Here is a 282,990-nt window from a genome sequence, read left to right on the forward strand (position 1 = left end):
GACCTGTTGCTTCTTCTGCTGTTGCCTAGAACTTGTTGAGTCGAGACACTTTTCTTGTGCAAAGGGCAGCTAATTTCTCTTTCCAAACCCAGGACCACAGGATCTACTCGGGTGGTTGGAAGAGAAGAATGGCATTGATGCAAGAAGGTTTTCCTCCAAGTAGCCTTTTTATTTCAAGAAATGCAGGCCCTGCATATTGGAGAAAGGAAGCACCTTTCTATGAAATCAGACTGTCTAACTCAGCATTGTCTTAACTATTCCAAGGGTGGCAAACCTTTTCCTGACTGGGGGCTGCATTTCCTTCTAGGGAACCTTCTAGGAGCCACATTCCCATTGGCTGGGCGGTGTTAAAAGTGAGCAGAGTAACTGGAAGACCCAAGAATTACCAACAGTGGATGATTGGCAAATGAAAATGATGGAATTGGCTGAGATGACCGGGAGAATACGCGACCGGGAAGAAGAAGCGACAGAAGAAGAGTGGAAAGACTTTAAAGTTTATTTGGAAAAATATGGTAAAATTGTATATTGAGATTAGATTTAGAAGTTTATAGAAACTGTGGGTTGGAGAATTATTTTAAGTAAATTGATGCATGAGAGATTTGAAATTGCAAGGAGTTTTAAACAATGAATTGGAAATTGCTAAAGATAAATGAGAAATGAGCCGCAGATAGAGGGAACTCGAGGAAGTCCCCTCTTACAATGTTAAAGGAAAAGGATTATGGTAATTTGATTTTTGTGTTTTTATTGTTATTTTTGTAATGTTATTTTTTCTTGTTATTTTTGTTTGTATTTGTTGTGTTTAAAGTGTTGTGTTTTTCTGTAAAACCAATAAAAATTATTATTATTTTTTTAAAAAGTGAGCAGAGCAACAAACATAAATTTTACTTTTGCACTGTAGGCTAGTTTCTGCAAATGCTCACATGCCGTTTTCTCTTCTATGTCCAGACAAGCAGGAGGCATGATCAGGGTTCAACGGCACATTCCACCCAGGCAAAAAACACTTGGGGTGCAAAGCAGGTCCTTTAGGAGGAGTTCCAAGGGCCAATTAAAGAGATATGGGGGCCACATTATGCCCCCAGGCCTGAGGTTCCCTGACCCTTATCTGTTCTCACTGGCAGTGGTTTTCCAGGGTCTCCAGGTCTTTCCTATCACTTTCATAGAATTGTAGAGTGGGGAGGGATCCCAAGGGTCATCTCCTGTCCAACTTTGTACCTGATTGTTTTTAAACTGGGGATGCAGCTGGGTTAAATGTTGGACCTTCCCTCATGCAAAGCACAGGCTCTGCCTCAGTTATGCTTCCTTCTGAGGTCATCATCCACCACACCATACATTTAAAGCGCTATGATACCACTTTAAATAGCCATTGCTTCCCCCAAAGAATGATGGGAGATGTAGTTCATTAAGGGTTCCCAAGGGCTGTTAGGAGACCCCTCATTCCCCTTCACAGAACTATAATTCCCAGCACAGTTTAACCATCAATCCCTCTTTGCAGGGATCTATGGGAATTGTAGCTTGTTGAGGGGAATAGGGGGCCTCCTAACAACTCTCAGCGCCCTCCACAAACTACAGCTCCCAGAATTCTTTTGGTGGAAGACAACTTAAAAGTGTTTTCATAGCGGTTTCAATTTATGTTGTTTATGTATATTATTTTCAATGTGCATTGGCATTAACTGAGATGCAGGAAAACCAAGTCTCCAAGCAACTTATCTGCAGGAAAAGACGGTGCCCTCCTGCCTCCTCAAGAGGCCAAACTAGGATGTTAAAATAAATCACTATTATTTGTGCAGGGTGCGGCTGTTTGCAGGGGAAAACACATTTAAAATTCAATTATATTGATATCTGAGTGTAAGCAATGGTTTTCCAGCAGATGTGGCGCGGATATTATAGATTTACTGATAACATGTTATCTATTTGCTGTGTTGGACAACACTCATTAATAGGTACTAATTTAATACCCACGCCACGGGATATTAAGTAAGCTCACTTCATGAATATTAACAATCCCGTGGTGATTAAACATTATCTGTTTATAATTAACGTCTTTAATTTAGAATGCTTTTAATGAGGCGCTGCCGCTATTGCGAAAAAAAGAGTAATATTAATCATACAGAACAAACACGTATGATATACTAAAACCGCCCATGAACGTAAGAGGCTGATTTGGGCGCGATTTCCCCGAGGTGAGGGAGGGTGGGGCTGGGCGCCCTCGCGCATGCGCACCGAGATAAAAACCCAACTCGCCGCTCCCCAGAGCGACAGAACCTCGAGGGACGAGCAGAGGCGGAGCGTAGAAGAGCCAATCGGGCGGCTGGATGGATGTGACCATCCCCGCGCGTGCGCAAAGCCCTCCCGTTCGCATTCCCGAGCGGCCGCTCTTTTAAATAAGAAAGGACTGGGCGGGTCCCGCTTTTGTTTTTGTTGTTATTGTGGGCGTGTCCTTGCTGGGTTTGCCGCCGCCCCACCCTCTCCCTTCCCTCGCTTAATCTCTCGAGGGATGCGCATGCGCTCCGTGGTACCGCCGCTCCGCGAGCCGGCGGAGAGGGGGGCGTGTCCGGGAGTGCGGTCGTGCGCAGGCGCAGCGGCTCCTCTGGGCAGCGGCGGTGCCCGCGCGTCGTCAGTTGGGTCAGTGCCGCCGCCTCGCACGGAGCTGGGCGCTCCTTCTCCCTCACACGGAAGCCGCTCGCTCCGCAGCTCCCGCGCCAAAGCGAATACTGTAGTATGGTGGATTACCACGCTGCCGGGCAACCCTCTTATCAGTACGGCGGCAACGGACCGGGCATCGGCGACTACATGGCTCAAGAGGACGACTGGGACCGGGACCTCCTGCTCGACCCAGCCTGGGAGAAGCAGCAGCGAAAGGTGAGCCAGGAGGCGCCTCCCCGCTTCCCTCCTCCTCCTCCCGCTTTCCTCAGCTGCGGCGCGCGCGGGGAAGGGGTTGGGGGTGGGGAGAGAAACAACCTTAAAAACAAAAAAAGAGGCGACGGTTCCTCTGATCATGTGCAGAGTGCTGCTCCCTTGGCCCCCTTCTCTCTTATCTCAGGGCTGGGATTATTATTTTTAGGTGGTCTCATGCACTCCCTCGGCGTCCCCGGGGGCTTGTGTGTGAGCGCGCGTGCGTGTCTATGTGAATCCGTGCAAGTTTAAATTTGGGAAGAAAACTAAAGCGCTAAATTTGGGAAGAAAACTAAAGGGAAGAAAACTAAAGCGCTAGAAAATGACCGAAGGGGGGGGGAGCTTGCAAGTCTTGAGTTAGGAGAACGTGGCGCGATCCTGAGTGGGTTTTTTCCCGTATGGGTTCTTCCGCATGTTGGGAAGCTGCCTCGGGCGAGCAAAAAAATGTTTTCGAGGGTGGGGTAGGAATTGGGGATCAGTAAAGAGGCTTCCACGGCCTGGCCTGGAGCATCGATCTTCAGCCTTTGCAGACCCGGGCGATCCGCCTTTAACCCAAGACTGCATTTTGGGGAGCCATTTCTCAACCTTCCTTCACATACCTTTGCATGGTGGCAGTGCTTCTGTTGTGACCACCTTGACGACCAGTGGCATAGAGAAGGTAGAAGTGTGAAAGGTTTGTGGGGGGAGTCCGAGGTAAGAGATTGGGGGGACCAGTGGGTTTTGATGGGGTGTGTTGGGATCAGCAGTGGAGGCAGCAGCAGCAAGATTACACACTGGAGGGCATCTATATATAATAACAATGCCAATAATTATTATTATTTGCGGCTTACCACTTTGCTCTGGCCTTGAGGAACTTACCTTTCTCCACCTTTCCCTTCTATTCCTCCCCTGCCTGTCTTCCTTTTGGTTTGTGTAGCCCTGGTGGTAGGGCCTGTCTCGTGTGTGTTTTTTAATTGCCCTGAGCTGCTTTGGGAGACAATGGCTGTCTGCGTGTTATTTATTGTAATCTCGCTTTCCAAAGTGCACCAGGTGTTGTACAGATAATAAAAAATGCACTTAGCTCTGAGTCCTGTGTGAGCTTTTGGCTGCTTGTGCCCTTAAGGGAGAGGCGGGGCATGTGGGGTTTTTCCCCAATGAGGGGTACATTTGGGGTGCATGGGTACCTTGCTAGTGGGTTGATGCGGTGATGGTGGACAAAGGGCAGCCTTGGGTGGGGATAGGAGCCCCAGTGTAGACTGTGATCGGGGTACAGAGAGCCCATGCTTGCTCTGGTCTGCCAAATAGTGGTTCTGAATCTGGATTCACTGTGTGGGGGTGTTCAGTGGATCCTGGGGGGTGGAAGTGAAATTGCATGATCTAGGAGTGTGACAGAGCACACCAAAGGCAAGGTGTAAGGGGAAGCTAGATTATCAGAAGGCTTGTTTTGACCTGGGCAGTCTTAGATGTGTAGTTCTGTGGCAGGTCTACTCTGAAGCAGTCCCATTGAGACTTCCCCCCCTAGATAGATGCAGTTGCCTTGTATCGAGCAACATGTGGAGGATTGTGGGTGGCAGATAGGTGTTATGGGACTGAGACTTCTGGGTGTGGGGTTTGTTGGCTTAGGGGGCTGGCAGTGTGCTTTGTGATGTGGGTTCTGGACAGGAGAAACCCAGGGGCTGCATCTTGGGGGCATAAATGCAGAAGGGGCAAAGAGTTGGCTAGGGACTGGAAATGAATAGGGCAAGGAGGAAAATAGCACGTGCTGATCCTGGTTCTGATGACGTGGAGGGTGTTATTTCGTTGTGATACCTTTCTATTTCATGTTGGGGTGGCAGTGGCAGAGTTCTTGGGAGGAGAGAAGGGAGCAAAATGTTGGCTGGGGTGGTGGTGAGGTCTGTGGGGTGCTGTTTTCTAGGTGCTGCTGTCTGCAATGGAGAGTTGGGAGGGCAGGTGTGGGCCTAGAGAAAAGGGCACATGATGCAGCTTAGTCACTGTTCAAGGTGGCTGGAGTTTGCTTATGGAAATGTTGCTGGAGGTGGGGGGGGGGTGAGAAGGGAGTGGAAGGAAGAGGAGGAGAGGCAGTGCTGGGTGGGGCAGCTTAACTTGCCTGGTGAAGAGCACGTGTTGCCAGCCATCCCTCTCCCAGCATTTTCCCTTGATTGATTCATCCTGCAGAGGGGGATGGGGAAGAGCAGCTGGAAGGAATGACTGCTGCTCCCCATCCCTCTTCCATTCTCAGCTGCTGGGGAAGCGTTTTTTAATTACAAACTGGCTCACCACAGAACACCCCCCCCCCTGGGAGACCATTTTTATGGGTGATGTGTATGTAGCAGTTCTCTCCCCACACCCCAGACTGGGGTGGCTTGGCCATGAAATGCTGCAAAAGAAGGGGAAGTTCTACCTTGTATATGGGTTTTCCACCCACTGCCCCCTTTCTCTCACCCCCACCACTCCCCCCTCCATCCTAATGTGTCTGGACTCTATTAGATTGAAAGCCTGCGGCCAAGGACTGTTATTTTCCAAAAAATGTGCAGCATTTAGACATTTTTAGGGCCTTCATAAATTAATGACAATAGTGCAAACATTTGCTGCCTTGGGCATTGCTTATAGATGATTGGTAAATTTAATTCCCCTGCTCCCCTGTAGTTAAAAGCCACATCATTGTGTGGTTTGATTGGACAAGTCCAGCCCTTGAAAGCCAGGCCTTCAGTTTCCCCTGCTGTTGTTAGCCACCTCCCTGAGGTCAGCTGTCATGTCCAGTAGCACTGACTTGCATTGATTGTGCCTCCCCCCCCCCAATCCTGGGCTGCCAGGGTTTCTGCTCTCATATCCGCCGCTTGTGATGTGGAAATAGTTGTAGGGGCAGACTGAATTCCCGAGCTGCCTGCGCTGTTTAACTGTAGCAAATCCCTATGCAGTTTGCTCAGTGTTAAAGCCATGTGCTTTGTGTGTGGCAAAGGCTTACTTTAACAGACAGCCCCGTTTATTGCTTTAGGTATCCTCCCCACCACCACCTTGTGCCTCTCAGATCTGAGAAGTGTGTGTGTCTGTACAATGTCTACAACCTCTGTCAATTGCATAGTACTGTATGTGTGTTTCCATAGCAGGAGTAGCCAACATGTGTCCAGACCACTGGCCATGCTGGCTGGGGTTGAAATAAGTTTGTTGTCTTTCAGCGTAGTTGCTCCTGTTTTAGAGAAAAAAGTCTGCTGCTTTTGGGAGACAAGAGTTGGGAACTTGGGTGTTTTTGGTTCTGCTGTTTCCACGATCATCTTGCTCCGGCACCCCCTCCTTTTACAATAATACTAACCTACCTTACAGGGTTGTTGTAAGCATTGCTGGAACGAATGTGTGCTAATACTCCAGAAGCACTTTATATAATATCATTTAGTGTTATAATTATTGAGAGGGAATACACAAGGGTGCTTTCTAAAAAGCTGTATCTTTATACTGATCGATAGCAGCTGTGTGGCGATTTCATTTTCCAATAACCTCTTTTTTTACTGGACTTAACCCTCAAGCTTCTGGTCCAGCGTTCCTCCTTCCAAGCTGCAGTGGGCAACGTTTTTCACTTTTGTCTTCAACCTCAAGTCATGTAGAATTTCTATTATAAAATCCTAGTTACATTGTTGAGTGCTAGAAGGGGGAAATCTCCCCCCCTCTTTCCCCGCCAGACCCCAGCGCCTGCGAAATTACTCCAAGACTTTGGAAGAATATACTGACTGTTGCGGACGTTGCGTTTGTATTGTCCAGCAGAGCATTTGCGCTCTGGATTTGTATGGCAAGCGGTGGTGGGCCATCTGCTATTTAGTTTAATTATCTTAATTGCACGCTGTCTTAAGGCTCAGCTAAGAACAGCGGAGCCAAATTCAAGGAAGCATGGGACTCTATACCGGCTCTGAGTTGGCAGGAGGAAAGTCCTTGCGGGAATATTTTTTTTCTGAATAGAATGAGCATGTGTTGCTCAAATAGATGTAACAAGCCTCAAGCTTTCAAGACCCTCCCTGTGTGCTCCGCTCCTCAGCCTCCCCTCCTCCAAAAAATATCTGGGCTGAAATCAAGATACCAGAGAGTAGTAGCCACTAGACTTAATGGCACGGCTTGCTGTGTGAGAGCCAAGCTCAGTGCTGCTAATGACTTTCCCATGTTCTCTGGCATAGTTGTGGCCTGGAGGGAAAGCCTGTTCGTTCACATAACAGTTGTTGGGGAAGGAAAAGGTGCAGCCTCTTAAACGCTGAACGGTAGCATCGTGCTCCACCCACTACACCTGGCGACACAGGCTTTGAATCAACCTTGTCACTGTGACGTTGCACCTGAGCTATTTTTATGGGGCAAGCGCAGCCAAGAGCAAAGCATGCCAGGCAGCATATGGCTTCCACACCAGAGGAAGGGCTTTCAAGGTGTCGTTGCACAGATGATCTATTCCTTTCTCTACCTTCTTTCCTCCCAGAATGGAAAACTTAGGTTGAAACTTGCACACATTCAGCTGTACACACTTGGCAAATGAAAAAGAAAGTTTTAAAATAAAATGGAGGCAGAAAGGGGGTGGGAGACGGGGAAAAAAAGATTTTGGCAATCCCACCTGCCATTGAACCCAATGTGTTGTGATCATAAAGGATCTGGCCTTTAGGTGCGACCCCCGGAACGTAACCCCCACGTCAGTTGCAGGTTTATTGTAATTTTTTCCTCTGTAGTACCATTTCAGGCTGAAAATCGGATGGGTTGAGTTTCATGTTGGAATGCTTGTTCGTAGAAAATCCCCCCTTGCACATTTTTTTAAATAAAAAATGCATGTAGGGGGTGTTGTGCGGTGGCTTGGCTATGAAAACTTCCCTTGATGTGTTAGTTTGCTTCATGCAAGGCCTTTCAGACATGTGTCCCTACGCTTTACTCACTTGCTGCCTAAAGTGCTGCACTGCAGCGTTCTGTTAGTTGTATAAATGAGCTCTCTCTCCCCCCCCCAATAAGCTGGTGCCCTGAACTACAACTCCCACCAGCTGTGTTGCCTGGTGGGTAGCAGTTGTTGTCCAAAACATCAGGACACCAGGTATGAACCAGGGGAAAACTGATATGAGCTGCTTCTCTCTTCCGAGGAAATTCTTAACAAGCAACTGAGCAATAATAGCCTTCTCCCTCCCATCCTCTGTCTCAGACACATTAAAGAAAAAGGGGTGTGTGGAGTCTGTTGCCACATTCAGGCCATGCCCAGAGCTTGGAATGTCAGAGAGGAGCCCATACCATAACTTGGCATTTGCCTAGGAGTTCAGAGCGTCCAAAGGACCTCTCGGGTGCTCCGTCATCCATGCCACAGTCCTCAAAGGAGGGCTGTATCTATTATCTTCATATTGCAGGGTGGGGGTGGTTTGTGTAAGGCCCTGCAGTGAGGTACAAGCTGGGATGGGCTTTGAACTGGAGAGATCCTGACTCGTAGTCCCTCTGCGGCTTTCCGTTCGCCTCTCCTGAGCCTTTCCGCCCTGCACTTGGAGAGCCGAGGCTCCTCAGCGACTTCCTGAATTGCCCTGACGTGAACAAACTGAGCCTCCCCTTTGTGAACCGGATGCACAGTTAGGTAACCATCTGGAATCGATTGTCCATAGCCATTTCAGTCCTGCTGGGCTGTAGCTCTGCACCATGTTGCTCCGGGGCCCCGAACTCTTGTTCAAACATTGTTATGGCAAAAGTGTTTGGCCAGAGAGACTCCTACTGCTTCTGTGCTGATCACACTTTGATAAACATCCTTTAAGTCACATTCTCAACCAAAGTTCAGATTTCTTCTATTAAAACAACAACAACAACCAAAACTGTTCTGGTGGTGTGCTTGGAAGTGGAAAATCTGACTTTCTTTCCTCAAGTGGCTGAAGGATGGGGAACGTCAAACTTGTAATGGTCACTTTTACCCCAAATGATGAGGAAACTGGTTATTTTCCCCACCCCCACAAGATGACAATTTTACTTTTTTTTTTGCAGGTTCCAAACTTAGAGGTTTAGCCATATTTACTCTGATATTTTGAGCTTACTTTGGAAGCAAAAGGTGTATGATGCGTTCTGCTGCAAATTCTGGGTTATGTTGCTTTTTTAAAGTGACAAATGGGCACCTTTCTTAGGGCACACGAGTCCACGAAGGTCAAGGAATGGTGTGAACTGCCACCCTATCAATTTCTGTACGTCAAACACTAGTGCCAATATTTGAACAGCGGGTGACATTCCTGTGTCGTGTGGCTTCCTGTTGCTTGTGGTTAGGCACGCAATATCTTCAAGTGTATAGGAGTCATTAGTTTAAGTTAAGGTGTGCTGGATTTGGACAATTCAGCCCTGTTTCTATGTGTTGATTGCTTCATATTGACAAATGTAGCTACTGTCTGAAAGGGTTGGACAAGGCCTGCAACCCTTTTACGTGATCCGGAAACTATCTTAATGTGGTTTGCGGATTTATTCCATACTAAAGAACTGTGCAAAGTTTTTTGTCCTCAAAAGGTACGGAGAGAGAATGGCTGTTGATGAGGAAGGTTCAGAAACATTTGTTTAAAAACTGTTGCTGATTTCAAAACTTGCAAGTCGATTTGAAGGGTGATTGGTGGTCTTTCCTTGCAAATATGCCCCCCCCCCTTACTAGCGTGCTAGTGGCTGATAGAGGAGGGATGGAGGAGGTCTGCATTGCTATGCTGGGTGTGTCTCTTTCTGTCTCTAGCAGCCTGCTTGGTTTCTGTGTTGAGCTGCAACTTAACCATGCCAGCCCACTTGCCCAGCTGCATGCCTGTGGCTGCCAAGCAGGTGCTTAAGATATTTCTGATTATTGTGTTTAATTTTTGAAGAGGTTGTTAGTTCTTGAGAATGGAGGATTCCTTCTCCCCTCTGCCTTGGACATTGCAAATCACAGCAGGCAGACATTGTAACACTTCCCAACACTGAATTATTGCCAAGTTGTTAGGAAACGTTTTTGGTGCAGTATAGGGGCAGCATCACGCCACATTGTAGAGAGGAGAAATGCAAGTTTGTATCTCCTTTGGCAAACAACGGGGAAATTCGCTGTAGTTTACTTGGCAAAAGTAAAGGGCGTTAATTCAGTTTGGAAATCTGGCAAACGTGCGATCAGGTTGTGCCTTGTGAGCAATCCAGGGGTGGTGGTGTTTGCCTACCCTTCTGATCCATTTGCTTGAGCTTTTCAAGGCCACAGGAAGGCAGACCTTGTGCTGCCGATGCCAGTGTTCAAAATTGGCGTTTTGCTGCTGGCGTGGGTCCAGTTGCGACTACATGGAGATTTACGTGTGCTAGGTTGGCAACCGCGATTTAAAAACCCTCTGCCTTAGTCCATCATTCATACCATTTCCATTTCCACTGTGTGTGCCGCCCTTTCTTGCACTGTGACAAGTGAATTGTTTTATGAGCAATCTACAGTCGAGAAATGTGGTTGAGATATTAGAATCACAGAATTGTAGCATTGGAAGGGAGGCCGAGGGTCCTTTAGTCCAGTGTTTCTCAACTAGTGTGCCTCCAGATGTTTTGGGACTACAACTCCCATCATTCCTGACCGCTGGTCTTGCTAGCTAGGGATGATGGGAGTTGTAGTCCCAAAACATCTGGAGGCACACTGGTTGAGAAACACTGCTTTAGTCCAACCCCTTGGCGAATAAATATTCCATTGTGGCGACCGACCGCAACCTAGATTCAAAGTGCCATTTGGCACCTAGCTTATATACCCAAGTTTAACCCTGCCTGATGCTATTCCTGGCTTCCATGTTGCCACCCCAGGTTTCAATTCAGGGGGTGAAGTCCTCCGGATGTTGGATTCCATCTCCCATCATCCAGCATGGAATTATTGGAGACCACGAACACTTGGAGGGCTGCACAACAGGTTTCCCATCATTCCCGATTTGAATTAAGTGGGCCAGGCACTCTGGGTTTGTCCTGGTGCAAACACACTGGTTGGGGGCGGTTGCCATTCACCCACGAGGCAGAGGTGGGCAGCAAATAGCACATCTGTGTATACCAAGGATGTCCCTTGCCTTTAAACCCCCCCAATGGAACCCCCCCAAAGCTTATCAACCCCTAAAAACTGGGCTCTTCTCCCTAAAAAAAGCCCAACAACTTTGAGCTGACCCCCACCCCCAAAACAGGGCTTCCCTTCCACATACAAAAAGCTCAACAACTTTGAGCTGAACCCCAAATAGCAGTTCCTGGTCCCAGGACTTCTTAACCAGCTTCTGGCAAGCTCTGCAAAGCCAGTGACCCTTTTAAATTGTTCACTCTTCTCCAAAACATAAAAGGGTGTGATGTCTTGCAGGATCTCCCCCAGGGGATGGTTTAAACTTGCTCATGGTATTTTTTTGGACTGAGGGGGGCCAGTGAGGCGCTGCCGTTCTGAAAACGGCCGTGAAAAGTCACTTTGGGAAGTTGTGTGTCCACTTGTGAAGTTTGCAAGTTGTGTGTGGCTGGTACGTGTCCATTTCTCAGGGAAAGTGCGGGGGGGGGGGTCTGCGTTGGAATGTGAGCTATGCACGATTTCAATAGCATTGTGTGACTGTTTGCATCTCCTGTGTTGTCCTACCGAGACTGTTGCAAATAAACAAAAGCCAGTTTGCATTCCAGCTTTGTGTTTTCACGAACTTTCCAATCTTGGAAGCTTTTCTGTAAGGAAAGCGGACAAAATAAGTGACTGCTGGCTGGTTGTACCTTGCTAGGAAAAACCCTGGCTTCTCAAGCATACTAACCTTTCTCCTTCCCTCCCACCCTTCCTCTTGCAAGGCAACGGCCGTAAATTGTCCTTGTACGTCGGAAGATCTGCTTCCAAGTTTCTGGTGGTTTGGAAGCCATAGCCAAGCACTCCATGAAAAGCTTTTCTTTTTCCCTGAGCTGGTTGGACGGGCAGGCAGATGAATCATCTCTTATTAGCTTGCCTATGTAACAAATCATGTTTTAAATTTCACTCGATTGGAGCACATCCAGAAAGCCAAGTTGTCCCGACTAAGGCGAGTTGCATATGAGCGTCTCTTGGGCTGCCAAGTTATAACAGGGCCCACTTGGCCCTAGAGCGCCCGGTCGAGGAGGTCTGTGGTTAAATAGCTGCCTTGTCTAACAGTTTGAGAGTAAGCTCTCTGTCGCTTGCCCCTTTGCTGCATGCTGACAAGCCACATTAATGGGATGTAAACAATTTGTTCCAAGGAAGCTGAAACTTGCGCAAAAAGAAGACTTACTGGAGCTACGAGTTTATGGCCTGGTTGACAGTAAAAAAATCACTAGACTTTTTGATCACTTGTTACTTAGGTGCAGTGTTAGAAATTAGCCAGGTGCGTTTTGCGACTGGATTGGGTTCCATTGTGACCTCTGAAGATCTTTGGATGCCAGGTTGGCAATAGACATCTCCATCTGGCTGGCCCTTCCAGCTTTCTTCAGCAGGTCAGCAGAAAAGGTTATTTATTGCATTTATATCCCACCTTTTTCTCCAAGAAGTTCACCCCCCTTCTCAGTTAATCCCTACAACGGCCCTGCAAGGTAGGTGAGGAGGCTATGACTGACTCCGAGAACACCCAGTGAGCTTTGTAACTGAGTGGGCATTCGAACCCTGATCTCCCAGGTCCTAGTCCGGCACTCTAACCATTACACCACACTGGCTTCCTTGAGCCCTTCTGCTGTGGGGCAGCTCTATAAATTAAGCAGTTAAATAAATATGGGGAACACAAAATGTTACCTAGAGAAGGAACTGAAATATTTTCCCTTTTATTTATTCTGGATTGTTTTTATTTGATGTTTTAATATGCTGTGAACTGCTTTGCACATCATAGGCTTGCTTTTTGGAGAGCCTGCTTCTCCTTGGCGACGTCTTATTGTGCACATGCAATGTTGAAAGGTCTGGAAACCTGTGGGTGGGGCCTGCGCTGTGGGTCTCTTCTCCCCCCCCCCCAAGAATTGGCACCATTATGATTGGTTTCACCCATGTTCCTTTGAGGGCCTTTTTACATTACAGCCATACCGTGGAATGAACCCACGGAAAACAACAAGGGCTGTCACATGGGAAAAGGGTGGCTAAATTGTGGTGGGACCCAATTGCAACACATCAAGTTTCGCCTGATCTTCTGTGGGTTATTCTAACTCCACGCTGGCCAGAGGCTGTTCACAAGCCAGGACAAACAAATTCAGCAGGTGCGGGAGAGAAAGCAATTAATCCAAATGGTCTAATAGAAATGCCTATGCATTTGGAGTAATTAGGCCTTCATTGGCAAAATCTGTTGCAATTTCTTAAATGACTGGTTCCAGTAACCTACTGACTTTAATAATGGTCCTGCACCCCAGTCAATGCGGAGGGGGAGGCAACACTTGCGTACCAGTGGGTGTTACACATATTCTCCATCTCCAAAGTTATACGACATGGGTAGGCAAACTAAGGCGCAGGGGCCGGATCCGGCCCAATTGCCTTCTCAGTCTGGCCCACGGACAGTCCGGGAATCAGTGTGTTTTTACATGAGTAGAATGTGTCCTTTTATATAAAATGCATCTCTGGGTTATTTGTGGGACATAGGAATTTGTTCTCCCTCTCCCAAAAAATATAGTCCGCCCCCCCCCCACAAGGTTTGAGAGACATTGGACCATTCCCCTGCTGAAAAAGTTAGCTGACCCCTGTTGTATGAGATCAGTGCAGTGTAATGGTTAGGCGGTCAGACAAGGATCTGGAAGACAGGGTTCAAATCCCCACACAACCATGAAGCTCACTGGGTGACCTTGGGCCATGCATTGGGGTCTACCTCACAGGGTTGCTGTGGGAGATTAAATGTGGAGGGGGGGAAATCCTGTGTTGCATTTTGAGGTCCTTGGAAGAGAAGGTGAGCTATAAGTACAACAAATAAATAAAAGCGGAGGTTGGATGGCCATCTGTCATGGATGCTTCAGCTGAGATTCCCGCATTGCAGGGGTTTGGACTAGATGACCCCTGAGTCCCTGGTCCAACTCTACGGTGTATGATTTTATGAAAATCAGGATTGGTTTAGGATTGTTGCAGAGAAGTCTAGCTACTCTTCCTCTCATTCCTTGTGACATGCCAAACTCTTGGAAGTTGCAAACTGGCATATCCATGGCGCGGCTAGACCAATATTTCAAATAAGTCTGCAGAATTGACTAGCCTATATTCTTGATGTTCCCCTTTTTACAGGAATTTCTGGCCTGAAACCAGAGCCAGCTCCCCCCCCCCTTTGACAAAAAGGCTTCCTTCCCTGAGATGATTAACCCACCGCAGGCGAGTGGGTTACTCCCAAGGCTACTTGTGACCAGGGCTCACCCTCGGAGAAAGTAGTAGAAATTGTTTAAGGATTACACAAGTTTTCCATCCTGCCTCCCCCTGAGGAGGAGGCTGCTGTGAGTGGACTGTCCCAGCCGCCCTCTTTAGTCATCTCCTTAATTTCAATGGCATTCCGCACTTTCCAGCGTGACTTCAAAAGAGCCCTTCTCTCTGAGTTTCTCCCTAGCTCCTTGCTGTATACTGGTGAGCTGCTTCACTGTAGTAATTCGAGAGGTGCCAAAAGATATACAGTACAGCTGCCACATACATTGGGAGTGGAAAGTGCCCCCCCTCCTGCTCAACTTCTTTCTTTTCTTTGGCTCTTTCAGTTGGATGTCTGCTTCCTCTCCATATAAGGAGAGGGCTGCAAACATGAAAAGCCACATTCGTTCACAAGACAGGTAGAGCAACTTCTTACACAAAGATCAAATATTCCGCTTTTTGAATACTCCCTCTGTTCCGAGAGCCTGTTGTTTTGTTTTTTGAAAGTTCTCATTCCCTACTCCTTTGCCTCATATTCAGATATCTTGTTGCAGCGGGGAAGAAAGCCAAAACCCAAAAGTTGAAAAGTGTGTGTGTGTGTGTGTGTGTGTGTGTGTGTGTGTGTGTGTGTGAAGTGGACAAATGCCAACAAACCAGAGTGACCCAATCAGTCTGCTTCTCTTCCCGCAGCCCCACAATTAGGAACTTGATTCTCTAGGCTTGACGGTTCAGTTTCGCAGCCCTAAAACCTTAGGAAGATCCTTCTGGATGAGGCCAATGGCCCATCTAGTCCAGCGCCCTCTTCTTCCAGTGGCCAACCAGATGCCTGTGCGAAACCAGCAAGCAGGATCCGAGCACAAGTGCAACTCTCTCCTCCTGTGGTTTCCAGCAACTGGTACTCTGAGAAACATTGCTGCAGATCATAGCCATCCTGGCTAATGGCCATTGATAGTCCTCTCCTCCTCCATGAATTTGCCCAATCCTCTTTTAAAGCCATCCAAGTTGGTAGCCAGCCATGTCTCCCATTTGAAGGAAGCAGTGCTTGGAAATAAAATAATTTGTGAAGCAGACTTTGACCCCGTTGTTTGCGCCAAGGGTGCAACCTGGAAGCATGCGAAGAATCAGGAAGTACAAGACTTTAGGCCTTATTTGGTTAGATGGAAGGATACTGCTTTCTGAAAGAGTTGTGGAAGACTGCAGCTACCCATTACTCCAAACAGGCAACTGTCCATGAAAATGGCATTTGTGTGCCTCGTTCTTCCCTCTCTCTCCCCTTTACAACATTTATTGCAACCTGCCCCGTGTCTTAATGATGTGCACCCCCCCTCCCCACACTATCCAGTGATGTGGGGCAGTGTTGTGATGTCATGACACAAGGCGAGTTCCGTTAAGTGCCTGCGCTTGCCATTTTGGTGTTAGCTGCCTCATTCCAACCTCAGACTTGCCTCCTTTCATCCCAGGCTCAGATGAACCTGTATTTGGCCCCATGTCCAGATGTGTGTTCCTGCAGCATCTCGGCAACCGTCCCTTTGTCCCCCGGGTGGCTTCAGAGATGAGGGCTGTGGGGCAACAACACAGACGGCAGGTGATCAGGCTGGGGCAATATCCAGACAGCAGAGGCTCGCTGTGTTATTACATTTTTTATCTTGATCTTCCCCTGGGGAGTATATCGTTCTCTCCTCCCATGTTATCCTCACTTAACACCTTGTGAGGGAGATTAACCCCTTTCCCCAAGATGATTAAACAGGTTATCCTTGCATTTTCCATAGCTAGATGTAAATGCACTCGTGTTCAGTTTTAAATGGTTTGTGTGCTCCCCGCGCCTCTAGTTTGACATGGTGCATTGCAGGCTAAGCCAGGATCCAGAGTCCTGCCTACTATTCCATGCATGCAGCCCTTTGCACCCCCTGAAAGCTGATCCTGAACCCCAGGAAGACCCTCCAGAGAGGGTTACCTCCAGCAGAACACCTGAAGGCAGCCTTCACCAGCCCTGGTGTGTGCCCTCCACATGCTTCAGGCTACAACTCCCAGCCAGGACAGCTAAATCAGTAGTTGCGGTTGGCGACTTCTGTATTTTACCCTGTAAACTGTCCTGAGATCTTACAACAACAACAACAATTTATTATTTATACCCCACCCATCTGGCCGGGTCTCCCCCGCCACTCTGGACGGCTTCCAACACACATCAAATACGATGAAGGGCAGTATATAAATCTTGACAAATTAAATAAATAGATAAAATAATATAAAATCTAAAAGCTTCATTCTGTATGTCATTAAATCAGCGGTGGGCTCATGCTGGTGCCTGATATATGGTTTTTGGCCTCATATAAGCCAGCAGCAGAGCAGTCCCACAGCAACTTTGCAGGCTCTTTGCTGTGTGTGGCCCACTCATAGCGAAAGAGGGATTCTGACTGTGGGGATGGGGAAAGAGTGGGTTCTTTGAGCAGAAGCTCTCTTGGGCTTGCAACACTGGCTTTTCTTCAGCATGGGGCTTAGAAGGCTGATGTGGTCATGGAAGAAGATGGGGAAAGAGTGTCTAGGGCACCACCCTTCTGAGTGGTGCCCCCCCACCCTCTCACTATATGTGGGAATCTATTGACTTCAGTTTCAGTGTATCTGAAGAAGTGTGCATGCACACGAAAGCTCATACCAATGACAAACTTAGTTGGTCTCTAAGGTGCTACTGGAAGGATTTTTTATTTTGTTTCGACTACACCAGACCAACACAGCTACCTACCTGTAGGGCATAGGCAGGCAACCTGCAATCCCTGTCTGCCAATAATAATGATGATGATGATTATAATAATAATTAATAATACACATGGTCCCCAATGCCTCCTGAAGCTGCCCCAGTCTTCTATCACTTTGGAGTTCGTTCCTGTTTGTTTGTTCATTATTTTTCTTGGCTTTTAGAGGTGCATTCCATTTATTTGATAAAATTATATACACACGAACACATGGTCCCCCCCCCCTGCCTGGCCGGGGGAGGGGGGGAAAGCTTTTTTTACTACCTGTCTGAGAACCAATTGGGCTTCTTCCATATGTGCATCAAAAGTCAGAAAGGAATCCCTTCCACTTGCTTTCCAAAACAAGTAGCTGTCTTGGTCTATTGCACTAAAACACTCCTCCCTTGTGAGTAGACCTGCATCGGAGTGGGTGCTCTAATCCAGGGGTCAGCAAACTTTTTCACCAGGGGGCCGGTCCACTGTCCCTCAGACCTTGTGTGGGGGGCAGACTATATTTTGAGGGGGGGGGAAGAGAACGAATTCCTATGCCTCACAAATAACCCAGAGATGCATTTTAAATAAAAGGACACATTCTACTCATGTAGAAACAGGCTGATTCCCGGACCGTCCATGGGCCGGATTTAGAAGGCGATTGGGTCGGATCCGACCCCTGGGCCTTACTTTGCCTAGCCATGTTCTAATGTTACAGGGAACCAGGCAGAGGGCCTTCTCGGTAGTGGCACCAACCCTGTGGAATGCCCTCCCACTAGAGGTCAAAGAGAACAACAATTACCAGACCTTTAGAAGGCATCTCAAGGCAGCCCTGTTTAGGGAAGCTTTTAATGTTTGATGTATTTCTGTATTTTAGTGTTTTGTTGGAAGCCGCCCAGAGTGGCTGGGGGAACCCAGCCAGATGGGCGGGGTATAAGTAATAAATTATTATTATTATTATTATTATTATTATTCTGAAGCAGCGTCATTTGTGTTCTAGGTTAGTTAGTTAGGGAAATGGGGGGGGCTCTGCCCACTCCTGGCTTGCAGCCCCCGAGGGAATAGTGTCCTCAACAGAAAAAAGAAAAGAAAAAGCTTGCCCAATCCTGATCTAAGAGTTGATCTCCTCTTACATACAATGCTGAAACGGGAGAGGTCTGCCCAAGCGCCTGCATGAATGTGGCCCGATGCATCCCAGGGCCAGCGCACAGTTTGTGCGATGCCATATGATAATTGCAGGAAGCGTAAGGAATTGCTTCCTGTTGTGCGTTGGGGCTGCAGCGGAATAGAAAAGAGAGTGGAATAGCATTCTGTGAGTGTCATATGTCTGTTCTGCTCATGCATGGATCGCACTGAATGCAACCCCTAACTTATAATGGTAGCAGAATTCAGTTTATAGAATTTGGGTTACTGTGGCACAGTGTTTCGATGCTATTTTTAAGCACAGAGCATTAGCGACTCTGTCTGCACTGACTCCCCTGGTTAGGCGGCTTGTCCTCACTCTGGACATGGAAAAGGCTGCCTTATATCCTGAGTCAGTATTCTAGCTCAGTATTCCCAGTGCTGACAGGCAGCAGCTCTCCAGGGCTTCAGCACAGCTTCCCCTCGAGATGCCAGGCCCGGAGGATGGGAATTTCTTTATGCAAAGTGGTTCTTCTCATATTTTGGATTGTGGTGGAACGGGTGTAATCCCTGCAAGGATTGCACACACGGTTATCCCAACTTGTGTTTCCTAGTGGGAATTTCACCCCTTCTCTTTGACCTGGCTGCTGATACTCCCTCAAATGTCCTTCATAAAAGAGGGTCAGGTACAGATGAAGTGGTGAAACACTAAGCGGAGGAATTTCCTTCTTGTCTACTCTCTCTCTCTCTCTCCCCCCCCCCCATTCTGAGTTGCAAATTCCACTGGGATTTAATTTTCCTCCAGCAAGACAATGCGTCTGTGGCTTCCCTTGGCAGCCTGTGGAAATAAGGTCACTTAACTCTAGTTTGTTGGCCTTTCCTGTTCAGGCTTCAGATGGTTTCATGTGCTTGTCAAATACTGCAAGGCGACGCCAGAGTACATGCACACAGAGAGAATGGCAGCTGCCCCACTTTCCCTGCCCAGCCGCAAGCCAACAGAGATCCCTCTCCTTTCTTCTTCCTGCTACAGGGCTTCATCTCTTCTTAACAGACGCCAGGCACCGCTTGACGAGTAAATGGCTCATGGCAAGGCAGTTTCTGCCGAATACGACATTTTGTGTGTGTTGTGTTTCGATTTTCCCCAAGTTCTCCTGGCTGTTGCTGCTACTTTTTGTTTCAGAAGAACATGCCAGGAGAGGATGAACTGTTATCTACTAAAACTTTCATAGCTGGATGTATAATTCAAAGCGTTGCTTCTGTACGGGGCTCTGTAACCTAAATCCGGTTGTGTGTTCATTCCCTTCCTCGTCACTCTCTGCTCCTTTTAAAACTCTGTTTCGCTTCCTCTCCCCCCCCCCCCCCCGCCACAATCCCCTGGCAAGTGGAGAGAATTACCGCTTGATTTCCCATGATGTTACTCTGCAAATATTGTTAAATTATATTTGGATCTGGAAATCTGGCAGCTTGGGAAGAAAGGAAAGATCCCTGTTCTGCTGGGGTGGTGGAGGAGGAATCCTGAGAATGTTGAAAGTGCAAACTGAAGAAAGGAAAAGAAAAATCCCAACAGTCTCAAACCAGCTGTGACTGTTGCCTTTCTTGAAATGCAACCGGCAGTTAAGGCATCAAAGTGGCAGAGGAAAATATAACCCCAGCTGAAAAGAGGGCAATTAGCTCTGTTGGTGGTTCTTCCTTAATTGAACATATTGCGTATCACAGACCTCCCCCCACCGACATGTCAGCAGGAATGCCACCTACATGGCTCCCCCGGCTTTGTATACAAGGCAAGCTGAACATGAGAGATTTGGTGTTGCACAGGATGCCACAATGGGGCGGAGCGGGTGCTGTGCTGAGACAACCCCAGTTTTGGATTGCTTGATGAGTAAGGTGCTTCATTGCAGGAAGGGTTTCCATAGAGGCGGGGGTGGGGGAAAGGGTTTTTAATCCTCCCCATCTCGACTACCCCTTGGCTAAACAGCACACTTGCAAAATGCCTGCCCATTGAAATTCCTACATCTGCTATCTTCAGCAGGGAGGCTCATCTGTATAGTTGGATCCGGTAGCTGTGCATGAGGGTTATTTGTGAGTTTGTTGGGGTGTGTGTGTGATTAAGGGTTGCATTGACACCGGTCGTCAGCAGTTGCAGGTGAAAACATTTGCACAAAAATCTCTTTACAAAATCTCGTTTACAGAAACGGTGGGCCAAAATTACTCTCTACTGATGAGTAGCCAAGTGACTTAGAATAGTAGTGGCAAAGATTTGGCCTCCTATGCAGCGGACGGCAGAAATGGAAGCCATGGGGAGTGGCAGGGCCTTTGAAAGACACCGAAATTGCCTCCTGGGCTGGCCCCCATGAGGGCTGGAAACATAAATTGAATCCAGCAGGAAGCTCAGCATTGTGCTCCGCATCCTGGGTAAACTGAAACAGCTTGTTTTGCACAGTGGCACTCAATAGGCACTTAGGTAATAGAGGCAGAGCTTTTTAGTCTCCTGCAACAATTTCTGTGGTCCCTTCCTTCATGTGGGACTGATAGGTGTATGCAGGTGAACACACCCACATCTGACAGGACCACCCACAATGCCCGAATGGCTCTGCAACCCTGGCTGTGAGGGTGGGGTGCCATTTGGGCTCCGTAGCAAACAGCAAAATTTCCTGGGCCAGCGCTGAGCTGGATGGATTTGCCAGAGCAGCAATGACATGTCTGGAGGAAGGAGTTGGCTTCCTTGCAACGGGCACCAAGGACTGCCAGAAAGGCAGAGGTTGATGGAAACAATATCAGAAGTGGAGCAGAGGTGCAGGATGAGGCTGGGCTAGAGAGCACGGTCTTGCTACTAGCACAAAGGAAGCTTCGACCGCAGGCATGCCACTCTGGAAAAAACCATTGCCCTGTGTGGAGATGCTTCTAGTGTGCGTTGTGGGGTTTCCCCCTTTACTTCCAAAGCAAGCCGGCTTCATGAGCTACTCAGGTGTAACCCGGCTGCCTTGTTGACATGGCTGCCCTGCTGCTGGTCTTGGACCAAGGGGGCACCGCTGAGCCAAGCGTGATTTCTTGAAGCCGGCCCTGGCATGAGGTGCGGTGGTTTGCCTCAGGCGGCAGATGTTGTCCAGCAACAGATTAAAAGGCTCACAGGTCTGGCTGCTGCAGGAGGCCCAGCCCACTGGGAGGTTCTCCTGCACAGGCCCCATTGAGATGGATGGGAACTCCTGCCCAGCTCAGCGAGGCTTGTGCAGGAGAGAACCTCCCAGTGGGTTGGGCCTCCTGGTGATCGGCAAGTACAGATGCAATGTGAATTTTCTGCTTCCTCCCGCCCCCCGCCCCGAAAAAAATCTTAAATTGGATCTCTTTAAGCCTTTTTTTTAAAAAATGAAGAAAAGTGCTAAGTAAAAACCCTGCTCGGAAAGTGAATGCTGAACATTCTCCTGTTTCCTGCCAGATCCTTGGCATCCTAAATGCCTCTCCTGGCAGAAGTGCCAGTCTGTTCAACTGGGCTCCTTCCATGCTTTCAGATCTCCCCTTTCCCCCTCTTCCATGATGAAAAGGCAGAGGAGGCAGCCTCCCGACAAGTGGCACTTCACATGAGCCTGACGCTAGAGCAAACTGGCTGAAGTGCCTTGGCCGGCACTGCTAAGTGCTACTGTGTGGGAGGCTTCAAGCTTGCAGTTTTGGATTTCTCCGAGGCCAAAGGCTGGGCGACTGGCCATCTTGTGGCAGGGAGGTGGTGGCATAGGGAGCAAATACGCTTTGCCAGTGAAATGGTGGCTAGGGGTAACCTTTGGCATCTGCAGCGTGTTTTGAGGGTTCAGAGCCCTTCGCAGGCGTTCTTGCCACAATTTTGAAATCTCCCGGAGCCGAATCCCGGCACGCTCTATAAGGTAGCTGGTTTCCCTGCACGTTCTCTGTGCTCATTTTGCACTTGAGCGGTGAGGTAGGTTCGTTTTCATTGGGAAGGGTGTGCCCGACTTCAGAAAGCCGGAGCCTCCCTTCGGAGACTCATGTGCTCTTAAAAGGGAATGGCGAGCACACCTGTTGCAAACTCTCTGGCGCTGCAGCACAGTGGCGGAGATGGGGCTGGGAAATGATTCACCCCAGCGCAGCTTCTGTTTCAGCGCTCTCTGCCTCTCCCTTCGCAGCTACCCTTTGTCTCCCACAAAAGCAGTTTCCTGCCGCCGTTCCTTGGCTAAATATTGCAAAATTAGACCCAGGCTACAGCCTAATAAGGCAAAAGAATGATGGGAATCCTCTGTGTCTCGCTTTCCCCTTGAACTCTTCTCTGTGGCTTCAAATGTGGGGAGATGGGGGCATTTTTTAAAAAGGGAACAGAAGTATGCCAATGAAATTTCTGCAGTGAAACTCCCCAGGATAATACCTCAGGCAGCTGTTGCATTTATTTTCTGCTGGGGTCCACAATTTATTTTATATACGGTATATATATAGAGAGAGAAGGTTGAGCCATTTATAGGACGTTTCAGAAGCTACCTGCAATCCACGTACTAAAGAGGTACCATTGCTGCCGGTCCAAAGCGGGCTGGTGAGGGACAGGTCAGAGCTACCACCATGCCACAGGAAGTGCCCTTTTCATGAGGTGCTTCCCGTTTTCTGTCCTGCTTCCCACAGAGCAATGCTTGTAACATGCCTTGATCCTTGGATAAGGGTCTGGTTCTGTATGTGGAGCAGAATGAGGGGGTAGAATGGGCTGTATCACTCCAGAGCTTGGGCAGGGGGTGCCACTTTTCAACGCTAACCCCCCCCCCATTTGGAAGTATGTAGAAATTCTGTGCACCTGACCGCCTTTCCCGCCAGTGTGTTGCTGTGGTTGGAGTGTTGGATGAGATCCTGGGAGACCAGAGGTCAGATCTTCAGCTGGCCACGAAGCTCACTGGGTCACCTTGGGCCAGTCACTGCCTCTCAGCCTAACCTACTCCACAGCTATGTAGCGGGGGAGGGGGGGGAGAACCACCATGTAAGCCACATTGAGCTCCTTGGAAGAAAAGGGAGACATTATTTATTACTTTTTTTAATTGAATTTATATACCACCCTATACCCCAGGGTCTTAGGGCAGTTCACAGAATAAAATCACAATATACATAATAAAAATAAAAACAACAATCCAATAGCGCCCCCCCCATTTTTTAAAAGGGCATAGGATGTAAATCAGATCAACCAAAGGCCTGGTTAAAAAGGAACATTTTTGCCTGGCGCCTAAAGGTGTACTGTATAATGAAGGCGCCTGGCAAACTTCCCTGGGGAGAGCATTTCACAGATGGGGAGCCACTGCAGAGAAGGCCCCGTTCTCGTGTTGCCACCCTACAGACCCCTCAAGGAGGAGGCACACGAAGGACGGCCTGATGAACCCAGGGACCAGGTAGGGGCATATGGAAAGAGGCGGTCCTTGAGGTATTGTGGTTCTGAGAAAAAAATGCAATGTATAATAAGTAAGTACCGGTAGTCTGTTCTGCCACCACATTCTGTTGCATGTCTCGGTCGAACAGACTCCCCTGAGAGGCGGCAGACACTCCTTCCTTGGAGGTTTGTAAACAGAGGTTGAATGGCTGTCAGTCATCTGTGAACTAGTTGCGGTTCCTGCATTGCAGGGGATTGGATTTGATGACCCCCTGGGGCCCCACCCAACTCAACAATTCTCTGTCTCTATGTCAGCTTCTCTTTCCAGTAGCATAGGGCAAGCGGCTGTTTTGGACTGTGTTTCATAGAGGACTGCTGTGAAAAGCTTGCCTACTCCTATTCCACCCCCCACGTTCAATATAAAACATAAGTTGACCTTCTATGTATTATTCCAAAACGGCAGCGTGTTTTCTCACGGGGCATTAACTTCCGCTTCTGCAGTGCCATGGCTCTGCTGGCTTGGATGCATGCAGTGGGGTGGCTGACTGCAAAGGTCCTGCGTGAAATGAGCTGCGGAAACGAACATCTCACTGCTGCCGCCCACCCAGCTCTATCAGTCGTCTGCAAATGCTGCTCATCAAAGCACATCCAGAGGTCTGGATGCCTCTTTAGCTAGGGAGCTCATTAAGGCTCCTCTCAGATGGAGATGGAGCCTGGGCAACCTGTCACAGACTAGGCTCTCTGGCCTCTGTTTGCATCCAGTGAAGCTGGCACTTCCATCTCTTTCCAAATGAGCTGCAAACATCTTATAACAGCTTTGCTGGGCAATGGAGCAGTTGCTTAGAATTGTAGCATTGCAGGGGTCTCAACTTAAACCATCTAAAGCTTAACTGTGGCTTGGCAATTTGGAAGTCTACTGTGTGCTCAGCTAAATAGAGCCTGCAGCTACAAATGCACTATATCTCTGAGTACCAGATTCCAAGAGCAAATGAAAGAAAGCAATTTATTTCACTTCCTGCTTGTGAACTTCCCAGTGTCAAACTGTTAGCTTTTGGGACCAATGAGGACATCACAGTCACCCATGATTTGTTGTGATGGGAATGGAGAGCCTTAGCAAGTTAGCATGCTTTCCCCCTGCTCTGCCATAATCTGAGGGCCAGAAGTTTTCACTGCCACTCCTGATTGACTGCAGTTCAGCATGTTGTCCGAATCCTAAGCTGTGGCTGCCCTTAACTGTGGTTTGCTTATAACAAGTCTGCTTCATAACCCATGGTTTGGAGTTGGCTTATTTCAAACAAACAGGTAGTAAATATACTGTGACTTGTTTGAAGCGGGCCAGCTTCATAACCCAGTTTTGGAGTTGGCTTGCTTCAAACAAGTTTTAGTTAAGGTTAACCACAATCTGTTAGGTTCGGACAAATTAGCAGCCTGCTGTTAATCAAAAATGGAAGCAAAAGCTTCTGATCTCTTTGTGGCTGCGCTGGAGGAAGCTGAGCTTGGTAGTGCAGAAGCCCAAAACTCTCTGTGACTTCTTCCTGTCACAGTGAGCCACGCAGGCTGTAATCAGGGATAAAATTCCACTTAGGAGTATTGTGGCATGGTTGTGTTAGGCTTTAAAATGTTTTAGTATTCTTTTAATATTTCGTCAATTCTGATTGTAGCTTTGGACGGGCATTTGCCTAGAAAAATAAATAGGTGAGGGGGTATATTGACACCTTTTAGCACGGCCACAGACTGGTGAAGCAGCATCCGAAATTTGCCAGGTGCCAAGCGCATTTTGCGCCTGACGTCTTCACCACCTGGAGGTGCGTGTCTGGGGATCCTTGGATCTTGCCTGTTTTCTCACACTTAACATCGTGTAGAATTCTGTCCGTTATATTTTATCTGCACAAATCTGAATGAATTTCAGGAACCCCAAAGGTCCTCTTGAAAAATGCAACTTCCGAGCCATCTGGCCCCCAAAATGGCAACTGGGCATTCCGTTTGGGCGACTGTAACCCTGGTTTAAGGAGCCGTTTGGCACCTAGATACAGTGGTACCTCGGTTTAAGTACACAATTGGTTCTGGAAGTCTGTACTTAACCTGAAGCGTACTTAACCTGAAGCGAACTTTCCCATTGAAAGTAATGGAAAGTGGATTAATCCGTTCCAGACGGGTCCGCGGAGTACTTAAACTGAAAGTACTCAAACCAAAGCGTACTTAAACCGAGGTATGACTGTACATGAGTTTCTAACACTGTGCTGAAGATAGCCTGCGAGTTGAGAGGCCATGAAATACGACAGCAGTCTTTTACGTCGCTCTTAGAGCAGGAGAAAGGAGTCACTGCCTCGTTCCACACCAGTCTTTAGCAAGCCCTCTTTGCTGCCCCACAACTGGCCTGTAAACACAGGGGTGGGAAACCTTTTTGCAGCTGGGGCGGCATTTCCTTCTGGGCCACCTGCCAGCAGTAAGCAGGTCCAGAGGCAAAAGCGGGTGGAGCGAGAAATGTACCTTTTACCTTCGTACATTAGGCTAGTTCCTCCACTCACTTGCACAACCCTTTCTGCCCTTTCTGCAAAGGCGTTGTCTGAGTTCAAGAACGCTTTCCAGCCAGACAAAAACACCCAAGGCCAATGCGAAGCAGGACCACTGGGGGCTCAACTGAGAAGAGGGGGCTTAGCTGTGCAGGGGATGTGGCGTGGCAGATTTCCGAGGGCCAGATAGCGAGGCTTGGAAGGGCCACACCTTACCCCTCGGTCTGAGGTTCCGCATCCATGTGTAAAATGGCTCACACCTGTTAAGTTTGAGGGTCATTTGGGACAATGCCTCACCTCTTTTCCATGGAAGCTTTTGTTCTTAGGCTTGCTGAGGCACCGGACAGCCAGAGCAGCCTCCTGCCTTTGGAGGCCTTCAGAGGAAGTTCCCTAAAAGACAACTTAATGGTCCTGTAAAACGGAAGTAAGGGGAGCAGAGCAGAGGTGGGCTTTTTGGTACCTGGGGCAGAAAAACCAAATCTGTTGATTGAATGACCACCTCTGAGCACGCGCCAGAAGAGGTTCACCGTGTTTTAACGGCAACAACGAAACCTTTCCCCGTTTTTCAGTTCATGCCCATCTTTTTTGCCGCTAATCACCGATTTAAAGCCTCCTTATTCTAAACCTTTGCACTCACTTTCTTTTCACAAATCTGTAACGGTATCCATACCTCCAAACCTTAACCCCACACCCTTTTTTGTCTTCGCCGTCTCCAATTAAGCACCACCATGCGACTTAACGTTTGCAGAAACCATGCTGCCCGGCCCTCTGTTCAGTAATCTGATTACTGTTAGGCAAATCTTCTGCACGCCTCCCCCCCCCCCTTTCCCCTTGTTGACTTCACCATTGGGCTGCCTTTTAGAAATGCAGAAGTCAAGAGCCTCCACCTGTGCTGAGATTGAGTGGCAGGTTCCGATGTCTTTGTTGAATCGGGGAAATATCCAGCGTTTGTGGTCAAATGAGCCTTAGTCATGAATTTTCGGGGGGGAGGGGGGCGGTGCAGAATCCTTCTCATCAAGCAACTATGTTTAAAAATAACAGTAAATAACTCGTGCCATGAGGTCAGCTGCTTCTCGGCTGCATAACTGCATGGATAACTGCATAATGAGTCAAACCTTTCCTTAAGCTCCCCGTTCCGCAGGGTGCGGTGCAAGATGGATCAGTCTGACGAACCGCCACCTATGGAGCAGGCCTGAAAAAAGCAGCCTCTCCTAATATTCAGGGGCACCATGTGTCTGGCAGTAGAGCCTTCATGCCTAGTAGCCTGGGATAGATCAGTTGGCAAAGCATGAGACTCTTAATCTCAGGGTTGTGGGTTCAAGCCCTATGTTGGACAAAAGATTCCTGCATTGCAGGGGGTTGGACTAGATGACTCTTGTGGGCCCTTCCAACTCTACAATTCTGATTCTAAAGCCGTTGTAGGGCTGGGGGGACCAGTTCACATTCCTGAACTTTCATGCTGATTATGCCTTTCATGCTGGAGCCACCCAGAGTGGTTGGGGCAACCCAGTCCAATGGGTGGCATATAAATAATAAGATTATAACAATAAAAATAATAATTAACCTCCTGGTAGAATGGCTATGGCTGGATAAGGTTCCTGGAGGGTGGGAGCCAAATGACAGTCGATTTTTAACACTTATTTCATTCAACTTTTTCATTATCATTTCAAAAGCATTTTGCAAAATAAACCCCCACAAAAGAGCTCTCAAAGGCAAAAGCAAACAGCACAGCAAGAAAATAAATTAACAGGTGGGAAGCTGTAAGGTCTCTGGTTTATGGAGTTTCACAAGGCTGAGACCATCACAGAGAAGATCTTACTTGTAGCGCAGACTTGCCACTTCCTAGGAAGGCATGGAGCAGGGCTTAAGCAGATGATCTTACATGCTGATGGGGGCTTCTGTGGGAGAAGGTGTTCCTTGTGATGCATCAGGTTCCACTATTCTGGCCTGACCAAGAAATGTGACCCAAGATGGAACACTTTGGATAGGAGCGAGGGGTGTTCTATAGCGGCTGCTATCACTAGGGTCACCAAAATGTCCCCAACCACATCCACATTTACTTTTTCCCAAATAAAAGTAGCCTTGAAGTCACTTTGCCAAGTAAGTTGTATATACATTAACTAATAAGTGAAGAGTGCTGCTGGAAGGAATTTTTTTATTTAATAAGTGAAGAGCCATTCATCCATTCTTTGCTATAGGGGGGGGGATAGGTGACAATTTGCCCATAATATATGTGTGTGTGTGTGTGTGTGTGTGTGTGTGTGTGTGTGTAATATATCCACGTGCATAACAAGCAATATATGGTTCCTCTCCTGTTATAATACCGACGACATGCATTTTTGCTCATCAAGTACATATGAAACTCTGTCCCCTGGATTATGTCGCTGTCTAAGAACGAACCAAGAAATGATGCTCTAGATTGAGAGAGCTCCCAGCTTCTGTCTGAAGTTTTTTTTTTTTTATCCTGCTCACCTGTGGGATTTGCCCAAAGAAGCACAACATGCTTGCGGTTTTCCAACAGTCAGAAAGAGCAGAAAATACACACTTTGTCATCTCAGGAGTTTTGCAGGTTGTGGTTGTAGGTGGGTGGTTGTTGTTTTGTGTGTGTGTGTGTTTTGCTTCCAGTTTCAAAAAAAGTTTATCTAGAATCCTGTGCTGCCCCGGCAGAGCTGGTCCAACCAGCCTTGAAGTTCAGTTTGTCCTGCATTTCCCTTGATAACTGTTCTCTGAGGACCTAAAGCCCAGGGGTTGCAAAAGGACATGTTTCACAGGCAAGGATGGTGGAGCAAAAGAAAAAAAAACTCACAACCCCCCAAATAGCCTGCTCTGGAAAGATTCCCTTGTGTATTGGCATTTCCTTGAGCCTCTTGATCTTCCACTGTCTATCTTTTGCTCTGATCATAGCATTGCAAATATGTACATAGCTGCGTCAAAATTAAGAATGCTATGGGGGGGGGTGGAGCTAGTCTTCCCTATGTAGCAGAACTGTAGCAAGATGCACTATGAGTGGCAATGTTTAACATGGGAGCCAGCCACTGGAGGCTGAAAGCATCCCTTTGGTGAGTGCCAGCTAACCCACCCAGCTGCCGACTCAGAAGCAAGAGGAGTTGAGGTTAGCTGAGATTCCTGCATTGCAGGCGATTGGGCTAGATGACCCTTGGGGTCCCTCCCAGCTCTAAGATTCTAAGTGTCAGGCAGGTGGACTGCTCTGGGGAAGGTGAGGTGTCAGGCAGGTGGACTGCTCTGGGTGAGGTGGGGCTGGGGCCGGCAAATGCCAGTTGCCAACCAGTAATCTAGCATTTGGGGTGAAGTGAAAAATAGTGTAGGAATGTGACACTCCTATTCTGGCTACAGCAGTATGTGATTTCCTAAGGTGTTCTGCAAAAGCCCCTCATTTCCAAATCGGTGCATGCTTCCTGGTTGCAACCATAGCAGAAGATGCATGATTTCGGCTTTGTGTGGAGGGGAGGAGGAAGCAAGTGGTGTGGATTTGGCAGCGGAAGATCTCAGTTCATCTTGACCTCCCAAGCAGGTGGCAACGCCCAGCCTGATCTAGACAAACGTTAGCTCCCTGCTAAGAATTCACCGCTAGAGCAAAGGGGTTAAACTGAGCCTAGTCTGATAGACCATTAACTGAGCCTTTCAAAAAAAAATCAGAAAAGTTGCTCACCAGCAGGGTGGATTTGATTTAAATCAAACTGATTTAAATCATAATTTAAATCACGATTTAAATCACTAGTCAGTAAGGCTTGATTTAAATCATAGTTGATTTAAACCATAAAGACTAATTCTTGCTGGTATAACTTTAATATGCAAGTAGATGAAGATTTTTAGAATAACAACTTTTCATATTAGTTTTTTTATCCCCAGTTTAATAGGTTAATCATTCATATTTGGACAACTTTACTGTTGTACTTAGGAAGGAGAAAAATAATCATTACCTTAATAATAACAATTTAAATAGATTTATTCAACTGAAACAATAACATTACAGCATATGTTATTTGCTTAAACAAACATCCATGTTTGTTAACTAATTTGGCTAAACAAAAACAAAATATATATATTTTAAGAAACTTAGACTGTCAGCCCAGCCTACACATGGAAAACTTAAATACTGTCCACTCCAAACAATCAGAAAAATATTGTTTCTATTCTATTCACTGAACTTCTTGAAACTTAGCACTGAAGGGGTTGCTTCTGTATTCATAGGTTTGTAGAACAATAGGATTAAGGTCTTTTTCTCAACTCTGTTCATGTTATAACATTTTTGCTGTGAAGAAGAGGCATGTGATCTCTGTTGAGTCAAATTCAGTTTTGAGAACTGCAAAAGTAAACCAAGCACCTGTGATAATATCTTGTAGGCAGAGAAACTGCCCAATAATCTTACAAAAACCTCTGGAAGATCATGACATTTTGAATGGATTAATGGAATTTATTTACCCAAAAAAATAAACATATACAACCTTATTCTACATAATTAAAAAAACTAATCTTTATTTCATGATGGAATAACCTTTGGATGGTAATATGTTTTCCTCAAAAAGCATTTTATTAAAAAAAAATCCAATTTAAATCAAAATCGATTTAAATCAAAAAAATCCGATTTAAATCAAAAAAATCCGATTTTTTTGATTTTTTTAAAAAAATCATTGATTTTTATCCACCCTGCTCACCAGCCTGTCCACGTGTAAATTTCCATAGTTTTTATAGAGGCTGCTGGTGGGTTTTCCCCTCTGTAAATTCCTGTAGATCTTCACTTCCTGGTTGTCTGGAATTACCTGAACAAGTGGCTGTTCCCAACAATTGCTTGAGAGTCTTGTTCATCCACACACAATCCTGTGAGATAGGTCACCATCCCCGAGGTCGGTCCGGATCCCTGTAATACAGATCAGAGAACTGAAGCTGAGTCCATATTTGAGAATGGGCTTTGAACCAAGATCCATGGATAAGATTGCTCTGGTAGTGGCAACGAAGGCCTTGGCAGGTTGGCTAAGTGGCCCCAATATCACAGAGAGCATGGGCCAGACAGGAGGGCCACTATCCGCCCTTTGCTGAGACACTCTAGGAAAGGAAACTGGACCTAAGGAAAGGAAGGGTAGAGACAGGATAGTCAGCATGGTGCGCTCTCCGTATGTTTGGGGGATTATGGGAGTTGGAGTCTGAATGACATCCCATTGGCTGCCTCAGTAATAGACAGTGTTAGAAACTCAGACCTATATAAGCTAGGTGCCAAATGGCTCCTTAAACCAGGGTTACAGTCACAAAACGGAATGCCTAGTTGCCAGTTTGTGATCTCATTATTTCCAGCACACGCCTGTACATTAGTCCAAATTAAGCTCTAATTGACAGGAGAACCTCTGCTTCTTAATGGTGGCATAGGAGGGTAAAAATAGCCTTTTTCAATATGACTTTTTGGTTCCTGAAATTCATTCTGATTGTACAGATGAAAAATCTTGAATAGAATTCTAAAGGATGTGCTGTTAGTATGAAAGCAGGTAAGATCCAATAATCCTTAGGCATGCACTTCCAGGATTCGTCAGGCGCCATCCTAGCCCTCTGAGCATCTTCACTCGGTTGCAAGTGGTCAGTAGCTAGGTGCAAAATGTGCCTGGCAAATTTTGAATGCTGATAGTAGAGGAAGCAGAAACCTAGGCAAGGAGGAAGAAGGAATAGTGGGTCTGTGACAGAAGGGATCAAGGTTGGAAGGAGGAGAAACTAGGAAACAAATGGTCAGATGAGAGGCAACCATGGCTAGGACTCAGGACTCCAGTCAAGTCTGGAGAGGTGCACGGTGATCTTAAATTAACCAGCCAAGATGATGGCAAATGCTCCCATTTTAACCCTGTCACTCTATCTGCATGTGTATTTTTATTGAGTAAGCTAAATTTCCACGGAGCTGAATTAAAATGAAGCATCATCTTTATATTTAGAATATTCCAATAAGGTTTGGGGATGGGGAAGAACAATTCTCTCTCCTCTCCATTCCCCACCCCATGTCTGCCCCGTACCATCTGTCTCTGTTTATGGAATCCTCCAGACTGGAGTTTAAAAATTGGCAACTGTGCCTGCACTGTGGTGTCTGACCATCTTGATAATTGATGCTTGTAGCAAAACAGTCAGAGAGCTGGCAAAAAAGGAGAGGTCCCCATTCCTTGCTATGGGAATATGGTGAGGGGTGGATACCTTTTTTGGGGGGTGTAGTCTTTATCTGCCAGTTCAGCAGAGTTTGCAGTAGACCTAAGTAATGTCAACCACCTTTGAGAAAAAAGATAGGGGTGTGAAAATTGTGATGCAATTCACTATTCAGCAGTTCACTATTCAGGCAGGTAGCTTGTCATGTGCATGTAGGAGAAATCTAACCAAGTTTGAATTCTTGGCAAGATGCTGATTAGATTCCAACTCTGCTGGAGATTAATTTCAACTCCAAGCAAGTGTCTTCATGCCTCCCAAATGGAAAGGGATGCTTACCTTCAAGGAAGCTTATTGGAAACCATTGTGGGGCTGCTAAGGCTGCTTTTGCAAATTGTTAGTACAGTAGCCTGCCTTTCCGCCCATGCTAAGGTGAGTCACTTGTGGATTAAAAGGGGACAAAGACTTCCCTTTGGTCCCCTCAAAGAGATCTTTATTGTCCATAGGCAGCAAGGGGAAGAGCTGTTTACACATCTGTGGTTAAGGGTGCAGCTTCTCCGGATTTTGCCCAGCGCTCTCAGGAGAACTAGAGCAAAGTGGAGGAGCAACAGTCCTGTTCTGCACACGCTACAGCCTTTATTGCACCTCCCATCTCTCTTCTCGCCGTCTGTCTCCTCCTCCCAAAACATTCCTCCTTGCCAAGGAAATGTTGCCATTGTGGGGGGGAAGAGGGAGGTGAAAATTGAGGAAGCTGGGCAAAGGCATCAGATGTAAAGGTTTGGTGCAGCTTTTATTATTTTTGTATACAAGAATTAAGTTTCCTTGGCACAGACACCCCCCAGTATAGACCACAGTACAGCTCTAGGTAGAAACTGTGAAGGTCACTGTAGTTGTGCTAGACAATCTCCACTGAATTGCTCTACATCAGGGATGGCCAACTCCCAAGAGGCTGCGATCTACTCACAGAGTTAAAAACTGGCAGTGATCTACTCCCGGTTTTTTAGGGGTTCAGGTCAAAGTTGTTGAGCTTATCTTAGGGAGGAGTAAAGGCCCATTTTGGGAAGGTGCAGGTCAAAAAATGGTTTTTTTTAGGGGAGCCAAACTTGTTGAGCTTCTTTGGGGGAAGCCAGTGATTTACCACAGACGTCCAGTGATCTACTTGTAGAACACAATCTACCTGTTGGACGTGCCTGCTCTACATCATGCTGAGGTGGAGAAAAATCCAAAACTGCTCCCTTGACTGCCATAAGAACTTAAGAAGTGCCTTAGTTGGATCAGACCAATGAAGTCTTACCTCATTCAGCATCTCCTGGTCCATGAATAGGGGTGAGCGAGGGGCACTCCATTGGCACTCTAGCATGCAAGAGAACTTCCCAGAGGACTGTGCCCATGGACCAGATCCTGTCTCTGTTATTGATACCCAGAGATCCACCCTCTGATTCAGGTGCCTCACCTGTACAGCTACCGGTACTTGGGCCCAGTTCTCGATGTGTATTCATGGATTAAATTGGGCATTGCAGGGGCCTCCTACATTATCTTCCAGGCAAGCATCTATCTACTAAATTGTTGAATAGGCAAGGCTTATTTCTCGCTCCTTTACCAGTTAAATGCCCTGCCTCCGCTTCTTTTCTGGCTTAAAGTAATATCTGAACATTTTGAACAGAGAATTCAAGAGAATAAAATCACTCAGCCTTTGACTGACTGGACGAAGACTGTCGTAAGGGCTGGAGGCTAAAAGAAAGTAAGTAAAAATTCTCAGGAAGCTGAAGCTGAACCGCGTCAAGAGCCCCGTTCTTTGCTTCTGTGCAGCGTTTCAGAGCGTGCCAATAAACAGTGCTAGAAATCTGAGAGCTGAATGCCTGGCTGTGGATTTTTTAGTAACCTTTCTAAAGTTGCAAATCGTTTTGAAATCTAGAAGAGCAAGACATTGGGTCACACAGTGGCCCAAGAAAAGTGTCGCTAGTATATTGTCAGCATTCTCTACTTTAAGGCAGTACAAAATGGCCTTTTCTTTGCGGGGTTTGGAATAGCCTGCTCACTGAACGGGCCTGCTCCTAGCCACCAGATGACCCCACAAGCTGCAGCGAGGGGTGGAACATTTAGCTGTCCAAACCTAACCAGTAAAGTGAGAATCAACCAGTAAAGTGAGAATCATTAGACTTCTGTGTCTCCGAAGGGCACGATGGAACTGTGCAACAAAAATGTATCTGAAAAGTTTACACAGGTTCGTTGTCTCTGTTCCTTTTGTGGGGTGCTGGCTGGCCATCCCCAGGTTTGCTTGGGGGCAGATTTGAATGCCGGTGCTGTTCTCCACCCACCCCTTTGATCTGGACTGGAATGGGACATCTGTTCAGAGGTAGTTTGCCTCTGAATCCCAGTTGTGGGGATGTAGACTGGGTAGATGGGAGAGATACCACCCTCATTTCCTGCTTGCAGACCTCCTGTGAGGCACCTGGTTGGCCAAAATGGATATTTGGGTCTGATTCAGCAGTGCTGGGCTTGCCAGCAGGTAGATTGAACTTCTGAATGAGTCCTTTTTCTCACTGCTCATTCCTCCTGTTGACAACAGGGCAGCTAAACACCACATAAGAATCTTTCTTAATTCAGGATTATGGTGGTATGAAACTTATATAGCCTTGCTGCTGCTTTAAAAAAAAAAAATTGCAGCTGTGCTCAGACCTTTGTACAGTCCAGAATGTCTAAACCAGATTAGTCAGAAATGACTTTAAACTGGTTTGGCAAAGACGAGGTGAATCTCATCCTTTGCAGAAAAATAAAGGGACCTCCCTCCTCCATATGGTCGGCTGGTAGCCAGAATGGCCGGTCTTTCAGTCTAAAATTCAGCTCTGGGGTTTCAGTCTCCACATTGTCATGACTCAGCAGACGCACACTCATTAAGGTGAGTGGAAGAAGCACCTTCTGAACCTGCAATGTTAATTGAGCAGGATTATGGGTAATGTATACACCCCTCCTCCTAAATCCAAATTCCTTTGCTTCTAAGCCTACATTCTGTACTTGGAATAGTGCCAATCTTGATCAGGGAGCAGCACATTGCGGGACTTTGAACTTGGGCTTGCTTCAAACACCGTGTTCTTCCCGTCGCTTAGGAGGCTTCAAACTTTCCAGAAGTGGAGGACCCACCTCTCAGCGAGCCTACATTTTGGAGAGCCAGATTTTAGTGTTTATTCGTAGGGTGAAGCGCTGCTGTTGCAACTCATTTTAGGACATGGTCCCAACTGACCATTTGAAGACCAGCAGTGGAGCTCCCCCCGTCTCCTTCCTGCGCACCCCCCCCTAGATCTGTTCCAGGGGTTGCCCCAACTCCTTGTGGAGGAAAGAGGGGGAAAGCCCCATCACACTTGTGGGAATCCCTTGCACTGATTTGATGGGCCATGTTAGTTGAATGCCACCCCAGTGTTTTGATCAGCCATCACAACATCCCTGCAGTTCCCACAATCCCCAAACACTGGCCATTCTGGCCGGGGCTGATGGGACTTGGGGAGTCCAATGGCATTTGGCATGCAACAGGCTGAGCAGTGCTGCTCCAGATGGCCTACCTGCAGTCTTGGTTCTCCTGTCTGTAAAATGGGAGCAGTAGCCTTTGGGCAGATTGTGAGCATAGACAAATCGTCCAGACAAGTAGGTCATGCCATATGCTTCCGGGACCAACCCCAGTTTGGATGAGAGGAGAACGCCTTCTCAGCTTCATGTATATCTCTTAAGGCCTAACTTTTAAAGGGGGGATGGGGTGGAGCAGAGCTGCATGAGCAACCGTCTTCCCCAGCTTCAGGCTCCCAGAGATCCCATTTATTCCAGTGGCTCATTCGGCACTTGCAGCTGCGGGAGGAAGTTCTCTGACTTCCGGTTAGTCTCTCTGGCAGGCCTGCCGTGTCTGCAGGTAGGCAGACGTACGGTTTTAAAGCTTTCAGAGGAAGTCGCATGGTCACTGCAGCTTCCTCACCCCACCCCCACCTCCAAAAGATGAAAGAGGCTGCTGCGAACGTAGGGCTTCCGGGCTCTGTTTTGGCCAAAGAAGGCTCGTTTTATCTTTGTACATACTGCTGGACAAACCGCGGGGAGTCCAAAGTACTTTTGCAAGGGCACATTATCTGCCCACCCATAGGAAGCTTCATGTAACAGGCTTTGACTAGGAGAAACACCTCTAACCATATTGCAGATCAGGCTGGGTTGCCAAAGGCCATCTAATGAGGTTCAGGGCAGAGGCAACATTTATAGTTGATCTAAAGTAGGTGCTAGATGCCTGAGCAGCAAGGGAATAATAATAATAATAATAATAATAATAATAATAATAATAATAATAATAATAATAATATAAATTATACCCCGCCCAACTGGCTGGGCTTCCCCAGCCACTCTGGGCAGCTTCCAACAAAGATTAAAAATACATCAAACCAACAGTCATTAAAAGCTTTCCTAAACAGGGCTGCCTTCAGATGTCTTCTAAACGTCAGATAGTTGTTTATCTCTTTGACATCTGATGGGAGGACGTTCCACAGGGCGGGCGCCACTACCGAGAAGGCCCTCTGCCTGGTTCCCTGTAACCTCACTTCTCGCAGTGAGGGAACTGCCAGAAGGGCTTCAAATGTCAGCACCAACATTTATATATCCCACCTTCCCTCCAAGGTGCTTGAGGCAATACGTTGCTGTCAAATTTATTTACATTGCTGTCAAATTTATTACCTCCACCAGCACATCCCAGGGTGGGGTGCAAGGATTTCAAACTCAGAAATTAAAAGCTGGTAAGGCAAATTACAAAAGAAAGGTGGGTCGTGAAAACGAGTGTCAAAAGCCAGGGCAAATAAGGGGCATCTTCAGCATTTGTTGAAAGCTGTATTGCCGTGTTTCTCAAACATGGGTCTCCAGCTGTTTTTGGACTACAGCTCCCATCATCCCTGACCGCTGATCCTGCTAGCTAGGGATGATGGGAGTTGTTTTCCAAAAACAGCTGGAGACCCACGTTTTGGAAACACTGCGTATTGTCAAGGTGCCAGGTGCGTCTCTATAGGAAGGGAATTCCAGAACTTAGGCGCTGCCACAGAAAATGCCCTTTCCTGGCCCACTCCCCAAAAACTTATTAGGGTGGCAGAACTACCTAGGGCCCCCTTTGCGCAGTACTCCCCCTCTCATTTTATCACAGCAACCCTTTGAGGTCGCTTCCAGTTCCTCCCAGCCTCCGGCTGTTTTGGACTACAACTCCCATCAGCCCCAGCTGGCTTGGACAGGGGTCAGGAATGATGGGAATCATAGTCCCCAAATGTCAGGAGGGCCCCCGGGTGGGGAAAGCTAGAAGGCTTCAGAGAGCATCCGGCCCAAGTGGATCAAGTTATCTTCATGGCCGAGCGTACGTTCGAAGTAGAGTTGCCAGAGTCCGAAGCTAAGCCTTGGGAGTAGGGAACTGGTGCTGCTGCCGGTCTTCATTGCCCATCATCCCTGACCATTTATTGCCAATTCTGGGTGTGACTGATGGGAGTTAGACCCTGGGACTCCGGGAACATTTGGAGGCTCACAAGTGCCCCCCCTTGCCTTGGGCAAATATCTTTCTCTCTCCCCCCCCCTTTCTGTGTTGAATTCTGTCCTACATGGTGGGCATTATACTGTGCAACCCTGTGAAATGCTTTGCATGCTCTCAAAAGTGCTATGTGAATATATCTGTGATGGTGCTGATCGACTCTGCAGGCTTACCTTCCCCATTCCCCATCGCTCACGCTCCTTATCTCTTTCCCCGTCACCATCCATTATCAAGGTAACTGCTTCACCGGCTTTCTCTGCTTTTTTATCTGTCTGATGCAGGCCAGGGAACCTGTCACAAGATGGTGTGTGTGGCATTTGTCACTCCTGCTAGCTGGCTGGGATTCCAGGCCCTTTGCCACATGCCCCTGGCAGCCTGCCTCCCCTCCAGGATTCAGAGATTTCATCTGTCAGCTCCTTCTCGTTCCACAGTGGAGGGATCTCTACATACCATCTTGGCTGGTTCCTGAGCACAAAAGGGACTGGCACCCTTGCCAATGGAAGCTTGGACTTGGGGTTGGGGAACGACATGCACAGGGGAAGGCGCTATTTTCCATGCAGGTAGTGCCAAATGTCTCCACCTTGCCCCTCCTTCGTATGTCCGGGAAGTCCTGTAAATTTCCACCGAGCTGTTCCATATGAGCAACTTCAAAATTTGAAATTCTGCATTTTGAATCCTTCAGATTTCCATGTTTGTTCTCCCGCAGCTGGTCAAGCCAGCTTTGCCTTGGCTCTTTTCCATTCATTGTGTGCTCAGAGATGGTGGCAGTTACTGAATAAAATTTCCAGTAACTGGAGGAGGGGAAGCCATTGTTCTCCTTCCCTGTCGATTTGCAGAGTAAATTTTGGAAACGAAAATCAAGTGAGCTTGCATGGTTTATGACCTCCCCCCCCCCATTCCGCCCTTCCACCCAGAAGCTCAGAACAAGTGGCATCCAGATTTCTTGCATTATCTTTTTTAAAAGAACGAACAAACAGCTCAACAGCTCTGTGAGTTAGGTTAGACTCAGAGTGACCGGCCTAGGCTTGTCAAATGAGTTTTGTGGCTAAGTGGGGTTCTGAAACTTGGGGCTCCCTGGCTCTAGTCCAGGGTTTCCCAACTTGGGTCTCCAGTTTATTTTGGACTACAACTCCTATCATCCCAGTGGTAAGGCATGATGGGAATCGTAGTCCAAAAACAGCTAGAGACCCAAGTTTGGGAAAGCTTGCTCTGGTTCACTACATAATGCTGGTCTACTGAATACATGGGGGAGAGTTCAAGACCCTGCTTTTCTTTTTGCAGAATATGCAGTTCTCTAAGAGTGGGGTAGATGGAGAGAATAATGCGGCAGGGACAGCATTCAAAATGAGCCAGGTGCCAGGTTGCAACTAGACATTCCGGTTTGGCGACTGTTAACCCTGGTTCAAGGAGCCATTTGCTGCCTCGCTTATATATCTTGAGTTTTTAACACTGGGCATTATTCCACTGTCTGGAATGACAGTGATGAACATTTACACAGCACTTTGCGAGTGTCCAGAAAGCTTTGCACATGTGATCTTGGCAGGCTGAGAGAACTGTGACTTGCCTGAAGCTGCATAAAAAAAGGGAGGAAACCAGAAACTTGTGGTTCAGATCCGTAGCCTTGCACCCCACCAGCTCTCCGAAGACCTGGTCGGGATAATGCCAAGTGTGCTTTGCATGGATGAATCCAGAGCAAAACGGTTGACCCTTTGCCATGGCAATGAAGATTATGCATGCTCACGAAGGCGAGCTGGCAGTTTCCATGGCTGTTCTGTAGTGAGGCCTGGGTGAGGGGTGTCAGGCAGGGAGTGGGTGGCGGCCTTTGCTGTTCTGGGGGGGGAGCCCCGGGTGGAAGAGCAATTCAAGCAGTGCCCCAGAGGTGCGGACAGGCAAGGAGTCGGCCTTTCCCCCCACCCCATAGCAACTGAGCCTCACTGTTCCTTGGAACCGGGAGCTAGTCTAACATAAAACAGCCTGAATGGCAGCCAGCCAGCCAGCCATCTCTCATGGAAGGAGTCTCCCGGATGATGCAGTTGGTAGATCTCCACAGAGCAGGGTTACTGGATTTGCAAGCTGAAGGGAGGGAGGGAGCGGTTGGACTGGCTGGTAAGTTAAACCTAAAAAGCTTTGTCCTCCCAAATGCGTTTGACAGATCTTCCCGTCTCTCTCAAGTTAGGAATGATTCATCCCTCACCTCTCCTTTTTCCAGGCAGTGGGGCAAGTACGGGCAGGTTGTCTCTCGGAAGTTGAAATTTAGGTGTGTGGACCATTCTTTTCCCCACCACGCCACTGCCCGGCTCCACAAATTGCCTTTGCAACCTCTCTGTGGTGTGGCAGTGCCGTTCATTTAGCTGCAGGCTGGCATGCCCAAATTTCTTTCGGCCATATGATCAAGGCTGGCTGCTTTCAGGGACCCGGGGTGCTTATCCCAGCCTTCCGAATAAGTTCAAAAAAGTTTCATGTGCGTAGGCAGGCTGGTAAGTCATTTGTGCCATGTCAGCGATCTAAGAAGAGTGGGTCGGGAGTCACACATACAGCGCCTTGACTGGATGCCCAGGTAGAATTTTTTGCTTATCACAGTGTTTAGAAGCCTGCCCTGTCTTGAATTGCATTCTAGGCTGTACACATCACTGCTCCTTGAAATGCATTTGCCTGCCCTTATTTGTGCCCAGAGAGTGCATAATCCAGTCATGTGATTGCACAACTACAGTCTAGAGGTAGTAATAAAAAAATTAGCAACCAGCTGTGTTCCGAGTGCTTTTTGCCGCTCCACACGCTTTAGCACCCCAAGTCAGCTCTGATTGTAATAATAATAATAATTTATACCCCACCCATCTGGCTGGGTTTCCCCAGCCACTCTGGGCAGCTTCCAACAGAATATTAAAATACAACAATCTATTAAACATTAAAAGCTTCCCGAAACAGGGCTGCCTTCAGATGTCTTCTAAAAGTCTGGTAGTTGTTTTTCTCTTTGACATCTGGTGGGAGGGCGTTCCACAGGGCGGGTGCCACTACCGAAAAGGCCCTCTGCCTGATTCCCTTTCAGCGAGGGAACTGCCAGAAGGCCCTTGGCACTGGACCTCAGTGTCCGGGCAGAATGATGGGGGTGGAGACGCTCCTTCAGGTATACTGGACCGAGGCCATTTAGGGCTTCAAATGTCAGCACCAACACTTTGAATTGTGCTCGGAAACGTACTGGGAGCCAATGTAGATCTTTCAAGACTGGTGTTAAGCGGTCTCTGCGGCTGCTCCCAGTCACCAGTCTAGCTGCCGCATTCTGGATTAGTTGTAGTTTCCGGGTCACCTTCAAAGGTAGCCCCACATAGAGCGCATTGCAGTAGTCCAAGCCCGGAGATAACTAGAGCATGCATGATTGTGGTGTGTGTGTGTGTGTGTGTGCGTTTTGTGCTTTCTAGGCATGACTCTGAGCATTTTTGCCTTTGCAAAGTGGAAGTGTGGCTGAGGAGAGAGAGATGCATGAGTTTCCAAACGCAGGCTTGACCCCATAATTCTGGAGATCCCAAGCCATAAGGTGGCTAGATTGGCCTCTACTAGGGCCAGGGCCTTTTCAGTATTGGCCCCAACTTGGTGGAACGCTCTTTCACAGGAGAACAGGGCCCTGTGGGATTTGTCATCTTTCCGCAGGGCCTGCAAGACAGAGCTGTTCCGCCTGGCCTTTGGGCTGGACTTAGTCTTACCCCTGTGTTTTTTCTCCCTCATGGTTTGGTTTTATGGACTACTTAAAATGAGGCTGCATTTTAAATTTTAATATTGTATTTTGATCTGTATTTTAATTGTTTTTTATGTTTTATTGTAATTTTATTGGTGTTAGCCGCCCTGAGCCCGGTTTTGACTGGGGAGGGCGGGGTATAAATAAAAATTTATTATTATTATTATTATTATTATTTTATTATAATTCACAAAAGCAGGAGTCCTCTTGTTGCAAGGAAAAGCAGTGTGAGAACTGACCCTCTGGTCTCCCAGATCGATCCACTGAATTCCACCCAGCGGAGCTGCGAATATGAACTGCTGTGTGCTTCCCAACCTCGAGCCTGATCTCCCCTTCTCACGCTGTATTCTTCTCCTGCCTCCTTGGCCATTTTAGATCTGCTTGTGAGGAACCGCTTGCCTCCTCCTGAAATAGTAGTGTGCCCTCGAAACAGTCCCCTGTAGCCTCTTGAAAGCAGCAGGAATGCCGGGGTGAGGAGGCTGTTTGGGTGTAGTTTGCTTCCTGGCCCTTTTCGAAGGTAGGAGCTAATCACAGGGCTTAGCGGTGTTGGGTTTCAGCATGTTCAAATGAGCACCTACTGGTTAGTCCTCCGCCCTCCCTCGGGGGCTTTGCATGTGATCCTACAGGGAGGTCTCCCAGTGCCTCCAGATGCAGAATCCTTCTGTCAAGAGAGGAAAGATTTGGGTGGGATACAAGGTTAGGGGCCTGGGATGGGGGAAGGACAAATTAGGGTGGGAGAGGCTGACACCGATACAGTGCCACACCCCTAACATTACATTACCCAGAGGGAGTTCCACCCAGATATGTCACATCAGGGCAATTTGGGAGAAGTTCTCTCCCTTCCTCACTTTCTGGGTTTTCCGTGGCTAAGCAAGCCAATCTCTGGCTCCAGTGTCCTGAGGTGAGCTGGTGCTCAGGGGACGTAATAATCCTAGAAGCAAGTCTTTGAATTGGGTGGGACTCTATTCTGAAGGGACTTAGTACATCTTGTGGTTGTTGTTTTTTTTAGTCATAGGCCATACACAATGACAAATAAAACACTGAAGTGTAAAAATGGTGTAAGATTTTGGTTGTGCGAAGCAGAGAGGGGAAAAAGCAGCTTACAAAAGGTGGCTGCTTTGTGCAGTGGAGACCCTCACCTGGCAGCTTTCAGCAGGGCCATTCTTTTAATTGGGGAGGGGGCAATGGCTTTGGCTGCACCCGTTGGACCTCCCTGAGCTGCAGCCAAGTGGGCTCTTTGGACATTGGCCCTTGAACAGCAACGGAGGCTATGGCAGACCCTGACTCCTTCCCCTTTAAGGCAGATCAGCTGCTTATTCTGAGATACAGGTACATGAGTGACAGGCATCAGTCTGCATTTTGCTCCTGCGAATCTGGAGGGTGGATGTCTCAAGGGGCCTTTGTCTGGCTGAGCTCAGGTGCAGAATACGGGACGGCCTTGGGATGAGGACTAGTGCTGGGGCCCAGATGCAAAACTGCAGGGGCTAAATTTAGTTACAGGTCTGCCAGCGGCCTCCCCAGATGTGCCGCACTTTCTAAACGGGAAGCTGTTTGCTCCCCCCCCCCTGGTGACTATTTCCAATGTAGGTGCTTCCTGCTTCCCCTCTGGCTTCTGCGAGGTTCCGCCGCTTTCCTTTTTGGGCCCTTCCTGATGGGCGACTTTGGCTTTGCTGCCCACACGGAGCTCTGACCCAAGCCGTGGCTGAGCATTTCTGGGTATTTCTGGCTGTAGCATGGAGCAAATTGAGCTGCCGTCTCCCCCTAACGCCAACCCACGCTTGCTGTGCGCTTGTGACCGAGGTCACACTTTAAACCGGCCCTTAAAATGCAACAAGATCCGCCACCTCTTTGCACGCCCCCGTTCCTGCTGAACCTATTTCCTAAAATACCAGGGTTCTTGCTCAAAACCAGCACTTGCCAGGAAGCTGGGTTAAAGGAGGGAAGGCTTGCAAAGCCATTTCCACCCTCCCAGTCCTAAGATAGTTCTGCAATCTGGCTTGGAAAGCTGGGTCAGAAGCTCCAGCCCTTTTCCCAGGTACCTGTTTTGCTTCCTGGTTTTTTTTGGAGCCCAGATCCCAGAGAGGCAGAACTGGGCTCTGCAGTCCCCGCCCCGGGGACTCCATGTCCTGGAAGTGTCAGAAGTTGCCGGGCAACGCAAGCAGATTATCTGCAGGTCCTTTCGCTGACCTTTCCGGGTTAACGGCACAGCCATGCTTGCGCAAAGCTGCCTTTTGCAGAGTACGTGGGGATTTGTGAACTTTTTGCTCCACCTTTCCTCTCATACCCCACCCTCAAAGGGCTGCCACCAAGACCCTGCTCATTCATCTTGGTCCAGATTGGAGGCAGATAACTCAATTTGACCGAGCAAACCTCCTAGGAAGCTGCCTTAAAGCACTTCAGATATTTGGCCCATCTAATTCAGTTTTGTCTATACCAGTGCTTCCCAAATGTGGGTCTCCAGCTGATGTTGGACTACAACTCCCACCATTCCTAGCTAGCAGGACCAGTGGTCGGGGATGATGGGAGTTGTAGTCCAGCAACAGGTGGAGACCCACGTTTGGGAAACACTGGTCTTCACTGACTTTCCAGAGGCTTCCTGGGATTTCAGACGAGGCATTCCCAGCTCTTCCCGGAGATCCCGGGGATTGAACCTGGGATTGTCAGCATGCAAAGCAGATATTCCTTCCCCTGGGCTGTGGCCATTCCTTAATCTCCCTCTGTTCAGTAGGTGACACAGTTTGGGGCCTGTCATCTTTAGGGCTGCATAAGCCTGCTGCAGTTTAGTAAACCATCTTTTTAATCCCAGGTGTGAGAGGACAGTATATGCTGGACTCTCGTGACAAGGAGGCCCTGGGCTCACTGGGCAGGCTTTGGCTTTTGGTGACATGGAAAGCTGCCTCATTGTAGCTGTTTGTCCATATAGCCTGGTACTGTCTCCTCCTCTACTCAGACTTGCTACAACTCTCTAGGGTCTCCGGCAGTGAGAAGTCTCTCCCATCACCTGCCAGTTGAAATACTCCTAGCTGGAGCTGCTGCTGTTTGAACCTGAGACCTGCATGCATGCAAAGCGCCTGCTCTACTATTTGTTGTTGTTGTTGTTATTATTATTAAATGTATTATTTTATTTATTAAATACCAATCCCACCCTTCCTCCCGAAGGAGCCCAGGCTGGCAAGCAACAAAGCAGCGAGCAATAGAATTAAAAAATGAATTCGAAAACACCTGCAATATCCTAACCGCTGCTAATTTCAGGGTTGCCAGGAAGAGGCAGTGTGGTACAGTGGTTAAGAGTCTCTGCAGTGTCGGATTTGAAATTAGGGTTCAAATCCCCACTTGGCCATAAATCAGCTCACTAGGTGACCTCAGGCCAGTCAGTCAGCCTCTTGGCCTAACCTACCTAACAAGGTAGTTGTGGGGGGTGAAATGAGGGGAGGAGAAGGTGGGAAATCAGTGCAGCAAACCAAACAAACTAATATTTCGGCCATCACCTGAGAATGCATTGCACAAATGGGGGGCTGCCACCGAGCAGGCCCCGCCATTTTCATTTCATGTCATTTTTAATTTGTGTACCGCCATTCTGTATTACTGTATGGATCCTGCCGAGCTTCACCATGTAACTGTGGGATGTAACAGGACACCCCTGGTGTAAACTGACAGGAAGCACCTTGCGGGAAGGGAGTGGTACAGGCATGGCAAGATAACAGAGCCGGCTTGGTGAGTTTGAGCAAGGGAGGGGCCCCTTAAGTCATTCAGCTTGTAGTTTCCTTATCAGCTCCTTTTATTTCTTCAGCCCCTCCAATAGATGAAAAATTCCAGGGAGCAGGAAATGGGGGGTGGGTGGGTTAGGGCACAGATTGATGGTTTTCCTACCTCTCCCCCCCCCCCCCCAAAACAGCTCCAGGTCTGAAATGGAGAATTGGAACTCGAAAGAGAAATCTTCTAGGAAATATTTTCTTCCAGAGCAGTGAGCGAAGCGCGGCTAAAAATTCAATAGCAGTGCAGGCAACTCACACAGCTACAAATCAAAGGTCCAAGATTCAAAGGTTGGAATGTAGCTGATAAAAAAGTGGCGCTGCTGCTGTGTTTGGATTATGAAACAAGTTGCACTCCTAGGCGCTTGGGTCTGGGTGGGGGTGGGTTCAGGGTGATCTATCCGAGGTTGCGGAACATCTTCCGGTATGTGGCCCAGAAGTGTAATCTGGGAGCTTTGCCAGCCTCTTCACTCCTGATTTATGCGGCTCTGCAGCCTCTGAATCTTTCGGCCCCTCAATTGCCTAAGATACACCCACCTTCCACACTGGGGGAATAAAACGGATTAATGTTTGACAAAGCACACATACAAATGACATTGCAAAGGTTTCAAAAAAAATCCTTGAACATTCATGCAGACCTTACGTTTTCTGAAGCCCATGAAACATTTTTGGGAGCCTGCAAAGATTTAACTCTATAGCCAAACACATTGCTGCTCTTTACCTACCTTTTAGGTCTATTAATTTTCTGAGCTTTCCCCCCCAAAATCTGAAAGTTGCAGTTTCTTCTTTTTTCTGATGAAAGTGGAGCTCTGCTGACTGTTTCTAAGCCCAGATAAGAAAAACTTTACCCCTCCCCATTTTTTAACCGTTTGATCATTTCGGTTTTAACTTTTGAACACCCCCACCCCCCTGATTTTTTTCTAACTGGCAGAAAGAATCCTCTGTCTACATTTCCCTGGATGTTAAAAAGCAAAAAGACAACATTAAATCATGTGTAATGTTTATGGAAATAATTATTATTTTGAAAGGTATACTTTGAAATTTCGGAAGTGTGTGAAACTGTATGGCTGTGTGTTCCAAGATAGACATTAGACATGAACTCTGCCACTCAAAAACCTTCACAAGGGGTGTAAGTCAGATCTCCCCCCTCTGACCCCCACAATTAATAATAATAATAATACCCCACCCATTGGCTGTCCCTGATAAATGTCCTGGAGTAATTCAGATTATTCAGTGAAAATTTTGGTGAATTAACTTATCAAGTCCACAATGATAAGTTGCTAGCCTACCAGTTATTTGTACCTTAGTCTGCCCTCCCTCCCCCAAACTTTAGTAACACTTCCCTGTAAATTACCTGTAGCCAGTGATTGCTCACCTTAGTTTAATCAGAAGCTTGGATCAAAATATAAAGGCCCAGGCTGTTTGGTTCTTAATCATGGCTACTGGTACGCAAGCTTGACTCCATGGCCAAACCCTTAATTTGCAGCTATCAGATTCCCAATAACTGCAGCTTCCTGGGCAATGCCGCAGAAAACAGAATTGAGGTTCAAGATGGCCTTCACCGATTGGAGAACAGGGCCAAAACTACCAAATGAATCTCAGTTGTAGGGACAAATGCCAGGTTCTGCACTTAGGCAGGAAGAACCAGATGCACAAATATAGGATGGGGGGGGACACCTGGCTTACTAACAGTCCATGTGAAAAGGCTCTAGGGGTCTTGGTGCACCACAAGCTTAACATGAGTCAACAGTGTGATGCAGCAGCAAAAATAGCTAATGCTATTCTAGGCTGCATCAACAGAAATCTAGTGTCCAAATCAAGGGAAGTACAGTATATTCCTGCGTATAAGACTACTTTTTAACCCAGGAAAATCTTCTCAAAAGTTGGGGGTCGTCTTATACGCCGGGTCGTATTTCTTAAACTGCGAGTATATCCCAAACTCTATATTTTAACTGGAAAAGTTGGGGGTCGTCTTATACGCCCAGTCGTCTTATACGCCGGAATAATAGTCCCACTCTATTCTGCCTTGGTCAGACCACACCTGGAGTGCTGTGTCCAGTCCTGGGCACCACAATTTAAGAAGGATATTGACAAGCTGGAATGTGTGCAGAGGAGGGCAACCCAGATGATCAAGAGTCTGGAAATCAAGCCTTATGAGGAATGGTTGAAGGAACTGGGTATGTTTAGCCTGGAGAAGAGGAGACTGAGAGGAGATATGTCAGCCATCTTCAAATATCTTAGGGGAAGATATTTGAAGATGAAGCTTGTTTTCTCCTGCTGTGGGAGGGTAGGACTCGAACCAATGGCTTCAAGTTACAAGAATGGAGATTCCGACTCAACATCAGGAAAAACTTTGACAGTAAGGGTCGTTTAGCAGTGGAACAGACTCCCTCGGGAGGTGGTGGACTCTCCTTCCTTGGAGGTTTTTAAGCAGAGGTTGGACGTCTGTCGTGGATATTTTAGTTGAAATTCCTGCATTGAAGGGGGTTGAACTAGATGACCCTTGGGATCTCTTCCAACTCTACAACTCCAACAAATCTATGAATGTGAAAGCACAATATGCTGTGTGAGAAGTTGCACACTTTTAGTGGAGAAGGACTTCCTCATTCTGCATAGCCTTTGTACGTTGTTTCAACACAAAAGCCTGTCAACAGCCAATTTTCCTGAAAAACCGCTTTGGGTAGCAAGTGAGATGTGGGACGCCAGTATCTTTACTCTCATCTGATAAAAGAAGTGACCTGCAGCAAGATCAAAGTCATCCCTGCAATCTTTTCCAGATTGGCAATGGAGGCCCGACTGGCATTCTCTGGGCAAAGGTGGCGGCAGGGTTTGTGTGGAAGGGTTTTGGCCCAGGGGCCTCCAGTCATTGATCACTACCTTACATGCTGCCTGCCATGTCTGCATGTCACCCACCTCACCCTGCAGCAAAGTAATTCTTGCATTGTGAGCAGAATACGAAGATGGAGCATTGATGGTGGCTGTTTCGGACATGTTTCTGCAGACACCCTGAGGTCCCACCTCGTAAAGGAGTTGTGAAGGCCCAGGAGTTGAGTTTTCCAGCTCCGGACTGTGGACGGGGTTTGTACGTGAGAGTGGGACTTGTCAGATCTGGGCCGGGCTGACACCAGGCTTGCTTAATCAGCTCCTTCATCCCCCCCCCCTGATGCCATGCCACACCCAGTTTCAAAATAGTGTGTTTAAATTCTTAGTCATTTTGGAACATTCCAGCGCCACCTGCAGTTTGACCTTAAGGCACGCCTGGCATGAGAGAGAGAGAGAGTGAGAGTGCGCACAGAAGAACTGCTGTAAAGGGATTTTTATTTTTTTGCACGTAGGACTTGCGTCCAAGTGGCAGTTCTTAACTAGGCAATGTTTAATCTGCCCCCCCCCCAAGTCATGAGCCACAAATCGTCACCTGTACGGTTCAGATGGCAAGCAATGCATGCTGGGTAATGGACATAGCTTTGCCTATACGACAGTGAGGTATTTCTAGTGTTGGACTATGACTCCTGTCATCCCTAACTGTTGGCCTAACTTGGGCGGATGAGACTTGTTAACTACACCAGCAGGAGCATGCATTAGCTCTACGATTTCCACATGTGTTGTGCATGCCTTTTGTGGTGGTATTATTATTATTAGTTCTATTTAGGTACTAAGTAAAGATAAAAGTCCAGTCGCAGATGACTGGGGTTGCGGTGCTCATCTCACTTTACTGGCCGAGGGAGCTGACGTTTGTCTGCAGACAGTTTCTCCGGGTCATGTGGCCAGCATGACTAAGCCGCTTCTGGCAAACCAGAGCAGCACACGGAAACGCCGTTTACCTTCCCGCCAGAGCGGTTCCTATTTATCTACTTGGACTTTGACGCGCTTTCGAACTGCTAGGTTGGCAGGAGCAGGGACCGAGCAACGGGAGCTCGCCCCATCCCTGGGATTCGAATCACCGACCTTCTAATCGGCAAGCCCACAGCGCCACCCTTTATCAAAATATCTCAGGCCTGTGTACAACATTAGGAACACATTACGAAACATCAGTGATAATAACATAGTGAAAACTTAGTAAAAAAGCACACTGACAGCCTAATAGTAAAATAATCACCATAATAGCAGCTCTCTCCCCCATAGGCCTTGTTTTTTCTTGCCTGGTATCTAAAGACATGCAATGATAGTGCCAGGCGAACCTCTCTGGGGAGGGCATTCCACAGTCGGGGAGCCACCACAGAAAAGACCCGTTCTCTTGTTGCCACCCTCCGAACCTCTCTGGAAGGCAGGTCATAGAGAAGGGGCTCAGATAACAAGTGCAGGGTCCGGGGTGGTTTGTATGGGGAGGGGCGGTCCATAAGGCATTGAGGTCCTGAGCCGTGTTAAGGCTTTATAGGTCAACACTAGCAGTTTGAATTGGACCCAGATTCTAATCGGAAGGCAGCACAGTTGTGCCAGGATTGGTGTTATATACTCAAACTGTTTTAATAATCACGGGATCTAGAAAACTTGTAGCTAAGAATCTAGTCTGACTTTGGCCGCAGATTTGTTAGGTGGCCTTGGGGCCTGCCCCCTTTATTTGCAGTGTTTGCTGTGCTTATTTTACGCAGGGTTAGAACATGAGATGCTGCCATATAGAGTCATATTATTGGTCTGTCTAGCTCACTCTTGTCTACATGGAGTGACTCTCCTGTGATTGATGGCAGGGATTGAAGCTAGGACATTCTGCATGCCAAACATATGCCCTGCCCCTGAGCTCCAACTCTTCCCAAAAGGTTTTAGCAGGGATCGCCAAGAGTCTGTGGGAAATTTCTTCGAACATTTGAAATGCTATGCAAATGCTGAGTTCTGGGTTTCGTGCCAGAGGTGCTGTTTGCCACTCACCTGGAATGAGCAGTAAGTGTGCTCTAAGCGAGCACCCAAGCTGAAAATAAACCCTGTTCCTCCTCCTGTCTCAGCCTGGAAAATGAGTCCACAAAAGTTACTAGGTCATAGAGCTTGCCTGCCCACTCCTACCCGAATTAGTTGTTCGTTTGCACATGCACAACTTGAAGGCAGAAATGGTGTGTGGGTGGGTGGTGGTGGTGGTTTCTTATTGCCTTTCAGTTTCCAAAAACATCACTGCCTGTTCGCCCTGGGGTGGTGATTACTCACCAAAGGCGACCATGCAAGCAACTATTTACAGACCTGCTCCCACCTCTGTTGCCCCCATGTCATGAATTGTCTGAAGCTGAGATAATATAGTGAAGGAGTGGCCAACTCCCAAGAGACTGTGATCTACGGTACTTATAGAGTTAAAAGCTGGCAGTGATCTACCCCATTTTGGGGGGTTCAGGTCAAAGTTGAGCTTTTTTAGGGAAGGGGAAAACCCCGTTTTTTGGGGGGGGTGCAGGGCAAAAAATTTGATCTTTTTTTAGGGGAGCCAAAGTTGTTGAGCTTCTTTGGGGGGAGACAGTGATCTACTGGTAGATCATGATCTATCTGTTATCTGATACTGTATAGTGTATCTGTGGCTGAAGTGAAATTTGACCTGGGGATTTCCTCTCTTTCCTCTCCATCCACCTGCAGTGCTTTGGACAGTTTTAAGGCTCCTGTATCTATTGATGCATACCTGAGCAGAACAAACAGCTATGGATTACATATGCTAATTCTTGTCTTCAGTTCTTAAGTGGTTATCAGAATCGCTTGGTTCTGCAGTAAGCATGCAGCTCTGTGCTTTTGCCCTCGCTGCCCTCCCTCCCCTCACACACCCCTCTTCATTTGTTGCCTCCTGCTTGACCACGGTTTCCCTTCCAAACCAGGCTTGCACACCAGCTCTGAACTGGGGTTTGCAGTCTGCTTTGGAGAGCAAGCAAAACCCGTTAGTCTGTTGAATATACTTGAGATGGGGCGGGAAGATTTCGTGCAAGCACAGAGCTCCTTCCTGCAATGTCGAGCCAACAGCTCGGTGCTACCTCTGCACGAGACCAACGCGAGCTTTCAAAATGCGGCACATCCCTCCTTGTGTGGTTCAGAAGGGGTTTTGATCTTGCCTGTCTGCCCACAGAGCAGAGGGTTGTCCTGCAAGGAGGAATAATTAAAGTCGGCGTTTGCTCTCGATTGTGAGAAGTTGGGCTCATTCGGTGCCAAGAGCACAAATGTGCAGATCAGAGCAAGGCAGCAGCCGGGTTTCTGGTTGGAAGAGCGAGCGCTGGGGCCTCTGGAGTCTGCATAGATCTATCATTAACTCTGGAAACTGTAGCAAGGCTTTCATTGACCGGAGGGAAATGCCTGCATTCCAGGAATGGGAGCGGGGTGGGAAGGGGGGTGGGTTAATGGCTTTAAAATGTGTGCAGGGACTCAGACAGAAAACCATTTCCCCTGCTGCTGACGAACCTGTGCTGTTCAGAATAGCCACCCGGCACCAGTACTTGTGTGAAATGGGGCAAGCAGGTGTTGGTTGTCACAAGCCTCCTGACGGCAGCACCTTTGCACCCCGTGCTCCTGGTTGGGGCCTGTAAATAGCCACTTGCTGGTGACATGTAGGATTTGGCTCCAAGCCACCGTACAAGGACACCTCCAGCTAGAACACAGTTTGCTCTTTGTGTTCCTTTTAGGTGTTGGATTGCGGCACTTACCAGGTCAGCATCTTTGCCTCTGTGCTGCCCCTCATATTTCAAGGGAAGCAGGTGGCGCTGTGGTCTAAACCACTGAGCCTTTGGGGCTTGCCGATCAGAAGGTCCGTGGTTCGAATCCCCGCGACAGGGTGAGCTCCCATTGCTCTGTCCCAGCTCCTGCCAACCTAGCAGTTTGAAAGCACACCAGGGCCAGTTGATAAATAGGTGGCGGGAAGCTAAACAGTGTTTCCGTGCGCTCTTGTTTCCGTCATGTTGTTCCATTGCTCCAGAAGCGCTTTAGTCATGCTGGCCACATGACTTGGAAAGCTGTCAGTGGACAAATGCCGGCTCCCCATGAGCACCGCAACCCCATAGTTGCCTTTGACTGGATTTAACTGTCCAGGGGTCCTTTAACTTTTTACCTTGACTACAAGGGTATGGGAGAATGAGTCACAGTGAGCCTTGAATCCTTGCCTTGTCTCCTGCTACTCCCAGGCTGGATTCCACAAGGTTGTATTTCAACCTAGCTCAGTGTTTGCTGAGAATGCTCTAAGCATCAAATTGGGTCCTGAAGCATGTGCAGAGATACATTTTGAGATACATTTTGAGAGCCTGCCCCAGAATAGGAATTTCCTCCCTGTAAGCCTTGCCAAATTTTCATCATGTATATCTTTGGAAGTGGTGCAAAATTAGTTTTATTGAAATGGGCTTCTTATGATTGGAGATAGGGTAGGATAATCGCTGCCTGTGGTCTAAAGAACTACCGTAGGCAGTGAGTTCCATTTAACTAGTGGGGCTTTGGACTTGGGTTTCTTGGAACAACCCCCAGTGTGGCAAATGACTTGGAAACTGAAGGGGCTTTCAGAAGCAATTTGATATGGTCTTGTGTCCTCCTGCATCTCTGTCTGCTGTTTTAGAATCAAGGCCACACCAGGAATACCTGAGTGAAGTAGCACTTCACTTGGCACCCCAAACAGGATGTGTTAGCCTCAGCCAACCTAGTGCCCACTGGCTGGGGCTGATGGGAGTTGTAGTCCAAAAAACATCTGGAGGGCACCAGGTTGGCCGAAACTGGCACATATGTTAACCTTGTTGTTGTTGTTTAGTCGTTTAGTCGTGTCCGACTCTTCGTGACCCCATGGACCATAGCACGCCAGGCACTATAGCACGCCAGGCACTGTATGTTAACCTACCCTGAGTTAAATAAGCAGGGAGACAATATACAACCTTGTCGTACTCTTTTCCCAATTTTGAACCAATCTACATCCCAATCCCATAGAGAAATCTCTATGTGGGACAAGAAGCTACAGTTAGAACTGGATATGGAACAACTGATTGGTTCAAAGTTGGGAAAGGAGTACGACAAGGTTGTATATTGTTTCCCTGTTTATTTAACTTATATGCAGAATTCATCATGCGAAAGGCTGGACTAGATGAATCCCAAACCGGAATTAAGATTGCCAGAAGAAATATCAACAACCTCAGATATGCAGATGACACAACCTTGATGGCAGAAAGTGAGGAGGAATTAAAGAACCTTTTAATGAGGGTGAAAGAGGAGAGTGCAAAATGTGGTCTGAAGCTCAACATCAAAAAAACCAAGTTCATGGCCACTGGTCCCATCACCTCCTGGCAAATAGAAGGGGAAGAAATGGAGGCAGTGAGAGATTTTACTTTCTTGGGCTCCTTGATCACTGCAGATGGTGACAGCAGTCACGAAATTAAAAGACACCTGCTTCTTGGGAGAAAAGCAATGACAAACCTAGACAGCATCTTTAAAAGCAGAGACATCACCTTGCCTACAAAGGTCCGTATAGTTAAAGCTATGGTTTTCCCAGTAGTGATGTATGGAAGTGAGAGCTGGACCATAAAGAAGGCTGATCGCCGAAGAATGGATGCTTTTGAATTTTGGTGCTGGAGGAGACTCTTGAGAGTCCCATGAACTGCAAGAAGATCAAACCTATCCATTCTTAAGGAAATCAGCCCCGAGTGGTCACTTGAAGGACAGATCATGAAGCTAAGGCTCCAATACTTTGGCCACCTCATGAGAAAAGAAGAATCCTTGGAAAAGACCCTGATGTTGGGAAAGATTGAGGGCACTAGGAGAAGGGGACGACAGAGGACGAGATGGTTGGATAGTGTTCTCGAAGCTCGAAGCTACCAACATGAGTTTGACCAAACTGCGGGAGGCAGTGGAAGACAGGAGGGCCTGGCGTCCTCTGGTTTATAGGGTCACAAAGAGTCAAACATGTTGGTGCACTGTTGATCTTGCTCCTCCTTACCAATTATATTTGAGTGAGCTGAATTTGCAAGGGGAAGGCGATGTCGAAAGGTAAAAGGAGGCAGAAACTCTGCAAGGTGCAACAGACACTCTTTGCTTCTGTTCCGGTGGTGTTGGGGTGTGTGTGTTGCTCCTTTACATCTGGTGTGGATCAGTAAAGCCCCTTCTTTTTAATCTTTCCAAACATGCTGCTCTAGTCCCTTTCTGAGCAAAATATTCACCCAGAGTTAGCTCAACGCGTAGAGAGAAAGTGTCCCAAACTTGGGCCCTTTTAATGACAAACATTTCATTTAAGAATGCAGCTAAAAGGTTCCCCCCCTTTTGTTCTTTTTCCTTTTCTTCCTGTCGAGGTGGAATCTAAGCTTCCTGACAATAAGGTTGCTTTTCAACACACCCGTCAGGCAGGGGAGGTCATGAGCAGGCATTGCACATTTCTTCCGAAAATTGTCTGAAGTTTTGACGCCAGCCCGAGCGGGAAAATCTCTGAGGTTACTTTAGGAGCTGTTAAAAGAAAGAGGCAGCTTCAGATCCCCTTGTTCTTGTTTTTCAGAGCCTTTCCCCGCCACCCCTCCTTGTCAGATGAATGGTTCATTAGAAGCTGTCAAAAGCAACATTCCTGGTTGCTTAGCTCACCAGAGCCTGCCCAGATTGGCCCATTCGTTGGGGGGGGGGGTTGGAAGTGAGACAACACAGAATACGGCCTGTTCATTCACCCAGCTGGGCTTCCTGGTGCCACCCGGCAGAGGGAGAAGGGGGCTCTTGCAGCATGACGTGGGCCGTTTTTTGGTTCCCAGCCCCTTTCAGGCCACCAGGGTGGGGTCTCCTCGGAGCGTGGGAATGACGCAGTGGTAAAGGGCGAGGCTGAAAGGCCCAGCCCTCCTGCCCTGGGCCAACTCCTCTTTCCTACCTCTGCTCCTGGGAATTAAAAAGAAAAGTTCTCTTTGACGGAGGTAATTATTTTTAATTCTGCAATTTATTTGCCATCTGAAAGAGCTGGGGGCCGTTTGCAACAATGCCACCTCTTACGCTTGTGCAATACTATAATAATGCATGGCGTTTATAGCGCCTCTCAAAAGTTCAAAGCACTTCACGCAGCCTCACAGCGGCCCTGCGGGGTAGGCTAGTGCCGTCCTGTACATTGCTGGCAGGCGACTGGCGAAGATTTGCTCGAGGTCATCTAGGAGGTTCGGGGCAGAGAAGTGACTTGAACTTTGTTCTTTTGCAAATACGTTAAGCAGAACGACGGCTGGACAGTATGGCCTCTGTCACATTCCCAGAAAACCAACCAAAGCAACAGACCCCATTGCAAGAATCTGGGTGGCAGACTTGCAGTGGTGCCCCCTCCTGGGAGGGCAGCCAGTTGTGTATGGTGGGGGGGGGGCTTGCCTTGGCCCTGGGGACTGCCCCAGTAGCACCTTGTGTGGTGGGGGAGAGCATCACCCCTGTTTTTTAGGTCAGGTATTGTCAACCTTTTCAGACCCAAGACCCACTTCTAACTCAACAATGACTCATAGGGAGCTGTCCTTACACTGAGCGAGTCCATTGGGTCCATCTAGTTCAGCATTCCCTGCACTGACTGGCAGCAACTGCCCAGGGTTTTCAAGCAAGGTTCTCTCCTACCTGGAGATGCCAAGGACTGGAACCTGGGACCTTCTGCATGCAAAGTAGATGCTCTGCCAGCTTCTGGCTTGCCCCTCTTGCTCTTCTGCCCCATATGCATTGGGTCTGCTGTTGTCCTTGAGAAGAGCAGAGGAGTGTTTCCCCCACTTCCACCGCCACCCAACTGCCCCTTCCAGATTTTTTTCCAATGCCCATCCCTTTCCGCTGCAGCTGAGCTTTCACCTCAACTGCCCCCTCGTCTTCCTCCACTTTTGCAGAGTAGAGACCGACCTTCTGCCAGGCTATGGTCTCTCCTTTGCCAGAGAGCACTTGAGTCAGTTTCCACTTAAAGTGGGATACATCTGTCAGATGGTGAGGGGGTGGGTGAGTAGGGGGCTACATCTCCAGGAGCTCTCAAAGCCAGCATGCCCGGCTCCTTGTCTGGCTTAGCCCAGCCATATTGGCGCTCCCTCTGATAGCTTGTGTGTGGCATTGCTGCTCAATTAATCAGCCACTGCCTCTTGAGTTTCTGAATGAATGGGGTTAGTAACAGTTGTCAAAACAAGCTTTGCGCTGCCGGAAGCTCTCCGGCTTGCTGTTCCCGGCTTGCCCAGCCAGGATATGTGTAGGGTGGGGTGGGGGGATGTTTGGAGCTGGGGTGTTGCAGATGTTGCTTGATGCAGAGTGACAGGCCCTATTCATGGCTCCAAGCTCCCTGCTTCTGAGTAACTGCAATGCAACGTTGCTTGCTCCAAAAAAGTATTAATAGTAGCAGCCGCACCTGCGGTCTATACGGGTGTGGATTTATTCGCAATTTGAAAGGGCAAGTAGGGCTGGCGGTGGCTTTAACCGTATTGCAGCATCTTCAGGTGAGGCTTGGATCTGGTCCTTGTAGACAGCATCAAACTGTGTGGAACAGCATTCAGCCTTGCTGTGGTGGTAGTGAGGGGTCAGTTGTTTGGGTGACAGCGCAGGGAGTGAGCATTGCAGTGGAGGGAGAGGTCTGCACTGTCATGTTTTGTTGCGAAGGGTGGAGGTTTAAGGCAGTGATGGCCAGACTTGGCCCTCCAGCTGTTTTGGGACTACAGTTCCCACCATCCCTGACCACTTGCCCTGTTAGCTAGGGATGATGGGAGTTGTAGTCCCAAAACAGCTGGAGGGCCAAGTTTGGCCATCACTGGTTTAAGGCAAGGCTTGTAAACAGCTGCAAATTTGTGGCAAGCAAAAATTTACTGCAGGCCACTTGAAAATGGCCGGGGATCTTGGTGGACCACTTAATGCAGTGTTTCTCAAACTTGGATCTCCGGCTGTTGTTGGACTACAACTCCCATCATCCCTAGCTAGCAGGACCAGTGGTCAGGGATGATGGAAGCTGTAGTCCAGCAACAGGTGGAGACCCAAGTTTGAGAAACACTGACTTAATGGTTTTTTTTCTGCCGGTTGAAGCAATTGTAATGCACCTAGATGCTGTATGGTTTTTTTTATTGCTTGGTTATATTTCTTTTGCATTGTATTAAAATTTGAATTCCATAGAATCCATATTCTCAGACTAGAGCATTTGTCATAAGAACTTCAGTCCTATTGGATCAGATCACAGTTCCATCTGGCCGAGCAGCCTTTTCCCACAAGTAGCCAATCAGATGCCTCCAGAAAGCCCAGCATTAACAACTGTGGAAGGCGAAAACCCATACACTGGCAACCCATATTCACCGGGGGGGGGGGGGTTACACTCTGAACAAGGAGGTTCTGTCTAACCATCTTGGGTAGTAGCTATTGCTAGACCTCTCCTCTGTGACTCATTCAAAACCCCTTTTAGTGTCATCCCAGCCATGGCATTTGCCACATCTCAGCTGGTGGTGATTTCCACAGATTCTGTGGCGTGAAGAAGCCCTTCCTTTTGGTCTCTCCGAAATCTATAGCCCGTAAGTTTCCTTGCATAGAGTGTGTAAGAGAGAAACTTCTGCTTTCCGCCTGCTTTCCCCACATCATGAGACATGCTCCTTAGTCATCTCCCACAACCCCCAAACTATTGCTGGGTGTCTCCTTCTGGAAGATGAGCTTGGCGACACGGATGGCCCCTGAGCAAACCTGCGCATGCAATTTCGGAATCGCCCAGGGCACCCCCCCTCGCAGCTTCCTTGTTAACCACACCGGTGTCGCCATGTGCAGAACCCAGCCCCCCCCCCACGCATGCATGTACAGGAAGCCTTGTAAATCCCATGTGCTTGTCCCCTGGACTAAGCGGGGCTGAACAGCGAGGGGTCCGTGGTAACAAAACCTCTGGACCATGTTTCTGCGGTTAGTGCGCTCTCCTTGAATTGACACGGGCGCAGGCATTTCCAAACACCCAGCCTCTGCTTCGAAGCTTTGCCTCGCATGCATATGCACACGCATGCACACCAGCCCCTCTGTGGCCCAGAAATTGCTTCTCCTACCTGCCACCCTCCTCTCAGCTGTGTGCAAGCGGGATTTCCTTTCCCCCGCCTGCTAATGCCAGCAAGGAGAGCACCTGCTCTCCAAATGATTGCTGCTGCGTTCAGAGGGTGGCGTGTGTCAGTCTGAGTGAACCAATGTGTCTCCCCCCTGCCACACTCTACAGGCAGCGTCCAGAAGAGGCGATCATTCAAAGCGTGTCCCGCTTTGTTCCCAATACCTTTGCACTGTGATATTGGGAAGGGGGGGGCTGGTTGACAAACCTGGTTGGAGCATGCATGATTTGTGCAGGCATTGGAAGGAGAGAGTGCATTTGCACCACATTTTTTTGGGGGGGGGAATTCCTCTTGCATTTAGTGGTGAGCTGCAATTCCTCGCTGATGCCTTCCACCCTCAGAGATTCCCTTTCCTTTATGGCGCATCCAAGCTGGATTTTTTTTTAGAAAGCAGGGCCGATTAGCAAGCTAGCAAGTGCTTTGGGGTTGCTTGTCTCTGCACAGTGTCGAGGGATCGCTTTGGCTCAGCAGCTCCCCGCAGTCGATAATGCTGGTTCAGCTTCCCCTTATCCTACAAATCATTTGCTCCCTCTTGGTCCATAAAGTTGCACACATCTAAAGTATGTGAGAGAGGAAGTGGGAGAAGTGGCAATGAGGGAAAGATGCAGGGATAATTTGCTTCCCGGGTTTGTTATGGTCTGCAATGTGTGTGACTCCAAAGGAGCATATAGTGTAGTTGTACATACAGGGTTTTGTGACCTTCCCCAAATGCGGCCCTCCAAATGTTTTGGCCTACAACTCCCATGATCCCTAGCTAACAGGTCAGGGATGTTGGGAACTGTAGTCCAAAACATCTGGAGGGCTGAAGTTTGGGGTGCCTGTTCCAATGTATCTCTGTTTTCTTTTGAAAAACAGGCTTCTAGTCCACATGGCGGCAAAGATTTGTGGGCAATACCTCCTGGAACCTGAAGAGATGGCTGTGCAAATACTTCTCTTGGCTTTTCAGTGTCTTCTGCCTCTCCTCCCCCTCCCCCTTGTCAGAACCAGAATAAATAATTTGCCATAGCTAAAAATGGCGGATTGGGTGATACAAAATAGTTCAGCGTCCGTACTTCATACTAATCACAGAATCCAGTTTTTCTGGGTGAAGCATTTGGATTGCCTGGGTGCAAACATCCACCTGTTTAGCGTGCATGCTTGAAATCCATAGTGTGACATCGTTTTCATGATTTTTCGACCTGGCAATACCGGTATATCACAAATCATGTGTGTACACACACAAGAATCACAATGTAGGGAAAACCACAAAGCCAGCCAATGCCTCTCCATAGCTCCATCCTTATTTCAGAAATTGTGATATATCAGTATATCGTGATGTTTAGCTGGTGACAGATATCGACCAGCACTGTTTCCCTCCCCATCAGAATTTTCTCTCTCCTTCAAGGTTTGGTCCTTTTGCGGCTCAGTTGCTTCTTGCCGCTGCAACCAAGGGCCCATATCCAAAGCCAGATGTTATCAGTTTGTAGAAACAAGTTTCCTAACTCAAAGCTACTCTTTTTGGGAGTGCAATAATAGACTGTGTGCAGTGGAGGGCAGGAATCAGCTCTTCTTCGGGGGGGGGGGGTGCAGTCCACACCTTACCCTTTTCTTGAGGGAGGGTCTGGTACTGTGAGGAGCATTTGACTGAAGCCCACCAGATGTAAGATGGGGTCAAGAATTATGTTGGCCAGACCCTGTGCACCCCTTCCACTCAGGACCAGCAAGATTTTGGATTCTGTTCTAAAATGAAGTTCAACTTCCAAATGTAACCAGAATAAACTGGAAAGAGAAGGTGCTCACTTTGCACCTGCGTAACCTTTTATTTCAAAAGTTTCCAAAAGGACAGGAGCAGGAACCGGGAAAGTAAAATTTCCTCTTAAATATCTGAAGGCACCGCCTCGTGCTGTGTTTAAAGGGGCAAAAAGTTTCCAGGCTGCTTCTGAACCTGAGGACTAGAAACCTGATGCTTTTCAAAGTGGAGCAGAGAGTCGCAGTAGCAACCAGGCTCCATGGCTTTAGGCCAAATTCTGTGCCTTGTGTGATGAGGATTCATAGGAGGCCAGGCTGCAGCCCCGCTCAATTGTGGAACGAATTCATAGCTATTTGAAATCAGAACCTGGGTGGGCGGAGGACAGAGAGCTGAACCTCCCTGTGTGTCTCCCTCCCGAGCCAAAAAACAAGTTAGCCTGTGTTTTTGTTTTTGATCTCGTATTGCCTTGAAGGAGCCAGAGGGCTGCCACAGTACCAGTCTGCAGTGCTTTTGAGTCTATAAGGGTTCCAGAGCCTTACCTTTCCTCTTTTCCTCCCACCCAGACTTTCACAGCATGGTGCAATTCTCACCTGCGGAAAGCCGGCACGCAGATTGAGAACATCGACGAAGATTTCCGTGATGGCCTGAAGCTCATGTTGCTACTGGAGGTCATTTCAGGTGAGGGTCAGAAGGACCTACAGGGGCTGTTATTGGCACTTTTCAGGACCGCCTTTTAGCTCTGCGGCAAGTTTGAGTTTCGAGCAGTCATCCTTGACATCTTAAGACAGGGGTCAGCAAACTTTTTCAGCAGGGGGCCGGTCCACTGTCCCTCAGACCTTGTCGGGTGCTGGACTATATTGGGGTGTGTGTGTGTGTGTGAACAAATTCCTATGCCCCACAAATAACCCAGAGATGCATTTTAAATAAAAGCACACATTCTGCTCATGTAAAAACACCAGGCAGGCCCCACAAATAACCCAGAGATGCATTTTAAATAAAATGACACATTCTGCTCATGTAAAAACACGCTGATTCCTGGACCGTCCGTGGGCCGGATTTAGAAGGCGATTGGGCCGCATCCGGCCCCTGGGCCTTAGATTGCCTACCCGTGTCCTAAGATAACGAGAGGTGACGCATCTGCCCTGAGATCATATCAATAGCCCCACGACCTGTTTGTTGTTGGCACATCTGTCTTGGGAGACAAGGGACTGGTGCACCTTTGTGGGTGAAGTCAAACCACTGGAGAATTACAGTGCCTGCTGGCACTGCAGAGACCAATGCGGGAGAGACATGTTTTGTTGCAGCTGGGGCAGAGGAAGGTGTCTGGTTGTGCTGCTGCAGATGCACAATGACGTTTTTTCCTCTGCGCTCATTCTGGTTATTTCTCCTCTGGTCACTGCTGTGGATACACAACCTGTCTTGCCCGTCTCCAGGCACTGCGGTCGTCTGCAAGGGATTCCCACAGGGCAAGGCTGATGTTGCCAGCCATCATGTCGCGTTTGCAGACATCTTTGCAACGCAGAGCTGATCTGCCAAGGGGCCTGGCGCCTGAAGGCAGCTCCCCATAGAGCAGGCATAGGCAAACTCGGCCCTCCAGATGTTTTGGGACTACAATTCCCATCATCCCTAGCTAACAGGACCCAGTGGTCAGGGATGATGGGAGTTGTAGTCCCAAAACATCTGGAGGGCCGGAGTTTGCCTATGCCTGCTGTAGAGCATGTCCTTGGGGAGCTTGCAATCCTTGTAATTTACAAGTCAGTTGCTTTTCCAGGGGGCTGGTTGGAAGAACATGGCTTTCGACTGGTGTCTGTGATACCACAAAGAAATGGAGAGCAGGAGGTGGGGAGAACAAATAGACAAAGCACAGTGTACTCTTTCTACCCCCCCCCCAAACTGTCTAGTTCTTAACTCAGAATTAGCCATGCAAACCTTGTTAATCTGAAGAATTTCACAGTTTGGGTTTAAACTGATTTTTGGGGCGGCTGAAGGCTGATGGGCCACCTGGCGCCTTGTTAACCCCGTTTTGACCCATTCACACTGGCTTGACACCCCCCCCCCCAGGTTGGTTCAAGATTTTTGCCTCACTCTGGTGCTTCAATAGGCTTACACACTCTGAAATCTGACCCACATGTCAGCTTCTTCTCCATTTGGAGAGACGGGTGACTGCTAAAGAGTAACTTAAGAAACCAAAGTAACTTAAGAAACCAAAAAAATAAATAAATAAAAAATCTGTTCCTCTTTGGACAAGAAAGGTGTTTGTCCTGCAGGAGCCACAGACATCCTTTGTGTCTTGCTGAGCTTGCATCTGATGCTAAAAGGAAGCTAACTTTTGTGCTCTTTCAATCCGATCTCCTCCTTCAACCAACCAACCAACCAACCCCTCTCTTCTTTCTACTCCCCCAGGGGAGCGGTTACCGAAACCGGAGAGAGGAAAGATGAGGGTACATAAGATCAACAACGTGAACAAAGCCCTCGATTTCATCGCAAGCAAAGGAGTCAAGCTGGTTTCCATAGGAGCTGAAGGTGAGACGATGTGGGTTGGGGTGCTGCTCTTTCAAGCCTCTCCCGGCTTGAAATGTTGCGCCCATTTTACAAAATGCCACAAGCTATTTATTGTGGGTGTCTGTGATTGGAGTCCTCTTGGGGCAGAGACCTCCTCCCTTGTACTTTCTAAAAACACCTTGCACCTTGATGGCGCTCTATAAGACAATGGCACGATGAATCTTGCTTTCGCTTCCCCTGCCCTCCCTAGCGCAGTGCCATTGATTCAGACTGGCATTGGCTCTCAGAGGGCCTTTCACAGCCTTGCTACCAGATCTCCTCTAGCCAGGGAGGCCGAGGATTCATCCTAGAAACTGCCGTTACTCTTCCGTGCCTCTAGCGGCCAGCGGCTGCTTCTGGCCCTTCCCTCTCTGCCCTTGAGACAAGGAAAGGGCCCGCAATCCTAGGGGAAGGAATAATGCACTGCCCCAGTGCAACAGCAGGTGTCAGAAGTGGGCAGAAGGAGCCCCAGAGTTGTATTCACCTGTTTTGTGGAAAGGCACCTTGGGCAACTTCCTGGGTCAAAATTTAATCAGTCTGGGTAAATGTGCATGCAAAGGAAGTATTCTGCCACTGAATACCACGCCCCTCCTGGACCGAGTGTGAGAGACCCAAGAAGAAGCCAGATTCTGCACGGAGGAAATGTAAATTCTGACGTTGAGAACTGTGCAACTTGTTGCATCAGTAGCCGCTCCTGCAAGGAAATAATAATAATAATAATAATAATAATAATAATAATAATAATAATAATAATATACTTATTTATACATACCCCGCCTACTCTGGGCAGCTTCCAACAAAATATTAAAAATACAATAAAACATTAGAAGCTTGACTTTCACCTGTCAAATGCGCTCTGTTAATCTGTTTGGAGAGCCAGTGTGGCATAAGAGAGAGAATGTATTTGGATCAAACAGAACTGAGTTCAAATCCTTGTAAAGGTCGAGTGGGCCAAGTCGTGTACGTACACACACACACACACACACACACAATTTCAGTCTTTCCCAACACTTCACACGGTGGTTGTGAAGAATAAAATGCAAAGTAAGAGAATGGCAAAGCCGGTCGAAAGGCTGGGACGTGCATTTGACAGATCAGGGGGCGAGAAACCTGCAGCAGCCCTTCAGATGCTGATGGATTGCAGCTCCTGCCTCATCCATCCTGCAGAATCAGGGATGATGACGGGAGTTGGAGAGTCACAGGTTCCCCAGCTCTGGGGCAGCTGGATCTCCTGCGAAAGAGATTCCCATCTGCTAGAATACAGGTGGAGGGGGATTGCAAGTTGGGAGAGGGCTGTTGCGCCCAGATCCTGCTTGCAGACTTCCCATAGGCACCTGGCTGACCATACGTGGGAATAGGAGGCTGGACCATGTGGGCCTTTGGGGCCTGAGTCTTCTTTATCTTTTGAAACGCTTAAAAATGTGCAGGCCACGCCTGCTGGAATCTTTGAAGTTGAGAGGGCCTGCTGAGTAATCTTTCCTGTGCCCTGTGCCCTCCTCGCCCTTCCCCAGTGACTCGCGGAACCGGAATGCATGATGCAAACGAAGAGATGCTGGACAATGTCCCCTTTTATACAAATCGACAAATCGCAGAGTAGAATTCTGTGCCCACAGTGTATTTCCTTAGTGTGTGTGTGTGTGTGTGTGTGTGTGTGTGTGTGTGCAACCCTAAACAGAGCAGCTTTAGTGTAATCTTCCACAGTGCATGTAAGTCTGGTTGGCTGCAGCGCAGGTCCTGAACAAGCTCTCTGGAAAGACAGCAATATCGCAATATCCTCTGATCTCCCTGCTCTCTGTGTCTGCAGATATAGTGAAGGCAATTTGAAAAGTAGTTTGGGAGCCGGAAAGAGCAACAGAGATGGGGGGGGGGCATCAGGGCAGCCATGGAGCCATTTGCCCAGGGCAAGATTCATTTTCCTGCAGCTGCTCAGCTGGGAGCATACGGCTGGCTTTTCTGAACTTAATTGCATCCAGTGATGCAACCCCCCCCCCCATCCCAAATACTTGCCGTTATTGTTCTGAGCTTCTGTGACTGATATTTCTTTGAGCCTTGCCAGATTTATACGCTGGCAATAAATACGTTACACGCTTTGAAACAAGCAAACAAAATCCCCCAAATTCTTTGCTGCTGGATTCCCCCCCCCCAGCTCTGCTGTTCCTTCTTCCAGACAGGCTCCCTGCCCTGGATGTGGCTTGTACTAGGAAAAAGACCCCTCCTCAAACAGTGCCAGGGTGTCTTACAGATCACAAACAAACACAAGGCCCTAGTGGATTTTCACACACTGCATGCGCCCCAGCCGAGATTTAGACAAAAGAAGGAGCATTCTTTTGCTCAAATCCTGCTTGTTGCTTTCCCATTGAGGCATCTGGCTGGCCCCCCTGTGAGAACAGGATGTTAGACTAGATGGGCCATTGGCCTGATCCAGCAGGCTCTTCTTAAGTTTTTAAATTAAAAACGGATGAGAGACGACAAACCTATCAGCAGCTCTTACAACTAAATCAGGGATGGGGAATCTTGAGCGTGGGGTCTGAGTGCAGCCCTCAACACCCCTCTGCCTCTGGCCCGTGGGACTCTCCCAAGGCCACACCCCTCCTTGGCCACACCCCTCTGTGCCCCTCCTTTGTACCCTGTATACATATGATTGCATTTCATCTGACTCATTTACTGCAATTACTAAGTTTGCTGATGACATCACCATAATGGGTTTAATTACAGGCGGAGACGAATCTGCGTACAGGGGGCAGGTTCAAAAGGTACTCACATGGTGCTCAGAGAACAATCTGCACCTAAACATTGGCAAGGCAAAGGAGATGGTGTTGGACTTTCGGAGGAAGAGAGGGGAGATAGCCCCGTTGTATATCAGGGGGGGCTGTGTGGAGAGAGTCTCTTCCTTTAAATACCTGGGAGTCCATCTTAGTGAAAACCTAACTTGGAAGGTCAGTACAGCCCAGGTGGTTAGGAACGCCCAACAGAGACTTCATTTCCTTAGGGTCTTGCGAAAGAACAAGGTTGGGCAGCAACTGATGATTTCCTTCTATCGGTCCACGATAGAAAGTGTTCTCTCATACTGCATTACGGTGTGGTCTGCTGGTTTGACAGCCATGGACAGAGGGTGGTGAAGACAGCACACAATATCCTGGGCTGTCCCCTGAGTCCACTAGATGTTATCGCTGGAGACTATTGCCTCAGAAGAGTGAGGAGGAACATTCTCAGGGATGACTCACACCCTGGCCAGCACCTTTTTAATCTCCTGCCCTCAGGCAGGAGATATAGAAGCATGATAAGCTGCACCAACAGGTTAAAGAACAGTTTCTACCCATGGGCCATGAGGCTGCTGAATGGAAGACAGCAACAGTGCAGCTGACGTTCAGGGTTGGTGGTCGTATGACAGCACACAGAGTGTAACAAGGACTTGAGAGATTTTGGGGGGTGGGCTCATTTAATCTCACTGTAAACAAGTGGTACAGTGACAATAAAGTATTTCTATTTCTTCTACTGTATTTCTATTCCTATTGTGTAGAGCAGAGTTTCCCAAACTTGGTTCTCCAGCTGTTTTGGGACTACAGTTCCCATCATCCTATCCCTGACCACTGGTCTTGCTAGCTAGGGAGTTGTAGTCCAAGAAAACAGCTGGAGACCCAAGTTTGGGAAATACTGGTGAAGAGGATAAGACTTGTCAGTGGCTACTAGCCAGGATGGCTATTCTCTGCCTGTAATGCTTCTGAATCCCAGTTGCTAGAATCAGGAGGGGAAGGGGGATCTTATGCTTGAATCCTGCTTGATGCAGGTTTCCCGCAGTCAGCCATTGTGAGATCAGGATGCTGGACTAGATGGGCCAATGGCCTCATCCAGCAGCCTCTTCCGATGTTTTGAAACTAAATGCAAGCTCCTTGTTCGGAGACAGTGTTCTGGTAGCTGGAGATTACTTGGAAAGGTCATCCATACTCCTGATCTTTTTCTGAACTTCCCAAAGGCACCTAGCTGGCTTCAGTCTGGACCAATTACCCCAATCTTATTGTGGAATTGTAGAGTTGCAAGGGTCCCTGAGGGGCATCCAGTCCAACCCCCTGCAACGCAGGGATCTCAGCTGAAGCGTCTATGACAGGTGGCCCTCCAACCTCTGCTTAAAAACCTCCAAGGGGAGACCCACTGTCAAACATCTCTAAGAAACTGTTGAGCGCTGCAACATACCCATTTTACAGAAAAAAGACTGGTGATGGTGAGAAAGAAAATTTCCCCAAAACTGGCAACCCTCTTTCAACCAAAATATTCAGCTCCCTGAAGCAAAAACCCTTAATATATTTTTTAAATGGCCCCTTTGGCGCCCAGCTTCTCCTAAATGAGGATGCTGCGATCAGTGAGCACCATGTTAGAGACCCCTGATCTGATCCAGCAAGCTTGTGTCCTCAGGCTCTTCTTTGCCAGCTGTAGATGCAAGCCCCCCCCCCCAGTTATTTATCCAAGGGGGATGATTGCTTCAGGATTTGCACCCGTGGCAAATCTCTCTTTGATGCCATCCATCTTGTCCTTTCTGGAAACACTAGACCAGGCGAGCTGAATCCAGCTCTCTGGAGCTTCCCCAGGGCTCCAGCACCACCGCCTCTACCTTTGGGGACCTAACCTGGGAAAGGGAGCTGTCCTTGAAACCAGCACATGTTCTGACAAGTGCCCTCTTGGCACATCAGGCGTGGCATCTCCGGTTACAGAAAAGGAGGCTCTTCTAGCCTGGCGCTCTCTCTGCTCCTGTACACACCCCTCCCCAGATCCAACACCCTTGGGCGTCTCTGCTCAACACCTTCTTTGCTGTTTCGACTTCTGAGCCTTCGTGGTTCTGAGCGCTTACAAATTCTGCGCTTGGGCTGCAGGCTTTCCACCTGCAGCAACTGCTGGAGGGAGATTGCTCTGTCTCGCCAGGGAGATCCAGAATGTTGCTCATCTTTTGTGCAATTTTAGCATGTTAAGATGGCACTTTTCCCACTTTGGGGGGGGCGGGGCGGAATATTTTCATGGGTTTTTCCATGGAATTAACAAATAAGCACAATACAGTCAAAAGCAGAGTACAGCAAGTCGCAGATATATAGGCCATTATGAGCTTAGCCATGATTTGATTTGCGCTGGTTAAGAGAGCAAAGGAATTAGCTCTTGCTTCCGGGCAACCTGATGGCAAAGGAATCCGAATCGGGAATTCTGCGCTCTGCTTCTCCCGGGGACCGCAAGCAACTCCTGCTGGCCACTTGGCTTGGCCTGCAGCATCTCTTGTTAATCTTCTCAGTGGCCAGGGGCGGCGGCGGGGGGGATCCAGTCTCCCCTTCCATTGTGTCTGCTGGCGGAAAGCAAAAAAGGCACAGATTGCAACAGAGGACCAGCCAGAAAGGCTTCCTGGGTGGCTCAAGAGTACAAAGAAAGTCTGTAGCCTGTGCTCCAGCAACACGACGCAAAACAATTCTGTGCCCCGGCAAACCTGCAGCTCGCCTAAATCATGCAAACTCGGCAGATTTTGCACAGTTGTTCTCCGTTTGCATAATCCTGCAGTTTCTGCTCTTTTGCATAATTTATGCTGTTGCTTCTCCCCTTTGGGAGCAGCCAGAACCTACACAGAGCACCGAGGCCATGTGTGCAGCCGCCGGAAACGTTAATCAGAACTCAGGCTACATTGCCCCTGTGGTAGCAAATGTATATTTCTCACCATAAGGCCTAGAAACCTGCTTTTGAAAAGCAGACCAGTACAGTGCAACCTCTGTTTTCGAACGTAATCCGTTCCGGAAGACTGTTCGACTTCCGAAACGTTCAAAAACCGAAGCATGCATTTTCTGAAGCCTTTACATCCAGAAAACTCGATCCGGGAGCCGTGTGGCATGTTTGGCTTCCAAAAAGCGTTCGAAAACTGAAGCAGTTACTTTCCAGGTTTTCTGCATTCGGAAGCCGAAATGTTGGACTTCCAAGACGCTCAAAAACCGAGGTACCACTGTACTAAGATTCGCACAACAGGGAGGAACTTGGGGAGGTGCCTTCGTCAGAGTTGAGCAATGAGCCCCTCCAAATCAGTGTTGTCTATGTCAGGGGTTCCCAGACTTTTCCTCTTCAAAGCCCCCTTGGTTCCACGAACTCATCCCCAGCGCCCCCCGTGAAAAGCATTCTTCAGAATAGCAGTTTGCACAATAAAATTCAAAATGGTAACAATTAATTGTGCATTTGTTCAAAATCCAATTAAAGCTATTTAGTTTAATTCAACAAGATTTATGAAATTGACCCTGTGATGCCAGCTTTTCAAAGTCTGGTAGTCGTTTATACTTCCCTATATGTAGCTGGGCTCCAACCCCTACCCCTGAGGCTGTTGGGAGCTGCGCTACTATAACATCAGAGGAGAGTCTAGGGCAGTGTTTCCCAACCAGTGTGCCTCCAGATGTTTTGGGACTACAACTCCCATCATCCCTAGCTAGCAAGACCAGTGGTCAGGAATGATGGGAGTTGTAGTCCCAAAACATCTGGAGGCACACTGGTTGGGAAACACTGGTCTAGGGATTCAGGCAGCAGTCTTTGCAAGAGATTGAGATCTGGGAAATGCAATGCATACGCACCACTGAGCTACAGCCCTTCTGAATGCTGATCTCTATGCCCATATGTACGGCATTAGATGCATTTTCTTCCTTTCCTCCACACCCCTGCTAACTTATTTCCTTACTTTTTACAGTGAGGGGGGGAAAGTATTTGATCCCCTGATAAATTTGCCCGTTTTCCCTCTGACGAAGAAATGACCAGTCCATAATTTTAATGGTAGGTTTATTGTAGCTGTGAGAGACAGAATAACAACAGGAAAAACCCCAGAAACCCAGGAGACAAAAGTACAGAGATTGATGTGCATTGTAATGAGTGAAATAAGTATTTGATCCCTTTGCAAAAGATGATTTAGTACTTGGTGGCAAAACTCTTGTTGGCAATTACAGAGGCCAGGCGTTTCTTGTAGGTGGCCACCAGGTTTGCACACATCTCAGGAGGTATTTTGTCCCACTCCTCTTTGCAGATCCTCTCCAAGTCAGTAAGGTTTCGAAGCTGATGTGTAGCTAAAGGCCAAGCGAAAGGCCGACTTGCCCCTCAAAATGGCAAGTGTGTTCGACCATTATTATTTTTTATAGAGGCCCAAATTTATTTGTTTCATAAAATGTATATACCACTCGGTTGTAAAAAAACCCAAAAAAAACCTTTAAAAAAACCACACCACTCTAAAAGTATAAAACAATGAAATTGCCAGTAAAAACAGCTAAAGTCAATGTTTAATTAAAATAAACAATAAGCTAAAAATCTGATTAAAACACATTGAAACATATCTGAACAGGCACCGATGTTTTCGGCAGCCACCAAAAAGAGTGCAGTCGTACCTTGGATCCCAAACGCCTTGCGAGTCTAACGTTTTGGCTCCCGAACACCGCAAACCTGGTAGTGAGTGTTCTGGTTTGCGAACATTCTTTGGAACCCGAATGTCCGATGCAGCTTCCGATTGGTCGTAGGAGCTTCCTGCAGCCCATCGGATGTCGTGCCTTGGTTTCCGAACGTTTTGCAAGTGGAACGGATTCCGTTCGACTTCCAAGGTATCACTGTACAATGAACTGGTAGTACCTGCCTGGTATCGGCAGGCAGGGTGTTCCAAAGTTGCAGGTGTTGCGTCAGGGGACACACACACCTCCAGACCCCTAGGGGTGTGCAGTGGGAATGCATCACAGTGCCACAACTCTGTCTCAGCTCCTTGGCACGTGTGCCCTTTCTGCACCGTGTGTTTGTCTGGGAACTTTCAGCATAAATCATAGAATTGTAGAGTTGGAAAGGACCCTGGGGGTCAAACCTGCAACCTTGGCATGATCAGCACCATGCTCTGACCAACTGAGCTATGCAGAACTGAGCTTTCTTAGCGTGAGCTGATTCAGAATAGAAGCTGCCTCCCTCCCTTAACGCCCTTCCCATCTGCTTCCAGAAATCGTCGACGGCAACGCAAAGATGACCCTTGGCATGATCTGGACCATCATCCTCAGATTCGCCATTCAGGACATCTCCGTAGAAGGTGAGCGCCCACGTTTCCGCAGGCCATGCGCCAGCCTGCCCTCTCGGCACCGGCTGTGCGTCTGGCATGTTTAAATAGATGGGAGAGGAAGCTGGTGAAGCCCGTGCGGCAAAGCACCGTGGGCTTGCGGTCATCCACGACGGTGCCCATGCCTTCAACCGCTTCCTCTTTCCCGCTAGACCAGCGACAATTAATCATGCACTGTGCAGCTGCTCAAGTCGGTTGCAATAACCCTCGCTGACTTTATTGAGCGTGTGGCTCAGGCTCCTTGGCAAATACCTGCCTTAGGAATGCCCTCCAAGCAGCCATTAGGCAGCCAGAGACGACTCTCCCCCCCCCTTTTGAGCCCAAAGCTTCCCCTCATGGCTTTCTACCTGAGCCCCAGTGCCAGCCCCAGATCCTAAGAACGCAAATTTGCACCCACCTAATCTTATGCACCTCAGCTGCTTTATTCCCAGCTCAAGCACAAGCAAAAGGGCTTTATAAACCCCCACACATGCCATATTTTGGGTGGGGTGGGTGGGTGGGTAAGCTCAGCTTCCTATCCTGCTTGCGACTTCTTCTCCCCTGCAGATGCCCCACCCACAACAACCCCCTTCCCTTCTGCACAAGTGGCAACAAACACGGGTTAAGGATTTGGGGCACCTGGCAGTGTTTTTCTTAGCAAAAACTTAAATGGGCCTGTAACTTTTCAGGGTACTATTTTTGCAAACACTTTGTTGCAGCCTTCCCCAAGCTGGTGCCCTCTGGATGTCTTGGACTGTGCCTCCCATCATCCAAAACACTCAGAGGGTGCCAGCTTGGGGAAGGCTGCTTTATAGGAAAGGGTCATTTCCCCCAAGACCTTTCCCTAGTTCAGTGTTTCTCAACCAGTGTGCCTCCAGATGTTTTGGGACTACAACTCCCATCATTCCTGACCACTGGTCTTGCTAGCTAGGGATTATGGGAGTTGTAGTCCCAAAACATCTGGAGGCACACTGGTTGAGAAACACTGCCCTAGTTGGATCTGTCCCTGGGTAGATCACAACAACAGGCAGCTCCCCACTTGCGTGGGGGTTACGCTATGGGCCCCCACGCACATAGGTGGCATTGCATAAAGTGGGGAGCACCCTCTATGGAACACCCTTTAAACACCCTCTCTGTCACTCTTTCTTCAACCCATACCAAAAATACTGTATCCAGAAATATCCGCAACTAGAACTGAAGCTCTGGGGCTGGCAGGAGGCTGGAGAACGTGAAAGACTGGTGCTGCGCTACCTTGCGCATCAGCTGCCAGGCGGGTAGACTGAGCAGCATAAACAAAGCCCCACTGTGCCTCCAGTCTCTTTGGGGCTTCCTCTGCCCTTGCAAATGTCCTCTTTGGGCTCCAGGGAGGGTCTCCTTGCAAGCCACAGGGGACTCCCCAGCTCTCTCCTGCCATTTCACAGTTTGAATGGAATTGTTGAGTTGCTTCCCAGCGCCACGCACAAGCGGGAGGATGCCTGTATAAAAATGCAGTGTTGAATTTTGTTTATGACAGTTACCACTGTTTTGGGGAGACCATGTGCACAAAGTGCCTGAAATGGAAGCCCAAGAGCCTTGTGCAACGTTGGCCTTCTTCGACCCTTAGGTTTGGAGATACTGTCTTGGCTCCGTCCCATTCCTGTTGCTGCCTTAGCTTCAGCCCCACCCCACCCCACCCCACCCCGCCAGTGACCCGTCCTGTGAAAGACAGCACCATCACCTGCTCTCTCTTCTTTCTTCCCTTCGTCCTGCAGAGACTTCGGCCAAGGAAGGCCTCTTGCTTTGGTGCCAGAGGAAGACTGCGCCCTACAAGAACGTCAATGTACAGAACTTCCACATAAGGTAACCTTGGGGTGCTGTGGAGGGCAGCCAAGATGATTGAGGGCCTGGAAACCAACCTTTAGGAGGGACAGTTGAGGAAGCTGCGCTTGTTTAGGCTGGAAAGGAGGAGAGTGAGAGGAGATAGGATGGCCACCTTCCAATATCTAAAAGGTGGTCCCATGGAAGAGGGAGCAAAGCTTGTTTTCTGCTACTCTGGAGGGTAAGATGCAAACCGTGATGGAATCTTAAAGAGTTGGGAGGGACCACGAGGGGCATCTAGTCCAACCCCCTGCAATGCAGGAATATTTTGCCCAACGCGGGGCTCGAACCCCTGACCCTGAGATTCAGAGTCCCGTGCTCTACCAGCTGAGCTATCCCAGCTAAGAACTAATGGATTCCAAGTACGATAAAGGAGATTCTAACTAAACACAAGCTGTTCTGACAGTGGAACACACTCTTTCGAAAAGTGGACGTTCTTCAGCTGCTATCCCTGTATTTCAGGGGGTTGGGCTGGATGACCCCTTTCAACTCTACGATTCTGACCAGTCGAGGCGCAGCCTCCCTGCGAGGCACCGGGCCTTGCCTTTCCCAAACAAAGAGGCAGCATTTTCACTCTCTGGCCAGAAAGCCTTGCTGCAAGAAATGGCTTCTTGAGGATGGGTCCCCATGAAAAATCCAGCAGACCAGCCCATCAAATAGTGGAGGCCTTTGTGCTTCCTGCTCGAGTCAGAGACCTGGGATGTGTGGGCTCTGGAGTAGCTCGCTGGGAATCTTTAAGAGGCCGGGGCTAGGTGGACATTTTAGGGTCTTGGGGAGGAGAGTGGTGGGCAGAGGCTGATGGAATGATATGTGCTGGGTGAAAAGTGAATCACCCACTGAAATAAATGGGCAGTAAATTCTGGGCAGGGAAAGGAAAGTCTTCCACCCAGGGCATAGAACTGACTCAGGAGAGTTCTCTGGCAAAAGGGTGGCACCCAAGCAACACTTCTTGTCAATGCAAGGATTTCCACTTGTGAAATGGGGACACCCTCTCCCCTACTCCATACATGCCCTATAAGGATGCAGGTGGTGCTGTGGTCTAAACCACTGAGCCACTTGGGCTTGCCGATCAGAAGGTCAGTAGTTCAAATCCCCGCGATGGTGTGAGCTCCCATTGCTCTGTCCCAGCTCCTGCCAACCTAGCAGTTCGAAAGCACGCCAGCACAAGTAGATAAACAGGTATGGCTGTGGCAGGAAGGTAAATGGCATTTCCGTGCGCTCTGGTTTCCGTCATGGTGTTCTGTTGCGCCAGAAGCGGTTTAGTCCTGCTGGCCACGTGACCCAGAAAGCTGTCTGCAGACAAACGCCACCTCTCTCGGCCTGAAAGCGAGATGAGCACCGCAACCCCATAGTCACCTTTGACTGGGTCCTTTACCTTTACCTTGCATGCCCTATGCTTTCCCCCAAATCTGCTCCGGAGAACAAGTTTAGCACCCGGGGGCGGGGTGGGGCGGGAGAGAGAGATAGTCCATGTGCTGACAGGAGGCGTCACTTGGGATGCAACCCCCATAATGTTGTAGTGACTTAAATGCCTTTGAGAAGGCAAATAGGCAAATCCTTGGAGGAGGTTGCAATGGCTGTGTGCCACCCCCACACTGAAGGGAAGCAGGCAGGAACAGTCCCTGCTTGCTGGCTTCCCCAGTGGCTTGGCCCCTGGACTGAACGAACCCTGAGTGCAGCCCCGCAGGGCTCTCACATTCTTACTTTTTAGTGACTCTCTTGACGTTTGCGTGGTTCTGCCCTTGCTTTGCTACCTTTTTGTGAAAAGCACCCTCCTGTCCGAAAGGGGGGGGGGGGAGAACAGGCTCGCAATTTTGAAGAATGCTGCCCCGAAGCTGCAGTTTCCCCTCTTTGACAGCCAAGCAATCTAACTGTATCCTTGGGCTTCTTTTTACAGCTGGAAGGACGGCCTTGCTTTTAATGCCTTGATCCACAGACACAGACCAGAACTCATTGAGTATGACAAGCTCAGAAAGGTATGTTGGCGACAGCTAGTAGTAGCATTGCTATTTGTGTTGTTAGCTGTATCCTACATGATCTCCCCAGAATCCAGTCCAGAAATGAGCATGCGTCACTGGGTTGAGTGAGATCACAGGATCGTAAGTTGGAAGGGACCCAGGACAGTCATTTAGTCCAACCCCCTGCAATGCAGGAATTCTCCCCCGCAGCTATCCCTGAGTGGCTTTGAACCACCAGCCTTCTGCTTAACAGCTGGGTGCACTGAGCCACTGCACCACCTTAGATCTCAGTTTCAAATCCCACTTCAGCCAGGATCTCCCTGGGCAATCTGGGGCAAGTCACGATCTCTTCACCCGTAACGTGAGAATGGCATTGACCGGTCTCAGGGTTAAAGGTCGCAAAGTATTTTTTCTGAGCTAAAATGCCAGTGAGGTAAAGCCAAGGTGATATTCAGGAGGGTGTGTGAAATGCTCTAACACTCATGTTGTAGGGCTCTTTTGTGGAATTAAAGGCCACATTCGCACCATCCATTTAAAAGCACCCTGTGCCATGACTTTTGTACAGTCCTGGCTTCCCCCAAAGAATTCTGGGAACTGTAGTTTGCGAAGGGTGCTGAGTGTTGTTAGGAAATCTGCTTCTCTCCCCACCCCCCACACCAAGCTACAGTTCCAGGAGTTCCATGTAAAGAAGAATTGATTGCTAAAGCACTGCAGGATCTGTAACTCTGGGAGGGGAATAGGAGCCTCCTAAATTCTCCCATCACCCTTAAAGTACACCTTCCAGGACTCCAAGACCTACATTGGCTCCCAGTACATTTCTGAGCACAATTCAAAGTGTTGGTGCTGACCTTTAAAGCCCTAAAGGGCCTCGAAGGCACAGTATACCTGAAGGGGCATCTCCACCCCCATCGTCCAGCCCGGACACGGAGGTCCAGCACCGTGGGCCTTCTGGTGGTTCCCTCCCTGCAAGACGTGAGGTTATAGGGAACCAGGCAGAGGGCCTTCTTGGTGGTGGCGCCCGCCCTGTGGAACACCCTCCCATCAGATGTCAAAGAGATAAACAACTACGGTATCTGACTTTTAGATGGCAGCCCTGTTTAGGGAAGTTTTTAATGACTGATATGTTAATTTATTTTTAATCTTTTGTTGGAAGCCGCCCAGAGTGGCTGGGGAATCCCAGCCAGATGGGTGAGGTATAAATAAAAAATTATTATTATTATTATTATTATTATTATTATTATTAGAAACCACAGCTGTTTAAAGTTGAACCATGGTGCTTTAAAGGTGTGCATGTAGCAAAAAAACTTCCGACTCCTGCAAGTTGTTAAAGAATCTTTAGCTCATGGGAACCGAGGCCTGATACACCTCTTCCATTTGTGACGTGTATTTAAATGCACTGTCTACACGGATCTGCTGGCTTGCACGGCGGTGTGGGAAGCTGGTGCCGCGATAGCGAGCATCATGGAGGAAGGTCCCTTCCCCTTAACCACACAAGAAAAACATAAAAGCCTTCCCGCAGCTGTGCAGTTAGCTAGACCGTTGTGGCCACACGAGAAGCAGAACGTTTTGAACCAAATCACTAGTAGCTGCTTGTGGGGGGGAGGGGGGGAGGCAGAGAAACACTTTTCTCCTTTAGATGTTCCTTCCCAGCTGGCAGGGCAGGGCAGGGTTGCAATTCGGCTTTGGGACGGCCCCAGTTCTAACAGCTGTGCCTCTCTGGCAACCCCCCTCCCTTTTCTCCCCAGGATGATCCAGTCACGAATCTGAACAACGCTTTTGAGGTCGCTGAGAAATACCTCGACATTCCCAAGATGTTGGATGCAGAAGGTAAGCTGGAGGCTGCTCTCGGAGCGTGGGCTCGGGTGTTCGGTTCCAAGAAGCAAATTTTGTAACAGCGTCTGGGATCTGCAAAGCAACCAATTCCCAGAGGAAGAGGTTCTTGGTGCTGAAGTACTTCCCCACCACCTGCAGTTCCCTTAGTAGGGTGGGCTGCAGAAGCCCAAGAGAGCTGTCGACCACTGCCTTGGGTTCGCTGCCTTGCTCAAAGTCACTGACGCTCTTTCTATCGGGTTGACTTGCATTTAGCTGCCCAGCCCCTCCACACACACCTGAATTGCAAAGCCCAAATTCCTCTGGGTCGTAGGCGGCAGAGTCCTGAGGCAGAAGGGACTGTACTGCTTAAGGGTGCAAGCGGTACGGTCGCATTTCAAACATTCCCCTTCTTCGCAACTTCCTGAAAGTCAAAAACTTGGGGAGGGGTTTTATCCAGCTGCCTTCGTCCCTGGTGTACTGTGGAGGGTTTGTGCGTGGAGAGTTTTGCTTTTACACGGAGTATTAAAAAACGAATCTCCTCCCCACAGAGTGGTACAGTCTCTTGGCTCAGGACTCTGCTTCATGTCTGCTCGCCACCTGCCAGGCTGGCCAATGTGCCTGTATTTGTCTGCAGACAGATTTTCCAGGTCCAGGGAACCTGCCCTCTGGCTGTTGCTGAACTATGACTCCCAACAGTTCAAGCAACCATGGTCAATGGCAAGGCATGATAGGAATTGAAGTTTAACAGTCTCTGGAACGCCAAAGTTTCCCCACCCCTGCTCTGGATGGGGAATCCCACCCCTGGTTTCCGAAGCGAGCCATGGGCCTCCTTAAGGAGCCATGGGAGAAGTTCTGCCAAGCTCCTCCAAGCTCATACTTTGCTTGTGATTTGAAGGAGCCGAGGGGGAGGATCAGTCTGCTCCTGGCCAATCAGACGCTTGTGTGGCCTTCAGTTCACGTGACTGACAGCTAGCGGAGCGAGTCCCCGTTGTTGCTGTTTCGTTCTGCTTCCTTAGCATTCCTTTCTAAAGGACATATAATGCAGGCCTTTCTCCCTGATGCCCTGGGATGAGGGTGGTAAAAGCCCCACGGCGAGGGAGCCACACCCCGAAACAAACCAGGAGCGCTTGGATTCCAGTGGGTGTCCGCAGAGTTTTATTAGACATGCCTGGCACAATCTCTGCATTTAAAGTTCTTCTTTGGAAGAAAGGGCAAGCAAGCGGAGCTGCTGCAAAGTCATAAAAACTCTGCAACCTTTAATAGGCCTTAGCATCAGTTGTGTGCGCAGCTTTGGGCTCTGGCAGACAGTGCAGTATAAATCTCAGGCACTTGGCTTAAGTTCCATGTTGGACAAGTTAACTTCCAGTTCTGGCTGACTTGGTAACTTGTAACATTGACTTCTTGGCGTTAACTTTCCCCGGGCTAAATCTTTCCCTACAGGTGGACATCAGAGCTGTGGCAGATTTTGCTAGAACCAGCAGATCATCATGGAATGGGGGACGGGGGAGAGTTTTGCCTCCTGGTATCTTTAATGCTTCTTGTTCGCTTTTCAGACATTGTCAACACGGCCCGGCCCGATGAGAAGGCCATTATGACCTATGTTTCCAGCTTCTACCATGCCTTCTCTGGCGCTCAGAAGGTACCAGACGTGGCTGAGCCTCTACTGTTAACAGCTCCTCTTCCTTCCAGCGCCCTGTTGCTCTCCTGACTTCTTATGCCGAGGGCAGCTACTTGCAGAACATTGGGAACCCAAACCTCAGCTAGCTCAGGGTGTGCTTAAGGCAGTCTGACATCCATGGTTCAACATGAGATCACAATGAGCCAGAAATCTCTTTACTTTCAAATATTATTTGGAAGACTCCCAACGGATGGAGTTGAAGCCACTTGGTCTGCTGAGTTTCAGGGAGGACTGCCAAGCAACCAGCATTTTCATGGATTAATCATCCACCTTCTTACCAGTGGATGTGCAAATTATATTCAAATATATGTGTTTTCCTCTACTTCTGGAATATATTTGCAAAGCCTCACTTCAGATCCCCTTTTGAGAGGCTGAAGGAAATGCAAGGACTTGTGATTTAATCAAAGGAAGCTGTCTTGCGAGGAGGAGGGGCGGCCTTTGGCTCTTCCTTTCGTTATTACAGTAACATGCCGGAACCAAAATAGCTTCTCAAAATAAGCAAGGGAAGCCATGAACTCTAAGCTCATCCAGTTAAAATTGGGCAGCCCCACCGGTGTATCGACTGAGGCTTTGGTTGATCATAAATACACTCCCTAGGGCAGGGGTCAGTAACCTTTTGCAGCCATGGGCCAGTCCACCGTCCCTCAGACCATGTTTTTTTTTGGGGGGGGGAGAATGAACGAATTCCTATGGCCCACAAATAACCCAGAGATGCATTTTAAATAAAAGCACACATTCTACTCATGTAAAAACCACGCTGATTCGCGGACTGTCCACGGGCCAGGTTGAGAAGGCGATTGGGCTGCATCCGGCCCATGGGCCTTAGGTTGCCTACCCCTGCCCTAGGGTGTAAGCCCCGTTGAACACGTCAGCATTTGCTTTTGAGTAAAGAGGCACAGAATTGCACAACAAACCAGTTGTCTTGCAGTCCTAGGAGCTCTTGGGAGCAGAACAGAGAGGTATCTTGGAGAGTTTGCAGGGCTGACCGAACCAAGGGCAACATTGATTTCTGCAGAGCCCTGTCCCAGCTGAGGTTTGGGTCCCTGTCCGGAGCAAAGGCTTGCCCCACCCCTCCTCTGCTGCATGCCAGAGGGGGAGCCGGGAGGATCTTGCATTGTGCCCTTGACTCTGCTTCCCTTTTTTTCTCTTTCCTCCTGCACAGATATTGTAGGCACGCTCAGGCCCGATGAGAAGGCTATCATGACCTACGTCTCCTGCTTCTATCACGCTTTCTCTGGGGCTCAGAAGGTGAGCTTTGCCTGGGCGGGGCTGTCTGCTGCTTCTGCTGCTTTTAATGGTACCTGGCTAGTCTAAACCGCCCCCAACACCTTCCTCATCCACTTTCCGGAGCACAGGGTTTATATTTGCATGAAATGGCACGCATGCAGATGGTCAACTAGGCCGGAAGGCGGAGTGGCTTTGAATTTTTGTTTCAACCCAGGCAATAAACTAGGGGTGCATCAAGCCCCCTGCGAGACTGAAACCCTTCTGGCTCCCCTCAAAAATTCTCCAGGCGAGGAGCAACGTCTAGATTTACTTTAAACGTCACCTCTGCCAGAATACTGTGCAACTCTGTTCCTCGCTGTATGCATGATACAGGCAGTGGAGTTTCCAGGACGTGGCATTGGCTTTCTGGAGAGACTTCCAGGACCATAGCCAGCAAGTCTTCCTTGAAATAATCACCTTCTGGTTTGGGGGGGGGGGGAGGCCATACAGGCTTGGCTGTTGGGTCTCCTCCCTGTGCAGGGCTTGTTCTGTAACTAGAAGCAAAACCTGGTTGATCGAACCTCAGTCGTCAGTACCCTTTGCCAACCTGCTGCCCTGTTGGACCACAACTCTTACCAGTGCCAGGCAGCAGTTTGGCAAAGGCTGCACCGAAGGTTCTGGTTTAGCCACAGGTACTCTTTCAATAATTCACATATTCTGGGACTGAATTGGGAACGGCCCCTGAGCTGAGTTCGGAACGAGGGAGGCAGCTCCTCCGAATGTGTTGTGTGCCCCACTGCCGCCTTTTCCCAGCCTGATGCTTTCCTGATGTTTTGGACTACAACTCCCATCTGCCCCAGCTGGTGTGGTCATGGATGATGGGAGTTGTAGTCAAAAGCATCCAAAGGTCACTGGCTGTTCTACAGCGATGACCAACGTTCCTCTGCAGTGATACTCAAGAGTTGTTCAGTTCGTTTCCTGGTGTCTCCATCCTAATTTGAAAGGGCAGGATAGGGGAACTGAGTGCAAACTGTAACCCCCCGAGAGCCTTAGCTTTTTTTTAAAAAAAAATCCTAACAGAAACAAGCTCCTAGTCCTTATTGTTTTGAAGGCTTGGCTCTGTCAAAAAAAACCTTTCCATCCTCCGACTTCTGGGTGGATTTGCAAGTCCACATTACCTGCAGTCCTGCGCTTCTCCTGACTGACCGAAGCCGAGTAAATGGTGACAACTATACTGTATTTTCCCGTATATAACACAACCCCGTGTATAACACGAGCCCTATTTTTGGGGGCTCCAAATATAGAAATCCCCCCCATATGCACTATCCGTGTATAAGACGACCCTCAATTTTAAACTTGAAAAAATAGGGGGGGCAATATAGTCTTATATATGGAAAAATGCAATACTTAGGAATGTCAGCTTGCCTGCTTGCATATTTTATGCAGGTTGCAGAAGTTCCAATTTCCGGGTGTAGAATTCTGATCTTGCTTTTCCCCTTTTTGTGCAGTGAGTGCGTATTCCTCTTCTGCATCCCAACCCATTCCCGTCTCTCCTCCCTCCCCTCTCCCGTCTCTCCTCCCTCCCCTCCCTCCCCTCTGCTCTAGATTATAAACAAGCCTGTTGCCACCATTGGACAGAGCTGGGAAGATGGCAGGTCTGTCTTCCAAGCCAGCGTCTGCAGGGGTCTCCCTGCCTCTCAGGCTACTCAGAACTCCTCACCTTAGGCACCACCCACCATTGACAAGTTCTCCCTGCCCTTCCCACCTACGCTTCTGGCTTTTAGCTTCCTTCATTCCAGTCCCCCTGGCCAGATTTCTGGGCTTCTCAGTTGACATTTTACTTCTGGGAAGAATAAATTAAAACAATTCTTTTAAAAAAGACTTTTCTTAGAAACCTAAAAACTCCTTTAAAAGAATCAAGTCTTCGAAAAAGTTAAAAGATCTAAGAAAGTCTTGAGAAGACTCCTTCCAAAAGAATTTAAAAATTATAATATAGCACCTTAGAGACCAACAGAGTAGTTTTATGGGAAGGTTAACCTTCGTTCTTCTATATCAAATGCCTTCTTGCATTTCTGCAAGATGCATCGCCTTTGGCTCGTGTGTCAGGCTGCCAATGTTTAATTTCCTGAAAGCATTCCCGGTCTTCAGCGGTGGCTCCCCCCCCCTTTTTTTTAAAAAAAAAATCCTATTGGCGACCCTATGAAGTAGGCCAGGTTAAGAGGTGGCGGCTGCCAGTTATTTTCATAGCTTAGCAGGGTCATAAACCTGGGTCTCCCTGGTCTAAATCCAGTACTCTAACCCAGGTCTGGGGAATCTGTGGTGCTAGACTACAACCCCCATCACCCCTAAGCAATGGCTGAACTGTCTGGGGCTGATGCGAGTTGGAGCACAACGACCCATGTCCCCCACCCCTGCTCTAGCCACTATATTACTCTGCCCCTTGTTTTCCCCCCCTCTCCCTTTAAAAGTTCTTGCTTTTCCTTCACCCTGCCCTCTAAAAGGTGTCCTACCCAGAGCTTTCGTAAAAGCAAAATCCCCAAGGGGTTAAATATTCTGCGTCTGTCTTCTGAGTGTCACAATTGACCGCAGATCCGAATGGGCACATACCGTGTTGTGGCCTTAATCCATGAAACTTCCTTTCAGTGCCTCGGTCAGGATCCTGCCCTCATAGCCCATAATAGTTCATCTGGAATAGCCTGGAGACCCCCTGCGGCCTTGTTCTCACAAACCACAGATGCTTTCTACTTTCTCCCCACATTCGTTGAAACAAATAAGTGAAGTTCAGACTTCAGCTAACTTGATTGCCTGACTGATTTGAAGGCATTTAGGGTTAATTCACCCACAGTAAGTGAATTTTCCCAACAGTCTGTGTGGAATCAGCAACCTAACCTAATCTTGTAATTACCATTTATAAGACTAGGTTTTTTCCCCTAAAAATTAATGTCAAAATTAGGGGGCGTCTTATACACAGATACATCTCCCCCATTTTCTTAAATCTGAGTCCCCCAAAATATACATGGGGCTTCTTATAGACGGAAAAATACGGTAATCCAATTCCCCCAAATCAGTGACAGGTCAGCGAAGCCCCTGGTTTGTAAGGCAGTCTGGCAGTCTCTGATGGCTGCAGACCCCAGCAAACATTCATTTATATTTTCTATTAATGCAATTTGTAGGCTGCCCTATCACTGATGTTGTCTGGGTAGCTCCCTGGGGTTTTGTTTTGTTTTTTAATCCCCCCCAAAAGGATGCAACCAGTAACACAATATTAAAATCGCAGATCACTTCGAAACGGAGGAAAGGAAATGTTGCAGCGGCAAATCTGTTTAAAATAAAGGGCAGAGGAATAAAAACCCACAGAGCCAGAACGCTAGAAGACCGTGGATGTCGTCAGATGAGCGTCTTTGGTGGGTGGGTAGGTGGGGAGACGCCTGAAAACGGCTGGAACCTTCTGGTCATTTCCAAGGACCGTCCGGCAAAAAAGTAATCGGGCTTTACTGGAGTTTGCCGGCGGCTCTGGACAGACTCAGGTTGCATGAGGGAGCTAGCTTGCAGGAAACGTCTCTATGTTGAAAAAAAGTAAGTTTTCACTGCCTGCATCTGGCTGCCAGCGAAACCTGGAAGCTTCGCTCAGCCGCTCAGCATGGAAGGCAAAAGAGCCATGCCTAACGTGGGGAGAGAAATGACCTCACCCAAACACTCCGATGGATGCTTTTAAAAGGGCATTCTTGTCTTATTTGTGGGTTTTTCTGTAGCTGGTTCTCCTCCACCACCCCACCTTAAGCATGTTAGATCTGCCACCGAGCTTCAGCCAAGTGTTTTCCATTAAAGGTTGGCGTTAATTTATTGGCTCTGAACGTGTAAATCCTTTATAGGCAGGAAGCGGAGCCCCCTTTCACTGGCCAGCAGATCGTCCTGCGTATTCCAGCTGGAGGGGAGGGTCAGTCTCTTCCCTCCCCTATAAAAGCCTGAACTTGATTGCACCCGTGGTGCTGCGTTTGCAAGCGGGCCCACCCCTTGGTGTGTGTGTGTGTGTGTTTGCGGGGGTGCGGGGAGTTGGACTGTGTGAATTTATAGCCTTGCCAATCTTTTTTTTATTTTATGATTGTCCTTTGTGTCTGATCCCAGGCTTTGGAGCTCAGCTGGCATGTTCTCTCCATCAGCTGGGATTGATTATTCGCCTTGTAGCTGCTTTCTCTCCAGAATGTGTGTGTGTGTGTGTGTGTGTGTGTGTGTGTGTGTGTGTGTGTGTGTGTACATGGATTCCAAGTTGTTTGGGAAGCCTGCCCGGGAGCATGCTGAATTAGTGTACCAAGAAGCCCAGGCTGAGCCGCTGCACCCCGTATTTTTTTGAACCAAACCAACGAAAAACCCGCGCTTTTCTAAATCAGACTGTGGGGGTCAGGTCAGCCCTGCTGTAGAAGCCACCTCAAATCACTACTGTGCAACCTTTTCCCTGCCCCATCCCAACATCTTCCAGATTTTAGGGGGGGGGGGAGAGACACACGGTAGGACAGGATTGCCAGATGCTTTGCCGCAGATCACCGGTTAGCAAGAGTTTCTGACTGCCAATAGCAAAACGCAGAGGCAGAAAAGCATTGTGTCTCCACCCTCCCCCAACTGAATTAGACTGCTAGAATTCCTGGTCTGTAGTAACTCACATTTTTAAGAATGTGCTTATTTACTTATTTGTTGCATTTGTATCCCACCTTTTCCCCTCTCCGATCTCACAACAACCCTGCGAGGTACGTTAGGCAGTGACTGGCCCAGTTTCACCCAGTGAGCCTGATGGCCGAGTGGGGGATTGAACCCTCGTCTCCCAGGTCTCTCCGCTCTGGCCACTGTGCCACAGGTTGTGCCAGCGTCTGGTTCCACCAGTACGAAACAGACCCTGCGCCCCCATTTTTTAAAATCTTGCCTCCAGCTGGTCAGCATCTGGTGAAAAGGCCAAGTGGATCTTCTTCCAAGCCTGAAGTTTGTGCCTTGTTTGCCGCACACAGGCACAGCTGCATCGGGGGGGTGTTTGAGGTCCGTGGTGACCTCCAGAGCTTGATTCCTAAGAGACAACATTCTCTCCCCCCCCCCCAATTCTCCGTCACCTGCGATCATTTGTCATGCAGGCTGAGGCTGACGTCGGCAGGGTGGTCCAAAACAGCTGGAGCTGGGCAAGGCTTCTGTGCAATATTATAGACCCTGGGTGCCTTAAATTTACAGGGAACCAGAGTAAAGTTACAGGGAACCAGGCAGAGGGCCTTCTCAGCGGTGGCGCCCTCCCTGTGGAACGCCCTCTCATCCGATGTCAGGGAGATAAAGAATTACACAACTTTTAGAAGGCAGCCCTGTTCAGGGAAGTTTTTAATGTCTGACATTTTATTATATTTTGCTGGAAGCTGCCCAGAGTGGCTGGGAAAACCCAGCCAGGTAGGCGGGGTCTAAACAATAAAATTGTTGTTGTTATTATTATTATTCATGCTGTTTCCCCCAGCACCAATGGGTAGCACCACCTCTTAACTGTTGTGTGGTTAAATAAGAGGATTCTCCCCTATACAGAGATTTTGGTTCAAACTTCCATTTAAAAATAAAATACATTGCAGTGGAATTGTAGTTGAGCAATATCCGGAGGGTCAAAGGTTCCCCACACTTGCTATCGAATGTGCGGCTTATCCTCTTTCTTTCTCTCTCTTTCTCCTAGTAGATCAAAAAATTTTTTTTTTATTTTCCTCTGAATATCCTATTCTGTTGGCAACTCATTTCTTCCATGGCTCTCTCCCTCTGCCCGTCCTTCTGTAGACCCTCTCCACCCTTTCTGTTGATGTCTGGCTTCCATCTCCTCCCCTTGGACTCTCTCTGCTCCTTGCAAGGTACTCGATCTCTTGACTTTCCCCCATCCCATGGCTTCTGTGCTTTACCTCTTTTCCCCCTCCTGCTTTCTAATAAGATAGGGCCACCCCTGCTTGTTCCAGAGGCTGTGTGTGTGTGTGCGACTGGTTTTCTAAAAATATTTTACCACTGCTATTCTGCTTTTTTTTCTTTAAAGAAAAATATTTCTGTAACTGTCACTTCTCTCTGTTGTTGTTTTTTACCTGGTTGTTTGTTTTTTTTTGGGTTGATGTAAGCTGGTCTGAGCGCTCTCTTTTATCAGAAAGGCAGGATAGAAAACATTAAATAGTACTGATAAGGATAGACTGGGTTTTGCTGTTTAGGAAAGTCCAGTATCGATTGAAACGAAATGTTGATGATGTTTGGGGAGATAAGAGCTCCCCAAAACAGGCCGCAGAAAATCTGTGGAGCACATCGCAAAGAAATGAAAGACAGGAAAACCAGGACTAAACATAATAGACATAACTTTACTGAAATGACAAGCGGTAGATCTAAACCTCTTCCATAGATGCCAAATCCTAGATAAGAACATGACGATCTGGTTCAGATGTACCTCTCTTGGCTTATTAAGCTGAGGTACGTGTGTCGCTTGCACCCATGTGCTCTGTCCTCTCCTTCCTTCCCTCCCTCCCTCCACTGCAATTTGCTGCTTCCCAGGTTAATTTAACCATGGTTTCCCCATTCATCCTGAACCGGGAAACCATGGTTACCCGGATTGGAACCAAGTTCAAACCATCCCCTCTGTATTCCAATCATTATTTTTTGGCTCAGACTTAATGGGAAACCGTAGCTAATTAGCTCAGGATGTGCTGTCGTTGCTACGCACAGTGAATGGAGAAGGGAAGGACATAGCCTTGCCTTGGCTTGGCATGCTGAGATGCGTACATCCAAACAGGGCCACCGTCATCTGCGGAGTACGGAATGCAATGGAAGAGCCCGCTAGTGCTTGGAGTTGGCTAGGTCACCCCTTTCCGTAGGAACTTCAACCGTACTCAAAAGCACGGGTCTGCGAACCTCAGGCCTAACTTGTAACTTGCAGCAGTAACTGCAGGGCTAGAGTGTTAGCTGCCTTTCCCAAGTTGTTACCCTGGGGGTTACGGAAGGGTGGGTTACGAATGGGGATGAGACCTGCGTAGCCTCCAGGCGATGCTTGGGTATGCCACAAGAGTCTGTCGACCCCACCCCCCCTTGGCTTTTCTTCGAAACCATGCTCTGCCTGTGGCTGCACTTGGTGGGCTCCGCTGGGCTGTTCTATCTCACCACCTACCTCCTTTCCACGCTGTGCCTCGACTCCAGGCCGTACCGTTGCTCTTGTCGTTTTCATGTGTTTATTTGCCTGCTTGTTTCTCGTACCACCATTTCCTCCCTGTTGGTTTTCCCTCCTCTCCCCCCCCCCCAAAAAAAACCCCACAGGCTGAGACGGCGGCAAACCGGATTTGCAAAGTGTTGGCTGTGAACCAGGAGAACGAGCACCTGATGGAAGACTACGAGAAGCTGGCTTCCGACGTAAGTGCCCCCTTCTCTGTGCATGTGGCTGTGGGGGTCCCATGGGGTGAGCACCAAGGCTATTACATACATTCATATCTAATACCCTCTTCACCACTTAGTCTTACATTTCATTATCTTCACTATTACTTATAAATACGCCATAACTCAATGTCCTTTCTAAATTTTCCCTGCAATATTTCATATACTCGTCCTTACAGAACTTGTAGTCCTACTAGCGTAATCTGTTGTTTACAGCTATCTTTCATATACAGTAGTTCACAATTCGCCCCCCCCCAGTCTTCTAAAAACCTCTGGTCCCATCGGTTTCGAATTCTTCCCGTCATCTTAACCAGTTCTGCACAGTCCATTAATTTCCTCTGCCACTCTTCTTTCGTCGGTAATTCTTCTTGCTTCCATTTCTGTGCCATCAATACTCTTGCTGCTGTCAACGCGTACATAAACAATTTGTTACCCTGTCTATTAATATCTTCACCTACAATGCCCAACAAGAATGCTTTGGGTTTTGCTTTTTTTAAAAAAAAGTAGGTATATTTCAACATCTTTTTCATTTCATTATATATCACTTCCCAAAAGCCTTTAACTTTCTTACATTCCCACCACACAACTGTCCTTTATGTTCTTATGTGAGAGCTGTTTCACGGAGCAGTCTTGTCCCACTCTGGCCACCGTAGATAGAATTCTGGTTGCCGTAACTGGCTGAGCAGAGTGCAGGAACTGGGCCTGTAGAAGGTGGTGCCTGGGCTTTTTGGAGGGTGGTGGGGAGCCACTCTATCCCTGGGGCTGTTGTCCTCGCTGTCGTTGACCCCGTCTCTTTCCTCCACCCTGCCAATCCGATCCTCAGCTGCTGGAGTGGATTCAGCGCACCATCCCCTGGCTGGAGAACCGCGTCCCGCAAAAGACTATCCAGGAGATGCAGCAGAAGCTGGAGGATTTCCGCGACTACCGGCGGGTTCACAAGCCCCCCAAGGTGCAGGAGAAGTGCCAGCTGGAGATCAACTTCAACACCTTGCAGACCAAGCTGCGGCTAAGCAACCGGCCGGCCTTCATGCCCTCCGAGGGGAAGATGGTCTCGGTGAGTGTGCCTGCTTAAAAAAAGCAGATAGGGTGGCGGATCGGAGCTCCAGATGGTGTTGGTGGGTGCCCTGCGCCTCCAGAGACAGAATTGGTTCAGCTTTGGGCCAACAGAGAAGTTGAGCTGGAGTGAATGTCAAATCTCATTTTGGCTGCAAATGCACCCGCTGCCACCAGCCCCTGCTACTCGCAAGACACAGGTAAGCAGCCACTTGGGCTCGTGGTGCTCTTGCATCTCCCCCCCAAAAAAAATATAGTGCGGCCCCCCACAAGGTCTGAGGGACAGTGGACGGGCCCCCTGCTGAAAAAGTTTGCTGACCCCTGGTCTACAGCCACCTTGGGGGGGGGGAGGGTTAGCCTAAGCTGAGACATGGGATGAAAGTGCAGCCATGTTACGATGCTGAATGTTTCCCTCTCCCCCCAACCCCCCCCCAGGACATCAATAATGGCTGGCAGCACTTGGAGCAGGCCGAGAAAGGCTACGAAGAGTGGCTGCTGAATGAGATCCGAAGGATGGAGAGGCTGGACCACTTGGCCGAGAAGTTCAGGCAGAAGGCATCGATCCATGAAAGCTGGACTGAAGGTGAGCTTAAGGATACAGGATGCTGCCTTGTGCCAAGCGAGGCAATTGGCTCGTCTGTTGTCTACGCTGACTGGCAGGATCCTCTCTCCCAGCCCTACCCAGAGATGCCAGAATTTGAACCTGGGGTTTTCTCTGAATGCAAAACACAGCTTTTCCCGTGCACATAGGGCACACAAATAACACACCCAAGCTGCCTTTTGCAGCATCTGCGACTAGCAACAGCCAGCCTTTCCCGCTGCTGCTGCTGTCCAGGTACAGCAATGGGGCCCGCCTAATGTCAGTAGGCAGGGAGTTCCAAAGCACAAAGGGAATGACTCTTAAAACAAACAAACAACCACATGACAGATACTGCATGAAGTTCAAATCCTGCAGGTCAAAGGCATGGAGTGAACTAGTGGAGTCCCGCGATGCCCCCTTCTGCTACGTTCTACCCAAGTTCCCCCATGATGGTGCTAGTGGCGGTGTGTTTTTGGAGGTAGCCCAGCACTCCTCCCCTCTTCCAGAAGAGAGGTTGGCTTCCCTGGGGGTACCGCTGCCTTTTTATTAAACGCCTAGCCTCCGGCCTCTTCCAGTCTGGCCAGATGTCAAGGCGCGAGGGCCGAACCTTCCAACATGGCAGCTGCGGGTCTCGCCCCGTAGAAAAATGCCATAATCCCACCTTCTGGAAGGAATGTGCTGGGTGGAATGTTGTTCTCATAGGGTTGGGGAAAAGAACATTGCCGGGGGTGGTGGTGATTGGGGGGTGGAAACATAGTTTAGCTTGCACAAGTTTGTGGGGGGGGGCTGGGTTCGCTTACAGCTGCGCAGAAGCAAACTGTTTGGGTTTTGGGAGCGACGGAAATAATTGAAAGAAGAAAAGGGTGTGTGTGTGTGGGGGGGGTGTTTTCTGAGTGCCAGCCACTTGGCAACACAGCCTGGGTGTCTGGGCTCTCCCACTGCGTACGTACCCCCCTTAACCCAGGCTGCTGAATGGGATCACATTCGGACCCGGCTCTCCCCGCAAGGCAGCTTGCAAAATAGCTTGAGGGGCTTCCTGGGAGTGACTGCGCCCTTCTCCACGCATGACCTTGTCTCACAGACTGAACATTAAATGCGCTAGCAGCTCAGACACAGGGCAGAGAGCATTATTTTCTAACCTGGTGCCTGTGAAGCCTAAGGGACTCATTGCCACAGGGGTGGTGGCTGCCTGCAAGGACAGCTTTTATTAGAAAAAAAGGGAAACAAGGGGAGGGAGATAGAGACTCTTCTTCCTCCTCCTCATCCTCCTCATGATGCTTGGCTAACTGCTGCCAGAGACAGAGCACTGGGTTAGGCCAATGTTGACTCAGATCCAACATGACATGTCCTATTTTATTTTTCACGCCTGGAGGGAATTCAGGGAGAGTAGCTGCCGTTAAATAGCTGCTCTTAGAGCATTGGGGTATGCATATGCTGATCTATCTGTCTGTCTCACCGGTGCAAGTCTGGGCACATGATACCAATCCTGGCCTGACTTCAAAGGCTACCAATTAGTTTCAAGGCTCAGTTAAAAATGCAGGTTTTGGAACTATAAAGCCTTAAACTGCTTAGGACCCGTACGAACCAACCCGGACCCTGCCATCATCATCTGGGGCCCTCCTTCATATGCGTCCTCCATGGGAAGTCTGGAGGGCGGCAAGACAAGATTGGGCCTTCTCAGTGGTGGCTCCCTGTTTGCTCTACCCAGGGAGGCTCTTCTGACACCTTCATTGCATATCTGTAGGCGCCAGGCAAGGCAAAAACATTCCTTTTTAACCAGGCCACCTACTTTTAACTAATCTATGGCCTCTTTTCTTTTTGCAATGGGATGGTTTAATGCAATGGGGTGTTTCTTCTGGTTTTGATGTATGTATATGTTTGTTTGCTTAAAATATTATAAGTCTCTATGAGTTGCCATGGAAAATGAGCAACCAATAAAATTAATTAATTAATTAAAGGTAATGAAATATTCCCATTTGACCTTGAGCACCATCCAGCCATTACATGAATCAAGGTAGCTGCATAAGGACCTTACAGATGAGCTGAGATTTAAGAAGGGCACGTTTAAGAAATGGAAGAAAGGGGAAACTGCAAAGGAAGAATATACACGAGTAGTCAACAGTTGCAGGGAGAAGGTCAGGCGGGCCAAAGCTCAGAATGAACTCAGGCTCTCAAGACAGGTTACAAATATTTTTCTTCTTCCTCTGCAGCCGCACCTGTTTCTTCAGGTTCCTCCCACCTATATTTCTTGTTGGTCTGCCTTTGTGCCTTCAATATTTTGCGTTCAAGAAGCTCCCATCCATCTTGGACTCCTCTCGGGAGTATTTCTGACCTTGGGACTTTTACCCAGTAGTTCCTTTGGGCTTTTTGAAACAAGCCTCCTTAATGTCCAGAGTGTGTTTTCTGACTGCACTCAACTTTCCCTTCTTGCCTGTGTATGATGAAACCTAAGAGGACTTGGTCGCTTCCTCTCTGTACTTTCAGGGTCCCTTCCAGGTCTGCAGTTCTGGGATTCTGTGAAATAAAGGCAAGCAGGGAAGCACATGACTGACCTATGCAGGGCTTGGGCTTCCTGGGAATCTTAAGATTTAGTTTGGGGAGTTGGCCAGTGTCTAGCCCTTGCCCCTCTTTCTGCCTCTCTGCTTGATAACTTGGAAAGGCATATCAAACCCATACCTTCCAACATTTCTCTCTGGAAAGAGGGACTTCCTAAGGAAAAGCGGGACATTCCGGGATCAAATCAGAAACTGGGACGGCTTCTGTAAACCCGGGACTGTCCCGGCAAACCAACTTAGCATCATACCTAACACTTTTGCAGTGCCAGCCTGACTACAGAAAGAGTTGCCCACTCCTTTGTGTGTGTTTTTCATTTAAGAAGCTACTACAGCCTTTCAATGAGGAGCAGTCTGCAGGCCCAGAGAGCTCTGCTGCTTCTCCTGAAAGCCCAAGATCAGTTGTTTATCTCCTTGGGTTAGGGACAGCAGTCCTTTTGTTTCCAGCCCTATTCTTAGCAGAGTCTGGGAAGGGTGGAAGTGTTATCAGCCTCCCTGCAGCTTCCTGTTGGGCTTGGTCAGGCACATGGCAAATTCCTTTCTCCTTTCAGCAAAGGGGAGGAGCCCTGCCAACACCCCCCCCTTCCAATTTCCTCACAGGCTTCTCTCCTCCTCCTCCTTCTCCCTCCCCCCACAACTTGGCTTCATCCATCAAAGTGGGCAGTCGGTTGCTATAGGAAGCCCAGTGTGGCCCCAGACTGCTCCTTGGGGGGTGATGTGGGGAGGGGAGAAAGTGGAAGAAGGAACTCATTTGGTGCTAAGAAACACCAAAGAGTCCCACCTAGGCGGCAGCAGGCAGAGCAGGAAGGTAACCAAAACTCTGTTTCTCAGCCAGTTGACATGCAATCCCCTGAGGCAGTTCTAGCTGTGCTTGGTTCTCTTTTGCAGTTATTATGAATGATCTATTTTATTACGTTTCCATCCCACAGTTTCTCCCAAGGAGCTCAAGGTGAGGTGTGTTGTTCTCCTTGACACACACCCACACACCCACACCCTTTTATCTGCAGAACAACCCCGTGAGGCAGGGCCCAGGAGCCTCGTGCTCCTCCTACTGAGCTGTCCCAAGAGACAAGAGTTCGAATCTCCACTCGGCTGCAAAACTCACTGTGGGTGACCTCAGGCCAGTCACAGCCTCTCAGCCTAGCTTACCTTCCAGGGTTGTTTTGAGGATGAAATGGAGAAGGGAGGAGAACCGCCACATACGCCACCTTGAGCTCCTCGGAGGAAAAGGGATGTAAAAATTTTTTTTTTATTTTTTAAATGCTTTATTGGTTTTAAAACTGAGTAACATAAGTAATCAATAGAAATCAAAGACAAAAAGAAAATAAGCAAACATTCATTCCACAGTTGATGCACATTGTAAGAAACAATTTGTAGTTAAATCCAGCATCGCCTCCAATATAAAGTTATTAAGAGAGAAAGAACAGGAGGGCAGACATTTCTAAATAAACTCTTCAGCTGCACTCGCAAAATGCAGCCCCCAGGCTTTGGGGTGGGTGGGTGTGCCTCTACCTCCTTAGCTCAAAGCCCTGGCGGAGGCCTTGCTTTCAACTCAAAAGGCATCCAGTTTGTAAAGGCACCAGGACCACTGACCCACATTCTCATTGATGCTACCAAGGCAGAATCTGAAGCACCCTTGCCCACAGCACCCTAAACCTGCCGCCTGCTCCTCCCACCCTCTCAAAGAGGGTCCCAGACACAGGAAGCCAGCTCTGGGCTTCCTTTGGCTGCACAGGAAACGATAGAACTGCGTGCCGCTGACATTCCTGAGCTTTGGAGCCCTTTCCTTAGGCTTCGGATTCCTCTCGGCTCACCCTTCTGGTTGCTGCCATCCTCTCTTTCCCCCTTTTTCCCAGCCCCGGCCTGGGGGCCAAGGCTCTCAACCTGGCAACGTTAGCCGGAGCTCTCTGCGCTAATTCGAAAGCTATTTGAGTCGGGAGCGGAAAAGCGGCTTGAGTTTTTGAAAAGCGCTCTTCTGTTCCAGTCAGCTGTTTCCCGGGACATGCTTAGCTTTGAAAATTCTCCCTTGGCTGCCGGCCAGACAGAAATCCAGACAAACTGGGAGTTGTGGTGGTGGAGGAGGAGAGATGATGGGGTGGGGGAACAGTTTCTGAGCAGGCTGAGTGCAAGCAGCCAAGGCAGAGAGACTTTGCTTTAGAACAGAGGTCTTCCCCTCTTTACCTCACCCCATCTTTTCCCCTTAAACTTGTGAGCCACAAAGTCTTGAAAAACCACCTGTGTCCCCCTCAAGGTGTGGAGGCCCTGGGCAAGCATTGAATTCCCTTCAGCCAATGAGGGATCGGTGATGTCATCCCAAGGAGAGGATACTGTACCTTGGGGATTCCATGAGCTAGCCTGTGCTGCTGACAGGTGTGGGGGAATCCTTTAAACAGTACTTTATTACGGCCATAGGCCCATATCAAGATATCAACACAAAACAATGTACATCGTACAACAGAACAAAACAAAACAAAAGTAAACAAAATCAATTCCATTCATAAAATCCTATCCCTATAAATATTATAAAATTACAATTACAAGGTAAAAAATATCACTTAGATCATCTGGTCACCACTATAAATCAAACATTAGGGCAAAAAAATCAATAATCATAAAGTAACCCATTTTTCCTCTTGTAGGATAGAACTGCAATCAGGTATCTAGCTACAAGGAGTGATCTACTTGGCTCATTATCCTGTAACAGATATGTTAACTGGGATTCCGAAGTCTTATCCAAAGTTTCAGATATTAAGGGGGATAAAAATCTGGTCCGAGGGACCATGTGCAAGGGGCAACAGAATAATATATGATGGAGGGATTCTATGGATCTGTTGTCACATGCACACAGAACTGAACTCTGGCCTTTCGAGAACCTATTATTCATAACATTGCAAGGAAAGACATTAAATCTTGCCTTAATAAAGGCAAACCTATGGGCCGCGACTGATAGGGATGTCAAATAAGATGGAATCTGCAGGGAGGGCACTATGCCGAGGTTCGATGGTGAACAGGTACCACTTCCCATTATGACATTTTGCTGGAGGTCCATCTCCTCTAGTTTTTGCTTGAGGGTTCTTTTAGCTGTGGCAAGGTCTAGTTTCAACAAGTCCGAAGGGGACAGTCCATAGGACACAATTTTAGTATGGATCGTTTTTGCCCAGGGACTAGGAAACTCGTCTCGCCAAAGACATTGAATCAAATAACGATTCGGAAGCCTGTACCACAGAGACAGCCAATAGCATAGAATACGCCTCCAGAAAATAGTTTCTAGAGAGGAGATTTTTAATTCTAAGCGAATGGCTGAATTACTGACACACTGAGGCAGTTTTAATAGACGTCTCATGAATTGATTTTGGATTACCTCCAAAGGCCTTAAATTTACTGCGGCCCCCCATAGTGGGGCGGCATAGGTCATTGTCGCGATCACTTTGTTGTTAAATACCTTCAAGGCGGATGGAACGTGGAGAGCCCCGTCAGAGAAGAAAAAGCGCAAAAGCGCGAAAGAAAGGGCTTTGGCCTTATTTAGGGTATATGCAATATGTGCTTTCCAGCCCATATTGTGTTGGAGATAAACTCCTAGGTATTGAAATTTAAAAACCTGTTCGATAGGTTTCCCGTCTAGTTCCCACTTATATGATTTTCGACTTTTGGAAAAAATTAGAACTTTGGATTTAGATTGGTTTATGGTGAGAAAATTGGATTTACAATATGAAGCAAAAATTTTGAGTGCCCTCCTAAGGCCAATTCTCGAAAAAGAGAGGAGAACTGCATCGTCTGCGTAAAGTAATAGTGGGCAGCGGTAGTTTGCAAGGCGTGGGGCATGGATGGTTATTTGGGATTCGGCTAAGGGTGTGGGGGAATCCTTGTCCAGAAAGCAAGACCCACCCACCCCAGATACCCCCCCCTGCCCTGACCAGTGAGACAAACAGGACAGCAGGGGGTGCTATTAATCTCGAGTGATACTCTGACCCTTAACCTCCGCTGCCATGCGTAATATCATTGGGAGAAGAAAAGGAGTAAACTCTACACAAATCCAGAGCGGGGTCCCTAAGGGCGGTTGGATGGCGCCTTGTATGCCACCTTCTGGCAGCTCCGGCAGCCAAGCTGGTGCCAAACGTCTTGCTCTGCTTTCCTTTGGATCACATATTTGAGGATGAGAGGGGGGTCTTGTCTTCTGGGCTGCCCAGGATCTCCATGCACACTGCCCAGGCTTGCGCCCCAGGGAGGTCGCTTGGGTAGCTGCTAATGCAATGGTTTGACTTCACCCCCGGAGGTGTGCTCCATTGTCTCTCTAGGCAGACAGATGCCAACGGCTGTAGTGGCAGGGAGGGCAAGTTATTGTTTTGGGGACCTTGCACCTTTTAGGGTAGCCGTCTTCTTGGCCCGATGCCCTCCAGCTGTTTTGGGCTACAACTCCCATCAGGCTGCTGGCTGGGGCTGATGGGAGTTGTAGTCCAAAGCACTACCGAGTTGCCTGTATGTAGTGGCTGGAGCAGCAAAGTTGGGCATGTCTTTGCACCCAGCCAAGTTCAGCTGGTAGGCTCTGGTATGAGGTAAAACAACCCTGTTAGGTAGTCCAGCAGATGAGGAAGAGGGGAGATGGAGGGAAATGGTGCCTGTCTCAAGACCCCATGGATTGCCTGTAGGTGGGGCTGAGGATTTCTTGTGCTACAGCTGTCCTTGTGACGGGCTCCATGGGAGACTGGTGACATTCCTCTGCTCTCCACCCCCACCCCCCAATTATATATAATTTTTTATTAATTTTTTCTAATTTACATTTCAAAATATTCATTTAAACAACCTTAAATCAGTGCCTTCTCTTCTTCTCTTTCCGTGGAGCATACCCTGTATGGTATGTTCATTTTACATACCATACATTCCTGCATATTTTACATGAACTAAACCAGGGGTAGGCAACCTAAGGCCCATGGGCCACAAGCAGCCCACAGGGGTCGTTCAACTAGCCCACAAGCCGCCCCCGAACCGAGCCGCCTGCTCGGCAAGTCCTACGCACTGCGCTAAACCAGTGCAGCAAGGCGCAGGGACTCACTTCTGCGGTGCCGGAAATCGCCTCTGCACATGCTCAATCTGGCCCACGGAGGGATCTCTGCTGCTGAGGCGAGGTAAACCTTGCCGACCCCTGAACTAAACCATTCAGTAATCCATTGTTGCATCCATCAAAACTGATTTACACTGTTGAATTTATCTTAATGCTTTTTTATTGTCTTGCAACCGGCGGGGGGGGGCGCTCCTCGATAGCTTTTGACCAGCCCCTTCCACCTTCTCTCCCAACAACCCCAGGCAAAGAGACCATGCTGCGGCAGAAGGACTACGAGACGGCCACCCTGTCGGATATCAAGGCCCTGATCCGGAAGCACGAGGCTTTTGAGAGCGACCTGGCGGCTCACCAGGATCGTGTGGAGCAGATAGCGGCCATCGCGCAGGAGCTCAAGTACGCTCTTCCCCAGGCCTTTTTTTTTCCTTCTGGCAAAAGCAGCTCTCTTTCTGGGAGCATCGCCACCCAGGCTATGCCCATGAGCACACATAATATTGCGACGGGGGGCGCCATTGCATCCATGACCGGCTTGTGGGCTTCTTCCCATTGGGGCATCTGTTCGGCCACTGTGAGAAAAGGAATACCGGGCTGGATGGGCCCTTGGCCTGGTCCAGCCACCAGGCTCTTCTGTTCTGAACTTGGCCTTGAATTCCAGCCAGTTCTAGGGCAGGTGTTCGGCAGCGGAGTGGACCATTTTGGAAGATGGCACCGTCCTTCATTGGAGGTTTATTACGCAAGAGTTTGGACAGACACCTGCCAGGGATTCTTTAGCACTGCAGGGGGTTGGACTAGACGATGCTTGGGGTCCCTTCCAGCTCTGTGGCTCTGCATCGGTGGGCTACAACTCCCGTCATCCACGGCCATCTTAGATCAGAGACCAAGGAGGATGGGAGTTGCCGTCCACCCACATCTGTGAACCCAAAGTTGAATGAAACCATGACGCTCGGAGCAGCCTCCATGCTGAAACTATCAGACTGCCGCTCTAAAGCCAGGACACCTGTGGCTTCCTGCTGAGCCAGTCCTCTGGCCCCCTCGAGCCCAGACAGTAAAAATCCCAATTTCAGTCACTCTTGGTGTGTGTGCGTGTGTCTTTGTGCGAGCGTGCGTGTTTATGCCGTAAGATTTTCCTGCATCCTGTGTAAAGGAAACCGCAGCAGCCTCCAGGCCCTTTAGAGAGCTTCCCAGCCGCCATTCCTTCACACCGCCCAGGCTCACTATTTTGTGTGTGTGTGTGTGTGTGTGACTCGAACCGTCTTGCAGCAAGGGGGCCGACACAAAGAGACACTGTGTGATATTTTTGGCAGGTCCAAAATAGCAACCGCACCGCCCCTTTTTCTTTCCGTTTGTCACTGAGATCCCTTTCCAATGCGTCTTTGGCTCCTGCACAGAAACGGCTGGGATCACCTCTCTTTTTGGAAAGAGTTCCTAAAAGAGTGTTCTCTTCCACTTGCGCACACACACACACGATACACAGTGCCCCTATTGTTCTCCTTCCCTCCTCCCTTTGTGTGACACCAGAATGTGCTTATTGTAAGAGTTTGCTGCAAACTTCTTCGTCCACCCCCTACCCCTTCTCCCTGCCCCCCCCCCAACCCGGATAAACTCGGGCACAATTAGTACACACACAGGCGAGAGCCATGAATAGCAGCTCTTATTCCCGTGGCTGGGAATGGCAGGGAACTTGGAAACATGGATGTGTGTGGCCTGCAGCGTGACTTCATGGGGGAGAGAACACACACACACAAAACACCTCTCTTGCAAAAAAAAAAAAAGCAAGCAAAAAAGCCTTGAAATAGCAAAAGCGCCATTTGAAGGCCGCGGAAGCCTTTTCACCCTGCATCTGTTGCTTTGGGAGTCGCTAGGCAATAAATATCCTTCTCTCCCACCCACTAGTCATGAGTTAGACACGGATCCCAGGTTAGGGGTGTTCTGCCTGAAACCAGGCACCCTGCTTCCCCGCATGTCTGGTTGCTGCGGCTCCGCTGGCCCCCTCCCAAGGTATTTCGCTTGGCAAACCTCCCGGCTTTTTTTTTCTGCGGCTCTTGCTCCATCCCAAACATGTAGCGACATGCAGCCTTCCAGAGGAGCTCTGCTAAAAACTTTGCATTCAGGGCCGGGGGGGGGGGGGAGATGTTGGCTGGGAACGTGCCACTTTTGGGGCTAGGCGCTAGACTCGCCCCGCCCCCCCCTAGAGGCTTTGGGGGAGAGCTCCCAACCCGTCCGTCTGGTGGGCAGAGAGAGCCTTGAAAGGGGGAAGCAGCACCCTCTGGTGCCCAAGAGCTGCCACTGTGTTGGTTGCGCAGCAGCCGGGCTCAAGGAGGAAATAGATGCCTGGCGTCTCTCGCACCCGGTTGCTGCTTTCCTGAATATCCGCCTCCCCAGTCCGGCTCATGGCAGTACTTAACAACTCTGTGCACGTGGGGCTTTACAAAGTGTAAGAGGGCAAGTCTCCGTTCCAAGGTGCTCTCAGTCATACCGTATTGGCCCAAATATAAGCCGCACTTTTTTTTCCAAAATTCCAAACGTGAAAAGTTAAAGTGTGGCTTATATTCGTAACCTTACGCCGCCGCCCCCCCGGAAGTAGCCTGGGAGTGCTGGGCAACGGTTCCCGTCCCCCAAGCCGCTGAATTTTAAAGGTATGGCTAATTTGCGGGTGCGTCTTGTATTCCGTCCAATACGGTAAATCTACTGCAGAGACATTAGAGCTCTGCCTTATGGGATGCTCCCATCTCCTAACTTAGGCCTTATGTGTCTGGTTGGAAGAAGGGATTGGAAGCCAGAGGAAACCCAGTCTGTGTGGGCTCCTTCCTGCTCTCTTCCTTTGACTTTCTGGGAGACGTAGCTTAGCTACTAACCATGGCTTTTCTCCAGCTTGTGGGCCCCCATCTTTCCCAAAGGCGGGGAGGAGGATAGCTCAGTTGGTAGAGGAGGAGATGCTTAAACTCGGGGTCGCGGGTTCGAATCCCTCCTTGGGCAGAAAGATTCCTGCATTGCAGGGGGCTGGGCCAGATTTATCCTTGTGGCCCCTTCCAGCTCTACAATTCTCTGATTCTGTGAAACCCCCCCAGCCTTTTTTTTTTAGCATTGTTTGGAACTCTGAATACTTTGCACGATTGTGTGTGAGTGCGCTTGGCTTAAAGTTGAGTTAGCTGGCAAACCACAGCTGCAACTATGATTCTAGCCCTCACCGTTGCATGCAGAAGGACTTGCAGAAGTCAGATCTCCAGGAGGGAGTGATCTCAGCACTGCGTAACTCCTTGGAGCAGGTGGTTATCACCCAGCTTCCTGCCCTCAGACAGGAATCTCTCTAGTCCAGTGATGGCCAAACTTGGCCCTCCAGCTGTTTTGGGACTACAATTCCCATCATCCCTGGCCACTGGTCCTGTTAGCAGGGGTGGTGGGAGTTGTAGTCCAAAATCAGGGAGGGCCAAGTGTTTTTGAGTACAACTCCCATTATCCTCAGCCAGCACAGGGCTGTTATTTAAAACATCTTGAGGGCACCCGGTTAGCAAAGGCTGCTCTAGGCATTAGCCCACTATAATCCTAAAATCGTAGAGTTGGAAGGAACCCTGAGGGCCACCTAGTCCAACCCAACATGGGGCTCGAACCCACAACCCTGAGATTGAGAATCTCATGCTCTGCTAACGGAGCTATTTGTTCCAATAATTAAAAGACCACAGGTGTGCTCTAAGCAGAGATCATGGCCTCTGCAACAACAGAGAGCCTTAAGAATATTATTTCTCCCTCCTCTTTTCTCCCCTGAGCCCAAGGTGTTTGGCCCATTGTGGTTGTATGAAGGCCTTAGGGGGAAGAGAGCTTAGCCCCACTGGCCTGGCCCTAAGTAATGCCCCCCATCTCTCTGCCCCGCAGTGAGTTGGACTACTACGACTCGCCCAGTGTAAACACCCGGTGCCAGAAGATCTGTGACCAGTGGGACTCGCTCGGATCCTTGACCCACACACGGAGGGAAGCATTGGAGGTGAGCCAGGAGGCTCCTGCAGCTTCCCCTGACCTTCAGCCAGAGGCGCAGGGGAGAGTCTGTGCTGTGTCACGGGACCCGGTCACCTGACCCATTTCTCTCCTGCACAGAAAACAGAGAAGCAGCTGGAGACTATTGACCAGCTCCACTTGGAGTATGCCAAGCGGGCAGCGCCCTTCAACAACTGGATGGAGAGCGCCATGGAGGACCTGCAGGACATGTTCATCGTCCACACCATCGAGGAGATCGAGGTAGGAGGAGTGAGGTGGAAGGGTCACCACACACAATTCAGTTGCCCCAGTTTGCTCAGTAATCAAAGAGGGAGCTAACTCCTTGTTAGCAAAACACGACCCCCACAGGTTTGTTGACTGCAGAGCAGCTCATTCTTCCTCCATGAAAATCAGTTGCCGAGACGGAAAGCCCCCACCTCTCACCAGGGCTTTCCCCAAGCAATTGGAGACTGTGCCTACATGCAGCCAACCTCTCCTCCGCACTTATGGCGTTCAGGAGCTGATTTGTTTGTCAGCTAAGCTGTTCGAGAAACAAGGTTCCACTGCACTGGATTAAGAAATGGTCAAATTAATATAACATTGCCTGTGGGTGATATAATGTCGTCTCGGGGAAACCCAATACAATTGCAGTGTTGTGTTTTTAAGCTTTTGGGCCTGTTTCTGGATGTGGTGAGAAGAAAAACAAAACAGAGGTTATTGCAGTCAAGCTTGAGGAATCAGCATGTTTCTACATGAGTAGAACGTGTGCTTTTATTTAAAATGCATCTCTGGGTTATTTGTGGGGCATAGGAATCCGTTCATTTCCCCCCCAAAAAATATAGTCCAGCCCACCACATAGTTTGAGGGACAGTGGACCGGCCCATGGTAGAAAAGGTTTGCTGACCACTGATTCTAGTCCAACACAAGGCAGGAATTGCCGCTAACAAATCCCTTTTCTCCCAGGGCTTGATTGCAGCCCATGACCAGTTCAAGTCCACCCTTCCCGACGCAGACAAGGAGCGTGAGGCCATCCTGGGTATCCAGAGCGAAGCGCAGAAGATTGCAGACTACAATAACATAAAACTCTCCGGGAACAACCCGTACACTACGGTCACTCCGCAGATCATCAACTCCAAGTGGGAAAGGGTGCGTGGAGATGTCCGGACCGTGTCATGAATCCAGGCAGAATCCTGGAGGGAGATATTGGGGGGGGGGCGAGAGAGAAGGCACCCAGCTGAAGTGGCCCACAGCCAGTTCAGCTGGTGGGAGACGCTGGGGGCTGACGATCCAACTCTTTTTGTTCTCGTTTTCATTGGAGCAGGTCCAGCAGCTGGTGCCAAAGAGGGACCACGCCCTGCAAGACGAACAGAGCAAGCAGCAGTCCAATGAACATCTGCGCCGGCAGTTTGCTAGCCAGGCCAACATTGTTGGGCCTTGGATCCAGACCAAAATGGAGGTGAGGGGGCTCTGCCCGCTGCTCCCCACTTGCTGCTCCCTGCTTGCCCCACAGAATAATTTGGAGAGGTGCAGAGAGGAGAGATTTCTGTTTCATTTCATTTTCACTATCAATTCGTATACCGCCTTTCTTGTAAACACAAGGCAGTTTACAAGCTTGCAACATAGACAGCAAAGATCACACGCCTAATAGCAATCTTATCCAATTCTTTTAAAAGTCATATGTAATAAAAGCGTAAGTTAAAAATAAACAACTTAAATAAAGCAATATTCATTAGTCCTTTAGAATATAACAGCAAACAGTTAATTTAAATAATAATTAAACAGTATACACTTATCAGTTAGAATAAAGAATTACTAAGCTGTAATCAATAAAAATAACGGCAGGACACAATGCATAAAATAACAACGAAACCAGGATCAAATTGAGAAACAAGGACGCACAGATGATGAAATTGTTTTTTGAAAATATCCCTGAACTCCTCCTCTCTTCCCAGCTACTTCTGCTGTTCTCATTGTCATGGTCTGGGAAAGGCTCTCAGGTTCTGGAGGGTGGGGCAAGGCAGGTGGAAAAAGCTGGAGACCTGGAGCATCGGTGCAGCCTAAGAGCCAACAATGAGACATGTGAGCCAGGAATTGCCCATCTCTCACCATGGGCTCTGCTGCTCTGAGAGCCTTTTGGGCTGGTGTAGCAGACTTAGAGTATAATACTAGCCATGCCTCCTGCTTGAATTGGGGGCAGTGCCTTCCAGGTCTAAAAGCCAGGCGGTCAAGCTTGTTCTGGGCGGGATCTCTGTCTACCCGGCCTGTTTGCCCTGACATGGCTTCACCTTCTTCTCTCCCCCCTCCGCCAGGAGATCGGCCGCATCTCCATCGAGATGAACGGGACCCTAGAAGACCAGCTGGACCACCTGAAGCTGTATGAGCAGAGCATCGTGGATTACAAGCCCAACATTGACCTCTTGGAGCAGCAGCACCAGCTTATCCAAGAGGCGCTCATCTTCGACAACAAGCACACCAACTTCACCATGGAGGTGAGGGCAGCGTGGGCATGCTCTCAGCCAGCTAGCCATACAACCGGCCGCTCTGGTGGTTGTTTTTTCTGGCAGTTTGCATACTGGGGAAACGGGAGTCGTGGAGCAGGCCTGCAAAACTGATACAGTGGTACTTCGGTTCTCGGAACGTCTCTGTTGACGAACGTTTCGGAACCCAAGCGCAACGGAAATCTGGGAGCAAATGCTTCCGTTTTCAAAACGCGCCTCGGAAGTCGAACAACTTCCACTGCATGTTTTTCAATTTTCTCAATTGAATCTGCAGACAGCTTTTTGCGCTTCGGTTTTTTTACGTTTCGGAACTCGAACGGTCTTCCAGAATGGATTTACGTTCGAGAACCCGAGGTACCACTGTAACTGCTTTTTTCAAAGAAGTATTATTCAAAGAATAAACGGCGCAAACAGCAACGATAAATTATTTCAGTCAGCGCCATTTGGAAACGTATAGGAAGGCAGCCGTACAAGCGTCTCAAGCCCAGGGAGAGTTTCCAGGGCTGGCTGCTGGTTTTAGGGTTTCAGGCATGCACCAGCCAGGCTCATCTTCCTAGGCCCTTTTGCTGAGTGGGGAAGGCTTTGATTCAAGGGGTTCTGCCTAGTTCTTTACAAAGCAACCTTTGTTGGGCTGGGGGAACCCTCTGCTCTCTACCAGATCTCAGCCACTGATAGGTCCCAGGTGCAGATTCAGCTTTCAATAAGGCAGTGCACCAAAGCGGGTGAGTTATTCAGCCTTGCCTCTTCCTCCCTTGCCCCGAACTCTTCGTTCCCAGCATATCCGTGTCGGGTGGGAGCAACTCCTCACCACCACAGCCCGGACCAGCAACGAAGTGGAGAACCAAATCTTGACCCGGGACGCCAAGGGGATCAGCCAGGAGCAGATGCAGGAGTTCCGGGCCTCCTTCAACCACTTCGATAAGGTAACCTGAGTTTGGCGCAGGGCTGGAGCCTCGTGGTGGAGCAGCCGGAAAGTCATTTTTGGATGCAGAAGAGTCTGCCCTCTGTGTGTGTGTGTGTGTGTGTGTGTGTGTGTGTGTGACTCTACTGCATCTGATCACCACTAATAAAAAGAATGAAAGAGAGGAAACTCCTCCCCACAAGAAAGGGTTCGTGCCCTCAGATTGAAAAATGACAAGGAGGCTGGCACCAGTTGGGGGGTCCTCTGAGCTCAGCATTGTAGCGCTGCCACGAGCGCTTTTGTTTACCTTAATTTCCAGGCTATGCTCATTCCTCATGATTTATATTTTTATTCCGCCCCTTCTTTCAAAGGGCTCGGGGTAGTTGCAGTCCCCTCCCTGCATTTTATCCCCTCTCTCCAACCCTGTGAGGTAGGCCCGGCTTAGACAGTAGCTTCCAGCTCTTGGGGTGACCCTGCTTTCTCACCCTTGGCAGAATTTTATTTTTAAAAGGGTTGAACAGTTTGGGGCTCAAGCTTCCAGCCGCTTTTCTGCTGCCCAAATCAGGCCTGTTCATTTTTTGTCCAGAGGAAACTGGGCAGGCCTGTTGTTGGCACCTGTCTGTCCTGAGAGAGAATGGAGTGTGCCTCCAGGGATGAAGTCAAACCACTGCGTTAGCAGCACTGAAGTGGCACAAGCCTGGGCGGTGTGTCTCGAGGTCCTGGGCTCCTGGACCACAAGGACACACACACACACACGGCTTCGCTGATGTGGCCCCAAGGAAAGCAGAGCAAGACGTTTGGCACCAGCTTGGCTGCAGGAGTTGCCAGAAGGACTCCGCTCCGGATTTGTGCAGGGTTTACTCCCGAGCCTTTTCTTCTCCCAAAGATGTCCTGCAAAGCAGCGGAGGTTTAAGATAAAGTTTTCCTTCTCCTAGATGGGCTCCCTTCCCAGGTTGACAAGCCCCATAGAAGCCAGTACTCTTTTTCACGGCTTGTTAACCGAACGTCTGATCAGAACAGGTGGTGGTGTGAAAGTCCTGTCTCTTTTGAGCGTCCCAACCAGGTCCTTGAAGCAGGCAGTCCAAAGGGCTCCTCTTCTTCTTCCCCCTCCTCCTCTGCCCACTTCCTGGGCCTGTGGGCTGGAGCTGCCCCCCGAGAGCACCCACGAGAGAGTTGGAACTAACGCCGTGTCTTTTCCCCTCCCCCCTCCCTTGTCGTGTGCACGTGGGCTCTCCCGCCCTTCTCCCCCCCCCTCAAATGTGCATGCCGCACCCTCCGCCCCTCCCTGCGCGTGGCCTGGCGGCAGGACCACGGCGGCTCCCTGGGACCCGAAGAGTTCAAAGCCTGCCTCATCAGCTTGGGATACGATGTGGAGAATGACAGACAGGTACCCGACGCCCGTTAAACCGCGCAGCCGCTCGGCGATGTTGCAATTAACCTGATCTCCTTTCTCTCTTCCTTCACCACGTTTGTTTCTCCCCACCGCCACCACCACCAAACACCCACTTTTCTTCTTCTTCTTCCTCCCCACCACCTTGTTGTCGTCGTGTTTCATGTATCCGATTTGTGCGCCTGTGTCTTCCCCCACTTCCCCTGTCGTCTGTTTACGTGGCATCTCGATGGCTTCTCTTGACTGATGTTCTCTCTCTTTCTGTGTCTCTTTTCCTCCATGGGGCTCTGTGGCCCTCTCCTCCCTTTCCATCTTTGCATGCCTTCTCCATTTGCGTTCTCTGCCTCCTCCCTCTCCCTCCCTTCGTCTGTCGGCCTCTGGGAATAGAAGCGCACGGGCAGCATGGACACAGACGACTACCGAGCCCTGCTTATCTCCACGGGATACAGCCTGGTACGCTCTGCTCTCTGCTTCCCCCCCCCCACTTCTCTTCCTTGCTCTGTCCTCAATGCCGACGGCAGCAGCTGGCAACAGCCAAAATGCTGCATCTGTCCGTTGCGTGGCCGACCCTCGCCTTGCGCATTGTCCTTCTGCCTTGGGTACCCAGGCCTTGCTGAACTCCAGCTCCCATTATCCCCTGCCAACTTAGCAGGGGATTGTGGGAGTTGTGGTCCAGGCTGAAGAACACGGGCGTAGGGTGTGAGTCGGACGTGATGTCAAGTCGGGTCCAGGGTCGGGGCTGTGCTTACGGCCAAGTGGTTTGCAAGAAAAGGCGGGTGAGGGTGGGGAATTCAGGGCTACTGGTGGGTGGGCATTTGCTAGGGCTGCTGGGAGTCACAGGTGGGGAGAGGGTGCTGTTGCTTGTGGGCTTCCCATTGGGGGTGTTTGTTTGGCCGCTATGGGACAGGTTGCTAGATTAGATGAATCCCTTGCCTGATCTTGCAGGCTCTTCCTACTGTGAATCGGCAGGGTGGGGGAGTTCCCTTGGGTTGAGTGGGGGTGGCTGTGGAGGGACAACTTTGTATAAAATAAACATGGGGGGGGGCAGAAATCAGGCAGGCACCACCCCTACTAAGTTTCAGACGCCTGGTTAAGATGGTTTTATTCCAGGAGGCCTTTGTCCCTCAGAAATGCTGTTCCGATGTTTTATTCTCCAACATTTTAAATTTTGCCCACATCTGTGCCGTACATTTGAAGCATGTGGCTTCCACCAAAGGATGCTGAGAATTGTAGTAAGCCATGCTCCCAAGTACCCTTAACAAACTACAGTGTCGGTATATGGTACATTTTTATTCTCCAATGGTCACTTTGAGACCCATATAAAGTGGAAATCGGGGTATAGATTTCTAATAAGTAGTGTAGAGGAAGCTGCTTTTATGCCAGGTTTGACTTGTTTACCCATCTAGCTGCCTTCTCCAACGCGGTGCCCTCCTTCATCGCTGACCCTCTGGAGGGCGCTAGCTTGGGGGTTGACTGATTGAGCCCAGCATTGCCTGCAGAGGCTGCCAGTCGTTCTCCCAATCTCTAAGGCAGAGAGACGCTCTTCCCCATTTCCTGCTATCTGGTCTTTTTTCTTTTTAACTGGAGATGGGAGAGACTGGAGACATTCTGCATGCCGAGCGAGTGATCTGTTGCCTTGCTATGGCTCATCCCTAGTATAACACTGCAGTCACAGTGTATCTGAAGAAGTGTGCATGCACACAAAAGCTCATACCAAGAACAAACTTAGTTGCTCTCTAAACCACTGAGCCTAGGGCTTGCCGATCAGGAAGTCGGCGGTTCGAATCCCCGCAACGGGGTGCGCTCCCGTTGCTCGGTTCCAGCTCCTGCCCACCTAGCAGTTTGAAAGCACATCAAAGTGCAAGTAGGTACCGCTCCTGCGGGAAGGTAAACAGCGTTTCCGTGCGCTGCTCTGGTTTGCCAGAAGCGGCTTTGTCATGCTGGCCACATGACCCGGAAGCTGTCTGCAGACAAACACCGGCTCCCTCAGCCTATACAGCGAGATGAGCGTTGCAACCCCAGATTGGTAGCTTTGAGAACATTGTCCAACCATCTCATCCTCTGTTGTCCCCTTCTCCTTGTGCCCTCCATCTTTCCCAACATCAGGATCTTTTCCAGGGAGTCTTGTCTTCTCATGAGGTGGCCAAAGTCTTGGAGCCTCAGCTTCAGGATCTGTCCTGAATATATATATATATATATTTCTGCTGCAATCACAGGAGATTCAAACAGAAATTGAGCCTAGGAAGGAGCAGGTGGGAGCAAGGAAGGTTTGGGCCAAGTTCAACCGGGTGTAGTTCCGAACCCTGCAGAATTCCCACCAGTCCAAATTCGGACAGCCACTTTGACACAGGGTGGAATTGGGGGGGGGGGGGCTCCTTTAAAGCCAAGCCTTGGGGCCGCAACTGAGTTTTCCAGCAAAAGTGTCAGAGCCGTCAAAACGGACTCAGCTGTTTTGCTGCCTTTTTGCCAGGAGAATCAAATGACCTTCTGTCTCTCACCCCCACCCCTGCCTCGCCAGGGAGATGCAGAATTCAACCGGATCATGAGTGTCGTGGACCCCAACAACAGCGGAGTGGTGACTTTCCAAGCCTTCATCGATTTCATGTCCCGGGAGACCACAGACACAGATACAGCCGACCAGGTCATTGCCTCCTTCAAGGTCCTGGCTGGGGACAAGGTGAGTTCAACAAGGGGAAAGCCTTTAAAGAAACGGGGGGGGGGGGGGACATTTCTAGCATTTGTGGCTGAAAAGACATTGCTGAAAGTGCTTGAATCTCAGAAGCCAGAGGAAGAACTGAGTGAGTTTTCTAGCAATTTGGGGCTGGGGGCTTCAAAAACTCCTTAGCCCCCTTCCCCCTGATTATCAAATGCCAAGTAAGGGAGAACATGCAGATTTGTGCAAGCTTTCACCTGATTTCAGGACAGAATAGGGCTTCTCTTGGTGCGGAATTTAGAAAACCTTTTGTGAGTTCTGAGAGTGTACAGTAGTCTTCCAAGACATTTTTTGCCTTGAGATGAGTTTGGGGGCAGATCTGCTCGTACGTTTCAAGCACATTCAACACCGCATTTGAAGCACATGACCTTCCCCCACACCCACCCAAGAATCTGGGAACTCACAGCTAAAATAAGGAGTCAGAAAGACAAAATATCTGTGGAAGAACGGAAACCCTTTTGAGTTTATATAAGAACACGATATAGCGAAATAAAATTTCAAACAGGTCTTGCCTTATGAGCAATGGAAAGAAAATAGAAAAGATTGCAATATAGGATTTAGGTAAATGGATAAGGTTAATAGGTTGGACAGGCAGCAGGGAGAAGAGGGAATTGGACCATCACAGATTAAGGATGGGAAGTTGCCAAGATAAATAAATAGGTTTTGATGTAAATTGTATGTTATATGATCTTAATGTAAAGCAATGCAAAATAATAAACTTTTTTTAAAAAAAGAATCCTGGGAGCTGTAGCTTCCCCCTCACACAGCTACAACTTCCGGCGCCCTTAAACTACAGTTCCCAGGATTCTGGGTCGGGGGAGCCAGGTGCTTTAAAACTGCACTGAATGTGCTGCAAATCTATGGAGTTTGCTGCGAAATTGGCTTGGGACCCCCCCCAAAACCCCTTTGTGTTACCCCAATGTTCCTGATCCGCCACCTAGTGGGCGCAACCTCACGGAGGCCTCTCCTCTTCTCTCCCCCACCCCACCCCACCCCACCCCTGACCCAGAACTACATCACGGCAGAGGAGCTGCGGCGAGAGCTTCCCCCAGACCAGGCCGAGTACTGCATCGCCCGCATGGCACCTTACCAGGGCCCCGACGCCATCCCTGGCGCCCTCGACTACAAGTCCTTCTCCACGGCGCTTTACGGCGAGAGCGACCTGTGAGGGTAGAGCTGGAGGCAGCGGCGGCAACAGCAAGCGCTGGCGCTTTTTGGGGAGGGGGGGGTGACGCTCTGATTTCCCCCCATTCACACACACACACACACACACACACACACACAGAGCAATGGGAACCTTGTCTTTCCTTCTCTCTCTCTCTCTCTTTCTCTCTTTCTCTCCGAGGACAGAAAGCTGCCTCCACGCTGGGCGACCCTGGGAGCTGACCTGTGCCACCCTCTCCCCTCCCCCCATCCCCCCATCCCCATTGCGCACTCAACGGACACTATGCAACAGTTCCAAGTCTTTCCTTTCCCCCAAAACTCTGAGCAGCGGAGGAGCTCAGTGTGGCTCCTTGCTTCCCTGGGGAGGGAGGAAAAGCTCAGCCCTGAGGCCTTTCCAGGAAAGGGGAAAGAGTCCAAAAAGCATCCACCGCAGTTCAGATGGCTATTTTTGTTAGATAGAGATGCCATTCCAGTTTCCCTCCCTCTACTGATCTTAATTGGGCCTGGGGTGGGCTGGAGAGTTCTACTGTTGACTGGCATAATTGGGGCCCTCCCTCCTCCCTCCATCTCTTCCCGGGCACTGTCTTTTAATTTATGTGTCTGGCGTGCCCCCAAGCCGCCCTTGGTCCACGGCGCATTGAAACCCAGCGCCTTCGGCTGCCAAGACGCGCTTCCTTGCTTTCCTCTCTCTCTCTGACACAGAACCTAGATACCTCATTCCGGACCTTTCCACTCGCTGTGCTAGGCAGTTTTTGTTCCTAGCCTGTGCCTCTCGCCCCCCAACCCCAGTTTCGCACCTCCGACTGGCTCTTCCCTCCCCCCCTCCCCCGTTAGGGGTGAGAGGAGGAGGATGGGGGGACCCTCTTCAGGAGTCTAGGACCAAACTCGTGGTTTCTGCCCAGGCTGTTAGCTTTGACTGGGAAGGAGGGCTGGGTCTGTACAGCCATTCCTAGGCAGCTCCTTTAAGCGGTGCCCTCTTTCACGGCCACCCAAGCTCTCAAAGAAATTGGTCACCTTCCCATTCAGGGCTAGGTTTGTTGGAGGGCTTTTCCCCTTCCGCAAACTGAGCACGCGAGTGTTAAAGAGGCAGTGCCTCTCTCCTCAAATCCGTTGCAGCGTCTTCCCCGACGCTCGCAGGAGAAGCAAAACCTTTGTGGAACGGATCCCCACCCCCACCCCCAGCCCTTTCTCCTCTTTTCTCCCACGCTAGTCCCATCTCCAGTTTTATAAATCCACCCGTCCTTCTCTCCCCCATGCTATCAGGTCGTGGCACCCCCCCCCCCCCCCGCCAGCCGCTTTTGTAACAGAGTTTGGAAATAACACAATCTCAGCAATACCGACGCCCATCTTTGAGGCCGAAATGCAAAAACGGTTTGTTTGCTCGCGCGAAGTGCGCCCAGAGGCGACCCAAGGAGGGGCTTTGACTTTCTCCGGGAGGGGAGAGAGGTGCTAGGAGCCGAGCATCAGTCTTAAAAGCAGTTTCCCCCTTCTTGACACCCCTTGTTTTCACACCTGAGGGTGGTTTTTGGGGTGAGAAAAGTGAAAATGTGGGTAGATGACACCAAAGCTGGGGGGGGCGGGGGGAATTGCAAATAACTACAGGTCCTTTTGGAGGGAACTTTTGAGGGGTGTCTGAGAAGGGGGGGGCCAAGACCATTCTTCCCAGCACTCTCTAGCCTGGGGGTGATCCTTGCAAGGTAGCGAAACAGACTCCGCTGCAGGGAAAACAGCTCTCTGGGCCCCTCGCAAACTCTTTGGCTGCTCCCTCTCCTCCCCCCACAGGGCAGGAGCAACTCACTCACTCAGTCTTCCTCTCTCACTCTCTCTCTCGCCTCGCTCTAAACAACCCATATTAAAAATAAAAAAATCCATTGCTTCACGCTTATATATATATATATATATATTATATATATATCTATTTTTTTGTAATTTCTTCATCATGGTGCAGGGTTTTCTGAGGACCAAATCTAAAACGAAAGAGAACCATGCAGAGATCTTTTTTTAAAAAAAGAAAGAGAGAAATTAAAAACACAGCAAACTGTTGCAATTTAATAACGTCCAGATTTATTATTATTAAATATATATATACATCTAGCATCGTATATTGCAGAAGGGTGTGTTTGGGTTTGTTTGTTTGTTTGTTTGTTTGTCTTTGTCTTTTTCCTTCATCATGTAATTAAAAGTTATGGCTGACCGTAGCACTGGGGGTGGGGGTGGGGAACCAGTAACATTCCTACACCTTTTTATTTTTTGGTCACCCATCTTTTTCATTTTGGTTCTCTTCTTCCTTTCTTTTTGTCGTCGGAGAAGGTCTAGCTTATTTTATTGTGTTTGCTCCTGAATGCTTGCCCTCTGGCAGGGGGCGGGCAGTTCAGCCAATAGGGAGTAGCTGGCTTCTGTCTGCCTCTGTTCTACAAACTTCCAAGCTTTCCGGGGAAAACCAGCCCTCCTCCCACTTGGGAACAAGACAATAAAATGTAATATTTTTAAGGATGATTTCTCTCTTGTCGTTCTTTCCCACTGCTTCCCTCCTTTACTCATTCGCCTCCCGGCCCAAGCGTTAGCATTTGTATGCCGTCCTCTCACAAAAGATCGGGGTAGAGTCACGCAAATCCTTTAAAAGCAATGCAGGAGAGCCGTTAAAATGGCCAGCTGCGCTGGGAAAATTTCCAGCATAGCCTTGAAAACATCTTCGGGAAAAACGGGTTGCAAGGGTGAATGGCAGATCCATGCTGGAAGTGTTCGCTGGATTCAGAATATAACGCTTCCTTGGGGGAGATTTTCCTTTTTTCCTTTTTTTAAGATTACCTCGCAGGCCACAAGTTGATCGTCCCAACACTAGAAACCCAGTTGGCTTTGTGTAACAGCACAGTGGCATTCTGTTTCACCAAAGCAGAATGAAATCCATTATTTGGAGAAACAATGAATGAGGGAATGCTCCATTCGCATATGTGGTAGTGGCTAGGATGAGTCCTTTTCTTACCAGTACCGTATTCGCCCGAATATAAGCCGCACCCGCAAATAAGCCACCCCTTTAAAATTCGGGGGGGGGGGAGAAAAAAACAATACCCGAATAGAAGCCACTCCCTTAAAATTGGGTTATAAGTGGAAAATCCACTGCAGTTGGTAGAATTGTAACTCCGAGCCAATTTAAGCCTTTGATCTTGCAAGCCCGCAAAATTTACCGTACAATCGCTAAAATCGCAAATCACTATTCAATTGCTACAATTCCACAGGCACTCACACGTAAATGGCAAATGAACAGTCTTAAGCTCACAAATCGGCAATAACACTCGTTCTTTTTGTTCCGTTTTACTGTATATGTTTCAGCAGCAATACTGTAAACTCCCATTTTTGTAAGGTCACGAATTTAAGCTGCACTTTAACTTTTTACGGTCAGAATCTGGAGGGGGGGGAGTGTGGCTCATATTCAGGCCCATCCCGGTATATCCTTTCCCCTCCCTAGTTCATATATAGCAGACACTTTAGACCACAGCTGCCATCATCCATTGTCCCTGCTTGCTGGGGCCCATAGAAAATGTGGTCAAAAACATCTGGGAGGCAGCAAATTTGGGAAGGCTGGTTTGCGGACTGGGTTGGGAATTGTTTCCGAAAACTCTTCTCATCAGTCCGCATGTGTGGGAAGGGGAGGAAATGATCACTTTACACTGTGTCTGCCACATAATCCAGTTTTAGCCTCAAATTAAGGCATTTGGAGGTCAGTGACTGGAAAAGAAATTCCATGGCTAGTATAAACTCTTGTCAAGGAGGCAGTTGTTGCCCTCTGTGTATGTCACAAACCATTTCCCCCTCTGCTGATAAGCATTGGATCTGTTAAGTTTTCTCTCCAGCCCAACACATTCTCTGAAACACTAAAAAGGCAAGTATTAGATGCTTGTGTGTGTGTGTGTTTGTGTGTACACACGCACGCTTTGCAGCTTAGAATAATGATAAATCTTGCTGTTTATTAATGTTGTTTTCCTACAAGAAAGTTGCAACCATTGTGTGGTTCATCTCTGGCCGGAAGCCGTTTCTAACCCCTTCCTGGCAGAGAGAGAGAGAAGAGGTACTATGAGGATTTTGTGAAGTTTCAATGTAATCTTAACATTTCGGGGGTTTTTCAAATGTGCATCTTGCAGGTTTCTGTTACTGAACCAATGCAGGAGAGCAATGGGAATCTGGGTTGTGGAGAATTGCCGACCCACGTATTGGTGAAGAAGTCAGAGGGGATTAGGACTTGACCTAAAATGGTTACCTTTTTTTGGGCAGCGGGATTTGAGGCAAGAAATAAATCCAAACACTAACCATTCCTGCAATGTGGAAATCCAAGATGTAACAGAGAATTGGCTGTACAACGGATGTGCAGAAAGAGCATCTTTGACAGACCACAAAGACAAAAGAGTTTTGTGGCAGCTTTTGTGATCTAGAAATGCTGTGGCCTCTTTGTTTGGCTGCTATTCCTTCCTGGTTCTCAGGATCTGGCACCTCCCAGGCATCCCACCTTATCTCCCTCACGGTAAGGACATCTCTGGGCATTAGCAAGACATTGATATCATGGCACAAGATCTCGTGGGTTCTATTTCCTGTAATCAACAAAGCATCACACAAACTCCATTCTGTTCTCGGTATCAGAGAAGAGACAAGTTTGCCTCCCTCTTGCACAATACAACTTGGGGACGTGCAACGGAACTGAATGTTGGAAGATTTGGGACAGACAAAAGAGAGTTGTAGTTACAGGTAGGTAGGCATGTTGGTCTGGCGTAGTCGAAACAAAATAAAAAAAAATTCCTTCCAGCGGCACCTTAGAGACCAACTAAGTTTGTCATTGGTATGAGCTTTCATGTGCATGCACACATTTCTTCAGATACACAGATAGAAAGTTAAAGGGTGGACTTTTGCTCCCTCAGGAGGCAGCGATGGCCACCAGAGCAGATTACTTTAAACGAGGATGAGAAATTAATGGAGGACAACAGCTATGGTTCTCACTTGCAGGCTTACAATAGTATAAAGGCCAGTAGCGTAGGAAGATGGGGGCAGTGAGGGCGTGCCCCCCCGGGCTGCGCAGTCCCAGGGGTGCCATCGTGGCTGCCCCCCCCCCCGTGCTGGGTGCCCCGCCCCTAAAACATGCGCCGCATGCCTGCTCTCCACTCCCGGTTGGCCACACTGAGAACACAATGGTGGACTAGATAGGCCTTTGGCTCCTCTTTCGTTCTCCCTTTCCTCCGCTCCTTGCTCAAGTAATTTCATATTTTTTTGCACCTGCAGAAAAAGCAAACTGCAAAACACAACAGACGCCCTGCTAGGTTTGCATAATTTATTCTTGCCCTGGGATATCTTCCTGCTCGCATCAAGGTGTGCCCCTTTATTTTTGGAGAGGGCTCAGTGCCCTCCTAACGTGCATAGTGGCCCATGCCCAATGCTGGCAGGATGTGGCCCCTTGGTGCTCTGTTGCCCTCCCAGCTGACGGCCACATTCTGGAGCTTGACATCCCCGTTGATCTCCAGGAAGCGGATGCTCTTCGGTGGGAGGCGGTGGCGGAATTCGCAAAGGGAAATGTCTTTCTCCAGGATCTGGCAAAGAAATGGAAAAGGACACGTCAAGAAGGGTTGGAAGATAAACCTCCCAACTCCGACGGACATGAGAATCCTGTATGGTTTAATGTGTGGTAGCTCTCCTGTTTTGATATTTGGGAACCTCAGTACTCTGCTAGCTACACAGGCTTCTGTTAAAGGCTTAGGAGCTTGTTCGCTCTGGTTTACAACAACCTGAGCAGAGCCAGAGATTCCCCACCCATGTCTTCTAAACATGCCTTTGATTGACAAACCCACTAATTTTTCTCACCACCTTTAAAAGGCATTCATTCCACGAGTTTCTCACACTTGGCTTGGAGAAATAGTGGCTTTTTTCGCCTGCCCTAAATCTACAGGCTACTCAAGCAGACCTTAGGGGAGTTGCGGTAACCATCTATTACAGGGGTCAGCAAACGTTTTCAGTAGGGGGCCGGTCCACTGTCCCTCAGACCTTGTGGGGGGCCGGACTATATTCTAAAAAAATATATGAACGAATTCCTATGCCCCACAAATAACCCAGAGATGCATTTTAAATAAAAGGACACATTCTACTCATGTAAAAACATGCTGATTCCCAGACCGTCCACGGGCCGGATTTAGGTGATTGGGCGGCATCCGGGCCCCAGTCCTTAGTTTGGGAACCCCTGGTCTAGTAACTGAAAGAGGAAGAGTACCATGTTCTCTCTGCTATGTCCACATTGATTGATTGATTAGGTTTAGCGCTTTTTGTTTAGTGGGACATCTTGATCAGTTAAAAGTGGAAGGATTGAGTTTCAAGTCAGTCAGCAAGCAAAGCAATCCGTTCACAGAGAGCGATGAGGAGAGCAGACTAAGAGCAGCCACTAGACTAGGGAGTAAAATGCGGGGACACAGGACATTCTTTTTGACATTTGGTGTAAAGAAAGCTGCTCACGTCAGGCTTGTGGGAGGCTTTGGAGACAATACATCCTGCCCCCTTGCCAAGTGCATCTGGCTGGGAATATCGGCGGTCCTCTTACAGCAATAACGATATTGAATCATAGAATTTCCGGTCCTTTAGCTCTGCTTACTTGGAAACAAGTGCCAATGAGTTCAATAGGACTCCTGGGCAGATGTAGGATCTCGCTGTTCTCTTCCTATACCTGCCCCCAGTGTCTTATACTATACCTATTTTTGGGCTCCCATCCGCCATCTGCCCTCCTAATCCCCATGCAGCCACCATCGCCCCTCACCCAGCCCCCGTGTTTTCGGGGATGGGGTGTGTGTGTCCTGATTCGCCTTCCCTGCTGACGACCCCTCCGTTGCTATCCTGACCTTGTAGCCCATCCGGGTGACGATGATTTGAATCCTGAACTTCTGGCCTTGCCGGAAAGGGGCCATCACTGTCAGGCCCTCCCCCCACTGCTGGTCTGCAAAGCTGTTGAGGGTCACCCGGCCAGGGGACGACGGGGGTCCCTCAAAGCTGACGGTGAGCCTCAGGGGCTTGTTTCCCTCCTCGACTTGTCTGGAAGCAAAGTCCACATAGAACCTGAGAAAAGAGATGAGAGAGATCAGGTTCCCTGGCTCGTGTATATTTCCTCCCCAGGATTTATTAAACATAAATTGGGACAAAGAAACGTCTCTCCTTGCCGTCTTCTCGGAGAGAGGGAGTCAAAACAAAAGCAATGCAGCGGAAGTTCCGCTTACACCAGCAAACTGCTGGAATGTAAACAGGCATGTGGCACATAAGAATCCCATGCCTGCAACTAAAGGTGGAATGGAATCTTCCGACACAGAGATCCCTTATCGCTTCACCTAACTTGCACAGTTAAATCACTAAAAAGCTGGGATCGGGTGGCTCAGATTTCCCCTGGTGTCAGTTATGGGAGGTTTGGCAGCCGTGCCTCAGTGCAGAAGGAAAGGCACTCTGCATATGCATATGCCTAGGCCCAGTCTCTCTCTCTAATACAGTGGCGCCTCGCAAGACGAATTTAATTCGTTTTGTGAAAAAATCATCTTGCGAATCGCGGTTTCCCATAGGAATGCATTGAATATATTTTTTTTGCCCATAGGAACGCATTAATATCAATGCATTCCTATGGGAAACCGCGATTCAAAAGACGGATTTTTTGCAAAACGAATTCGTCTTGCGAGTCACCATCAGATCGCAAGACGTGTTCGTCTTGCGAAAAATTCGTCTTGCAGGGCATTCGTCTTGTGAGGTACCACTGTATTCCACAAGTCCTAGCACCGAGTCCTTGCCTCCTCTGCCTGTACCACGAATTCTGGATGCCAAATCCATTCTTAGGAAAATAATATCAGTATTGAGTTACCTTTTGCCCTGTGGTGGAATGATACCTTCTAGCAGCACCCATGACTCTGGTTCCAGGCCTTTTGGGATAGCCCGGAAAAATGGTATATTCTGCAAGGGAGGAAAGAAGAAGATGAGGCACAGTCTTGTATCCCTGAATATGCCTCTAGTCCTCTTCATGGTGGGGCAGGAAGCAGAGTCTCTCACGCCCCACAACAGGTTGCCATCCAGTCTGTGAGATGGTTGGCTTGGTTTCTCCTTTTAATAAGTTTTTATTAAAGCTTTTTCCGAACACAATTAGATAAAAGAAACTAAATAAAAACAAACAAACAGAGAAAAGAAAACACAGAGTCCTCTCTTGAAGGTAGCGCTTAACCCTTGTCTCACACAAAAAGTGGTGCGTCCTCCAAGTCTTTTTTTTAAATATTATTTTCAAATTTTATAGTGACTATATAAATAAAAATGTAAACTGGGCATGTGGGTGTGTTTCCACTTTTCACTAAAACCGCTTGACCGATTGAGGTGAAATTTTGACACAGCATCACATGTGAATGTCCAAAGGCTATAGGGAAGTTTGCCAAAACAGATATCACACCTCTGCCAGGTAAAACCCCCCAAACCCCGTTTCAGAACTCACAAATCATATGAAAGTGCATGCTGGCTGCACAGGAGAGGTTGCAAACCAGCGCCCTCTAGCGACGGCTACACTGGTACTGCACCTAGGAAAGCTTCCCTCTCCACAGGATGTCAGCTTGGCTTTGCAGACTAGGCTGCTTTCCAGACTAGGCGGAGTGGAGGTGGGAGCTTGCCTGGGTGGGGGATGGGGGGAGGAGGGGCGGGGTAGGGTGGGCCCAATCACAGGGATGAGCCGGGGTGGAGGGAGGAGGGGGAGGGATAGGTAATGGGTCAGAACAGGGTGGGGGGAGTCACAGGGATGTGCCTGTGTAAACATAACACTCGTAAAACTCTGAAGGTGAGGGGAGTCTGAAGGGGGACTCTGAGGCTCCATTTAACAGACTGAGCCACAGCAACGCGTGGCAAGGCCAGCTAGTAATTTATAAATTCAATACTTTTCCAAGGATACAGTATAGACTACCCCCTGCCTTGGATTCCAATTTTCTCCCCCCTAATTTCTTGCATCTTATTTTTTTTCTCCAAACTTTGTTTTCCCTCTTATTTATCCTATTTTCCAATTATATACAGTGGTGCCTCTGGTTAAGAACTTAATACGTTCCGGAGGTCCGTTCTTAACCTGAAAGTGTTCTTAACCTAAAGCACCACTTTAGCTAATGGGGCCTCCTGCTGCCACCGCGCCTGCCAGTGCACGGTTTCTGTTCTCATCCTGAAGCAAAGTTCTTAACCTGAGGTACTATTTCTGGGTTAGCGGTGTTTGTAACCTGAAGCGTTTGTAACCCGAGGTACCACTGTAACTGAGAGCTTTCAACTTGTTTTCAAATTGTCTCTTATCTTTCTACAACCGCACAACAACCCAGCCGGGCAGGGAAAAGGGAGAGAAAGAGTCTGGGCCAGGGTCACCCACAAATTGCGACTCTGTCAGAATCTGAACCCGGGCCTCCTCAGTCTGATCAAAATGCCGCTTTGAATATTCCGTCTTCATTTAGAAAAATAGAGTCTTTTCTTCTTCTTCTTCTTCTTCTTCTTCTTCTTCTTCTTCTTCTTCTTCTTCTTCATCATCATCATCATCATCTTCCCTCTTCCTCTTCTTCCTCTTCGTAGGCCAATGTCCCATCTAGTCCAGCATCCTAATCTCACAGCGGCCACCCAGTTCCTTCTTTGCTACTTAAGCCCGTTTCCTCAGATAACCGACTTCCTTCTTTCTTAAAACTGCTTGTCAGCCTGTGAGCTTCCTGCCCCTTGTTCACCCTCTTCTGTCAGGCAGATATAATCAATATTTCCCGAGGCTTTAATCCGTAGCTCAACTGAAAAAGTTGGAGGTTTGGTACCTGGGAAAGTGAGTCACAGGATGGGAAGCCCATTTTCACGCAATGCAGAATTGACACATAAACTGTCGCTTTCGCCCCCTTGAAATTGCATGATGCTACATGACAGTTTGCGGTTGCAGAAAGGTGTGGCGTACAAAGGATACTAGCACGGTACAGATGAGTTTTATTTTGCTCTTAAAAACTCCTGTGAATTATGAGACACCTAAGCTGGTTTCAGTTCCTCCTTCCTACAGTGGGGAAATTGAGGAACTGTCCCAATGATCAGAGGAAGAAAGGAGACAACTTGAGAAAGCACTTGCTTCAGTGTTGGAAAATTACCGTATATTCCGGTGTATAAGATGACTGGGTGTATAAGACGACCCCCAACTTTTCCAGTTAAAATGTAGAGTTTGGGTTATACTCACCGTATAAGAAATACGACCTGGCTTATAAGACGACCCCTGACTTTTGAGAAGATTTTCCAACAGTGAGCAACTTCTATGTAAGATATACAGTAGAACAAAATATATAAAGAGGTACCGGTACATACCAAATAATTATCAATGAAATATACATATTAGAAAGATCATACTAGTGGATCAGTGCTCACTGGATAATGTAGCTGCAGTTGCTCAGTTTTGGTGTCATTCATTGTTTGCAGTTCCACTTCTAGCTGATGAAGACTTTATTCCGAAACAGTTGAACTATTTGGATGCACTGTCCTTTTGAGACTTCAGAGAGACGTCTTCCTTTGAAACTTGTGTGAGATGTCTTCCTTTGAGAGATGGTTTGGCGTTCCTCGCTATTCATTGGTTGTTTGAACCTTTGTTTGACTCTGATACATATAACAACAACTTGCAGTTACTTGTATATTTTGTGAGATGTGTTGTATGATATATATACAGTGATACCTCTACTTACAAATTTAATGCGTTCCGAACGCACATTTGTAAGTCGAAAAAAATTGTAAGTCGAATCCAATAAGAATGCATTGGGAGAAAAAATTCGTAAGTAGAAGCAACCCTATCTAAAAATTCGTAAGTAGAAAAAATCCGCATCCAAGATGGCGGATGGAGCTCCGTTTGTAAGTAGAAACATTAGTAAGTAGAGGTACCACTGTATGTATATGTATATATGTATATATATAATTTTGAAGTGGCTTATTCATATATTTTGAATGACATCATACCAATTATATACAGTGGTACCTTGACTTACGAATGCCCCGACTTACGAAGTCAGCTAACCCGGAAGTATTTTTGCCGTGCGTGCGGTCTGCATATGCGCAGAAGTGGCTTATGAAGGATTTGACTTCCGAAGAGCGCCGCAGAACGGATCGTCTTTGTAAGTTGAGGTACCACTGTATTTACTAACAATTATTAGCCAGCGTGTTGCGTTGACAACTTTTTCTACGGCAGCCTTCCCCAACTCATTAACCTCAGAAGAGCACCTGCTGGATCCAACCAGCATCTTGTTCTCCCAGTGGCCAATCAGATGCCTGTGGGAAACCCGCAAGCAGGATCTGAGCATAAGAGCCCCTCTCCCCTCTCGTGGTTTCCAGCAACTGGGATTCAGAAACACTGCTGCCTCCAAGCTGTGGAGGGCAGATCATAGCCGTCATGGCTAATAGCCTTTGATAGTCCTCTCTTCCGTGAATTTGTTCAATTCTCTTTTAAAGCCATCAGAGTTGGTAGCCATCGCTCCCTCCTGTGGGAGGGAGTTCAAAAGATTAACCGAGCACCGTGTGAAAGAGCTTAATCGCCGAGATAATTAAGGGTTTGGAAACTCAGCCTTACGAGGAGCGCTTGAAGGAGCCATCCTCAAATATCTCAAGGGCTGTCACGTGGAAGAGGGAACAGGCTTGTTTTCTCCAGCTCCGGAGGGTAGGACTCGAACCCATGGCTTCAAGTTACAAGAAAGGAGGTTCCGGTTAAACAGCAGCAGGAACTTTCTGACAGCAAGAGGTGTTCGGCAGGGGAACAGATTCCTATGAGAGGTGGTGAGCTCTCCTTCCTTGGAGGTTTTTAAGCAGGTGTCAGGTGGCCATCTGTCATGGATGCTTTAGCTGAGATTCCTGCCTTGCAGGGGGTTGGACTAGATGACCCCCAGAGTCCCTTCCAACTCTTAAGATTCTCCCATTCTTTTCTCTGTCCCTGACATTCAGCTTCCTGGGATGCCCACAAATTCCAGTGTTAGGAGAGAGGGAGAAAAACGTTTCTCGGTCCACTTTCTCAATGCCAGGCATTATTTTATAAACTCCTATCGTGTTGCCTGTTGCTTGCCTTTTCCCTAAGAAGTCCCCAAAACTTTCATGGAATTGTAGAGTTGGAAGGGACCCCTGAGGGTCATCTAGTCCAACCCCCTGCGAGGCAGCTATCTTTTTGCCCAATGCAGATCTTGAAACCCCAACCCTGAGATTAAGAGTCTCATGCTTTACCAACTGAGCTCTCCTTCAGAGCGGAGTCAGGCTACCTGCTTGATCATTTCGGTTTCCCTTTTCTGGACCTTGAAGTTTTACTCAAAGTAGACCCATTTAAATTAATGGACCTAAGCTAGCCATGTCCACAAATTCCAATATGTCTCCTTCATGCAGGATTCACCCTGCATGTAACTCCTTGTTGTTTTTTAGCCACACATGTCTAACAGGGAGACCTGTAATTCATATATAAAATTTTAAAAGCAGCATGTTGTTTATGGCAAAGTTTTTTAAAAAATAAAAAATAGATTTTGTTAAAATGGGGGGGGGATACACAGGATAGTATCAAATGGCCAATATCTTGATCAAAGATTTCGAATCGCATGGCGAGCAAGCGAAGATTCGGCACTTCAGGTTCTGTACTGCTCTGAATGCAAACAGGGCTCTGGAACGGATCCCGTTCGCATCCAGAGGTACCACTGTATACATGTTATGTACTGAGCTTGGATCCTAGAACAATACGCAGGTAGGATCCTAGAAGGCAGCAACCTAATTGGTCTGTAGGAGCCGCCCAATCAGGCTCCAGGAGGGGAGTTGAATCAGCCAATCACACGGGACCCATTGTGTAAATAATGTACAGTATATATATAGCCAAAGGTTTTGAGGGAAAACACTCACTCACTGTTTACCATGAGCTGAAATAAAGCGCATGAAATCAACACTCAACTCCGAGTAGATTTCAATACAGAAAATTGTTCCAAACACCCACTCCAAGATAGCACCCAACGATTCCTTTTTCTTCAATCCTCAAACCCAGATATCATAAGTTCATTTTCTTTTTCACGCAATAAGTGTACATGGCAATGGATTTCAAGGCCACATGTGCCCTGCTGACAACGGAACTCCGGGAAATGTAGTTCTGGGAGGCAAGTGGGGATTGGCTCTGCATCCTCTCTCAAAATGCAGACTTCCTTGATGAGGGTGCATGGACAAACTGGTTCCCAAACTAGTTTATTGTTGCAGTGCAGGTGTAAAACAAGTGCTCAGCATAAGGGCGCAGGCAGGGTGGGGAAGTTGGAAAAGGTGGCAGCCTCAGCTGACATAAGGAGGGAAAACCCAGGCTGACAAAATGACATTTAAATGCAGTGGGTGAGCCAAACACGCTGCCTTTAAGCATCCACTCTGCCCAAGGATCTATGGTAGGGATAGCTCAGTCGGTAGAGCTTGAGACTCTTAAATCTCATGATCATGGGTTCAAGACCCATGTTGGGCAAAAGATTCCTGCATTGCAGGGGGTTGGACCAGCAGGTTCCCTTCCAACTCTGCGATTCAAGAAGAAGCCTGCTGGATCAGGCCAATGGCCCATCTGGTCCAGCATCCTGTTCTCACAGGGGCTGACCAGATGCCTCAATTTCTCTTCCCTCCTCCGGTTTGCAGAAACTGGTATTCGAAAACATTGCTGCCTCTGACCATGGTAGCAGAGGATAGCCATCTTAGCTAGTAGACATCAATTTGTCTAACAATTAATTTGTCTAACAATTAATTTGTCTAACAATCAATACCTGTGGCCATTACTACCTCCTGTGGCAGTGAGTTCCAAAGTTTAACTATGTTCTATAAAAGGAAGCCGCTTCTGTAACTGGCCAGACCCCTGGTCCACCTAGCTGAAAAACTAATAACAAAAACAAACAAAAACTTGTGGAATAGCTCAGCCGGTAGAGCATGAGACTTTTAATCTCAGGGTTGTGGGTTCGAGCCCCACCTTGGGTGAAAAAAAATTGCTGCACAGGGTTGGGCTAGATGACCCTTGGGGGCCCTTCCAACTCTGTGATTCTATGTTTCCAATGGAGCTGAACGTTGGAAGATTCGTTCCAGGCAAAAGAAAGCATTTCTGCACATGGCGCATAGCTGAAGTGCAGAAAGTACGTCTACGGGACTTTGTGATGGCCACCGACTTGAATGGCTTTCAAAGATGTTGCACAAATTGGGGGAGGAAAAGGCTCCGCCAGCAGCTACTAGCCCTGAATGTTCTGCCCTTGCTGTGGGAGCCAGTACAACTCTGGAGTGCAGTTGCTGGGTATCAGGAACAGGGAGAATTGCACTTGAACTCAGCTCCTGTTTGCTGGCATCTGGCTGGTTTTTTAAAAAAAAGGTAAAGGTGTGAGCTTCCATTGTGGTGTGCTCTGTAACTGGTCAAGGGAAGTGATCCGATACAGTAGAGCACGCTTGATCGCTATAAAAGGGGCAAGGGGAGAACGAGGGTGACATTGACTCCCCCGAGAAAAAGCCAGAGAAGAGGTCTCTGGCCGAAAAAGTACTGAGCAGCACCAGAAGAGAGACACTGTGCCCCAGCACAAAAAAAAGGTAAAGGTAAAGGTTAAGTCCAGTCAAAGGTGACTATGGGGTTGTGGCGCTCATCTCCCTTTCAGGCCAAGGGAGCCCATGTTTGTCCACAGACAGCTTTCCGGGTTATGTAGCCAGCAGGACTAAACCGCTTCTGGTGCAACAGAACACCATGACAGAAACCAGAGTGCACAGAAATGCCATTTACCTTCCTGCCGCAGAGGTACCTATTTATATACTTGCACTATTGTGCTTTCGAACTGCTATGTTGGCTCACCCCATCGAACAAGTGCTCACCCCATCGTGGGGATTCGACTCGCCGACCTTGCGATCGGCAAGCCGAAGAGGCTTGGTGGTTTGGACCCCAGCACTACCCGCGTGCAGTGTGGGAACAGAAGGCTGGACTGGATGGGCCTTATGTTTTGGTCTGTTTTAAAAGAAAATAAGATAGGGAGACAGGCAGACAGGCAGGCGTAACACTGTCAAAACATTGCACTTGATCGAAGGTGGCTTCCAGGTCTGGAAAGGTTAAAGACCACACACCCAAGGGTGCCAACTTGAATTTTAAAAAATGGGTGTGTATGTGTCCCAAATAAGCCCCGCCCCAGATAATCAATCACACACCATTTAAATGGCAATGCCCATTAACTTTGGCAGGCGGCACCCTCAATTATTTTATTAGGGAGGCCAAAGTGAGCTCAGTCCCTAGGAGTTGGCACCTGTGACAACAGCTGCTGGATGCACAGCAGCAAGGCCCCCCCCCCAGTTTACAGAGTTGTGCAGAAGAGGGGATTTGGGCAAATGCACCTTCTCAGGTGAGCATCTTCCACAATACCTGTTCAGTGGTACGAGGGCCCCGTCCTTTGCAGCTGATTATCCTACGGTTCTTCATGGCACCCCAACCTGTTTCTCCTCCTGGTGAACAGTTTTCATGGCATCACTGAGTTGCAAGGGACCCCCTGGGGCCACCGAGTCCCAACCCCCTGCAATCCAGGAGTCACAGAAGAAGAATCCCTCTGCTGAAAGACCTCTGACGGAGGAGAGCCCACTACTTTGCTGGCGCGGATAAGGATGCCTCTCCTTGCTGGTTTTTGTTCCAGGGCCATAGCAAAATGTGCCGGGTTCAATCGCCAGCAGCACCCGCAGGTAGGAAACGGGAGGGAATCCCCGCCCGAAGGTGCAGACAACGAGGAACCTCCTCGACATTCTCGCCGCCACCACAAACCAGAAAAAGGAAACGCTCTTTGTTGCTTTTACTCACAAAATTATCAGGCACTATTGCCATCCCTGCCGCCTCTTTGCTGGAGACAAAACGTGCGCAGGCAAAAAGGACCAGCTTCCAATCAGCAGCAACTCTTCTTAACAGTGGCAACCTCATCTCCTTCGGGGCAGATTTTGAAGAGGCGCCTCCTCCCACAGCTGATGATTTTGTGCTTAGTCACACTTCCCCAAGAGGGCGAAGTCACAGCTTGATCTATGAGCTGGTGCCCGAGAGGGAGACAGGCACCATCGCTTTCAGCCTGGCCCTGGGGGCTCTCAGCAACATCCTGACACCACCGTGGGTTAGAGCTCCGGCTGGTCCTTTGTGAGGAGGGGAAGGAGCCGTCTCTGAAGCTTGCAAAGGAGAAAAGCTGGGTTCTAGAAGCAGAAAGTAGTATGGAGGGGGCTTTGGGGGGTCTCTCTGTGGTGCTGGAGGAGACTGTTGAGAGTCCCATGGAAGATCAGACCTATCCATTCTGAAGGAAACCAGCCCTGAGTGCTCACTGGAAGGACAGGTCCTGAAGCTGAGGCTCCAAGACTTTGGCCACCTCATGAGAAGTGAAGACTCCCTGGAAAAGACCCTGATGTTGGGAAAGATGGAGAAGGGGACGACAGAGGACGAAATGGTTGGACAGTGTTCTCAAAGCTATTGAGTAACCAAACTGCAGGAGGCAGTGGAAGACAGGAGTGCCTGGCGTGCTCTGGTCCATGGGGTCACAAAGAGTCGGACACGACTAAACGACTAAACAACAACTGTGCTATAAGAATTTTAAGATCTTATATATATAAAGTAAATGTTCAGAAATGTTCAGAAACCTCAACTGCCTGCAGCCAGATTGCTGACCTAGGCTGGTTAGAGAGAGCAGGCTCCCTTTGCTGGAAGAGCTTCACCAACTACCGGTACCAGTCTGTTTCCAGGCACAATTCAAAGCCCTTGTTACAAAGCCCTACACAGCATAGGTCCAAGCTCTCTGAAAGACCATATTCCCTCCTACGAACTTGCCTGGACTGATATGGGCCAGGCTTGGCCTGGAGGGAGAATGTTTGGAGCTACAGTCCCCATCACGCCTGCTGCCTGGTGCTGATGGGAGTTATAGTCCAGAACATCTGGAGGGCACCAGGTTGGCAAAGTTTGCACTAAGCAAGGAACCCTGTTTTGGTTTGCCCCTTTCAAAGGGATATGTTTTAATGGGGCAGGATTTGTTCTTGGAAAACGTCAGCTTCTACTGCATCAAGACGTCAGGCTGATTCACCTGTGGCTTCCTAGATGTTTCTCTTTACGCCCTTTTCTGACAGGGCTCCAACACCTCACCACTTCTCTGCAATTCATCAAAGATGACAGGCAGAGAGGTTCAGAGAGGACACCAGCAGGTTCTTCCTTTCCCACTCTCTGGTGCATTTCACCAGAAACTTGAACCGGTTTGAGGCAGCCTTCCATTTTTCCTGTTTGGAATTGTTTGCATTTGAACCTCCCAATAACAGCTCTGGCGAGAGCGGCTTAACAGCAGAACAGACTCCTTTGGAAGGTGGCGGCGGCCTCTCCTCCCCTTGAAGGATTTTTAAACAGAGTTTGGGTGGCCATTCTTTAGCTGGGATTCCCTCCTTTCGCGGGGTGTGTGTGTGTGTGCCCTTGATGACCCTCAGGGTCCCTTCCAATTCTGGGATTCAACCATTCTACTTATCTTTTGCTCCCCACAGAGAATTGCATTTCTTTACTTTTATATCATGCTCCAAGGAGCTCCACATGGTTGCCCCCCAGCACTCTCCACTTTATCCTCACAACAACCCTGTGGAGTAGGCCGAGAGACAGCGATTGTATGTGTAAATGGCAGTTTGTCTTTGTGCACTTATGTATTTTCTCTGTGTGCTTTTGTACTCTTTTTATGCACTATTAATAAAAAAGTTGAAATTTGAGAGAGAGAGAGAGAGAGAGAGAGAGAGAGAGAGAGAGAGAGAGAGAGAGAGCATTGGCCCATGATCACCCAGCAAGCTTCATGGCCAGAGCGGGGAATTTGAACCCTGGTCTCCCAGGGATGCTCACTGCATGTGCCTGAGCTTGTTTGGAATCAGCTTCTGTGACGAAAGTCCTCTACTTTCTGTCTTTATTGTACAACCTACTTCTCATATTGTGCAAGGCTTTAATGAGGATGTCCTGAGGTAAAGTTCACCTCACACTATCCCAGTTATTCTCCTTATAAACCCCCTCACAACGCTTGGGGTTTAAAGATTAAATGAAAGCACTCTTCCAGCCCAAAACGTAGCCCGGTATCTTTTTAAGCTCTGAGGTGGATATGAGACTATTCCTAGTGTACACACCAGTAAGGGGTTCTCCTCTCTTGAGCTTTCCCCACTGCAAAGCTTTCCTCCCTCCCGAGGAAACTCTGTGTCACCCTTGAACCAGTCTCCCTCTTCCTCCTCCTCTCGGTGCACTCAAGGGACAACAACCTCTCCTTCCTGCTTTAGATAAGGGGTTTTGTCCTTTTAATGAGTCTCCCCACCAGATGAGCCATAGATACCTCTGCTGGAAAGATCACACAGACGATGGTATGGATGGAACTTTAATTTAACATTTAATGGCTTATGAACTTAACGGTTGCATTCAAGATTCATGTGTACAAGCATGTGGTTTCAATGGAACTGTTCTTGTTAAACATATAACTTCAAACCTCACCAATTCCTCACCTAACACTACTCTATAAACCTATTCCACCCTCAGCCACGCTCACACTCTCCTGCTTCATCTCCCCAACACTCAACTGTCACTAACTGCCGTTTTTTCTCCTCATAGAATGTTCGTAACCCCACAAGCATGTGATGTAACTCAGGGTAGGAGATGCATTAACCCTTATACATCCAGGCTGTGACCAAATATATCATCCTAGGGTTATTTCGTTACAGCTTCCCACCCCACCCCACCCCACCCCAAATCCATGTTACCTGTTTGCCTGTCCTCACCTGTAGCTTCACGGCTATACTCTACAAGCCTCCAGGGGCCCCTAATGCTCACCTAGTGCATTTCCTCAAAGGAAAACAACACAACAACCCTCTCCAGTGACTTCTAGGAGGTTTGCCGGACTCCAGAGGTTGAAATCCGGAGTTGCAGAGGGTCAGTAAAGGTACAGGTGAAGGGACTCCTGACCATTAGGTCCAGTTGCGGACGACTCTGGGGTTGCGGCACTCATCTCACATTATTGGCTGAGGGAGCCAGCGTACAGCTTCCGGGTCATGTGGCCAGCATGACAAAGCCGCTCCTGGCGAACCAAAGCAGCGCACGGAAACGCCGTTTACCTTCCCGCCAGAGCGGTACCTATTTATCTACTTGCACTTTGACGTGCTTTCGAACTGCTAGGTTGGCAGGAGCTGGGACTGAGCAATGGGAGCTCACCCCGTCGCAGGGATTTGAACTTCTGATCGGCAAGCCCTAGGCTCTGTGGTTTAGACCAGTGTTTCCCAACCAGTGTGCCTCCAGATGTTTTGGGACTACAACTCTCATCATTCCTGACCACTGGTCTTGCTAGCTAGGGATGATGGGAGTTGTAGTCCCAAAACATCTGGAGGCACACTGGTTGGGAAACACTGGTTTAGACCACAGCGCCACCCACGTCCCTGCAGAGGGTCAATACTGGGGCTAAAAGGGGTTGCCACACTTGCATGGCTGGAGAGGAAAGCAAATGTGGCAGGAAGATTCAAGGACACAGAAACATTTAAACATTTCAGTGTGACACATCTCTCTCTGAGATTGCATAATGCTTAAGGTAGGTATGTAAGAGGCTTGTTTGTCATTGTATTTTGGAAATGTTCCCTGTTGTTACATAACAGCATCATTTTATACTTTCTGGATGTCCCATTATAATATTATGATGTATTCTATGTTATAAATCAAGCACTGCTAGGAGTTGTTTCTTTTCATTTCCCCACGTGTTCCTAAATTCAGTGTGGCATGAGCAAATTTTTATTCTGGAAGTGCGGCCCAGAGAAAAAAGCTTGCGAACCGCTGCTGTAAACAAATCTGGGTGAATGCTCAACTCATTTGGCAGAGAACGAGACTCTTAATCTCAGGGTCATGGGTGCGAGTTCCATGTTGGACAAAACAATTTGTGCCTTGCAGGGGGTTGGACTAGATGACCATCGGAGTCCCTTCCTATTAATATTATTATTATTATTATTATTATTATTATTATTATTATTATTATTACGTTTCCGAGCACAGTTTAAAGTGTTGGTGTTGACCTTTAAAGCCCTAAACAGCCTCGGTCCTGTATACCTGAAGGAGTGAGGTTACAGGGAACCAGACAGAGGGCCTTCTCGGTAGCAGCCCCCGCCCTGTGGAACGCCCTTCCACCAGATGTCAAGGAAATAAGCAGCTACAGTATCTTAATTTTAAAAGACATCTGAAGGCAGCCCTGTTTAGGGAAGCTTTTAATATTTAATGCTGTGTTGTTTTAATACTCGATTGGGAACCGCCCAGAGTGGCTGGGGAGACTCAGCCAGATGGCGGGGTATAAATAATAATTTATTCTTATTCTTATTCTTATATGACTTGGTTTCCACAGCCACTCTGGCCGGCTTCCAACAAAAGATTAAAAAATACATTAAAACATCAGTCATTAAAAGCTTTCGTAAACAGGGCTGCCTTCAGATGTCTTCTAAAAGCCAGATAGTTGTTTATGTTTTTGACATCTGATGGGAGGGCGTTCCACAGGGCAGGCGCCACTACCAAGAAGGCCCTCTGCCTGGTTCCCTGTAACTTCGCTTATGGCAGTGAGGGAACCGCCAGAAGGCCCTCGGAGCTGGACCTCAGTGTCTGGGCTGAACGATGGGGGTGGAGATGCTCCTTCAGGTATACTGGGCCTTTGAGGCCGTTTAGGGCTTTCAAGGTCAGCACCAACACTTTGAATTGTGCTCGGAAGCATACTGGGAGCCAATGTAGGTCTTTCAAGACCAATTCTACGAAACGGGTCGTCTGCAAGCGCCCTTAGTCTCTGTCACTTGCCTTTGGGTCTCAGGGTGAAATGAGTGGCTAAGAAATACCAGAGCCCAAACTCTCCAACTTCTGGCCATGCTCCTAAGATGTGGCTATTATGTACCATCTTACCAAAAGGGATTCAGGTCTTGCCCTGTTTGTGCAAAGAAGCAGGCGCCCAACACACTCCTGCAAAACAAGACGCTTTATTGAAGCTGCCAGTTAGAAATCCCTTTCTTCCTCAAGCCAAAGGAGGGAGAGAGAAGGGGTGTGTTGCATAGAAAATGCAGGTGGCTGCTGGCTGCTCCCCTCCTTCTTGGCTCAGTACTGAATGTACGAAAGCTCCACATCTCCTTCGATCTCGAGCGTGTCGATACGCTGGAAGTTCTGGTAGCGATGGTTGTAGTTGAAGAGCGGCTGGCCGTTGGCAAACACCTTGAAGCGCTGGTTGCCGCAGCGGATGGAAAGCTGTTTTTTGGGGGGGGAGAAGGAGAGCGTCAGAAGAGGCCTGCCGGATCAGGCCCGCGGCCCACCCAGTCCCTGTTCTCACAGGGGCCAAACCAGATTCCTGTGGGGGGAACCCGCAAGCAGCCGATGAGAGCTGTCCCTTCTGCCACAGAGCAAAGGCTGGCCCAAACTTAGCTCAATTTTTAAGCTGAGGATTTGTCAATTATTCTGTATGATTTCTGCTGCGTCCGCGATACTCTGCTCTGTTATACAAGGAAGGAGATCCAGACTAAACATCAGGAAGAGCTTTCTGACAGGGAGAGCGGTTCGACAGGGGAACGGCCTCCCTCAGGAAGCGGTGGACTCTCCTTCCTCGGAGGTTTTTAAGTCGAGGTTGGAGGGCGATCAGCCATGGATGCTTTTAGCCGAGATTCTTGCATTGCAGGGGGTTTGGACTTAGGTGACCCTCAGGGTCCCTTCTAACTTCATGATTCGATTGTTGTTTGTAAGCCGCTTTGCAATTCACGCAAATGAAAAGCGGGATTAAAGTTTGGCCCCTGAGGCAGACCACAAAATGGCGGTGGCCCCCCAACAGGGAAGAAGGGCCAAGTGAAGACCTAGATCAGGAGCAAGAGGGGAATAAAGGTCAAGAACAAAGATCAGACGAGATCCTCAGCGTCTGCCTTCACCAAGAGGACACAGAGGGGGTGGCATGGGGGTGGAAGGAAAGGGCAGATATGGTCTCCAAGCAGCGTGCCGCAGTTGCCACTGTCATTCTTTGAAGCCAGGATCTGCTGCCCTTATGGACCATAGACTCATAGAATGGTCGAGCTGGAAGGGACCCCAAGGGTCATCTAGTCCAACCCCCTGAAATGCAGGAATCTTTTGCCCGAAGCAGGAATCTATTGCCCAAATCTTTTCCCCAAAGCAACTGCCACGGAGCGATGGCCCTCTTCCCTGGATTTTAGCATCACCCTCTAGACCAGTGTTTCCCAACCTTGTGCCTCCAGATGTTTTGTGACTACAATTCCCATCATTCCTGACCACTGGTCTTGCTAGCTAGGGATGATGGGAGTTGTAGTCCAAAAACAGCTGGAGGCACAAGGTTGGGAAAGACTGCTCTAGACACACGCCCCGCCCCGCCCCTTGCCACAGAGTCTAAAGTTATTTAACTGCATTGTTGCTCCCCAGCCCCACAATCCCATCCTGGCTGGGGCAGATTTTAGCACTGGGCGAATGAACACTCACTTCAAAGTATTGCCCGGCTTGGAAGGGGTTGACAGCCAGCTCCCGCTCCTCACGTCCCCATTGGCCGTTCAGGAAGCTGTTCCTGACCACAGCGCGCTCGTTCATGCGGGGGTTGATGTGCAGGACCGTATCCGGGCCAGCTTTGAAGTTGATCCGGAATCTAGAAGAGGAGGAGGAAGGAAAGGATTTGTTAAAATCAGTCATTTAGCACTGCGGCACTTTGGAACTCCCTGCCTATTGGCATCAGGCAGGCGCCTCCACTCGACTCTGTCAAAAGCTATTTTTTGTTTCGATGGGTGTTTAGAACAGTGGCATGCTTTCAGCTTACTGAAGTTTTTAAAATTTTCTGGACGCTTTCACCGTTTTCACTAATAATCTTACCGTTCTATTTGTTTCGCAAACTGCTTTGAGGTTTTCTGTAATTGAGTGGTATATCGAGTGTATGGCACAAATGAATAAATAAATGAATAAAATAAGAATATCCGTGCTGGGTCAAATCAAAGGCCTCCTGTTTCCTATAACAGCCCTGCTGGACACCTCTGGGGAGCCCACAAATCAGGGTGCAAAGGAAACAGACCCCCACCCCCTTGTTAATTTGTCTGCAATTTTTGTTATTAAGAGGTAGAATGCCTCTGACCATGCGGGCTCTGCGTAGCAAGCACGTCTTATTGCAGCTGGCAGGCCTGCCCCCTTATGCGAATCATTCTAAGTTCATTCTTAAAGCCACCTTCAGGCGACGGCGCCTGCATCTTGTCGCAAGTGAATGCCATGTGCTAATTTTTCACAGAAGGAAGGAGTACTTTTGTGTGGCATAACCTGAACCTGTTGCCTGTCAGTTTTCATGGACTGATCCCTGGGGAACCTGAGGCCATGCAGAAGCTGCTGGACTACAGCTGGGCGGTTGCAGGTTCCTCATTCTCTTGCACAGTGCATGAAAAGCCCCATTTTGTTATTACTTTCAGCCTCTAATAGCTCTGGGATTCAGCAAGATGAAACTCGAACTCAGGACTCCTAATTGGGTTGAAGAGCAGTGGGGATCTGAGGCTTCAAGGAGAAGCAGGTGGAAAGTGGGTCTAATTGCTGTGAGGGAGTAGTGCACACAATGTTTGCATTAATGACATTCCCCGGTCTAGAAGAAAAGGGTTGCCACTTATTCACGGAAACAGGCAGAAACAGGACGGCTTACTGTTGAGCGTTCGGTGGAATGAATCCTCTCATCACGACGGTCCTCTTGGATCCCAGCCCTCCGGCGAGGTTGCCTCGGTATGGCACTTGCTGAAACACGAGTTTATAGAGATATATGACTGTGAGAGTTCAAAAGCATATTCATTGCAGGGGGCTGGACTAGATGACCCTTGGTCCCTTCCAATTAACTCTGAGATTCTATGGTTTGAGGCAACATGCAATACTTTCTCAAGCTACCAGTGTACCTGGAACACAGGGATGTTTGCCGTTCAGGGGCTAAGAGAGGCAAGCTGGGGGAAATGTGGCCCAAGTTTAGGAGGACATCAGAGCAGCCCTATAGCTGGATCAGGCCCCAAGGCAGATGCCCATAGGGCATGGGTAGGCAAACTAAGAGCCGGGGGCCAGATCCGGCCCAATTGCTTTCTAAATCTGGCCCGCAGACGGTCTGGGAATCAGCGTGTTTTTACATGAGTAGAATGTGTCCTTTTATTTAAAATGCATCTCTGGGTTATTTGTGGGGCATAGGAATTCATTCATTTTTTTCTTCAAAATATAGTCTGGCCCCCCACAAGGTCTGATGGACGGTGGACCAGCCCCCTGCTGAAAAAGTTTGCTGACCCCTGCCTAGGGGAAGCCTGCAAGCAGGAACCGAGCGCAGCAATCCTTTTTCCTATTCCAAGCAACTTAACCCTTCCAGCAGCAAGCCAGCAGTAAATCACACTGTGATAGTTGGAGCTAACTCTTTATTAGCCAAAAACACGATCTGCACAGCAAAGGGCCTCAGTTAGAGGGGATGAGGGGGGAGGGGGGAGGGGGAGGTCAAACCCAGCCTTATAATGGACCCCTTTGATTCTCAACACCAGCGGGTGCCACTGGTGGCAGAAGTGGACTCGTGGGTGGGGGGTATTTGAAGGGACAGAATATATACTGTATGTCTTGTTGGTCTTGTTTGTATAAAAATCCAATAAAAATTATTTTAAAAAAATAAAATAAAATGATTTTCCCCTAAAAAAAAAGAAAAAAAGAAAAGGGCCTCAGTTGATGATTGCAGGCTCTGGACTGGTTGAGAATCAGCAAGGAGAGAGAGAAAGGAAGATATCAGCAAATCCCGCTACACTTACCGGGTGGTAGGAAGCGGGGACATTCATCACCTGTGAGGGAAGAAACCCCAAATAAGTCATTTACCTGTTCAACATCCACTCAGAGACTCCTAACCCGAATCCCATGAGCACCAGGAAGAAATAGCCGTCTGAACCAGCCTTTCTCCTTATTTTCTTTTTTTTAAAATTGCGTTTCTTCCCTACCTTTTCCTTCGGGCAGCCAAAGATGCCATACACGGTTCTTCCGCTTCTTCATTTAATCCTCACAACAACCGTGTGAGGGAGGTTAAGCTGAGAGGTTAAGCCCAGCGGGGATTCGAACCGTGGTCTCCCAGGTCTAACACTTTAACCACCCTGCTCAAGCTCTAAGCAAGTCAGCCTGCTGGAAAACCTTTGTGCCACTTTCTTCCCCCTGTCTATTTGGAGTACTTACGGGAAGGTTGGAAGGCGGGTACCCTGGCATCATGCCCTAAAGAGAGAGAGAGAAAAATTATAAAGCAGGGACTAAATTCTGTGCCAGCGTCAAGCGGTTGGCACAATCGGGCATCTGCCTGGTGCCCCAAACCCAAAACAAATTCAATACCTTGCTATGCAAATACAGTTATCACAATACCCAAAGCGCAACAGGCTGAATAATAATAACTGTGAACATTTTATTGGTTGTTTCCTAACGTAAAGGTCTAGCCCAGTATGTGCAACATATACAGTTCATATAACCTATAATATATTCCTTCTTTTCTTTTTCTTTTTGATATACATTTTTATTAGTTTGTACATATATTTTCCAAACAGAACATCTCACCTCATTTTATACAACATTTTGGCTATTTTAGCCTGAGACTTCCATCAATGGTTTTCAAACCTCATCTCTTAATCTTACGTTTGTTATCCTCACTGTTACTTTTAATAACACATAACTTAAAATCCATTCCCATAAATCTTTTCTGCAATACTTCCTGTAGTTCTCCTTACAAAACTTCTTGCAGTCCTACAAGCGTAGTCAGTTGGTTACAATTGTCTTTCAAATAACTCGTATATCTACTCCAATCTTTCAAGAATTTCTGGTCCCAATACATTTCTTCTTTTCTTATCTTTTCTTGTTGTTTCTTCCTGTATAACACCATCCTTGTGCCAGCAGTCTACATAAGCTGTGTTGTTCTTGTAACCTTGAGGAATTTCCTGTTTTTACCTAAGGATTGTGTTATACAAGGAACTCACAACCAATAAAATGTACACAGTTATTATTCATCCTGTTGCGCTTTGTGTATTGTGGTGCCCCAAACCCAGCAAGGAGCCACCTTGCACCCTCTCCTCCTCCTCCTCCTCTGCCTCTCCACCATTGCACCCTGCTTGCATTATTCGCCCCAACTCTTGCTTGGCAAAGGCAAGGTGAGGTGAGGGCAGCGAGGAGGAGGAGGATTGGATGGCAAGGCAAGCTTGCTCTCTGGCAGCAAGCCAGCAGGTGGCAGCGCTGAGCGTTACTTTTATTGCTACCTCTCCACCCCAACCTTTCCTGCAAGGTGCACAGCAACCCTGTGAGGTAGGCTAGGCGAGGAAGAGGAGCTGATCAGAAAGGTTATGAGAGTGTTTCTCACAAAGGCCCGCTAAAACACGGTACAGGAAGCAAAATATGTTCTGCTTCCGAGGCAAAGTTCACAAACCAAAACACCTGCATCCAGGTTTGCAGCGTTCTTAATCCAAGTTGTTCATAAACTAAGCTTTTCTTAAACCAAGGTACCACTGTGTACACACATACACACACGCTTAAATTTTCTGTTTCGCAATTTAAAATACTAATTTTAACATCTTTACAATATCAATGACTTCCCTTCTTCTCTTTCCATGGTTCATTTTACATATAATAAATCCCTGCATATTTCACAAAAACTAAACCATTCAGTACTCCACTATTACATCCATCTAAACTTATTTGAACTGTTGAATTTATCTTAATGCTGCCAACGTTTTCAGGTGTACAAATCCCCCCCCATACATTCAGTAAACATTCTCCAATATTCTCTAAATGTATGTTCTTCTTGTTCTCTTAGTCTATGGTCCTTTGGGGTCTCTACAGTTATATGATTCTGTAATCCAATCAATTGGTCCCAGTGATCTTTTGTGGATGTTGCAGGGCAACGGTATTGGCCACAGCACCCAGCTTCCCAAGAACACCAGTTTCCATTAAAGGAAGCACCCGAGCCGAGTTTCTAGTCCATACGATGGAAGGCATGCACGGAACTGCTCAATCACACTTCTAAGCCCTGCCTTCTGCCATAAGGACTAGAAACCTGGTATGTATGTGTGTGGCTGCTTCCTTTAAATGCGTGTAGGCAAACCCTGGTGGAATCTCAGAAGCTAGAGGAGTTTCTGAATTAGATTTGTAGAGAATTTGGGAGCAATTGCTGCTGCCTCAACGAGCAAGAGATCCAGAAGACGGGAGAATAAATTTTGCAAAAGCGATTTAAAAAAAGTGTGGTATATACAGACCATTCAATTGAAGTTGTGGTGCTGCAGAGTTTATCAGACCTCTGAATTCTGAGCCTGCACAGAACTCTCCATTTGGCCTCCCGAGACATAGATTTCTACTTGTTTATGTATATCTGCCCCACCTTTTCCTCCAAGGAGCTCAAGACGGTGTGTGCGGTCCTCCCCCCCCCCAGTTTATCCTCACAACAGCCCTGTGAGGTAGGCTAGGCTGAGGACTGTGCGAGGATTCGAACCCTGGTCGCCTCGGCCATAGCCCAGTGTTCTAACCACTGCGTGACACTGCCTCTCATCCCATCTCCCCAGCACCACACACACCACCCAAACACAACCTGTGCTCCTGCCCAGTCCCCGCCCCCATAAATTCCTCTCCTCCTTACAGTACTCACCTGCATCCCCATTTGTGGATATTGCTGCCCTGGCATTCCCTGCACCGGAATGAGAAGCAAAGAAGATTGAGGCAAGCAGGGTGGGGCGGGGGGCTTTAGTCTGCGCCCACTTCATAGCTGGGGAAGCAGTGGGCCTCTTCCCAAAATTTGGGTCTCTGTTTTCGGACTACAATTCCCATCATCCCTGACTACTGGCCTTTCTAGTTGGAGATGATGATGGGAGTTGTAGTTAAACAGTTTGGGAAACCCTGCTCTAGATCAGCGACGGGGAGCCTGCAGCCTTCCAGATTTTGCTGGACTACAACTCCCATCAACCCCTGACCATTGGCCGGTTGGCTGGGGCAGCTGGGAGTTGTGGTCCAACCACATCTGGAAGGACACAGGTTCCCCAACTCTGGAGGAGAAGGGAGCGAATGTCATCTCTCTCCTGCTCTGCCCCAAGTCAAGGAGCCTAGAACTCGAGGCCGGTCAAGCTGTTTTCGTGGGTTCAGAATGGCGTCAGTCTGGATGATGCCCCAAGCCCCTCCCAATTCTTGGGGTCCTGTACCCAGTGAGGGTTGCCACTATTTTGGCACCTATGGCAGAAACAGCCACGGGCACCTGCCCAGCAGAGAGACACTCATTATTTTGCTTTGTGACTCTTAACAGGACCGGCTCTACCATTGGGTAGAGTGAAGCAGCCACCTCAGCTGGTTTTTGGCCATCGCAAAGAGGCAGCAAATTGATAGCTATTGACTGCTGCTTCATTTTCGTTGCTTGTGGATCTGCTATTTTCCATTCCTCCATCTTAAGTTTGGTTCTCCGAACTCCTGCAGCAATTTGCAATTTTTTCCCTTAACCCTCATGAAAACCCACCAGCATCTTAGTGCAAATATCTCCTAGCCAACACTATTTAATATGCAGTTTTGGCTAACATATTTTGCAAGCCGTTTCTCCCTTATATGCCATCTTCTCTATTTGCTCTTGCATGCACTTTGGGCAATGCTGGATGTTTGGAGAACTGCCCTGCAAAATTCAGGGAAGTGTGAATTTTGCAGGAGGGCTGTGTTTTGCTTTTCATATTGTTTCGGATTTGCCTTCAAATGGAAATTGAATCAAAGTCCACCCCATCTCTAATTAGGAGTGGGAGACCTCAGACTTGGGGGCCAAATGTGGGCCTTGAGAACTCATTATCTGGCTACTAGCACTCTCCCCAAGCCCCGACCCATCTCCTTGGGCCACACCCCCTCCTTGGGCCACACCCACAGGCCACACCCCTATCTACAAGCCCTGCTTTGCAACCTGCTTTTTGCCTTCCTGGAATGTGTCCTTGGACTCCGATAAAGATTCTCGCTTGCCTGATTGGAGGATAGATTGGGCGTGTCTGTGCATGGGAGTAAATGAACATCCATTGCTCCACCCACTTTTGCTGCTGACCCCTCCCACTGCTGCTGCATGGCGCCCCGAAAACTTGTCCAGAAGGGTGAAAATTGTGCCTTGAAAACTTTCCATGATATCGGATGCTCACCCCGCCTCCCATCATGGCTCCTCCGATGGTGTTCACTGACTGCAGCTCCAGGTCACCATTGGCCTGCACAGCCTGGACTCGCTCGGGGGGGATCCTGTGGCCAAAGGTGCAGAAGGGGTTCCTGTTCACAAGGATCTGCCAGGACGCAAACGAGGAGGAGGTGCAAGTGAGCCTCTTTGAGCCAGCAATAAATCACACTGAGAAAGTTAGAGCAAGCTATTAGCAAAGACACGATCGACACAGGGGTGTCAGGCCTAACGGGCACAGCAGCTCATCTCCGGTCGGTCCTGCCACCATGAAGCAGTTGCTAAGACCGAAGGTCCCAGCCTCCCCACAGATGCTTAAGTCCCCATGTCTCTAGGGTTCTCCCCCCCCGCCCAGCAATTGGAGACTGTGCCTGCATGAAGCCAACCTCTCCTCCACCCTGTTCATGCCTCTTCTGGATCTGGGAGAAAAGCAGATCTGGGAGAAAAGCTTGTCGCAGCAGGAGGGGGGGCACATCTGTAGAATGGCCGTTTATATTGGTCTCATCATAGTATGTTTGCACTACCGGTAGTTTGCACATTTTGTATAATTATACTGATGTCAAATATTGTTGAACATTCCATTACATCAGACCAGGAGGCTGCTATTTAACCTATAGTGTACAGATATCAGCATCTCCTGCATTCAGGCTGAACAGATGATGAACTCTGGGACCCTTGGGTGCTCACACAAACCTGGTATCCCTCGGGGTTGACGATGATGATGACCTCAAAGTGTGAACCCTTTTGGAGTGGCATGCTATGGTGTTCCTCCTTGCCCCACTTGCCCCCTTGGAAGCTGTTCAAGACAATCTTGTCTTTGCCATCAAAGCGGGGGTTGAAGTGCAGGGCAATGTCAGCCCCGTCGTTCATGCCACAGACAAAGTTCAGGCTGAATCTGGAAACCATGGATGGAAAGAAACAGGGAAAACAATAAAATGTAGTCAGAAGGCAACCTGTTTGCTGTTATATTGTGTTGCTGACATTTTCCACCCCACTTCCCATAAGGCTTGATGCACACTGAATTTGGCATCCTTCAAAGGGTGGCTTCCGTTTAAATAATAATAGGCGAGTTGCTAGTCCTCATTGCTTTTTTTTAATATACTGTATATAAAAAGCAAGTTACTAGTCCTCGTTGCTTCGGAATACGATTCAAAACATGCAAGGAGCAAGTACTAAGGATAAAGTATCTGAAGCTAAAGGGGGATATGCACATTTTGGAAAACTGCTTTGAGGTTTTATTAACAATCAAGAGTTACAGTATATGAATGTCGTGAAATCAATCAATATAGTCCATGGAGAATAAAGTTTTGCTGAGTTCAATGGGGCTTCCTTCCAGGTAAGTGGGTATAAAAGTGCAGCCTAAATGAGGATTTATAGCAGCGAAGAAGCAATGGCATAGCTTCTTGTTCTGACCTATGGCAAGGAGAATAAAAAGAATACGCAGATTTGCTCTCTCTTTTTTGCCACATTTGCACAAAACTACATTAATGTGGAAGTTTCTTGGTAGAGAATGTGGGCTTTTGCAGAACACTTTTTAAAAATAAAAAAAAATTATGTTTGATAAAATGTATATACCACTTGAATGTAAAAAACAACAAAGCAGTTTCCAAACATAATAAAAGAATAAAATTATCAATAAGAGCAGTTTCTAAGCATTCGGAAAACAATTAAAATCAACGATAAGCTGAAAACAGGTTAAAACACATGCCCAACATTCTACATGTCTGGATAAAGGTAAAGGTAAAGGTGACCGACTCTGGGGTTGCAGCGCTCATCTTGTGTTATTGGCCAAGGAAGCCAATGTACAGCTTCCGGGTCATGTGGCCAGCATGACAAAGCCGCTTCTGGTGAACCAGAGCAGCACACGGAAATGCCGTTTACCTTCCCGCTGGAGCGGTACCTATTTATCTACTTGCACTTTGACGTGCTTTCGAACCACTAGGTGGGCAGGAGCTGGGACCAAGCAACGGGAGCTCACCCCGTCGCGGGGATTCGAACCGCCGACCTTCTGATCGGCAAGCCCTAGGCTCTGTGGTTTCTGGAGATCAAAGCAGTCAAGAGGGCATATAAGGACTTAGGCGATCTCGCAGGTAAGCTGGTCTCAGGTGGTCAGTCCTACTTTTGTGGCCACCCCTCCTACCCAGAAAGGACCCCTTACCTCTTGGTATGGTGTGGAACCATCCCTTGTACATATATGGACATGCCGGGGTGGAGCCCACCAGGGACGGGCTGGGTATGAGGGAGGGGCTGAAAGACAAGAAGTTTGGGATGTGTGAGAGATGCAATATACCGAGATCCAAGTTCATGCAAAAAATGTGTTTGGTGGCTATGCCCTGCCTCCACTGTCAAGAGGCAGCAAAGCTTCTAAATGCCTGTTTCTGGAAACCACAGGAGGGGAGAGGGCTCTTGCGTTCGAATCCTGCTTGCAGGTTTCCCACAAGCATCTGGACATGCGCCGGGCAAAATGGGCCACTGGCCTGATCCAGTAGGCTCTTCTGATGTTCTTATGTATATCACGACAAAAAGGTGCCTATTTGGGAAAACCTGCACTAAAAGCCCCGAGCATTTTCCCGATAACCTTTTCTTTATCTTTAAATGCAAAACTGGTCCAGAAATTGTGGAGAATTGTACTTAAGGCTGGAAAACCGAGAACTCGGAATGGCCGGGTCCATACACCCGAGCTGCCAGCTCATCCTTTGCTTTGCAAGGTCAGTTGGGAATCTGCCAAAAGCGCTGTGTTAATTATTAAGCCATCCAACCATGAAACGAACTCACTTAGGGTGGAGCAGGCTGGCTGAGGTTCAAGCTGCAAATGAGTTCTGCTTTTATCCACAGGGGATCTGAACTTGGCAAAGGTGCATTGAGGAAGAGGTGGATGGTTGGCTGGCTGGCCAGGTACCCTTATCAGATCTTTGCATGCATGGAACTAAAAGAACACACCAAGGAAGGGGCATTTTTCTGCCCGCTGGGTCGGACTGGCGAGATCAGGATGGGTAGGGTTGATTGAAGTGCCCCCCCATTTGAAGGAAGGCATAGGCCTTGTTGTGTCAACCCAATGGCCCCCCTAGCCGTACATTAGGGAGCCAGGCACTATGCTAGGGTAGGAAGCATGCATTGATTAATCAGTGCAACAAAATTGACCAAACGCTTCAAGTTCCTGGCTAAAAGGGAAATTGGAACAGGTGCATTATATACCTGGCAAAGTTCCCATCAGGAAAAGCAGCACTGGAGCGAACCAGGTAGAGGGCCTTCTTGGACGTGGCGCCCGCCCTGTGGAACACCCTCCCACCGGATGTCAAAGGAAAAAATAACTACCAGACTTTTAGAAGACATCTTTAGGGAAGCTTTTAATATCTGAAGGACTATTGTATTTTAATATTTTGTTGGAAGCTGCCCAGTGTGGGGTACCTATTTATCTACTTGCACTTTTGATGTGCTTTCAAACTGCTAGGTTGGCAAGAGCAGGGACCAAACAACGGGAGCTCACCCCGTCGCGGGGATTCAAACCGCCGACCTTCTGATCGGCAAGCCCTAGCCCACAGTGCCACCCGTTTCCCTTAATAATGGGTGGGGTATAAATAATAAATTTATTATTATTATTATTATTATTAAAATGTAAAGGTAAAAGACTCCTGACAGATAAGTCCAGTCACGGACGACTCTGGGGTTGCGGCGCTCATCTCACTTTACTGACCAAGGGAGCTGGCGTTTGTCTGCAAACAGTTTTTCTGGGTCATGTGGCCAACATGACTAAGCCGCTTCTGGCAAAACCAGAGCAGCACAAGAAAACACGTTTAGGACCTTGAAAAATGTTCAATTTGCTGCATTGAGTAAATTGCCTAGTTTTAGGACTTTTCTTCCCCTCCTTGACAAATCAGCTTGTCTCCCGGGAAAATCTCTGTGCATTGTAAAGGATTCTGGGATATCGTCCAGGGTGCTGCCCATGTCAAAGTCAGGAGTCGGCCTCACTGGGCATATCCCGAGGTCTGCGCCAAAGTTGGCTGCCCCACTGTGAACTCCTTGGGGGGGGTGTGTCCTTGTCCTGTTTTTCTTTCCCCTGGTTCTTACCGTCTGCTCACCTGCCCCCTCCAAGTGAGCAAGCAAGGAGTGGAGATAGGTAGAGGAACAGGAATTCAGAAAGAGTCGAAGTGGTGGCAACCGCTGGCTTTCTAGAGGGGCATTACCCAGCATTTTGCATTGTGTCGTTTAAACTATATTGGCACCTGGCATTATTTAAAAACATAAAAATAAAAGTGGAACTGGGGGAGTTGGGGGACACACACACAGGTAAGTCTGTGGAATGTGTTCTATGTCACAAATGCCCTGACTTCTAGCACCCTTGATAAAAAAGATGGCAAGTCACTGGCGTCAAAGCCATTTGCTAGGACAGCTCAATTGCCTAAAATCCCAGGTACCAGTTGCAGTGGGTGCTTTGTAAAGGAACTGCACACACTTTTGTTCATGGTGCCCTGGCAGTTCTTAGACTGGGGGAGTGGGGAGATTTGGAGGGGCTTGTTCTCAAATGGAGGGCTTGAACCGAACTCCAGGCAGTGCAAGCTTCAGAAACACACAGAACTCTTAGATAAAACGGTAGCACATTCTTCTTCTTATTAACACAAATCTACAGTAACTTCAGATAGGAAAACCTGTTTGTGATGCAAATTGAAATGAAATTTAAAGGCGTCTTAGAGGCCCCTTTGAAGCTGCCAAACGCTTCTGTTTGATATTAATTAATTAATTAGTAGGGGCTTATCCACACTTTCCTCTGGGCTTTAAAGTTCTGTGTCCAACCGCTTTTGCTCTGGAGTTGCCCCCACGATAACCTGCTCTTTGAATTGGAGCCAACTGCAATTCGCAGAAGACCCGAATTATCGTTCATGGCACTTCAACTTTAAAGAGCTGTATTTTTCGGGGGGGGGGGGGGGTTCTTGGCCAAAAGGGGAAGAGAGCTCAAAAACAGCTATAAAAGAAGCATGAACCTGGGCAGGGCAAAAGGTTGTTGTTGTTATTTGCACCCTGCCCATTTGACTGGTTAAGTGCGAAAAAGCCATCAGTTAAACAGAACAATTGCATTTTTAAAATCCCAGAGCAGGTCTTTTTGTGGGGGGGGGGGGAGGACTCAGGTAAGTGACAGCAAATTTTATTCATTTCTTGCAGAGAATACGAGAGCACCGGTTGCACAGGGAGAGATGGAGGCTGGACACTTACCGGGTTGAAGGTGGGCATGTAACCGGGTGCTGGGACAAAAGCCATGGTGCCGCAGTCTGACTTCTGCTCAGATGTGGATCAAGACTGGCTGCAGGAAAACCTCCCAGAGCCACCCGGAATACTTTTATAGCACATGGGTCAAAAGGCGTGGAGCAGCCAGGAAGTCTGGCCCAAGACCCACCCATCTCAACAGGTGAGAAGCTCACCTGCCTCCGCTGCATCCTCAGTCCAGCCTTTCTCAAAGGACGCAGTCGGGGAGGGGGAACCTGGTTGGCTATTCCGCAATTCGGGGGGGGGGGGTTGCTCCTATTTTGGATTGCCTAGTGGTTGCAGCAAGGAAATAGGTGGGCACCAGGGTTTAGTGTTGCAGAGAGAGATTTGTCAATCCGCCTGGGCTGCTCCAGTGCTTTTAACAGCCTGACAGGCAGAAATCTCTTTCCATTTTGCTTTCCTCCGTGCCAGGAAAACGGTTTCACCCGTGAAACATCTGTACATCAGCAGCTCACCTGGAATAAATTTTGCAGGGGGCTGGGGAAATGGTTCACCTAGCTACAGAGGAGATCTACTGGATTCGGGGCAAGAAGAACAAGAGCTGTTGGCTGCTGTCTCTTTGCTAAGAGCCAACCAGCTCTGAAGAATACACAATACTAGTTATTCTTAAAAGTTTGTGGTTGTGCTAGTAAGACACAGGCGCTCAGAGAGTTAGGGCACCTCACGAAATTCCCACAAGGGCAGTTTCGGACAACAGAAAGGTGCCAGAGCAAGCCTGGGTGTTTTAGAGCTTGGGTAATTTTAGCCCCCAACCTCGTCACATCCTGCATATCCCCCCAAGTGTCCAGGAGAAAACAGAACACCCTGTTTTCTCGCATGAGTCATTTGGGGTGTCGAGATCTTGTGCAATTTCACGCCGAGATCTCACCCTTTTAAAAAACCACATTTTCTGGGCCGTGATCTCATGCAATGCCCTCAAACATGCATTGTGGGGGGCGGGGGGCAGTGCAAACACATCTGCCCCAAAAGCACATCTTTGGGTCTCTGTGACTTGTGTGGGACCACAGGCAGGAAGATGTGCATCCCAGTTTGGGGACTCAAGATGTTGGAAGGTAGGGTTCTGTCCATGTGCAGAGTTCACCTCTCGTCACTGAGTAATACATCGAAAGCGGCTTGAATGAAACAAACGCAAAGCAGGAGTCAAATTGGGGTGATCATCCCAGCAGGGAAAGTTTCAAAGGTATGTGGGCAGGGGGACAGACCCACTGGCGGACAGACCCCCTCCCCCAAATGCTTGGGGGCTTGCCACCTGAGTGCCAGTGGTGAACCTGTTTGCTGAGGTTACTCAAAACATTAAAGCTCTACAATACCACTTCAAACCAACATGGCTTCCCCCCCCAAAGAATTCTGGGAGCTGTAGTTTGTTATGGGTACTGAGAGCAGTTAGGGGATTCCTTATTCCTCTCACGCAACTACAATTCCCAGAGTGGCTTAACAGCCAATCCCTCTTCCCAGGGAAGTCTGGGAATTTTAGCTCTGTGAAAGGAGTCTCCTAATCAATCATCAAACTATAGCCCCCAGGATTTTTTGGGGGGTGGGGTGGGGGGAGCCTCAGCTGTTTAAAGTGGCACAAAGGTGCCATCAGGGTGCTTTGAGGAAATTTGACAGCCTTGTACCTTCCCAACTCGGGTGCTGGCTTCAAGCCCAATTCTCCTCACCCGAGACCTCCGCCCCTCTCTCCCTTCTTTATCTTGGCTAGCAAATCTTTGAAACGCCCTCCTTGCGGAGCGGGCTGCATCGGGAGCTGGCGAGAACACCCTAGGAGGAAGCAGCTACAATAAACCCCCAAGACTTGTTGTCCCTGGGAAACCAATAATGGCCATTAACAGGTGGGTGAGCTGTTTGCAGTGGCTGGGCAGGGCAGTGGGAATGAATTGACAGCAAACAATCCCTGCTTGTGGAAAGGGAGGGTGGGTGATACCGGGTGAAGTGGCATGTCTTGGCAGAAACCACCTGGGAGAGGCAAAGGAAGGGCTGGGTCCAGAAACTGGGGAAGGGGCACTGTGGGGAGAGAACAGATGAGCCTCATAAATGGAGGCAACGCCCCATCAGTTGGACTCTGGACTGTGGCAGCCAGCCAGGCGGCAGCTGGAAGACAGAACAACAGGATGGGCGCCCGGGCACCCAAGAGGCGGCGCCCGGGTTGCCAGCCCACTCGAACAGATGTAAGCCAAGGCCGACTGAAGATTTTATGCCACCCGAGGCAAAGGGCAAGAAGGCGGCTTCCTCATACAGACTCTGAGTGGGTTGGCATATGCATGGCACTTCTATAGCGACAAGGCGACAATATTCATATTCAACAGAGGGCTATCTCGCAAGTGGAGGGCCACAAGGGACACATTGCTCTAATGTTCATGCCTTATCCTTCCTAATGGCAGGGCCGGCCCTGACCAGAGGCCTGTGGGAAAACAGTAAGCAGGATTTGAGGACACAAGGGCAGCGCTCTGTCGTCCTGGGTTTCCAGCGACTGGTCTCTGGGAACATGGCTGCCTCCAACCAGGGAGGGAAAGCACAAATAAATATGTAAATCGATAAGCAGTAATATTTTAAATAAATATTTGTACGGGCAGCCAAAGATCACTAATGATGAATATTTATTAACAATATTTGTGCAGGGAGGCATTGTTAATAAATAAACATTATAAGTGGTCTTCGGTTTATGTCCCCACAGCCCTTGCAGGGAGGATTACGGCCAAGGAATCAACCAGAAGGCAAAGGTTGCAGCTAAAGTTTTGCTGCTGAAGTTAAGCCGTTCCACTGCATAAATTGCTTGGAGCGGTGTCCACCCCCACCCCACCCCCTGGCCTGCTACGGCTGATTATTTTTATTACTACTGCTACTTTTATAATTTACTACCTGCCCCTCACCCTGCATGCATTGGGTGAGCAAACATTTTTTCTTATTTCTATTTATACTTTTCAAGTTTATTTGTTTAGTTGTTTAGTCGTGTCCGACTCTTCGGGACCCCATGGACAATAGCATGCCAGGCAATCCTTCTTCCACTGCCTCCCGCAGTTTGGTCAAACTCATGTTCGTAGCTTCAAGAACACTGTCCAACCATCTCGTCCTCTGTCGTCCCCTTCTCCTTGTGCCTTCCATCTTTCCCAACATCAAGGTCTTTTCCAAGGAGTCTTCTCTTCTCATGAGGTGGCCAAAGTCTTGGAGCCCCAGCTTCACGATCTGTCCTTCCAGGGAGCACTCAGGGCTGATTTCCTTCTGAATGGATAGGTTTGATCTTCTTGCAGTCCATGGGACTCTCAAGAGTCTCCTCCAGCACCATAATTCAAAAGCATCAATTCTTCGGCGATCAGCCTTCTTTATGGTCCAGCTCTCACTTCCATACATCACTACTGGGGAAACCATAGCTTTAACTATACAGACCTTTGTTGGCAAGGTGATGTCTCTGCTTTTTAAGATGTTGTCTAGGTTTGTCATTGCTTTTCTCCCAAGAAGCAGGCGTCTTTTAATTTCATGACTGCTGTCACCATCTGCAGTGATCAAGGAGCCCAGGAAAGTAAAATCTCTCACTGCCTCCATTTCTTCTCCTTCTATTTGCCAGGAGGTGATGGGACCAGTGGCCATGATCTTGGTTTTTTTGATGTTGAGCTTCAGACCATATTTTGTGCTCTCCTCTTTCACCCTCATTAAAAGGTTCTTTAATTCCTCCTCACTTTCTGCCATCAAGGTTGTGTCATCTGCATATCTGAGGTTGTTGATATTTCTTCCGGCAATCTTAATTCCGGCTTGGTCCAGCCTTTCGCATGATGAATTCTGCATATAAGTTAAATAAGCAGGGAGACAATATACAACCTTGTTGTACTCGTTTCCCAATTTTGAACCAGTCAATTGTTACATACCCAGTTCTAACTGTAGCTTCTTGTCCCACATACAGATTTCTCAGGAGAAAGATGAGGTGATCAGGCACTCCCATGTCTTTAAGAACTTGCCATCTGGCCTTGTTATTAGCTGTGCTTTCTAAGGCCCATTTGACTTCACTCTCCAAGATGTCTGGCTCAAGGTCAGCAACCACACTACCTGGGGTGTACGAGACCTCCATATCTTTCTGGTATAATTCCTCTGTGTATTCTTGCCACCTCTTCTTGATGTCTTCTGCTTCTGTTAGGTCCTTACCACGTTTGTCCTTTATTATGGTAATCTTTGTACGAAATGTTCCTTTCATATACCTTTCACTTATTTTATACATTTCATTAATTTCACAATCATTTTGACATTTTAAAACTTGACTTCCTTCCCCCTCTTTTTGTGGTTCCTTAAATTTATTAATACCTTTTGCATATCCAAATTAACCTAATTTGCTCACTTATTCATCTTCTTTGAAGACATACTCTTATGAAACTGCAGGTTATTACAATAACCCCGCCAATCTTTTTATCTGTTTACAATTTATCTGCAAATATATGTTTGTTATCTTGATTTCTTATTCTTCTGGTAAGTTCTGCCATTTCGGCATATTCCTTAAGTTTTTGTATCCATTCTTCCTTTGTTGGGTGGGACTTCTGCTTTTATCCATTTTGGGGGCAAGTAAGATTCTTGCCGCTGTAGTAGCATACATGAATAAGTTTCTATACAGTTCTGTCTCTATAATTCCCAAAAGTTGTCTCTATAATTCCCCCCAAAAAAGCTTCTGGTGGTTGCCCCCCCCCCCAGGTTATTTTAAATATTCTTTTCATTTTATTATATATATCATTTCCCAGTAAGCTTTAACCTTACTACAAGACCACCAGGAAAATTCACCAGCATTTTTTCAGGTAGCAAACTGTGTACTAAGAATGGACAGAACATTCTTCTAGAGTCAACCCATTGATAGTCCTAGCTTAGGATAAGAACACAAAAGCTCTCACAGGAAGCCGCCCAGAGTGTCTGGGAAACCCAGTCAGATGGGCAGCATATAAAAAATAAATAAATATTACTGTCATTATGTATGTGTCCCAAATCTTCTAATATCAGTCAACAATGTCCACAAGCTCTGCTATGATGTGGGAGAAAATTTCAGTGTATTCCCTACAGTGACTGGCTGCAGCTCTCCAGGGTTTCCCCCCCCCCCAGTCCTGCCCAGCGATTTAGCCAGGGACTGAACTTGGGATCTATTCTATATGCTCTTCCATTGAGCTATAGAGACCTTCCCCTTGTACTAACCTTTAGCCTTTATTGCTTGTTTGCCAAGCCTCAGTTATCAGCCGCCCACAAATGCCGATTTCAATCTGCCAGAGGCCAAGGGGTGCTGGCATCCGCCCCGGCGCCAGTGGAACAGAACCTCTAAAATTCGTGCTTGAGGGTTATTTTCGAAGGTTCAGGCACTAGCCTGTCACTGATGGGTACAGAGATTGCAAGATTGTGGGGATATAACAGTCCCGGTTCTGATGAACAATGAATTTTGAGATGGCCCTCCTTGTTATTTTAGGTCTCCGTTCTATTCAAAGACCCATTCCCTGGACTCCTGGAGAGTTGGTTCAGAACCCCGAAAATGCCATGGAAGCTGCTGCAGAGTCAGCTTCCCACTGTAGCCCACTCTGAACAGCAGTAGCTTTTCAAGGTTACAGATGCCTTGAGATCCAGTCTTCAAGCTCGAAATTCCCATGGCTGAACCTTGGATGGACAAGAACCAGCAAGGGGGAAACTGGTTAAGGCAGTGGCTCGCAAGACTTTTCTTTCTGGGCCGTACTTTCAGAATAAAAATTGGCTCGCACCACACTGGATTTCTTTATTGGCAAGAAATACACGGGAAAACAAGAAGAAACAGCTCCTTGCTGTGCTTGATTTGTAACACAGAACACGACTGCTTTATAATATGATCACAGGACACCCGGAAAGTATAAAACAATGCAGCTACATAAGAATAGGAATCATTCCCAATATATAATGATAAATGAACATACCTAGTATGGATACAAACTCAGTGGGAGGTGTGGGCTCGCTTTGTGCTGGGTATTCTCATCTATATTAGGTCTAATTTGAGACAAGCAAACTCCCATCTCCTCATTGACCCAAAGAAGCATATCTCTTTTTCTGATATTCCACATTTTGTCAGTTGAAAATTCCTGTTCACAGCAATATGTCGTGGAGAATAGCTCTTGCTCTTATTTTGAAGATATCGATCCCTATTCCACAAACAGAAAAATTAATTCTGATCCCACGGGCAACAACCAATTTACACACCTCCAATTGGTGCACAGCCCAGAAGTGGCTGGAAAAGGGGGGGGGTCACACGCAAATCGGGGGTTGCTGTTTAAATGTTTCTTTGATTGTCCTTGAATCTTCCTGCCTCTCCCACCCTTTGAGAACCACTCGATTAAGGGGTGAGGTAAAGAGAGCCAGTGGCTCTCCAGGGTATTATTGGACTCCAACTCCCATGAAGCCGAGCTCCCAATAGACAAGGGCCGAGGGTGATGGGAGATGGCCTCCAACATCACTTGGAAGAGCCACAGGTTCCTTGCCACTTGCTGGATTTCTCTGGCACGCAAAAGGTCCCAAATGTGAAATGAATTCAACTTTTCTGCCTGTTGCTCATTGGGAGCAAACTTCTTTTTGTTTACCGCTTCCTGAAGCCCAGCATGCAATGCGGCTTCCCGTTCTCTCGGAATTTCATCTTCCCCGTTCGCAGCTACCAAAGAGGGCAGGGAAGACTTCTGGGCAGGTCTGGGTGCCTTCTTCGATTCTGGACCAGGGCAAGGCGGTCCGGGGAACGCTATGTGTTCTGTCAAGGGCTGAATTCCCGCAGGGGCACTGTACACAAGGGCTATAGGTGTGCAAAATTTGGCACAGGGTGTACACGACTCAGCGTCCTACTGAGCATGCTGCCAAGCTGCTAGTTCTTATGGATGCAAAAACAGGATTAGGTTGAGAGGTTGCAAAATAATAATCTGCATGCTCAGACTGCATGGTTTCAAACCACCAGAGAGAAAGCACAGCAGAATTTTGATGTGTATTATTATTCTATGTTCAAGTTTCAACCTAGCCCTGATGATAGACCTGTGGGATCTCAGGGAAGGGGTCAGCCTGACTCTCAGCTTATTTACTCAGGCAGAGGGAAGTCATACACTTTTATGAATATATTTTCAGCTTATTTCTTTACGGTGTTTTTTTTTTAACCTTTTTATTTGCAAACAGAATTAAAGTGGTACACCAATATAAGCAAACAAACTGAGCCGAGAACCAAAATCCTTGCTGCGGTGTTAACTGAAGCAGCGATTATTCTCTGCCAAAATAATCTCCTCTCCTCCCAGAGCAATGATTGCGTTTTAAATGTTTCTTTCCGGTTCTACCACTAACCTTCCTTTGGGTGGGGAAGCACCGTTTTCAGAAGGAAGGCCTCTACCCCTCCTAAGGCGTAACACAGCTTGAAAGCTGCATGGCTGAGCCAGTATCTGAAGGCACTTGCTGCCCCCCTTTCTCTCGCAGGGGGTCCTGGAGTCCAGTCTCGCCCGCGGCCAAAGTGGCAGCCCACCCTTACTGCTCTTGGTGGGGGCTTGCTGCCTTTTGCTGCAAGACCAGAGCAGCTACAGCTTGGAGTAGGTTATCTGCCTGGTTGACTTCTTCTCCATGATGCCCTGGGCAGACTTGAGGATGTCCTCTGTCTGAAGCATGCTCATGTTCCAGGTAGCCTGCAGGGCAGAAACAAACCGGGCTCAGAAGAGGGCTTCTGGGGGGGCGGGAAAAAGGAAGAAAAATGGAAGAGAGGAAAAGAAAAGAGAGAAAGAAGGGGGGGAATCAAAGGGACTTATGATTTGCATTTTTCAGTTATATACAAAAAATTATTCGAAATATTTTCTCTAGGCTAACATCCAGCTATTCTACCTTCTGCTAAGTGATACTTTCCCATCCTTGGGACCGAAACATCTCAAATTCATTAGTTACAGTCAAACTTCAGCTGTCGAACGTAATCCATTCGGGTTCTGAAATGTTCGACAACCGAGGCACAGCTTCTGATTGGTTGCAGGAGTTTCCTGCACTCAAGCAGAAGACATGTAGGTCATTCGGCTTCCAAAAAACGTTCGAAAGCCAGAGCATTTACTTGCGGGTTTTCAGCGTTCGGGAGCCGAAACGTTCCAAAACGGAGGCATTCGGGAGCAGAGGTTTGACTGTCTATGGACTGTTACAGGTGACACATAACCCTTGTTCCACATTTGTAAGAAATCTATTTTTCAGTGTGGCAGCACCCGCACTTGGGGGACTCCCTGCCTGCTGACACCAGGCAAGGGGCCTTCACTTTTTCCAGCCCCTAACAAAAACCATTTAACTAGAAATGCTGGTGTGGCTCAGAGCAGCCCCCCCCCCCTAGCATTCAAGATTAACTCAGGCCCATTCACTTCAATGGGCTTGATTTGAGCAGAACTTGGCTGGACACATCCCTGAAAGTCTGCTGGGCACGCTGGGCACAGCAGGAACAGAAAAGTCAGAGCCTGCAATTCTGCAGCCCGGCAAGCATGTTGTGCAAATCACTTTATTGCTTTATTGCACTACACTTGCTTCTGCTGGTGCCGAATCCTAGAAACCAAGGGCGGCTGCACTTTGTTCCTGTTGCAAAACGGGAACAAAGGGCAAAATGCATTTATGAGTTGTACGGAGCCAGTTTAGGTGGAAGCCTTCCTGCAAAATGCTATCTATCTCAGGGATGGGGAATGTAGTTAAACCTGTGGGCTGCATTACCTTCTGGAGGCTGCATGCTGGTGATGGCCGGGGCCAGAGGCAGAAGTGGGAGGAGCAACCCATGCAAATTTTGCTTTGTTAACAGTAGGCTAGTTTCTGCACACATCCCTCTCCATCCTCCAGCCAGGCTTCATCCACCCAAGAGGCACTGTCAGACTTGGAGGGCATATTCCAGCCAGGCAAAAACAGGCAAGGAAGGTTGTGAAGCAAAGCTGGTGAGGGGTGCAGCCCGGGGAAGAGTCCCGAGGGCCAGGTAGGAAGGATTGGAGGGCCACTCTTAGCCTCTGGCTTGGCAGTGGTGGCTGCAGCCAAAAGGCCTTTGAAATCTCTGCTCTGTTTCTTGGAGGGTCCGGGCGGCAAACCCAAGACTCCCTACTCTGCAAAGCCCCAGTGCCCCATGACACTCACCATATACTTCAGGCCTTCAGACACAGGGTGGTCCCTGGAGTAGACCAGGTTGACTTTGGTGCCCTGCACAGCAACCGGACTCTTGCTGGCAATCTCGGTGGCCAAGTCGAAGGCGCTCTGCATCATGATCTCCTTATCTTGGAAGACACGGCTGAGCGGGGGTGGGAAGCAGGATGGTATGATTAAGCCAAGGGGGAGAGTTCTGACATTAGAATAACTGGAAGGGACCCTGGGGGCCATCTAGTCCAACCCAGGGCAATGATGGAGGAGGACATCATCTCACTTCGTTTTCCATGCCAAAGGTGGGGGAGTTAGAAGAAAAAAAACCACATGTGAAGTTGTCCTTCTAAAAGGGGAAATTCACTGGCATCTCTTTTCGGGGGGTTATTTATAAGACATATTCAACACACTCGGAAAGTATTTGTAGTCAGTAACCTCTGAGGTTCCTTTTGGGCATAATGGTTACTGAAAAGAGACTCCTGTGAATTTGCCAGTCGTCCCTAAAATCATGTAAGAGAGCAGCCGTGTAAATTACAGCGGAATAAAGCAATTAACGCTCTTGATTTGTCGCCTTGCATCTCTCTATTGTGGTCTTGCTTAGCTGCCTGAAGTTAACAAACCCCCCAAGTGCTAGGGAGTGAGGAAACCTCAGGCCTGGGGGTAGGTGGGCAGGAAATGTGGCTCCCCAGGCCTTTCCATCTGGGCCCCTTAAACCCACCCCCACCCTTCTTCTCCCCAGGCCAAACTCCTCAGTGCCCCACCTGGATAAATCCTCAGCTCATGAAGCTCGCACTGGCTCACAACCTACCTCACAGGGTTGTTGTGGAGATTAAATGAGGGGGCAGGAGAACCAAGCGTGCCACCTTGAACTCCTCAGAGGACAAGGTGGAATATAAACGCCATAAACAATAAACGTGATCTTCAACTGTGGCCAGACCTCCTGCTTACCGGGAGGGGCGAGAGTCACAGCCGTTGGCCCAGACATGCGGAAGACGGCTTACAACCCAACCCACTTCAGCTTTTCCTCCTGTTTCACCCTGTTCAAGTGGTTCTTTGTTCCAGATCTTTCCTGGCTCTTTAAGTATTCCTTATTTTATTTTTTGAGATGTGGCTTCCAGGACGATTCCAGGCAAGGGATTTTGCAGGGCCTTAGGGCCTTTAGCCACTCTCATTTACATCCCCACCCCCAAACCCTTCCCCTAATAATTTCCAGACTCGTGACTTTGCTGGACAGAGGCCATGAAATGAAAAGGGGAACCTGCCTCCCTCAAAAGAGGGTTGTGGGCCGAGGAGGAAGTGCTGTTATCAGCCCCACACAATTATGAATAGGCGGACTGTCTGGGGGAATGTGCCACATACCTGACCAGGCCGCTGCTCTCAGCCTCGGGGGCCATCATCTTCCTGGCAGTGAAAGCCAACTCGTTGACAAGGCTGGGAGGAGGAGGAAAGAATCAGCAGGTCAGGTAAATTTCTCCTTCATGGAGAAGGAAGTGGGGGCATTTCTCCCTGCAGGGCAAAGCCAAACTGTCTGCTGAACTACCAACTCTTGTGGTTTTGTAAATCATTCTCCAGTTGGATGGGACACCAAGGGTTTTATTATGTATTTTGCATTCCCATTTTGTCTTTTTCTGTTGTGAACCGGCCTAGGGAGGTATAGTAAAGGTAAAGGGACTCCTGACAGTTAAGTCCAGTAGCGAACGACTCTGGGGTTGCGGCGCTCATCTCGCTTTACAGGCCGAGGGAGCCGGTGTTTGTCCAGACAGCTTTCCGGGTCATGTGGCCAGAATGACTAAGCCGCTTCTGGCGAACCAGAGCAGCGCACGGAAACGCCGTTTACCTTCCCGCTGTACTTGCACTTTGAGGTGCTTTCGAACTGCTAGGTTGGCAGGAGCTGGGACCGAGCAACGGGAGCTCACCCCGTCGCGGGGATTCGAACTGCCAACCTTCCGATCGGCAAGCCCAAGAGGCTCAGTGGTTTAGACCACAGCGCCACCCGCGTCCCGCGGTATATAAACCTAATAAATAATAATAATCTAATCCAATCCCCTTCAATGCAGCTAAAGAATCCCTGACAGGGGGCTCCCATCCTGTTTGGAAACCTTCAATGAAGGAAAGTATGCCACCTTCAAACCCTCCCTGCCATTCTAGGCCAAGAACGGGAGACCCCTGCCCCAAAAGCCACATTTGGCCCTCCAGGCCTCTGTATATGGCCCTCAGGAGACTCAGTAGAGCACGCACCCTGCCAAGCCAGCTTGGCTTTGCATCCTCCTTAAGCGTTTCTGCCTGGCTGGAATGGGTCCTTGAATAATATAATAATAATAATAATAATAATAATAATAATAATAATAATAATATGCCGCCCATCTGACTGGGTTGCCCGAGCCATTCTGGGTGGCTTCCAGCAAATTAAAACATCAAACTCAGTTAAGACATCAAACATTAAAAACTTCCCGATACAGGGCTGCCTTCAGAGGTCTTCTAAAAGTCAAATAGTTGTTTATCTCCTTGACATGTGACGGGAGGGCGTTCCACAGGGCGGGCGCCAATGCCGAGAAGGCCTGGTTCCCCTGTAGCCTCACTTCTCTCAGTGAGGGAACCGCCAGAATTGGTGGTGGATCACAGTGTGTAGGCTGAACCATGGGGGAGGTGGAGACCCTCCCTAAAGTATACAGGGCTGAGGCTGTTTAGGGCTTTAAAGGTCAGCGCCGACACTCTGAATGGTGCTTGCAAATGTAACGTAATGCTTCTTGATTACATGTGAAGGATGTTTGTGCCAACCACGGAAAGGGTGAATTTTCACATTTGTTGCTCCGCCCCTTTTGCTTCTGGCCCTGCTCACCACTGGCACATGCCCAGAAATACCATATTTTTCCGTGTGCAGTATAACACGCCCCCGTGTATAGGACGCCCCCTATTTTGAGGGACTCCAAATTAGGAAAATGGGGAGAGATTGCCCAGTGGTTAAGCTTTTTTAACATGCTTTTTAATAAAAAAACACCTTGTCTTATACACGGAAAACTACGGCAAATGTGGTCCTTCCCCACCCATTTCTAAGCAGACAGAGCTGGCAGCTGGCTCCCCATGATGCCTTGGGGCACATGGGGCCTCTGAAGCTCCCACAACACCCAGCTCTCTCTGTCAAGACATGGGGTTCCAGGATGTGGTCTCTCCCCCCCCCCCCGGCTTACCGCTTCTCTCTTGCAACCGAGAAGGGGCTCACTGTGCCCCAATCAATGTCACCAATGCGATTACCTCCCTTACAAGCCGCAAGAGGGAGGGAGGAAAGGAAGCAAAGCTGAAAGGGAAGCAAGCACTGACCTCCGATTTCCGATGATATGAGGCAGCCGTTGCAAAACGCCAACGTCGGCTGCCAAACCAACGTCCACTTCCTGGAGGGAGGAGGAGAGACGGGTTCAGGCGTCCCGTGACACAGAAGGAAAAGGTCAAAGCGCTTTGGGCTGAGATAAAGGGAAGGGCTGTAGCTCGGGGGACGGACGGGGGCAGACCATCTGCAGAAGGCCCCCGGTTCCCTCTTTTGACACCTTCCTGGCAGGGATGGGCATGTTGAGAACATATGAGCTGGATCAGGCCATTGGCTCATGGAATCCAGCATCCCCTTCCCACAGTGGCCAACCAGATGCATCAATGGGAAACCTGCAAGCAGGACACGAGCAGCAGAGCCCTCTCTCCTCCTGCGGTTCCCAGCAACTGGTATTCAGAAGCGTGGCTGCCTCCGACCGTGGAGGCAGAGCAGAGCCATCGTGGCTGGTAGCCGTCTTCTTTTAAAAGCCATCCAATACGGTGGCCGTAATTGCTTTCTGCGGGAGCAAGTTCCAGAGTTTAACCACAGACTCTCCCATTGTAAACTAATAAAAAATATATTTAGGTTGCAAAAAACAAACAAACAAAAAACCCTAGACTCTCCAAGTATTCCTGTTTTCCAGGGACAGCCCCGGATTTAGAGAAGCCATCCCGGTTTCTGATTTGATCCTGGAATGTCCCGATTTTCCTTAGGACGTCCCTATTTTCACCCAAGAAATGTTGGAGGGTATGGCAAGACGTCCCTATTTTTATTGGAGAAATCTCGCGAGGGTCTGGAGTTACGTGACCCACCGAGCCAAGGAGACAAGTAACCAGACAAACCTTCAGAAGGCAACTGAAGGCAACCGTTCAGACCCTCCAAGTTCCCCTATTTTCCAGGGACAGTCCCGGATTGACAGAAGCCGTCCCTGTTTCTGATTTGATCCCAAAATGTTCCACTTTTCTGCAGGACGTCCCTATTTTCATTGGAGAAATGTTGGGAGGGCATGGAGTTATCTGATCCTCGACCCATCAGAACGCAGCCCTTGCTCAGGGAATTTTTAAAATGTTTTTATGATGCTTCTAGATATGTTGGAAGCTGCCCAGAGCGGCTGGGGCAACCCAGTCAGGGGGGTGGGGTATAAATAATAAAATTATTATTAGTGCTGATGTTGTTGTGGAATAGGGTGTCCCTCTTTTCATCAGAGAAATGCTGGAGGGTATGTAACTATGCACTGAAACATTGTCTTATGTTTCTCCTGAATTTTCCTGAATGTCCCTTGTCTGGAATCCTGGAGAGCTTCTGCTGCTGCCAGTCACTGTAGTTAATACTGAGCTAGACCAGGCATCCCCAAACATGGCCCTCCAGATGTTTTGGGACAACAGTTCCCATCATCCCTGACCACTGGCTCTGTTAGCTAGGGATGATGGGAGTTGTAGTCCCAAAACATCTGGAGGGCCGAGTTTGGGGGTGCCTGAGCTAGACAGACCAAGGGTATGACTTGGTGTAAGGAAGCTTCCTCTGTTCCTAAGGGGCTTGGAGCAAGACTACCAAAGCCAGGTAGGTTTCCTGGGGAAGAAAGATGATAGGACCTCTCACAACACACCTTAACCTGGAACCAGGCATCTTGAGTACAGTAGCGGATATCGCAGGCTGAGATGAGATTCATTCCTGCAGAGGGAAGAAGAACAGATAAGGAATGCTGTTCATGTCCCAATAGAAGGATGCTCAGCAGCTGAGCAACATTCAGCACATTTCCAGATCTAGCGCCAGAATATTTATTTATATAGTGCAGAAGCTGATTAATACGGCGGCGAATCTAAACGGTTCACATAAAGCATTCTGAATGCAAATAATTTTTTTAAAATTAGATTTATTTACTGCCCTTCATCCAAAGATCTCAGGGCGGTTTGCAAGATAAAAACACTAGATAAAAGCACAAATAGTTAAAATATTAGAAAAAGTCAGCAACATATTGATAATGTTGCTACACTTTGCAAACCACTTTATTATTATTATTATTATTATTATTATTATTATTATTATTATTATTGCAGTCAAGTGATATACACGTTTTGTTAAATAAATATATGAGCGTGCCGCAACAATACTCGGCAGAACTTCCTAAAAAGCGAGGGAAACTATTTATGTGAAACTGAGCAAGGAACACATCCACCAAAAGAAAAAAAGAAAAAACAGGGTTGAGAGTCCAGGAAAGCCTGGGTTATATGTTTTAAACATTATATATTTAATACAGTGGTGCCTCGCTAGACGAATTTAATTCGTTCCACGGGTCTTTTCTTATAACACAAAATTCGTCTAGCGAATCCCATAGGAATGCATTGAATTTTTTTTTGCTCATAGGAATGCATTAATTGAATTTCAATGCATTCCTATAGGAAACCGCGATTCGCTAGACGAATTTTTCATAAAACAAATTCGTCTAGCGAGGCAACCTCCACTAGAAAAAACCTTTCGTTAAGCCGAAATTTCGTTAAGCAGGGCATTCGTTAAGCGAGGCACCACTGTATGTCCGGGAAGCTGCAACCAGGTGCAGACCTGCTTTGCTTCAACTGTGTGACATCCCCTGGTCCCTGCAGATTACACCCATTTAAGAGAAAGGAAAGTTGATTATGTGGCTGAAGTGTGGATCAAATGCATTTAAGAATGGTGTGTGTGTGTGTGTGTGTGTGTGTGTGTGTGTGTGTATATATATATATATAATAAACATTACAACACTGCCCCCTGCAGTTGGGATAGCTGAGGGAGTTTAAAAGACACAAACTCCAAAGATTGCCCCATCCGAAGGACTCTGCCAGTTAACGCCAGTTTTCTAAGCCTGGGGTCAGCAACCTTTTTCAGCCGTGGGCCGGTCCACCGTCCCTCAGACCATGTGGTGGGCCAGACAATATTTTTTGGGGGGGAAATGAACGAATTCCTATGGCCCACAAATAACCCAGAGATGCATTTTAAATAAAAGCACACATTCTACTCATGTAAAAACCATACTGATTCCTGGGCCGTCTGCAGGGTGGATTGAGAAGGCAATTGGGCCGCATCCAGCCCAGGGGCCTTAGGTTGCCTACCCCTGCTAAGCCATTGGTCTGAGAGGCTACACTGATTCAGCAGCAGATGGCATCTTCAATGCCGCAAAGCTATTGTGGGTAGTTAAAGGGAAGAAGAGACCAATAATGAAAGGGAGATGCATGCATGGCTCTAGATCAGGCATCCCCAAACTGCGGCCCTCCAGCTGTTTTGGCCTACAACTCCCATGTTCCCTAGCTAACAGGACCAGTGGTCGGGGAAGATGGGAATTGTAGTCCAAAACATCTGGAGGGCTGAAGTTTGGGGATGCCTGCTCTAGATGTATTGGTTGGGTGCTGGGAACTCGTGGGGGGAATCCCTCTAAAAGGCTGAACGCCAGTATGCCGGTGCTCCTCTCAAGGATACCTTCCGAAAGATATGACGGTGTGCAAGGGGATAAAAGATGCTTTCTGGAGGTAAGAGCTGTTTGAGAGTGGAACGGATTCCCTCGGGAGGTGGTGGAGACCAGGGTTCGAATCCGCCCTTGGCTATGAAGCTCACTGGATGAGAACTTGGGCCAGTCACTGCCTCTCAGACTAACCTACTTCGCAGGGGTGTTTTGGGGATTAAATGAGACGAGGGAGAGCTAGGTATGCCACCTCAAGCTCCTTGAAGGAAAAGTTGGGGTATAAAAGAAAGACATTTGAACTAAGGACCCAACACAAATCTTCACATATCTCAAGGGCTGTCACATGGACGATGGAGCGAGCTTGTTTTTCTCTCCTGCTCTGGAGGGTAGCCATCTTAAGCAGGCCTTCCTCAACCTTCCCCAGGGCATCTTAAGACCTGTGCACCCCAAGGAAAGGCAGCCAGCCAGCGTGGTATAGCAGTCAGAGTGCCGGGCTGGGACGTGGGAGACCAGGGTTCAAATCCCCGCTTGGCTATGGAGCTCACTGGGTGACCTTGGGCCAGTCACTGCCTCTCAGTATATCCTTCTTCACAGGGGATAAATCAGGGAGAGAAGTATGCCACTTTGAGCCCCTTGGAGGAAAAGTGGGATACAAATGTAAAGGAAGGAAGGAAGGAAGGAAGGAAGGAAGGAAGGAAGGAAGGAAGGAAGGAAGGAAGGAAGGAAGGAAGGAAGGACATTAAGCCACTGCTGAAATGCCAGATTTGGCTCACGGTTATCTGTTGCAACATCCACAAAACTATTGCAGTTGTGAGGGGGAATGGTGGGAGCGGGGAAGAGGTCAGGTTATTTATGACGCAAGTGTTGCAGACTCACCTGCTCCAATGCAGCCCCCGTGGGTGGCAACAATTACAGGCTTAGGGCACTAAAAGACAAAGGAATGGTTAGCCGTGGATGGAGATGGTTTCTCATCCAAGGGTGGGGCCAACTGCAGGATCAGCCTACTCACCTTCTCCAATACCGTGAAGGTTTCTTGATACTCCCGGATCTTCTGGCGGATGTTCCAAGCCTTCCGGGCTGTGTCGTCTCCTGGCAGCATCAGGAACGTGCTGCCCATCTCCATCAAGTCAATACCTGCAGGGCAAGAGCATGGGAGAACCAGGACGGCCCACATTACTCCCAACTAAGCACAACACCCCGTTTCATTCTGTGCCACTGCTTTGCTCAAAAGAAACTTCCGGGCTTCTTCAGAAAACCTGTTTGTTTATCCTGATTTGCTTGCACAAAGCTTATGCAGTGGTTAGGCTGCCCAAGCTTTATTGAGCATTTGAGCATCCTTTTGTATGTGGGACAGGTTATGGGATGCGGGTGGCGCTGTGGGTTAAACCAGAGAGCCTAGGGCTTGCTGGTCAGAAGGTCGGTGGTTTGAATCCCTGCGACAGGGTGAGCTCCCGTTGCTCGGTCCCTGCTCCTGCCAACCTAGCAGTTTGAAAGCACCTCAAAGTGCAAGTAGATAAATAGGTACCGCTCCGGTGGGAAGGTAAACGGCGTTTCCGTGTACTGCTCTGGTTCGCCAGAAGCGTTTTTGTCATGCTGGCCACATGACCTGGAAGCTGTATGCCGGCTCCCTCGGCTAGTAAAGCGAGATGAGCGCCGCAACCCCAGAGTCGTCCACGACTAGACCTAATGGTCAGGAGTCCCTTTACCTTTTATGAGACAATAAGCACTCATCCTTGCTTGCTTACATGGTATTTACACATTAATCAGTCTCTTGTCCCATACTTTTAAACGCATTTCCTGGCCACTTTCCAAACGGCAAAATGGCTTGTTTTAAAAAAGTAGATTTGTTGCACTAAGGTGACGGAGTCCTTTAAATTCACAACGCTAAAGTTACAGTATACGCTTGAACTCCTAAAATTGTGAGTGTCTGTAGGTACCCAACATATTGTTCCAAAGACCCCTACATTTTGTGTTGTGCAAAACACTTGTGCACGTGTGGTTTAATGCTCACCATAACAGTCAGCAAACTGTTTTTGTTTTGTTTTTTTGTTTTTAAAAAACACACATCTCTTTCACACACACGAGACACACTAGACTCTGCACAAACAAAAGGACAAGTGCTTTTGCCAGGCTGGAATGCATCCTTGCACTCCAGCAATGCCTTTTGTTTGTCAGGATGGAGAGGGGTGTGTGAGTGTTTGCAGTAATTGCCCTCCAGCCCATTTTCCCCTCTGCCTCCACTGACCACTGACATGTGGCCCTCAGAATGTTACCTGGAAGGGAATGCGGCCCTCCAGACAGAAAAGGTTCCCAGCTCCATTTTAAGAAGAGTTAAATCCCCCCCCCAGGTGCCAGCCTCTGCAACAACCCAGGAACTTCCTACCCTAGAGCAGGAGAAACATCTTTCTAGCCCTCAGCATCTCTCCTCACTTACCTGCAGTGAACATTTTCCCAGCGCCAGATACCACCACCGCATGGCATTCAGAGTCCTGAGCAATCTTGTTGAAACACTCCACCATTTCCCTAGGACAAGAGGGAGGAGAGAGAGAGAGGCAGGTGGGTTGGGAGCACCTCCTGCCACCTGGAGAACACCTGCTAGCAGTGGGAGGAAGCCACTTGACTGAAACAGGTTTACGCATGTCTTGCCTAACAAGTCTGCTAAGCAATCTCATGTGGCGCCTCATAGAGGCGACAGCGTAAGACTGTGTACAAGGCTTCAACTTTAGAGAAGGGAGTACAATGGCATAAGCAGCCATCAGCAACGCCACCCACTGAGTTTATTCTGTGGCTTTTTCCTCCTCTGCAATCTCCAGTGTATCTTCTGATGTTGTGAAAAGGACCGGCTTCCAGAGGGGGGGGGGGGGTCATCAACAGAATACCTATCGCTTGGGCATTTCTTTTGCTGGAGACAAGAGGGCTGAGGAGGTGGGACATTTCATCTTATCCATAAAATAAATTCTGAGCCCAACCCCCGCCAGCCCCCATTGCCCAGACAATTTGTTTCTGTGCTCCCAAGCCTACACACCCAGTCTTCAAAAACTGGCACGAATTCAGCCCGGTTGTAAAACTGAAAAGATATTTGCTGCTGATAAATCCAAGTTCTCGTTGCTTAGATTGCTCTTAAGCTGTGTTGCAAAAAAAAAAGGGGGGGGACAAACAAACAAAACACTTTCTGATGAAAATGATCCAAGGTCACATGCCTTAGTTTCTTATCCAATGGCTGAATGAATGCGCCTTGCTGTGTTAGGGTGCAGGTACTGGGCAATTGAGAAGCTGCACTGGTGCTACTGTGCTGGGTGTTCTGCCCTTACTAAGCCTCTTAAAAAGCAGGTTAGTTGGCTTCTTATGTACCATCTTCAAGACGCTCAGATTGTTGCATACTGAAAACAGATGCCCCCTCCTGCGATCTTTTCCATTACGTCCCTGTTACCTCCAGAAGGCAGCATTCATGGCATTCCTTTTCTCTGGCCGGTTGAGCTCCACGTGCAAAACCTTCTCTCTCACCCGCTCCAGCTTCAGAGTTTCATAGGTGTCCAAGGCCTTGGGCGTCTCCTGCGGTTGCGACGACATCATCCTTAAACTGAGGCAGGGAGCAGGACGGGTCAACAGGTCTAGGGGGGGGGGGAGGCAAAAACACACTGTTAATGGGGAAGCCCCTCTGCCATGGGATCAAACAAAATGAGTGAGTTCTTGAAGGGGATTAAGCAAGAAGGAGAGATAAAACCACGTATGTGCCACCTTAAGCTACTTGAAGGAAAAGGTTGGATAGAAATACAATGCAATAAATCAGCTTAGGTTTCAAAGTGCCTGGAAAGGGGTGGCGCTAATAACACTCATCTTATTATTATTATTTTAGCCCCCAACGCACCCAACGAAAAAAGAGAGAAACCCGCTAGCAAAGTCGCCTCACAATCCTCAGGAAGCCATTTAAAAACAGGAGACTTTATTTACTGTTGAGTGACCTTTGCCCTACTTCGGAGAGAGGAAGGGCGACAAGAAAGGCAAAAGAGTCTCTGACGGGGGGGGGGGAGGTGGGAGTAATAAATAAGTAAATAAACGAATGGATAAATAAAGTAAAGCAACAAGAAGGAGGACAGAGATTTGGGGTTCAGTGCCACCCGTTGTGCCGACGGCCCCATCCACTCCATTTCTCTTTTCCGTCTAAATCCAAGGAAGCAGCCACGGCCACGGTCATTTCTTATTGGTATATATCCTTATGTTCTTAAACAGATTATATACTGTATATGCAAGTAGTTTTTGAATCCTATTAGTGCTTAATCCCCACCTCCCACCCCAAGGTTGTTTTTCAAACATACACACGCACACACCAAATCCCCTCATGTTTTAAGGCGGTTCTTGTTTTTAACCCGCAGGCTGGCTGCCTTGAGCCCCTGCAATAAAATAAAATAAATAGGGAAAAGACGCGTTTTCCCTCCACAAGGAGAGCAAAAAGAGGACAGAAATGGGGCAGGTGAGAAGGAACCCCCCTCCAAGGAAGTGGGGAACCCCCCCCCCCCCACTCACGCCTAGGCAGGAGACGCCTCAAAACGGCTCCCGCTGCCACCGCCATGTCTTCCTCCGACTGACGGACGACGGTGGGCGGGGCGGCGGGAGGCCGCATCACAGAGTCGGCAGGCTAGAAGGTCCCCTCATATAGCTCCTCCTCCGCTCCAGCCAGCCAATCGTCGCCCCCGCCGGTCCCACTTCTTCTCTCTCGCGCGCGCACCATCCAATCGGTTCGTCGCACCTCCCCCCCCCTTTCTTGCTGCGCCGGAAGGAGCACGTGAGCGAGGGGAAGCTGGAAGCGCCGCTGGAAGTTTGCCGTGCCATAGAATAGAGAGCCCATCTTGGGAGTCAAGTAACACAGAAAAGGAATTCCTTCAGTAGCACCTTAAAGACCAACTAAGTTTTTATTTTGGTATGAGCTTTCGTGTGCATGCACACTTTGTCAGAAAAGGAAGTTCAGCAGTTGATCCTCGGGGAATCTCCCGCTCAGCGTCCCTGCTACAAGTCTCTTGCAAGGGAGGTTGGGGGAAAGTTTTGGGGGGGGGATTTATGTCAATTATTACTAAACTCAAGGCTGGATAAATACTTTGATTTTTCAGTTACAGAAATTGAAGCGTTGCTTCTGTTCTTAAAATATTATTATGGTAGGGAAGATCATCTTAGATGGGGAACAACAGTAACATCACATTACCCGTTTTTCAAACTTTGGAGCGAGTATGAAAACTTAACTGGTACACAAACGAGTTGCAGGCAGGTGGTGGTCATCTCTCACCATCCATGGCATTTTTTGGCATTTCGTTCATGACTGGAAGCCACTGAATTTTAAAAGCAGGCACTGTATAAATATTTAGGCTGCAATGCTGTTAAATGCACACTTGTGAGGAAATAAAGCTCATAAGAGAAATCCACTTCCAAGTAAATAAGGTTGGCCCTCGACTATAGAACAGTTGAGCCTTCTGGGAGAGAGCACCATATGGAGGTAAGCAGATCACACACATTACTATCGCTCTTTTTATTCCTGTAGTCTTTGCATCAAATTCTCAAAAATAGAATATACAAGAAATGGAAGATTCTGAGTCCACATTTGAATTAGTGTGTCCTGTGGAACTCCCTACTGGTAAAAGATTGAAGGGAGAAGTGATTTTTGCACTTATTTTGAAAACAAAATAAAAAAATTCCTTCCAGTATCACCTTAGAGACCAACTAAGTTTGTCATTGGTATGAGCTTTCGTGTGCATGCACACTTCTTCAGATACACTGAAACAGAAGTCACCATATCCTTATATATAGTGAGAGGGTGGGGAGGGGTATTACTCAGAAAGGTGGTGGGAATGGGTGATTGACCGATAGGTCTGGTAAACCTGTTGACAGTTAACGACTGCAATTGGTCTTACAGGAAAAAGCAAGGAGAGGGCTAAAAATAGCTTTATTATGTATGATGAGATAAGAATCCAATGTCTCTATTCAGACCAGGTCTTCTCCAAATTTGGTAATAAGTTGCAATTCAGCAACTTCTCTTTCCAGTCTATTTCTGAAATTCTTTTGTAGCAAGACAGCTACTTTGAGCTCTTGTATAGAATGTCCTGGGAGATTGAAGTGTTCTCCTACTGGTTTCTCTGTCTTGTGATTCTTATTCTACATTTAAGTATTTCGTACTTGTTTACCAATATTTTATTTGTTAATCCAAGCAGTATTTATGATTTGTATGTTTCTGTTGATTTTATTTTTAAATGCTGCATTCCACATTGCTATTTTTCATGAAAGTGCAGATTATAAATCCAGAAATAAGTAAGTTGCTCTAGTTAGTGGTTTTGATTTCTGAGCAGTCAGTATTGAGTGTTCCATTATGCCTCCTTCCATGAAACCAAAGGTTAAGGGGACAAAACCAAACACCAAGGTCCCCACCAATACTAACCATGAACATCCCTCCTCCGTACTTGAAAAATTCCTGCCAAAATTCAAGTAAACCTTTTCAAGAGCCCCACTACACCACCAATATAGACAACCACCAGAGATATTTTCCAAACAGCTTTATTAAGGTGTGCCAAGTTGCACAGGCAGCACATTGTAAGACTGGGGGGGTGGGGGAACAAGTCACATGTACAACAGTTTTAAAATCAGATGTCGCCCGAACTCCACAGGGCTTCTCCTTCCCAGCTGACAGCTGCAGGCAGCCTCTACTTAAGCTTTCTTTTTTAAAAAAAGGAATGCAGGGCACTTTGAAAAAACCCACACAAAAAAAGAATAACGGAGGAAGTCTTCCTTTGCAGGAGCCAAACAAAATTTACGAGGCATGCTGAGCAGTCGAGAAGCACAGTTTCAGTGTGTAGGGATACGGTCCATCTAGGCAGAAGAGGAGACATGCATCAGGGTCCCCTGAGCTTTATTTGTTTTTGTGGCAACACAAGGGATGTATGTGTTCAGAGGGATGAACCAGTGAAAAGAGGGCTTCCATAAGTTTCCAGATTTGTTCTCTCCACACACTCCAATCTACTTAGAGTATGTGTCATGCCCATGGGTGCATATGCAGAGTCTAGGCCCCCACAGCCAACAGGCTTGAAAGAAGAATTCTATTGTAGCCACTGGAAGCGGGTTTTTTTAAAATATGGGAAAATCCCCCCACTTCCAACTAAGCTTGGAAAAAACCTCCTTCACTGGCTACAGAAGAAAACATTTTTTAGGGCTAACTACAATGAAGGAAGGGCAATTTCAAGGGGGTGGGTGTCACTGCTGGGATGGCCCATGACAGTTCCTCCAGTTTGCGAGTGTGCTCATGGGACAAGTTTTTAAAGTTTGGAGATCTCTGATTTGGACCAATTTGATGGGAGCTGCTTGCCTACTTGCGTAGGCAAAAGCAATGTTATCGGGAGTATTGAAAGAGGGGTTCAGAAAAATGAGCCCATTACAATACAGGCTGAACCTCAAAGTTTAGGCCCAGTTGGCAGTGAGCCCATGCAGGAACCTGCCCTCCCCTGCCCTTTTCAACATAGTAGTTCATGGTAGTGGCAGCAGCAGCCCAACAGCAGAGCTTCCAGTAAGCCCTAGATCAGGTGTGCAGAAACTGGCCCTTCAAACATCATGGTAACTAACTCCCATCAGCCCCAGCCAGTGTTGCCAATGGTAAAGGATAAAGTTGTGGGCCAGCTACATGGGGAGAGCATATAGATGCTGCTGCCTTAACAATTTCAAGCATCAGAAACCTGTTGGCACCTACTCCACTTCCCACTTTCTGCCAGCAGGAAGTTTATGGGGAAAAGGAGCTCACCCATTACTTGTTGAGGAATCTGTTCTACATAAAAAGAAAAAAATGAGTAAGGAAAAAAAAGGCCTCCAGCCCACAACATGCACACACCACAGAGCTTACTTGGGTTTTTCATCTGGTAATGGTTGAGGAATGCCAGAGTCTCCAGAGCATCACCTTTGGTTTCCCATTCCAGCAAGCCAGAGGAGCTCCTTTCACCTATGAAGACGTTAACAGCGAATACATAGTTGGGCCACCATGGAGTAGTGCACAGGACTGGATGCCTGGCTGGTTAGGGTGGCTAAGAAAGGGGAACAATGCTGTTTCCCCACCCTCTTCCCTGGCCCAAGTGAAAGCATGTTGCAGCCAGCCTTCGTTTTGCTGTCTCAAAGCAGTTCTGAACACCAGTATAAGGTAAAACGGACAAGCTGATGTGGAGCACGGTGTTTTAGCTAGCTACCTGAGGTGCACCCTTCAGCCCCTATTCCTGCTTGCTGAGTAGCAGCAATTTGAGGCTTGAAAACTGCAGCATGTACTTACTTTTCCCCGAAAAAACCTTGACTGAAGCTGGTCTCTTCACCCCCAGTTCATCACAGATCTGACAGGATAAAAATACAATGCAAGTGTTAAGTTATGAAACTGATTGCAGAGGTTTTTTTTTATAACATGCAGGTTAAGTCATGTTCGGTTTCCAAATTCCAGAGAAGAAAAATGCTCTTGCAGTGAACAGTTACTTATCTACAATGCAAGGTGTTGGGGACATGACAAATAACTTGCAGTCCTATTTTCACAGAATTGTTTTAGCACTGCCACATAGTCCCTTCCTTCCCACACCTATGATGTGGCAATCCTCCTAGGGAGCCAAATATGAGGTGAGGCCTGTGATCCATCTGGGCAGCAGGCCTTGGCCAGACCAACTGTCAAACTCCCTTTTCTATGTTACCTGACTCCAAGATGGGCCTGAGGCATTACCTCATAGAAGTTATCTTCTGTCACCTCCAGAGGAGCATTGAAGAAATGAAGCACATTACTGGGGTGCTGGATCCTGTTCTTGGCTGCTTGCTCTGGGGTTGAAAACCTGTTGTTCCGAGAGCCACTGAAATCCTTGTAGCTGCATGAACCATCTTCAAGGCCGTAAGACTGGCCAGGCATGATGGCCTGTTGCTTGGAAACACTGTTGGAAGGAAACACACAGCTTAAGAGCGGGCAAACATTAAAGGCAAGGAGCAGCCTTCAAGGGCAGAGAACGGAGCAGAATGAGCTATGAGGAAAATTAGGAGTAGCAGCACTCACCATACATTCAGCTTTTGATCAAACATGAAGTTGTTGTTCAGGTGAGTGATTGCTCGGTCTACCGCATAACCGTCGGCCATCTCCACCATGGCAGCTCCAGGCTTGCTCTTCATGAACTTCACCTAACAGAACACATACCTTTGTTGAAACACAATCAACTGTTGGCATAGATCGATCCCTTTTGGAGACAAAAACCCAACTCTAAGGTACAGCCACAAACCTGCACTCATTTTAGAAGGCATTTACTGTGTAGACACTGGGCACAAGAGTGTAGCCAGTGTTTCCAGTATTAACTTTCCTCAGTTGCCTGTAGATTCCTTAGCCAATCCCGCCACCATCTTTCATTTGGTCACTGGTTTGCAGGAGGCACATTTTTGAATTGAATTGCAAGTACGAGCTTCCCTTACTCAGAAACCATTTGCCTTTATAAAATTCAGCCCTGTTTTCCAGCTGCATTAGGAACGAGGTTCTTGGCATTCTGGGTACTCTGGTTCAACTTTCAGTGACTGAGAACCTATGAGAATTGTCTTCTCAAAAGAGTAAATTCCCACTATCAGAAAACCCCTGTCACTGCAGCAAGAGATACAAATCCTACTGCCGTCAATTTCCACACTCATCAGTTTCAGGGATTGACATTATGCAGCATCTGCTGCAACCAACACCAGGTGTCACTTCTCTTCCTTTTTCCTGTTGCTGCCTGTTCATCTGACCTCAACTGAGAGCGCATTGAGAGGAACCAGGAACAAGAACAGCAGCAGCAATCTTTGCTCGCTCTGCCCTGCTCATCACTCTGGGTGTGTTGGTGGAATGATCCCAGAAAGATGGGGTACACAAGTGGGCGTTAGGAACAGAGAGGAAGAGGGGATGGGGCTACTGAAAGAGGTGGCCACCCTCTTACTGACTTAAGAGCCTGATGACTAGACATGGAAGTAATCTCAACGCCGTATAAAACTGCTATCGTAACAAAGAGAGCTCAGAGCTAGAGCTCAGCAAAGGGAACTGAGAGAGTCTCTTTCCAGTGGCACCAAGTCATTTGCACAGGTCTGCTTCCAAATCAAGGGGGAAGATTAATCTGCTGTTGCCTAACCTCTACTGCTGAAAGATAATCTAGGCCCATCCATCACCATGATGGCAAGCAGAACTGCACTGTCGTGTTGCCAGCAAGCTCAACATGTGTTCTCCGACTGAGACGGAGCTTCTTGAATTTGGGTAAAAGGAGCAAGACAGATCAGGCTCTGGGAGGAGGAGACAGTCAGTTTAATTACCTTCTCCACGTTTCCGTACAGGCAGAAGACGTTGAACACTCTGTCACAGTTCATCTTGGACTGATCCAAGCCATAAACCATCAGGACTGCGCTGTCAGCATGGGGGCCATACTCTGGGGGTGGGGGTGGAGGAGGGGGGTGTCCATACTGAGGCCCATAGCGACTCGGCCCCCTATGGCGGCCCCCGACAGGTGGGCCCATCCGCCTGCCTTCATAATGAGGCGGTGGAGGGCCATAGCCTTCATCGTGATAGTGCCCATGGTAGCCACCGTGAGGTCCTCCTGGGGAGGGAACAAACATCGAGAGCTCAAGGCAAGGCTAGAGAAGCGCCAGGGTCTGTTCCCCTGGATGCTGCTGCTGTCTGCCGGCTTCTTACCATATTCAGCCGGATGGTCCCCAAGGAGAGGAGGCTGCCTCTGACGCTTGTTGGGGTTCCCACCTGGCTCACCTGCACAAAAAGAGGAGGCCATTAGGAAAAGACAGCAAAAGCCCGGCACTTGTATTTCTGGGGCACATGTGGATGCTAGAAAGTCACAATGGCTCTCCTTAAGTTAAATATTTCCAACACCTTGAGAATAAGATCTGCCTCCAGCCACTGGAAGACAGAAGGTGGCAAAAGGTCAATTCATTTTCAAGGGTGCAAAGTGCACCCAATGCTTCTCCTGAGGCAGACAAACAGCTCCACCACCCCCCCCCCCACACACTCTGAGCTAGGGGGCAGGGGCTCTGGAAGGGGACATTTTGCTTTCTCTTGCAACGCTACAAATCCAGCCATTTTTTCTAGGCTGATATGCCTTTTAAGCAGAGCACTGCCACTTGTTTGACCTACTCCGAGGTCCTGGTTGGCACAGGTTTGCATTTGCATCCGGTGTTCTCCTCGAAACAACTGCCTTTTAGCCTAGGTGAAGTTCAATTTCTGCACCCAGTGGTGTCTGAGAGTATGCCAAACCGTATCAACATGGAAACAAGTTACAAAGATAGGTGACCTTGGCCAAGGGGGAAAGGGAGGAAGAGAAGTGAGTCAAAGGACTTGATAGTTCTACTCAGGGCAACAAGAATAATAATATAAAAAACAAACTAACATCCCCACCCAACCCTAGCAAAGGTAAAGGGACTAAGCAAGAGACTGAGGAGAGTACGCCAAAGCAAAGCAAAAAACCAGCAGTCAAGTTAAAACACATGATTGTATACAAGGCAGAAGAATTTAAGCAATCCATACAATATCACTGTTGCTCTAACAAAACAAAAAAGGGGTGTTTTGCAGTTTATTTCGAAAGTCATTACAAAGATTGAAAAGGGCTACTTACAGCAGGAGTACACAGTACAATGTCCATTGTCACATACATATTCTGCATTTCTCTTACCATTGGACGCTTCAACAGTGTAAGCACAGTTCTGAAAGATGGCGTCCCATCAAACATACACTGCGACCCTGCGTTACATGGTTTCAGAGTCAAATACAAGTCAACAGGCACCAAACTGATACAATTTCAAATAAAAAAAAGTTTTTAAAGTAAAAATAGGGCTCACAGAGATGTTTTTGTTTGTCTTCAGATGGTATCAAGGAAAAAAAGGACATAACAAAGGTGTAATAATGAGTGTCCCTTCCGTGTTGCATCTCCTGATGTTTTTGTCATGTGCTGTTAACAGGTTTGGTGCTTCTGGCTCTGTGTAGGTCTCCCGTGTGCATGTCTCTCCTCTGATAATGGAATGTGCCTTGGATCCCAAGTGCCCCCTGGAGCAGAAAGCACCCCCAAGTCTCTAGGGAGCTGGGGGCTCTGGGTACTTGGTGTTTTTTGTCTGTCTCCGCTCGGCGCTGATAAATGTTGGCAGCCGTGGCCTGCGAGAAAAGGAGTGATACACTGCCCTCCCAAACCAAACCGTGTTGATATGGAGAGCGTCCTATGTCTTGGAGGGTCTCTGGGATCTACTCCGTTCTCCGGTAAGAGCGCTGGTGCATTTGTCTGAGACCCATCTGGTCTGTGTTTTCCTAGTTTCTGTGTAACATTCTTGGGTTCAAGGTTTGTTTTTGTTTTTTGGTTTGGATTTGTAAGAATGTCGTGGCCTGGTGCGTCTTTCTCTCTCTCATTCTCTCTCTGTCTCACTCTGTGCTTGTAGATGTTTCTTGGATCACGGTGTGGTGTTCTTGATGTAAAAGAATTGAACTCAAATCTGCTGCTTTTCAGGTACTTTTGTAAGATGCTGCGTGTTTTCTCCAGGCAGAGCTAGTGGAAGGTTGGCCTTTTTTTCCTACACTGTGTGGTGTTAAAGCATGTGTAGCAGAAGGCAGATCACAGGCAATTCAGGACTTCAGCTGCAGTAGCATACGGTTCCCCCAGGGTCATGTGTGAACGCACTGTTCAGAGCTGGGGAAAGGCCAAGTTAATGTACCTCCTCTTTGCCCAGCCTAAAGACAGGAGAGCCAGGAGGCAGCTAACTGAATTGCACAGCCCTGCCAACTAGCCACTGCCAATCTGTACAATCTTCTAGTTATGTACCTTGGAGGAGAAAGTGAGTCATGTTCATGTCAAGTCATGTAATGCCATTGCTTGCTTTGCTATGGGGTGGGGCCCAAAATGACCTTGGCCAGCCCCCTTGATAAACAGCTTCCTCCAGCCCACCCCCACAACTGCTTTTCTGCAGCACTCTGTGATCTCTACATCCACGGAAGAATGCAGTGCAACACCGAAGTTTTAAGGGTACAAGACCACACAAATCCCACCTTTTAGCCAATTTAATGCCTGTTGTGTGAGTTACACTGCTCACAGTGTAACACACAAAAAGATAGCATCACCTTTGCACACAAGCCGCTAAAATAAAGTGGGTCAGATAAGACTTGCCACTCCCCTCCGGTTCAGAAACCAAGACACTGCTCTTCAGCCGATTGTGGGCTGATCTGGAGCATGTTAACGTTCTAACTTGTTCATCCTCCTTAATTTCACTTTCAAGGAAATGGCGCTTGAGACCACCAGCTGAAAGGCCACATTCCTCGCCCCTAAAAATATCTGTGAGCTTAATGCACAGCTTTACCTTAGGCCTGAGCAAAGCCCACTTCCTTCACTACCTCTGTGCTATGTGCACAGCAAGGTGTCACCTGAGACTTCTCAGTGTGAAGGACCCCATACCCAACCCACTGAATGGCAGGCGTGCTATGCAACCACCACCAGCTGCATCAGGGTTGGGGCAACAGGCCACTTTGACGCTTCTGCTTTCAACAATGCACCTTGTTTTTCAAGCAGATGAGAACAGCCATTCCCTGAAGTGTTACCTCCAGGATCAAGCGCTTCATTAAAGTCCATTTGGCGTTGCCTTTTGCAAAATAGTATTAGCGATGCCAGTTCTTCACCCTGGTAGCTGTACCTTATATAGGCTCCACATGTGCCCTGAAGTTCAACTTCAGGAACCACCTCCTTTTAACTGTGCCACCATATTCCCAATGCTGTGTTCCAGTTTTCGAATCTTGCCACAAGTAGATTGGAGACTATCCTAGGCAAGGGAAGGAAAGGAAGGTGGAGCCAGAGAAACTGGCGCTGTGACTGAAGCCTGGTCACATGGCCCTGCCTATACTGAGTGGAGGAAGTGAATTCATTGTTGTCCCAGAGACCTTAAACATGCCAATGAGAATGCACATTTCCCTTCAAAACTACTTGTCACTATTTACAACCGCTTATCTTAAATGTCTTATTAGGCCTCCTTAATAAAGGCTCTGATGGCCTGATAATGCCTTACAAAAAATGTCAGAAGTCAAAGCACAGCTGCACTAGCTCGAGACTTCCAAAATCAGTCACAATGCGGGACAGCAGGCAAATGGCATTACATCACGCAAATCAGATCTATGAAGTGTGCTACTCAACGGGAAAGGCAAGGGTTCATGTGTGGCTTCAAAGCAGTCTATCAAGGTTACCTTGTCCACTGAGGTTAGGGTTGGTGTAGTCCCATGTGTCTTGGTCGTTCTTGAACACATTCAGGCGGGTTGGCTAAAAAACAAACACACACAGCCATACAAAAGTAATGCAAGATGTCCAAATTATGTGGCCAACCATTAGCTACGACTCTTCCAAAAGCTTGATTGCAATGATGGCTGAGTGCAATACAGTGCACAGGATAGCCCAGACCAGCAATTCATCCAGCTCAGTCTAAGGGCCCTCAACAAGGTACAGTGACCATTACTGACCCAACTTTAGCCCATTAGTCAGTAACATTAGCTTGGCAGGTGTACTTTTTGCTACTGCAGGCAACAACCCATATACTTATTCTCCCATGCATTTTGAGTCTTCTTTGCTGTTAGCCACAATTTTTTAGCAACCTGTTCCATATCAACATGTTCCACAGATTTGTCAGCACGTGAAGACTTCATGCCCTTTCCACTTTTGTGATTCCCCTTATGGCCAGAAGTAACATAATGTAGGTAATTCCATGTTGGATGAGAAAGCAAGACTCAACACAAACCAGAGGACAAACCAGTATGTTTTAGGAGTGGGTTTTTTGAGGGAGAGGCATTAGAAAGTGAGGCTTTAGGGCTGGAAAAAACATATTGTAGAGTAGTGTGACTACCCACAAGCCCTGGAACAGGGAGTGACATACCTGAACTAAGGGTATGAAGCCAAGGGTCATACCTGAACATACACATGTTTGAAGGCAAGGGTCATCTCCCTTTCTGCAGGCCCCTTTCAATTCACCGAGGATCACACAGAAGATCCTTCTACGGGCACAAACAACCACATCACATTCTTCAAAGCGACACTCACCTTTGCGTATTCAATCTTCAGAGTACAGCATCCAGAGTAAATGTCAGCCCCATTCAGAGAAGCTTTTGCTCTTTGAGCGCTCTGCACAGAGTCAAATGTTTGTAGGGTTAAGGAAGCCTTGGAGAAATTGGGGCAGCCTTTTGGCCATTGGAAAAACTTAATGCTTCAACTTTGAAGTTCTTGTTGTTGGACCCTTTCAGAAGTACATCAGTGATCTGAGAATTGCCTTCCCTTCCACTTTCACCTCATATGTCCAACTTGAGATCACAGGCATTCAGAACTAAACCCAGCCCACTGAAACTGCAATTGCCTCTTGCCTTTTATTGTAGAGACTGCTCCTTCAAGTTAGTGGTGGAGACACCAGTGGTGTGCAAGCATAGTGCTCAGGTAACTAGGTGAGGGCCACGTGAACAAGCCTGATACAGTGTTCTGCCAATTCCCAGATGGCTCCAGACCTTGATCAAAGCCAGAGGCTCAAACAGGACTTGGGGATTTGCAAACCTATGCTCTCACAGTAGACTAGACTATCAAGAGAGTCCACAAAACAGAAGTACAGTAGTACCTCAGTTTTCGAACATACTGTATATTCCGGCGTACAAGACTGGGCGTATAAGACGACACCCAACTTTTCCAGTTAAAATATAGTGTTTGGGATATACTCGCCATATAAGAAGACCCCTGACTTTTGAGAAGATTTTCCCGGGTTAAAAAGTAGTCTTATACACAGGAATATACAGTCATCTGTTCTGGAAGTCCGTTCAAGTTCCGAAACGTCAGAAAACCAAAAGCGGAAGCCTCAAATTGGAAAACTCAAAACAGAAGCCGTGTTTCCTGTTCAACTTCTGAGGGACATTCGAAAACCAAGACACTGACTTCTGGGTTTTCGGTGTTCGAGTTCCAAAATGTTCAACTATGGAGGCGTTCAAAAACCGAGGTAGCACTGTAACTGAGGAGCTGAATTAGGAGACTACTCACTGAAACTCAAATGAAGACAGAACAGTAATAATTTTTCTTCAGGCTAGTGGCACAGCAAATGTTATTGTCAAAAAGCCTGAGACAACAGATAAAAGCAATTTGTTTGCCCAAGCTGCAAGGCACTTAGTCTGAACTATTCCAAGGACAAACATGGTTCAATTGCTACAGGCTTCCCAGACACCAGGGGAAAAAAGGATATTCCACCATAGCCTGGACACCATTCTTTCGGAAGATAACAATCCGCTGCACTGGGCCACATGGGTTGCAGATGGTGTACAGCACATCCTGTAAGATGAAAAACAATATCATATTTTTAAAACTGGGGAACATGTGGCCCTTAAGATGTTGTTGGCCTACAACCCTCCTAATCCCTGATCATGGGCCACAGTGAAAAAGACTAATGGGGCCTGGAGTCCAACAACTGGAAGGTCACACCCTAACCTAGTAGATCTGATTACTAGTCACAAGACCACAGGCAACAGAGCATCTACAAAAACAATGGAACACATTTCTGCCATCCACCCTAGTATCCAGGCAAGCTATTTTGTGGACCAGGGTAGACTTGCAAGGACAGCAATTTTCCTGGCAGCTATAATTTATTCATCTGCACCATGTATGAAATGAACCCTGCCCCCCCCAAGACATGGACCAATTACATTCAAGTGTTTCTGGCTGAGTACATGCAGCATCACTACGCACCGTTGTGATGGAGTAGATGGGGTTCAGGATGGTGAAGAGAAGAACATTGTTGACTCCCCTAGAATCATCAGAGTCGCCGGGGCGTGAAATCTTCTGGCTGGTGGAGTAGTTGACAAAGGCTGGGTGCCCAGCGATGTAGATCTGGTTGTCAGCTGCGTAGTTCACAGCGTTGCAGGCTCCCAAGATATCCTCAAACTCCACCAGAGCCTGCCTCTTTTTGGGCATCACAACCACATAGCTTTGGGGGGAGAAAAGGAATCAAGACTGCTTACACTGCCAAAGTAATCAACACTACACAAACGTCCAACCATCCTCCATTCCATCTCATCAGATGCCCAATTTCCCACTCCTAACCTTATGGGGCCAAATTCCTGCAGGGCTTCCACAAGGTCAGCTTCCACAACACCATCGATCAGGCCCCTGATGTGGACAACAGGGGAAGCAGCTGGCTTGTGGGGATCATCATAGTTCTCCTGTCGGGGGGAAAGAAGAGAAAAACTTTGTTCTCTACTGCAAACCATTCTAGCTGCAAATGAAGAATAGCCTCTTTACACAAAGGTTAGTTCTCTCTAGGAATTGCCCCACAAGTAAAAAGACATGGAGCCTCCTCAGTGGAGTAATCAAACATTAAGGAAAAGCTTTTTGTATTAACTTGACTCTCCAAAGCCTCCTTTGCTACACTCAGGCTTTTTATTTTATATACTTAAGAATTAAGAGCAGGCTCCATACTGATACTACACATTCTAGATCGAAATATAGGTTTCATCTCCAACACCACAAAGTCACTGTATTTCTGTGAGAAAAGTAACTACACTACAGTACCCCTCCCTATGTCAAGTAAACTTGAAAAAACAACCTAGATTCTTTTTTTAAAAAACAAAACAAAACCAGTCTTGTCAGTCTCAACGAAGATAACAAAGTTGCCCTTGGGCAGCTAGAGAAGTTACTGCCAAGAACAGTAGAAGACAGTTCAAGTTATTTCCCCCAGAGAAATTAAGACTCATGCCTTCATCTAGAGACTTTTTTTGGGGGGGGGGACTACTTTCTAACTGATGGCTACAAAATTCTCCCTATTCTTAATCTGGGCACACTGTGAAAAGTACCCTCTATTCAAGTCATCATTATTTCTCTCAACTCTCACAAACCAATCAAACTCCTTCCAGAGATGCCCATGTTGCTACCGGTAGTAGCAGTGAGTGAACCCCACTGGTTGAGGATCTGGATTTGTCTTAGTTTGGCAGCCTGATCCCAAGCACTTTTTCTGTCCCCTTCCCAATTTTGGTGGCAGAGGCAAAAGTAGAGACAGTACTGTAGTGGATGAGCCAAACACCCTGATGACAGTTTCACTTGATGAGTGGAGAAGGGGCAATAATCACCCCCCTTGGCTAATCTGCACAGATCAGATGAAGAGGCAGCTGTGTACCTTTTGTGTGTGTGTCTACCTGTACGTGCAAGCAGAGTGTACACATGCATGGTGCAGCCACAGCCAGCACTCATATGTGGCTCCGGGAGGGTGAGCTAAAAGTAAATGTGGTCAAAAAAGGTTGGCCACCTCTGGCCAAGAGGTTCAGTCCTTATTTCAACACAAACCCTTATCCAAGGTTCCGTGATGGCTTCATGCCTGTGGTTCCACTGTGTTAGCAATGAACTGTCCTAATCCCATCAGAAATCTGAAAAAGAGCTTTTGTCCTGCCTAGCACCTCACAGAGTGTGTGAAGCAAGGTATTCTTCCCTGATTTATCCACCAGTTATTGCATTTTATTTCCTCCACACCATGATGTATTGGGGGCAGGGGGAGGTGTTTGCTTTTGGCAGCTGAACTATAGCAAATTTAGGGTCAATAAAAAACACCCTAAATTTTCTCCTATTATCAATATAATCTTATTAGCAACACACTACTTTGCCTCTGTATTAAGGATGAGGAGAAGGAAAAACCCTGTGAATCAGAATGAAGGGCACCATCTTACTGAGCTTGCCGTTTCCAATTGGTGCAGAATGGAAGGAGAGATGGTGACGACCCTATGTTCTGTGCCTTGTATCTGGTACTTGAGAGCTATGCTGCCCTATACTCCCAGGATCTGCTTTACATATTACAGCTAATAAGCAACGACAAACCCATCCCTTCGTGCAATCCTTTCCAAAACCAATTGCTACATATTGCAGCAGAGACCTCTGCAAGGTTGGTGTTCCATGTCCTTTATGCCTTCTTCATGCTGCTCCCCTGCCTTGCAAGTTATGAGCTAAGTCCCCCTACTTCACAGACGTAATGTCTATTTTAAAGTGCCACCCAGTCTACCAGCCATCAAAGCCTGTGGCAGTTGCTAAAGATAAAGAGTCCCTTAGGTAAAGGTACCGCTGACCGTTAGGTCCAGTCGCAGACGACTCTGGGGTTGCAGCGCTCATCTCGATTTATTGGCTGAGGGAGCCGGCATACAGCTTCCAGGTCATGTGGCCAGCATGACCAAGCCACTTCTGGCGAACCAGAGCAGCGCACAGAAACGCCGTTTACCTTCCCGCCAGAGTGGTACCTATTTATCTACTTGCACTTTGACGTTCTTTCGAACTGCTAGGTTGGCAGGAGCAGGGACCGAGCAACAGGAGCTCACTCAGGGGATTCGAATTGGCAAGCCCTAGGCTTTAGATCACAGCGCCACCCGCGTCCCTAAGGGTCCCTTAGTGGAGCACAAAACTGGACTACAACTGGCACTGCAGTCCAAAACATCTGGAGGGCAGCAGGGTAGGAAAGGGCACACAAAGTGAGGCATCATGGGCGCACTCAATGCTAATCCTTCTCATAGTAGACCCTAGGAAGTTAATTGACCCAATTAACTTTGTTTCATAGGTTTCAATGGGCGTACTTCAGATTTAGTTATGTATTCATTCAGAATTTTTATTTTTATTTTTTAAAAACCATCACAAAGAGGGCAAGAGCCATTCATATTCATTACAAAAGCAAAAGAACTACCTTAAAATACCTGCTAAAATAATGAAACCTTTGCCATGCGTCTGACATTCAGCAGGGACTATTATGGGTTGCATCTTTGTCACCTGGGGAAAAAACAGCACCCTCCAAAATCCCCCTCCCAATCTTTGCAAAAACGAGACAGCTGAACTCCAGGTTTACACAGGTCTCCTTGTGTGAGTTTATAAACATGTACCTATATCTATCTATATGCGTGTTTACGTACTGTACGTACGCATGCACTATACCGAATATGAAATCAAAAGCGTTTTAGGGTTAGGGCCCTTGTTCCCACTTAGGAAAGCCGGCGCACGCGTGGCAGGCAGGCGCCCGGCTGCCCCTGGTAGACTGCTCTCGCACGTGGGGGCTCCGCTCTTGAACTTCCGATACGCACAGTGAAGGCGGTGTGTGGGGGTGGGAGGTTCCCTGGATGGATAGCCTGCTCCTGCGCATGGAGGTTCCGCCGGGCCCGCCACCAGGCCCGTTTTGCTTCGCTCTCCACCCTGCGCGCGCACGTCCCCGTCCCGCTTTCTCTCACCCTCCCCCAGAACCGCCGCGCGGCATTCCTCCTCCTCAGGCCCATCCCGCCCCGCCGGCCCTGGCTCTTCTCACCCCGCCTCCGCCGGCCGCTCCTCCCGGGCCGTGATCCGCGTTTTCCGTTTTCTGGCGCTTCGGCGCGCGGCCGCCGTCAGGGCCTCCCCCATAGTAGCGCCCCGACCCGCCTCCTCCGCCTCCGCCAGCCATCTTCACCATATCTCCGCCGCGTCCCGAGCCACCGCCGCCGCCCTCGCCGCTCTGCGAACCGCGCCACCTGCGCCGCGACATGGCGCCCGCACTACAGCAGCCCACCCTCGCGCCCACCTTAGGTACGCCTCTATTGGGCGCACCTCCCGTCATTCAGCGGCGCCGAGGCGCCCATTGGGTCCAGGAGCTCCCTTACCACCTGCGTCCCGCCCTCCGACGCCATTGGATCGGGTGTCTCCCGCCTGCCGACTTGATTCGCTTCCGTGCCTGCTTTTCAAGCGGCCTGGCAAGCCCGGTTGGGCGGCGGCAACGTCCATCAGACGTCCCTTCAAATTAATTGGACGAAAACGGCGTCTCTCCAGTCGGCATCCCGCCCCACCGCATTGCCTCTCATGGAGCGCCCTCCTTCTTCTCCAGAAAACCGTTGGCTCCCCGAAAACGCTGCAGTTCGCTCCTGTTGTCTTATTGGGTACTTGGAGTATCCATCATAGCAGTGCAAAGTCTGATTGGGCCATATCGCAAGAAGACACCCTCGTATGTATTTGTTCCTATAACGGAACGCATTGTCTCTCTGCGTCAATTTTATTGGCTTGTTTTTGTGTCCGTCGCCCTGCTCGCTGAAAACCATTGGACTTAAAGCCCGTGCTCTTTATTTTAATTGGTGAGCGCGATTTTAGTTCTCCCCACTCCGTCCCTTGTGAGTTTGAGCCAATAAAATAAAACAGGAGGCGGGATTTCTCCTCCACAAAACGCCTATCCACTCTAATCGTTAAGACGAAAAGAATCCCGCCCACTCTCCTCAGGCCGATGATAACGCAAGGGATTGTGGGAGTTTTCCTGGATGTTGGCCAAGAAAGTCGACGGGCGTCTAGCTTGGCAGAAGTGTAACTGCAAAGGATTGTGGGAGTGGCTCTTCACTTTAGCCAATGGACTTCTTGGCTGGGCAAGATACTGCAAGACACTGGCTAGAACCCAGTCTGTTTGCAAAGGATCATGGGAGTAGCCATGCCTTTAGGACTAGGGACCCAATGAGCTTCTGGCACAAGTGCAGAGGATTGTGGGAGCCACCTACCGGTAGCACTTTGGCCAAGGAGCTTCTGGTGTGACCAAGGGCATATTAGAATCATAGAGTTGGAAGAAACCACACAGTCCAACCCCTTGCCAAGCAGGAAACACCATCAATGCATTCCTGACAGATGGCTGTCAAGCCTCTGCTTAAAGACCTCCAAAGGAGGAGACTCCACCACACTCCTTGGCAGCAAATTCCACTGCCGAACAGCTCTTACTGTCAGGAAGTTCTTCCTAATGTTTAGGTGGAATCTTCTTTCTTGTAGTTTGAATCCATTGCTCCGTGTCCGCTTCTCTGGAGCAGCAGAAAACAACCTTTCTCCCTCCTCTATATGACATCCTTTTATATATTTGAACATGGCTATCATATCACCCCTTAACCTTCTCTTCTCCAGGCTAAACATACCCATGGGAGCAGCCCTCCACTTTGGCCCAGGGCTTCTTGCTTGGGTGAAACCCAGCTACAAAGGATTCAGGCAGGGGGTCACCAGCCTTTTGGATGCCACAGACGTGATTGGCAACCACACAAATTGTTATGGGCACCGCATGGACATCACAACCAAGCAGAAGCCGCAGGGCTAAAGCAGAACACTTATTTCAAGCCTATTTCAGCAGGGAGAGGAGAGTCTGTGGGTGCCAGGGAGGGCTTCTGTGGGCACATACGCACCTGCCAGTGTTAGAAACTCAGGCATACAATCTAATCGCCAAATGGCACCTTAAACATAGGTTAGGGTTGCCACAATGGAATGTCTTGGGGCTTTTATTTTTTTGCAATGGAGTATAATATTTTTATTAATAACATTTCTATATCTTTTTATATTTTAAAGAATCTCAAAGTGGTTTACAAAACATTAAAACATAAAATCAAACAATCCAGAATAAAACAAATCCAAGCTTCAAGGAAAATATTTCAGATCTTTCTCAAAGTGACGTTTTGCATTCCCCAGTTGCAAACCTGGCATCCAGAGATCTCCACATGGTCGCAGTTGGACCCACATCAGTTGCAAAACACACCTGGTGCCTGGCTAATTTCTGCAGGCCCTCAAGGCCTCTACCTGGCCCCCAGGACTCTCCCAAGCCACACCCCTCACCACCCCTATTTCTTAATGCTCCTTAAGTGTTTTTAACCTGGCTGGAATGTGTCCTTGCTTGCCTGAAAGGAAGTTAGTGAGGGACATGGAAACCAGTGTACAGTATTATACAAAGAGAAATTTCACATGTGCTGCTCCGCCCACTTTTGCCCCTGGCTCCTCCCTTCACTGGCATGCACTCCCACAAGGTTGCCCAGGAGGAAGTGTGGTCCTCAGGTGGAAAAGGTTCCCTAGGATGTGTCCTGAGAGCCCTCTACGGCCACACGGGGGCCTGGACAGCAACAGTTAACTGTCTGCGGAGCAGGATTTACAGAGATTGCTCAGCAATTTAATAGCAGGGGATTACTATGCAGCCAAAGGGATTACTCAGCAAAAAGGAGGCAGCACAGCCTGTTCTACTGTGGCTATTTCGAGCACCACCTCGCCCATCTCCACTATGGGAGGGAGGACGACCTCCTTGCTTCCTCTGTTCAAAGCTTCGTCAGACTAGAGCCAAAGGATGGAATGGGGGCAGCAGACCCCCCCTGTATGCTTTTGTAGCATTTCTGAGGTTTTGCCCCTCGGTTCTCTAGGAAAGGTTTTCCCTCTCCCTGCAATTTGGCAGAATTTTGGTAGCAATAGGAGGCAAGATATTTCCAAAGGAGAGTGGATCAGACGATTGCTGCTATAGATCATCCGATTCTATCTGAAAGGGTTCGGGTTTCAGGTCACAAGGTTATCATAACCAGAGCAGAAACATCTAAAATATCAATACGCTCTGGTAACCTCAAGGTTAGATTACTGCAACACGTTATACGTAGGGCTGCCTCTGAAGACTGGTCAGAAACTTCAGCTGTTCCAGATTTCAGAAGCCAGGTTGCTCACCTGGGCAGGACTGTTTGAGCATATCACACTGATCCTCGCCCGACTGCAGATTACTGTATTTTCACGTGTATAAGACTATATTTCCCCCCAAATTTTTAAAGTTTAAAATTGGGGGTCGTCTTATACACGGAATGTTGCAATTAGTTATTTCTTAATTTTGGGCTCCAAAAATAGGGGTCGTCTTATACATGGGGGTGTCTTATACATGGAAAAATACGGTAGTTTCTGGGCCCAATTCAAAGTGCTAGTTTTGACCTATAAAGCCTTAAACAACTCAGGACCACAATTCATCAAGGCATTGTTGAATACCTGGATGAATTTCCATATGAACCAACCCAGACCCTGTGATCATCCTCCGAGGCCCTTCTTTGTGTACCTCCTTTGTGAGAGGTCCAGAGGGTGGCAACACGAGAACTGGGCCTTTTCTGCTGTGGCTCCCCATTTGAGGAATGCTCTCCCCAGGGAGGCTCACCTGCCACCTTCATCATGCACCTTTAGGCGCCAGGCAAAAACGTTCCTCTTCAACCAGGCCTTTGGCTGATAAACATCAGATACCTTTTTAAATATGTTTGTGGGAAGGGGTGGGAATGGCGTAACGGGCTCGTGGAAAGGAGATGTCAGGCTGTGCCTTTCTGTTTCACCCACTGTTTCCAGCCTTTTTTTTTTTTTTGAAGGGAGCTAGTTAGCAAAAATGTATTTTACTCCAAATAGGATTTGAGTGAACAGGAAAAAGAGATTGCACCGGGGGCGGGGGTGGAGAGAGAAAGACTGTTTTGGTAACAGCTGCAACCTGGGCAGCTGTCCCTGAATCCCATCACTGGTGTGAGGCTTCTGCAGCTGCAGCCTACACTTGAGAGGCTGCTTGTTAGAAGCAAGATCTCTTCAAGCTTTGTGGTTAAAAGGGGAGGGAGCCCTGAAACCGTCTCTCCACTGGTACCCTGCGAGCGTTGAAAGCCAGTGTCGTCTGCGTCAAACTTTCCGCCACTCCCTCCCTCCCTCTGGCTGCCTTGTCTGCTTTTCCATATCGCAAGTCAGTTAAATCTGTGGTTACTCAAGTAGCAGGATGGTTATCTGCAGAACCTCACTGCTGTTAATCCAGAGCAAACGGCCGCTACAGACTCATTCACAGTTTACAGTCGGCTGTTTGGGAAATGCCGAAACCCGCATGTTCCCCAAACTTCTGATAGCAGAAGCATGCTTCCCTGCCCACTTCTTCTTCCTGGATTAAAATGGAAGGCACAGTCCACTCTTAACATGCAGATGCACACACAGAGAGAGGTTTCCTGTTACACTGCGAGAACGTCAGAAATACCTGCTGCAGAGGAGGTCAAATCTTTGTGTTTCTGCCCGAGTTGCTGACCTGGCCATGCCTTTGTTCTGGGCAGTGGAACAGACTGCCCTCTGAAGCAGCTGGTTTTGAAGATGGAAGCGGAGCACCATAACATAACCTTCCAACATCCCCCTCAGATGAAAATAGGGACGTTTCTCACTCCCCTGCACAACTGACTCTCCTCAACCCTCCTTTTTTGCCCTTCCACCCTGCAGAATATTTCCATTACCACTAAACGAAGAGGCCACAACACCCATGTCCTCCACTGTCCTGAGAAAACCCCTTAATCCCAATTTTATTTTATTCTTTGGTAGATTTACAAAAAGGAAAAACACACGCCAATATGCAAATTTTAGAAAGGGGCAAGATTAGATGCAGATGCACAAAGCATTTTTGTATTAAAAAAAAAATCTCAAGACTCCTTGCGTTCTGCTCTGTTCCCACTTCCTTCCCTCCCAGGGCGGTCCTGCCTTCTGCCTGCCCCTCAAGAGTTGGGCCGTCACGCTGGGCTGGGCCTCAGCCTCTCCTCCTCATCTTCTCTCTCCAGCAACCACTACAAACTGCCCAAGGGAGGAGGCCGGCTGCAGCGGCCATGGAGAGGCAACAAGATATTTTCCTGCTCTGCAGCTGCCACTGCTGCCATCACTCGGGACAAGCGCTGGCTCATCCTCCATCCTTCCTCTTAGCGACATTTTGGGATCAAACCAGAAGCTGGGATAGCTTTCACAATTCCAGGACAGTCCCTGGAATATCAGGACACTTGGAGGTTATGTTACAGCACACAGCAGGAGTGGTGGGCTGTTGGCTTGCAGGTCAGCCCTGGCCACCAGGGGGGTCAATCCTGCTGGGTGCTGCTTTGCCAGCATGTAGGTGATGCTCTGATGAAGCAGGCCTCCCCCCCCCCATGGGACCACCCACCTGTCGGCCGCAGGACACCACAGGACGATCAAGTTGGAAGGGACCACAAAGGTCATCAAGTCCAACCCCCTGCAATGCAGGACTCTCTTGCCCCATGTGGGGCTCGAACCCACGACCCTGAGATTAAGATGCTCCACCGCCCTGCCAACCAGTTGGCAACCCCGGACCACAAAGAGGGAAGACCCTTCTGAGCACTGGCTTCTGCTGCAGGAGAGCAAGTTGCATCACTGGGCTAAAGGACACAGTGCTTTGAAAGAAACGCTTGCAACTTTTGCCACGGTCTCTGGCACGGTCCCCCACCACCACCTTTGCCGCCCCCCTCTGCAAGTTCAAAGACCAGCTGACTGAGCAAACTTAATGCCAGGAAGGGCATCAGTTCATGCTTTGATGGCCGGTGGAACATTAACTGTGGTTAACCTGTTTGGCTGCTTTTTCGGGCACGCACACTCACCTTGCGAGATTCAAGTCCGTTCAGAGGCAGATTATAGAGCCGCTGGCTCCACCCTGTCTGCTGTCACTCAAAGCCCCAGAGATTAATCCAAGAGCGGGTTTCATTTTCCCACCTCCTGCAAAGTTCCGTCTTAAAACAAGGAACGCTGATCACACTGTACCTGTAAGGCCCTTTTGGGGTGTCAGCACTCTTTGCGCTCAAGAGCCATGTGAGGTAGCTTTCCTATTGCAGAAAAGAAGTAAAGAGACCTGCATTTCCCTAAGGCCACCTAACTAGGCAATACTTGGGGTAACATGGAGCCAGCGTGGTGTAGTGGTTAGGGTGTCGGTCTAGGACCTAGGAGACCAGGGTTCGAATCCGCCCTCGGCTATGAAGCTCAGTGGGTGAGACCTTGGGCCAGTCACTGTCTCTCAGCCGAACCTACTTTGCAGGGGTGTTTGGGGGATTAAATAAGACGAGGGAGAACTAGGTATGCCACCTCAAGCTCCTTGAAGGAAAAGTTGGGGTATAAAAGAGAGACATTTGAACTAAGGACCCAACACAAATCTTCGCATATCTCGAGGGCTGTCACATGAAAGAGGGTAGGAATCGAACCAACAGCTTCAAATGACAGGAAAGGAGATTCTGACTAAAGTCCCCTGTTCGACCGGGGAACAGTCTTCCTCGGGCTGTGGACTCACCTTCCTTGAAGGTTTTTAAGCAGAGATTGGGTGACCAACTGTCATGGATGCTTTAGCTGAGAATCCTGCCTTGCGGCGGGTTGGACTAGATGACCCTTGGCGGTCCCTTCCAACTCTACAATTATATGATTCTATGAACACCGCATGCTCTGCGTCAGTGCACTATGCCAGATCAACAGTCATCTGCAAGGTAGTGTCACTATTATCCACATACTGCAGAATGAGGGCTAAGAGACAATTCTCTAGCCACCTTAGCTTACCAAGTTCGTAGGCAGGGTGAGATTTGAATAATGGATTCCTAGAGCTGAGGGGGACCCCAAGGGTCCTCTAGTCCAACCCCTTGCAACGCAGAATTTGTGCCCCATGTGGGGCTTGAACCCACAACCCTGAGATTAAGAGTCTCGTGCTCTAGCGACTGAGCTGTCCCAGCTGGTCAAACACCCTGGCTTCAATCTCCAGTTAAACAGTACTGTGCTAGAGGGGTGGTCGGTCCAACTAAGGTAGATTTCCTTTGTTCCAAAGTGGCAGGTGCTGGCTGGAAAGACCCCTCTGTCTGAGATCCTGGAGAGCCAACACCAGTCAGAATAAATACCAATCATACTTAACAAGCCTGACTCAGTCTCAAAGGCAGATTCTTGTACTCTTGGGACCGGTTACACACACACACGTCCCTTTGCGGTTTTGGTGGAGCCACGATTCTGCAACCTCTTTGCCACCCACTTCCTGCCTGATGCATTCGCTCTTCCTTTCTGCAAAAGTTCCTCATTTTTAAGAAGAAGATGTTGCTACAGGGGAAAAAATATTTACTGCATATATATATATATATATATATATATACCGTGTTTCCCCTTTTTTAAGACACCGTCTTATAACTTTTTTTCCTCAAAAAAACACACGGTGGCTTATTTTCAGGGGGTGTCTTTTTTTTTAAGTGCTGGTACAACTGGGTCCCACTGGCTCAGGACACTCGGTGCTCTCTTCCGCGCACATTATAAACACCACACTCTAGCCTACTGTGCTATCCAGGTTTTGCTGTCAACCAGGCTGGCAGCAGCTCTCCAGAATTTCAAACTTGGGGGTACCTGGGGGTTAAACCTGGGATCCTTCTGCTCCCCGGGCTCTCTCACGCCGGCCGAGGAATGAGGAGGGAGGCCGTGACCCGTCCCGCTCTGAGATGCTTGTGAGGGAAGCGCGAGGGGGACGAGGCTTGGGCCCATGCCCCTGGCGTGCGCGCGCGGCTGAATGACGAGCCGAAGCGGAACCTTTTCTCTGTGGGGGGGGGAGACGCGCGCGCGCAAACACACACACACACACACACACACACACACACACACACTGAGAGAGAGACACGCACAGGGAGAGAAAGAAAGAGACGCGCGCACACACACACACACACACACACACACAGAGACGCACGGGGGAGAGAGAGAAAGAGACGCGCGCACACACACACACAGAGAGACGGACGCACGGGGGAGAGAAAGAAAGAGACGCGCACAAACACACACACAGAGAGAGACGGATGCACGGGGAGAGAAAGAAAGAGACGCGCACAAACACACACACAGAGAGAGACGGATGCACGGGGAGAGAAAGAAAGAGACGCGCACAAACACACACACAGAGAGAGACGGACGCACGGGGGAGAGAAAGAAAGAGACGCGCACAAACACACACACAGAGAGAGACGGATGCACGGGGAGAGAAAGAAAGAGACGCGCACAAACACACACACAGAGAGAGACGGATGCACGGGGAGAGAAAGAAAGAGACGCGCACAAACACACACACAGAGAGAGACGGATGCACGGGGAGAGAAAGAAAGAGACGCGCACAAACACACACACAGAGAGACGCACGGGGGGGGAGAGAGAGAGACGCGCGCGCGCGCACACACACACACACACACAGAGACGGACGCACAGGGAGAGAAAGAAAGAGACACGCGCACACACAGAGAGCGTGCGGCTGCAGCACACACAGAGAGCGTGCGGCTGCAGCGCTCACGAAGCAGCGCTGCACTTAGGGGAAGATGGCCAGGGAGGGGGGCTGCGGGGTCAAGGCAATGCGTGAAAGGGAGGGATGGCGAGGAAGAAGTGGGGAGTGAAGTGATCGGGGCTTTAACATGCCCGCACGCGCAAAAGGGAGGCTCGGAATATGGAGATCGGTTCTGGCTGCTTCTCTTAAAGTGCCGCAAGTAACGAGCCTCTCTCTCTTTCCTCCTGCCGCTCGTGCCCTTGGTGCTTCGTGCGGCGCTGCTTCACGCTTTGTCAGCGCTGCAGCCGCCACCGCTTCTGGGCACCCACCCGACCCCGCAGGCTTCCTCCTCCTGCCGCGGCCGGCATTGCAGGAGCTGGGTCCTGCTGGCTGGTGCTCCGTGCGGCACTGCTGCACGCTTTATTGGCACTAAAGCAGCCACCGCCGCTTCCGGGCACTGACCCGACCCGGCAGGCTTCCTCCTCCTGTCGCGGCCGGCATGCTGGGTCCTGCTAGCTGGTGCGGAAGTATGGCTTATTTTCGGGGTATGTCTTATAGCTCTCAAATGGTTAAAAACCCTGCCATGGCTTACTTTCTGACTACGTATTAAAAAAGGGGAAACACGGTATATATATATATATATATATATATATATATATATATATATATATATATATATAGGGACCCAGGTGGCGCTGTGGGTTAAACCACTGAGCCTAGGGCTTGCTGATCAGAAGGTCAGCAGTTCTAATCCCTGTGACGGGGTGAGCTCCCGTTGCTCGGTCCCTGCTCCTGCCAACCTAGCAGTTCGAAAGCATGTCAAAATGCAAGAACCGCTACAGCGGGAAGGTAAACGGCGTTTCCGTGTGCATCCACACACAAAATGGCAATTGCGGTTTAGAGCATTACATAACTTATTAGGTGTCCCTGGTTTCTATTATATTTTAAGCAGACCAAATCATACAAGAGAAAATAATAAATAAGGTTGAGCGGTCATGGAACTTCACCTTCTGATAAATATCGTTTCCCAATACTGTACGTTCTTACCTCTTTATCCTGACTCTTGAGACTTGGAGTGCATATTCCCACCTTATTTCCGTAATTTTTAAGTTGTGCCAAACTGTTTTCAATATTGTGTTTTGATTGTTGCAACCTTTCCTAATAAACAACAACAACAACATCTCTTTCATAAGATTGGCCAACCATGCTATTATTCCCTGCATGTTTTTACACCATTGCAAGATGCCAGCTGCCTTATCAGATTCCCAGCTTCTTGCCGGGACTAGCCTGGATGTGGTGCTCATCCCTGCCAGTGAGCGCCAGTTCCTCCTCTTTGACGCTGCCTTGCCACAGAAAAACTTTCCTCGGACTCTCCCTGTGTTGATGCAAACCAGCAGTCGCTCCAAACAGAACCCGCCAGACAGGGAAACAATTCAAGAGACAGGCTCGGCTTCTGCTCCTTCTCCCCCACCCTCTGGGATTTAATATTTGGTTTGGACCGGCCCCAAAAGGCCGCAGCTGCTTCTGCGCCGCTGCCCCACAAGGCGTCGCCGTCGTAGTAAGAAGTTCCAGACCTCGGCACGTGCAGGACTGGGGATTGGCAAAGCTCGCCAGCTCGCCAACTCCTGGCTGGGATCCTTCCTTTCTCTCTTTTCTTTTTTCTCCTACGCTCAGGCCTGGCTCCAGGATTTTGAGGACTGCAAATCCCCCCCCCCAAAAGCCCACTCTCTCTGGAACAGAGTGGCCTGAGAAAAGCAGAAAGAGCTGGCCTTCAGACACCTTGCTACACTGCCGGCTGCTGCCCACCCCATTAGGAAACCCGGCAACAAAGAAACTTTATAGAGCTGAAGAAAACTGCCAGAGCCACCCGCTTTTTTGGTTTTAAAATAAAACGTAGCTAGCCTTTTCTCCCATGGGCTTTAGTTCCCCACTTAGACCTTGAGCCTCTGCTGGCAAGAGGCACACACTGGGTTCATCAGGATCCTCCAACGCAGAAGAGGAATGTCTCCCAAGACAACAGGGAAGGTTGGGTTTGTCGGAGAGAGAGAAGGGAGCTGGTGGGTTTGAGTGCCTGGCATTTGAAAGCTTTTGCAGCGTGTAGGGGGAAGATCCACACGCACAGGCAGTTCAGGGCGATGTCATAGAATCATAGAGCCGGGAGGGACCACAAGGATCATCCATCCCAACCCCCTGCAATGCAGGAATCTTTTGCCCAATGTGGGGCTCGAACCCCGAGGTTATGTGTCTCTACCGAATGAGCTGTCCTCCCTACAGTCGGGGAAGGATGAGACATCTCAGGGTGGAGGGTGCAGGTGACACAAAGACCTGCATCCCTGGCGGGTAGGAGGCCTTGCTTGGCTCACTAGAATCTTGAGGACTAGAAAGTTGGTCTTCCCTGCTTCACTTCTCTTAAATAAATCTCCCAGCACTGAAGGCTTTTGGTGTTGGCTGGTACCTCTTGGCATGGAAGGCAGGATAGACAGGGCCAGATATTTTTCTTCCAATGGATGTTCCCAGCTTTCGTCTCTACCCTGAGTATCCCATTTGTTAGGGCCTCAGCTTTGTTTTACAAGCACCTGTTGTTTTTGTGTTTCTGTCTTTATGTGGTCAGTAGAGCATGAGACTCTTATCCTCAAGGTTGCGGGTTCGAGCCCCGTGTGGAGCGAAATATTCCCGCATTGCAGAGGGTTGGACTAGATGACACTCGTGCCCTTCCAACTCTACGATTCTAACAGCAACTATTATCTTTAAGCCTCTATCCGAGAAAAAAAGGTGGGATATAAATAAATACTGTTATCAATGTTGCAGCCTGTTTTCATGGCAGGATTCAAGTTGTGCCTTTAAAAAAAAAAAAGCTGCAGGACAGGTGGTAGCAATTAGACTGGGATTATTGCCTCCCGGCATGGAGGTGAAATGCAACAGCAAAAAGCTAGACCTGTGGAGTTCCTGCCTGCCACACAGCTGCCAAAGCCATGAGAGTCCTGCTGAGAAGGCAGGAATGAATGGAAACCACAATGGCATTGCAAGCTGCGTGGCTCACGGCCCTTGAAACCCCACCCTGGAACCCTGCCAGTGACAAAGCCCTACCTGCTTAAGAGAAGGTATAAAGGTGCTGTGTTCAAAAGTAGGTGCGGCTCCACACCTTCAAGCCACAAAACCCCACCCACTTTGCACAACCCACTGGTGTCACAGCGAGGCGTTGGGGGACTGCCAGGAGCCGTACCTAGCACGAACCATTTTCCCCAGGTGTCTCGACGCTTTTAAGATTCCCTTCTTGAGCTATCCTGGGGCTGCGTGCAGAAATCAGAATTCAAAATGACCTTAACAGATTGGAGACCTGGGCCCAAGCTCACAAAACGAATTTCGACGGGGACAAATGTCAGGTTCTGCACTTAGGCAGGAAGAACCAGGTGCACAAAGCTAAGATGGGGGACACCTGGCTTACTAGCAGCGCATGTGAAAAGGGTTTAAGGGCAGAGCAGAGGTTCTGGATGTTATACTTCTGTTATTGCATTAGAATAGCATTAGCTGCCTAATAGCAACAAGGGACATTCCTCAATACCAGGAAAATATATACGGTATATATAACTCACTCCTATTTTACAGAAATTGCTTAAAAGGTACCAGAACATTTTGATGCATAACTTTCTTTCTAGGCGGCCTAGACTTGCCCGTGTTCATCAGGTTGGCAATAAACAACCAATGTACAGCCTCTGACGGCCTGGTGCCCCCTTCAATGTTTTGGACTACGGAGGCTGATGGGAGTGATCAGCCCCAAACATCTGGAGGGCACCATGTTGGAGAATGGATGTGTAGGGAGAAAACGTGCCTCGGGTTTTGCCTTTCAAAATGCAGGCTGTTGTTCCGAGCGGGTTTTCCCTGTGCTGGCTAAGAGGGTGCTCAAACTGCAGTCCAAAACATCTGGGCACTGGGTTGCAGGAGGCGGCTGCAGAGGCTATGCAATACTTCCCTCTCAACAGCCAAAAAACACAAACAAACCTATCTTTTGTTATGTTTAGAAAAGGGGAAATGAAAACCTGTCGACAACAGCACATCCGCCTGGCAGCTCCATGGTCATTGGTGCTAAGTCCCAGCTGCACCTCACCTCTTAAATTAAAGGGGAACCAAAAAAAGACTCACGGACGTCACAAGTGGGTTAAGTAACAGGAGAAAAGCAGAAAATAAATGCCCCTCTCTTCCCTTAACCCTCTGTGAGGGAGGATCAGAGCTTCCCCGAAAGAGACTCTGCCAGAGATTGTGGATATCTTCATACTGCAAATGTATATGGCTTCCCCCAGAGCAGGCATCCCCAAACTTCGGCCCTCCAGATGTTTTGGACTACAATTCCCATCATCCCTGACCACTGGTCCTGTTAGCTAGGGATCATGGGAGTTGTAGGCCAAAACATCTGGAGGGCTGCAGTTTGGGGATTCCTGCCCCAGAGAATCCTGGGAACTGTAGTTTAAGGGCACTGAGGCGTTAGGAGAGCCCCTCCTTATCCCCTCACAGAGCTACAATTCCCAGAGTGGTTTAACCTGTCCCTCTTCATAGGGAGCTCTGTGAATTGTAGTTCTCTGAGGGGCCTCACCATACATTTCAGTCCGATTCCATGGCTTCCCGCAAAGCATCCTGGGAGCTGTAGTTTGTTATGAGGGTGCTGTTGAGAGGATTAAGAAGCCCATTCCCCTCATGGAACTACAACTCTCAAAGTTCCTTGTGAATTGGGATTGTTAAAGCCATTTTGGGAGCTGTAGCTCTGGGAAGGGAAAGAAGGGTCTCCAGAAATCTTTGCGGGAAGCCGTAACCATTTAAAACGGCACCTTAGTGGTTCAAATGTGGGCAAAAAAGGAAACATTCAGGAAAACAGGCATTCCCTGGTCCTGCTGCTATGCTCCGAAACTGGCATGAAATGGGAAAGTCAGAATTAACAGGGAAGGTTCCAGCCTAGAGGACGTTTGGCCCTCCAGATTTTGCGGAACTACAACTCCCATCAGCCCCAGCAAGCCTGGCCAATGGCCAGCGATGCGGGGAGTTGTAGTTCATCAACATCTGGAAGGCCAAGGGCTTCCCAAGCTTCCTGTAGGCCTTAGGTCAGGGAGGGCAGAACCCGTAGCCTTGCAGGTGTTGTCAGATACAACTCCCACCAGCCACAGCAGGCTGATGATGGGAGTTGTAGTCTTGCATGAGGAGGGCACAGGTTCCCTGTCTGCGCGGTCAAGGCTGAAATAGGGAGGAAAAGTGAATAAAAGGAAAACGCAGGGCAGCCAAGAGAGAGAAGAGGATTGAATTTGATGGGCACAATCTATGGGCCGTAATTCCACTGGGACTGAGATGACTTCAACTACAGTTCCCATCATCCCCGGACATTGACCATGCTCTCTAAGGCTGGCGGGTGTTGCAGACCAAAAATCTCTCCTCCTTTGGAGATTTTGAAGCAGAGGCTGGACGGCCTTCTGCCATGGATGCTTTAGCCAAGATTCCTGCATTGCAGGGGGTCGGACTAGATCAGGCATAGGCAACCTTGGCTCTCCAGATTTTTTGGAACTAAAACTCCCATGATCCCCGACCACTGGCCCTGTTAGCTAGGGATCATGGGAGTTGTAGTTCCAAAACATCTGGAGAGGCAAGGTTGCCTATTCCTGGACTAGATCATAGGTACAGGGACCGGATGTTGTTGCGATGCTTTGGGGAAGCAAGGGGGAACTAGGGCTTCACATTGCAGAGGCCAGTGAGTTTATAGTCCTGAGGGACACTGTGGGATCTGGTGCTTTTGTAACACAGAGGACTAGAAGGCTGGACTCGAGGATTCCATCCTTGGATTTTGTGTTTGATGTCTCCTTTGGGGTGCCCCTGGTTGGACTTCACATGCCTTAATTTGAGCCAGCACTGAGCCCCATGTGATTCATCTTGGCACTTGTAGGATCAGTCCAGAGCCAGATAAAAGATGCCTCTAGGCATGGACAGAGTGTAGCTTTCTCTCCACTGCACCTGGGGTTATGGGAAGGATGACTGGTCAAGACAGGTCTTTACTAGCAGGTCTCTCTAGCTCAGGGTCCCCAAACTAAGGCCCGGGGGCCAAATGCGGCCCAATCGCCTTCTCAATCCGGCCCACGGACGGTCTGGGAATCAGCATGTTTTTACATGAGAAGAATGTGTCCTTTTATTTAAAATGCATCTCTGGGTTATTTGTGGGGCATAGGAATTCGTTCATCCCCACCCCTCCAAAAATATAGTCCGGCCCCCCACAAGGTCTGAGGGACAGTGGACCGGCCCCCTGCTGAAAAAGTTTGCTGACCCTTGGACTAGACCCTTCCAGCTCTACAATTCTATGATATCTCTCCCCCCCTTGCTTCCGAGGCCGAAAAACCTCCACTGTGACCGAGAGGCCAGTCGGCCAGCTAAACAGCTGCGTCGCACAACAGCCCTGCAGAGGCTCCTGTACCTCCCACCTGCTGCTTTGAGGGAGGAGCTGGTTGCATAGCAGTAACCAGCTCAAGGGGAAAGTCGAAGCTGTGATGAAGTGACGCCCCCTTGCCCTATGTAAAGGAAGCAGGGATCCACTTAAGTGGAGCTCTTCGGTTATGCTGAATTTCCACAGTCAAAGAAAAATGGACCTGGTAAATATCTGCCTGTCGCGTGGCTGTTAAGAGACAAAGTAGGAAAAGAAGCTATAGGAGGGAAAGCTACAGGAAGTGTTGCGCTTGAAGAAAATAACCACTTGAATTATCAACATAAGCCACAGCCTTGTATTTGCTACTCACCTGGTCGCCTACGGAGAGTCGGAAGAGACTCTAGGCGACCAGCAGGCAAGTCCCCCCCCCAAGTATTAATTTGGGGGGCATTATCACAGACACTTGTAGGCAAGTGGGCCAGCATAAGATTTGAGGTCTTATCTGTAAGGCTGATAAGACGAACCTCAATGAAGTTGTAATCTCTCTCTCTCACTTTAAATAAGGAAAAACCACACAATTTTCATGAAGGCTAGAAAGAAAAATCATTTATTTTCATTTTTTAATTTTTTAAAAAACAGTTCACTGAAGTGAGCCCTTGTTTGTAAAGATTAGGGTGTTCCCCTACCCCGGGAACCCATAACCACAAGACACGTCTGAATTCCCCCAACCTGAAAGAAAAGATTCCAAAAGAAATTCCAGCGTTAAATGTACAGTACATTTGCATATGCAGATCAGCATCTGATAAACACACCCCTCATTTTGCTAGTCAGGGGGGAAGAAAGGAAACATAATTTTTTGAGGGGGGTGGGGTGGGGGAGGGAACCAAGAAAAACCCAAAGACAAACCCAATGTATTCCAGTTAAGACAGCTGCAGATTTGCTTACAAAAAGTACCTTGTTCTTCCGTTCAGTAACTGAGAAGCCCTTATTGACATCGCAGAAACCCTCCCAGTTATCGTTCCCTCCCACCCACAAGAAATCAAGCACCTCCGTGCCTCCGTTGTGTGTGAATCTGGGAATTATTTTAATGTGACTACACAGGCAAAAAACAAAACCCAACAACTAGGGAGGCAGAGAAAGAGTGACTGAACAATGGGGTGGGGGTGGGAAATTAAGTGCCTCCTTATATCACCACCACCGACACAGACCTTTCCAAGTCAGGGTAACAGAAGTGCGTTAATACACATATCCTAGTGGCCAGATCTCAGATCTTCGCCAGCAGATTAAGGCATGGTCCGGTCCACCCGAATTAACCACTGCCTTCCAGCTTAAATTTGCAGCCATCTGTGCCCTAGAATCTGGCTGCCACAGCATTCACCCACCCAGGTGTAGGGCTTGAAAAGCTTTGTTTAAGGTGGGTTATTTTTCATCGGTGCTCGTGGGGGGGGGGGAAGGAAACAATGACTTCTTTCCACCTATTTCTTTGCAAGGTAAAGCACACAGCAGCAGCACCCCCCCCCAAAAAAAAACAACTTGGGGAAAACAGTCAAAAGCAACATTTTACTTTGAAGAAATGAAAGGGAGGCAAAATATATCTGGAAGAGAAAGGGGCCAGAGGTTTTATCCCGCCCCCGCCCGCCCCCCAGCCTGAATTCCCATCACACAAATTCCCAATGACGTCCGCGGTCACACACATTTCGTGCTAGCGGAATTGGATTATCTCGGAACGCCTAAGCAGATGGCGGTCACCTGACTTTTAAATTCTGTCTCGTTCCGACGCGATCACCCGGGAATCCGACTGGCGGATCCCCCTCCCCCCCCCAAAAGCAAAGCAGATCCATTGGAATGTCAGCAAGATTGGGGGCGGGAAGAGAAGTGCATGGTGTGATCGGGTGACGAAGCGAGGGGGAAACATACAGCGCAGGAATGTTAAAAGAGTTAAACTTCCCACCCCAACGCCGCGAAACACTTTCAAAGCGTACTTTTCAAGTGCCGTTTCTAATCGTGGTTAAATGCAGCTTATTTGGGGGAGAAAGAAAGATTGCCTTCAGGAGCAGTAGGGGGAGCACACCTGGTCACCCCCTCCCTCCCAAAAAATAATAATCCCTACTGTTCAGGGATCTGAGCAAAATTCAAGGGTTGGCGCTACTTTCAACAGGCACAAAAATATCAGCGTCGAAAATTCAGTTCTGTAGGGTAGGGGAAGAGAGGTGCATTTGCACAAAATATTGCCACCATGAAATTCAGGCACTGAGTTCTTCATCCAAGTCAGTTTCAAGAAAGGGAGGGACGGAAGCAAGATGGGGGGAAAGTCCCACACCAGTCTTAGTCCTGGGTGCAAGGTTTTTTTTGCAGGGGGGGCGGGGAAGAGGCACAGATCCCTTCGCTGCTGCAGGTTCAATTCAGGAGTGAGCCAGGCAGGCGAGATGTGGTTGCCGCTCTAAGGCTGGGCAAGGAGGGATGAAGAGGGGGAAGTTTGCTGCAGATGTGCGCTAGAGCTCGCTGAGCTGTGCAGAACTGCTCCCTCCCCCTTCTGAAAGCGGGGTGTGGGGAGGGGGGGGAAGAGGAGAACGAACACTCCTTGTGGGAGTTATGAGTCACGCTTTCTCAAAAAAGATCACGCCCAAGCAGAGCAGGCTGCGGTGTGGGAACATGGCACAAAGGACAGCGGGCAAGACTTCCCTGCGGGGACAGCAGAAGAGCACGAGGCCGGATAGGTCCCAGAGAGCGGGTGGTGGTGGTGGAAGGACCCCACCCTGATCGCTTGGTACCTTCCGTACAATTCCACCACCACAACTTGGTGTTTTCCAGATAACGAGCCATTTCCTTTCCCTCCAAAGCACAGAGGAACAGGCTCCCGATCCCTCCGAGCAAAAAATAAAAATAAAAATCTACCTTAAGGTGCAGCTTGCAATTGTGGGCCCCTGTGTGCATCTAAGCAAGGGGTAGCAGAAAAAGCAAGGCCTGAGCCATCTGGCCATGCAACAGCTGCCTTTCTCATGGGGGTCGGGGTAAGAAAGCTCTCTTCCCGCTACAATGCCAAAAAACCATCCCCACCGAGAATTTGCTCCTGCGACATACACACACGGTCGGGGAAAACTAACCGGATCTTGTATCAAAGGGAGGGGAGGTTTCTCACCCAGGAAGGCATCCAAGCAAGAAGTTTGCAAAGTTAAATTGAGGAGATCTCCTCATTGTGATCCTGGACAGGAAGGGGAGGGAGGTGGAAATGCCCGACTACCTGAGTAGACCCATTTTGCTGGGTGGGGGGGACAGAGGACGAACCCAGTTCCAGTTCAAAAGCTAGCAATTTGGATGGGCGGAGTCATTTGCAAGTCCTCCCTGCCCAGGGTGAATCAAGGGATGACAAAGAGAGATTTCACCCCAAATTGGTCACTACTTCTTAAGAATCAGCCTCAAATGAAAAGGGGGGAGGGTTAAGGGGAAATAGATCTCGAGTTACAGCAGAAGTGTGAAATCAGGGCAAAGTGATTCATGGTCCCTGAAAAAAAGCCTCTTATTTGTTCTGTGCCTCGGATCCTGTGCTTAGTTTAAGCTGCTATGGACGAAAAAGTTCATCAACTTTGTCGGTAACATTAGGAACTGAGGAGAATTCGTACCCACCTGGAAAACAACTGGCAGAGCACGTTTCTCACACCAAACACACACACAAACAAACACATCCTGGTAATGAACACGTAGTTCCCAACAGTTGGAAGACGGTCTCAACCACTGCTGAAGCTAAGTTAAATCAGCCTTGCCAACCTGGCACCCCCATTGCTGGGGCTGCTTGGAGTGATAGTCCAAAAGACCTGGAGGGCACCAGGTTGGCAAATACTGGGTCCAATGGTCCTTTCTCTAGGATGGGAAACTTGGCAAGGCAGATCTTTAGCCAAGGCTGTGGAAAAGAGAAGGATGTGACGGATGCAATTCCCATTTTGGGAAAACAAGTTTTGCAGAAGGATGGAATCGGAACAGGGCAGAGGAGCAAAACAGACCCAGATCGGTTTAGTCCGGCTAGAAATCTGGCCAGGTTGGAAGCCAGGAATTCCCCACCCCAAAGCCAGGTGGAAAGCCCAGGAAGCCGCCCAGAGCTGCACAACCCCCAATCCAGATTTCCACCTGTCCCTTGCTGAAAAAGTGGAGGGAAGCTCAAGCCGCCTCCATCAGGAAGATCCAGGCTCCGGCGAGAGGGAGCCAGCCCCAGCTCTGATTAATGGTTCCTTCAATTCCACCCACCTTGCGGTGGGGGAACTGGTTCGGTCGGGCGTTGGCCTCGCACATCCTTGCCTACACCAAGCAGGCAACCCCAGCAGGTTGAGCAGGTCAAGAGAGAGAGGGGAGAGGCAGGGAAAGAGAGACGGGTGTTCCCAGCAAAAGGACAGGGTGCAGCCTGCAGCAAGCAAAGCATTTCCGAATGTGAACCTCCATCGGCAACACAGGATGGCACCAGGACTTGAACACGCCTCGTCTAGGGGTGGGTGTGGGGGAGTGTCTCTCCCACGCCCGCCCACCCCCCCATGCAAAAATGGACGAAGGGCAGTCTATCCACTTGTGGCCCTTGAACCCAAGGCTTGTGGAAGGCAAGAACACTAAGCAAGGAGACAGAATCCATCCCTCGCTCTCAACAATGCAGGAAGGGGAAAGCATTTCCCCTGCCAAGGCGCCCACCTCCCCAAACACACTGCCATTATGGCATGGGCAACATCGCCAAGCTCTGCCAACTCTGCCCACAAGGCAGCTCAGCTTTCAGGCTGAGGACACCACAGGTTGGAGAACCACAGGAATTGGGGGGGCAGAAAGATTAAAGGGGTGCAAACCTAGCAGACATAACTTTCGTATATAGGGTTGGGGCTAAGAGTCTCCCCACCCGCACCCCTTTGCTCCCATCAGCATATATCCAACGCCGCCACCTCCCAGGACAGAGGAGACGGCAAAAGAGAGAGAAATCTCTTGCGGACAGCTTGCTGCCCCACGTCCCTTTGCCGAGAAAACTCTCCACTTCTGCTACAGCAAAGCAATTTGCCGAGAAAACTCTCCACTTCTGCTAGACCGAAGAATTCGTTTCAAATTTTTCGTTGAGGAGGAACAGGGGGAGGAGGAGAAGAGAATATATATGTTCTAGAATTCATTGGTTAGATTCTTTTTGCGTGTCCGCACGTAAATTATATATATATAGATATATAGCCCTAGAATTATGATTTGTAGTTGGAAGTAAGCCACATTAAACCTTCGTAAAGTCCTTCCCCCGACGTTGCGCAGGACGGCTGGACATACCAATTTCTGTCCCTAATGCGTGTGAGGCCCAGTTTCTCCTGGATCTCGTGGGGCTTCATGGCGTCAGGGAGGTCCTGTTTATTGGCAAAGACGAGGATGATGGCGTCCCGCATCTCCCGGTCGTTGATGATGCGGTGGAGCTCCTGTCGGCCTTCGTCGATCCGGTCGCGGTCGGCGCAGTCCACCACGAAAATCAGCCCCTGGGTGCCGGTGTAATAGTGTCTCCACAGAGGGCGGATCTTGTCCTGCCCCCCGACGTCCCAGACATTGAACTTGACGTTCTTGTAGGTCACTGTCTCCACGTTGAAGCCCACCGTGGGGATGGTGGTCACCGGCTGACCCAGCTTCAGCTTGTAGAGGATGGTGGTCTTGCCGGCGGCATCCAAACCCAGCATGAGGATCCTCATCTCCTTGTTGCCGAATATCTTTGATAGCATCTTCCCCATGGCTGCGGGCAAGCACCACAGTCCATACAAGGCTGGAGAGGGAGGAGGAAACAGGAGAATATCAACATTAACAAGGCCCTCCATTCTCTCTACTTCAGGTTACGATCGGCCCCATGCAATATAGAGCAGAGTACAGTGATACCTTGGAACTCGAACGGAATCCATTCCGGAAGTCCGTTCAACTTCCAAAACGTTCAGAAACCAAGGCCCGGCTTCCGATTGGCTGCGGTAAGCTCCTGCAACCAATCAGAAGCTGCGGAAGATGTTCAGGCTCCAAAGAACGTTCGCAAACCGGAACACTCACTTCCGAGTTTGCGGCGTTCAGGAGCCCAAACGTTCGACTGTAGCTGTGTTTGAAATTGGCCAGGGGCGTTTTGCTACTGGCGCAGGTCTGATGGCAACCGCGTGAAGATAGCTAGGCGCCAGGTTGGCGACCGGTTTAAAAAATTCTGCCTTACTCAATAGTTAATGCCATTTCCAATGTGTGTGTTTCCCCCTCTTGAATACTGGGACCAGTGAATTGTTGTAAGATCAAGATACAGTCAAGCCTTGTAGCTGAGATCATAGAATTGTAGCGTCGGAAGGGAATCCCAAGGGTCATCTACCCAGGGAGCTGGGTATGTTTAGCCTGGAGAAGAGAAGGTTAAGGGGTGATATGATAGCCATGTTCAAATATATAAAAGGATGTCATATAGAGGAGAGAGAAATGTTGTTTTCTGCTGCTCCAGAGAAGCAGACACGGAGCAATGGATTCAAACTACAAGAAAGAAGATTCCACCTAAACATTAATTAGGAAGAACTTCCTGACAGTAAGAGCTGTTTGACAGTGGCATTTGCTGCCAAAAAGTGTGGTGGAGTCTCCTTCTTTGGAGGTCTTTAAGCAGAGGTCTGACAGCCATATGTCAAGAATGCTTTTTTGGTGTTTCCTGCTTGGCAGGGGGTTGGACTGGATGGCCCTTGTGGTCTCTTCCAACTCTATGATTCTATGATTCTACCCAATGGCGAACAGACATTCCGTTGCGGCAACCGCAACCTAGATTCAAGGTGCCATTTGGCACCTAGATTATATAGTATACCTGAGTTTTAACACTGGGCTGGATTGGGAAAGCTCCAAAATGGGTGTCTTTTTGCGGGAAGCACCTCTAGGGCTAGGAAGATGCATGACTGCAGACGTACCGGTACTTGTTGTGAGCTGGACGCTGGGGGGGGGGGCTTCAAAAAGGCTGATCTCCGGTATGTCAGTCCTGCCGTCAATGACATATCCCGCAAAATTTGAGGGTGTGCAAGGAGATAAACGACCCTTTCTAATGATAGGAGCTGTTTGAGAGTGGAACGGACTCCCTCGGGAGGCGGCGAACTCTCCTTCTTTGAGGTTTTTAAGCAGAGGTTGGATGGCCATCTGTCAGGGATGCTTTAGCTGAGATTCCTGCATTGCATTGCAAGGGGTTGGACTAGATGACCCTCGGGGGTCCTTTCCTACGATCCTCTGTGTGCCCCCATTCTAATCAGCCCCTCCCCAACCTTCCCCAGGGCAACTTAAGACCTGGGCACCCCAAGGAAAGGCAGCCAGCCAGTGTGGTGTAGCGGTCAGAGTGCTAGGCTGGGACGTGGGAGACCAGGGTTCAAATCCCCGCTTGGCTATGGAGCTCACTGGGTGACCTGGGGCCAGTCACTGCCTCTCAGACTGACCTCCCACACAGGTTGTTGCTGAGATGAAATGAGGCGGCTGGTCCCATCACCATGTCCTCTGGCAATTTGTACACAGACAATCACACTCAAGGCGGCAACCAATATTGGGCAAAGCTTATATAAAACAGTCGTCCGCTTGGTCGCCTGTGGCAAGCTAAGAATCTCTGGCGGGTGACCAGGATAGGAAGAGCTGCTTCCTTCCTTCCTCTCCCACACATACAACTAACTTCTTTTGGGGCAACTGACTCGCTAGAAAGAGGGGAATGCACACAGGACAGCCATTGCATTGAGGACTAGTTACATACGAGGACTCGATTCTCAACAACAATCCGCCAACCAAACAGCAGCTTCTGAACAGGAAGAGGAAGTGAGGACTGCCTAGCGGCAGAAAGACTAGAGTCACACAACCACACCGTTCTCTGGGGCTTGAAATTGACCTGGTTTCCCACTAACTTCCTGTACGAAGGGTAGATTTATTTTCTTACTTACCCAAGGGGACAGGGCATAGTCATTCTACACCCACAGAGATCCGGGGCCAATGGCAACTTCCATTTCCGCCTCTGAAAATGTGGGCTGCGCGTCACTCTAGCGCAGGGGAAGCAACATGCAGGAAAGCATCCTCTTGCTGGACTACAATTCCCATCATCCCTGGCCACACTGGCAGGGACTGATGGGATTTGTAGTCCGCAACGACAACAGTTAGGCAGAGGTTGGATGGCCATCTGTCATGGATGCTTTAGCTGAGATTCCTGCCTTGCAGGGGGTTGGACTAGATGACCCTTGGTGGTCCCTTCCAATTCTAGGATTCTATGGTTCTACTCCTGCCCTAGTCACTCTGTCTTGCCGATTAATTACATTCTCTTTCTCCTTGGCCCCTTCTTGCTTTGGAACAGCTTCTCCCTCAGTTTTTCAAACCACTTCCCCTTTCTGCACCTTCAACCCCTGGGCTGCCTTCTCCTCCACTGCTTCTCACGGTCTGACACTTAACGGTCTCGCTTCTCCCATTCCTAGAAGTGGCCGACCGACATGCACAGGGAGCCCCCCAGAATGGGGTGGTGCCAACCTCAAAACGCTCCATCCGTCGCCGCCAGCACTATGGCAATGCGAAACAGGCCGGCAGTAGGTGCACTACAACCCGGGTCAGAAGGGCAGGGTATGAATAATTAAATTATTGCTGCTGTTGTTATTATATCAGTATTATTGCAACAGGGTTCCTGAAATTTGCAGAGTTGCATGGCTACAGTAGTTCTACTTGTTTTATTCATGGGGAGGCACAGAAGCCCCTACTATTACACCCCCACTTAAAAGTCCTACCAACCTCACTTCCGCCTATCTGAAAGGGCCTCCCAACACACTTTCAATCTGACCTGACTGTCACAGTCATAAGGTCCAGAAACTTGCGGGGCTTTTTTTTTTAAAAAAAAAGTAATAATAATCAAGATTTCCAGAATGCCAAATTTGGCATTCGGTTGTAGATCCTGCCCTTCTACCCATACTTCTGAGGCCTCGAAAATAGTAGCTGTAGTAGTGCATTACCTGGAGGAAAGGTCATAGAATTCTGGAGTTGGAAGGGACCCCCAAGAGGCATCCAGTCCAACCCCCTGCAATGCAGGAATCTTTTGCCCAACACGGGGCTCAAACCCTTGACCCTGAGATTAAGGGTCTCTCAGTTCTACCGACTGAGCTGTCCCTGGTGGTTATATTTTCCCTCCAGGATCAGAGGGACGACGCCTATGGATTGCAGGCACCAAGAGACAGCTAGAGCCTGAGACTCTTAATCTCAGGGCCGTGGGTTCAAGCCCCACACGGGGCAAAATAAGCATTGCAGGGGGTTGGAATAGATGACCTCTGGGGGACCTTCCCATTCTCCAATTCTAGTGCTCTTGTGTCCTGCTTGTGAGCATCCCATAGACATCTGGCTGGCCACTGTGGGAGCAGATTGCGTCCCAGCAGTTTAGGGCAGTAGGAGCAAACACCCACAGGTCTCTCTTCCTATGCCCTTCATTTGACACGGGTTCAGGTACAGTACTGCACTTGCCTTCACAAATCCCCCAAGAGCCAGTGTGGCGTAGTGGTTAACAGCGCCAGATTAGGCCCTGCGAGACCAGAGTTCAAATCCCCACTGGGGCACATGAAGCACACCGGGTGACCTGGGGCCAGTCACCACCACTGCCTCTCAGCCTAACCTACCCTTGTCGCATGGAAGAATTAAATGAGATGGAGGAGAGCCATGCCTGCCACCTTGAGCTCCTTCAAAAGTGGGGCCAAAGTGCAATAAGTAATAATAATACTAGTGCTTTTAAAAAAAAACCCATTTCACAGAGAGGAGAAGTGAGACTGGCAGGCAGTGGGTGAAACCCACAGGAGGTTTAGAGTCCTGTTCATTCCAGCAGAACTTTGATACACGTCCTTTGCTCTGGACTGTGGCCAGCGAACTGTGCGAGGTCATGTAAGGATTCTGCGGCAGAGGTGGTACTTGAACCCTGAACCCTCCTCAAAGCAGTACAGAAACCAGGCAATAACACCTCACTCCCCCTTTCTCTCCAACCCAGAACAAGCAAGGACTCCTGGGGAACTCCTACCCTAATCGCCTAACAGGGAAGCACGGGTGATTTCCCCCCTTATATTCTCACAACCACCCTGCAAGGTAGGCAAAAGGCCTCCCAGTGTCCGCCGGGGCTGAGCAAGGACCCAAAAGCAGGATTTCCGCCAGCCTAAAACCCGCCTCAACACCACACCAGATCTCAGCGAGGAGGGTGGGATTCTCCCACTGCAAACGTCCCAAAGGGACTAGCAGCGGGGTCACAAGGCCTCGTTTCGGTGAGCCTGCATAGGCTCCAAATCCGTAACCTGATTGTGTTTGTGTGCGTCCCTAATTTCAAGAGTGCGACCTTCCATTTTGATTCCCAACTTCTCTCACACACAAAAGCCACATCAATGGAAGCCAGCATATCACAGGAGGACACAGGACAGGTATGAAGGTCACTCTCAAGTTTACAGAAACTCCTAGATGCATGTACGCCCCACGCTCTTTTCAAACCTGGGGTTTTGATTTCAATTCCTTGCTAGGGCCCAGCAGCCAAAAAAGTTATTAATTGCGAGTGGGTGGGTGTCTGCAAGGCTACTCCACCCACCCAGTTTGCAATTCTGAGTGTTAACAACTTTCTATGTTCCCTCCAGGACGGAGACTTGATTTTATTGCCACACTGCTTTTCCAGGTATCTGTCGTCCGTCCCCCCAAAAAAAAATTCTCCAAAAGTTCAAAATACTTTGGGGAAGGGGGCGAAGGAAGACAAAAAAGAGAGAGACATGGCAGAAAAATTACTCTCAGCCAAGTTGAGGAACAGGTGACAAAAGTTTTATACACAGACACAGAGGAAAGTTCTCTCCTCCATACTGGAAGTAACACAATGAAATGAAAATCAGGCTCCGCAAACCATTTCAAAATCACACCAGGACTTTTTTAAAAATGAAAACTAAGACAACTCCCCCGTTTCAAAATGGCAACCTCCAAGAAGCTGCAGATCCCCCCCTTTTTTTTGGCAGACAGATATGGAAAAGAATGAAACACACAGAGAAAGATCTGAATGGAAACAAAAATGAATTCACACAGATTTCCTCCCCGGCCCAACCGCTTCCCCCTCCCTCGCTATTGCTACAGAGGAACTGGGTCAAAGAGCTGTACTTTTCAAATGACGGAGCGGGGGAGGGGGAGGCCAATCCAGACGAGAGCGCAAAACTCACGTGTCTTTTGCCTTTATTAAGAAGTTTTCGCCTGCCCTTGAGTGAGCAGCTGTAACAAAGGGAAAAGCGCGGGGCGGCGAGGGAGACATGGGTCCCTAGATAACTGGAAGGAAATGAGATGTCCAAGCCTCTCCCCCCTCCCCCGCACTCCCGAAGGGGAGTCTCAGATTAATTAGATCCCTCCAGTTCGGAGAGTGCGCTACAATTCACACAACACACCAGATTCGACTCTCTAGGGCGTCTTCTTAATATGGCACAGATTCAAATCTAGTAAAGTACTGTCAAAGCAGGGAAAGAACGGGGGGTGGGCAGCCCCTTCCCACATTAAGATTTGGAGTGAGAGACCCCCCCCCCGCCCACCTTTCAGGCAAGCGTGCGCGCCGCTTCCGGAAAGCGAACACGCGTCTGAAGCTGCCCGAGCGCTCGCCCTGCTTGTTCCTGTCTAAACGGCAGTTTTAATTCAAACCCCAGATGTCCCACCCATGAGAAGTTTCCAACGTCGGTGGGGTGGGGGGAGGCGAGCCCCGCACCCGCCTCGCCTCTCTTTACAAGGGAGTTAAAGCTACCCGATTTGCCAACTCATACCCCCCCCCCCAAATCGAGTCCTGCAGGAGCTTCTACGAATCTGTACGGAAACCAAACAGGAAGGTAGTCGGGATCGTGAAGAAGCCACGCGCCCTCTTGCTCGTCGCGCCACCGCCCGCTCTTCTCGCGCCCCCCACTTTAAATATTTGCAAACTTTTTTTCGCAAGGATTTTGGTCAACTTCTGAAAAACCCCACACCATATTTCTGTCAAAATGGGTATTTGTGGGGGGGGGGGTTTACAAATCAAATGCCGGTTTAAGGAGGGCTCCCCAGAGCCGTCTCACCGCACGCCTTCAAGCGAGCGTCGACAGAGAAAAGTGCGTTCACACGATCGAGGTCAGGCAGAGAGGTTACGAGCGATCCCCCCTACCCACGTCCGCGCTTCTCCTCGTTACGGGACACACGTGTTGTAACCGCCGCCCCCAGTGGAGAGAGGAAGGGTTGCTGAGGGAGGGGGGGGGAACGTGCGTGCACCCACCCAGGAAAATGAAAAGAGAAGCCTCCCATCACCGCCACTCACCTTGGAAGAAGCAGCGGGAGAGGGGGAAAGAAAACTAGCAGCCGGAGAAACGCCGCTTCCTCTGGTCGCGGGGGAGGAAGGGGGGGTCCCTTCTTTTCTCTCGAGCGAGCCAAGGAGATCAAAGGCGAGCGGGCGCGCCTTTCGAACGCTGGGACAAACTTTCCACTTCCGAAGAACGCGACGTCACAATGGGGGGGTGTTTTCCTTCCCGGCGCCTCAACGTTCCACAGGGCTCCCGAGCTCGCTCGCCGCCGCCGCCGCTCAAACCGCAATCGCCGTCGCCTCTGCCTCCTCCTCCTTCAGTTGCTGCTGCTGCTCCTTCCGCCGGCTGCAAAGTCATCCGCAGCTTCCTCCCCCCAGGGCCGTTCACTTGGCACTCCCCCCAGCAACACACACCCCAGAAAGCTCTTTGGGATGCCGGGTTAGCAGGGTGCAACTGCAGCAGCCTCCCCGACGGGAAAAGCCCTACCGGAGAAAGAGGTGGGTGGAGAGGGGTCCCCCTGGCTCCGTTTCCCGGGCTGCCCAAACCCCGCCCGCTTCGGCTCGGGCTCGCGCGCGCGCTTTCTCAACAGCCCCCAGCCCGCCTCCGCCTCGCTCGCTCGCAGCCTGTCCCGGAATAGGAAAGGGCGCGGACGGAGAGAGGAAAGAGAAAAGGGTCCTCCCTTCCCTGCTGGCGTTAATGCGCATGCTCCCCGGCCTCGTAAATGGGGAGGGCCTTCTCTCTTTTTTGCTGCTGCTGCTGCTGCTCCCACACCCATCCAGCGTGGAGTTGTCGTCTGACTTGTCAGTCTTGGTGAAGAAGGCAGTTGCCAACTTTTGCTGCCTGCTAATGACATCTTACCACCTCCATTATTCCTGCTTCTGCCTCTTAAAAAAGGAAGGGCATTTCAGCAAGGGAAGCTTTTCCTAGCAAGGAGGGGCCAGGGTGAAAAAGCCTCGTGATTCTCAAGTTACTTTTGCATCCCCAACCTGCGGCCCTCCAGATGTTTTGGTCTACAACTCCCATGATCCCTAGCTAACAGGACCCAGTGGTCAGGGATGATGGGAACTGTAGTTCAAAACATCTGGAGGGCCGGAGGTTGGGGATGCCTGAGTTAGACCATTGCTCTGTCTACCCCAGTATTGCCCGCACTGACTGGCAGCAGCTCTCCAGCATTTCAGATCCACAATTTCCCCCAGATATACCTGGACACAGCAGAGAAGGAACCTGGGACCTTCCACATGCAGAGCAGATGTGCTGCTATTGAGCTACAACCATCATTGCATGGAGGACAATAGGGGCACGCTGTTGGTACCCCAATTCTTATTTTGTCAAGGGGTGCTCTCTACTCCCTCCCCAGTTGCAGATTGTTCTGGGCTATGGTCAATAATTATTATCCGTTACATTTTTGCACCAAGGTGTCTCAAAGCAATTTCCCCTATATACATAAAAGGGAAGGTTGTCGTCACGCAGCCCTCGTCGGAAAATTTGTAGCACCTTGTTGCAATCCTGGATTTGCATGGGTTCAGGGTGGGGGAGTGGAGTGAAAGAGAAGGCAGGTTTTAAAACAGTGGTCTTAAACAATAGTAGAAGTTTGAATAAAGCAGAGATGAGAGGACGGAGGAAGAGGAGCTGTAATATGGGGTTTTGATGGGGGTAGGTGGGGCTTGCAAGCAGTGTGAGAAGGGGTGGCAGCGCCCAGCACATAATAAAGAATAGAAATAACATAGATATTAGCCCCAGTTAGGAAAATAGCAAAAACTAAAATACTCTGCTGAAAATACTGTACATTTTAAGGAGCAGATCCTGCCCACTCCACTTAAGAAATTAGTACAAAAAGCCATTGATGGATTTAACTATCTTCCCAATTTAAAAACCAAAGGTAAATTTAATTACCTGATGCCTAAAAACACACAAAGCACAAAGGGGGAGCCACCACTGAAAAGGCCTGATCTCATGTGGTCATCCTTGGAACGCAGAGTCCTGTTTGGTTCATGTGGAGAGAGATGATGTCTTGAACTGCTTATTGCTTTATAAGCCAAAACTGAGTCTAGAAATTCCTTGGTTGCTAGTTCAGTTGAGGCCGGATTGGTGTTTGTGTGCTTAGACCCTGGTCTGCAACCTGACCACTGAGTTCTGCACCAGCTCCGTTTTTTGAACCGTCTTCAAGGGCAGCCCCAAGTATAGCGCATTGCTGTGATCTAAGCCTGGAAGCCACCAGAGCATTGATAACAGAAGTTAGGTTCTTTCTATGCTGCGTTTTTGTATACTGCTTCGAGACGTTTAAATATTAAGTGGCTTGGATACATGCCTTTAAATAAATAAATACATGAATAAGATACATAAATAAATAAAATTAATTTGCTGACGGCTCCGCTCTGTCTCTTGCATGCTTGCAACTCATTAACAGCCCTTGCCCTCTGCTGATTTAAAAGCCAAAGAGGCCTTTGGTTTATTTTTTAAAAAAATATTTGGAAGAATGCCAACAGGCTGTACGGGCACAGTTCAAAAGGTACATCAGCAGCTGAAGTGGGCGATGTGGCTGGCTGAGCATGGCGCATGGATCTAGTGTTCATGTGCAGTTGTGCACATTTATGTCCATGCGCATTCCCCTGTTTAGGAAAGTTTTAAATGTTTGATAGCATTATTATTATTATTATTATTATTACTACTACTACTACTACTAGCTGACCCGGCCACGCGTTGCTGTGGTTCTTTCCTGTGATCCCCCCACCCTGTCCCGATCCATGACGTATCCTGCCCCTCCTTCCTCCACCCCGGCTCATCCCTGTGTTTCGGTAGGATACCCTTCCCTCTGTTGTCCCTGGGGAGTGTTGGCCCCTCCCCCCTGTATCTCCATACCTTGGCTCCCACCCTTTGAAAAAGAACTACTGTATTAGGTTCTGGATTCTATTTCCCAGCATGCACTTTTGTCTGAACCCTGTGTTGTCCCTGGGGAGTGTTGGCCCCTACCCCCGGTATCTTCCTACATTGGCCCCCACCCTTGGAGAAGGAAATGTCAGTTTCTGGGCTCCATTTCCCAGTATTTACTTTTGTCTGAGCCCTCTGTTGTCCCCTCCCCCCTGTATCTCCATACATTGGCCCCTGTGCACGCATCGTGAACATTTCTATACAGTATATTTAGATTAAGGATCGGGGTGATGGTGTGCCCTGGGACGCAGAGAACTACTTTAAAAATTCTGACAGGGGGGGGGGTGTCAAATAGCAAAGCCCCACAGCCCCGTAGCAACAGACAGGCCCAGACAGAAGGAGGGGGGTCATATGGGCCACTTGGCGCGGGCCTCCGAATCTAAAGGGGGCTTTGGTCAGCATATTCACAATCAGTAAAATGAAAAAAGTAACAAAAAAGGGTTAAAAAACAGGACCAAATTATCTACCTGGCCCGGGCCTCTGTCTGGCCCTGCAAGGGCCTGGCAACAGAAGGCGCGTTCTGAAGCACCCAAGTTGTTCAGTTCCATAAAAAACACAGGAAGTGGCAAGGGGAAGGTAGGGGATTGTAAATGGGGTGGGGGGTGGCCACTGCAAATATCTGAGGACTTAAACTGAGGAGAGAAAGTGCATGGTTGTTGTTTTTTTTAAAAAAGACGCAGAGGCTTACAATCAGTTGTAGTATATACCGTAAAGCCTAGGTTAAAAGGAGCACGACTGCCCTTACTTAAAATGGCCGCCGGAGCCTCGCATGTGACACAACGCCCACTAAATTATAAAGCGAAAACCCCTCGCTGTGTCCCCAAGTGCGTGTTAGGAGAAATGATGAACGACTGCCTAATGTTGCCAGGCGTTTATTAATGCAGCCGCTGGGAGAGGCTTTGGGCTTGGGCTTTTGGGGGTGGAATGGCTGTTTTGGTGGTTGTTGGACAGTTGCTCCCCCCCACCCTACGTCAACCCATGACCTATTTGGGCTCCTCCTCCCACCCAGGGCTCCATTCGGGATAGTATTTAAAGGGCTGTAGAGCTGAGGCCTAGTCTGTAAAATGGAGCCAAGACCTAGTCTTTAGGCTGTAAGACTTGGCTTGGGCTAGTATTTAAATGTGACCCGAGGCCTCCGCCCTGTATCTCCATTCCTTGGCCCTGGCCTGACTCTGTGGGTTGTCTGGTAATAGGTCCCCTTCAGATCCCCCTGAGCCTCTGAATCCCCCTGTTTTACAGGATCTCGTGGTGGAGGCGGGGTTTGTGGGTATGGCGTGATGTTGTGGCTAATCCCCGTGACTGCCCCCACGTGTCCCGATCCATTATCTATTCTGTTTGTTCCCCCCCCCCTCCGTGACCGGTGTATCTCATGACGTTTTGAAGGATGGTATTTATTTTTGTCTTGTGGTTATTTGGTGGGGGGTTTGGGGGGGTAGTGGTGCTAAATTGTAAAGTAAAAACCCCTTGCCATGCCCCCAAGTGCGTTGCTGTGGGTTATCTCCCCCCCCCCCCGGGCCTAATAGGGGCCTGGCAGGGGCCTACATAAAACAAAGGCCTAGGGGTCTGATAATGGCCGCCTTGGTGGTTTCAGTTGCTTGGTTGATGATATCATTTGGTTTGTGGGTGTGGCTTAGATTTCACAGGAAGGAAGGGGGTGGAGGAGGGTATAACGCCACTAGAGGGCACTGTTTGACTTGGTGGAAAACCAGGTTTCTACCTGCCCAGATGCGAAATTTGAGGGTTTTTTGTCCCCAACAACCCTCGGGAAGTGGCCTGGATCGTTGTGTCAAAATTTCAGGACGATCGGTCAAGCGGTTACGGATAAAAGTGTGGCTGACACTTTCAATATTTTTACATTTATATATATATAGATTATTCTGTTGGGAGCCCCCCAGATGGGTGGTGTATAAATAATAATCATCATCATCATCATCATCATCATCTCTACATCCACTACCACCCAAACCACTCAGAAGTTTAACTCCAAAAAGCCTAGAGATGAAACAGAATCCCAAAGAGTGACGAATGGAGAGACTCATGTGTGGTAAGTCAGCCAAGCCAGGAAATGAGGCATTCCTGATACATAGGAACACAGGGAGGTGCCTTATACTGAATCAGACCATTGGTCCACCAGCCTCAGTATTGCCTACTCTGACTGGCAGCAGCTCTCCAGGTTTCAGACGGAGATCTCTCCCAGTCCCCACCTGGAGATGCCAAGGAAGTCCAGAGAAGAGTGATAAAAACTTACTGGATGAGGCCAACGGCCCATCTAGTCCAGCATCCTGCTCTCACACTGGCCAACCAGATGTTGCTCCCCTCACCTTTTTTTCAGGACACATCTTCTTTTTCGTGGGTAGGGTCACCATAGTCAGCAAATGTGTCTTTTTTGCTCATCACAATATGGCAACCCTGTCATGGATGCATTAGCTGATATTCCAGGCACGCCTGGAAGAAGCGGACCATTTGGATCCCTTCCAGTCGGGATTCAGGCCTCATCATGGGACTGAAACTACCTTGGTCGCACTGGTTGATGATCTCCGGCGGGCTAGGGACAAAGATGAGAGCTGTTTCCTAGTTCTGCTGGATTTCTCAGTGGCTTTTGACACTATTGACCATAACATCCTTCTGGACCGTCTAGAGGGGTTGGGAGCTGGGGGCACTGTCATACAGTGGTTCCGCTCCTTCCTCCTGGGCCGTGTTCAGAAAGTGGTGGTGGTGGGGAATGAGTGTTCAGACCCCTGGGCTCTCACTTGTGGGGTGCTTCAGGGTTCTGTCCTCTCCCCCAATGCAATTCAACATCTACATGCAGCCGCTGGGAGAGATCATCAGAGCGCTTGGGCTGGGTGTTCATCAATATGAGGATGATACCCAGCTCTACCTCTCTTTCAAATTGGAACCAGTGAAGGTCCTGTGTGAGTGTCTGGAGGCGGTTGGAGGATGGATGGCAGCTAACAGATTGAGGTTGAATCCTGACAAGACAGAAGTACAGTACTTTTTTGGGGGACAGGAGGCGGGCAGGTGTGAAGGACTGCCGGGTCCTGAATGGTGTAACTGTGCCCCTGAAGCAGCAGGTGCGCAGCCTGGGAGTCATTTTGGAGGCTGTCCATGGCTGTCCATGGAGGCGCAGGCCAATTCTGTGTCCAGGGCATCTGTCTATCAGCTCCATCTGGAACGCAGGCTGAGACCCTACCTGCCTGCAGACTGTCTCTCCAGAGTGGTGGGTGCTCTGGTTATCTCTCGCTTGGACTACTGCAATGCGCTCTATGTGGGGCTACCTTTGAAGGTGACCCAGAAACTACAACTAATACAGATTGCGACAGCTAGACTGGTGACTGGGAGTGGCCACCGAGACCACATAACACTGGTCTTGAAAGACCTACATTGGCTCCCAATACATTTCTGAGCACAATTCAAAGTGTTGGTGTTGACCTGTTAAAGCCCTAAACGGCCTCAAAGGCCCAATATACCTGAAGGAGCATCTCCACCCCCATCGTCCAGCCCAGACACTGAGGTCCAGCTCCTCTCTGTGAGAAGTGAGGTTACAGGGAACCCGGCAGAGGGCCTTCCCGGTAGTGGCACCCGCCCTGTGGAACGCCCTCCCACCAGATGTCAAAGAGAACCACAACTACCAGACTTTTAGAAGACATCTGAAAACAGCCCTGTTTAGGGAAGCTTTTAATGTTTAGTAGACTATTGTATTTTAATATTTTGTTGGAAGCTGCCCAGAGGGGCTGGTGAAACCGAGCCAGATGTGCGGGGTATAAATAATAAATTATTATTATTCCTGCATTGCAAGGGGTTGGACTAGATGACCCTCATGGTCCCTTCCAATTGTACAATTCTATGAACGTGTGTCCAAGTTAGACCAACCGCCTATTTTTACATCTCACCACCCTGCTTACCCACCACCCACAGATCACCCCACCTGCATCTGCAACTGCAGAGTGTGACAACAGCCTTTCGTTTTTATGTATATAGGAAGAAAATTCATTTCAGATATAGGTACTGCACATTTAATGACTGGTTATGCAGAACAGGATAAAGAGGCACAGGATTTCCAGCTTCTGTGCAGGCCCTTGGTCCAGCACCTCTTGTTTTAGAAATGAATCGCTTTGAGTATGAAAATAAAGGATTTCGCAAGCAACCTAAAAAGAGAGATCCGTTCTACTTGAGCATAAACACTTTTAAAGTAATGCTGTGTTATTCCAGCAGAGGGCGCAAAACTCCAAGGAATTGTGAGCAGGGAAGTATAGAAAAAAAACTTGTCTTTTCCAGCCTCAACCACACCGCTGCACTGGAACCCAAGTTATAACAGGTTCTGGTGGGCAGGAAGAGGTTACAAAGGGGTAATAGGGACAGGGGACAGGAAATCAAATGGAAGGTTAAAGTAAGATAAAACTGTGGCTTGCACACAAATACTGGTGACTGGGAATGGCAGCCAAGACCGTGAAAGACCAAATTGGCTCCCAGTACGTTTTTTAGTCCAATTCAGCCCTGTTGTTGTTGTTTAGTCGTTTAGTCGTGTCCGACTCTTCGTGACCCCATGGACCATAGCACACCAGGAACTCCTGTCTTCCACTGCCTCCCGCCTCAAAGGCCCAGTATATCTGAAGAAGCCTACTGAGGTCCAGCTCCAAGGGCGAGGTTACAGGGGAACCAGGCAGAGGGCCTTCTCGGTAGTGGCACCCGCCCTGTGGAATGCCCTTCCACCAGATGTCAAGGAAATAAACAACTATCTGACTTTTAGAAGACACCTGAAGGCAACCCTGTTTAGGGAAGTTTTTAATGTTCGCCGAACAAATGCTATTAGCCCAGAGATGGAAGGAAGAGACAGCCCCGACCAGAGAAGAATAGCAAACCAAGTTGATGGACTATGCCGAAATGGTAAAATTAACTGAGAAGCTCAGAAACCCAGAAGAGAAGAACTTTAAAAAAAGAATGGGAAAAGTTTATAATTTCTTTACGAGACCACTGTAAGCAGTTAAAAACATTAGCAGGATTTTAACCGCGATTGTAAAGTAACGGAAAGTATGGATAATTTAGAAGAGGATAAAAATTTGGGTAAGTATTGATATGCAGATGTAAATGCTATCATTAGGACCCATGGAAGGGATGAGGGGGAGGAGAGCCAGGAGATTCAGAGTAATCCCAAAATTTAGACCTTGAATTGTTTTTCGTTGTATGTTTGTAAAATCAAATTAAAAAATTATATATATATAAAATAGACAGCTTCTCCCAGGTCTGTGCTCTGTGGAGCAGCTGCAGCAACAGAGAACCACTCTTCCTCTACTAATTTATGTACCTTCCCCCGATGGGCTACACATATGCAGCTGGAGGCTGTGCCTGTGTGGAAACATCCTATGCTCATCCCTTTTCAGTCCCCTCCTGGTTCTGGGAGAAAGTGGTGCAGCAGGGAAGAGAGAGCACCTAGCCCTTCACTTGCCTCTTCCTCCTACCCATCCTGTGCTGCCCCCACTCCAGCTCTGAGGCTTCCCCTGCTTTTGACTCTGTATAGCTCCCCACAAATCACTGCTCCCTTCTCTGGAGTCAAGACACCAGCCCTTCTCTCTGCCCCCCCCAAGTCTTCAGCATGTTGCCAGTCCCTTCCAGTGGATGGCTTTAAAGGGGATTGGACCAATTCTTCGAGGGGGGGGGGATACAGTTATCAATGACTACTACCGGTATCAATTGCCCTGATCCAGCAGATAAGTACAATTTTTCAATATTCAAGTAGGGTCCCCGATATCAATTCTACGTAAAGGAACCCAGAAATATGAAAGAAACCGTCCTTGTATATCCATAATTTATTGATTCAAATAAACATAGACTACAATTCGTTTTAAAACCCAGCTGATTTTTTTACACAGACGCAGCAGCTGAAAAGGAGCACAGCCTTTTGAAACACCCTTTAACAAACATGGAAGTCCCCTTACATTCACTTTTCTCTCTCTCTCTCTCTCTTAAAAATTACGTTGCAAAAATAAAGCAAAGATTATTATTTCTTATTTTTATATATCTATATAAAATCTGCTAAGGTAGATGGTTTATGCAGGCCTGTTGTTATCTATGTTTCTTTTTTTATAAAAGGGAAAAAAAGGGAAACTCAGAAAGTGGACTGACAGCCACGTTTGTCCCACCCCTTTCCACGTTTATCTCCACGTCCCGGAACCATCGTCAACCTTCTGGGCAGAAAGTCCAGTCCGTCTCTTTAAAGTGCAAAGAGTCTGCAACCAGAGGCGGGAATGCAGTGCTCGGAGAATGAGAGAGCGCCCCCTGGGCTTCTGGAGGGAAAAGCGCCATTCTTTGTCAGGGGGGAGTCTATTGAGAGAGAAAGAGGGAGAGAAATTAAGTTCGGCGGAGGCTCACAGTCCACCACTACCCTGGTCACCTGCGGCGACTAAGAATCACATCTAGGCGAGTAGAAAGGGAGATTTTGCACACACAGATTTTTCTTTCAGGATGCAAATGATCAGCACAGGTAAGCTTTTTGTAGATTAGCAGTGCATAGTCCTGTGAGTTAGACTGGGATGAGATTCAGCAAAGGTCATTCAGTGAGCTTCACGGAAGAGGGGGGGTCACGTATCTCCAGGGGCAGATTTAGGTTTGACGAGGCCTTAAGCTACTGAAGGTAAAGGGGCCCTTTATATGTCCAATTTGTCAACAACAAATTGTTGCTGTTTTGTGCGTTGAATATATGCTATAAGGTCATTTATGGACCTGATAGGTATCTAAAGCCATTTGCGCATGTTGCCCATGCAGAATGTACAGTAGGCACCCTATATATAGAAAGGAGCAAACGCATGATATTTTAGGAAGCAGGTTAGCAGGCGGGGCCCATGACTTACATCATAGGAGCCGACGCAACGCAAAACACTGTTGCTGTATGTAGGTTTTATTTTTTGTTTTATCTTATTATTTTGGAATGTACATCCAGGTTTTTTCCTTTAATATTTTTTGGGGGTCCCCAAGAGAGTGGGGCCCTAAGCTATAGCTTGTTTAGCTTATACTGTACATAAATCCGCCGCTGCGTATCTCGACAGCGTGCAAGCGTGGCTTGAAATGCAGTGAGGGGAAAATGGCTTTGCTGTGCTTTAAACTGATGATGATGATGATAATAATAATTTATTATTTATACCCCGCCCATCTGGCTGGGTTTCGCCAGCCACTCTGGGCGACTTACAACAGAATATTAAAATACAATAATCTATTAAACATTAAAAGCCTCCCTAAACAGGGCTGCCTTCAGTGTCTTCTAAAAATCTGGTAGTTGTTATTCTCTTTGACATCTGATGGGAGGGTGTTCCACAGGGCGGGCGCCACTACCGAGAAGGCCCTCTGCCTGGTTCCCTGTAACTTGGCTTCTCGCAACAAGGGAACCACCAGAAGGCCCTCGGCACTAGACCTCAGTGTCCAGGCAGAATGATGGAGGTGGAGACGCTCCTTCAGGTATACTGGACCTGAACATACCCTTTGTTTAATCTGTTCTGAAATAGCAGCTGAGTCTTTTGCAGAGGAGGCTATGGGAACTGCACCCAGCCTTCAGAAACTGAGCCATCCTTAATTTCACGTCCCCACCCTAGAAAGATAACCTGAATGCGAACAGAAAGCTTTCCAGACTGCCATTCTTTGTTCCTGCAGGTAGTTTCCAGGAGCTTGTGCTATAGGCAGTTAATTAAATTGGGGAAGAGGAAAAACCAACCCAAAAGGCAGGGAGAAGCTTGGGGAGAATTAAGCGAGTGAAGAAAGGCAAAATTAAAACTCCGTCACTTGCACTGTGCAAAGTTAACAGGAAAAAAAAGAAACCCAAAGCATTTTAATTGGAGTTTCGAATTTCCCACACACAGTTGCAAGTAACAAGAAATCAATTTGCTCTGGGGAGGTGTGTAGAGCGTTTCAAGTTAACCTAATCTGCTCCAAGAATAGATGCTGCATTTTGCAGGCAACTGTGTTCCGTGCAGCTAATCCACATTTAATCCACCAGAAGGTAATGCACAGAGTCCCCCTTTGTCTGCGATGGAAGCTGGTAGAGGGAGAGGCAGGAGCGATTTAAGTTATATGGGGGGTGTTGGTGGTGTCTCTGTGTGTGTGTGTGTGTGTGTGTGTGTGTGTGTGTGTGTCTGTGTGTGTGTGTGTGTGTGTGTGTGTGTGTGTGTGTGTGTGTGTGGAGAGGCTTTGAGAGAGGAACAGTTTGTTCCAAGCCCTGGCAAATCTCAGAGGATGGCGAGTCTGCTGCTGCTTCAGAGACCAGAGGCCAAGGAGATGGGCAAGGAAGGCCAGGTGACCAATTTGGAGGCAGAAAAACAGGGGATCCCAGGGGAGCAAGCGAGGAGGGTCACAGGGCTCATGCAGTGGCACCCAATTGGCCACCTGACTCGGGGACCAACTACCGGTAGGATCCTTTCTGTGGTACGTGCACCCTTGCTTGAAACTCCATCCGCTCCCTTCGCTGACGTCCACCTCCAAGTTTTCAGGGCCCTCAAAGGAGGAGACCTGTGGCAGGCGCTTGACTATACCAAAAAGTTGGTGCGGGGGGGGGGGGAGCGTGCCTCCTCCAACCAGCGGCCTCAGTGGTGTGGGGTGTAGGGGATGGGCACCTCATCCACAGGGCTCCTGGTCCGAGCCCTGCAGCAGCCAGAAGCTGCCCCCACCTCCCCAACCAGGTTGCCTTCCTGGGTGCTCACATATGTGTATTTGTGGCAGGGTGGAAACGGCATCCAAATTACTCGTCAGTGATGACAGGCGTAGGAAAGCAAGGAATTTGTGGCCCATTTCATCACCTCTTTGCATTATTATTATTATTATTATTATTATTATTATTATTATTATTATTATTATTTAATCAAGCAGTGTTTAAATTTCATGAAATAATTTAAAAAAACAACCCATCAATTTCTCAGAATGCCAAATTTTACATCCATCTGTCTATCTATCTATTGACCTATCAATCTATCTGTAGTTCTTTCCCTGCAGAATTTTGGAATATATACGTTTGAAATTTCCGGGACATAGCCGGGATTCGTCCGTCGAAAATGTCGTCCTGGCGGAATTTTTGAAATTCGGTTAAAATGTCCAGGGGAAACCCAGGCGTATTTTAGTCCACATAGGAAGCGTTGATTTTGGGGGGAGAATTTCCAAAAAGATAGCTAGAAAACGGCAATATATTTATTTTACTTGTTGGAGATTTTGCAAAAAAAAAAAAAAAACCCCTTTGGGGGGAAAAAGAAAAGGGACCCGGGAGACCAGGGTTCGAATTCTGCCACTCAGCCATGAAGCTCACTGGGTGTACCCTTGTTAGCCAGCCGCTCCCTCTCAGCCTAACCTACCCCGCAGGGTTGTTGTGAGGATAAAAACAGGGAGATCTTTGTACGCTACCTTGAGCTCCCTGGAGGAAAGGCGAGATATAAATGCAAATGTAATAATAATAATAATAATAATAATAATAATAATAATAATAATATTGTGGCGTTACCAACAGGTGAGCGTGGGGCACAGGAGGATACGCACCATGCGTGTGGGGCTAACTCAGTCCCAGGCAGCCTTTGAGCTCATGCAAGGAGATGAGCTTGTTCTCATCCAGGTCGCAGTAGTCCAGGAACTTGCGGACGCAGCGCTTGGGTCGCGTGTTCCTCTTCATGTAGAGCTTGAGGGGCCGCAGCTCCCGCTCGCTGATGCTGTTGCTGAAGTCCTTGTCCAGGCGGACGAACTGCCAGCGCACGGCCCGCTCCTCCAGGCTGGGGCCCGTCAGGCTGTCCGAAAACCTGCGGGTGGGGAGAGGAGGGGATCAGGAGAGCCCTGCCGGATGAGGGAAATCTAGTTTGGGGCGGCCCAGGACATGTGCATTCCTTAAAAAACAGAAATGTCTTTTATTCTTTTAAAGAAATGTATTGTAGCCTGCCACCCCAAACTCCAAGAGTGCAGGCTTGGAATCTAGCAAAAATTCTAGAATGATAGAATTCTAGAGTTGGAAGGGACCCTGAGGATCCTCTAGTCCAGGGCTCAGCAAACCTTTTCAGCGGGGGGCCGGTCCACTGCCCCTCAGACCTGGGGGGGGGCAGACTATTTTTTTTTTTTTGCAGGGGATGAACGAATTCCTACGTCCCACGTATAACCCAGAGATGCATTTTAAATAAAAGGGCACATTCTACTCATGTAAAAACACGCTGATTCCTGGACTGTCCACGGGCCGGATTGAGAAGGCGATTGGGCCGGATCCAGCCCCCAGGCCTTAGGCTGCCTACCCCTGCTCAGTCTAGTCCAGGCATAGGCAACCTTGGCTCTCCAGATGCTTTGGAACTACAACTCCCATGATCCCTAGCTAACAGGGCCAGTGGTCAGGGTTCATGGGAGTTGTAGTTCCAAAACATCTGGAGAGCCAAGGTTGCCTATGCCTGGTCTAGTCCAACCCCCTGCAATGCAAGAATATGCAGCTGTCCCTTACGAGGATCGAACCTGCAACATTGGCATCAGCAGTACCACGTTCTAACCAGCTGAGCTATTGGCGGACAAGCATGGCTCTCACCCTCTGGCTTCTGCCTGCAGCCTGTTTTTCAGGTCAGCTAACACACACAACTGTTTTGGCTATTGTCCTCCTAAGCACCAGCCTGGTGAGGAAGGGGAAATGCCCGCCCATTTGCCCAGAGGGCATCATCATCATCATCTCTTTTGCCATAGTAATGGTGGTGTATGGAGCATTAGGGGAGGGATGCGGGTGGCGCTGTGGGTTAAACCACTGAGCCTAGGGCTTGGTGATCAGAAGGTTGGCGGTTCGAATCCCCGCGACGGGGTGAGCTCCCACTGCTCGGTCCCAGCTCCTGCCAACCTAGCAGTTCGAAAGCACGTCAAAATGCAAGTACTGTAGATAAATAGGTACCGCTCCATTTGGAAGGTAAACGGCGTTTCCGTGTGCTGCTCTGGTTCGCCAGAAGTGGCTTTGTCATGCTGGCCACATGACCCGGAAGCTGTACACCGGCTTCCTTGGCCAATAACACGAGATGAGTGCCGCAACCCCAGAGTCGGTCACGACTGGACCTAATAGTCAGGGGTCCCTTTACCTTTATGTAGTACCTCTGGTGGGGGAAACATTATGCTCCTTCTGGGGTCGTTTGTCCACCTTTGGTTCTCACCTGTGGCTCCTAGCAGGTGACAGCGGACATACGCCAAGAATGGCTTCAACTGGCCGGCTAAACCAGGTGAGGTTAGCCAATGGGTCTTAAATCCACAGTGAGTTAGGGACTTTCCTGCATGCAAAGACAGGCTCTGGCAGATTGAGTAGGCAAGACCAAGAGTGGGTCAAGAAGGCAGTGTCTGCCCATGCTGTAGAGGGAAATTTAATTCTAACCTTCTGCTGCCTTGCAGTATATCTTCAGGAGAAGAAAAGTCTAAGGGGTAAACCCTACACCAGTGATGGGCAACCTTTTGAGCTTGGTGTGTCAAAATTCGCCAAAAAACCGAGCATAACTCGGGTGGTGTGTTATTTCGAGAAAAAAACTATAATTTCACGATATTTATAGTTCAAATAACAAAAATGTATAATTGTAATATATAACTGAATTTAATAAACCAAAAACTAATTATTTAACACTCTCTCTCTCTCTCTCTCTCTCTCTCTCTCTCTCTCTCTCTCTCTCTCTCTCTCTCTCTCTATATATATATATATATGGGGGAAAATAAGGCAAAACCCAGAGATCTTTCCCAGTGGGACTCTGGGCTCAGGCCTTCCTCCAACGGGTCTGCCGCTAGGGAGGTGGGCTCGGGTTAGGCCTGTGCCTCCTCATGGCCATCTTCAGCCCACCTCTCCCCTCACTCAGCTATGCTTGTGAGGCGGCGAGGGAACAGGAAGTGAGGTTGAAGATCCGTGCAGTAGCCGAGGATGAAACGTCCTTTTCAGCATGCGGCTGCGTGTCACCTAAAATGGCTATGCGTGTCAGTGCTGACACGCGTGTCATAAGTTCACCATCACTGCCCTACACAATGCAGAGTGGACTTGCTCACTAATCTATTGACAGCTCGATTATGATCGCTAGGAAGTGGAAGGGGCAAGCAGAATATAAAACAGAAGAATAGTATAAAGAGGTGTGGGGTATAGCTATTAATGATAAATTAACATGTGCCATTAAGGTAAGACATGAGAAATGATTTTGAGGAGATATGGAGGGTGTTTGTAGAATTTGTACTGTTAAAATGGAAAGGGGTCAAACCATCGCAAGAGGTGTTGAAATTTTGGGAGGTTAGGTAGTTACAATGGAATGGTCTCGGTGGTGGGGGTGCACATCTTTATTCTTATTTATGTCTGATTATGACTTTGTCAAAATAAAATAAAAACAAAAACAATCAAAAGGGGGAAAAATACAAATACAAATGCAGACTGGAGTCCTTAAGGCGGTTGGGTGGCACCTTGTACGCCTCCTTCCGGCAACTCCTGCAGCCAAGCTGGTGCCAGACATCTTGGTCTGCTTTCCTTCGCAACATATCAGCGAGGTCGAGGGGGGGGTCGTCTTGTCATCTGGGCAGCCCAGGACCTCTAGACATACTGCCTAGACTTGCACCCCAGGGAGGTCACTTTTGTGCTGCTAATGCACTGGTTTGATTTCACCCCCAGAGGCTTACTCCATTGTTTCTCAAGACAAACCAGATGGCAACTAAGGGTGGGCCGGGACGCGGGTGGCGCTGTGGGTTAAACCACAGAGCCTAGGGCTTGCTGATCAGAAGGTCGGCAGTTCGAATCCCCGCGACGGGGTAAGGTCCTGTTGCTCGGTTCCAGCTCCTGCCAACCTAGCAGTTCGAAAGCACGTCAAAGTGCAAGTAGATAAATAGGTACCGCTACAGCGGGAAGGTAAATGGCGTTTCCGTGTGCTGCTCTGGTTCGCCAGAAGCGGCTTTGTCATGCTGGCCACATGACCTGGAAGCTATACGCCGGCTCCCTCAGCCAATAACGTGAGATGAGCGCCGCAGCCGCAGAGTCGGTCACGACTGGACCTAATGGTCAGGGGTCCCTTTACCTTTGCCTATGGCCATTATCTCACAAGCAAACCTGTTTCTGATTCAACAATGGAATCCTCCATTAGATTTAAACTCTTGCTTAAAACGTTTGGCAGCAACTGTCTCCCCTGTGCCCCTTCAGAGAGAGAAAGAGAGCAGCATTTACCTTCGGTATGGAACCGGCATCATCCTTGACTGTAGCATGTCAGAAGCCAAGGCTTTGATCAGATTGGAGAGGAACTCTACTTTCTTGGAGCCTGGACAACCTAGCAGGAAAGAACACAGGGAACAGTTTGCCTCTGGGTCTGTGCTCAGTGTCACCTGGCAGAAAGGCGGCGAAAAAGTGTTTGAAAAGAAGCAGAGATTCAAAGCCACGATCCCACCTGGCAGCAGCCGATCCCGGAAGAGGGAGCCCATTTCTGCATTCTTGGCCGCCGCATCCGCCTCGCAGTCCGGGGGGAAGTTCCTGCGAGAAAGAACGAGCGAATACTACCATCAACAAGAAGACTAGCAATAACGGCAATAAGATTAATTCTTTTAAAATCCCCCTCTTCAGTCAGAAAAGGCAGCTGCCCAAAAACTCAGCGACTGTCCCTGTCCTCAAGCTTACAATATGAGAGACGCAGCACAAAAGGAAAAGGAGTTGGAAAGGATGAGGGGGGGGAGGGGAAAGCTCAGGCACCGATTCCTACCAGGGCTGGGAGATAACCACCTTTTCAACATCACGGGCGATCGGGCAGAGCATCGGGGCTCCTTTAACTGCTTTAACCGTGCTCCCCTCAGCTGAGCAGTTTCACAGAGCCCCCACCTCACCACCAGCTCACGGGAGCAAGCCTCGGGCTGGGGGCTCCTTTAACTGCTCGGCTGAGGTAAGGGCAGCTGCCCACTCCTCGGTTGAGCAGTTTCGAGATGCAGAGGGAGGAACAAGCTCTCAGCACCTCGCCAATACAGCTTGTCTCTCCCTCCCCGTCGTATATATCGCTGAGTGAAACCGACATCGCAGTCTGCTGTTCATACCAGCCCTGGGCAATACAGTGGTACCTTGGTTTAAGAAGAGCTTAGTTTATGAAGAACTTGGATTGAGAACGCTGCCAACCCGGAAGTAGGTGTTTTGGTTTGTGAACTTTGCCTTGGAAGCAGAACATGTTCCGCTTACTGCTGAGTGTAAACCCCGCTGCTATGGGAAAGCACACCTTGGTTTAAGAACGCTTTGGTTTAAGAACGGACTTCCGGAACGGATTAAGTTTGTAAACCAAGGTACCACTGTATATCGATATATCGCCCAGGCCTAATTTCTACTTAACATAAATATTGTGGGGAAGACCACTAACAAATAAAACAAGCTGAATGCTCAATAAGCAGGGCATCTGGAGGCACTGCTACATCTATGGACAGCATAGAAACCCCCCCCCCCAAAAAAAACATGGGAGCTGTAGTTTGTCAAGGGTGCTGGGAATTGTAGCTCTGAGGTGTGTAATCTATAGTTCCCAGGATTCACGTGAGCAAGCGGGGAGATGTGTTTTCAATGTACATAACCTTCATGGTGCTACTTTGTTGATGATGGGAGTCACCCACCTAGAAGCACAGATCTGTAGAGGGTCATTTAATCCTACCCCAGTGCAGGAATCGCCTGCCCAACGTGGGCCTCGAACCCGCAACTCTTAGATTAAGAGTCCCATGCTCCACCGACTGAACCAGGACCCCTGGTCGGGTGACACTGACCTTGTCGAAGTGCCTGGAACGGGCCGGCCAGTGTCCACCCTGACACACCAGCAATACCCCGTGGCCTGGTGGCACTGCACGGCCTTATAGGTGCCGTCCCCCTCGCACTCCGGGATGAAGGTGCCCTCCTGTTGGTGCTGCCGGGCCTCATCAATAGCCTCTCGCCGCTCCTGCTCACATGACGGCGGGTACTCTGCAGGGGTGAGTGGCACAAGCAGCCACCAATCAGAACAAAGAAGACAAATTTAGCGTGTCGACATTTACACTGTGGAACTCCCTGCCTATTGACATCAACAGGCTCTTTCACTGCACTCTTTTCGGCGTCAGTCCAAAACATTTTTTTTTCCCCAGACAAGCTGACCCAAATGCTTAGGAAGATATTTTTAATCTGTTTCAGTATTTTGACTTTTGTATCTTTTAAAGGACAGCTGTACATTTTTCTTTATTTTATTGTTTTGTCTTATTGCATTACTGCTTTGAGGTGTTTTTTGTTTTGTTTTGCGGTGTTTAAATTTTTATCAAATAAATAAAATAAAAAAGCCGACCACCTTCTGGTTGTACCCAGCTAGAGGACTGTAGACGTGCCCTGGAGCCTCCAGCGACTTTGTTGTTGTTTTTTGCTACAGGTTTTTATTACTATTTCATTTTATCATGTATATAAAACAGAGAGAACAATGACAGCAACAGACGACAAATTAAAAGATGAAAAACAAAACTACAAAATACTTACACAACGAGTAGTTGTGCATCAGTTAAAACAACAACGTCCAAGTAAAGATTACCAACTTTATCACATCATCAAGGGCACTTCCAGATTTGTGATGAGGTTTTTCTTGAAATAATAAATTTATCACCACCACCACCACCATTATTATTATTATTATTATTTCTTGGCCCACTCTGGGTGGCTTCCAACATAATAAAAGCACAGTAAAACATCAAACATTAAAAACTTCCCTATACAGGGCTGCTTTCAGATGTCTTCTGAAAGTTGTACAGTTGTTTATTTCCTAGACAACTGATGGGAGGGCGTTCCACAAGGTTGGTGCCACTACCGAGAAGGCCCTCTGCCTGGTTCCCTGTACTCTCACTTCTCGAAGTGAGGGAACTGCCAGAAGGCCCTCAGAGCTGGACCACAGTGTCGGGCCTAAATGATGGGGTGGAGACGCTCCTTCAGGTATGCCGGGCAGAAGGCGTTTAGGGATTTAAAGATCAGGTTCAGCGAACTCCCCCCCCCCTGAAATTTGACCCACTAAAATACAGCGATGGGTCCTGACACTCACCTGGAGCCTGCTTCACCGTGCGGCTGGGCTTGAAATCCGGAATGATGATGGGAATGAGGAACGGCAGTGAGGTGCCTTCTAGAGGGGGGGGGGGAAGAGACAAAAACAGACACACACAAACAGACACACATACAGAGGCACGGGCGACAGGAGAGTAGATGTTATGGGGGGGTCTCCCACACCACCCATCTGTTTCGACACCCTCCCCGTCCACTTTGTATTGCTAACAAGTTTCCCAGAAAAAACGAGACATCCCGTGGTCTCAGGCAATTTCGCGGCATGATTTTCCCCCAACAAAAACAGCTTTTTGGGGACCTGAAACCTTGAAGCAGGACCTCAGCACGAGAGGCCTCTGCCCTCCTGCAATGGGCCTTCAGAAGCATTACTTGCCTCGATGCTGTTGCTCACCTCCTATCGCAAGGTAAAGGTAAAGAGACCCCTGACCATTAGGTCCAGTTGTGACCGACTCTGGGGTTACGGCGCTCATCTCGCTTTACTGGCCGAAGGGAGCCATCGTACAGCTTCCGGGTCATGTGGCCAGCATGACCAAGCCACTTCTGGCAAACCAGAGCAGCACACGGAAACGCCATTTACCTTCCCGCCAGAGCGGTAACTATTTATCTACTTGCACTTTGACGTGCTTTCGAACTGCTAGGCTGGCAGGAGCTGGGACAGAGCAACAGGACCTCACCCCATTGTGGGGATTCGAACCGCTGACCTTCTGATCGGCAAGCCCTAGGCTCTGTAGTTTAGCCCACAGCGCCACCCGTGTCCCGGGGAGAAGCCTCTAAATGTCACAATACACATGCCATTTCTCTTTCTCTATCTCACCACCCAACCACAGGCGCAAACCTAATATTTTCACTGGTTGCTTCCAGCTTTGATTTTAAAAGGCTCGTACAACCAATACAGTGGTACCTCGGTTTACGAACTTAATCCGTTCCGGAAGTCTATTCTTAAACCAAAGCGTTCTTAAACCAAGGCGTGCTTTCCCATAGCAGCGGGGGGACTCAGTTTACAAATGGAACACACTCAACAGGAAGCGAAACATGTTCTGCTTCCAAGGCAAAGTTCACAAACCAAAACACCTACTTCCGGGTTTGCAGCGTTCTTAATCCAAGTTGTTCATAAACTAAGCTCTTCTTAAACCAAGGTACCACTGTACTGTATTTTTAGGCTTGCATTTTTGATGCGAAGGATTAAAAGGCGTTTGATTAAAGTTGCTCCCAATTAACAGAGGAACACTTTAAAAAATGTTCTTGCAAGTCCCTTATGAAGCCAACCTGGCGCCGTGGACTTTAATTCCCATCAGCCGCAGTCAGGGATAATGGGAGCTGCCATTCAAAACATCTGGAGGGGGGGCCACTTTGACTGTGATCCTAAACAACTGTTTAGCTTGCTTTCCCGTCTACCCAAAAATAAACCCCTAGGAGGGATCAATGGGATTGGATCTCAGGTAACGGTGGGTGGCAGTCTGTACTGATTCATCAACTAAGGCTGCACACACGCACACAATGCATTTAAAGCATGTTTGCCCCTGTCCAAAGAATTCTGGGAACTGCTGTTTACGATGGACGCTGGAAATTGTAGCTCTACAATGGGGTAAACTATAGACAGCCAGCATGGTGCAGTGGTTAGAGTGTCGTCCTAGGACCTGGGAGACCTGGGTTCAAATCCCCATTCAGCCATGAAGCTTGCTGGGGGACCTTGGGCCAGTTGCTGTCTTTCAGCCTAACCTACTTCACAGGGCCCATAGCTGCCAAGTCTCCCGTTTTTCGCGGGAAACCCACGTATTTTAAACCGTTTCCCGCTGGCATCCCAGATTGGGGAAAATCCCGTAAATCCCCCGGATTTCCTACCTGCCAGGGAGGCTTTATTTTGGGTCATGGCGCCACCCGATTTCCGGTGCCCAGACATGGGTAGCGCGGCACCGGAAGTTGCTTCTACGCATGTCCGGACATCCGTAGAAGCGAATTCCGGTGCCGCTCCGCCCATGCCTGGGCACCGAAAATCGGGTAGAGCAGCACCGGAAGTCGCTTCTACCCATGTCCGGACATGCGTAGAAGCGACTTCCGGTGCCGGCACCGCCCGATTTTCGGTGCCCACATATGGGTAGCGCGGCACCAGAAATCGCTTCTACGCATGATATGCGTAGAAGTGACTTCCGGTGCCGCGCCGCTGCTGATCCTGCATTTTTCAGCGGGAGACTTAGCAGCTATGCGAGTCGCAGGGCTCTTGTGGGCCTTAAACAAAGAGAACCACCTATGCCACCCTGAGCTTGGAGAAAAAGCTGGTGTGTGGATGCAATAAATAAAGAAGTAAATAAATAGATCCCAGGATTCTTTCGGGGGGGGCGGGCATGTTTTCAATATTTGGTTTTTGTGTATATGAGAGAGGGAGGGAGCTCTTCCCCCATTTTTGGTTCTAACAATCATAGAATCATAGAGTTGGAAGGGACCCCAAGACCTTGGCATTATCAGCACCCCCACCCAACCAATTGAGCTATTTCAGCACATCATATCACAGGCCTTTCATGTGTGGGGAACCTTTGGCCCTACAAGGTTCACTACAACCCCCGTCAGCCCCCTGGCCAATGGTCAGGGTGATGGGAATTGTAGTTCGGCAACACCTGAAGGGTCAAAGGAGTCACCACATTTGCCATACCCGGTAGTACAACCAACCAGAGAACCAATAGGCCAAGCTGCTCACAGCTGCAGCGAGGAAGCAGATTTTCGGGAAGTGATGGGGATGGTTACACAAGAGTAGGGCCACTTACCTTCCTGCTTGTGGGGGAAGGGGCTTGGCTGGGTGGGCCGGGGCTTGGCGCCATCTTCTGCGTTCAGGGAGGAAAAGAGGTCGAAGGCAACTATTACAGAGGTTTTAATGTCATCTACTGTGTCCAAAGAGCGGTGGAGTTCAGAGCTACAGGAGGTTTGGAGTCTGGGGTTATTATTAAGATGATTACTTGGCGGAGGATTCATGCCTTAGGAGAGGCGGAAATCCAAAACATGCAGGGAACTGAACCTGTTGGATTTCTGCCTGTCGAGGGGCAGAAACGAGGGAGTGGAATGCAACAACTGGGCTTGGTCTTCTTCTTAACAGTAGTGTCCCTCCAGGGTCCATCTATTTAACCCACCTATCTCCCACGGCTGGAAATGGAACCCAGGAGTCCAGGCTCCGCCTACTTGGGCCAGTGGGGGGCGGAGGGCAACTGTAATCACAGAAGTGGATGTGCAGTACCCCCATCTGCCTGCAGAGGGAGCACCCTTCCTTCCTTAAGGACCCTAAAACCTATGTTGGAGGTTAGGGGGTAGGAAAATAGGAAACTGTCCTCTACTGAGTCAGAAGATTGTCTACACACTAACTGACAATAGCTCTCCAGGGTTAGGGGCAGGGTTCTCTCCCAGCCTTATCTGGAGATGTCAGGATTTGAACTCGGCACCCAAAGCAGACCTTCTACACAGCCCTCCCCTCCCCGAGCCACAGTCCACTCCATAGCTCTGTAGGGCAGGATTTTAAAACATTATCCCCTTGGGTAGAAATGGTCCGGCCGAGCTGTGGGGTGTGCAATCGGGGGAGAGGATTGGGTGGAGGGGGGCAGCCTTACCTTTCCGAGAGGAGTTGGGATCTGGCCATGATGTCCGAACCGTGTAGGACCCTGGAGAAAGAGTGGGACAGAAATAGGCAGGGTTTTTAAAAAAATAAGTCATCAGTCGGCCCTGTTTTGTGTTTCAGGTTCCTGCGGCTCTAATCTGGATCGCCAATTGTTTTGGGGCAGCCAACCCTGTTCTTTCCGCTTAAAACAGCTCCACAGAAACTGAGTGAGTAGGAATCTGCTCCAGGAAAAGCTCCCCCTGTTGGATTTCTGCAAGATGAAAAAGTGCAGAAACACTCCCATGACCCTCCTTCCATGAGCGTCCATGGCACGAGCAAGGGGGGGGGGTCAGTTGCACCCCCAGATGAACCGCAACTCCCAGATTCCCAGCTTTCGTGAAAAAAATGGAGCCGGTTTCTAGCACTTGTGGAAACTGAGATATGCGGCAAAATATACAGGCACGAATCTTCTCATGTTTTGTTAGCAACCAGCCAGCTCCCCATTTTCAGTGATTTATTTCCTGCTATGGACAAATCTCTGCGGACGCCCATGCTTCCTACCTGACAAAGAAGGAGGGGGTTGTAATGGGTAACAGATTGAGGTTGAATCCTGAAAAGTCAGAAGTACTGTTCTTGGGGGACAGGGGGCGGGCGGATGCGGGGGGCTCCCTGGTCCTGAATGGGGCAACTGTACCCCTGAAGGACCAGGTGTGCAGCCTGGGAGTCATTTTGGACTCACAGCTGTCCATGGAGCCGCAGGTCAATTCTGTGTCCGGGGCAGCTGTTTATCAGCTCCATCTGGTACGCAGGCTGAGACCCTACCTGACCGCAGACTGTCTCGCCAGAGTGGTGCATGCTCTGGTTATCTCTCGCTTGGACTACTGCAATGCGCTCTATGTGGGGCTACCTTTGAAGGTGATCCGGAAACTACAACTAATCCAGAATGCGGCAGCTAGACTGGTGACCGGGAGTGGCAACCAAGACCATATAACACCAGTCCTGAAAGACCTACATTGGCTCCCAGTATGTTTCCAAGCACAATTCAAAGTGTTGATGCTGACCTGTTAAAGCCCTAAATGGCCTCAAAGGCCCAGTATACCTGAAGGAGCGTCTCCACCCACATCGTTCAGCCTCAACACTGAGGTCCAGCTCCGAGGACCTTCTGGCAGTTCCCTCCCTGCGAGAAGTGAGGGTACAGGGAACTAGGCACAGGGCCTTCTCGTTAGTGGCACCCGCCCTGTGGAACACCCTCCCACCAGATGTCAAGAAAAAAAACAACTCTCTGACTTTTAGAAGACATCTGAAGGCAGCCCTGTTTAGGGAAGTTTTTAATGTTTGATGTTTTATTGTGTTTTAATATTCTGTTGGGAGCTGCCCAGAGTGGCTGGGGAAACCCAGCCAGATGGGCGGGGTATAAATTATTATTATTATTATTATTATTATTATTATTATTATTATTATTATTATTTGCAACCCAGTGTCTCCTGCACCCAGAAGTGGGGAATCGTACCTGTACAGTTTGGCGTTTCGTTGAGGACCGACGTTCCACTGATCGGTTTCCCTTCCGGTGTGGAGCACCAACAATAGCCAGTCTGTTTATGGCACTGGACCTAGGAGGAGAAGGAAGGGGTGGATGAGTTTCTAATAGGTAAAAAAAAGGTAAAGGACCCCTGGACGGTTAAGTCCAGTCAAAGGTGACTATGGGGTTGCAGCACTCATCTCGCTTTCAGGCCGAGGGAGCCGGCATTTGTCCACAGACAGCTTTCCGGGTTAGGTGGCCAGCAGGACTAAACCGCAACGGGACACCGTGATAGAAACCAGAGTGCACAGAAACACCATCGACCTTCCCGCCACAGCGGTACCTACAGACTTTCTGACGCAGCTTTAAACGTGCATCATTTATCTATGTGTTTATTCAATTTATATACTGCTCCTTATCCGAGGATCCCGGGGCGGTGTACAACATTAAAAACGTAATTTACACAGCATAATAAGAATATTAAAAATGCAGATGGAGTCCATGCCCGGGGGACACATCTAGTATCATGTGCCACTTTAAACCGCCATGGCTTCCTCCCAGAGAATTCTGGGAACTGTAGTTTGTCAAGGGTGCCGAGAGCTGTGAGGAGGCCCCTCCTCCCCTCAGATAACTACAATTCCCAGAATTCCCTAAGTACAGGAGCTGCAAGCACACCGCGCATTGAAAACACTACAATTCCATGCTAAACAGCCCTGGCTTCCCCCAATACTTTTGTAAGTTATGCGGCCTTGTTGCCCAATTCAGTATTTCCTTTATGTACTGTGGTATTTTATATAGTGTCACTTTGCTCTCTCTTTTTTTACAGATTATGATTTAAGTAACAATTTATTCGTAGACAGCAAATTTTCTATTTAATTATTATTTGCTGACATTTTGACAGTTGGAATTGTAAAATCATGTGTGAGGGGCGTGGCTTACGGAGATTCCCGGGGACCAGATAGAGTGAGCTGGGGGCCACATCTGCCCTCTACCCAGGCTTGAGATTTCTCCACACCTGTTCAAAACATTTAAAGCTCATGGGGATAGCTAGGGCTGCCATATTTCAAAAAGTAAAAACTAGGACACCCCAAAATGGTTGTGTGTTTTTTTTAAGGAAACCCCCCAAATTGTTGAGCGATTTATCTATTGACTTTCTAAGATCCAGGACAAAGGACCACATTTCGGAACCCACCCACCCCCCACCCCGGAACGTCATTTCTGCCCTAGGATAGTCCCCTTTTTTATTTCAGGAAATTTGCACACGGCTTGATTTTTTTTATTTTTTATTTTTTTTGCAGATCATGGTGGCCCTACCTGCAAGAAGGAGCCATCTTCGTTGCATTCTGGGACGTAGGTTGCATGAGACTGACGGCGGGACTGCGAGAGGGCGGTTGCTCGGTCCTCCTGGCACCGAGTGAGGTTGGTATCTGCACAGTGGGTGGGAGGAAAGATGCCGCATCAGAAATGGAGCCTGCTGGAGGCATCAAGGGTACCTCTGAACATGTACAGAGAGCCGTTCTCTCACCACGGCACTGGAAAGATGGGCGGATCTCTGGCACAGAGGCGAAATGCAGAAGAAGCATAAATGGAAGGGATAACTTTAGGAAATCAGGATGGAAAACCACGGCAAATACAACAGGAAATGGGAACAGAAGATACAGAACTTGACATGAACTAATGAATACATAATAAGAAAATTAGGGAATAAGAGAATTAGGGGATATTATTTTAATATATGATCACAGTGGAGAGATTCTTGGATGGACAAAGATGGAAAGACTAACTGCTCGATAGGGAGAAATAGTTGTTGAAGTTTGATTAGAAAAACTATTGCAGAAATTTATTGAGAACAATGGTTATTTATTTATTTATTTATTTATTTATTTATTATCAGCTGATTAATATACTACATCCTTTTAAATGTGTTTTTGGTGGCTATTATCTTGTTCTTTTTGTTTTAACTATTTATTTGTGTTTTTATCTTGTATTTTTATCTTGGGAACCGCCCTGCGACCTTTCAATGAAGGACGGTATATCAATCTAATAAAACAACAACAAGAATTGGAGAACTCCAAGTAGACTTTTTGTCTAAAAGGAATATGAATTGATCTAAGACTTATGAGTTGGGAGATGAGTTAGGCGAATATATTGTCTAACAGAAAGTAGATCAGTTGGATGTCATGCTAGAGTGGATATTTCGAATAAATTCTTTTACGTAATGGACAGATGGAAGTCCTTTTTATTTTTCCTCTTTTCTTCTACCTTTTGGTTTTTCCTTTGGTGTTTCCTTTCCGCTTTTCTCTTTCCCTTTAGATTAGTTTCCTTTATCTTATAGCATTATGCAAAATTAAAAAAGAAAGAGAGATTCCCTTTGCCCAGTCCCCCACCACTAGGCCACGCTGCCAAACCTTCTCTACCTACAGTTGGGCTCCCGGTGGGCCGCCCCACCACAGCGGAAGCGAGGCAGGGCTTCGAGGGAACGCTCGCGGCATCGAGCTCTCTGGAAGGTGCACGGGGACTTGTAGAGCTTCCCGTCGGAGGCGCAAACCGGGCGCCCGCGTTCGTGAGGACACTCCAGAGGGCATGCAGATTCCCCCGGGTCGCTCTCGGAGATGATGAACTGCAAAGGAGACAAGGCTGGCATCAAACAGAATGCAGAGCAACACCGATTATCTTCTTTTATCTGTTTATTAAATTACTACACCAGCCTTCATTCCAAGGACCACAGGGCGGTTTGCGATACAAATGGTCCATTGCAAATGGACATCAGAGCATCAAATAGCAGTTCAGGCAAGATTGCTCTGTACGAAGTTAACAACGAAAACCGTTCCTGTTTATATCAGTCATCGTGTCCAGAACAACAAACATTCTCATCATTATCACCAGAGATTTAATCACCACCGTCTCAAGGCGAGTTACACACTAGCTGCTTAAAGACAGTTAAAAGCACAAAACAATAACAAATGCATTTAAAACAAGACTGAAACCCTAACAAGCAGTCAAGACCCGTTTATCCAGCTGAGTGAGCCTGACAGTAAGAGCTGTTCGGCAGTGGAATTTGCTACCAAGGAGTGTGGTGGAGTCTCCTTCTTTGGAGGTCTTTAAGCAGAGGCTCGACAGGCATATGTCAAGAATGCTTTGATGGTGTTTCCTGCTCGGCAGGGGGTTGGACTGCATGGCCCTTGTGGTCTCTTCCAACTCTACGATTCTATGATTCTGTTTCCGGAAATTGGAGATATTGAGCACCTGCCATATCTCAAGAGGGATGCTACTCCTCAGAAAAGCTGTTGTTAAAGTTATTAGTACGCAATAAGAATTTCATTGATGCATATAAAGCAATTGCATATATAGTGGTGCCTCGCTAGACGAATGCCCTGTAAGACGAATTTTTCGCTTAACGAAGAGATTTTTCGAGCGGAGGTTGCCTCACTAGACGAATTCATTTCGTGAAAAATTCGTCTAGCGAATCATGGTTTCCCATGCATTGAAATTCAATTAATGTGTTCCTATGGGCAAAAAAATAAAAAAATAAAAAATTTTCAGTGCATTCCTATGGGATTCGCTAGACGATTTTTTCACAAAACGAATTGACTCACAGAACAAATTAAATTCGTCTAGCGAGGCACCACTGTACTTTATATTATTTGCAAGATATACCAGCCATTGCATATAAAAAGATTCAGATACAGTAAATGTAAGTCTTTAAGCAAAATTTTTTGGTTTCCGCCTTCTTCAGCTGCTTTGTCTGGTGTCTAGGGCTGCCATACGTCTGGGATTTCAAAGGCGGAATTGATGTCCAGGGGGAATTTCCGAAAGGCGGTGCTCTGTCAGGTATCTTAGAAAAGTCAATTGAAAAATCGAACAAGTCTGGGGTTGTTCTAAAAGAGGCTCAACAATTTCAGTGGTTTCCTATAACAAAAGCTCAGTAATTTGGGGGTCTTCCTAAAATATAGCTCCACAACTTTCAGGGTGTCCTGGTTTTTACTTTTTGAAATATGGCAACCCTACTGGTGCCAATCAAAAGGTGACGGAGTGAGGTGGGACCTATGGAACACTGAGGAACAAATATTCCGAAGCGTCTCATTGGCTGTAGCTGAGTGATGTTGGCTATAAAAATGTCCTGAGGGATAGCTCAGTTTCGAGCCCTAAGTTGAGAAAAATATTCCGGCATTGCAAGGGGGTTGGAATAGATCAGGCATCCCCAAACTGCGGCCCTCCAGATGTTTTGGCCTACAACTCCCATGATCCCTAACTAACAGGACTAGTGGTTGGGGAAGATGGGAATTGTAGTCCAAAACATCTGGAGGGCCGAAGTTTGGGGATGCCTGGACTAGATGATCCTCGTGGTCCTTTTCAACTCTAAAATCCTATGATTATGTATACACAAATCACAGCTGAATTAAAAGGGGGTTATAATTGGAACTTTTTATGTGCACAAAGTTCAGTAGAAGTTGTTCTTAACCTCCAAGGAGCTCAGGTAGGCTTACTTGCTACTCCCCTCTGGATTTTATCCTCACAACAACCCTGTGAGGTAGGCTCAGAGACGGTGATTGGTGATTGGATCTCGAATGGAGATTTGAACCCGGGCTTCCCTAGTAAAACTCGTGACACCCCGTGAGCGCTTTTGATTCAAATTGTGCTGGGTTTGCCCATGTTCACCTTTGGCAATGCCACAACTCCATTTGGGGTTGGTCTCTGAGCATGGGCAGAGTGCCCTCCCCTCCCCACTAAGTGACCCCAGAGAGTCTCCTCCACACACCAAGAATTAGGGGGCTTCTTTCAGATTAGAGGATGGTGGCTTGAGCTGAGAGACTCAGCTGTTACCTGATGCCCTCTAGATGCATTGGGGCTGCTGGGAGTTGTAGCCCGCAGCACCTGGCCGGCACCAGGTAATGGCAAAGGCTGCGCTAGAAGTCAGGCGCTGGGGAGGGGGCTGTGCCAAGCAACCTGCTACCTCCGTCGAGGGTCCAAGACTGTTTAAACGGAGACAAGGCCAGGAGTGGGGGGCTGCAGGGCCGCCGGCAAGGCTAGGTGGCGCAGGCCGCCAGGGGGCTGCGTGCAGCTCCCGCCAGACAGCCGTGCTGCGAAACGGGGGGGCGGGCGCCGGAGGGATCTTTGCACCACGGCGCCAGGGCACCAGGTATGCTTAAGACGGCCCTGGGGGGCTGGCACTTTTTCACTGTATCCCAACACTGAAGAAAAAGCTGTGTCGAAACAAAATAAAAAAATTCCTTCCAGTAGCACCTTAGAGACCAACTACGTTTGTCATTGGTATGAGCTTTCAGCTACCACACCTATCAGCCAATCACCCATTCCCACCACCCCTCCCTACCCTCTCACTATATATAAGGGTCTGGTGACTTCTGTTTCAGTGTATCTGAAGAAGTGTGCTTGCACATGAAAGGTCATTCCAATGACAAACTTAGTTGGTCTCTAAGGTGCTACTGGAAGGATTTTTTAATATTTTGTTTCGACTACGGCAGACCAACACGGCTACCTACCTGTAACTAGAAAGAGCTGTGTGTTTTCCTGGCAGGATAGAGAGTACTTGTTGGAACACAGACTCTGAGGTGGTTTGTGTGCATGTGTGTCTGAGTTGCGTGCATTCTCACAAGGAAACCGACTCGCACGCCCCCCTCCCCTCCCCGTCTCTTCTTGTAATCACTCACCTGGTCCTCTCTCCTCCATGCCCCCCTGCCCTGCCCCACTTTCCTTCTCTTTCCACCCCCCCTTGCTGCCATCCCGCCCTGCCCCTAGGGGGTGCCGTACGAACTGTGTACCTTGGCAAGCGTTAGGGCCGGCCAGTGAAAGGAGTTGGTTTAACTAATTGCCGTGTAAATAAACACACAGGGGGAAAGCAGCCAATCAAAAGCCAGCGGCGGCTCAAGACCTAATTTTTGTTTGATGTACAAGGAGACGTGGGGTTTCCCTCCCCCTCCTGGCAAGAGCCCAGACCACAGGCGTGCATTCGGTAGGGGGATTACGGAGGGGGGAGGCGGGGAGCTGGTGTGCAAAAACACAACCACTTTGAACAGCTGTAGAAAAGGAGGCCGTGGGCTTAACGCTTTGCACATCCTTTGCTTCCATACCCTCCGACAAAAATAGGGACATTTCTTTCTTCTTCTTCTTCCCTGGCCATCAACTCTGCCAGGGGTGGCTGATGGGAGCTGGAGCCCAACCACATCTGGGACCCCCCCCCCGTTTTCTTGATAGAGCCATGCATGTGCTTGCAAACAGCCAGGCAGCAGGCAGGAGCACAACAGGTGCAGTTCTTCCTGGCAGGGAGACACTGCCATGGGATATAGCACTCTGAAGCTGCTGAGTAAAGGTAAAGGTAAAGGGACCCCTGACCATTAGGTCCAGTCGCAGATGACGCTGGGGTTGCGGCGCTCATCTCGCTTTACTGGCTGAGGGAGCCGGCGTACAGCTTCCGGGTCATGTGACCAGCATGACTAAGCCGCTTCTGGTGAACCAGAGCAGCGCACGGAAACGCCGTTTACCTTCCCGTCAGAGCGGTACCTATTCATCTACTTGCACTTTTGATGTGCTTTCAAACTGCTAGGTTGGCAAGAGCAGGGACCGAACAACGGGAGCTTACCCCGTTGCGGGGATTCGAACCGCCAACCTTCTGATCGGCAAGCCCTAGGCTCTGTGGTTTAACCCACAGCGCCACCCGCACCCCATAAGCTGCTGAGTACGATACAGCTTTTAAAGTATTTTTGTTCTGAAGATTTCCACTCTAATGGAGTATTACAGCAGGGTTCGCTGCACGTATCCTTTGGCAACCTTTCCGAGGGAACCTCTGCCCTTTTAAAGAATCCTGGGAGCTGCTGTTTGCTAAGGGTGCTGGGAGTTGTTAAGAGACCCCTACTCCCCTTCCCAGAACTACAGTTCCCAGAGTGGATTAACAGCCGGTCCTTCTTCCCAGGGAACTGTAAGCTAAATCCTGCCTCTGACGAAGTTAAGCATCAGCAACAACCTTCGGCCTTGGGGTGGAAAACTAATACACACACTCTCTCTCTTACTCCAGACCCAGGGGGGCAAGCGACCCCCTTTCTCCCTTCCTGCCCCCGAACAGCCATCCATTTCAGCTGTGGGTTTCTCCAGCAAAGAGAAGCTTGTTTTGGATTCCCTCGGGGCGAGGTGGGATCAGGGGGAGCCCCCTCCTCCTCTGCCAAAACCACCAGCCCAGCTCCCCTGCCAAGAGATTGGGGAGCCCTGCCAAAGCAGGCAGCCTGTCTTCTCTTTTCCACACAACCCAGCGCTGCTCAATTTTTGATTTATGAAACCTGAGGAGTGTCTCTGAGCTTGCTTGCCCATGCAGAAAAGCAATGACCGCATGCAGGCTGGTACAGATGCGGCTCCCTGGCCTCGTCCTCTGTGTCCCCTCGCTGCCTCTATAATAGGAAGCCACTTATCCGTTTTGCAGGTTGATACAGATCCATGTTGTCCAACCCAGAAATAAATATATAGTTCCTTCCTCTAGGGTATGAATTTCTGGGTGGGACAACATGGATCTTGCCGGTGTGCCCTTACTGGGAGCTCAACCAAGCACCTGGACGATGCTGTAAAACAGATAAGTGGCTTCCTTATTATCGTCTTCAAAAAGCTGTGTTTGCTTCCCACAAATACATATGTGAGGCTTGGCAACCTGAAGGAGCGTCTCCACCTCCATCATTCTGCCTGGACACTGAGGTCCAGCACCGAGAACCTTCTGGCGGTTCCCTCGTTGCGAGAAGCCAAGTTGCAGGGAACTAGGCAGAGGGCCTTCTCGGTGGTGGCGCCTACCCTGTGGAACGCCCTCCCAACAGATGTCAAAAAGGAAAACAACTACCAGACTTTTAGAAGACATCTGAAGGCAGCCCTGTTCAGGGAGGCTTTTAATATTTAATAGATTATTGTGTTTTATTCTTTTGTTGGAAGCTGCCCAGAGTGGCTGGGGAGACCCGGCCAGATGGGCAGGGTATAAATAAATTATTATTATTATTATTATTATTATTATTATTATTATTATTATTATTATTTACATGAGCCTTGCAAACTAGGCTTGCTAGCCACATGTCTTAGGCTCGCTAGCTTTCCGACTGGGCCTCGCCCCACCTCTGCCTTTATCAGCATCTTTGTGCACAAATGTTAGCTCTCAGGCATAGGGAACCTATCCTTGTCGACATCCGTCGAGAGACAATGGAGTGCTCCTCCGGGGGTGAAGTCAAACCACTGTGTTAGCAGCACTGAAGTGACCTCCTCCCGCGGGGCACAAGTCTGGGCAATGTGTCTGGAGGTCCTGGGCTGCCCAGATGACAAGACCCCTCCTTTCGGCCTCAAATATGTGATCCAAAGGAAATCAGAGCAAGACGTTTGGCACCAGCTTGGCTGCAGGAGTTGCCGGAAGGAGGCGTACAAGGAGCCATCCAACCATCTTAGGGACTCCCCTCCTCCGGATTTGTGTAGGGCAGCGTTTCTCAACCGCTGGCTGGTGTGCCGTGACGAGAAGGGCGATTTGCATTGTCACGTGCCTGGCGGCCGCCACGGGATGCTAATTTTAGACAAACTTAAAGAAGCTGGCTGGATGAGCTCTACCTGAAACTTGCTGAGCAAAGGATTGTGCTGGCAGAGAAATCAGCGGCTTGTGAAGCCTTATTACAGGAGATTGCAACCAACACAGCAATTGGCAAGTGTTTCTTACAGTCATAATTATATAGTCAATATAGGGCGGCACAGAGTTAAATTTTTTAACTTTTTTAATGGTGGTGTGCCTCATGATTTTTTTCATGGAACAAGTGTGCCTTGGCCCAAAAAAGGTTGAGAAACACTGGTGTAGGGTTTACTCCTAGTGCTAACGAAGGGGACAGGAAGAGAGGTTTTACAATGCATTATTCCTCTATGCCTCACTTTGGTCTCAAGTACAAGAGCATGTTTTAAAGTCAGGCTTTGCCAGCCTAGTGGCTTTCCGATGTTTTGGACTAGAATTCCCATCTGCTCCAGCCACACTGTATGCCTCTAAGTACCAGCCACTGGGGATCAGAGGCAGGAAGAGTGCTGTTGTGGCCAGACCCTGCTTGTAGGCTTCCCATAACAGGCATCTAGTTGGCCACTTTGAGAACAGGATGCTGGACTAGGGTTGCAGTCGCACAACCAATTATTCCATTTCCCCCGACGTTTCTCCAATTGTTAGTTTTCACACCAAAAGCCACTTCTGGGAAACAAATGGAGCATAGTGCTCATTTCCGTGTTCTCTGATTCCAGAATGAAATATATCTGTTTAACCCAGGAAAAGAAACTTTCCTGCTGTCTTAATGTGGGGGTTATGGGAAGAGAGAGACACAGAAAAACACAGGTGCAGAAAGGGGGGGCGGGGGAGAAGCAACATTGTCCAATGATGTCTGCCATTGTGCCACAACACACCCAACTTGTGTAGATTAAATTTAGTGCGACATGCAAGTATATTGGTCAAAAAGCCACAGTTCTGTAGCACACAGGTAGTGTAGTGGGAAAGGAAAATGAGGCAGAAGCACTAGCATTATAATCAGGAAAACTAACACAATATTCCCCATGTCTGAATGCGCCCTAGATAGGCTTTTGGCCTGATCCAGCAATGTTTTCATGTTCCTTTGTGGTCGCCAGGTCGGTGAAGAAGACCAGCCAAAGTTATTTGATCTGCTGATGCCTCCACTTTGTGTTGCTACGTTTAACGAAATTTTACCCTTCTATATCACTGTTCTTCAACCTCGGGTCCCCAGACCTGGTTGTTGGACTACAATTCCCATCATGCCCAGCCTATGGTCACAGAAGATGGGAGTTGTAGTCCAACAACCACGTCTAGGGACCCGAGGTTGAAGAACACCGTTATTATATCGTTGGTAGCTAATCGTGGATATCTGCACCCTACCCAGCACACTAGCGGAGGGCTGGATCCGTGCTCGCTGCTCATTCCAAATACTAACCGATGCATTACAATACCGAGCACCACTGCATGCCAACAATCGAACGCTGTCAGGTGCCAACTATTTCAGGTCACGGCCAAATAAAAACGGGGATTGGATGTCAAACATGGAAACCAAATATTCCACAAACGTGAGAATACTAGGGGAACATCTAGTGAGTATTCACCACCGTGATTCACAGAGAACAATCTTTGCAGAGCAAATTCTTTTGCTTGGCTTGAACCCAGGTCTGCCCCTCCCCACCTGCCCCAAACCTAACTCTGAAACTCTGTAAGCACGATTCATGCTTGGTGTTGGTCTCTTCCTAACACCGCAGACCCTGACGTGTCTTCAACAGGATCTCCCGGCCCCCCATCACACTTCTAAATCAAAGGAGCGCCTTTCAAGCTCCACCGTTGCTCTGCAGACATGATGTCATCCTCCCCCCCGCACCCCCAGGCAGATAGCTGCCGTGTCCAAAAGGCGCCATGTCCCCCTGCCTATTGCCGTTAAGTGTGGGGGACAGAGCGTCCCTCAGACACAGACTCCGCCGCTTGCGACGGCCCAAGATCCCTTCCAAAGATTGCAAATGGTGGCACCCACTGCCAAGGGTTAAGTCACTCCAGGGGGAAGGACAGAGTCGCAGCAACGAGCACAGTGCCATGCTCAAGCCCGAAAAGCTGCTCGCCTTCACATGGACAGAGCGGAACAGGATCGGTGCAGGTGGTGTAGCAGCCTGGGATCCCAGAGGGGTGAAAGACTCGCCACTCTCTCAGGGACAGGGTCCCTATCCAGCGACATTCGTCCAGTCCGCATGAAAGGGGAGCTTCTGGGGCATGATATGTTCCGAAGCTGAGCATTTAGCAGCACTCAAACTGCCAAGGTCCTTCGGTTTCCAGAGACGTTCTATGCGACTTCTGTTAAGTGTGATGGAAAACACAGCTTGAGTCACTCCAAAAGATGTTTTTGGAGCACTCCAAACCATTTGCTCGTATGCCTATTCCGAAAACAGTAGATCTAGCTGAAAGGGAGCATGTGGAGATCGGCATCCTGGCTAGTAGACATCAATAGCCTCTCCTCCACAAATTGGTCTAATCCAATTTGGTGGCCTCCTGTGGGAGTGAGTTCCACAGCTCCAGGTCAATTCTGTGTCCAGGGCGGCTGTCTACCAGCTCCATCTGGTACGCAGGCTGAGACCCTACCTGCCTGCAGACTGTCTCGCCAGAGTGGTACATGCTCTAGTTATCTCTGCAATGGGCTCTACATGGGGCTACCTTCGAAGGTGACCCAGAAACTGCAACTAATACAGAATGTGGCAGCTAGACTGGTGACTGGGAACGGCCACCAGGACCATATGACGCCGGTCCTGAGAGACCTGCATTGGCTCCCAGTAAGTTTCCGAGCACAATTCAAAGTGTTGGTGCTGACCTTTAAAGCCCTAAACGGCCTCAAAGGCCCAGTATACCTGAAGGAGCGTCTCCACCCCCATCGTTCAGCCCAGACACTGAGGTCCAGAGCCGAGGGCCTTCTGGCGATTCCCTCCCTGCAAGAAGTGAGGTTACAGGGTAGTGGCGCCTGCCCTGTGGAACGCCCTCCCATCAGATGTCAAGGAGATAAACAACTATCTGACTTTTAGAAGACTTCTGAAGGCAGCCCTGTTTAGGGAAGCTTTTAATGTTTGCTGTTTTATCGTGTTTTTAATATTCTGTTGGGAGCCACCCAGAGTGGCTGGGGAATCCCAGCTTGATGGGCGGGGTATAAATAATAAATTGTTGTTGTTGTTGTTGTTGTTGTTTAACACTTCTGCATGAAGGGCTTTCTTTTGTCTTTCTTGACTCCTCAGTTTCATTTGATGGTCCTGAGTGATAGGAGAAAAGGAGAATAACCAAGCCATGATCCCAGCTCGTGTGGCGGACTGCTCCCTTCTTTCGTGAGCCATTAAGAAGAGCCTTTCAGCAAGAGGGACTCACACGATGAATTTGCTTTGCGAGCATTGCCTACTGAACACTTCCCATCAACGTACAAACTCCATTTCACATTCCAAGCCGAGGAATTATCCTCCTCTTCCCCCTGGTAGGGAATGACATTCAATTTGTAACACATGTAAGCCTTACGACCTGGACAAATTCTTATTCTGTACCAACCGTCAACCCTAAGCTTTTTGCTCCAATGATTTAAAAAGAATTGAAATCTTCATTGGTTCAGTTAAAGCAGACTTGGCTGCCTTCCAGCTGCTTGGGACTACAAAACCCATCAACTGGTCGGGTTGATGGGAATTGTGATCAAAAGCACCTGGAAGTTAGCCAGTGGTGGATCCTTTCATTGTAGATTTTTTAAGCAGAGGGTGGAGAGCCACCTGCCGGGGATGATTTAGCCGTGATGCCTGAATTGCAGGGGGCTGGACTAGATGATCCTTGGGGGTCCCTTCCACCTCTGAAATTGTATTATTCTATGAAAGATGGACTCGAAAAGCCCTGTTGTGTACAACAGCGTTTCCCCAACCTGGTGCCCTGCAGATATAGAGTCCAAAATATCTGCCTCAAAGTCCTGTCCCGATATGGCTCTGAGAATGGCGAGTCCAGCATCTCAGGGAATGTTAGCAAGGTCTTCTTCCAGAGGCAAAACAGGGGCAGTGATTCACCAAGGGTGCTTAAATCAGGTGAATTGAGATATTGAGGGACCTATGAAATAAACAAACAAATGTCTATAAATCTACAGGGATGACGGGGGACGGGGGACGGGGACTAACCTGTTCTCCGAGCTAAAAAGGCTAGTTTTCAAAAATAATAGCAAATCAAACTCGGCAACCACAAATGTTCTAAACTGTTAAGAACGGAGCTTCGGATTCACTAGTACGGCAGCAAGATCCGTTTTCCAAGAGAGGCTCGACGGTGAAAGTCCAATTGACAAATGGAAAGTCCAATTGACAAATAGTTTGTGTGCAAACACACGTTTGTAGCTTTGCACATTAAGGGAGGGAGGTGACTATTCTGTTTAAAGCAGCCTTTCATCAATCAGGTGCCATCCATATGTTTTGAACTACAACTCCCACCAGCCCCAGCCAGCATCCTAAATATCTGGACAGCACCAAGTTGATGAAAGGCTGGCTTAAACTTTCCCCCCTGCATCCACACCTCATGTTTAAAGCAGTACGATACCACTTTAAACTGTCACGGCTTCCCCCAAAGAATTCTGGGAGCTGTAGTTTGTTAAGGGTGCTGTTGTTAGGAGACACCCCCCCCCCAAAAAAAATCATCTGTGAAGAATTCTCTGTGAAGGGCGATTGACTGAGAATTGTAGCTCTGGGAGGGGAATAGGGAAGTCTCCTAACGACTCTCAGCACCCTTAGCAAACTACAGTTCCCAGAATCCTTTGTGGGAAGCCATGATGGTTTAAAGTGGTATCACGGTGCTTTCAATGTGCGGTGTGAACATGGCCTAAGATGAAACAGCTCTGTTGGACGCATTCGTAGCAGCGGTTAAGAGGCAGCTAACATCACATTGCAGCGTATTGATTGACACGGCAGCCTGCAGACCTCACAGCCCAACAAATTTTGTGTGTGTGTGTGTGTGTGTGTGTGTGTGTGTGTGTGTGTGTAGGCTACTAGCTACCCAAGTGCCTCCAAGCTTACATTGGCTCTCGCACACCACTGGTAACCACAGGGGCTTCGGCCAGGAAAATCTGAGTGCTGCGTCGACAGAGTAACTAGACCAGGAAAATCTTTGTCCAAAAAGCATTCGGCCCAGGGGAACTGGGTGCTCTCTGCACCCTGAAGGGAAAGCCTTCAACTGATTGGACAAAATCAGATTCTCTAGTATTTTGCTGGTGAAAAACAGCGGCAGGGAAACAGGCAGAGATACATCGGCACCTACAGGGCGAGGCAGGGGGACAGATGGACAAAGGGGCAGCCCCCCCTCCTGAAAACCACAATCTCCAGACCACCACTTTTTAAAAGAGCAAGTTCCTAGCAACTGCAAAACCCATACTCTCCAACATTTCTCCGATGAAAATAGGGATGTCCTATTCCATTATTATTACCCCCCCCATCTCACTGGGTTGCCCCAGCCACTCAGGGCGACTTACAACACATATAAAAACATAATTAAAAAGTAAACAGTAAAAAAAACAAAATCTTCCCTGAACAAGGGTCGCGTTCAGATGGATCGAGGATCAGATCATTCCATAACCTCCAACATTTCTCCAATGAAAACAGAAACGCCCTATGGAAAAGTGAGACCTTTGGGGATCAAATAAGAAACCGGGGGGACTGTCCCTGGAAAATAGGGAAACTTGGAGGGTCTGAAAACTTGAGTCAGGAGGCAAAATGTACAGGCACTATTATTCTCAATATATATATTTTTAAAAGGCTACTCCACTCTACCTCTTCAGTGTTTGCCTTTGCCCCCACCCCTGGAAAAAAATCTTGCAGATGGCCATGCAGAAATAGCAGAGGGGTGGGGCTGGGGTGGGTGGGCTTCGGGGGTCTGGCAGCACCCCCCCCCTGCTGAGATACTTGCCTTGACAGTTGCCCAGCAAAGCGACTCGTGGAGCTGCCAGCCTCCACCCATATCCACTGACTCTGTGGGCAATGGCTTGTCACATGCTGGATTTTGAAGCCTTCAAGGAGTCTCGCTGGTGGGCTGCAAGAGCAGCGTCCATTATCACAACAACCCACAGCGTAAGAGGGCTGCAAAGGGGTATTGCACCTTCTCTTTCAAAGTCTGTTGTTGACCCCCAAGAACATAAGAAAAACCCCGGCTGGGTCCAGTGCCCTGTTCTGACAGCAGCCAAACAGATGCCTGTGGAGAACCGGCAAGCAGGATCCGAGCACCAGAGCCCTCTCCCCTCCTGCGGTTTCCAGGAACTGGGATTCAGAAGTCTTCTTCTTCTTTGGCGATCACTCGTAGCCGAGTAAGATTGTCTTCCATAAACACGGTTTTAACAATGGGTCCATAAGTGACTGTGGAGGCCAATTCTGGATCCACACGTCCTTCCACAGTGGGGACATTGGTTTCCGGGCGGGAGTTGATCATGGTGCGGATTTGCCAAGCATGCCTTCCTCTTAACATGTGTCCTGAGTTCGAGTTTCTTCAAAGCCCATGACAACTTTGGTAAAGGCTGCTCTCCATCTGGAGCACTCGCAGGCCAGTGTTTCCCAGTTGTCAGTGTTGATACTACATTTTTTAAGATTTGCCTTGAGACAGTCTTTAAACCTCTTTTGTTGACCACCAGCATTACGCTTTCCATTTTTAAGTTCGGAATAGAGCCTCCAACCATGGAGGCAGAGCCAGCCATCGTGGTTGGTAGCCACTGATAGATAGCTTCGTTCGAAGTCCATGCATTTAGGTATTATGAGAGAGGGAGAAAACCTTTTCTCCATCCACTCTCTGCATGTCATGCACCATTTCAGGTACGCCTAACAGCCTCTTCCTCGCCTTTTCTCTAAACTAAAACCTCCCAAACGCTGCAGCCTTTCTTCACAGGGAAGTCTCTCCCTTGCCAGGATCACAGCCCCCCTTCTACGAACTTTCCCCAGCTTCCTTTTTGAGCAGAGGCGCCCAGAACGCTCCACAGAACTCCAAAAGCAGTTGCACCAATTAAATAGTCCTGAGATGGTATGTTTGGTGTTGTTGGGGCCAGTGATGGTGTTGTCCAGGTGTATGTGGCAGCAAAGTTGGCATCTAGGTTTATTGCAGGCTCTGGTACCAGTGTCCATGTTAAGTCTGGTGGTGGCATTATTGTGGGTGAGGAGTTGTTTAAGATTGGGTGGCTGTCTGTAGGCAATGAAACTTCTTCCTACCAGAGCTTGAGAAAGAGAACTGTCATTGTCTAGGAGAGGTTGTAGATCTCTGATGATGCGCTGTACTGTTTTAGCTTGGAAGCTGTATGTGATTACTAGTGGTGTTCTGTTATTTTCTCTTTTGGGTCTGTCTTGCAGCAAGTTGTCTCTGGCCCCAACAACATCAAACATACCATCTCAGGACTATTTAATTGCTCATCTTCTAACATTGTGTATGCCATCAAATGCCAACAGTGCCCTTCAGCTCTCTATATTGGACAAACAGGCCAAACCCTACGCCAGAGGATAAATGGACATAAATCTGACATCAGGAATCACAAGACAGAGAAACCAGTAGGAGAACACTTCAATCTCCCAGGACATTCTATACAAGATCTCAAAGTAGCTGTTTTATTACAGAAAAATTTCAGAAACAGACTGGAAAGAGAAGTTGCTGAATTGCAACTCATTACCAAGCTTAAAACCATGGAGAGACCTGGTATGAACAGAGACATAGGATTCTTATCTCATTATACATGATCAAGCTTTCTTTAGCACCTCAGCCCTTGCTTTTTCCTGCAAGACCAATTGCAGTCATTAACAGTCATCAGCAGGTTTACCACTCCTATCAGCCCATCACCCATTCCCATCACACACACTCTGACTATACATAAGGGTCTGGTGACTTCTGTTTCAGTGTATCTGAAGAAGTGTGCATGCACACGAAAGCTCACACCTATGACAAACTGAGTTGGTCTCTAAGGTGCTACTGGAAGGATTTTTTATTTTATTTTGGGGTTCGTTTGCTAGTAACAAGAAACTACACTCGATCTTAGCCCAAAGGCCGAGAAATCAGGATGTACAGGCTAAATCTCCTCTGTTGGCTGGCAAGGCTGATCTGAATTTGGGGTATAACATAAGCAGTCAAATACAACACTTCCTGTTTGCCCAGAGTGGACACACAGGAGGATATTACTCCAGCCTGGAGGACTTCCTGTCACACCTGGTCTGGAGCCTCCTCCCCCTGCATGCGACCAGGTAGATGGGCGTGACCCTGTGAGTCCTCATAAATGGGCTGGTCACGCAGCCATCTTCCTTTCTTCAATTTTTTCCCCATCTTGATGTATTTTGCCAGCAACACATGGGCTCATTTCCCTACATGGGGTGAACCCGCTCTCTCCTCTGTAACTCCAAGCTAAAGCCTGCCTTCAGGGAACCTACTGTGAACTGAATGCGAGTAAACTTCTTATCGTTACTTTTAAAATAAGACTGTTGTGTCTTTATTCTTTTTGAGTGGGATAAGAAGGAAATTTACCAGGAACAAACCCGATCTCAGGGGTCAGCAAACTTTTTCAGCAGGGGGCCGGTCCACTGTCCCTCAGACCTTGTGGGGGGCTGGACTATATTTTGAAGGGAAAAAATGAACAAATTCCTATGCCTCACAAGTAACCCAGAGATGCATCTATATACAGTCATACCTCGGTTTAAGTACGTTTCGGTTTGAGTACTTTCAGTTTAAGTACTCCGCGGACTTGTCTGGAATGGATTAATCCACTTTCCATTACTTTCAATGGGAAAGTTCGCTTCAGGTTAAGTACGCTTCAGGTTAAGTACAGACTTCCAGAACCAATTGTGTACTTAAACTGAGGTACCACTCTATATAAAAATGGCATGTGGGTGGGTATCCACTTCTCTCTGAAACCGCTTGACCGATTGCGTTCAAATTCGGACACAACATCCCATGCGAATGTCCGAAGGATCTTAGAAAGTTTGCAAAGACAAATGTCACACCTGGGCCACATAAGACGCAAAAAAAAAACCCCTGTTCCAGAACATACAACTCAGCCAAAAGTGCATGCTGGGGAAAGAACCAGGTTACAAACCAGTGCCCTCTAGCGGCGACTACACTGGTACTGCAACTATAAAAACTTCCCTCTCAACAGCCCCTTGGCTCCCGTTTACATGCTAGGCCGAAGCCTTTACAGACTAGGCCGAATGGAGGTACTGACTCGTCTGGGTGGGGGTTGTGGGGAGGAGGGGACGGGATAGGTCAGGACATGGTGGGACCATAGCTGCCAAGTATCCTGTATCCGCCGGGAAAACCCATTTTTTCTTACCGTTTCCCGGCGGTCTCCCGTTTAGCGAAAAATCCCGGTATTGTCCCTTAAATCGGGATACTTGGCAGCTATGAGTAGAGGAGAATGCAATTGTTAGCAACCCTAATTACCCGGCCATTTTTCTGGTGCCGCTTGCCCTTCTATGGGCACCAGAAAATGGCGCCGCCGGCGCCGGAAGTCACTTCCGCGCATGACCGGAAGTTGCGTGACGCGACTTCCGGTGGCGCTTGCCCTTCTATTGGCATCAGAAAATGGCGGCGCCGGCGCTGGAAGTCGCTTTTACGTGTTTCCGGTCATGCGCAGAAGCGACTTCCGGCGCTGGCGCCGCCATTTTCTGGTGCCCATAGAAGGGCGAAGCGCCACCGGAAGTTGCGTCACGCAACTTCCGGTCATGCGCGCGCTGCCGATCCCGGATATTTACGACCCGGACTTGGCAGGTATGGGTGGGACCAGTCACAGGAATGAGCTGGGGGTGGGGGGAGAAGGGGGCGTGACACGTCATGGGTTGGGACAGAGAGGGGGGAATCACAGGGATAAGCCGGGGTGGGGGAGGAGGGGCGGGATCCGTCATGGATCGGCACAGGGTGGGGGAAATCATAGGGATGAGCCACAGCAACGCGTGGCAGGGCCAGCTAGTTTTAAATAAAAGCACACATTCTATTCATGTAAAAACACCAGGCAGGCCCCACAAATAACCCAGAGATGCTTTTTAAATAAAAGGGCACATTCTACTCATGTAAAAACATGTTGATTCCTGGACCATCCGCGGGCCGGATTTAGAAGGCGACTGGGCCGGATCTGGCCTCCGGGCCTTAGTTTGGCTACCCATGCCCAATCTGACAAAGCCAGATTGGATGGCTTAAGTAAAGAGATTCAAACGAATCTACCAATTAGCTTCCTGCTACTGACTCACTATTTTGAGTGAGGAAGGATAATATTTAATCAATATATCCTCTCCTACTCTCCACAGCATCCCCACATTAATAACTGTTGATATATACTATTGTTGTACTGTGCAAGAAAGCTGTGTTTGAGTAATAAGAATGCCTTTGTAGGCACCAGCCTTCGGTTGGGAAATCAACCTCACGGCACTGACTAAACCTCCGTCCCTTTCCTCTTTATTTGCCCTCCCCGGTCGCTGCATCAACACGATGATGCCATCGCCTGTCAGTCCCTGCTTTAAAAATAGATGCCGCCAACAGGGACGGCCGACGGTCCCCAGGCTCGTAAAAAAATAATATTAAAATGAAATGATGCCTCAAAAACAATATTTTTCACACTCACAGGAGCGAGCAGATCTTAATGAGCCCCACGCAGGGAGGCGATAATTTGCCTCCCTGGTCAAATAGCATGACAGGATTTTGGACAGGCTCCTGAACCGAGATCGGGTGGCCCTGAACAAATGCCAAAAAACCGCTATGATGAGGTGTGCACCTAGGGCAACTTCGACACGACCCAAGACAAACTTGACCAAACGACAGCAGGAGAACATATTCTCCAACGTTTCTCCGGTGAAAATAGGAACGTCCCATTCAACAACAACCACAATAATATTAGTAATATTTACACCCTTCTCCTCTGACTTGGTTGCCCGAGCCACTCTGGGCGGCTTCCATCATATATAAAAACATAATAAAACAATATTTTAAAAGCTCCCTATACAGGACGACCTTCAGATATCTTCTGAAGGCTGTACAGTTACTTATCTCATTGGCTCAGAGGCCAGATAACACCATGCCCGCCAACATTTCTCTTCAAACAATATCAAAATGATATTGTTTGAAGCATATAGGAAGACGTAGGCCAGGCATCCCCAAACTGCAGCCCTCCAGATGTTTTGGCCTACAACTCCCATGATCCCTAGCTAACAGGACCAGTGGTTGTGGAGGATGGGAAATGTAGTCCAAAACATCTGGAGGGCCGAAGTTTGGGGGTGCCTGACATAGGCTTTAGACATGATGCTTACTGACCCATAGGCCTTCTCTGCTTTCCTAGTCACACGGACACCCCCCACCCCAAGGCTACTGCCCAGTCTGCCCCACTGAATCGGGCCAAGACACACACAAACGTCTTTCAGCTGTCAGGCGGAGTAATTTGTTAGCGCCTGCAGCAAACATGGCAAAAGAGGCTTCTCTCGGAGCAAACTCTCTTGCCAGATTCAAAGCCTCATTGTGGGGCGCCCTCCCTTGCTTCCCCCCGAGACGACAAAAGCCTTTGGTTAGCGAGGGAGCACGGCTCGGCGGCTTATGAAGGGGGCTTTATTTGAAAGAGGGAAAAGCCGCAGGAAGGCAGCCAAAACACATCAGTCTTCTTTTTTTATATATAAATATAATTATAAAAAATAAATAATAATACAGGCCTCTAACAAACCTGCACTCCCCTCCCTGCCCCCCCCCCGCCCCAACTGTATGGTTTCGGCAAAAACACATTTTCTCGCAATAAAGCAGAGATGGGGGTTATTTGTTTTGGTTAGAACCACATATAAAAAGGGATATCCAAAACAAATCATGCCTGAGGGGGTGTCAGAAGATCACCTAGCCCGGCCGGTGCTGGTGCAAGTCGTCGCACAACATTTATTGTGGCCGAGGGACAGGGAAGGCTGGATGAGTCCGATACCCAGAAAACAAGACACTTTCCTCATTTTAGGGGGCTGTGATTCACACAACAAGTTGTTGGGAGTCAGCAATAAATCACACTGTGCAAGTTGGAGTTAACTCTTTATTACCAAGAACATGATCTGCACGGGCCTGGTAGAGTGTCAGGCCTAATGGGCAGCTCTCCCTGGTAGATCTCACCCCATGGATCAGTTGCTGATACTGAAAGCCCCTGCCTCCCCCACAGCTCCTTAAGTCTCCTCCTCTCCAGAGCTTTCCCCAAGCAATCGGAGACTGCGCCTGCCTGCATCCAACCTCCCCTCTGCCCTTTGCATGCCTCTTCTGGTTCTGGGAGACAAGGAGGGAGGGGAGCATATTGCAGCAGGAGGGGGAGACACCTGTGTCTCTTCATCAACTGGACTCATCTCTGCTTCTTGACCTCCATCTTTTCCTGCTTCAGCTTCCACCTCTTAATTCTGGACCTCTCTCTGCCACAGACTCTCCCTGCTCACTACGCCATGTTACCTTTTCAGCTTCCGACACCTCCTCTTCCCAGTCTTCCCCCTCTGACCATTCATAATCATCCCACCACCCTTCAGCTGGTTCCCCAATCGCATCCAACCAGTCCACTACAGTCTCTCCTAGTCAACCTAAAGATCCTGGAGATTAAACCTGGGACCTGCTGCATGCAAAAAAGGTGCAGTTCGGACAGTGTTTGTTGTTGTTTGTTGTGTTAACTTTCATTGCTCAAATGCAATAAAAGTTGGTACTCAAAGGCTCTCGTTTTATCTCAGTTTCTCATTTTTCCAGTCAGTTCTCCACATTTCCACAACAGTTTAGGGTTTGTTTGTTTACAAAAAAAAAATATCTCATGAAAACCCACCAGCATTTTAGTGTGAATTTCCCCCCAACACGTGTTTTTCTATGCAATTTTACTTTTATCCGGAGCAATTTTTTCCGAGGGTAATGCAAAGTTGTGTCCTATTTTCCAGTAATTAAGCATGCTTTACTCTAACAAAGGCTCCCTCCCTCTCTTTTTTTTTAACACACAATCTGCCTAGAGATCTGAACTGCAAACCTTGGAGAAGGGCGGATTTCCGAGGGAGGCCTGCGTTTCACTTGGCACATTGTTTCGGAGAGCGCAGATTAGCTTCCGGTTCAGGTTCAGGTGCGAAATGGATCCAATTTCTTCCCCACCCCCAAAACTAAGTAGTGTCCAGCTCAGTCCTGAAGAACAAAACTTCCCACAGCAACGGTGCCAAGTAGCAGAAATCAGTGGGTGGGTTGCATTCCCCCCCCCTTCTCCCTCAACACAGGTGTGCATCCCTTAGGCGCTCTCTGGTTCCTCTGATGATGGGAACTTGGAACGAAAAACCAGCTCTCCTTTAGACGTGTCCTTACACCTCCCTCTCTGCTCCTTTTCTATTTCATTTTTTGGCTGCCTGGGGTTTGCTCTTTTTAAAAATATATTTACGAAGGCTTTGGCTGAGCTGCCAAATTCCTTCACGAAATTCTCCGCCTAAAGAAGCTCTCTCCCCCCCAACCGCCCCACAAAAGGGAACTCAAGTCTGGAAACAGACAGGAGGGAATCCTGGTCTAGGCGAGAGGCCGCAGATCGCCAGGCTTCTTTATTACTTTTTCGTTTGTGCTTACGACAAAAAAGGGTCTTAAAAGAACAGCATCGGCGCGTCGAGATCGCTTCTGAAACTGTTTCTGAATTCCAGCTGCTGGAGAGAGGGCTTTCCTCTTGGGATCCTTAAGGGCAGGACTTCTGAGGCAGAAGACCAGGGTCCCACTCGGTTGACCTGGCAGGATACCCCTCCAAAACACACACACGGGTTACCAAATTGTACGCATTACTGTCTGAACAGGAGACCTCGAATAGGATAGCTCAGTCCACAGTTTTGACATTGCCGGTCAAAAACTGAACAGATCCTCCGAGCTAGCCAAGCCAGTGGTCAGGGATGATGGGATTTGTAGTCCTGCGATATGTAGAGGGCACCACAATGGGTAAACCTGCCTTAAAACTAGGGACTCGCGTGCCCTAGAAAACTTACAGCTGTCTCATACCACTGAATCTCAACTGTGATGCTACTTAGGCCGAGACTGGGAGTGGGAGTTTAAGTTGGTAGAGCATGAGACTTTTAACCTCAGGGTCCTGGGTTCAAGTCCCAGGTGCCAGGGACTGGCTAGATACAGAGGAGTGGTGAGAGGAGCTGGCTGTGGAGCCCCCAAGGAAATAAGGCTCAGAGACCATGGAGCGATGGTGGGACAATTACGAGTCAGCAGAGGGAGTAGCCCGGGAATAGGTGGTGTCGGAAGCTGAGAAGGTAACAGGTTTAGGATTGCCATATGTCTGGGCAGATCTGGATTACTGCAGCCGCAAGCAGCACCTGGCGATTATTTCCATCCGGATTTACATTTTTTGAAATATGGCAACCCTACTGGTGCCAATCAAAAGGTGATGGACCAAGGTGGCACCTATGGAACACTGAGGAACAAATATTCCGAAGAGTCTCATTGGCTGTAGCTGAGTGATGTTGGCTATAAAAATGTCCTGAGGGATAGCTCAGTTGGTAGAGCATGAAACTCTTAATCTCAGGGCCGTGGGTTCGAACCCCAAGTTGAGCAAAAGATTCTGGCATTTCAGGTGGTTGGATTAGATTATCCTCATGGTCCCATCCAACTCTGCAATTCTGTGATTATGTATACACAAATCACAGCTGAATTAAAAGAGGGTGTTATAATTGGAACTTTTTTTTCAAAGTTCAGTTGTTGTTGTTGTTGTTGTTGTTGTTGTTGTTAACCCCCAAGGAGCTCAAGTAGGCTTACCTGCTTCTCCCCTCCGGATTTTATCCTCACAACAACCCTGTGAGCAGGGAGAGCCTATGGCAGAGGGAAGTCCAGAATCAGAGGCAGAAGCGGAAAGGAGGGAGGCCAAGAGGCAGAGATGAGTGAAAAGGGATGAGTGTCTCCCCCTCCTGCTGCATCAAGCTCCCCTTCCTTCTTGTCTCCCAGGACCAGGAGAGGCATGAAAAGGGCAGCGGAGAGATTGGCTGCACGCAGGTGCAGTCTCTGATTGCTTGGGGGGGGGAAATCGTGAAGAGGAGGGGGCTTCTGCAGCTGTGGGGAGAGGCAGGGACCTTCAGTCTCAGCAACTGCTTCATGAAAGCAAGACTGGCCAGAGATGATGATGATGATGATGATGATGATAATAATAATTTATTATTTGTACCCCACCCATCCGGCTGGGCTTCCCTAGCCACTCTGGGCAGCTTCCAACAAATATTAAAATACATTAAAATATCACACTTCCCTAAACAGGGCTGCCTTCAGATGTCTTCTAAATGTCAGGTAGTTGTTTATCTCTTTGACATCTGGTGGGAGGGCGTTCCACAGGGCGGGCGCCACTACCGAGAAGGCTCTCTCTGCCTGGTTCCCTGTAGCTTTGCATCTCGCAGTGAGGGAACCGCCAGAAGGCCCTTGGCGCTGGACCTCAGTGTCTGGGCAGAACACTGGGGGTGGAGACGCTCCTTCAGGTACACTGGGCCGAGGCCATTTAGGGCAGGCACCCCCAAACTTCGGCCCTCCAGGTGTTTTGGACTCCAATTCCCATCATCCCTGACCACTGGTCCTGTTAGCTAGGGATCATGGGAGTTGTAGGCCAAAACATCTGGAGGGCCGCAGTTTGGGGATGCCTGGTTGACGGCTTTAAAGGTCAGCACCAACACTTTGAATTGTGCTTGGAAACGTACTGGGAGCCAATGTAGGTCTTTCAGGACCTACAACAGCACCCGAGCTCAACACTGCTTTCCCTACTTCTGAATCCCCAGCAGCTGGTATTCAGACGTCTTCCCTGACACTCCCCACCGGGCAATAGAGGATGTAGGTTCTCCTCTATATCCCCATCAGGGTCTGGTGCTGCAGAAGATGAAGCCACCGCTGGTCTCCTTGGTCCGGTAGCCCTCCCCAACTCCAGGCTCATGCTCTCGGGCCAAGTGTGTGTCCTCCTGGCTCACGAATAGGTCACGCTTTCACATGCTGTGAAACACAGGCCGTCCGCGGCTGCCAAACGGGGAATGACCGACGTCCATATTTAGTTCCCGGTGGTTGCCTGCAGGAGCTAATTTTACTCTGCCCCTGGCAGGGCCAAGCCCCTCGGGGGCTGATGTCATCCCCTCTCTGGGGACTTAAAAAAAGATCAGCATTAGTCAGCTGGAAAGCCAGCCAACAGGACCCACAGATCGATAGCCCTCTTGTCCCGCACCTCGCTCGGACGTGACAGATGGAGGGGTTGGGAAGAGATAGCATCTCGGGGCCTGCACAGGGTGGGTGGGTGGGTTTAATGGGAATCACCCCAACCCAGATTTTAAAGGAGGGGGACTTCTGGATCAGTTCCTGGCTTGTGTCTCCGGGGTGGAAATTGTGAGGCATACGACTTGGGCACAGTCTGCAGGAGAGCGGCAAGGGGCTGTAAATTAATCTCCAAAAAGCCATTTGGGCCTGGGAGCCTCTCTTCTCTGCCCACTTGGATGGGGGTTGGACGTTTGCACCTTGCTTTTAAAGCACTGTGACTTTAAACAGTAGCAGCCTCCCCCAAATAATTATGGGAGCTGTAGTTTGGCAAGGGCGCCGAGAGTTGCCCCTTCACGTTCCCTTCACAGAGCTACAATACTCTGGGAAGACGGAATGGCTGTTAAACCGCTCTGGGAATTGTAGCTCTGGGAGGGCGATAGGGGTCTCCTAACCACTGTCAGCGCCCTTTAAAAAACTACAGCTCCCAAGATTCTTCAGGAGAAACCACAACTGTTTAAAGAGCTTTAAATGTACAGTGTATTATGTGACTTTTTACCTCAGTCTAGGCTCCCCTGAAGGAAGCTGGGTCTGAGGAGAAGCACCTGAAATGTGGTCAGAGGAGCAGGAATCTCCTCCCACAAAAAAAATCATTCAGATATTGTTAATCATCTTTATCAACAGATGCGCACCCCTCTGCTTATTGTGTTGTCTTTGTTTTTGCTTTTATTATGTATTTTGTGGTATTGTCATTTTATTTTGAGATCTACAGCTCCTACATCATCATCATCATTATTAAATTTGTATACTGCCCCTCATCAGAAGATCTCAGGGTGGTTCACACCCATGAAGGGGGCAGATATTTGAATATTCGCCCCCACCAAGCTTGGCTTGCCTAACGGGAGGGTGGTATGGTGTTGAGGAGGTTGTGATCCCTGGTGCAATTTGAGTGTTATGGGGGTTGTGGTTCTCCTAAACAAGATGGCTGCCAAGGCTATAGAAACATAGCAAGCTCCCTTACACCGAGTCGTCTCCGCTCTCACAAGCTTAGGGTTGTATGCAGAGTAGACCCATTCATTCCAATGGATCTGCTCTGAGTCAGACAGAGGTTCGCCACAACCCTTATAACCTACATTTCAATGCTGCGGGGAGGAGGAGGGGAGAGGGGAGAAGGCAGGTGCAAGGCTAATGGGAAGGGTATGCCCAAATGGGCTGGGTGGGTTTTTTTTAGAAAGGCTAGAAGGGGTCAAGGAGAGATTCAGAGTGGCATCTCTGGGTTGTGCGTTCAAGCCCCATGTTGAGCAAAAGATCCCTGCATGGCAGGGGGGGCTGGACTTGATGACCTTCATGGTCCCTTCTGACTCTGCAATTCTATGAAAGGATTAGGAGAGTGGTGGAGAGGCCATACTGGGTTCTGCGGAGGTGGGACAGAGTTTCAGGCCAAAGGCACACCAGGGAAGAATCAAAGTACAGTAGAACGCCTTGCAAGAGCTCAACTGCTCCATCAGCTAATACAAGCAGCACAGGCTTCGCAAGAGGTCAGCTGCCCATCCAATAAGGTCAGAACTTTGCAAACAGAGCAGCAGAAAAAAACAGCAGCAGCAGATTTAAAGTTGTGAATCGGCCTTGGCACATGCAGGAACAAAATGTCACAGTGTCCCTTGCACATATAAATAGGCAAGCGAAGCCTGTTGTCTTAGTCTACAGGTGTCCAGATAAACACGGCAAAGGAATAATCATCGTTGCCCCAACTGGCAAATCTCTATCTCTCTCTCTCTCTCTCTCTCTCTCCCGCCCCCCCCGGCCACAACAATTAAAAGTCTTTGCCATAGGCACGGAGGAAAGTCTGTGGCAGAGCAAAAAATAAAATAAAAATCCTTCCAGTAGCACCTTAGAGACCAACTAAGTTTGTCATAGGTATGAGCTTTCGTGTGCATGCACACTTCTTCAGAGCCCAGCCCTAATGGCAGGTGTGGGGAACCTTTGGGCTTTCTGATGTTACTGGACTAAAACTCCCATCAGCCCCAGCAAGCACAGCCAACGGCCAGGGATGATGGGAACTGTAGTTCAACATCTGGAGGGCCAGAGATTCCCCACGCTTGCCTAAGAACCTGAGAACAGGCCTGCTGGGTCAGGTTAAAGATCCATGTGGACCAGCAACTTGCTTCTCACCTAGCTAAGTGGGTCTCTCTCTGTTTTATGTGCATTATAAAATGAAGTAATAGCAGTAACCAAAAGGGTGCCCCTAGGAAGCTCACCATGTAGGTGTTGAAAGAGTAGTCCTGTCCCACTGCTTCTCCCAGCAGCCAGCATTTCGTGGAATACTGCTCCTGAACGTGGAGGTTTGATACAGTCGTTGTGACAGATAGCCATTGATAAACCATTAGCTGCAAGGGGTGGCCTTAAGAACACAGGAGGCCCTCACCTTGCAGGAGCTAGGAAGGCCTAGGCCTGGTCAGTGCCTGGATAGGTGGCCGTCAGAGGTTCTGTCAGAAGAGAGGCAGCGTGGTGTAGTGGTTAGAACACTGGACCAGGGCCTGGGAGATCAGGGTTCAAATCCACACACAACATAACCATAAGTGCTTCTTTAATGTTTTGGAATGCAGATGTGTTTTTGTTAATGCAGTACTGATGTATTCGTTAATACTGGTGATGATTTCTGCATTGCAGGGGGCTGGACTAGATGCCCCCCGGGTCCCTTCCAACTCTACAATTCTATGATTCTAGAATAATAATAACATAAAAACAATAAGGGGGGGATTCAGCCACGAAGCTCATGAGCATACCCTCCAACATTTCTCCGATGAAAATAGGGAGGTCCCATTCCATAATGATATTTTTTACTATTTATAACCGACACATCTTACTGGGTTGCCCCAGCCACTCTGGGCAGCTTCCAACATATATAGAAACATTATAAAGCATTAAGTATTTTTTAAAACCTTCCCTATACAGGATTGCCTTCAGACAGTTCAGGGGTCGGATAACTCTGTACCACCCAACATTTCTCCAATGAAAATAGGGACGTCCTAAGAGAAAATGGGACATTCTGGGATCAAATCAGGAAGTGGGGTGGCTTCTCTAAATCAAGGGCATCCCTGGAAAATAGGGACATTTGGAAGGTCTGTATGGGGTGACTTTGGGCCAGTCACAGCCTCTCAGCCTAACCTACTTCGCAAAGTTGTTGTCTGGGAGGCGCAGAACCACAAACACCACCTTGAGTTCATCAGAGGAAAGGTGAGAGATACGGTAAATATAATAATAAAAAGAGCAAAAGGTGGGGAATAAATGGAAGAAAATGTTTTTAAATGAACAAAACACCAGTTTTTTATAAACCTGTTTTATTGGGTTTCATGCTGTACATCTGCTTTTACAATGCCGTTACATTGCACCTACCTCACAGGGTTGTTGTGGGGATCAAATAGGGAAGGGGAGTACCAGGTATACCACCTTGAGGAAAAGATGGCATATAAATGTAGGAAATCAATAAATAACTGTGCCAAATCAATTTCTGGGGATGCAGTCCAAGGGTGTTGGCCGTAATCCTAACTCCAGAGACCTTTGGAAAGCCTCAGCCTTATCAGAGCCCAAGGCTGAGGAAACGCAGAGGAGAAGTCAGACTGACCCAAATACTATGGAAAAGCAACAACAAGCAAAAGCTGTATCTGGTGAATTTCTGCTTGCCCCGCAGCTGTTCGAGAGACCTGCTAACAAACGAAGGTGCAAAACTACTGAGCCCAGACAGTAAAAGTCTGCTGTGTCGACACGATTGTACCCCCTATGTCCAAACCGCTGCCCGCCTTTTCTACAAGATCATCTCGACTTCTCAAAAGGGACATTCATTCTTCGGGTGTCTGTGGTCTCGGAAAGCTCAGGAACGCGGCTGGCCAAAACCTCAGCCCTCCTGCTAAGAAGAGGCGAGTTAAGCTCTTGCTGTCAGAACCAAGCCAATACAAGAGCAGCTCATGCTTGCAAAGTGATTTTTGGCCAGTTGGGATAAACCGCCAAAGTTGCAACCCTCAGCGGACGTCAAGCTCCAAACCAGATTTTATAAAAACTACTTGACTGGAGGCAGTTGGAGGAAGTCTCCAGAAAGGAGTTCTGCACCGCCAAAATGCATGTGCGAATTTCAGAAGAGAAACCACCAAAAATAAGAATAAAACAGGACACAACAGCTGTGTTTCATCAGGCATTCTGGCTTTCCAGCTGCAGTGTGAGAATCTTCCTAAGTGTATTTGTGTATATTATAAAAATAAGATGTTAGCTCTACGGCTTTCTGCAGCTTCTGGGAAGGAAAGATTTGCAGAGAGCAAAAACACTTTGCATTAGGGGTTCTGTACCTTGTGGACTGTAAACTGGAGTTAAGCCAAAATAAACCAAATGCCGTGCCAAGCACTGATCACCATAACTTCTCTCTTTTTTAAGTAAAACACCCACATTTGACATTTCAGGTGCTGCGGCATCCAAACATTCATGAATCCGCATCATGTATCTGCCACAGAGCCAAAATCAGAAAGATGTCGATCTCAGTTGCTGATAAACTCCCCCCACCCCTATCCCACAGAGTGAGGATGTTGTCGGATTAGGTGCATTTATTTGTTAGATATCAACGGCTGTTTTTCTGAGCCATTTTGCGTGCTCTTAAACTTGACTGCAACTCACACAGAGCCCCCCCCCTATGTCAGGCAACCAACAATTGAAATAACAATAACAATATTAATGTTACCAATAATAGTAATACAAGTAAGAGGTCCTGTGAACCTTTCGCTTCATTGCAAGCCGCCTAGAGACTCCCCTGTGTAAAGGTAAAGGTACCCCTGACCGTTAGGTCCAGTCATGGGGACGACTCTGGGGTTGCGGCGCTTATTTCGCTCTATAGGCCGAGGGAGCTGGTGTTTGTCCGCAGACAGATCATGTGGCCAGCAGGACTAAGCTGCTTCTGGCGAACCAGAGCAGCGCACGGAAACGCCGTTTACCTTCCCACCGGAGCGGTACCTATTTATCTACTTGCACTTGACGTGCTTTCAAACTGCTAGGTTGGCAGGAGCTGGGATCGAACAACGGGAGCTCACCCCGTCGCAGGGATTCGAACCGCAGACCTTCTGATCGGCAAGACCTAGGCTCTGTGGTTTAACCCACAGCGCCATCCGCATCCCCTCCCCTGTGTTAGGCAACCAATAAATTCAATAATAAAAAGCATTAAGAAAGGTGATAATATAAGGAAGAGGACCGGCAAACTTTTTGCTTGGTGGTGAATTGCCCAGAGACTCCCCCCACCCCCCGTGTTAGGAAGCTACTAAATTTAATAATAGTGGTGCAGCAATAAAATTGTCTAGCACATTTGCAGAGCTAAGCAGGGCCCCGTATGGTTTCAAATTGGATGGGAAACCACGTGTTGAGATACAGTACTTGTATTGCAGGGGGTTGGGCTAGAGGACCCTCGGTTGCCCCTTCCAACTCTACAGTTCTATGATTCTAACAATATAAACAAGAGGGCGAGTGCATTTTTCACTCAAGGTCAGTGCATGCCTCCTTAAAAAAAAACACCCTTAAATCCCACTGTATAGCGCTTAATAAGAACACAATTTTTATCTCTTTTTTTGCCCCAGATCAGTATTTCTGAAGCCGCGGCTTTCTGAAACCTTCCTCCAAACTTTACGCACGACTTTTTGGTTCTGGAATAAACCCCATGTGCCGATCTCCCCAGCCTCCAAACACACACACCCCCCACAACCTTCCCCATCGCTCTCTTGGCTTGCTCCCCCCCCCCCCCGCACAAAAAGGTCCCCCTTACCGGCGAGGTGTCCAAACGAAAAGGTGTCACCGCCGCCACAGCCAGCAGCCAAAGCAGCAGCAGCTCCGGGACGAGGCGCGACCGAGGGCACGCACAGCGCATGGTGGGGCCGAGCGGGGCTGCCGGGCTCGCCCTTTCCTCGGCGGGGGCCACTGGACGCCGCGGGCGCGCTGCATGGAGGTTTTATAAAGCGGCGGGGATGCCAGCCCTACCTCCGCCTCCCCTGCGCGCCGCATGTCCTTGCACTTTCCCCTAAGGTGGTCCAAACCACGTGGACCCCGAACAGCTGGGGAGGCGCCACGCCCCCTGCGGAGAGAAGAGCCCCGCCTCTCTTCCCATATGGAGGCTCCCGGGCAGAAAGTTTGCAGCGTTGGGTTGTTTTTTTCCCTGTTCAGAGGAAATGCGACATGGAATCAAAAAGTTGGAGAGTGCCCCAAAAGTCATCTAGGGTAGGCCAACCTTCTGCAATGCAGGATTTTTTTGCCCGAATTCGGACTCGAACCCACGACCCTGAGATTAAGAGACTCATGCTTTACCAACTGAGCTGTGATAGAAATTTATGAAATGAGGCATGGCACTGAGAGGACAAAGAAAAGCTTTTTCTCCTGCTCTCATCCTGACACTTAGGAGTTGTGGATATCCCATGAAGCTGAACTTCCTTGTACACGTATACATGATTGCCTTCAGAGTTCAGACGGCTCGGGGGTCTGATAACTCCATACCCTCCGACATTTCTCCAGTGAAAATAGGGACATCCTAAGGAAAATTGGGATATTCCGGTATCAAATCAGAAATCCGGACGGCTTCTCTAATCAGGGACATCCCTGGAAAATAGGGATACTTGGAGGGTCTGGAACTCCATTGCAGCAGGTTGGGCTGGATGACCCTCCTAGCTCTACGATTCTGTGATTCCAATGAACCTTGAAAGGTTCAGGACGGGCACACAGAAGTGCTTCTTTACGCAGGAGTGTGTAGTTACTCTGGCAAGAGGTAGGGGTGGCTACTGACTTGGAGGCTTTGAAAGAGGATTGGACAAAGTCGCAGAGGAGGAGAGGGCTCTTGTGCTCGGATCCTGCTTGTGGGTTCCCTACGGTTGGCTACTCTGAGAACTGAGAACAGGATGCTGGACTAGATGGACCATTGGCCTGATCCAGCAAGCTCTTCTCATGCCTTTATGGCCTAAATCAGAGTTGGGTCTGATTGGCTCAATGCAGACAGTTTAACAAGAAATGAGCCGTAGCTGTCTTCAGTTGGCTAGCTCCTGCAGGGTCACACCTATGCCATACATTTGAAGTGTTCTTAGGCCACTTTGAACAATCACATGGCTTCCCTTCAATGGATTCTGGAAACTAGCTTGTTCTAGGTGCTGAGAATTCTTAAGGGAGGCCTCCCTCCCAGAGCTACAGTTCCTGGCAGCCTGAGCAAACTACAGTTCCCACGATTCTCCTTTTTGGGGTGGGGTGACCAGCCATGGCTGTTGAAGTGCCATGAGATTGCTTTAAATAGGTGGTGTGGGTTTATTTATTCATTGAATTTATAAACTGCCCTTCCTCCCCAAGGAGACCAGGACCAGCAAATGCCGGAGCTGTTAAAAACGTTCTGAAAACAGTTTCACTTAAAAGCATTTGGAAAGCAGTTTTTGTTTAAAAGATGTGACACACACACACACCGGCCACCTATTGAAAGCAACGGTCAAATTGCATGCAATATTTCTGCTTCCCAAGGTGGGGTTCTTGTTGGCATCCGTCTGTCTTGGGGAGACAATGGAGAAGTGCGCCTTTGGGGTGAAGAGTCAAACCGTTGGATGCTTACAGCGCCTGCTGCAGTTGTAGAGACCGATGCAGGAGAGACATGTTTCGTTGCAGCCGGGGCAGAGGAAAGCGTCTGGTTGTGCTGCTGCAGATGCACCTTGCCGTTTCTTCTCTCTGCGCTCCTCCCAGTGGTCATTCCTCCTCTGGTCACTGTACAACCTGACTGTCTGTCTCCAGGCCCTGCAGTCGTCTGCAAGGGATCCCCACAGGGTGGGGTTGGCGTTGGCAGCCTTCATCTAACGTTTGCAGACATCTTTGTAACGCAAGGTCAGTCTGCCAACCAGCCTGGGGCTTGAAGGAAGCTCTCCACAGAGCTTCTTCTTCTTCTTGGGCAATCACTCGCAGCCGAGTAAGATAAGTCTTCCATAAACATGGTTGTAACAGTGAGACCGTAGGTGACTGTGGAGGGCCAATTCTGGATCCACACCAGGGGCAGAGGAAGGGGTGCGGTGGGGGCGGACCGCCCTGGGTGTCTTCGCTGAGGGGGGTGACATTTGGCACACAGCGCGCCCGCGATTCCCAAGCCTACCTGAGCCATCAAGGGAAGGGGGGGAACTGCTCCGCTTTGCTGACGGCATTCTCCCTCCCCCTTCGTTCAGACAGCTGGGGAGGCTTCGGAATCGCGGGCAGGCGGTGCGCCAAATGTCCACCATCGGCAGCTTGACTGCAGGGCACGTGCGCCACACCATGTACCAGAGCGGCTATCTTGCGCCTGGGAGGGCACCCTCTGTGTCCTGCCCCCCCCTCAGGAGCAGGCATATGCTCCACCACTGATCCACACATCCTTCCACAGTGGGGACATTGGTTCCCGGGCAGGAGTTGATCACGGTGTGGATTTGCCAAGCGTGCCTTCCTCTTGGTGCATTTCTCCCTTTCGTCCTGAGTTCGAGCATCTTCAAAGCCCATGACACATTTGGTAAAGGCTTTTCTCCAATTAGAGCGCTTGCAGACCAGTGTTTCCCAGTTGTCGGTGTTTACACTACATTTTTTTAGATTTGCCTTGAGAGAGTCTTTAAACCTCTTTTGTTGACCACCAACATTACGCTTTCCATTTCTAAGTTTGGAATAGAGTAATTGCTTTGACAGACGATCATCAGGCATCCAAACAACATGACCAGTCCAACAAAATTGATGTTGAAGAATCATTGCTTTGACACTGGTGATCTTTGCCTCTTCCTGTACACTGGCATTGGTTCACCTGTCTTCCCAAGTGATACGTAAAAATTTTTGGAGACACCATTGAGCATGTCCTTGGGGATCTTTCCATCTTCCCTTCTGTGGACCTGACCAAGCCAGCGTAGATGTCGCTGAGACAGGAGTGTGAAGATGTTGTGAATGTGGGCTTGGGAGAGCACATACTGTATTTGTTTGAGACTCTGTCCTGCCATGTGATGCCCAAAATCTTCCTGACATGACACATGTGTTGATGGTTTTCAGTTGCCCATTCCACAAAGCGGTGTGCTCAGCATACAGGCCTGGCACACCTTCATCTTGATATTGGATATTAGTGCCATAAATAAACAACAAACACCTAAATGAGATTGGTAAGAGGGACAGGGAGAGTCCATGAGCCCCATCTAGTGACCATTGAGCTTGCAGCAGACGCTTCCTTCTCTCTCTCTCTCTCCTCTCTCTCTCTCTCTCTCTCTCTCTCTCTCTCTCTCTCTCACACACACACACACACACACACACCACCCTCAGTGGGGGGGGGAGTGGGGGGGCAGACTGTTTTTAAATTCCCTGCCCAGCAACCAGCTTTGCAAGAGAGGACCCTGCCAAACAGTAGCATAGTCCCTTCATGGTAGTCAAAGACACACCCCTTCTAAGATTATACAATAATCTTATGCAATAATAATAATTCAGAATGCATTGCAATGATCAGTGCATTGCTTTCCAGCTATTTCTCCGCACGTACATGGGCAAATGATTCGGAGCGTTCCATTACATATGGTTAACAGAAGGGGAAGAAATGGAGACAGAGATTTTGCTTTCTTGGGTTCCATGATCACTGCAGATGGTGACAGCAGCCACGAAATTAAAAGACACCTTCTTCTTGGGAGGAAAGCAATGACAAACCTAGACAGCATCTTAAAAAGCAGAGACATCACCTTGCCGACAAAGGTCCGTATAGTTAAAGCTATGGTTTTCCCAGTAGTGATGTATGGAAGTGAGAGCTGGACCATAAAGAAGGCTGATCGCCAAAGAATTGATGCTTTTGAATTATGGTGCTGGAGGAGACTCTTGAGAGATCAAACTTATCCATTCTGAAGGAAATCAGCCCGGAGTGCTCACTGGAAGGACAGATCCTGAAGTGGAGGCTCCAATACTTTGGCCACCTCATGAGAAGAGAAGAGTCCCTGGGAAAGATTGAGGGCACAAGGAGAAGGGGACGACAGAGGACGAGATGGTTGGACAGTGTTCTCGAAGCTACGAACATGAGTTTGACCAAACTGCAGGAGGCAGTGGAAGACAGGAGTGCCTGGCATGCTCTGGTCCATGGGGTCACGAGGAGTCAGACACGACTAAATGACTAAACAACAACAACAACAAACCCAGAATTACAGAAGCCACCCCAGCTTTTGATTGGATCCTAGAATGTCCCTTTTTGGTCTGGTGCGAGTCAGCTGTCTTGCACCAGAGCACTGGACCAAGAGACTCTCTTTTTTGGTCTGTTGCGCAAGGCAGCCGCCTCCCATAAGAGCTCAGAACCAAAAGAAAATTAGCATCCCGATTTTGATCAGCGGGGATGTCGGAGGGTGTGATATTGGTTCAGGGACTGCCTGTAGCAGAGTTTATTCCACAAGAGTCTTCAGCTGCTCAAGATCATTACAGAATAGCGATGGGGATCTGTAATCTGCAGCTCTCACTTTGTTGTTTGATTTCAAAAAAGTCAACATCAGCAGCTCTGAAGCCCGAGAACATAAACATTGAAGTAATAAATTTGCAGCTCGTTGGCCCAGAGCCAGGGAACAACTTGGCCAGAGTTTCTCATCTCTTCTCCCTGCCTCTTACCAGGAAGCAGCCATCCCTAGGGCAGGGCTCTGTAGCTAACTGTTTTGGGGTCATTGTTGTTTGTAAATTCATTTTCTATAATTCTTAATTGCCTGTTAACCTAATCCTCTAGGCGACCACCCTTCCCGACATATCGAATGCCACATTTGCCATGTAACGTTTTCCCAAGGGAGTTATTTCCCCGTTCAATTCACAGACTTAAAGTTGCCTTGCTGCCGATCTTCATTATTAAGTGGGTTATAAATGTTATTTAATTAAATGAGCAATGTTTTATTTATTATTGAGTTTGCATCCCACACTTTCCTCCAAGGAGATGAAGGTGGCATAAATGAGTGTCTCTCTTTCCGTATTATCCTTACAATAATAACCCTTTGAGGCAGGTTGGTATCAGCAGCCGACACAAAGTCACCTCATGAACTTCATTGCCAAGCAGGGATTCGAACCCAGGTCTTTCAACTAAGAAGGTATAGAGACTGCTACCCCCAGGGGGACATCCACCCTTCAGTTGCTCAGAACTGATTGGCAGAAAGGGAGTGGTGGGGTACAAGTCTTTTAAAAAATAAAATTAAAAAGGAACAGAGGGGAGGCATCTCCTTTGTTTCAGACTTGCCAACTCAAAATCTGAAATCAACAACAATCTGACTGAATTCACACCTAAGCAAATGATGGGTTTCTTTCTCTGACTCCTGAAGGAACCAGAACTTCTTGGCAAAACTGATTCCCAAGCTGTCTTTAGCTGGATGTCTGTCTGAAAGAAGTTTAGTGGCTTCGTCTGCCTTCTAATCCATTTAATGTTTCGGTAAATGTTCATACTAGGAATGTGTTGATAGAGGTGCCTTTTAGTATTGGTGGGGCAGTATCAAAGCGTCTGCTAACTGAAGAAACAAAAAGTACTCTTCAATAATGGAAGGGAAAGGTTGTCTTCAATTGTTTTCTTCGTGGAAGCAGCCCAAAAGAAACAAAATTCTCCCCCCCCCCCCCGATGCAATAATGCCCTTAGACCGAAGCCTCACCCTTGAAACATTTGATTTCAAACAACTTTTGTAGCTTGTTTTGCTACCCTGGCCACCAGCAACTAGATTTTAAAATAGAAGCAGGGTGGGGGCAAGACCCCAATCCTTCACGCCCTAATTGTTGGGTAACCAGTCTCATATAACCATCATGCTTAAGTCTAATAAATGCAATAAGGGGTCAGTGTGTGAGGAGCTATGAGCTGCTCCAGCCGCATGGCTTCAACCAGCCTCTTTTGCTTCAGACAAGAATGGAGTCCGAAACTAGTGTTTTTCCTATACCAACAGTTCAGGAATTTTTACCATTTTGTAGCCAAGCAACGTTTCACAGCTTGTGCAACTTTTTCTGACCGCTATAAGGAAAAACACGTGAATCTGACCTTTATAGAGTCTTGCAAGTAAACCATTTTATAACTTACTAAACTTGAGATCTGTCCTTGTGCTAGGGAATGCTTTTGGAGTCACTGGAAAGGGAACATTTTAAAGCAGGCATAGGCAAACTCGGCCCTCCAGATGTTTTGGGACTACAACTCCCATCATCCCTGATCACTGGTCCTGTTAGCTAGGGATGATGGGAGTTGTAGTCCCAAAACATCTGGAGGGCTGAGTTTGCCTATGCCTGTTTTAAAGCTTCTACGGCCTATATTTCCACTCTTTTCTTTGCTGTAGGCTTTTGTGATGTTAAATCTCTGCTGGGGTTCTCTCACCAAAGAGTACTTGCGCCAAACTTGGGTCTTGGCTTCCAGGATTTCCAACACTGATCTGGCCAACCCCCCCACAACAAGTCAGGTGTTTTCAGGTGCCACTCATTCTCCAACCCCCTTTGGCTCTTTAGGTTGTTCCAATTTGACCTCTGATTGGCAACATCAATGGATGAAACTGTTGGAACACCCACAGCCCTTGTAAACTGATATTTGCAGTTTGAGTATGAAGGTTGGTTGTCTTTTTCACTGTGCATTCATCACAATTTGCACTCCTGGTGTGGTTATACACAATTCTTCTTTAAATACCATTTGCACCCGTAAAACCTTTGGGCTGGACTTGCTGCTCTATTTCCCATCGGTACGTGTCCTGTAGCGTCCTGCAGAAATCCTGAAACTTTTTCTAGTATTCTTCTAGGGTTTAGCAGGTTGATGACAGCTCAGTCAGTAGAGCAGGAGACTCCTTAATCTCAGGGTTGTGGGTTCGAGACCCACGTTAGGCAAAAAGATTCATGCATTGCAGGGCGTTGGACTGGAAAACTATAACTGCATCCACGACCTGTTGCAGAACACGCCCACCATAAATAACAGCCTGGAGTGGCCCGGTGTTGGCTCCCATTTGCAATTTCGCGACGGAAGCCCGTTCCCCCTGCAAGTTGGTTCCAATCTCTCACTCGGCATTCCACGTGGTTGGTGGGGAACGGTGGAGGCAGGTGAGGAAACATCTGGCTACAAACCTTCCCCCCTCCCCTCCCCTCCCTCAGGCAACCTTACACCTGTTCACGGTTAGCTGTGCAAAACACAAAAGGCAGGCCCAAGGGTTTGTTGCAACATCGGGGCGTCGCTTCAAGACGTGCTGCACAACAGGCCTGCCTGTGCAGGAATCTGCAGGCTGGGAGGACCCGATGCCAGGAAATGGTTTCTTGGAAATAGACAAAAAAGAGGGGGGACTCCCCCCCCGTGTCCCACTCTCCATTTCCATTGCTCTTGTATCTTCTCCCATCCTTGGCTCAGGGGAGCACACCTGTGCAGGGAATGAGATGCCTATGGGACTGAACTCATAGTGACCTCCCTCTTTGAAAAATGGAGGTGTGGGGTCTTTCTGGGGAGGGGGTTCGTTCTTGGGAGCTGAACTCTTGGCAAGTCCCCTGCCACAGACAGGTTGGACATGGCAGAGGAGTGGTGAGAGGAGCCAGCTGGGGAACCCTCAAAGGAAGAAGGCTCAGAGCCAGGGGGATGGGGGTGGGGCAAGGATGAGTGGTCAGAGGGAGAAGAGGGAACAGACTGGGAGGAGGAGGTGTTGGAAGCAGAAGAGGTAACAGGGTTTCGTGAGCCGGGAGAGGTTGTGGCAGAGAGAAGTCCAGAATCAGAGGCTGAAGAGGAGCAGGTGGGAAAAGGCAGAGATCGGTCGGGCTAGTGAAGAAACCAGGGTGTCTCTCCTCCCCACTTGTCTCCCAGAACCAGAAGAGGTGTGAAAGGGGCAGAAGAGAGGTTGGCTGCAGGTAGATGCCATCTCTGATTGCTTGGGTGAAGCCCCGGAGAAGAGGGGACCTAGACAGCTGTGGGGAGGCAGGGATTTTCAGTCTCAGCAGCAACTGATCCATGGGGTGAGACCTACCAGGGAGAGCTGCCCATTAGGCCTGACACTCTTCCAAGTCTGTGCAGATTGTGTTCTTGCTAATAAAGAGTTAACTCCCAACTTGAATGGTGTGATTTACTGCTGGCTGAGGCTGATAGGACCCAAACAACACCTGGAGGTGTCGGGAAGGATCATTAGCTGAGTGGTAGAGAAACTCTCTTGCAAGCAGAAGGTCCCAGGTTCAATGCCTGGCAGCTCCAGATACAGAGACTCCTACCTGAAATCCTGGAAAGCTGCTGCCGGTCAGTGTAGACAATATTGAACTAGATAGACACATGGTCTGATCCAGTCTAAGGCAGCACCCTTCCCTGACCAAAGAATCATGGGAGCTGTAGTAAATGGGTGCTGGGAATTACAACCTCTGTTAGTAGTCTTTTTGTACTATTGCCTTCGGGCAAGAGATATATTAAATCAATTAAATCAAGAACAAATAGACTAAAAAACAGTTTCTACCCAAAAGCTATATCCATTTTAAATACTGTAACTAAATAATTGACCTGAAGAGTTGTGTAGGCATGTGCATGTGTGGCTGGAAATGTGTTTTTTTGTTTTGTGTCTTGTTTTTGTTTTTATGGGATAGCATCCAATTTCCTTGTAATTACACAATGACAATAAAGAAATCTAAACTAAACTAAACTATGGTTCTCACAATCCTTTAGGTGGCTGGGAATGTGTTCAAATTGTAAGGTATGACTGGAAGAGCTGTTCAACAGGGGAACAGTCTCCCTCGGGAGGTTGTGGACTCTCCTTCGCTTGGAGGCTTTTAAGCAGAGGTTGGATGGCCACCTGCCATGGATGCTTTAGTTGAGATTCCTTCATTGCAGGGGGTTGGACTAGATGACTCCCGGGGGTACCTTCCAACTCTACGATTCCATGGTTCTAAGTTATGGTTTTGAGCTTCCGTAATATAAAACAGGTGCTGCCCTCTGCTGGGTGGATGTGAGAATTGATGGATTAAAACAACAGATGGAAAAAGGGTGGGTGGGTAGCTGCTCCTTGCCTTCCCTGCTTACATTGTCTTCGCCATTATCTTAAGCTACTCTCAGATGGTAGAACCACGGCAGCCCATCTTGCAGCACTCTAGACTCCGGTCACCATCAGCCCCAGTTACAGACAAAGAATTCTATATGCACTCAAAACCAAATCTGCCCCAAACCTCACTTTCCAAAACAATTGTACAAACCAAAATGCAGCCATCCATCGACATTCCTGCTTCACCAAACTGTGCCATGCAGTTCTCCAGTCAAGGTTTACAAAAGTGCACGGATGAGGGGAAAACACAATGTGAATAAAAATGAAGGTATTTGTGAAAATGACATTCAGAAATACGCGATGTTGCGGGGGGAAGAAACGGGCTGCAGCAACGTGCACACTCCCCAAAATGTAAAGATGTGTTTATTAGGAGAAATCGGCAATAAGATGCTAATGAAATTTCACAGGTTTTGTGAAATTGTGAATTGCTCCGAAATGTGGAGAGCTGGATTTAATACAGTGGTACCTTGGAAGTCGATCGGCTTAGCTCCCGAACAAATCATCTCCCAAACATCACAAACCTGGAAGTGACTGTTCCAGTTTTTGAACTATTTTGGGAAGCCAAACGACCGACGGGGCTTCCGATTAGCTGCAGGAGCTTCCTGCAGCCAATCGGAAGCCACGATTTGGTTTTCTAACGTTTTGGAAGTCAAACGGACTTCCGGAACAGATTCCGTTCGACTTCCAAGGGACGACTGTATTGGGGAAAATGAGAAAGTGAAAGGACTGGAACTGAACAGATCGTGCCGCCTGTAGCCCCAGCCAGCCAGGCCAATGATCAGGGATGATGGGAGTTGTAGTCCAACAATATCTAGAGGGCACCAAGATGGCTAAACCTGCCTTGGAAGTAAGGCCCCATATGGTCTGGGCATTTAAAGCAGTTTCGTACCACTTCAACTGTAATGCCACTTAACCTTACCAGTCTGGAGGGGCCCTGAGATAGGAAGCTGCCGTATGTCCACGTTGGTGGGGCTCAGGATGTGGGGAGCAGGGAGAAGCACATCATGAAAGTCTGGTCAGCCCTGGTCTAAACAGAAGAGGGAACTCTGGCAGGGCAACAGGAGTAGTAAAAAAAAAAAATGGCGGCCACTCCCGCACATGCTTCCATGCAAAGGAGAAAGGCTCATCACCCTCTCTCTACCAATACTTCAGGGTAGAGGTCTTCTGCTCGAGACTTTTCCTGGCAGGCGTTTTATACCCCAGTCTCTCAGCTTGTCCCGACATTTCTGCCCAGTCAGAAACCCAAAAGCTTGGGCAACCCTCTGAGGAAGTTTCCGGAAGGTTCTGAGGCCTACGCTCAATCCGGTTGCCCCGTGTCCTTGCTTTCAAGGGGCTCCCGGGCCTCAGTCGAGCGGTCAGGGTTCGAAAGGGAAGGGGGAGCGACGGTAGCAGGGAGCCGCCTGTCTTTGGGCTTGTAGACGAAACTCGCAGGGCCCCCTTGAGCCTGGAGGGTCTCCGAGCGGAGTCTCAGCGGGCAGCTGTCCCCGGCCAAGAGCTGAGAGGAGCCGCATGACACCAAGAAAAGGCCATAGGTCTCGGGATCGGAGACGCCATACTTCTCGGCGCACATGGCGCACACTGATGCCGTTGTCATGCCAGGGAGCATGGAGATGGTCTTCTGGTTGTTGAAGGGTTCGCAGAAGGAGACATAGAGGATGTTCTGAAGGGGGTGGGAAGCAAGAAGTTACCGTGTAACCAAGGACCTTGAGGTAGTAGGCCTGCCATTAAAGCAATGGTTCTCCAACATATTGGAGTGGCAGGAGCAGATAAAATAAAATAATCATAACAACAACAACAACAACAACACAACAACAACAACGATGATAGTGATGGTGATGATGATGATGTATTATTGATACCCCGCCCATCTGACTAAAAACACGATAAAACATCAAACATGGAAAACTTTCCTAAACAGGGTTGCCTTTGGATGTCTTCTAAAAGTCCTTGACATCTAATGGGAGGGTGTTCCACAGGGAGGGTGCCACTACCAAAAAGGCCCTCTGCACGGTTCCCTGTAACCTCACTTCTCAGAGTGAGGGAACTGCCAGAAAGGTCTTGGAGCTGGACCTCAGTGTCCAGGCTGGACAATGGGGGTGGAGACGCTCCTTCGGGTATAGTGGACCGAGACCATTTAGGGCTTTCAAGGTCAGCACCGATGCTTTGAATTGTGCTTGGAAACATACTGGGAGCCAAGGACCAGTGTTATCTATTAGATGGCAAGTGTGGTGGGGAGATTCAAGGATAATCAAAGAAACCTTTCTACATTTCAGTGTAGTATACAGTGGTGCCTCGATTTACGAATTTAATCCATTCCGAAGGCACCTTCGTAGGTCGAAAAATTCATAAGTCGGAAAGCGCCATTGGAAACGCGATTTCCCATAGGAATGCATTGGAAACAGAAAAATTCGTAAGTCAAAGCAACTCCATCTAAAAATTCATAAGTCGAAAAAACCCTATCTAAAACTGCTGCGGTTTCCATTTGGATGTCGAAAAATTCATAAACGTGCGGCCATTTGCCCCATTCACAAGTCATTCATAAGTCGAGGTACCACCGTAGTATGGTATCAAAATATTTCTATTCGCAGAACATGGAGAGAGATCTTTTCAAAATGAGAGCAAGAGCAGTTGGCTAGCCTTCCACAGTTCTCCACGGCACATTGTTGTGAATTTCAACTGTGGCTGATATGAAAGACCGGAAAAGAGAAAGGCGTCTTTGCGTTGATGAAGAGTTGGGTTTGTCTCAAATGAGACCTGATACAACGAGATTACGCAGCGAAAGCAAGCTCACACCTCTCAATGAGTTTGTTGACGTACCTAAGGTACATATGTCAGAGGCTCATTCATAAAAATATTTTGGGGAGGATTCCTGTTCTTACGCTGCTCTTACATAGTTCTTAGACCTTCTGGATGTTCCATGATCATGTCCCTTCCAGCTCTACGATTCTATGATACAGTGGTACCTTGGTTTAAGAACAGCTTAGTTTATGAAGAACTTGGATTAAGAACGCTGCAAACCCGGAAGCAGTTGTTTTGGTTCGTGAACTTTGCCTTGGAAGCAGAATATGTTTCGCTTCCCTTTGAGGGTGTTCCATTTGTAAATTGAGTCCCCTGCTGCTATGGGAAAGCACGCCTTGGTTTAAGAACGCTTTGGTTTAAGAACGGACTTCCAGAACAGATTAAGTTCGTAAACCAAGGTACCACTGTACTATGAACTTGAGGAACATGCGACGAAGCTCCTGCAGATTATCTCAGGAATTGGGCTGGGGTATAAAGGTTCAGACAGTCCCTGGGGCAACCTGAACCTCAGCTAATTAACGCAAGGACCTTGAACCCGGCTCAGTAGTGGATGGGCAGCCAGTGAAGATGATTTGATACCAAACATTGAGCTTGCAACCCCAAGAGATGTCAGTCTTTCCCCATTTCCATCCACACCAGGAAAGGCACCCGGGCACCTTGCAAGTTGTTCCTTTGCCTGCATGGCTCAATTTCAAACTCTGTGCCCCCCCCCCCAAAGTCACCCGACATCATTGTGATGTCAGTTTGATTGACAGGTGAGGAACAGGTGTGGGGAGGTACTACTCTGGCCCAGTGGCCCGACTGAGTTCCGCACCCCATCCTGGAATTTGGCTCCCAGAATCCCTTTCTCTCTCCCACTTCATAGCCCCCTGCTTCAGCATAGGACTTCTTTTCCAGACTCCAGCCTCACCTGGGAATGGCGCCGGTTGGCGTGGTGATGGTGGATGGTTCGGCGCCGATGCCACTGATGGATGGAGCGTTGGGCCTCAATGCTGATTTGCCGCGTCACCGTGGCAGCTGGCTGGAAGTTCTCGATGTGGAAGAGGGCGCCAAACCAAGTGGTGAGGTAATAACCTCCTGCGGCGCGAGAGGGAGGGAGAAGAGAAAACCCACGTCAGAGGGAGATGCACAGGCTCAGGAAGGCTTTTGTGCATTGTTGGATCCGAACCCTTCAGAGGATTGAACTCAGGCCTGGCTTAAGCACAGAAGCGACACCTGGGCCACTGTTTTCAGTCCTGTCCACCAGGTGGGTCACTCCCTGAACCAGAATGTTACTTAGAGCGAAAATAGAATCGCTAATCCTGTGCCTGCTGGCAAAGACATCATCGCTTGGTGTGCTTCAGTGCACATCAGCGCAGTTCAATTAACTCAAATGCAGTAGAAGTGGAGTGTGGCTTTGCGTCCCTCTGTTCCAGGGATGCAGAACCCGTGGTTCGCCATATGTATAGGTATAAGGCGGTATATAAATTCAATAAATGAATAAAAATTAAAAAAAATATGTTGCTGGACTACAACTCACATCATCCCTGACCATTGGGCCATGCTGGCTGGGGCTGATGGGAGCTGAAGTACAACAGCTCCCTCACACCTGTGCTCTATTCCCTATATGTGTATCATGGACTGGCTGGATGCAGAGGAATGGTGGGAGGAACCAGCTGGAGAACCCCCATGGGAAGAAGGCTCAGAGTCAGGATTGGTGGTGGGGCATTGATGAGTGGTTGGAGGGAGAAGACTGGGAAGAGGAGGTGTCGGAAGCTGAAGAGGCAAAAGGGCTTAGTGAGCTGGGAGAGTCTGTGGCAGAGAGATGTCCAGAATCAGAGGCAGAAGAGGAAGCAGGAGAGCAGGGGGGCCAAGAGGCAGAGGTGAGGCAGGCTGGGGAAGAAGCCAGGGAGTCTCCCCCTCCTGCTTCTCCAAGAACCAGAAAAGGTATGAAAAGGGGAGAGCACAGAGAGAGAAGACAATGGAGCCCCAGATTGCTTGGGAAGGAGACTTAGGGAACTGTGAGAAGGCAGGGACCTTCAGTTCCCACTTCTGCACTTGGGGCAAGATCTACTGGGATGAGGTGCTGCGCTCACTAGGCCTGGTCTCCTTTAATAAAGAGTCAACTTACGCCGCATGGTTTATTGCTGGCTTGTTCCTGACACCCGCTCCTGACAACATGAGGCAGAGACTTCTGGGGACTCCTAGAGACATTAACCCTAAACTTTAGGAGGACATCCAGTATCTAGCAAAAATCCAGATCATTTCAGGATACCCGAGGGACAACTTGCCGGGTTACCTTCTCCCTGCAGCTGGCTAGGGTCCACCAGTTCCATCATGTACTCGACATCCAGCTGCACCGAAACCACGTCACAGTTCACCAGCATGTAGATCAGAACCGGCAGGAAGTCGTCGGCGCCAAAAGGCTCTTCCAAAAATGGGAAAACAGAAGAACGTCATCAGAGCCAGCCCTACTGTTCAGGTGCAAGGAAAGCAGATGTAGAGAAATTATTATCTCTTTCTCTTATAATACAGTCGTCCCTTGGTTGTCTCGAACATTTTGGCTCCTGAACACTGCAAACCCGGAAGTGAGTGTTCCGGTTTGCAAATTTTCTTTGGAACCCGAAAGTCCTACTGGGCTTCCGCGGCTTCCAATTGGCTGCAGGAGCCTCCTCACCTTGGTTTCCTAACATTTTGGAAGTCGAACGGACTTCCTGAATGGATTCCGTTCAACTTCCGAGGTACGACTGTACTGTTCAGTGAAGCTGAATGTTGGGAGATTCGGGACAAGCAAGAAGAAAAGCACTTCTTCCCAAGTCAGGCCACTTGGTCCATGCAGCTCTGTGCTGCCTTCACTGGCTGGCAGCCACTCTCCGGAATTTCAGACAGGGAAGCCTTCCCCAGCTGGGGATGGAAACTGAGACCTTGCTGGAGGCAAACCAGCTGCTCTATACCACTGAGCTCTTTCCCATCTCTCAGAGATATGTTGGCAAGGCCTCCCTACCTGTTCCTCCGGCAGCCTGGTTCATGGCTTCATAGAGCATCTTGCAGACTTTGAGCATGTGCGTCTCCTTCTTCTTGGGGGAGTAAGCCAGGTGCATAAGGCTCAGCTTGGCCTGGATGCGCTCCAAGGTGGCCCCGTCTGGGACGCCAGCCGTCACGCCCAGCTCGGCCAGGCTCTGCCGCCGCATGGTGGCCTGGTGCTCGCGCAGCTTGTTCAGGGTGCCGTCGTGGGCGTGGAATTCGTGCAACTGGGTGTAGATGGAGTCCCGGAGAGGCTTCAGCATGCATTTGTACAGAGCGGCTTCGACCACGGAACCTAGTAGAAAAACGATACAAAAAGGGGGAAGAGGGAGAGAAAGAGAAAATGAAGCCACGGCACATTTACTGTGGATCATGTAGGTCAGGCAAGTGGTGTATCGGAGAGTGAGTACAACTCTGGGATTCACCCCCCCCCCCAGAGGAGGAGCAATGATGCCACCTGGACGCTCCTTGCCCTAGCACAGGGATGAGGCGATGACGAGGCTTTCAAGGTTGTGGCAAGTTTAATGATGATAATACAGTAATGGGCGGCTTATCCTAGAGGAAATCAGAGGATGAGAATCCAGAGACCAGACACACTTTCCCTTTTGTTTGATGGCGTTCCAGTTTAAAATATAACCACATTTTTCGCAAGGTTGCTTGCACTTTTAAATGAAAACAGAAAGGTTGGATTTTCAGCTGGCTAAGGGCAGGGGCGGAGGAAGGGGGGTGCGGTAGGGGCAGTGCGCCCTGGGTGTCACCTCTGAGCAGGGTGACAAAATGGCTGGGTGGCACTCACGGCAGGGCCTGCAGCGCGCCCGAGCCGCGCTTCTCTCCTGGGAGTGACGCAGTGGCTTGGGCGACCCGCTGCCTCCCCCTCAGCTGTAGGGTGACTGAGTGGGAGGAGGAGGCAGGCAGACTCCTCAGAAGCCCCACGCATCCTGCCCTGGCTGGCCCCGCCCCTGGGCCCCAGGCATGCACGCCACCCCAGGCGCCCAATCGCCTTGCTCTGCCGCTGGCTAAGGGTTGTTGTTTTTTGTTGAAAGCTCAATATGTTAAAAGCTCAGTGTCTTCTACAATATGGCATTCAGAGGTGCAGGGAGAATGTGTTTTGACTACACACAATTATGGTTTTGGAACATAACCCCTGCTTAAGCTAAGCGTCAACTCTACGGCTGTGCTTCCTCCCACCCCTTAAAGTGAGAATTGAAAAGTTCCCAGGAGCTGAGATTCCTGCATTGCAGGGGGTTGGACTAGATGACCCCCTGGGGTCCCTTCCAACTCTTTGATTCCAAGAAACCTGGTTCTGGATTCTGGGTGGAAACATCAGTAAGTGGACCAAAGCCCAAGAAACAAACAAGCACAGCGAATCCAAAGCCTCTTTGGATTTCTTTGTGTCCAGGAAGCTACCTAGGTTCCTCTTTGCATCTGCTGGACTTCCTTTGCTGCGCACGGTGTGGCCTGCATCAGAGCCTCAACCACAGCTTCCTAAGTGCTCTGCTCTGGCCCACGTGTGAGCGTGTTGCAAGCTGGCCGCGGTCCGAGTGGAAACGGCAGAGGTGTTATTTTCGGCTCCTCAAGAGATACGATGAAACAGATTTATAAGCAGCTTTGCCGGGAAGCAGATAACCTGACGGGTGTGGCGGTTTCTGTTTTGGGGGTAGACAGAACTTTGCCCCCGCCAAGATTGCAACCTTGGCCCTGCATTTGCAAACTCAGAGTAGCACAAGAGGAGGAAGAGCAAGAGCAAGAGATCGTGGGGTTGCCAAATCAGCAGCACCCCAGACCCTGAGATTTCAGGACCCAAATCTGAGACCTGAAGGGGGGAGCCCTGGTGATGTCACAGATGTGGGCTCTGGAGATGGAGGTTAATCGGGAGAGGGCAGTGGAGGAGGGCAGACCCTACAGACTCTGAGCCCTGGAGATGGATGTCAATTGGGAGAGGGGATGAGGGAGCAATGTAGGGCAGCGCCCACCTATACCGATAGTCTGTGCAATAATTTGAAACTTCAAGCTGCACACGTAGTTTTCTGAATAATTTTGTTGTTGTTGTTTTTTAAAAAAATAAAGATTGTATAATAGAAGAAGAAGAAGAAGAAGAAGAAGAAGAAGAAGAAGAAGAAGAAGAAGAAGAAGAAGAAGAAGAAGAAGAAGAGGGGGAGGAGGAGGAGGAGGAGGAGGAGTTTGGATTTGATATCCCGCTTTATCACTACCCGAAGGAGTCTCAAAGCGGCTAACAATCTCCTTTCCCCTCCTCCCCCACAACAAACACTCTGTGAGGTGAGTGAGGCTGAGAGACTTCAGAGAAGTGTGACTAGCCCAAGGTCACCCAGCAGCTGCATGTGGAGGAGCGGAGACACGAACCCGGTTCCCCACATTACGACTCTACCACTTTTAACCACTACACCACACTGGTGTATTATCTTTGAAGGGGGCATGGCCATAAAGGGACCCTGTCCTTCTGAATTTGCCACGACTACACTACTGCCAGCAAACAAAACTATTCAAAACAAAAGACTCTCAAGTAGGATTACCCTATTTCGAAGATAAAAAAGAAGACACATTTGCCAGCTTCTACTTTTAACTATGGATTGCTACGACGACTCTCATTTTACATACCCATGAAAAAGAGAACATGTTGCGGGGGTGGGGGGAGAACATATGGCAACCCAACTTGCCCCCCAGCTCCCAGCATGCTCTGCTCCTTGTGCCTGCATGGGCATTGTTTCTAAAGAGGCTTTGTAGCTTGTGCATTTGCCGCCCTGGGCTCCCCCCCCCCCCGCAGGAGGAAGAGCAGGAAAACGAACTTAGTAACAATAAATACCCAGGTCCATCTCCTCAGCCTCGCTGTGCTCGCAAACCACACGCAGCTCCGAGCTCTCACACAGGTAGCCCTTAAGATTACTGATCATCTGCCGGATCTCCTGGAGCAGGTCGGTGCTGGTCGCGTACCATTTCCCGGCATCGCGCAGGATGTGCCCCACAAAGCTTTGCACCAGCCCTCCCACGTAGGACGCCGGCTCCTGGGCCAGCTCCTGCACCCGCTTGGACACCCGACGTTCGGCCGAGAGGAACCCGCTGAGCGTGCTGCCCACGGCGGAGAAGCGCTGGAGGACCTTGTAGGTCAGGACGGAGGAGGAACGGCGCTGCTTCTTCTTCTGCTGAGCTGCCGCTGCAGTGAGGAGCCCCTCCGCCTCGTCCTCCACGCTGCTGACAGAGAGCGAGTCGAGTTCGGGGATGGGAGGCAGCAAGATGCTCTCGCTCAGTAGAGAGGATTCGGAGCTGGACTTTTGTAGCAGCCAGGCAGGAGGCGTGGTCGGGATCCCCTCGATCCAGGAGACGCGGTGTGGGGACTTGACCTCCTTCAGGTGGAGGTTGGGGGACAGAGGCGGCTCTTCGGAGGCAGCTTCTGAACTGCTGCAGGCCAGGCTGCGATGAAGAGGCCTCCGTCGCATGGTGATGGAGCGGCGGAGAGGGTCACCTGAGGGTTGGCGGCAAAGAGAAAGGCATGCTGGGTTAAACTGCTCTTGCTTGCAGGGTGCCCTCCCCAAGCAGGCTCGCTTGGCACCATCATTGCAAATCTTTGCTGCATCTGGACTCCAGTCCCTGGGATGCACCAAGTCTCTCCTGGTTATGAAGAATTGGAGAGCCGAGTGTCATCGGCATTCTGATGGCACCTGGGCCCCCGTCTCCTACAGTTCCGGGCACAAACAGACAATGGGGGTACATCTGCCCGCATGACTCCCCTTCCAGGGTGGCCCTGCAGGACATAACAGAGCCTGTTCTTATCAGCCAAGGGCTTGGCTCTGGACCTTGCCCACCTGTAGCCAACCAGCAGGCTGTTAGACAGTAACCCTCCGTATGTCGGGAATGGAAACGCACGCTTACCTGCAGGCCGAAATTACATACGAAACAGACTATCATAGTATCATAGAATTGTAGAGTTGGAAGGGACCAGATGGGTCTAGTTCAAACCCCTGCCATGCCCATGACCCTGAGATTCTCATCCTGTACTCACTGAGCTATCACACTGAAGCGCTCTCTCTCACTCTCTCTCTGTCTCCCACCCACGCCTTACTGGCTGAAAGTGCAGGCCAGGATGGCACTAGCCAGCTTTTATCTGCATGCTCCTTCTGTCCACATACTTTCCAGGAGGGACAGGACACAATCTGCTCTTATCAGCAAGGCCAGGCCCACAATCCAGCTGTATTAACTCAACCTAAAGGAGCATCTCCACCCCTGTCGTTCAGTCCAGACACTGAGGTCCAGCTCCAAGGGCCTTTTGGCGGTTCCCTCCCTGCGAAAAGTGAGGTGACAGGGAACCAGGCAGAGGGCCTTTTCGGTAGTGGCGCCCACCCTGTGGAACACCCTCCCATCAGATGTCAAAGAAATAAACAACTATCTGACTTTTAGAAGACATCTGAAGGCAGCCCTGTTTAGGGAAGTTTTTTTCTGCAGGCAGAATTACACGCGAAACAGACAAGCAAGATGGTGATCCCACTGGTGCTGCCTTGCTCTCCATCTCTTTCAAACACACTACCTTACCACACTACCTTACTGGCTGAGAGGGCAGACTCTTTCCCCAGCCCTACCTGGAGATGCTGGGGAACTGAACCTGGGGCCTTTTATTTTATTTTTTAATTTAGTGACATATAAAACACTTACATTTACATTTACACAATACATATACAGTCATACCTCGGTTTAAGTACACTTCGGTTTCAGTACTTTCAGTTTAAGTACTCCGCGGATCATCTGGAACGGATTATGCAGCTTGGGACCCTCGTACCTACAGGACCACCTCTCCTGGTATGCCCTGCAGAGGAACTTAAGGTCCACAAACAACAATATTCTGCAGATCCCGAGCCATAAGGTGACTAGATTGGCCTCAACTAGGGCCAGGGCCTTTTCAGTATTGGCCCCAACTTGGTGGGATGCTCTTTCACAGGAGAGCAGGGCCCTGCGGGATTTGTCATCTTTCCGCAGGGCCTGCAAAGCAGAGCTGTTCCGCCTGGCCTTTGGGTTGGATTCAGTCTGACCCCTGTGTTTTCCTCCCTCATGGTTTGGATTTATGGACTACTGCAAATGAGGCTGCATTTTAAATTTTAATATTGTATTTTAATCTGTATTTTAATTAATTGTTTTCTTTTCTATTATGTCTTATTGTAATTTTATTGGTGTTAGCCGCCCTGAGCCTAGTTTTGACTGGGGAGGGCGGGGTATAAATTATTATTATTATTATTATTATTATTATTATTATTATTATTATTAATCCACTTTCCATTACTTTCAATGGGAAAGTTCACTTCAGGTTAAGTATGCTTCAGGTTAAGTACAGACTTCCGGAACCAATTGTGTACTTAAACCGAGGTACCACTGTACACAACACACTACCTTATTTTCATAGCATAAAACATACCTATATTACTCATAGAATACCTACCTATACTATACATTTCAACATACCTACACACCTACCCCACACGGACACCCACCAAATGACTTGACTTCCAGCTGTTCTTGTTACGCTACTTTATTTTTCCAACTAGCTTAAACGCATGTCATTATTTCTTTGATCTCTTCTTCTGTCTTAACTTCACTCTAATCGTTTTCTGGATTCACTCAGTATCTGTCAAAAATTCTACTTTTCCCACATAGATTTTGATGTGTTCCTTAAAGATAGCCCACTCCTTATTCACTTTTTGTACCGTGTCTCCTCTTATCCTCCCTGTTAATTCGGCAATATGGAAGTATTCCATCATTTTAGATAGCCAGTCTGTTTTAGTTGGCACGTTGCTGCTTTTCCAATTTTTGCTAGAGAAACGCAACCTGTGCTGTTGATAAAGATAGTACAACTCGTACAGCACGTTGGCGACAAATATTCACACAATTCTTCAAAAACAATTTTACACCCTTTATCAAATTTGTGAGAAAGAGACCATTACTTGCAAAGTGCCATGAAAACTTACAAACTACCTAAAATAAAGTGAACTTGCAATATCAGATTTTACTAGGTTTTTCCATTTTTTAGCAATTAATAACCTTGCCGCCGTAGTCGCATACAGAAATATTGGTCTGACTGTTCTTTTTATTTCCTCTGCCATGATATTTAGGAGAAAGGATTCTGTTTTGTTTTGTTTTCAAATGAGAATCTAAACATCTTTTTCAATTCATTATAAATATTTACCCTCAGTAATTCTGAATATGGTACGATGCTGATTCAGACCATTGATCTATCTAGCTCAGCACACTGTCCACACTGACTGGGAGCAGTGGCTTCCTGGGGTGCAGGCAGAGAGCATTGTCAGCTCTGCCCAGAGGTGGGGACCGGAGATGGGACATTCTGCATGCAAGGAAGATGCTCTGGCACCGAGCTACACATCTTCCCTACACACCGAGTGCAGCGGGAGAGCAGGAGAATTGGAAGCAGAGTCTTCATGCTATGAATGTGGTGGATGCCCTCGATAGGAGCAGCTCCTTACCTTTCTCCATCTCCTCCTCCTCCTCTTCTGGAGACCCTGGATGATCCAGACTCCCATGGGCTCCTTGTTTCCTGGATGCTGCTGAGCCGGACTTCTGGGGAATCCCCAGCCCATTCGGGAACCGCAAAGTGCCCCTTGTGCTACTTGACCGGCACAAGCTGGAAGCAAGGTCAAGCCAGCTGCCATCGCTGTGCACCGAGACAAACAGCGGGTTGATGATGCACAGAGCTTCACCCTCGGACGTTATCCGGACAGAACAGTCTGCCTGTCTAGATTTAGAGGGGGCTCCATCCACACCCACGGGCCCATCTTCCACTTCAGCCGACACCAGCCCATCGTCAGGTTTAAGGGGCATTGTCCAGAACTCTGACAATGAAGCAAAGAGACAATGTGAAGGTTACTTTCTTTTTCTTTTTCCCCAGGTGGCTTTCCTGTGCCTTTAATTAACAGCTGCCTGACAGGGAGCTATTAAAACAAGTGCAGCTTCCCAACATGGAATTGCAGACTGGAAAGAGCTGGGCCACCTGGATTTCTGACTCTCATACAGCTTGTTAGCAAGGCATAGGACCCTCATCCCAGAACAAGGAGAGTGAGGGCTAATGGGGACACACACAAAAGCCAGCCTTGGAGAGGAGACCATTTTGTAAAAAAAACCCTCCCCAAATAAAGACTATAAGAACTTCCAGAAAAACTGTTTATTGAGCAATATTCCTGGTGTGTTTGCGGGGAGATTAGATATTGGCTACTGAATGAACATTCACTTTGATTTATTTGTAGAGAGGACAGACGAGGTTAGCCATTTAATGAGCGTTTGTTTTCCGATTTGCATCAAAGTGCTATATCCCACATTTTCCAGTGCCATTTCCCTGTCCCTTTCCTTATCGCAAATTATCTGATCTTTTGGGAAAGTCAGCTTGCTGCACAAGAGCTCCCAACCTCAAATTGTTGGTACAGGATTGAATCCCACCCAAAAAACAGGCATTCTTAGAGAGCGTTTGGAGACCAGAAAGCGAGGCGATGCAGACTTGGGTTGACCCAACCTATTCTGACAACACCAAGCAACAGAAATTTTGACTTGCAGGAGGAGCAAGGAATCGACACCCCCACCCCACTCCACCTAGTCCTCCAGTCCGCCCTGCTGTTCTCACTCACTCATGCCCAAGGCAGCAACCGCATCTAATTCAGGCTTGTATAGAAGTCGAAGGGCATCTGGGATCCTCAGCAGATGGGGCAGGATGTCTCTAGAAGCATAATGCAGCACATTCACAAAAACAATTCCTAAAGGAGGCCG

At 48.7% G+C, this 282,990-nt stretch overlaps 8 protein-coding genes, 1 long non-coding RNA gene and 1 other non-coding gene across 13 annotated transcripts in view; 3 read left to right on the forward strand and 7 right to left on the reverse strand.

Annotated features, from left to right (window-relative positions):
* The first annotated feature begins 2,596 nt into the window (after nt 1-2,596).
* On the forward strand, nt 2,597-110,519 carry ACTN4 (actinin alpha 4). 2 transcript variants are annotated; one of them, XM_035117974.2, is made up of 21 exons: nt 2,597-2,859; nt 60,196-60,310; nt 62,036-62,155; nt 70,140-70,226; nt 71,984-72,071; nt 73,987-74,065; nt 75,793-75,874; nt 78,700-78,785; nt 86,034-86,126; nt 86,971-87,201; nt 87,636-87,783; nt 95,634-95,784; nt 99,259-99,367; nt 99,478-99,618; nt 100,321-100,503; nt 100,679-100,813; nt 101,667-101,846; nt 102,632-102,778; nt 104,063-104,143; nt 106,665-106,823; nt 107,869-110,519. In XM_035117974.2, exons 1-21 carry the CDS (start codon nt 2,719-2,721, stop codon nt 108,025-108,027), a joined length of 2,715 nt encoding a protein of 904 aa, XP_034973865.1. In that variant the 5' UTR covers nt 2,597-2,718; the 3' UTR covers nt 108,028-110,519. The 2 variants fall into 2 exon arrangements, with proteins under 2 accessions (XP_034973865.1, XP_034973864.1); XM_035117973.2 differs by lacking the exon at nt 78,700-78,785 and adding an exon at nt 77,413-77,498 and having other exon boundaries at nt 2,598-2,859.
* A 2,768-nt stretch (nt 110,520-113,287) lies between these two features.
* LOC118086402 (galectin-7) lies at nt 113,288-123,893 on the reverse strand. Its single transcript, XM_035117976.2, has 4 exons — nt 123,826-123,893; nt 115,885-115,973; nt 114,887-115,100; nt 113,288-113,593 (listed from the first exon to the last, which is right to left on the reverse strand). The coding sequence occupies exons 1-4, from the start codon at nt 123,847-123,849 to the stop codon at nt 113,414-113,416; spliced, it is 507 nt and encodes a 168-aa protein (XP_034973867.1). The 5' UTR covers nt 123,850-123,893; the 3' UTR covers nt 113,288-113,413.
* On the forward strand, nt 121,916-121,991 carry TRNAK-UUU (transfer RNA lysine (anticodon UUU)). The gene has a single exon. It is a non-coding gene; the product is annotated as a tRNA-Lys (tRNA).
* A 5,086-nt stretch (nt 123,894-128,979) lies between the features above and the next one.
* LGALS4 (galectin 4) lies at nt 128,980-142,508 on the reverse strand. The gene is made up of 10 exons (XM_035117979.2): nt 142,382-142,508; nt 139,332-139,420; nt 137,867-138,068; nt 137,148-137,282; nt 135,641-135,679; nt 133,201-133,236; nt 132,789-132,818; nt 131,669-131,757; nt 130,483-130,642; nt 128,980-129,255 (listed from the first exon to the last, which is right to left on the reverse strand). Exons 1-10 carry the CDS (start codon nt 142,424-142,426, stop codon nt 129,109-129,111), a joined length of 972 nt encoding a protein of 323 aa, XP_034973870.1. The 5' UTR covers nt 142,427-142,508; the 3' UTR covers nt 128,980-129,108.
* Nucleotides 142,439-148,085, forward strand: LOC118086406 (uncharacterized). Its single transcript, XR_004692742.2, has 3 exons — nt 142,439-142,574; nt 144,132-144,261; nt 147,855-148,085. It is a non-coding gene; the product is annotated as an uncharacterized LOC118086406 (long non-coding RNA).
* A 1,373-nt stretch (nt 148,086-149,458) lies between these two features.
* On the reverse strand, nt 149,459-162,877 carry ECH1 (enoyl-CoA hydratase 1). Its single transcript, XM_035117977.2, has 10 exons — nt 162,766-162,877; nt 161,672-161,852; nt 160,676-160,764; nt 159,251-159,375; nt 159,118-159,166; nt 156,415-156,479; nt 154,826-154,896; nt 152,867-152,938; nt 151,508-151,658; nt 149,459-150,054 (listed from the first exon to the last, which is right to left on the reverse strand). Exons 1-10 carry the CDS (start codon nt 162,860-162,862, stop codon nt 149,950-149,952), a joined length of 1,005 nt encoding a protein of 334 aa, XP_034973868.1. The 5' UTR covers nt 162,863-162,877; the 3' UTR covers nt 149,459-149,949.
* Nucleotides 162,878-164,762: 1,885 nt separating this feature from the next.
* HNRNPL (heterogeneous nuclear ribonucleoprotein L) lies at nt 164,763-178,715 on the reverse strand. The gene is made up of 13 exons (XM_060275556.1): nt 178,543-178,715; nt 175,323-175,441; nt 174,969-175,206; nt 174,467-174,554; nt 173,295-173,389; nt 172,451-172,523; nt 168,923-168,994; nt 168,547-168,827; nt 167,282-167,403; nt 166,961-167,162; nt 166,529-166,586; nt 166,112-166,207; nt 164,763-165,090 (listed from the first exon to the last, which is right to left on the reverse strand). Exons 1-13 carry the CDS (start codon nt 178,681-178,683, stop codon nt 165,032-165,034), a joined length of 1,644 nt encoding a protein of 547 aa, XP_060131539.1. The 5' UTR covers nt 178,684-178,715; the 3' UTR covers nt 164,763-165,031.
* A 15,307-nt stretch (nt 178,716-194,022) lies between these two features.
* Nucleotides 194,023-206,336, reverse strand: LOC118086233 (ADP-ribosylation factor 6). The gene is made up of 2 exons (XM_035117620.2): nt 205,707-206,336; nt 194,023-199,199 (listed from the first exon to the last, which is right to left on the reverse strand). Exon 2 carries the CDS (start codon nt 199,165-199,167, stop codon nt 198,640-198,642), a length of 528 nt encoding a protein of 175 aa, XP_034973511.1. The 5' UTR covers nt 199,168-199,199; nt 205,707-206,336; the 3' UTR covers nt 194,023-198,639.
* Nucleotides 206,337-214,406: 8,070 nt separating this feature from the next.
* LOC118087173 (SPARC-related modular calcium-binding protein 1) lies at nt 214,407-260,449 on the reverse strand. 3 transcript variants are annotated; one of them, XM_035119576.2, is made up of 12 exons: nt 260,214-260,449; nt 232,135-232,333; nt 231,028-231,140; nt 229,705-229,804; nt 228,208-228,258; nt 227,377-227,466; nt 224,601-224,678; nt 223,318-223,510; nt 221,979-222,061; nt 221,762-221,861; nt 218,122-218,375; nt 214,407-214,935 (listed from the first exon to the last, which is right to left on the reverse strand). In XM_035119576.2, the coding sequence occupies exons 1-11, from the start codon at nt 260,313-260,315 to the stop codon at nt 218,135-218,137; spliced, it is 1,350 nt and encodes a 449-aa protein (XP_034975467.2). In that variant the 5' UTR covers nt 260,316-260,449; the 3' UTR covers nt 214,407-214,935; nt 218,122-218,134. The 3 variants fall into 3 exon arrangements, with proteins under 3 accessions (XP_034975467.2, XP_034975468.2, XP_034975469.2); XM_035119577.2 differs by having other exon boundaries at nt 227,377-227,433; nt 260,214-260,447; XM_035119578.2 differs by lacking the exon at nt 227,377-227,466 and having other exon boundaries at nt 260,214-260,448.
* Nucleotides 260,450-269,484: 9,035 nt separating this feature from the next.
* RINL (Ras and Rab interactor like) overlaps nt 269,485-282,990 on the reverse strand; it is a 25,508-nt gene continuing 12,002 nt past the window's right edge. Inside the window, exons 6-12 of the mRNA XM_035120817.2 lie at nt 282,852-282,940; nt 281,700-282,065; nt 278,042-278,698; nt 275,201-275,515; nt 274,496-274,624; nt 273,128-273,294; nt 269,485-271,078 (exon numbers count right to left, since the gene is read on the reverse strand). Coding sequence (XP_034976708.1) covers nt 270,716-271,078; nt 273,128-273,294; nt 274,496-274,624; nt 275,201-275,515; nt 278,042-278,698; nt 281,700-282,065; nt 282,852-282,940 — 2,086 coding nt within the window. The 3' untranslated portion in view covers nt 269,485-270,715. The remainder of the gene's footprint in view (nt 271,079-273,127; nt 273,295-274,495; nt 274,625-275,200; nt 275,516-278,041; nt 278,699-281,699; nt 282,066-282,851; nt 282,941-282,990) is intronic.

This window comes from Zootoca vivipara, chromosome 6 (assembly GCF_963506605.1).
Source record: "Zootoca vivipara chromosome 6, rZooViv1.1, whole genome shotgun sequence".
Lineage (NCBI taxonomy): Eukaryota > Metazoa > Chordata > Lepidosauria > Squamata > Lacertidae > Zootoca > Zootoca vivipara.

Excerpts from the sequence above, each read along its gene's own strand:
- ECH1 (XM_035117977.2), bottom strand. The coding sequence starts at position 162,862 with ATGCGGCCTCCCGCCGCCCCGCCCACCGTCGTCCGTCAGTCGGAGGAA. Across the intron at positions 159,167-159,250 it reads CCTTCACGGTATTGGAGAAG|TGCCCTAAGCCTGTAATTGT; the intron begins GTGAGTAGGCTG and ends TTTGTCTTTTAG. Across the intron at positions 151,659-152,866 it reads GAGAGCAGCGGCCTGGTCAG|CCGTGTCTTCCAAGATAAGG; the intron begins GTATGTGGCACA and ends ACCCCCGCTCAG.
- HNRNPL (XM_060275556.1), bottom strand. The coding sequence starts at position 178,683 with ATGGTGAAGATGGCTGGCGGAGGCGGAGGAGGCGGGTCGGGGCGCTAC. Across the intron at positions 175,442-178,542 it reads GAGCGGCCGGCGGAGGCGGG|GAGAACTATGATGATCCCCA; the intron begins GTGAGAAGAGCC and ends TCCCCCCGACAG. Across the intron at positions 172,524-173,294 it reads TGAAGATTGAATACGCAAAG|CCAACCCGCCTGAATGTGTT; the intron begins GTGAGTGTCGCT and ends TTTGTTTTTTAG.
- LOC118086233 (XM_035117620.2), bottom strand. The coding sequence starts at position 199,167 with ATGGGGAAGATGCTATCAAAGATATTCGGCAACAAGGAGATGAGGATC.
- LOC118087173 (XM_035119576.2), bottom strand. The coding sequence starts at position 260,315 with ATGCGCTGTGCGTGCCCTCGGTCGCGCCTCGTCCCGGAGCTGCTGCTG. Across the intron at positions 221,862-221,978 it reads CCGGGATCGGCTGCTGCCAG|GTTGTCCAGGCTCCAAGAAA; the intron begins GTGGGATCGTGG and ends CTTTCCTGCTAG. Across the intron at positions 218,376-221,761 it reads ATGCCGGTTCCATACCGAAG|GTTTTCGGACAGCCTGACGG; the intron begins GTAAATGCTGCT and ends CCCCACCCGCAG.
- LOC118086402 (XM_035117976.2), bottom strand. The coding sequence starts at position 123,849 with ATGGCAATAGTGCCTGATAATTTT. Across the intron at positions 115,974-123,825 it reads CAATAGTGCCTGATAATTTT|AATATACCATTTTTCCGGGC; the intron begins GTGAGTAAAAGC and ends CCTCCCTTGCAG. Across the intron at positions 115,101-115,884 it reads ATTCCACCACAGGGCAAAAG|GTTCTATGTGGACTTTGCTT; the intron begins GTAACTCAATAC and ends CTCTTTTCTCAG.
- ACTN4 (XM_035117974.2), top strand. The coding sequence starts at position 2,719 with ATGGTGGATTACCACGCTGCCGGGCAACCCTCTTATCAGTACGGCGGC. Across the intron at positions 101,847-102,631 it reads ACACCAACTTCACCATGGAG|CATATCCGTGTCGGGTGGGA; the intron begins GTGAGGGCAGCG and ends CTTCGTTCCCAG. Across the intron at positions 102,779-104,062 it reads CCTTCAACCACTTCGATAAG|GACCACGGCGGCTCCCTGGG; the intron begins GTAACCTGAGTT and ends GCCTGGCGGCAG.
- LGALS4 (XM_035117979.2), bottom strand. The coding sequence starts at position 142,426 with ATGGCTTTTGTCCCAGCACCCGGTTACATGCCCACCTTCAACCCG. Across the intron at positions 133,237-135,640 it reads ATCCACAAATGGGGATGCAG|GGCATGATGCCAGGGTACCC; the intron begins GTGAGTACTGTA and ends CTCTCTCTTTAG. Across the intron at positions 132,819-133,200 it reads ACCCGCCTTCCAACCTTCCC|GTGATGAATGTCCCCGCTTC; the intron begins GTAAGTACTCCA and ends CTTCCCTCACAG.